Source organism: Panulirus ornatus, chromosome 26 (assembly GCF_036320965.1).
Source record: "Panulirus ornatus isolate Po-2019 chromosome 26, ASM3632096v1, whole genome shotgun sequence".
Classification (NCBI taxonomy): Eukaryota; Metazoa; Arthropoda; class Malacostraca; order Decapoda; family Palinuridae; genus Panulirus; species Panulirus ornatus.
In genome coordinates, this window is record NC_092249.1 from 15,284,589 (window position 1) to 15,572,946 (window position 288,358).

Sequence of the window (288,358 nt, forward strand, 5' to 3'; positions counted from 1 at the left end):
CTTTGCTAACTTAAGGGATTTATCAATGAAAGATCTAGGGTACTTTAACTTAGATCCAATAGAATATATCTTTTAAAACTCATCATCAATAAACTCTGGACTGCAAATACGTAATGCCTTAAGGAACACAGATTGAAATGATTATAATTCAACTGTCATGTTGAGATGAGTAATAGTGGATATATGAGCATACATTGGTAGGTTTTCTGTATATGCTAAACTTAAACCTGTTTCCTTCCCTATGGATCATGCAATCTAAAAATGGTAACATACCTTTACTTTCATTTTCTACAATGAATTTGATGGAAGGTACTAAACTGTTAAGTAAAGGAAGAAATGTTTGTAGATTTTCATTTGTTGGCCAAACACAAAGAACATCATATACATACCTATACCAAATTGCATTAGAAGGTGAGACATCGTTTAGTAAATTTGTTTAAAAAAATTCCATATAAAGATTACTTAGTACAGGTGAAAGAGGGTTACCCATTGCCATACCAAATTTTTGAGCATAATAATCTCCATTGCATTGAAATACAGTCTTTTATACACAATTTTATTAGTTCATAGAAGACAGACTTTGAAACAGGTAAATGAATATCATCCAAAACATCAGATGAATATTCTAAAATCATCAACTGGAACTTTTGTGAAAAGTGAGGAAAAGTCAAAGCTAACGATTTTGAAATCAAAATCAACACTGATATTGTTAAGCTTGTTGACTAAATCTACATTGTTCATGATATCAGAATCTGATATCTTACGCACTGAAGGGCTTAATAAAGAAACTGATCACTTAGACAATTTATATGTGATGGAGCCGCCTGAACTCACTATAGGTTTTGCTGGAAGATTTTGTTTATGTGTTTTGATAAGTCCATACATATATGATAACGAAGGGGATAAAGATGGCAAACTTTTAGTAAGAGAACCATTAACTTTCAACAACAACTTCAGTTCTTTATTGAAATAGGAATTAACTACTTCTAGGGGATTCTTACTGAGATTAAAACATGTGCCATCATTTAAAAGATCATGCATTTTACATGAATAATTCGATTGGATCTAAGTTAAATTACCCTAGATCTTTCATTGATAAATCCCTTAAGTTAGCAAGTCATTTTATAGAGTTGAGCCCAAACCAACCACGGACACCAAGAATCTTTTAGTTCTACCTTTTAATAATAATCTTACTTTACCAACCACTGACACTAAGAATCTTTTAGTTCTACCTTTTAATAATAATCTTACTTTAATTCCCATGTTGCTCAAATCTTTTAATGAAAAAGTTTCCTTCAGCAACAATAATACTATAAAGAATATCTTAATCAGGAACTCACTAGAAATTTCTCCTGGGTGCATTTATAAAGTGCCTTGTAGAAATTGTGATGAGTTTTATGTTGGGCAGACTGGTAAGGATCTTTCTGTTAGACTTAAGCAACATATATATAGTATAAGAACAGGACAAGAATCAAATGCCTTGTTTAATCACGATAAAAACTATGATCATTGTATTGACTGGAGTAATACCATCTCGGTTATTAACTCCAACTCAAGTGCAACGAGAAATATCATTGAATTCTATTATCAAATACACAAAGAATTATAACCTTAATATTAGTGAAGGTCTATACAAATTGGATAACTAAATTGTTAATAAAATTTGCGAACAAGCTACCTTTTTGCCAACATAATAAGTCTATGATACGCTCCTTGTCTGTCTTGGACAATCACATGCATTCCAAATGGCGTCCTAGCTACGTCTCTTCGTTGTATATCAACTGACTGTTATATTTCTCTCTTGTGTCTCACCTGATGATGTCATTATTACACGAAAGTGCACTTGGGAACTTATCGTGTTTCATTTCCCCAACCCATCCACATACACATGTTTATATATACACTTCCACACACGCAAATATACATACCTATAAATCTCAACGTATACATATATATACACACACAGGCATATACATATATACACATGTACATAATTCATACTGTCTGCCTTTATTCATTCCCATCGCCATCCCGCCACACATGAAATAGCAACCCCCTCCACCCGAATGTGCGCGAGGTAGCGCTAGGAAAAGACAACAAAGGCCCCATTCGTTCACACTCAGTCTCTAGCTGTCATGCATAATGCACCAAAACCACATCTCCCTTTCCAGATTCAGGCCCCACAGAACTTTCCATGGTTTACCCCAGGCGCTTCACATGCCGTGGTTCAATCCATTGACAACACGTCGACCCGGATATACCACATCGTTCCAATTCATTCTATTCCTTGCATGCCTTCACCCTCCTGCATGTTCAGGCCCCAATCGCTCAAAATCTTTTTCACTCCATCTTGCCACCTCCAATTTGGTCTTCCACTTCTCGTTCCCTCCACTTCTGACACATATATCCTCTTGGTCAATCTTTCCTCACTCATTCTCTCCATGTGACCAAACCACTTCAAAACACCCTCTTCTGCACTTTCAACCACACTCTTTTTATTACCACACATCTCTCTTACCCTATTACTTCTTACTCGATCAAACCACCTCACACCACATATTGTCCTCGAACATCTCATTTCCAGCACATCCACCCTCCTGCGCACAACTCTATCTATAGTCCACGCCTCGCAACCATATAACAATGATGGAATCACTATTCCTTCAAACATACCCATTTTTGCTTTCCGAGATAATGTTCTCGACTTCCACACATTCTTTAACGCTCACAGAACTTTCGCCCCCTCCCCCACCCTATGATTCACTTCCGCTTCCATGGTTCGATCCGCTGCCAAATCCACTCCCAGATATCTAAATCACTTTACTTCCTCCAGTTTTTCTCCATTCAAATTTACCTCCTAATTGTCTTGTCCCTCAACCCTACCGTACCTAATAACCTTGCTCTTATTCACATTTACTCTCAGCTTTCTTCTTTCACACACTTTATCAAACTCAGTCACCAGCTTCTGCAGTTTCTCACATGAATCAGCCACCAGCGCTGTATCATCAGCGAACAACAACTGACTCACTTCCCAAGCTCTCTCATCCACAACAGACTGCATACTTGCCCCTCTTTCCAAAACTCTTGCATTCACCTCCCTAACAACCCCATCCATAAACAAATTAAACAACCATGGAGACATCACACACCCCTGCCGCAAACCAACATTCACTGAGAACCAATCACTTTCCTCTCTTCCTACACGTACACATGCCTCACATCCTCGATAAAAGCTTTTCACTGCTTCTAACAACTTTCCTCCCACACCATATATCTTTAATACCTTCCACAGAGCATCTCTATCAACGCTTATCATATGACTTTTTCAGATCCATAAATGCTACATACAAATCCATTTGCTTTTCTAAGTATTTCAAACATACTTTCTTCAAAGCAAACACCTGATCCACACATCCTCTACCACTTCTGAAACCACACTGCTCTTACCCAATCTGATGCCTTGAGGAATGTTTGGAAGTTGAGAACATTATCTCGGAAAGCAAAAATGGGTATGTTTGAGGGAATAGTGGTTCCAACAATGTTGTATGGTTGTGAGGCGTGGGCTATTGATAGAGTTGTGCGCAGGAGGGTGGATGTGCTGGAGGTGAGATGTTTGCGGACAATATGTGGTGTGAGGTGGTTTGATCGAGTAAGTAATGTAAGGGTAAGAGAGATGTGTGGAAATGAAATGAGTGTGGTTGAGAGAGCAGAAGAGGGTGTTTTGAAATGGTTTGGTCACAAGGAGAGAATGAGTGAGGAAAGAGTGACCAAGAGGATATATGTGTCGGAGGTGGGGGGAACGAGGAGAAGTGGGAGACCAAATTGGAGGTGGAAAGATGAAGTGAAAAAGATTTTGAGTGATTGGGGCCTGAACATGCAGGAGGGTGAAAGGCGTGCAAGGAGTAGAATGAATTGGAATGATGTGGTATACCGGGGTCGACGTGCTGTCAATGGATTGAACCAGGGCATGTGAAGCGTCTGGGGTAAACCATGGAAAGTTCTGTGGGGCCTGGATGTGGAAAGGGTGCTGTGGTTTCGGTGCATTATTACATGACAGCTAGAGACTGAGTGTGAACGAATGGGGCCTTTGTTGTCTTTTCCTAGCGCTACCTCGCACACATGAGGGGGGAGGGGGCTGTTATTCTATGTGTGGCGATGTGGCGATGGGAATGAATAAAGGCAGACAGTATGAATTATGTACATGAGTATATATGTATGTGTCTGTGTGTGTGTATATATATGTGTACATTGAGATGTATAGGTACGTATATTTGCGTGTGTGGACGTGTATGTATATACATGTGTATGGGGGTGGGTTGGGCCATTTCTTTCGTCTGTTTCCTTGCGCTACCTCGCAAACGCGGGAGACAGCGACAAAGCAAAAAAAAAAAAATATATGTATATATATATATATATATATATATATATATATATATATATATATATATATATATATATATATATATATATATATATATAAGTATACTTATGTAAGTAGGAGAGATGGCCAGAGAGCGTTATTGGATTACGTGTTAATTGACAGGCGTGCGAAAGAGAGACTTTTGGATGTTAATGTGCTGAGAGGTGCAACTGGAGGGATGTCTGATCATTATCTTGTGGAGGCTAAGGTGAAGATTTGTATGGGTTTTCAGAAAAGAAGAGTGAATGTTGGGGTGAAGAGGGTGGTGAGAGTAAGTGAGCTTGGGAAGGAGACCTGTGTGAGGAAGTACCAGGAGAGACTGAGTACAGAATGGAAAAAGGTGAGAACAATGGAAGTAAGGGGAGTGGGGGAGGAATGGGATGTATTTAGGGAATCAGTGATGGATTGCGCAAAAGATGCTTGTGGCATGAGAAGAGTGGGAGGTGGGTTGATTAGAAAGGGTAGTGAGTGGTGGGATGAAGAAGTAAGAGTATTAGTGAAAGAGAAGAGAGAGGCATTTGGACGATTTTTGCAGGGAAAAAATGCAATTGAGTGGGAGATGTATAAAAGAAAGAGACAGGAGGTCAAGAGAAAGGTGCAAGAGGTGAAAAAAAGGGCAAATGAGAGTTGGGGTGAGAGAGTATCATTAAATTTTAGGGAGAATAAAAAGATGTTCTGGAAGGAGGTAAATAAAGTGCGTAAGACAAGGGAGCAAATGGGAACTTCAGTGAAGGGCGCAAATGGGGAGGTGAAAACAAGTAGTGGTGATGTGAGAAGGAGATGGAGTGAGTATTTTGAAGGTTTGTTGAATGTGTTTGATGATAGAGTGGCAGATATAGGGTGTTTTGGTCGAGGTGGTGTGCAAAGTGAGAGGGTTAGGGAAAATGATTTGGTAAACAGAGAAGAGGTAGTGAAAGCTTTGCGGAAGATGAAAGCCGGCAAGGCAGCAGGTTTGGATGGTATTGCAGTGGAATTTATTAAAAAAGGGGGTGACTGTATTGTTGACTGGTTGGTAAGGTTATTTAATGTATGTATGACTCATGGTGAGGTGCCTGATGATTGGCGGAATGCGTGCATAGTGCCATTGTACAAAGGCAAAGGGGATAAGAGTGAGTGCTCAAATTACAGAGGTATAAGTTTGTTGAGTATTCCTGGTAAATTATATGGGAGGGTATTGATTGAGAGGGTGAAGGCATGTACAGAGCATCAGATTGGGGAAGAGCAGTGTGGTTTCAGAAGTGGTAGAGGATGTGTGGATCAGGTGTTTGCTTTGAAGAATGGATGTGAGAAATACTTAGAAAAGCAAATGGATTTGTATGTAGCATTTATGGATCTGGAGAAGGCATATGATAGAGTTGATAGAGATGCTCTGTGGAAGGTATTAAGAATATATGGTGTGGGAGGAAAGTTGTTAGAAGCAGTGAAAAGTTTTTATCGAGGATGTAAGGCATGTGTACGTGTAGGAAGAGAGGAAAGTGATTGGTTCTCAGTGAATGTAGGTTTGCGGCAGGGGTGTGTGATGTCTCCATGGTTGTTTAATTTGTTTATGGATGGGGTTGTTAGGGAGGTAAATGCAAGAGTTTTGGAAAGAGGGGCAAGTATGAAGTCTGTTGGGGATGAGAGAGCATGGGAAGTGAGTCAGTTGTTGTTCGCTGATGATACAGCGCTGGTGGCTGATTCATGTGAGAAACTGCAGAAGCTGGTGACTGAGTTTGGTAAAGTGTGTGGAAGAAGAAAGTTAAGAGTAAATGTGAATAAGAGCAAGGTTATTAGGTACAGTAGGGTTGAGGGTCAAGTCAATTGGGAGGTGAGTTTGAATGGAGAAAAACTGGAGGAAGTGAAGTGTTTTAGATATCTGGGAGTGGATCTGGCAGCGGATGGAACCATGGAAGCGGAAGTGGATCATAGGGTGGGGGAGGGGGCGAAAATTCTGGGAGCCTTGAAGAATGTGTGGAAGTCGAGAACATTATCTCGGAAAGCAAAAATGGGTATGTTTGAAGGAATAGTGGTTCCAACAATGTTGTATGGTTGCGAGGCGTGGGCTATGGATAGAGTTGTGCGCAGGAGGATGGATGTGCTGGAAATGAGATGTTTGAGGACAATGTGTGGTGTGAGGTGGTTTGATCGAGTGAGTAACGTAAGGGTAAGAGAGATGTGTGGAAATAGAAAGAGCGTGGTTGAGAGAGCAGAAGAGGGTGTTTTGAAGTGGTTTGGGCACATGGAGAGAATGAGTGAGGAAAGATTGACCAAGAGGATATATGTGTCGGAGGTGGAGGGAACGAGGAGAAGAGGGAGACCAAATTGGAGGTGGAAAGATGGAGTGAAAAAGATTTTGTGTGATCGGGGCCTGAACATGCAGGAGGGTGAAAGGAGGGCAAGGAATAGAGTGAATTGGAGCGATGTGGTATACCGGGGTTGACGTGCTGTCAGTGGATTGAATCAAGGCATGTGAAGCGTCTGGGGTAAACCATGGAAAGCTGTGTAGGTATGTATATTTGCGTGTGTGGACGTATGTATATACATGTGTATGGGGGGGGGGGGTTGGGCCATTTCTTTCGTCTGTTTCCTTGCGCTACCTCGCAAACGCGGGAGACAGCGACAAAGTATAAAAAATATATATATATATATATATATATATATATATATATATATATATATATATATATATATATATATATATATATATATATATATATATATATATATATATATATATATATATATGCTTGTGTCGTGAGAAGCGTGGGAGGTGGGCAGATTAGAACGGGTAGTGAGTGGTGGGATGGAGAAGTAAGATTATTAGTGAAAGAGAAGAGAGAGGTGGGGAAAATCCTCCTCCTCGAAGGCTCTGATTGGGGTGTCTAAATGTGTGTGAAAGTAACGAAGATGAGGAAATTAGAAAGATAGGTAGTGTGTTTGAGGAAAGGAACCTGGATGTTTTGGCTCTGAGTGAAACGAAGCTCAAGGGTAAAGGGGAAGAGTGGTTTGGGAATCTTTTGGGAGTAAAGTCAGGGGTTGGTGAGAGGACAAGAGCAAGGGAAGGAGTAGCACTACTCCTGAAACAGGAGTGGTGGGAGTATGTGAAAGAGTGTAAGAAAGTAAAATCTAGATTGATATGGGTAAAACTGAAAGTGGATGGAGAGAGATGGGTGATTATTGGCACATATGCACCTGGGCATGAGAAGAAAGATCATGAGAGGCGATTGTTTTGGGAGCAGCTGTGTGAGTGTGTTAGTAGTTTTGATGCACGAGGCCGGGTTATAGTAATGGGTGATTTGAATGCAAAGGTGAGTGATGTAGCATTGAGGGAATAATTGGTGTAAATGGGGTATTCAGTGTTCTAATGGAAATGGTGAAAACCTTGTAGATTTGTGTGCTGCAAAAGGACTGGTGATTGGGAATACCTAGTTTAAAAAGAGAGATATACATAAGTATACGTATGTAAGTAGGAGAGATGGCCAGAGAGCGTTAGTGGATCACGTATTAATTGATAGCCGCGCGAAAGAGAGACTTTAGGATGTTAATGTGCTGAGAGGTGGAACTGGAGGGATGTCTGATCATTATCTTGCGGAGGCGAAGGTGAAGATTTGTAGAGGTTTTCAGAAAAGAAGAGTGAATGTTGGGGTGAAGAGAGTGGTGAGAGTTAGTGAGCTTGGGAAGGAGATTTGTGTGAGGAAGTGCCAGGAGAGACTGAGTGTAGAATGGAGAAAGGTGAGAGCAAAGAACGTAAGGGGAGTGGGGGAGGAATGGGATGTATTTAGGGAAGCAGTGATGACTTGCGCAAAAGATGCTTCTGGCATGAGAAACGTGGGAGGTGGGCAGATTAGAAAGGGTAGTGAGTGGTGGGATGAAGAAGTAAGAGTATTAGTGAAAGAGAAGAGAGAGGCATTTGAACGAGTTTTGCATGGAAATAATGCAAATGAGTGGGAGATGTATAAAAGAAAGAGGCAGGAGGTCAAGAGAAAGGTGCAAGAGGTGAAAAAGAGGGCAAATGAGAGTTGGGGTGAGAGAGTATCATTGAATTATAGGGAGAATAAAAGGATGTTTTGGAAGGAGGTAAATAAAGTGCGTAAGACAAGAGAACAAATGGGGACTTCAGTGAAGGGGGCTAATGGGGAGGTGATAAGAAGTAGTGGTGATGTGAGAAGGAGATGGAGTGAGTATTTTGAAGGTTTGTTGAATGTGTTAGATGATAGAGTGGCAGATGTTTTGGTTGAGGCGGTGTGCGAAGTGAGAGGGTTAGGGAAAATGATTAGGTAAACAGAGAAAAGGTAGTAAAAGCTTTGCGGAAGATGAAAACCGGTAAGGCAGCGGGTTTGGATGGTATTACAGGGGAATTTATTAAAAAAGGGGGTGACTGTATTGTTGACTGGTTGGTAAGATTATTTAATGTATGTATGACTAATGGTGCAGTGCCTGAGGATTGGCGGAATGCTTGTATGGTGCCATTGTACAAAGGCAAAGGGGTGGTCAAATTACAGAGGTATAATTTTGTTGAGTATTCCTGGTAAATTATATGGGAGGGTATTGATTGAGAGAGGGAAGGCATGCACAGAGCATCAGATTGGGGAAGAGCAGTGTGGTTTTAGAAGTGGTGGAGGATATGTGGATCAGGGGTTGGGCTTTGAAAAATGTATGTGAGAAATACTTAGAAAATCAAATGGATTTGTATGTAGCATTTATGGATCTGGAGAACGTATATGATAGAGTTGATAGAGATGCTTTGTGGAAAGTATTACGAATATATGGTGTGGAAGGCAAGTTGTTAGAGGCAATGAAAAGATTTTATCGGGGATGTAAGGCATATGTGCGAGTGGGAAGAGAGGAAAGTGAATGGTCTCTCAGTGAATGTCGGTTTAATGCAGGGGTGTGTGATGTCTCCATGGTTGTTTAATTTGTTTATGGATGGGGTTGTTAGGGAGGTGAATGCAAGAGTTTAGGAAAGATGGGCAAGTATGCAGTTCTTTGTGGATGAGAGAGCTTGGGAAGTGTCAGTTGTTGTTCGCTGATGATACAGCGCTGGTGGCTGATTCACGTGAGAAACTGCAGAAAATGGTGACTGAGTTTGGTAAATTGTGTGAAAGAAGAAAGCTGAGAGTAAATGTGAATAAGAGCAAGGTTACTAGATACAGTAGGGTTGAGGGACAAGTCAACTGGGAGATAAGTTTGACTAGAGAAAAACTGGAAGTGAAGTGTTTTAGATATCTGGGAGTGGATTTGGCAGCGGATGGAACCATGGAAGCAGAAGTGAGTCACAGGGTGGGGGAGGGGGCGAAAGTTCTAGGGGCGTTGAAAAATGTGTGGAAGGTGAGAACATTATCTCGGAAAGCAAAAATGGGTATGTTTGAAGGAATAGTTGTTCCAAGTAATGTTATATGGCGCGAGGCATGTCATGGCCTATAGGCAGAGTTGTGCAGAGGTGGGAGAATGTGCTGGAAATGAGATGTTTGAGGACAATACGTGGTGTGAGGTGGTTTGATCGAGTAAGTAATGAAAGGGTTAGAGAGATGTGTGGCTATGAAAAGAGTGTGGTTGAGAGAGAAGAAGAGGGTGTTTTGAAATGGTTTGGTCACATGGAGAGAATGAGTGAGGAAAGAATGACCAAGAGGATATGTGTTAGAGGTGGAGGGAACGAGGAGAAGTGGGAGACCAAATTGGAGGTGCAAAGATGGAGTGAAAAAGAATTTGAGTGATCGGGGCCTGAACATGCAGGAGGGTGAAAGGCGTGCAAGGAATAGAGTGAATTAGAACGATGTGGTATACCGGGGTCGACGTGTTGTCAATGGATTGACCCAGGGCATGTGAAGCGTCTGGGGTAAACCATGGAAAGTTTTGTGGGGCGTGGATGTGGAAAGGGAGCTTTATATATGATAGCTAGAGACTGAGTGTGAGCGAATGTGGCCTTTGTTGTCTTTTCCTAGCGCTTCCTCGCGTGCAGGCGGGGGTAGGGGGTTGTCATTTCATGTGTGGCGGGGTGGCGACGAGAATGAATAAAGGCAGCAGGTATGAATTATGTACATGTGTATAAATGTATATGTCTGTGCATGTATATATATGTATACGTTGAAATTAATAGGTATGTGTATGTGCGTACGTGGACGTGTATGTATATGCATATGTATGTGGGTAGGTTGGGCCATTTTTTCTTCTATTTCTTGCGCTACCTCGCTGACACGGGAGTGCAAGAAAACGTGAAGAATGCCCAAACCCACCCACATACACATGTATATAAATACACGTCCACACGCACTCATACATACCTATACATTTCAACGTATACGTATATATACATACACTTCTCGTTCCTTCCACGTCTGACTCATATATCCTCTTTCTCAATCCTTCCTCACTCATTCTCTCCATGTGACTAAACCATTTCAAAACACCCTCTTCTGCTCTCTCAACCACAGTCTTTTTATCGCCACATATCTCTCTTACCCTTTCATTACTTACTCGACCAAACCACCTCACACCACATATTTTCCTCAAGTATCTCATTCCTAACACATCCACCCTCCTCCGCACAACTCTATCTATAACCCATGCCTCGCAACCGTATAACATTGTTGGAACCACCATTACTTCAAACATACCCATTTTTGCTTTCCGAGATAACGTTCTCGCCTCCACACATTTTTCAACGCTCCCAGAACTTTCACCCCCTCCCCCACCCTATGACTCACTTCCGCTTCCATGGTTCCATCCGCTGCCAAATCCACTCCCAGATATCTAAAGCACTTCACTTCGTCCAGTTTTTCTCCTTGAAACTTACCTCTCAATTAACTTGTCCCTCAACCTACTGTACCTAACAACCTTGCTCTTATTCACATTTACTCTCAGCTTTCTTCTTTCACACGCTTTACCAAACTCAGTCACCAGCTTCTGCAGTTTCTCACCCGAATCAGCCACCAGCGCTGTATCATCACCCAACAAAAGCTGACTCACTTTCCAAGCTCTCTCATCCACAACGAACTGCTTACTTGCCCCTCTTTCCAAACTCATGCATTCACCTCCCTAATAACCCCATCCATAAACAAATCAAACAACCATGGAGACATCACGCACCCCTGCCGTAAACCGACATTCACTGAGAACCAATCACTTTCCTCTCTTCCTACTCGCACACATGCCTTACATCCTCGATAAAAACTTTTCACTGCTTCTAACAACTTGCCTCCCACACCATATGTTCTTAATACCTTCCACAGAGCATCTCTACGAACTGTATCATATGCCTTCTCCAGATCCATAAATGCTACATACAAATCCATTTGCTTTTCTAAGTATTTCTCACATACATTCTTTGAAGCAAACCCCTGATCCACACATCCTCTACCACTTCTGAAACCACACTGCTCTTCCCCAATCTGATGCTCTGTACATGCCTTCACCCTCTCAATCAATGCCCTTCCATAAAATTTCCCAGGAATAATCAACAAACATATACATCTGTACTTTGAGCACACACCTTTATCCCCTTTGCCTTTGTACAATGGCACTATGCACGCATTCCGCCAATCCTCAGGCACCTCACCATGAGTCATACATACATCAAATATCCTTACCAACCAGTCAACAACACAGTCACCTCCTTTTTTAATAGATTCCACTGCAATGCATCGAAAGCCGCTGCCTTGCCGGCTTTCATCTTCTGCAAAGCTTTTACTACATAGAAATACACGTGCACATGTATATATTCATATCTGCTTGCCTTCTATTCCCGGCGCTACCCCGCACCACAGGAAACAGCATTGCCAATACCTACCTCAGCGAAGTAGCGCCAGGAAAAGGACGGAGAAAGGCTACATCCGCTCACACTCAATCTTTTTCTGTCATATGTACCACATCTAGGCCCCACAGACCTTTCCATTGTTTACCTCAGGCGCTTCATATGCCCTCGTTCATTTCAATGACAGCAAGTCGACCCCGGTATACCATATCGTTACAGTTCACTCTATTCCGTGTATGCCTTTCACCCTCCTGCATGTTCATGCCCCGATCGCTCAGAATAATTTCACTCCATCCTTCCACCTTTAATTTGATCTCCCGCTTCTCCTTGTTCCCTCTACCTCTGACACATATCCTCTTTTTCAACATTTCCTCACTCATTCTCTCATATGTCCAAACCATTTTAATACACCCTCTTCTGCTCTCTCAACCACACTTTTTATTTTCACACATCTCTCTTACCCTTTCATTACTTACTCGATCAAACCACCTCACACCACATATTGTCCTCAAACATCTCATTTCCAACACATCCACCCTCCTCCGCACAACCCTATCTATTACCCATGACTCACAACCCTATATTATTGTTGGAACTACTGCTCCTTGAAACATAAATACTTTCGCTCTCCAAGATAACGTTATCACTTTCCACATCTTTTCACCGCTCCCAGAACCTTCGCTCGCTCCCCTACCCCATGACTCACTTCCGAGTCTATGGTTTCATTTGTCGCTAGATCCACTCCTAGATATCTAGAATGCTTCACTTCCTCCAGATTTCCTCCATTCACACTGACATGTAAACTAACGTGTCCCTCACCCTGCTGAACCTAATAACCTTGCTTCTATCAACATTTACTCTCAACTTTCTCCTCACACACACTTTTCCAAACTCTGTCACCAAATTCTTTAGTTTCTCCCTCGAATAAGCCATCAGTGCTGTATCAACTGACTCCCTTCCCATACCCTCTCAGCCACAACAGACTGCAATCTCGCCCCTCTTTCTAAAAATCTTGCATTTACCTTCCTAACTACCTCATCCATATACATATTAAACATCCATGGTGACATCACACACCTCTGTCATAGACCGACCTTCACTTAGAACCACTCACTTTCAGCTCCTCCTACTCGTACACAAGCCTTACATCCTTATGTAAACTTCTCATTGCTTCTAGCAGCATATCTCTCACACTCTACATTTTTAAGTCCTTCCATAAAGCACCTCTATCAACGCTATCATATGTCTTCTTAAGATCCATATATGCCACATAGCTATCCATTTGTGTGTGTGTGTGTGTGTGTGTGTGTGTGTGTGTGTGTGTGTGTGTGTGTGTAATGTATTTATGTTATTCATGTTCTCATTATCCTCCATGTAGCAGACAAGTCCCAGAGGAAACAGAGACAGGAGGTGCTCTATGAATATTCATCTTATTGACTACCAACTCAACCAAATCTAATTTTCAGGCAAAACTTTTGACTTCCCAAGTGAGATAAACGAATGACTTTCATTTGTTATACGTCTGGCATGGTCATGAAGCGCATGGGTAGTGAGGGAGCGTGACACACACACTATAGGATGATCGTCATCACTGGAAAGTGTTGGGGAGTGTGAGGTGGGATAATGGAGGAGATTATCTCCCTCACTGGTTATCAAATACGTTTCAGAAGATATGCAATGTAATCCTGACGTGGATAATGATATACACTGTTATCCTGAAGTGGATAATGATACACACTGTCATCCTGACGTAGATAATGATATGTACTGTTACCCTGACGTGGATAATGATATGTACTGTTTTCCTGACGTGGATAATATGCACTGTTATCATGACGTGGATAATGATATGCACTGTTATCCTGACGTGAATAATGATATACACTGTCATCCTGACGTGGCTAATGATATACACTGTCATCCTAACGTGGATAATGATATACACTGTTATCCTGACGTGGATAATGATATACACTGTCAACCTGACGTGGATTATGATATACACTGTCATCCTGAAGTGGATAATATGTACTGTTATCCTGAACTGGATAATGATATGCTCTGTTATCCTGACGTGGATAATGATATGTACTGTCATCCTGACGTGGATAATGATATGTACTGTTATCCTGACGTGAATAATGATATGTACTGTTAACCTGATGTGGATAATGATATACACTGTTATCCTGATGTGGATGATAATATATATACTGTTATCCTGACGTGGATAATGATATGTACTGTCATCCTGACGTGGATAATGATATGTACTGTTATCCTGACGTGAATAATGATATGTACTGATAACCTGACGTGGATAATGATATACACTGTTATCCTGATGTGGATGATAATATATATACTGTTAACCTGACGTGGATAATGATATTCATTGTTATGGTAACGTGGATAATGATATGTACTGTCATCCTGACGTGGATAATGATATGTGCTCTTATCCTGACGTGGATAATTATGTACACTTACCCTGACGTGGATAATGATATACATTGTCATCCTAACGAGGATAATGATATGTGATATCATCCTGACGTGGACAATGATATGCACTGTTATCCTGACGTGGATAATGATATGCACTGATATCCTGACGTGGATAGGGATATGCACTGTTATCCTGACGTTGATAATGATATGCACTGTTATCCTGACGTGACTAATGATATGCACTGTTATCCTGACGTGGATAATGTAATACACTGTTATCCTGACGTGGATGATCATATACACAGTCATCCTGACGTGGATGATATGCCCTGTTATAATGACGTGGATAATATGCACTGTTATCCTGACGTGGATAATGATATACATTGTTATCCTGAGGTGGATAATGATAAGTACTATTATCCTGAGGTGGATAATGATATGTACTGTTATCCTGATGTGGATAATATGTATTGTTATCCTGACGTGGCTAATGATATGTACTGTTATCCTGATGTGACTAATGATATGCGCTGTTATCGTGACGTGGATGATGATATACACTGTTATCCTGACGTGGATGATGATATACACAGTCGTCCTGACGTAGATAATGATATGTACTGTTAATCTGACGTGGATAATGATAGACACTGTTATTCTGAGGTGAATAATGATATGCACTGTTATCCTGACAAGGATAATGATATGCACTGTTATCCTGACGTGGATAATGATATGCACTGTTATTCTGACGTGGATAATGATATACAATGGTATTCTGACTTGGATAATGATATTTGCTGTTATCCTGACGTGGATAGTATGCAATGTTATCCTGACGTGGATGATGATATGCACTGTTATCCTGACATGGATAATGATATGAACTGTTATCCTGACGTGGATAATGATATGCACTGCTATCCTGATGTGCATAATGATATACACCGTTATGCTGACCTGGATAATGATATACACTGTAATCCTGGCGTTGATAATGATATACATTGTTATCCTGACGTGGATAATGATATGTACTCTTATCCTGACGTGGATAATGATATGTGCTGTTATCCTGACGTGGATAATGATATACACTTATCCTGACGTGGACAATAATATGTGTTGTTATCCTGACGTGGATAATAATATGCACTGTCATACTAACGTGGATAATGATATGTATTGTCATCCTGACGTGGATAATATGCGCTGTTATCCTGGCGTGGATGACGATATAACCTGTTATCCTGACGTGGATAATGATATACAGCCATCCTGGCGTGGATAATGATATGCACTGTTTTTCTGACGTGGATAATGATATACACTGTTATCATGAAGTGAATAATGATATGCACTGTTATCCTGACGTTCATAATGATATGCACTGTTATTCTGACGTGGATAATGATAGACACTGTTATCCTGAGGTAAATCATGATATACACTGTTTTCCTGACATGAATAACGATATGCACTGTTATCCTGACGTGGATAATGATATGCACAGTTATTGTGCCGTGAATAATGAAATGCACTTTTATCCTGAAGTGGATAATGATATATACTGCAATCCTTACATGGATAATGATATGTACTTTTATTCTGACGTGGATATTATTATGTACTGTTATCCCGACGTGGATAATGATATGCACTGTCTTCCTGACGTGGATAATGATGTACACTGTTTCTTGACTTGGATAATCATTTCTAGTGTTATCCTGACGTGGATAATGATGTAAACTGTTATCCTGACGTGGATAACGACATGTACTGTTATCCTTACGTAGATGATGATATACATTGTCATCCTGACGTGGATAATGATATGTACTGTTATCCTGACATTGATAATGATATGCACTGTTATCCTGACGTGTATAATGATATGCTTGTTATACCGACGTGCATATGATATACACTGTCATCCTGACGTGGATTATGCTATGTACTGTTATCCTGACGTGGATAGTGATATGCAGTGTTATGCTGACGTGGATAATGATATATACTGGTATCCTGACGTGGATAATGATATGCACTGTTATCCTGACCTGGACATTGATATACACTGTTACCCTGACGTGGATAATGATATACACTGTCATCCTGACGTGGATAATGATATGTACTGTTATCCTGACGTGGATAATGATGTGCGCTGTTATCCTGACCTGACCATTGATATAAACTGTTACCCTGACGTGGATAATGATATGCGCTGTTATCCTGACGTGGACAATGATATACATTGTTATCCTGACGTGGATAATGATATGTACTGTTATCCTGACGTGGATAGTGATATGCAGTGTTATGCTGACGTGGATAATGATACACACTGTCATCCTGACGTGGATAATGATATGCACTGTTATCCTGACCTGGACATTGATATACACAGTTACCCCGACGTGGATAATGATATGCGCTGTTATCCTGACGTGGACAATGATATGCATTGTTATCCTGACGTGGATAATGATATACATTGTTATCCTGACGTGGATAATGATATACATTGTTATCCTGACGTGGATAATGATATTCACTGTTATCTTGACGTGGATGATTATATGCACTGTTATCCTAACGTGGTTAATGATATGCACTGCTATGCTGACATGGACAATGATATGTACTGTTATCCTGACGTGGATAATGATATACACCTTCATCCTGACGTGGATAATGATATGCACTGTCATCCTGACGTGGACATCGTTATAAACTGTTATCCTGACGTGGATAATGATATGTACTGTTATCCTTACGTGGTTTTCGATATGCATTGCACTGTTATCCTGACGTGGATAATGATATGTACCGTTATTCTGGCGTGGATAATGATATGATATGTTATCCTGACGTGGATAAAGATGTACACTGTTGTCCTGACGTGGATAATGATGTACACTGTCATCTTGACATGGATTATGATGTGTACTTTTATCCTGCCGTGGATAATGATATACACATAACCTGACCTGGATAATGATAAACACTTTCATTCTGACGTGAATAATGATATTTACTGTTGTCTTGATGTGGATAATGATATACATTGTTATCCAGACGTGAATAAAGATATGCACTGTTTTCCTGACGTGGATAATGATATACATTGTTATCCAGACGTGAATAAAGATATGCACTGTTCTCCTGACGTGGATAATGATATACTCTGTGATCTTGACGTGGATTATGAAATGTAATGTTTTCCTGACGTGGATAATGATGTGTAATGTTATCCTGGCGTGGATAATGATATGATATGTTATCCTTAAGTGGATAATGGTATGCACTGTTACCCTGACGTGGATAATGATATACACTGTCATCTTGACGTGGATAATGATATGTAATGTTATGCTGACGTGGATAATGATATGTAATCTTATCCTGACGTGGATAATGATATGTTATTTTATCCTGACGTGGATAATGATATGTACTGTTATCCTGACGTAGATTATATTATATACTTTTATCCTGACGTGGATAATGATATACACTGTTATCCTGACGTGTACAATGATGTACACTGTCATCCTGACGTGGATAATATGTAATATTATCCTGACGTGGATAATGATATGTACTGTTATCCTGACGTGATAATGATATACACTGGCATCCTGAAGTGGATAATGATATGCATTGTTATCCTGACGTGGATAATGATATGTACTGTTATCTTGACGTGGACAATGATATGTAATATTATCCTTACTTGGATAATGATATACACTGTCGTCCTGACATGGATAATGATATGTAATGCTAACTTGTCGTGGATAATGATAATTACTTTTATCCTGACGTGGATGATGATATACACTCATTTTGACGTGGATAATGATATGTAATGTTATGTTGGCGTGGAAATGATATGTATTGTTATGCTGACGTGGATGATGATATGTAATGTTATCCTCACGTGGATAATGGTATGTACTGTTATCTTGACTTGGACAATGATATATAATTTTATTCTGTCGTGGATAATGATATGTACTGTTATTCTGACGTGGATAATGATATATACTGTTATCCTGACGTGGACAGTGATATATACTGTTATCCTGACGTGGATAATGATATGCACTATTATCCTGCCGCGGATAATGATATATACTGTTATCGTGACGTGGATAATGATATGTACTGTTATCTTGAGGTGGATAATGATATGTAATGTTATTCTGACATGGATAATGATATGTACTGTTATCCTGACGTGGATAATGATATACACTTTTATTCTGGCGCGGATAATGATATATACTGTTATTCAGACGTGGACAATGATATGCACTGTTATCCTGACGTGGATTATGATATGTACTCTTATTCTGACGTGTATAATATGTAATGTTATCCTGACGTGGATAATGATATATACTGTTATCCTGACGTGGACAGTGATACATACTGTTATCCTGACGTGGATAATGATATGCACTATTATCCTGACGCGGATAATGATATATACTGTTATCGTGACGTGGATAATGATATGTACTGTTATCTTGAGGTGGATAATGATATGTAATGTTATTCTGACATGGATAATGATATGTACTGTTATCCTGACGTGGATAATGATATGCACTTTTATTCTGACGCCGATAATGATATATACTGTTATCCAGAGGTGGACAATCATATGCACTGTTATCCTGACGTGGATAATGATATGTACTCTTATTCTGACATGTATAATGATATGTAATGTTATCGTGACGTGGATAATGATATACACTGTTATTCTGACGTGGATAATGGTATGTACTCATTTTCACGTGGATAATGATATGTAATGTTATCCTGACGTGGATAATGATATACACTGTTATTCTGACATGGATAATGATATGTACTCATTTTTACGTGGATAATGATATGTAATGTTATGTTGGCGTGGAAATGATATGTATTGTTATGCTGACGTGGATAATGATATAACTGCTATCCTGACGTGGATAATGATATGTTCTGTTATCCTGACGTGGATTATGATATGCACTGTCAGCCTGACGTGGATAATGATATGTAATGTTATCCTGACGTGCATAATGATATACACTGTCATCCTGACATAGGATAATGATATGTACTGTTTTCCTGACGTGGATAATGATACGTAAATTTGTCCTGACGTGGATAATGATGAGCGCTGTTATCCGGACGTGGATGATGATATGTACTGTTTACCTGACGTGAATAGTGATATGTAATGCTATCCTGACGTGGATAATGATATATACTGTTATCCAGACGTGGACAATGATATGCACTGTTATCCTGACGTGGATAATGATCTTTTTTTTGTCGCTGTCTCCCGCGATTGCGAGGTAGCGCAAGGAACCAGACGAAAGAAATGGCCCAACCCACCCCCATACTCATGTATATACATACGTCCACACACGCAAATATACATACCTACACAGCTTTCCATGGTTTACCCCAGACGCTTCACATGCCCTGATTCAATCCACTGAGAGCACGTCAACCCCGGTATACCACATCGATCCAATTCACTCTATTCCTTGCCCTCCTTTCACCCTCCTGCATGTTCAGGCCCCGATCACACAAAATCTTTTTCACTCTATCTTTCCACCTCCAATTTGGTCTCCCACTTCTCCTCGTTCCCTCCACCTCCGACACATATATCCTCTTGGTCAATCTTTCCCCACTCATTCTCTCCATGTGCCCAAACCATTTCAAAACACCCTCTTCTGCTCTCTCAACCACGCTCTTTTTATTTCCACACATCTCTATTACCCTTACGTTACTTGCTCGATCAAACCACCTCACACCACACATTGTCCTCAAACGTCTCATTTCCAGCACATCCATCCTCCTGCGCACAACTCTATCCATAGCCGATACCTCGCAACCATACAACATTGTTGGAACCACCATTCCTTCAAACATACCCATTTTTGCTTTCCGGGATAATGTTCTCGACTTCCACACATTCTTCAAGGCCCCCAGAATTTTCGCCCCCTCCCCCCACCCTATGATCACTTCCGCTTCCATGGTTCCATCCGCTGCCAGATCCACTCCCAGATATCTAAAACACTTTACTTCCTCCAGTTTTTCTCCATTCAAACTCACCTCTCAATTGACTTGACCCTCAACCCTACTGTACCTAATTACCTTGCTCTTATTCACATTTACTCTTAACTTTCTTCTTTCACACACTTTACCAAACTCAGTCACCAGCTTCTGCAGTTTCTCACATGAATCAGCCACCAGCGCTGTATCATCAGCGAACAACAACTGACTCACTTCCCAAGCTCTCTCTCATCCCCAACAGACTTCATACTTGCCCCTCTTTCCAAAACTCTTGCATTCGCCTCCTTAACATCCCCATCCATAAACAAATTAAACAACCATGGAGACATCACGCACCCCTGCCGCAAACCTGCATTCACTGAGAACCAATCACTTTCCTCTCTTCCTACACGTACACATGCCTTACATCCTCGATAAAAACTTTTCACTGCTTCTAACAACTTGCCTCCCTCACCATATATTCTTAATACCTTCCACAGAGCATCTCTATCAACTCTATCATATGCCTTCTCCAGATCCATAAATGCTACATACAAATCCATTTGCTTTTCTAAGTATTTCTCACATACATTCTTCAAAGCAAACACCTGATCCACACATCCTCTACCACTTCTGAAACCACACTGCTCTTCCCCAATCTGATGCTCTGTACATGCCTTCACCCTCTCAATCAATACCCTCCCATATAATTTACCAGGAATACTCAACAAACTTATACCTCTGTAATTTGAGCACTCACTCTTATCCCCTTTGCCTTTGTACAATGGCACTATGCACGCATTCCGCCAATCCTCAGGCACCTCACCATGAGTCACACATACATTAAATAACCTTACCAACCAGTCAATAATACAGTCACCCCCTTTTTTAATAAATTCCACTGCAATACCATCCAAACCTGCTGCCTTGCCGGCTTTCATCTTCCGCAAAGCTTTTACTACCTCTTCTCTGTTTACCAAATAATTTTCCCTAACCCTCTCACTTTGCACACCACCTCGACCAAAACACCCTATATCTGCCATTCTATCATCAAACACATTCAACAAACCTTCAGAATACTCACTCCATCTCCTCACATCACCACTACTTGTTTTCACCTCCCCGTTTGCGCCCTTCACTGAAGTTCCCATTTGCTCCCTTGTCTTAAGCACTTTATTTACCTCCTTCCAGAACATCTTTTTATTCTCCCTGAAATTTAATGATACTCTCTCACCCCAACTCTCATGGATAATGATATGTACTCTTATTCTGACGTGTCTAATATGTAATGTTATCCTGACGTGGATAATGATATACACTGTTATTCTGACGTGGATAATGATATGTAATGTTATCCTGACGTGGATAATGACATACACTGTCATCCTGACATGGATAATGATATGTACTGTTTTCCTGACGTGGATAATGATACGTAAATTTGTCCTGACGTGGATAATGATAAGCGCTGTTATCATGTCGTGGATAATGATATGTACTGTTTACCTGACGTGAACAATGATATGTAATGCTATCCTGACGTGGATAATGATATATACTGTTATCCAGACGTGGACAATGATATGCACTGTTATCCTGACGTGGATGATGATATGTACTCTTATTCTGACGTGTATAATGATATGTAATGTTATCCTGACGTGGATAATGATATACACCGTTATTCTGACGTGGATAATGATATGTACTCATTTTTACGTGGATAATGATATGTAATGTTATGTTGGCGTGGAAATGATATGTATTGTTATGCTGACGTGGATAATGATATAACTGTTATCCTGACGTGGATAATGATGTACACCGTTATTCTGACGTGGATAATGATATGTACTCATTTTTACGTGGATAATGATATGTAATGTTATATTGGCGTGGAAATGATATGTATTGTTATGCTGACGTGGATTATGATATAGCTGTTATCCTGACGTGGATAATGATATGTTCTGTTATCCTGACGTGAATTATGATATGCACTATTATCCTGACTTGGATAATGATTTACACTGTCATCCTGACGTGGATAATGATATGTAATGTTATCCTGACGTGGATAATGATATGCACTTTGATCAGACGTAGAGAATATCTACTATTTCTATATGCCACCACAGTAACAGTTCTGAGTTTTTAACCAGGTTGGTTGCGTGGTATGATTGGTTGGTGTATGGTTGGATAGACTGTTGGGGTGGATTGATAAGATGGAGGTGTGTTTTGATAGTCTGTTGGAGAGGTATGATAGGCTGGCGATGTGATACGATAGGCTGAGGGTATGATATGATAGGCTGAGGGTATGATATGTCAGGCTGGTGGAATGATATGATAGGCTGGTGTTATGATTTGATCGGCTGATGGTATGATAGGATTGGCAGGTGGTGTATGATAATAAACTGGTGGTATGGTATGACAGGCTGGTGGTATGGTATTATAGTATGGTGATATCGTATGATAGACAGTTGGTATGATTTGATAGGCTTGTGGTATGATATGATAGGGTGCTGATGTAGGATTATAAACTTGTGGTATGATATGAGAGGCTGTCAGTTTGGTATGATATGCTGTGGTTGTGGTATGATAGGCTGGTGGTATGATATTATAGGCCTGAGGTGTCATATGTTAGACTGGTGATGTGGTATGATAGGCTGGTGGTATGATATGATAGGGTGGTGGTGTGATATGATGTGCTGGTGATGTGGTATGAATGATTGGTGGTATGATATGATAGGCTGGTGTTATGGTATAATAGGCTCGTGGTATATGATAGGCTCGTGGTATGATATGATAAGTAGGAAGTGTGGTATGATAAGGTGGTGATGTGATATAATAGGCAGTTGGTATGATATGATAGGCTGGCGGTAGGATATGAGAGGCTGGTGGTGTATGATGGTAAACTGGTGGTATGATATGATGGGTTAGTGGAATGACTTGATAGGTTGGTGGTTTTGGATGATAAACTATTGATATGGTATGATAGGCTGTTGGTGCAGGATGATAAACTGTTGGTATGATATGATAGGCAGGTGTGGTATGATAGGCCGGTGATGTGGTTTGATAGGCTGGCCGTATGATATGAAAGGTTAGATGTGTGGTATGATATGCTGGTGATGTGGTATGATAGGCTGGTAGTACGATGCGATAGGCTGGTGGTATTATATGATGTGCTGGAGATGTGGTATGATAGGCTGGTGGTATGATATGATAGGTTGATGATATGATATGGTAGGCTGGTGGTATGATATGATGGGCTGGTGATGTGATTTGATAGGCTGGTGGTATGATGTGATAGGTTGGTGGTATGATGTGATAGGCTGGTGGTATGATGTGATAGGCTGGTGGTATGATGTGATAGGCTGGTGGTATGATGTGATAGGCTGGTGGTATGATGTGATAGGCTGGTGGTATGATGTGATAGGCTGGTGGTATGACGTGATAGGCTGGTGGTATGATGTGATAGGCTGGTGGTATGATGTGATAGGCTGGTGGTATGATGTGATAGGCTGGTGGTATGATGTGATAGGCTGGTGGTATGATGTGATAGGCTGGTGGTATGACGTGATAGGCTGGTGGTATGATGTGATAGGCTGGTTGTATGATGTGATAGGCTGGTGGTATGATGTGATAGGCTGGTGGTATGATGTGATAGGCTGGTGGTATGATGTGATAGGCTGGTGGTATGATGTGATAGGCTGGTGGTATGATGTGATAGGCTGGTGGTATGATGTGATAGGCTGGTGGTGTAGTGGTAAACTGATGGTATGCTGTGATAAGATGGCAGTGTTGGATGATATGCTGGAGGTGGTATGACAGGCTGGTGGTGTATGATGGTTGGATGGTGAGGTGGGATGATAAACTATACATATCATGTATGCTCTCTAGCTTTATTAATCAGATATACATATTATGTATACCATTCAGATATACTAATGAGGTTAAAGAATATGTATATTATCTAGGTAAATTGATTAGGTATACAGATTATAAATAATAACTAGGTAAACCAATTAGGTATACAAATCATGTATACCATCCATGTAAGCTTATCACGTATACAGATCATGTATAATATACAGATAGATTAATGAGGTATAGAGATCACGTATACTATCCAGGTAAAGTGATCAAGTATACAGATTATGTATACTATCCAGTTAATCTAATTAGGTATACAGATCATGTATACTATCCAGGTTAACTTATCAGATGTAGTCATGTATACTATCCAGGTAAAAAGTGATCAGGTATACAGACCATGTATAGTACCCAGTTAACTAATTAGGTGTGGAGATCATGTATGCTATCCAGGTAAACTAATCAGGTATACAGCAGAGGTATACAATGCATGTTCAGATCTTGTCTAGTTTCCATCACAAGGAAGGATAATAATCTTGGAACAAATTACTCATTCCGTTCCTCATCTCCTCAAATTAACCATCACAATGACTTGTCCATTACAGTGAGAGTGTGGCAACATAATGAACGTGTACGTCACCAAGATCATAACGCTGCTTACTTCCATCTTCCCTTCCTGATTGGCTTGATATCACAATCTCCTGCCAGTCACTCATGGATATCTAGCCATCATTATTCTTATTATCATCAAACTTTACACATATCTATATCTAATATCGCTTTCTATTAGAAAATTACTACGAGTTCCTGTAGATATTATATATATATATATATATATATATATATATATATATATATATATATATATATATATATTTTTTTTTTTTTTTTTTTTCGCTGTCTCCCGCGTTTGCGAGGTAGCGCAAGGAAACAGACGAAAGAAATGGCCCATACACATGTATATACATACGTCCACACACGCAAATATACATACCTACACAGCTTTCCATGGTTTACTCCAGACGCTTCAAATGCCTTGATTCAATCCACTGACAGCACATCAACCCCGGTATACCACATCGCTCCAATTCACTCTATTCCTTGCCCTCCTTTCACCCTCCTGCATGTTCAGGCCCCGATCACACAAAATCTTTTTCACTCCATCTTTCCACCTCCAATTTGGTCTCCCTCTTCTCCTCGTTCCCTCCACCTCCGACACATATATCCTCTTGGTCAATCTTTCCTCACTCATTCTCTCCATGTGCCCAAACCATTTCAAAACACCCTCTTCTGCTCTCTCAACCACACTCTTTTTATTTCCACACATCTCTCTTACCCTTACGTTACTTACTCGATCAAACCACCTCACACCACACATTGTCCTCAAACATCTCATTTCCAGCACATCCATCCTCCTGCGCACAACTCTATCCATAGCCCACGCCTCACAACCATACAACATTGTTGGAACCACTATTCCTTCGAACACACCCATTTTTGCTTTCCGAGATAATGTTCTCGACTTCCACACATTCTTCAAGGCTCCCAGAATTTTCGCCCCCTCCCCCACCCTATGATCCACTTCCGCTTCCATGGTTCCATCCGCTGCCAGATCCACTCCCAGATATCTAAAACACTTCACTTCCTCCAGTTTTTCTCCATTCAAACTCACCTCCCAATTGACTTGACCCTCAACCCTACTGTACCTAATAACCTTGCTCTTATTCACATTTACTCTTAACTTTCTTCTTTCACACACTTTACCAAACTCAGTCACCAGCTTCTGCAGTTTCTCACATGAATCAGCCACCAGCGCTGTATCATCAGCGAACAGCAACTGACTCACTTCCCAAGCTCTCTCATCCCCAACAGACTTCATACTTGCCCCTCTTTCCAAAACTCTTGCATTCACCTCCCTAACAACCCCATCCATAAACAAATTAAACAACCATGGAGACATCACACACCCCTGCCGCAAACCTACATTCACTGAGAACCAATCACTTTCCTCTCTTCCTACACGTACACATGCCTTACATCCTCGATAAAAACTTTTCACTGCTTCTAACAACTTGCCTCCCACACCATATATTCTTAATACCTTCCACAGAGCATCTCTATCAACTCTATCAAATGCCTTCTCCAGATCCATAAATGCTACATACAAATCCATTTGCTTTTCTATATATATATATATATATGTATATATATATATATATAGTGGTGATGTGAGAAGGAGATGGAATGAGTATTTTGAAGGTTTGTTGAATGTGTCTGATGACAGAGTGGCAGATATAGGGTGTTTTGGTCGAGGTGGTGTGCAAAGTGAGAGGGTTTGGGAAAATGATATGGTAAACAGAGAAGAGGTAGTAAAAGCTTTGCGGAAGATGAAAGCCGGCAAGGCAGCAGGTTTGGATGGTATTGCAGTGGAATTTATTAAAAAAGGGGGTGACTGTATTGTTGACTGGTTGGTAAGGTTATTTAATGTATGTATGACTCATGGTGAGGTGCCTGAGGATTGGCGGAATGCGTGCATAGTGCCATTGTACAAAGGCAAAGGGGATAAGAGTGAGTGCTCAAATTACAGAGGTATAAGTTTGTTGAGTATTCCTGGTAAATTATATGGGAGGGTATTGATTGAGAGGGTGAAGGCATGTACAGAGCATCAGATTGGGGAAGAGCAGTGCGGTTTCAGAAGTTGTAGAGGATGTGTGGATCAGGTGTTTGCTTTGAAGAATGTATGTGAGAAATACTTAGAAAAGCAAATGGATTTGTATGTAGCATTTATGGATCTGGAGAAGGCATATGATAGAGTTGATAGAGATGCTCTGTGGAAGGTATTAAGAATATATGGTGTGGGAGGCAAGTTGTTAGAAGCAGTGAAAAGTTTTTATCGAGGATGTAAGGCATGTGTACGTGTAGGAAGAGAGGAAAGTGATTGGTTCTCAGTGAATGTAGGTTTGCGGCAGGGGTGTGTGATGTCTCCATGGTTGTTTAATTTGTTTATGGATGGGGTTGTTAGGGAGGTAAATGCAAGAGTCCTGGAAAGAGGGGCAAGTATGAAGTCTGTTGGGGATGAGAGAGCTTGGGAAGTGAGTCAGTTGTTGTTCGCTGATGATACAGCGCTGGTGGCTGATTCATGTGAGAAACTGCAGAAGCTGGTGACTAAGTTTGGTAAAGTGTGTGGAAGAAGAAAGTTAAGAGTAAATGTGAATAAGAGCAAGGTTATTAGGTACAGTAGGGTTGAGGGTCAAGTCAATTGGGAGGTGAGTTTGAATGGAGAAAAACTGGAGGAAGTGAAGTGTTTTAGATATCTGGGAGTGGATCTGTCAGCGGATGGAACCATGGAAGCGGAAGTGGATCATAGGGTGGGGGAGGGGGCGAAAATTTTGGGAGCCTTGAAAAATGTGTGGAAGTCGAGAACATTATCTCGGAAAGCAAAAATGGGTATGTTTGAAGGAATAGTGGTTCCAACAATGTTGTATGGTTGCGAGGCGTGGGCTATGGATAGAGTTGTGCGCAGGAGGATGGATGTGCTGGAAATGAGATGTTTGAGGACAATGTGTGGTGTGAGGTGGTTTGATCGAGTAAGTAACGTAAGGGTAATAGAGATGTGTGGAAATAAAAAGAGCGTGGTTGAGAGAGCAGAAGAGGGTGTTTTGAAATGGTTTGGGCACATGGAGAGAATGAGTGAGGAAAGATTGACCAAGAGGATATATGTGTCGGAGGTGGAGGGAACGAGGAGAAGAGGGAGACCAAATTGGAGGTGGAAAGATGGAGTGAAAAAGATTTTGTGTGATCGGGGCCTGAACATGCAGGAGGGTGAAAGGAGGGCAAGGAATAGAGTGAATTGGAGCGATGTGGTATACAGGGGCTGACGTGCTGTCAGTGGAGTGAATCAAGGCATGTGAAGCGTCTGGGGTAAACCATGGAAAGCTGTGTAGGTATGTATTTTTGCGTGTGTGGACGTGTGTATGTACATGTGTATGGGGGGGGGGGGTTGGGCCATTTCTTTCGTCTGTTTCCTTGCGCTACCTCGCAAACGCGGGAGACAGCGACAAAGTATAAAAAAAAAAAAAAAAATATATATATATATATATATATATTTTTTTTTTCAAACTATTCGCCATTTCCCGCATTAGCGAGGTAGCGTTAAGAACAGAGGACTGGGCCTTTGAGGGAATACCCTCACCTGGCCCAATTCTCTGTTCCTTCTTTTGGAAAATTAAAAAAAAAAAAAAAAAAAAAAAATGTATATATATATATATATATATATATATATATATATATATATATATATATATATATATATATATATATATATATATATATATATATATATATAGATATATATATATACATATATATATATATATTTTTTTTTTCTTTTTTTTTTTGCTTTGTCGCTGTCTCCCGCGTTTTCGAGGTAGCGCAAGGAAACAGACGAAAGAAATGGCCCAACCCACCCCCATACACATGCCTTGATTCAATCCACTGACAGCACGTCAACCCCGGTATACCACATCGCTCCAATTCACTCTATTCTTTGCCCTCCTTTCACCCTCCTGCATGTTCAGGCCCCGATCACACAAAATCTTTTTCACTCCATCTTTCCACCTCCAATTTGGTCTCCCTCTTCTCCTCGTTCCCTCCACCTCCGACACATATAACCTCTTGGTCAATCTTTCCTCACTCATTCTCTCCATGTGACCAAACCATTTCAAAACACCCTCTTCTGCTCTCTCAACCACACTCTTTTTATTTCCACACATCTCTCTTACCCTTACGCTACTTACTCGATCAAAGCACCTCACACCACACATAGTCCTCAAACATCTCATTTCCAGCACATCCATCCTCCTGCGCACAACTCTATCCATAGTCCACGCCTCGCAACCATACAACATTGTTGGAACCACTATTCCTTCAAACATACCCATTTTTGCTTTCCGAGATAATGTTCTCGACTTCCACACATTCTTCAAGGCTCCCAGAATTTTCGCCCCCTCCCCCACCCTATGATCCACTTCCTCTTCCATGGTTCCATCCGCTGCCAGATCCACTCCCAGATATCTAAAACACTTCACTTCCTCCAGTTTTTCTCCATTCAAACTCACCTCCCAATTGAATTGACCCTCAACCCTACTGTACCTAATAACCTTGCTCTTATTCACATTTACTCTTAACTTTCTTCTTTCACACACTTTACCAAACTCAGTCACCAGCTTCTGCAGTGTCTCACATGAATCAGCCACCAGCGCTGTATCATCAGCGAACTACAACTGACTCACTTCCCAAGCTCTCTCATCCCCAACAGACTTCATACTTGCCCCTCTTTCCAAAACTCTTGCATTCGCCTCCCTAACAACCCCATCCATAAACAAATTAAACAACCATGGAGACATCACACACCCCTGCCGCAAACCTACATTCACTGAGAACCAATCACTTTCCTCTCTTCCTACACGTACACATGCCTTACATCCTCGATAAAAACTTTTCACAGCTTCTAACAACTTGCCTCCCACACCATATATTCTTAATACCTTCCACAGAGCATCTCTATCAACTCTATCATATGCCTTCTCCAGATCCATAAATGCTACATACAAATCCATTTGCTTTTCTAAGTATTTCTCACATACATTCTTCAAAGCAAACACCTGAGCCACACATCCTCTACCACTTCTCAATATATATATATATATATATATATATATATATATATATATATATAGTAAAAGCTTTGCATAAGATGAAAGCCGGCAAGGCAGCAGGTTTGGATGGTATTGCAGTGGAATTTATTAAAAAAGGGGGTGACTGTATTGTTGAATGGTTGGTAAGGTTATTTGATGTATGTATGACTCATGGTGAGGTGCCTGAGGATTGGCGGAATGCGTGCATAGTGCCATTGTACAAAGGCAAAGGGGATAAGAGTGAGTGCTCAAATTACAGAGGTATAAGTTTGTTGAGTATTCCTGGCAAATTATATGGGAGGGTATTGATTGAGAGGGTGAAGGCATGTACAGAGCATCAGATTGGGGAAGAGCAGTGTGGTTTCAGAAGTGGTAGAGGATGTGTGGATCAGGTGTTTGCTTTGAAGAATGTATGTGAGAAATACTTAGAAAAGCAAATGGATTTGTATGTAACAGGGGTGTGTGATGTCTCCATGGTTGTTTAATTTGTTTATGGATGGGGTTGTTAGGGAGGTGAATGCAAGAGTTTTGGAAAGAGGGGCAAGTATGCAGTCTGTTGTGGATGAAAGAGCTTGGGAAGTGAGTCAGTTGTTGTTCGCTGATGATACAGCGCTGATGGCTGATTCATGTAAGAAACTGCAGAAGCTGGTGACTGAGTTTGGTAAAGTGCGTGAAAGAAGAAAGTTAAGAGTAAATGTGAATAAGATCAAGGTTATTAGGTACAGTAAGGTTGAGGGTCAAGTCAACTGGGAGGTAAGTTTGAATGGAGAAAAACTGAAGGAAGTAAAGTGTTTTAGATATCTTGGAGTGGATCTGGCAGCGGATGGAACCATGGAAGCGGAAGTGAATCATAGGGTGGGGGAGGGGGCGAAAATTCTAGGAGCCTTGAAGAATGTTTGGAAGTCGAGAACATTATCTCGGAAAGCAAAAACGGGTAAGTTTGAAGGAATAGTGGTTCCAACAATGTTGTATGGTTGCGAGGCATGGGCTATGGATAGAGTTGTGCGCAGGAGGATGGATGTGCTGGAAATGAGATGTTTGAGGACAATATGTGGTGTGAGGTGGTTTGATCGAGTAAGTAACGTAAGGTTAAGAGAGATGTGTGGAAATAAAAAGAGTGTGGTTGAGAGAGCAGAAGAGGGTGTTTTGAAATGGTTTGGGCACATGGAGAGAATGAGTGAGGAAAGATTGACCAAGAGGATATATCTGTCAGAGGTGGAGGGAACGAGGAGAGGTGGGAGACCAAATTGGAGGTGGAAAGATGGAGTGAAAAAGATTTTGAGTGATCGGGGCCTGAACATGCAGGAGGGTGAAAGGCGTGTAAGGAATAGAGTTAATTGGAACGATGTGGTATACCGGGGTTGACGTGCTGTCAATGGATTGAACATCCTTCACCGTGCATGGTAGGAGTCTTCACTGGGAACATCCTTCGCTTTGCATCGTGTATCCTTCACAGGATATTATCAACAACTTTGAATAAAGTCCTCCCAACCTGGTCTTATTTAGAGAAACATCAAGAGACGAGAGGAATGAGGAGTGAGGAGTGAGGAGTGAGGAATGAGGAGTGAGGAATGAGGAGTGAAGAATGAGGAATGAGGAGTGAGGAGTGAGTGGTGAGGAGTGAGGAATGAGGAGTGAGGAGTGAGGAGTGAGGAATGAGGAGTGAGGAGTGAGGAGTGAGGAATGAGGAGTGAGGAGTGAGGGGTGAGGAGTGAGGAATGAGGAGTGAGGAGTGAGTGGTGAGGAGTGAGGAATGAGGAGTGAGGAGTGAGGAGTGAGGAATGAGGAGTGAGGAGTGAGGAGTGAGGAGTGATTAATGAGGAGTGAGGAGTGAGGAGTGAGGGGTGAGGAATGAGGAGTGAGGAGTGAGGATTGAGGAGTGAGGAATGAGGAGTGAGGAGTGAGGAGTGAGTAGTGAGGAGTGAGGAATGAGGAGTGAGGAGTGAGGAGTGAGGAGTGAGGAATGAGGAGTGAGGAGTGAGGAGTGAGGAATGAGGAGTGAGGAGTGAGGGGTGAGGAGTGAGGAATGAGGAGTGAGGAGTGAGGAGTGAGGAGTGAGGAATGAGGAGTGAGGAGTGAGGAGTGAGGGATGAGGAATGAGGAGTGAGGAGTGAGGAGTGAGGAGTGAGGAATGAGGAGTGGGGAGTGATTAGTGAGGAATGAGGAGTGAGGAGTGAGGGGTGAGGAGTGAGGAATGAGGAGTGAGGAGTGAGGAGTGAGGAATGAGGAGTGAGGAATGAGGAATGAGGAGTGAGGAGTGAGGGGTGAGGAGTGAGGAATGAGGAGTGAGGAGTGAGGAGTGAGGGGTGAGGAGTGAGGAGTGAGGAGTGAGGAGTGAGGAATGTGGAATGAGGAGTGAGGAGTGAGGGGTGAGGAGTGAGGAATGAGGAGTGAGGAGTGAGGAGTGAGGAGTGAGGAGTGAGGAATGAGGAGTGAGGAATGAGGAGTGAGGAGTGAGGAATAAGGAGTGAGGAGTGAGGAATGAGGAATGAGGAGTGAGGAGTGAGGGGTGAGGAGTGAGGAATGAGGAGTGAGGAGTGAGGAGTGAGGAGTGAGGAATGAGGAATGAAGAATGAGGAGTGAGGAGTGAGGGGTGAGGAGTGAGGAATGAGGAGTGAGGAGTGGGGAGTGAGGAGTGAGGAGTGAGGAATGAGGAATGAGGAGTGAGGAGTGAGGGTGAGGAGTGAGGAATGAGGAGTGAGGAGTGAGGGATGAGGAGTGAGGAATGAGGAGTGAGGAATGAGGAGTGAGGAGTGAGGAGTGAGGAATGAGGAGTGAGGAGTGAGGGGTGAGGAGTGAGGAATGAGGAGTGAGGAGTGAGGGGTGAGGAGTGAGGAGTGAGGAGTGAGGAGTGAGGAGTGAGGAGTGAGGAGTGAGGAGTGAGGAATGAGGAGTGAGGAGTGAGGAATGAGGAGTGAGGAGTGAGGAATGAGGAGTGAGGAGTGAGGAGTGAGGGGTGAGGAATGAGGAGTGAGGAGTGAGGGGTGAGGAATGAGGAGTGAGGAGTGAGGGGTGAGGAGTGAGGAATGAGGAGTGAGGAGTGAGGAGTGAGGAATGAGGAGTGAGGAGTGAGGAGTGAGGAGTGAGGAATGAGGAGTGAGGAATGAGGAATGAGGAATGAGGAGTGAGGAGTGAGGAGTGAGGAATGAGGAGTGAGGAGTGAGGAGTGAGGAATGAGGAGTGAGGAATGAGGAATGAGGAGTGAGGAGTGAGGTGTGAGGAATGAGGAGTGAGGAATGAGGAGTGAGGAATGAGGGGTGAGGGGTGAGGAGGGAGGAGTGAGGGGTGAGGAGTGAGGAATGAGTAGTGAGGAGTGAGGAATGAGGAGTGAGGAGTGAGGAATGAGGAGTGAGGAATGAGGAATGAGGAGTGAGGAGTGAGGAGTGAGGAAGTGAGGAGTGAGGAGTGAGGAGTGAGGAGTGAGGTGTGCGATGTGAGGAGTGAGGAGTGAGGAGTGAGGAATGAGGGGGAGGAGTGAGGATGAGGAGTGAGGAGTGAGGAATGAGGAGTGAGGAGTGAGGAGTGAGGAGTGAGGAGTGAGGAATGAGGAGTGAGGAGTGAGGAGTGAGGGAGTGAGGAGTGAGGAGTGTGGAGTGAGGAGTGAGGAGTGAGGAGTGTGGAGTGAGGTTGTAGGAGTGAGGCGTGGGGTGAGGAGTGAGGATTGAGGGTGAGGAGTGAGGAGTGAGGGGTGAGGAGTGGAGGAATGAGGAGTGAGGAGTGAGGAGTGAGGGTGAGGAGTGAGGATTGAGGAGTTGAGGAAGTGAGGAGTGAGGAGTGAGGAGTGGGGGATGAGGAGTGAGGAATGAGGAGTGAGGTGATGAGGAATGAGGAGTGAGGATGAGGAGTGGGGGTGAGAGTGAGGAAATGAGGAATGAGGAGTGAGGAGTGAGGGTGAGGAGTGAGGGGTGAGGAGTGAGGAATGAGGAGTGAGGAGTGAGGATTGAGGGGTGAGGAGTGAGGAATGAGGAGTGAGGAGTGAGGGGTGAGGAGTGAGGAGTGAGGAATGAGGAGTGAGGAGTGAGGAGTGAGGAGTGAGGAGAGCAGGTGTGGTAGTGAAGAGCTGAACCTGTAATTGGCAGAGAAGGGGAGAAGGAAGCCTTACGTTCACTGGCATACTATAGTGATACGTGAGGCAGGGAAGCAAGCAGGGAGGCAGGGAGGCAGGGAATGAGAGAGGCAGGCAGGGAGGCAGGGAAGTAGGGAGGCAGGGAAGCAGGCATGAAGGCAGGTAGGCAGGGAGGCAGGGAGGCAGGTAGGCAGGCAGGCAGGTAAGCAGGCAGGTAGGCAGGCAGGCAGGTAGGCAGGCAGGCAGGCAGGTAAGCAGGCAGGTAGGCAGGCAGGCAGGTAAGCAGGCAGGTAGGGAGGCAGTGAGGCAGGGCAGGCAGGCAGGTAAGCAGGCAGGCAGGCAGGCAGGCAGAGGCAGGAGGCAGGAGGCAGGAGGCAGGTAGAGCAGGTAGGCAGGCAGGCAGGAGGCAGGTAGCAGGGCAGGCAGGAGGCAGGCAGGCAGTGCAGGCAGGCAGGAGCAGGCAGGTAGGCAGGCAGGGCAGGCAGGCAGGAGGCAGGCAGGCAGGTAAGCAGGCAGGTAGGCAGGCAGGGAGGCAGCAGGAGCAGGCAGGAGGCAGGAGGAGGAGGCAGGCAGGGAGGCAGAGGTAAGCAGGCAGGCAGGAGGCAGGCAGGTAGGCAGGCAGGCAGGAGGCAGGAGGGGCAGGTAGGCAGGAGCAGGCAGGCAGGTAGCAGGCAGGCAGGCAGGCAGGCAGGTAGGCAGGCAGGAGGCAGGCAGGTAAGCGGAAGGCAGGCAGGAGGCAGGCAGGGAGGCAGGCAGGTAGGAGCAGGAGGCAGGCAGGCAGAGTAGCAGGCAGGTAGGCAGGCAGGCAGGCAGGCAGGTAGGCAGGTAGGGAGGCAGGCAGGAAGGCAGGCAGGCAGGCAGGCAGGTAAGCAGGCAGGTAGGCAGGCAGGCAGGAAGGCAGGCAGGCAGGCAATAAGGAAGGCAGGGAGGCAGGGAGGCAGGTAAGTAGGCAGGTAGGCAGGCAGGCAGGGAGGCAGGCAGGCAGGGAGGCAGGCAGGTAGGCAGGCAGGCAGGGAGGCAGGCAGGCAGGTAGACAGGCAGGCAGGGAGGCAGGCAGGCAGGTAGGCAGGCAGGAAGGCAGGCAGGCAGGTAAGCAGGCAGGCAGGCAGGTAGGCAGGCAGGTAGGGAGGCAGGGAGGCAGGGAGGCAGAAAGGCAGGCAGGGAGGCAGGCAGGCAGGAAGGCAGGCAGGCAGGCAATAAGGAAGGCAGGCAGGCAGGCAGGCAGGTAAGCAGGCAGGTAGGCAGGCAGGCAGGGAGGCAGGTAGGCAGGCAGGCAGGGAGGCAGGTAAGCAGGCAGGTAGGCAGGCAGGCAGGGAGGCAGGCAGGCAGGCAAGCAGGAAGGGAGGCAGGCAGGCAGGTAAGCAGGCAGGTAGGCAGGCAGGCAGGGAGGCAGGTAGGCAGGCAGGTAGGCAGGGAGGCAGGTAAGCAGGCAGGTAGGCAGGGAGGCAGGGAGGCAGGGAGGCAGGCAGGCAGGGAGGCAGGTAAGCAGGCAGGTAGGCAGGCAGGCAGGCAGGTAGGGAGACAGGCAGGCAGGGAGTGAGGCAGGCAGGCAGGGAGGCAGGTAGGCAGGCAGGCAGGTAGGCAGGTAAGCAGGCAGGTAGGCAGGTAAGCAGGCAGGCAGGCAGGTAGGGAGACAGGCAGGGAGGCTGTCAGTATTTCAGGTGGGAACGTTCATAGCCAGTGTTACCGTACTCTGCCGGAGTGACTGTGGATTGGTATTTCATAACCGGCGAGTGACTGTGTTGGTCGTGGTCTGTGGCGCTTGGGTGAGGAGAAGACAAATAATGACAACATGAATGTATTACAGAGTGAGGTTAGGTTAGGTTAGGTTAGGTTAGGTTAGGTTAGGTTAGGTTAGGTTAGGTTAGGCTAGGTTAGGTTAGGCTAGGTTAGGTTAGGTTAGGTTAGGTTAGGTTAGGTTAGGTTAGGTTAGGTTAGGTTAGGTTAGGTTGGGTTAGGTTAGGTTAGGTTGGGTTAGGTTAGGTTAGGTTAGGTTAGGTTAGGTTAGGTTAGGTTAGGTTAGGTTGGGTTAGGTTAGGTTAGGTTAGGTTAGGTTAGGTTAGGTTAGGTTAGGTTAGGTTAGGTTAGGTTAGGTTAGGTTAGGTTAGGTTAGGTTAGGTTAGGTTGGGTTAGGTTAGGTTAGGTTAGGTTAGGTTAGGTTAGGTTAGGTTAGGTTAGGTTAGGTTAGGTTAGGTTAGGTTAGGTTAGGTTAGGTTAGGTTAGGTTAGGTTGGGTTAGGTTAGGTTGGGTTAGGTTAGGTTAGGTTAGGTTAGGTTAGGTTAGGTTAGGTTAGGTTAGGTTAGGTTAGGTTAGGAGCAGTATAGCAGGGTAAGGAAGATGGAACAGAGGTGAAGGACAAGGGAGAAGAGACGTTGTGACGAGACTGTTGTGGACAAACAATGAAACAAACCAAGACTTTTCCTTAGATTCACCAGGAGAAAGTTATCAGTTCAGATTAACCTGTCACAAGAAGGAGGAACTGTAGCGGATGCCATGTGAAGATGTGCATGACTGACACACACACACACACACACACACACACACACTGTACCCCAGTACCAAGGAGCTGGACTGGGCAGCAAGTATTGAAAATGATCACACGTCCCTCCAGGAGAGGCGTTGGTAGACATCTGAGGTTAGTAAGTAATGCATCTATCATCATATCCCATCAAGTAGAAGGTACGTCTTATCTCTAATAAATGAGGATTAATAAAAGACTCTGGTATCATTATAGTGTGTATCATTAGGCAGAGTACCATTAACAATACCATGACAATATCATATGTGAACTTGTGCTTAAGTAGCTGTGTTATGCTTGAACTGCCAGCATAACTTGCATCAATAACAAAACTGTCACTGTTATGTCTGTACTAGTAACATAACTAGCACTGTCATGTATCGGTAACATAGCTAGCAATGTTATACATGTACCAGTAACGTAACTAGTAGTATCATACATATGTCAGTAACATAACTAGCAATGTTATACATGTACCAGTAACTTAACTAGCAGTATCATACATGTGTCAGTAACATAACTAGCAGTGTTATACATGTGCCAGTAACTTAACTAGCAGTATCATACATGTGTCAATAACATAACTAGAAATGTTATACATGTACCAGTAACTTAACTAGCAGTACCATACATGTGTCAGTAACATAACTAGCAGTGTTATACATGTGCCAGTAACTTAACTAGAAGTATCATACATGTGTCAGTAGATTAACTAGTAGTGATATACATGTACCGGTAACTTAACTAGCAGTATTATATATGTGTTATTAACATAACTAGCATTAACATGATTACACATGTATCAATAATGTTACTAGTCTTGTTATATATGCATTAGTAACATAACTAGCAATGTTATATATGCATGCATCAGCACATAGCTCGTAGTGTTATACGTGTATCAGTAACAGAACGAGCATTATTGTACATGTATCAGAAACATACCTAGCAGTGTCATACATGCGTCAGTGACAGCTAGTACTGTCATACGTGTATGCTTAACATAACTAGCGGTGTTACACATGTATCAGTAACATAATTAGCAATGTTGTACATGTGCCAGTAACATATCTGGCAATGCTACACATGCATCAGGAACGCAACTAGCAGTCTTATACATGTATCATCAACATTGCTTTGTTATACATGTAACAATAACATAACTAACAGTGTTTACACGTAGCAGTAGCATAATATCAATTTCATACATGCATCAGTAACATAACTAGCAGTGTTATTCATGTATCACTAGCACTGCTACATGTATCAGTAACATAACTAGCTGTGTTATACATATATCACTGATATAGGTAGCAGTGCTACACATGTGTCATCAACATAACTAGCAGTGTTATACATGTACTAATAGCGTAACTAACAATGTTAAACATGTGTCAGTAACATTTTTACCAGTGTTATGCATGCATCAGTAATATAACTGAATAGTGTTATACATGTATCAGTAACATAACTAGACGTGTTCTACATGTATCAGCAACATAACTAGAAGTGTAATACATATATCATTAACATAACTAGCAGTGTTATACATGTATCAGCAATATAACTGAATAGTGTCATACATGTATCAGTAACATAACTAGAAGTGTTATACATGTATCAGTAATATAACTAAATAGTGTTATACATGTATCAGTAATATAACTGAATAGTGTTATACATGTATCAGCAATATAAGTAAACAGTGTTGTACATGTATCAGTAACATAACTAGAAGTGTTATACATGTATCATTAACATAACTAGCAGCGTTATACATGTATCAGCAATATACCTGAATAGTGTTATACATGTATCAGTAACAGGTAGCAGTGCTACACGAGTATCGGTAAAGTAACTAGCAGTGTTATACATGTACCCTAAATGTGATTAGCGGTGTTACACATGTCTCAGTAACATAACTAGAAGTGTTACACATGTATCAGCAACATAACTAGAAGTGTTATAAATGTATCAGTAACATAACTAGAAGTGTTACACATGTAACAGTAACATAACTAGAAGTGTTATATATGTGTCAGTAACATAACTAGAAGTGTTACACATGTAACAGTAACATAATCAGAAGTGTCATACAAGTATCAGTAACATAAGTAGAAGTGTTATACATGTATCAATAACATAACTAGAAGTGTTATACATGTCTCAGTAACATAACTAGAAGTGTTACACATGTATCAGTAACATAACTAGAAGTGTCATATATGTCTCAGTAACATAAGTGTTCTAAATTAATTTGTAACATTACTGTGTTAAATATCAGTAACATAACTAGCGGTGTTGCATGTATAAGTAATTTAACCAAAAATGTTATACATGTATCAGTAAAGTAACTAGCAGCGTTATAATGTAACAGTAACTTAATCAGCAGTGTTACACGTATATAGATAAAATAACCAGAAGTGTTATATATGTATCGTTAAAATCACTATGTTATACATATATCACTAGTATAGCTACCAGTGTTATATGTATTTCAGTAACATAACTAACAATGTTAAATATGTTTCAGTAACATTAAAGCAGTGGTATACATGTACAACAACACAATTAGCAGTGTTACATATGTATCTTTAACATAGCAGTGTTATACATATACAAGTGACATAACTAGCAGTGTTACATATGTATCAGTAACACAACAAGCAGTGATACACGTGTCAGTAACACAACTAGCAGCGTTACATATACATTAGTAACATAACTAGTATTGTGATACATATTTCAGTAACATATCTAGCACTGGTATAGATGTATCGATAACATCATTGTGTTATACATATATCAGGAACATAAATTGCAGGGTATCATTAACACTGCTAGCAGAGTTATAAATACAGGGTGTCCCAAAAGAATATATATACGTATATATATATATATATATATATATATATATATATATATATATATATATATATATATATATATATATATATATATATATTTTTTTTTTTTTTTTTTTTTTTTTTTTCAAAAGAAGGAACAGAGAAGGGGGCCAGGTGAGGATATTCCCTCAGTGGCCCAGTTCTCTGTTCTTAATGCTACCTCGCTAACGCGGGAAATGGCGAATAGTTTGAAAAAAAAAAAAAAAAAAAATATATATATATATATATATATATATATATATATATATATATATATATATATATATATATATATATATATATATATGGGGAGAGGGAGTACTTCCCGCGTGTTCCCTGCGTGCCGTGGAAGGCGACTAAAAGGGAAGGGGGCGGGTGCTGGAAATCCTCCCCTCTCGTTTTTTTTTTTTTTAATTTTCCAAAAGAAGGAACAGAGAAGGGGGCCAGGTGAGGGTATTCCTCAAAGGCCCAGTCCTCTGTTCTTAACGCTACCTCGCTAACGCGGGAAATGGCGAATAGTTTGAAAGAAGATATCTGGGAGTGGATCTGGCAGCGGATGGAACCATGGAAGCGGAAGTGGATCATAGGGTGGGGGAGGGGGCGAAAATTCTGGGAGCCTTGAAGAATGTGTGGAAGTCGAGAACATTATCTCGGAAAGCAAAAATGGGTATGTTTGAAGGAATAGTGGTTCCAACAATGTTGTATGGTTGCGAGGCGTGGACTATGGATAGAGTTGTGCGCAGGAGGATGGATGTGCTGGAAATGAGATGTTTGAGGACAATGTGTGGTGTGAGGTGGTTTGATCGAGTAAGTAACGTAAGGGTAAGAGAGATGTGTGGAAATAAAAAGAGCGTGGTTGAGAGAGCAGAAGAGGGTGTTTTGAAATGGTTTGGGCACATGGAGAGAATGAGTGAGGAAAGATTGACCAAGAGGATATATGTGTCGGAGGTGGAGGGAACGAGGAGAAGAGGGAGACCAAATTGGAGGTGGAAAGATGGAGTGAAAAAGATTTTGTGTGATCGGGGCCTGAACATGCAGGAGGGTGAAAGGAGGGCAAAGAATAGAGTGAATTGGAGCGATGTGGTATACCGGGGTTGACGTGCTGTCAGTGGATTGAATCAAGGCATGTGTATGGGGGTGGGTTGGGCCATTTCTTTCGTCTGTTTCCTTGCGCTACCTCGCAAACGCGGGAGACAGCGACAAAGCAAAAAAAAAAAAAAAAAAAGATATATATATATATATATATCAATAACGTAACTAGCAGTGCTATACATGTATCAGTAACATAGCTAGCAGTGTTATGAATGTATCAGTGAAATAACTAACAGCGTTGTACTTGCATGATTAACATATCCAGATACATGTATCATTAACATAACTAGCAGTGTTAAACATGTATCAGTAACATAACTAGCAGTGTTATAAATGTATCAGTAGCATAACTAGCAGTGTTATAAATGTATCATTAACATAAGTAGCAGTGTTATACATGTATCCGTAACTTAATTAGCTGTGTTATACATGTATCATTAACATAATTAGCAGTGTTAAACATGTATCATTAACATAACTAGAAGTGTTATACATGTATCAGTAACATAACTAGAAGTGTTATACATGTATCAGTAACATAACTAGCAGTGTTATACATTTATCAGTAACATAATTAGCAGTGTTATACATGTATTATTAACATAACTAGCAGTGTTAAACATGCATCATTAACATAACTAGCAGTGTTATACATGTATCAGTGTCAACTAGAAGTGTTTTACATGTATCAATAACATAACTAACAGTGTTATACATGTATCATTAACATAAATAGCGGTGTTATACATGTATCATTAATATAACTAGCAGTGTTATAAATGTATCAGTAACATAACTAGAAGTGTTATGCATGTATCAATAACATAACTAGCAGTGTTATACACGTATCAATAACATAACTAGAAGTGTTATGCATGTATCAATAACATAACTAGCAGTGTTATACATGTATAAGTAACATAACTAGTAGTGTTATACATGTGCAATTAACATAACTAGAAGTGTTATACATGTATCAATATCATAACCAGCAGTGTTATACATGTATCAGTAACATAACTAGCAGTGTTAAACATGTATCAGTAACATAACTAGCAGTGTTATACATGTATCATAACATAGCTAGTGATGCTTTACCTTTAGTAGTAGCATACCTAGTAGTATTATCCATGTGTCAGTAACATAGCTAACAAAGTTATTCTTGGACTGATGACACTAAAGTGATCATGTGTAAGTAATTCAGTTACATATATTGAACATACCAATGAGATGGTTTAGCATGACATGGGTGACACGAGGAATAAAGGTGTGTTTTTAGCTGTTATATAACTGGCAGTGTTATACATCTTTGGAAATAACACGGCTATAGCATCAAAAATAACAATAGCATACCATTAGAGTATATAGTGTATCATTAACCTAGAATACCATTATCATTGTTAAAGTATACACTTGTCACTGATATAAGTTTGGATATACCAGTAACAAAACTAGTCGTGTTATACCTTTATCTGTGAAGTAATAAGCGTCGAGTAATCTTAACATAACTAGTGACGTTCTATTTTCACCAGTAACGTAACATAATTTCGTAACAGAAATTTAGTCAGGAGTATTAGTATGAATACAAAGAGTAAGATCTATTCATTAATGTAATCAAGTAGCGACATCAGTAGCTCATTAATACAGTACAGTAGCAGCATTAATGCAGTAAAGTGGCAGTATTAACTCTGGACAGTAGAAGCATTAACACTGGACAGTATCAGAATTAACTTTATACAGTAGTAGCATTAATACATTACAGTAGTAGCATTTACACAGTACAGTAGCAGCATTAATGCAGTAGAGTAGCAGCGTTAATACAGTAGAGCTGCAGCATTAACACAGCACAGTATTAGCATTAACACAGTGCAGTAGCAGCATTAATACTATACAGTAGCAGCATCAACACAATATGGTAGCAGCATTGATACAGTGCAATAGCAGCATTAACACACTACAGTAGTAGCTAAACACAGTACAGTAGCAGCATTAACACTGTACAGTAATAGTATCAACACAGCACAGTGACAGCATCAATTCAGTACAGTAGCATCATTAACACTATACAGTAGCAGCATTAACACAGCACAGTAGCAGCCTTAACACAGTAAAGTACCAGCATTACATGCCGTAGCATTGACAGTACAGTAGCAGCATTACATCTTTACCTTCTCTAGTTACATTACTAGTAACAAATCGCTGCTCCAGCAACATTACTGGTAATTAGCCTTCAACAGAAACAAAACCTAATCTCTTATGCTTTCATTAATAAAAAAAATTCACATTCAGATCATAAGGAACTCGTAGTTATGGTTATCATTATTTTTATCATCATCATTTATCATATCCTGTTTCATATATAGACTGGTACCACTGGCGTTGTACACAGTCTTACAGGCTTACTAGCTGTGTACTAGCAGTGTTACTAGCAGTGTTACTAACAGTGTTACTAGCAGTGTTACTAGCAGTGTTACTAGCAGTGTTACAAATACCAGTATCATGACCAATAATGTTATCAATGTTCAAGAAACAACACTAGACACGTTACGAGCCGTGATAAGAGGATCAACAGTAGCAAAAAGCTCGGCTATTATCAACATTATCTATAGACATTTGGCACAATATGCATTGGCGTTATGATACATAAATACAGTTATATGCACAGACATGGGCAACAATCTTGCTCTATATCTACACTTCACACAATAAGTGCTGGAGTCCTCGTTATATATAGTTAGTTAGTCTGACGTGGCTTCACAACTCTTGAACACTTCACTCAACATTTATAAAGGTAGATTTTACCAGCTAAAGACAGAAAAGTTAAGGTATACTCAGTGATATGTGGTTTACATTTGATGCATTAGTCTACGGGATATGACTGCTGCTTGTTAAGTCAGGAGATCAATTCGTCTTTAACAAAAAGAAAATAATAACTTGAGGAAACATTTTGGTTATGAATGAGGTGAGATGGTACAAAGTATGCTGTCATGTAGAGAAGTATTTATGCTGCGTATATCTAGAAGAGAGAATGATGCTATGTGAGTATAGAAATGTTCATGATGATGAGTGTCCAGAGAAATGTTGGGAACGCGGTGTTTGTATAGAAGTGTGCAAGATGTGTATATATAGAAGTGTGGATGATACTGCATATATATATATATATATATATATATATATATATATATATATATATATATATATATATATATATATATATATATATATATATATATATATTTATTTCATTTATTTTGCTTTGTCGCTGTCTCCCGCCTTAGCGAGGCAGCGCTAGGAAACAGACTAAAGAATACCGCAACCCACCCACATACACATGTATATACATACACGTCCACACACGCAAATATACATAACTATACATCTCAACGTATACATATATATACACATACAGACATATACATATATATACACGTACAAAATTCATACTAACTGCCTTTAGTCATTCCCATCGCCACACATGAAATAAAAACCCCCTCCCCCCTCATGTGTGCGAGGTAGCGCTAGGAAAAGACAACAAAGGCCACATTCGTTCACACTAAGTCTCTAGCTGTCATGTAATAATGCACCGAAACCACAGCTCCCTTTCCACATCCAGGCCCCACAGAACTTTCCATGGTTTATCCTAGACGCTTCACATGCCCTGGCTCAATCCAATGACAGCACGTCGACCCCGGTATACCACATCGTTCCAATTCACTGTATTCCTTGCACGCCTTTCACCCTCCTGCATGTTCAGGCCCAGATCACTCAAAATCTTTTCCACTCCATCTTTCCACCTTCAATTTGGTCTCCCACTTCTCCTCATTCCCTCCACCTTTGACACATATATCCTCTTGGTCAATCTTTCCTCACTCATTCTCTCTGTGTGACCAAACCATTTCAAAACACCCTCTCCTGCTCTCTCAACCACACTCTTTATATTACCACACATCTCTCTTACCTTATCACTACTCACCCGATCAAACCACCTTACACCACATATTGTCCTCAAACATCTCGTTACAAGCACATCCACCCTCCGCACAACTCTATCTATTGCCCATGCCTCGCAACCATACAACATTGTTGGAACCACTATTCCTCCAAACATACCCATTTTTGCTTTACGAGATAATGTTTTCGACTTCCACACATTCTTCAACGCTCCCAGAACTTTCGCCCCTTCCCCTGCCCTATGATTCACTTCCGCTTCCATGGTTCCATCCGCTGCCAAATCCACTCACAGATATCTAAAACACTTTACTTCCTCCAGTTTTTCTCCGTTCAAACTTAACTCCCAATTGACTTGACCGTCAACCCTACTGCACCTCATAACCTTGCTCTTATTCACATTTACTCTAAGCTTTCTTGTTTCACACACTTTACCAAACTCAGTCACCAGCTTCTGCAGACTCTCACACGAATCAGCCACCAGCGCTGTATCATCAGCGAACAACAACTGACTCACTTCCCAAGCTCTCTCATCCACAACAGACCGCATACTTGCCCCTCTTTCCAAAACTCTTGCATTTACCTCCCTAACAACCCCATCCATAAACAAATTAAACAACCATGGAGACATCACACACCCCTGCCGCAAACCTACATTTACTGAGAACCAATTACTTTCCTCTCTTCCTACACGTATACATGCCTTACATCCTCGATAGAAACTTTTTACTGCTTTTAACAACTTGCCTCCCACACCATATATTCTTAATACCTTCCACAGAGCATTTCTATCAACTCTATCATATGTCTTCTCCAGATCCATAAATTCAACATACAAATCCATCTGTTTTTCAAAGTATTTCTCACCTACATTCTTCAAAGCAAACACCTGATCCATACATCCTCTACCACTTCTGAAAGCACACTGCTCTTCCCCAATCTGATGCTCTGTCCATGCCTTCACACTCTCAATCAATACCCTCCCATATAATTTCCCAGGAATACTCAACGGACTTATACCTCTGTAATTTGAACACCCACCTTTATCCCCTTTGCCTTTGTACAATGGCACTACGCATGCATTCTGCCAATCCTCAAGCACTTCACCATGATCCATACATTCATTGAATATCTTTACCAACGAATCAACAAGAGGCCCCTTTTTTCTAAAGTTAATTCCACTGGAATACCGTCGAAATCCGCCGCCTAGCCGGCTTTCATCTTCCGCAAAGATTTTACTACCTCTTCTCTGTTCACCAAACCATTCTCCCTAACCCTCTCACTTCGCACACCATCCCGACCAAAACACCCTATATCTGCCACTCCATCATCAAACACATTCAATAAACCCTCAAAATATTTACTCCATCTCCTTCATAACTCCATCTCACCGCATCACTTCTTGTTATTATTTCTCCAGTAGCCCCCTCCACCGATGTTCCCATTTGTTCTCTTGTCTTACGCACTTTACTTACCTCCTTCCAAAACGTCTTTCTATTCTCCCTAAAATTCAATGATACTCTCTACTCTCTCACCTCTTGAACCTTTCTCTTGACCTCCTGCCGCTTTCTTTTATACATCTCCCTGTCATTTGCACTACTTCCCTGCAAATATCACCCAAATGCCTTTCTCTTCTCTTTTACTAACAATCTTACCTCGTCATTCCACCACTCACTACCCTTTCTAATCTGCCCACTTCCCACCTTTCTCATGGCATACACATCTATTCTGCAAGCCATCACTGCTTCCCTAAATACATCCCATGCCTCCCCCACTCCCCTTACGTCATTTGCTCTCACCTTTTTCCATTCTGCACTCAATATCTCTTGGTACTTCCTCACACAAGTCTCTTTCCAAGGTCACAAACTCTCACCACTATCTTCTCCCCAACATTCTCTCTTCTTTTCTGAAAGCCTGGTGAAGGGGAGAGAGAGAGAGAGAATACTTTCCAGGTATTCCTTGCGTGTCGTAAAATGCGACTATAAAGAGAGGAAGCGGTAGGCTGGAAATCCTCCCCTCTCGTTTAAAATTTCCAAAAGAAGGAACATGGAAGGGTGTCAAGTGAGGGATATTCCCTCTAAGGCTTAGTCCTGTGTCTTTAACGCCACCTCGCTAACGCGGGAAAAGGCGAATATGTATGTGGCTGATTCTGGTGAGAAACTGCAGAAGCTGGTGACTGAGTTTGGTAAAGTGTGTAAAAGAAGAAAGCTGAGAGTAAATGTGAATAAGAACAAGGTTATTAGGTACAATAGGGTTGAGGGACAAGTCAGTTGGGGGGTAAGTTTGAGAGGAGAAAAATTTGAGGAAGTGAAGTGTTTTGGGTATCTGGGAGTGAATTTGGCAGTGGATGGAACCATGGAAGAGGAAGTGAACCATAGGGTGGGGGAGGGGGCGAAAGTCGAAAACGTTATCTTGGAAAGCAAAAATGGGCATGTTTGAAGGAATGGTGGTTCCAACAATGTTATATGGTTGCGAGGCGTGGGCTGTAGATAGAGTTGTGCGGAGGAGGGTGGATGTGCTGGAAATGAGATATTTGAGGACAATATGTGGTGTGAAGTGGTTTGATTAAGTAATGAAAGGGTAAGAGAGATGTGTGGTAATATAAAGTGTGTGGTTGAGAGAGCAGAAGAGGGTGTTTTGAAATGGTTTGGTCACATGGAGAGAATGAGTGAGGAAAGATTGACAAAGAGAATATATATGTCAGAGGTGGAGGGAACGAGGAGAAGTGGGAGACCAAATTGGAGGCGGAAAGATGGAGTGAAAAAGATTTTGATCGGGGCCTAAACATGCAGGAGGATGAAATGCATGCAAGGAATAGAGTGAATTGGAACGATGTGGTATACCGGGGTCGACGTGCTGTCAATGGATTGAACAAGGGCATGTGAAGCGTCTGGGGTGAACCATGGAAAGTTCTGTGGGACCTGGATGTGGAAAAGGAGCTGCGGTTTCGGTGCATTATTACATGACAGCTACAGACTGAGTGTGAACGAATGTGTCCTTTGTTGTCTTTTCCTAGTGCTACCTAGCGCACATCCTGGGGATGGGGGTTTTATTTCATGTGTAGCGGGGTGGCGACGGGAATGAATAAGGACAGAGAGTATGAAGTATGTACATGTGTATATATGTATATGTCTGCTTGGGTATATATATGTATACGTTGAGATGCATGGGTATGTATATGTGCGTGTGTGGACGTGTATGTATATACATGTGTATGTGGGTGGGTGGGCCATTCTTTCGTCTGTTTCCTTGCGCTACCTCGCTAACGTGGGAGACAGCTACAAATGAATTAATATTGTGTATATATATATATATATATATATATATATATATATATATATATATATATATATATATATATATATATATATATATATATATGTATATATATGTATATATATATATATATATATATATATATATATATATATATATATATATATATATATATATATATATATATATATATATATATTTTTTTTTTTTTTTTTTTTTTTTTTTTATACTTTGTCGCTGTCTCCCGCGTCTGCGAGGTAGCGCAAGGAAACAGACGAAAGAAATGGCCCAACCCCCCCCCCCCCCCCCCCATACACATGTACATACACATGTCCACACACGTGTATACATACCTACACAGCTTTCCATGGTCCACCCCAGACGCCTCACATGCCTTGATTCACTCCACTGACAGCACGTCAACCCCTGTATACCACATCGCTCCAATTCACTCTATTCCTTGCCCTCCTTACACCCTCCTGCATGTTCAGGCCCCGATCACACAAAATCTTTTTCACTCCATCTTTCCACCTCCAATTTGGTCTCCCTCTTCTCCTCGTTCCCTCCACCTCCGACACATATATCCTCTTGGTCAATCTTTCCTCACTCATTCTCTCCATGTGCCCAAACCATTTCAAAACACCCTCTTCTGCTCTCTCAACCACGCTCTTTTTATTTCCACACATCTCTCTTACCCTTACGTTACTTACTCGATCAAACCACCTCACACCACACATTGTCCTCAAACATCTCATTTCCAGCACATCCATCCTCCTGCGCACAACTCTATCCATAGCCCACGCCTCGCAACCATACAACATTGTTGGAACCACTATTCCTTCAAACATACCCATTTTTGCTTTCCGAGATAATGTTCTCGACTTCCACACATTTTTCAAGGCTCCCAAAATTTTCGCCCCCTCCCCCACCCTATGATCCACTTCCGCTTCCATGGTTCCATCCGCTGACAGATCCACTCCCAGATATCTAAAACACTTCACTTCCTCCAGTTTTTCTCCATTCAAACCCACCTCCCAATTGACTTGACCCTCAACCCTACTGTACCTAATAACCTTGCTCTTATTCACATTTACTCTCAACTTTCTTCTTCCACACACTTTACCAAACTCAGTCACCAGCTTCTGCAGTTTCTCACATGAATCAGCCACCAGCGCTGTATCATGTATTAATTCATTTACTTATTTATTTATCATACTTAATCGCCGTCACCCGCGTCACCCAGGTAGCGCCAGGAAAAGACAAAAAAAGTTCAAATTCGTTCACACGTAGTCTCTAGCTGTCATATGTAATGCACCGAAACCACGGATCCCTTTCCACATCCAGGCCCCACAAAACTTTCCATGGTTTACTCTAGACGCTTCACATGCCCTGGTTCAATCAGTCGATAGCACGTCGACCTCTGTATACCACATCATTCCGATGCACTCCATTCCTTCCACGCCTTTCAACCTCGTGTACATTCAGGCTGCGGTCGCTCAAAATATTTTTCACTCCATCCTTCCACTTCCAACTTGGCCTCCCGCTTCTTTTCCCTGCTTATAGCAACTTGCCTCCCACACCATATATTCTTATTACCTTCCACAAATCATCTCTATCAACTCTATCATATGCCTTCTCCAGATCCATAAACGCCACATACAAATCCATTTGCTTTTCTAAGTATTTCTCACATACATTCTTCAAAGCAAACATCTGATCCACACATCCTCTACTAATTCTGAAACCACACTGCTCTTCCCCAATCTGATGCTCTGTACATGCCTTCACCCTCTCAATCAATACCCTTCCATATAATTTACCAGGAATACTCAACAAACTTATACCTCTGTAATTTGAGCACTCACTCTTATCCCCTTTGCCTTTGTACAATGGCACTATGCAAGCATTCCGCCAATCCTCAGGCACCTCACCATGAGTCATACACACATTATAAATCACTACCAACCAGTCAACAACACAGTCACACCCTTTTTTAATAAATTCCACTGCAATACCATCCAAACCCACAGCCTTGCCGGCTTTCATCTTTCGCAAAGCTTTTACTACCTCTTTTCTGTTTATCAAATCATTTTCCCTAACCCTCTCACTAAGCACACCACCTCTACAAAAATACCATATATCTGCCACTCTTTCAACTAATACATTCAACAAACCTTCAAAATACTCACTCCATCTCCTTCTCACATCACTACTTTTTGTTATTACCTCCCCATTAGCCCCCTTTACCGATGTTCCCATTTGTTCTCTTGTCTTACGCACTTTATTTACCTCCTACCAAAACATCTTATTCTCCCTAAAATTCAATGATACTCTCTCACCCCATCTCTCTTTTATCCTCTTTTTCACCTCTTGCACATTTCTCTTAACTCTTGCCTCTTTCTTTTATACATCTCCCACTTTTGCACTTTTTCCCTGCAAAAATCGTCCAAACGCCTCTCTCTTCTCTTTCACTAATAATCTTACTTCTTCATCCCACCACTCACTACCCTTTCTAATCTGCCCACCTCCCAAGCATCTCAGGCCACAAGCATCTTTTGCGCAAGCCATCACTGCTTCCCTAAATACATCCCTTTCCTCCCCCACTCCCCTTACGTCCATTGCTCTCACCTTTTTCCATTCTGCACTAAGTCTCTCCTGGTAGCTTCCTCACACAATTGTCCTTCCCAAGCTAACTTACTCTCACCATTCTATTCAACCTAACAGTCTCTCTTCTTTTCTTAAAACCTCTACAAATCTTCACCTTCGCCTCCACAAGATAATGATCAGACATCCCTCCAGTTGCACCTCTCAGCACATTAACATCCAAAAGTTTCTGTTTTACGAGCCTGTCAATTAACACGTAATCCAGTATCGCTCTCTGGCCATCTCTCTTACTTACGTACGTATACTTATGTATATCTCTCTTTTTAAACTAGATATTCCCAATCACCAGCCCTTTTTCAGCAAAAAAATCTACAAGCTCTTTACTATTTCCATTTACAACACTGAACACCCCATGTACACCAATTATTCCTTCAACTGTTACATTACTCACCTTTGCATTCAAGTCACCCATCACTATAACCCGGTCTCGTGCAACAAAACTAATAACACACTCACTCAGCTGCTCCCAAAATACTTGCCTCTCATGATCTTTCTTCTCATGCCCAGGTGCATATACACCAATAATCACCCATCTCTCTCCATCCACTTTCAGTTTTACCCATATCAATCCAGAGTTTACCTTCTTACACTCTATCACATACTTCCACCACTCCCATTTCAGGAGTAGTGCAACTCCTTCCCTTACTCTTGTCCTCTCACCAACCCCTGACTTTACTCCCAAAACATTCCTATACCTCTCTTCCACTCTACCCTTGAGCTTCGTTTCACTCAGAGCCAAAACATCCAGGTTCCTTTCCTCAAACATACTACCTATCTCTCCTTTTTCTTATCTTGGTTACATCCACACACATTGAGACACCCCAGTCTGAGCCTTCGAGGAGGATGAGCAATCCCGGAGTGACTCTTTCTCCTGTTTCCCATTTCAGAAAGTTAGAAAACAAGGAGGGGAGGGTTTCTAGCACCCTGCTTCCGTCACCTTTAGTCACCTTCTACGACATTTGAGGAATGTGTGCAAAGTATTCTTTCTCCCCTATCCCCAGGGCAAAGGGGATAAGAGTGAGTGCTCAAATTACAGAGGTATAAGTTTGTTGAGTATTCCTGGTAAATTATATGGGAGGATATTGATTGAGAGGGTGAAGGCATGTACAGAGCATCAGATTGGGGAAGAGCAGTGTGCTTTCAGAAGTGGTAGAGGATGTGTGGATCAGGTGTTTGCTTTGAAGAATGTATGTGAGAAATACTTAGAAAAGCAAATGGATTTGTATGTAGCATTTATGGATCTGGAGAAGGCATATGATAGAGTTGATAGAGATGCTCTGTGGAAGGTATTAAGAATATATGGTGTGGGAGGCAAGTTGTTAGAAGCAGTGAAAAGTTTTTATCGAGGATGTAAGGCATGTGTACGTGTAGGAAGAGAGGAAAGTGATTGGTTCTCAGTGAATGTAGGTTTGCGGCAGGAGTGTGTGATGTCTCCATGGTTGTTTAATTTGTTTATGGATGGGGTTGTTAGGGAGGTGAATGCAAGAGTTTTGGAAAGAGGGGCAAGTATGAAGTCTGTTGGGGATGAGAGAGCTTGGGAAGTGAGTCAGTTGTTGTTCGCTGATGATACAGCGCTGGTGGCTGATTAATGCGAGAAACTGCAGAAGCTGGTGACTGAATTTGGTAAAGTGTGTGAAAGAAGAAAGTTAAGAGTAAATGTGAATAAGAGCAAGGTTATTAGGTACAGTAGGGTTGAGGGTCAAGTCAATTGGGAGGTGAGTTTGAATGGAGAAAAACTGGAGGAAGTGAAGTGTTTTAGATATCTGGGAGTGGATCTGGCAGCGGATGGAACCATGGAAGCGGAAGTGGATCATAGGGTGGGGGAGGGGGCGAAAATTCTGGGAGCCTTGAAGAATGTATGGAAGTCGAGAACATTATCTCGGAAAGCAAAAATGGGTATGTTTGAAGGAATAGTGGTTCCAACAATGTTGTATGGTTGCGAGGCGTGGACTATGGATAGAGTTGTGCGCAGGAGGATGGATGTGCTGGAAATGAGATGTTTGAGGACAATGTGTGGTGTGAGGTGGTTTGATCGAGTAAGTAACGTAAGGGTAATAGAGATGTGTGGAAATAAAAAGAGCGTGGTTGAGAGAGCAGAAGAGGGTGTTTTGAAATGGTTCGGGCACATGGAGAGAATAAGTGAGGAAAGATTGACCAAGAGGATATATGTGTCGGAGGTGGAGGAACGAGGAGAAGAGGAGACCAAATTGGAGGTGGAAAGATGGAGTGAAAAAGATTTTGTGTGATCGGGGCCTGAACATGCAGGAGGGTGAAAGGAGGGCAAGGAATAGAGTGAATTGGAGCGATGTGGTATACCGGGGTTGACGTGCTGTCAGTGGATTGAATCAAGGCATGGGAAGCGTCTGGGGTGAACCATGGAAAGCTGTGTAGGTGTGTATACTTGCGTGTGTGGACGTATGTATATACATGTGTGTGGGGGGGGGGGGGGTTGGGCCATTTCTTTCGTCTGTTTCCTTATGCTACCTCGCAAACGCGGGAGACAGCGACAAAGCAAAAAGAAAAAAAAAAAAAAATAATTGGTATACATGGGGTGTTCAGTGTTGTAAATGGAAATGGTGAAGAGCTTGTAGATTTATGTGCTGAAAAAGGACTGATGATTGGGAATACCTGGTTTAAAAAGCGAGATATACATAAGTATACTTATGTAAGTAGGAGAGATGGCCAGAGAGCGTTATTGGATTACGTGTTAATTGACAGGCGCGCGAAAGAGAGACTCTTTGGATGTTAATGTGCTGAGAGGTGCAACTGGAGGGATGTCTGATCATTATCTTGTGGAGGCTAAGGTGAAGATTTGTATGGGTTTTCAGAAAAGAAGAGTGAATGTTGGGGTGAAGAGGGTGGTGAGAGTAAGTGAGCTTGGGAAGGAGACTTGTGTGAGGAAGTACCAGGAGAGACTGAGTACAGAATGGAAAAAGGTGAGAACAATGGAAGTAAGGGGAGTGGGGGAGGAATGGGATGCATTTAGGGAATCAGTGATGGATTGCGCAAAAGATGCTTGTGGCATGAGAAGAGTGGGAGGTGGGTTGATTAGAAAGGGTAGTGAGTGGTGGGATGAAGAAGTAAGAGTAATAGTGAAAGAGAAGAGAGAGGCATTTGGACTATTTTTGCAGGGAAAAAATGAAATTGAGTGGGAGACGTATAAAAGAAAGAGACAGGAGGTCAAGAGAAAGGTGCAAGAGGTGAAAAAAAGGGCAAATGAGAGTTGGGGTGAGAGAGTATCATTAAATTTTAGGGAGAATAAAAAGATGTTCTGGAAGGAGGTAAATAAAGTGCGTAAGACAAGGGAGCAAATGGGAACTTCAGTGAAGGGCGCAAATGGGGAGGTGATAACAAGTAGTGGTGATGTGAGAAGGAGATGGAGTCAGTATTTTGAAGGTTTGTTGAATGTGTTTGATGATAGAGTGGCAGATATAGGGTGTTTTGGTCGAGGTGGTGTGCAAAGTGCGAGGGTTAGGGAAAATGAGTTGGTAAACAGAGAAGAGGTAGTAAAAGCTTTGCGGAAGATGAAAGCCGGCAAGGCAGCAGGTTTGGATGGTATTGCAGTGGAATTTATTAAAAAAGGGGGTGACTGTATCATTGACTGGTTGGTAAGGTTATTTAATGTATGTATGACTCATGGTGAGGTGCCTGAGGATTGGGGGAATGCGTGCATAGTGCCATAGTACAAAGGCAAAGGGGATAAGAGTGAGTGCTCAACTTACAGAGGTATAAGTTTGTTGAGTATTCCTGGTAAATTATATGGGAGGGTATTGATTGAGAGGGTGAAGGCATGTACAGAGCATCAGATTGGGGAAGAGCAGTGTGGCTTTCAGAAGTGGTAGAGGATGTGTGGATCAGGTGTTTGCTTTGAAGAATGTATGTGAGAAATACTTAGAAAAGCAAATGGATTTGTATGTAGCATTTATGGATCTGGAGAAGGCATATGATAGAGTTGATAGAGATGCTCTGTGGAAGGTATTAAGAATATATGGTGTGGGAGGCAAGTTGTTAGAAGCAGTGAAAAGTTTTTATCGAGGATGTAAGGCATGTGTACGTGTAGGAAGAGAGGAAAGTGATTGGTTCTCAGTGAATGTAGGTTTGCGGCAGGGGTGTGTGATGTCTCCATGGTTGTTTAATTTGTTTATGGATGAGGTTGTTAGGGAGGTGAATGCAAGAGTTCTGGAAAGAGGGGCAAGTATGAAGTCTGTTGGGGATGAGAGAGCTTGGGAAGTGAGTCAGTTGTTGTTCGCTGATGATACAGCGCTGGTGGCTGCTTCATGTGAGAAACTGCAGAAGCTGGTGACTGAGTTTGGTAAAGTGTGTGAAAGAAGAAAGCTAAGAGTAAATGTGAATAAGAGCAAGGTTATTAGGTACAGTAGGGTTGAGGGTCAATTCAACTGGGAGGTGAGTTTGAATGGAGAAAAACTGGAGGAAGTGAAGTGTTTTAGATATCTGGGAGTGGATCTGGCAGCGGATGGAACCTTGGAAGCGGAAGTGGATCATAGGGTGGGGGAGGGGGCGAAAATTCTGGGGGCCTTGAAGAATGTGTGGAAGTCGAGAACATTATCTCGGAAAGCAAAAATGGGTATGTTTGAAGGAATAGTGGTTCCAACAATGTTGTATGGTTGCGAGGCGTGGACTATGGATAGAGTTGTGCGCAGGAGGATGGATGTGCTGGAAATGAGATGTTTGAGGACAATGTGTGGTGTGAGGTGGTTTGATCGAGTAAGTAACGTAAGGGTAAGAGAGATGTGTGGAAATAAAAAGAGCGTGGTTGAGAGAGCAGAAGAGGGTGTTTTGAAATGGTTTGGTCACATGGAGAGAATAAGTGAGGAAAGATTGACCAAGAGGATATATGTGTCGGAGGTGGAGGGAACGAGGAGAAGAGGGAGACCAAATTGGAGGTGGAAAGATGGAGTGAAAAAGATTTTGTGTGGTCGGGGCCTGAACATGCAGGAGGGTGAAAGGAGGGCAAGGAATAGAGTGAATTGGAGCGATGTGGTATACCGGGGTTGACGTGCTGTCAGTGGATTGAATCAAGGCATGTGAAGCGTCTGGGGTAAACCATGGAAAGCTGTGTAGGTATGTATATTTGCGTGTGTGGACGTATGTATATACATGTGTATGGGGGGGGGGGTTGGGCCATTTCTTTCGTCTGTTTCCTTGCGCTACCTCGCAAACGCGGGAGACAGCGACAAAGTATAATAAAAAAAAATAAATAAATATATATATATATATATATATATATATATATATATATATATATATATATGTATATATATATATATATATATATATATATATATATATATATATATATGTATATATATATATATATCCCTTTCTTCTTAATACCTGGGAATGAGGGAAACAGAATTCTTCCTCGCTTTTCGTAGAAGGCGACTAAAGAGGACGAGGGGGGGGGGGGTAGAAACCATCCCCTCCTTGTATTTTAACTTTCTAAAATGGGAAACAGAAGAAGGAGTCACACGGGGAGTGCTCATCCTCCTCGAAGGCTCAGATTGGTGTGTCTCAATGTGTGTGGATGTAACCACGTTGAGAAAACAGGAGAGATAGGTAGTATGTTTGAGGAAAGGAACCTGGATGTTTTGGCTCTGAGCGAAACGAAGCTCATGGGTAAAGGGGAAGAGTGGTTTGGGAATGTTTTTGGAGTAAAGTCAGGGGTTAGTGAGAGGACAAGAGGAAGGGAAGGAATAACACTACTCCTGAAACAGGAGTGGTGGGAGTATGTGATAGAGTGTAAGAAAGTAAACTCTGGATTGATGTGGGTAAAAGTGAAATTGGATAGAGAGAGATGGGTGATTATTGATGCATATGCACCTGGTCATGAGAAGAAAGATCATGAGAGGCAATTGTTTTGGGAGCAGCTACGTGAGTGTGTTAGCAGCTTTGATACACGAGACCGGGTTATAATGATGGGTGATTTGAATGCAAAGGTGAGTAATGTGGCAGATGTACATGGGGTGTTCACTGTTATAAATGGAAATGGCGAAGAGCTTTTGGATTTGTGTGCTGAAAAAGTACTGGTTTTTGGGAGTACATGATTTGGAAAGTGAGATATATATAAATATACGTACGTAAGTAGGAGAGGTGGTCAGAGAGCGTTATTGGATTACGTGTTATTGATAGGCGTTGAAAAAAGAGACTTTTCGTTGCTAATGTGCTGAGAGGTGCAACTAGAGGGATGTTTGATCATTATCTTGTGGAGGTGAATGCGAAGATTTGTAGAGGTCTTTAGAGAAGAGAGAATGGTGGGGTGAAGAGAATGGTGAGAGTAAGTGAGCTTGGGAAGGAGACATGTGAGGAAGTAATAGGAGAGATTGTATGCAGAATGGCGAACGGTGAGAGCAAATGACTTAAGGGGAGTGGGGGAGGAATGGGATGAATCTACGGAAGCAGTGATAAGTTGCGCAATATATGCACGTGGTATGAGAAGCGTGGGAGGTGGGCAGATTTGAAAGGGTAGGGAGTGGTGGGATGAAGAAGTAAGATTGGTAGTGAAAGAGAAGAGAGAGACTTTTGGACGATTTTTGCTTGAGAGATGTATAAAGAAAGCGGCGTGAGTTCAAGAGAAAGGTGCAAGAGGTGAAAAAGATGGTAAATGAGAGTTGGGGTGAGAGAGTATCATTAAATCACAGGAAGAATGAAAAAGATGTTTTTGAGGGAGGTAAATAAAGTGCGTAAGACAAGAGAAGAAATGGGAACATCAGTGAATGGAGCAAATGGGGAGGTAACAACAAGTAGTAATGAAGTGAGAAGGAGATGGAGTGAGTATTTTAAAGGTATGTTGAATGTATTTGATGATAGAGTGGCAGATATAGGGTGTTTTGGTCAGGGTGGTGTGCGAAGTGAGAGGGTCAGGGAGAATGGTTTGGTAAACAGAGAAGAGGTAGCGAAAGCTTTGCGTAAGATGAAATCCGGCAAGGCGTCGAGTTTGGATGGTACTGCAGTAGAATCTATCAAAAAAGGGGGGTGACCGTGTAGTTGATTGGTTGGCAAGGATATTCAATGTATGCATGGATGATGGTGAAGTGCCTGAGGATTGGCGGAATGCATGCATAGTGCCATTGTACAAAGGCAGAGGGGTAAAGGTGAGTGTTCGAATTACAGAGGCATAAGTTTGATGAGTATTCTGGGAAATTATATTATTTAGGATATTGATTGAGAGGATAAAGGATGTACAGAGCACAGACAGGGGAACAGCAGTGGGGTTTCAGAAGTGTTTTTTGCTTTGAAGATTGTATGCGAAGAAATTACTTAAAAAACTGATGGGATTTTTATTGCCCTTTTAGTTATGGCAGAAGGCATATGATAGGTTTGATGAGATATTTTGTGGAAGTTTTAAGACTATATGGATGTGGGTACAGTTGCTAGAAGCAGCAAAAATATTCTTACAAGGATGTTTGAAGGAATGGTGGTTCCAACAATGTTATATGGTTGCGAGGCGTGGCTGTAGATAGAGTTGTCGCAGGAGGGTGGATGTGCTGGAAATGAGATATTTGAGGACAATATGTGGTGTGAAGTGGTTTGATTAAGTAATGAAAGGGTAAGAGAGATGTGTGGTATAAAAGTGTGTGGTTGAGAGAGCAGAAGAGGGTGTTTTGAAATGGTTTGGTCACATGGAGAGAATGAGTGAGGAAAGATTGACAAAGAGAATATATATGTCAGAGGTGGAGGGAACGAGGAGAAGTGGGAGACCAAATTGGAGGCGGAAAGATGGAGTGAAAAAGATTTTGATCGGGGCCTAAACATGCAGGAGGATGAAATGCATGCAAGGAATAGAGTGAATTGGAACGATGTGGTATACCGGGGTCGACGTGCTGTCAATGGATTGAACAAGGGCATGTGAAGCGTCTGGGGTGAACCATGGAAAGTTCTGTGGGACCTGGATGTGGAAAAGGAGCTGCGGTTTCGGTGCATTATTACATGACAGCTACAGACTGAGTGTGAACGAATGTGTCCTTTGTTGTCTTTTCCTAGTGCTACCTAGCGCACATCCTGGGGATGGGGGTTTTATTTCATGTGTAGCGGGGTGGCGACGGGAATGAATAAGGACAGAGAGTATGAAGTATGTACATGTGTATATATGTATATGTCTGCTTGGGTATATATATGTATACGTTGAGATGCATGGTATATATATGTGCGTGTGTGTGAGGGTGTATGTATATACATGTGTATGTGGGTGGGTGGGCCATTCTTTCGTCTGTTTCCTTGCGCTACTCGCTAACGGGAGACAGCTACAAATGAATTAATATTGTGTATATATATATATATATATATATATATATATATATATATATATATATAATATATATATATATATTATATAATATTATATATATGTATATATATGTTATATATAAAATATATATATATAATATTTTAATATATATATATATATATTTATATATATATATATATATATATATATATATATTTTTTTTTTTTTTTTTTTTTTTTTTTAAAACTTTGTCGCTGTCTCCCCGCGTCTGCGAGTAGCGCAAGGAAACAGACGAAAGAAATGGCCCAACCCCCCCCCCCCCCCCATACACATGAAACATACACATGTCCACACACGTGTATACATACCTACACAGCTTTCCATGGTCACCCCAGACGCCTCACATGCCTTGATTCACTCCACTGACAGCACGTCAACCCCTGTATACCACATCGCTCCAATTCACTCTATTCCTTGCCCTCCTTACACCCTCCTGCATGTTCAGGCCCCGATCACACAAAATCTTTTTCACTCCATCTTTCCACCTCCAATTTGGTCTCCCTCTTCTCCTCGTTCCCTCCACCTCCGACACATATATCCTCTTGGTCAATCTTTCCTCACTCATTCTCTCCATGTGCCCAAACCATTTCAAAACACCCTCTTCTGCTCTCTCAACCACGCTCTTTTTATTTCCACACATCTCTCTTACCCTTACGTTACTTACTCGATCAAACCACCTCACACCACACATTGTCCTCAAACATCTCATTTCCAGCACATCCATCCTCCTGCGCACAACTCTATCCATAGCCCACGCCTCGCAACCATACAACATTGTTGGAACCACTATTCCTTCAAACATACCCATTTTTGCTTTCCGAGATAATGTTCTCGACTTCCACACATTTTTCAAGGCTCCCAAAATTTTCGCCCCTCCCCCACCCTATGATCCACTTCCGCTTCCATGGTTCCATCCGCTGACAGATCCACTCCCAGATATCTAAAACACTTCACTTCCTCCAGTTTTTCTCCATTCAAACCCACCTCCCCAAATTTACTTGACCCTCAACCCTACTGTACCTAATAACCTTGCTCTTATTCACATTTACTCTCAACTTTCTTCTTCCACACACTTTACCAAACTCAGTCACCAGCCTCTGCAGTTTCTCACATGAATCAGCCACCTGCGCTGTATCATGTATTAATTCATTTACTTATTTATTTATCATACTTAATCGCCGTCACCCGCGTCACCCAGGTAGCGCCAGGAAAAGACAAAAAAAGTTCAAATTCGTTCACACGTAGTCTCTAGCTGTCATATGTAATGCACCGAAACCACGGATCCCTTTCCACATCCAGGCCCCACAAAACTTTCCATGGTTTACTCTAGACGCTTCACATGCCCTGGTTCAATCAGTCGATAGCACGTCGACCTCTGTATACCACATCATTCCGATGCACTCCATTCCTTCCACGCCTTTCAACCTCGTGTACATTCAGGCTGCGGTCGCTCAAAATATTTTTCACTCCATCCTTCCACTTCCAACTTGGCCTCCCGCTTCTTTTCCCTGCTTATAGCAACTTGCCTCCCACACCATATATTCTTATTACCTTCCACAAATCATCTCTATCAACTCTATCATATGCCTTCTCCAGATCCATAAACGCCACATACAAATCCATTTGCTTTTCTAAGTATTTCTCACATACATTCTTCAAAGCAAACATCTGATCCACACATCCTCTACTAATTCTGAAACCACACTGCTCTTCCCCAATCTGATGCTCTGTACATGCCTTCACCCTCTCAATCAATACCCTTCCATATAATTTACCAGGAATACTCAACAAACTTATACCTCTGTAATTTGAGCACTTACTCTTATCCCCTTTGCCTTTGTACAATGGCACTATGCATGCATTCCGCCAATCCTCAGGCACCTCACCATGAGTCATACACACATTATAAATCACTACCAACCAGTCAACAACACAGTCACACCCTTTTTTAATAAATTCCACTGCAATACCATCCAAACCCACAGCCTTGCCGGCTTTCATCTTTCGCAAAGCTTTTACTACCTCTTTTCTGTTTATCAAATCATTTTCCCTAACCCTCTCACTAAGCACACCACCTCTACAAAAATACCATATATCTGCCACTCTTTCAACTAATACATTCAACAAACCTTCAAAATACTCACTCCATCTCCTTCTCACATCACTACTTTTTGTTATTACCTCCCCATTAGCCCCCTTTACCGATGTTCCCATTTGTTCTCTTGTCTTACGCACTTTATTTACCTCCTACCAAAACATCTTATTCTCCCTAAAATTCAATGATACTCTCTCACCCCATCTCTCTTTTATCCTCTTTTTCACCTCTTGCACATTTCTCTTAACTCTTGCCTCTTTCTTTTATACAGCTCCCACTTTTACACTTTTTCCCTGCAAAAATCGTCCAAACGCCTCTCTCTTCTCTTTCACTAATAATCTTACTTCTTCATCCCACCACTCACTACCCTTTCTAATCTGCCCACCTCCCAAGCATCTCAGGCCACAAGCATCTTTTGCGCAAGCCATCACTGCTTCCCTAAATACATCCCTTTCCTCCCCCACTCCCCTTACGTCCATTGCTCTCACCTTTTTCCATTCTGCACTAAGTCTCTCCTGGTGCTTCCTCACACAATTGTCCTTCCCAAGCTAACTTACTCTCACCATTCTATTCAACCTAACAGTCTCTCTTCTTTTCTTAAAACCTCTACAAATCTTCACCTTCGCCTCCACAAGATAATGATCAGACATCCCTCCAGTTGCACCTCTCAGCACATTAACATCCAAAAGTTTCTGTTTTACGAGCCTGTCAATTAACACGTAATCCAGTATCGCTCTCTGGCCATCTCTCTTACTTACGTACGTATACTTATGTATATCTCTCTTTTTAAACTAGATATTCCCAATCACCAGCCCTTTTTCAGCAAAAAAATCTACAAGCTCTTTACTATTTCCATTTACAACACTGAACACCCCATGTACACCAATTATTCCTTCAACTGTTACATTACTCACCTTTGCATTCAAGTCACCCATCACTATAACCCGGTCTCGTGCAACAAAACTAATAACACACTCACTCAGCTGCTCCCAAAATACTTGCCTCTCATGATCTTTCTTCTCATGCCCAGGTGCATATACACCAATAATCACCCATCTCTCTCCATCCACTTTCAGTTTTACCCATATCAATCCAGAGTTTACCTTCTTACACTCTATCACATACTTCCACCACTCCCATTTCAGGAGTAGTGCAACTCCTTCCCTTACTCTTGTCCTCTCACCAACCCCTGACTTTACTCCCAAAACATTCCTATACCTCTCTTCCACTCTACCCTTGAGCTTCGTTTCACTCAGAGCCAAAACATCCAGGTTCCTTTCCTCAAACATACTACCTATCTCTCCTTTTTCTTATCTTGGTTACATCCACACACATTGAGACACCCCAGTCTGAGCCTTCGAGGAGGATGAGCAATCCCGGAGTGACTCTTTCTCCTGTTTCCCATTTCAGAAAGTTAGAAAACAAGGAGGGGAGGGTTTCTAGCACCCTGCTTCCGTCACCTTTAGTCACCTTCTACGACATTTGAGGAATGTGTGCAAAGTATTCTTTCTCCCCTATCCCCAGGGCAAAGGGGATAAGAGTGAGTGCTCAAATTACAGAGGTATAAGTTTGTTGAGTATTCCTGGTAAATTATATGGGAGGATATTGATTGAGAGGGTGAAGGCATGTACAGAGCATCAGATTGGGGAAGAGCAGTGTGCTTTCAGAAGTGGTAGAGGATGTGTGGATCAGGTGTTTGCTTTGAAGAATGTATGTGAGAAATACTTAGAAAAGCAAATGGATTTGTATGTAGCATTTATGGATCTGGAGAAGGCATATGATAGAGTTGATAGAGATGCTCTGTGGAAGGTATTAAGAATATATGGTGTGGGAGGCAAGTTGTTAGAAGCAGTGAAAAGTTTTTATCGAGGATGTAAGGCATGTGTACGTGTAGGAAGAGAGGAAAGTGATTGGTTCTCAGTGAATGTAGGTTTGCGGCAGGAGTGTGTGATGTCTCCATGGTTGTTTAATTTGTTTATGGATGGGGTTGTTAGGGAGGTGAATGGAAGAGTTTTGGAAAGAGGGGCAAGTATGAAGTCTGTTGGGGATGAGAGAGCTTGGGAAGTGAGTCAGTTGTTGTTCGCTGATGATACAGCGCTGGTGGCTGATTAATGCGAGAAACTGCAGAAGCTGGTGACTGAATTTGGTAAAGTGTGTGAAAGAAGAAAGTTAAGAGTAAATGTGAATAAGAGCAAGGTTATTAGGTACAGTAGGGTTGAGGGTCAAGTCAATTGGGAGGTGAGTTTGAATGGAGAAAAACTGGAGGAAGTGAAGTGTTTTAGATATCTGGGAGTGGATCTGGCAGCGGATGGAACCATGGAAGCGGAAGTGGATCATAGGGTGGGGGAGGGGGCGAAAATTCTGGGGGCCTTGAAGAATGTATGGAAGTCGAGAACATTATCTCGGAAAGCAAAAATGGGTATGTTTGAAGGAATAGTGGTTCCAACAATGTTGTATGGTTGCGAGGCGTGGACTATGGATAGAGTTGTGCGCAGGAGGATGGATGTGCTGGAAATGAGATGTTTGAGGACAATGTGTGGTGTGAGGTGGTTTGATCGAGTAAGTAACGTAAGGGTAATAGAGATGTGTGGAAATAAAAAGAGCGTGGTTGAGAGAGCAGAAGAGGGTGTTTTGAAATGGTTCGGGCACATGGAGAGAATGAGTGAGGAAAGATTGACCAAGAGGAGAACGAGGAGAAGAGGGAGACCAAATTGGAGGTGGAAAGATGGAGTGAAAAAGATTTTGTGTGATCGGGGCCTGAACATGCAGGAGGGTGAAAGGAGGGCAAGGAATAGAGTGAATTGGAGCGATGTGGTATACCGGGGTTGACGTGCTGTCAGTGGATTGAATCAAGGCATGGGAAGCGTCCGGGGTGAACCATGGAAAGCTGTGTAGGTGTGTATACTTGCGTGTGTGGACGTATGTATATACATGTGTGTGGGGGGGGGGGCCATTTCTTTCGTCTGTTTCCTTATGCTACCTCGCAAACGCGGGAGACAGCGACAAAGCAAAAAAAAAAAAAAAAAAAATAATTGGTATACATGGGGTGTTCAGTGTTGTAAATGGAAATGGTGAAGAGCTTGTAGATTTATGTGCTGAAAAAGGACTGATGATTGGGAATACCTGGTTTAAAAAGCGAGATATACATAAGTATACTTATGTAAGTAGGAGAGATGGCCAGAGAGCGTTATTGGATTACGTGTTAATTGACAGGCGCGCGAAAGAGAGACTCTTGGATGTTAATGTGCTGAGAGGTGCAACTGGAGGGATGTCTGATCATTATCTTGTGGAGGCTAAGGTGAAGATTTGTATGGGTTTTCAGAAAAGAAGAGTGAATGTTGGGGTGAAGAGGGTGGTGAGAGTAAGTGAGCTTGGGAAGGAGACTTGTGTGAGGAAGTACCAGGAGAGACTGAGTACAGAATGGAAAAAGGTGAGAACAATGGAAGTAAGGGGAGTGGGGGAGGAATGGGATGCATTTAGGGAATCAGTGATGGATTGCGCAAAAGATGCTTGTGGCATGAGAAGAGTGGGAGGTGGGTTGATTAGAAAGGGTAGTGAGTGGTGGGATGAAGAAGTAAGAGTAATAGTGAAAGAGAAGAGAGAGGCATTTGGACTATTTTTGCAGGGAAAAAATGAAATTGAGTGGGAGACGTATAAAAGAAAGAGACAGGAGGTCAAGAGAAAGGTGCAAGAGGTGAAAAAAAGGGCAAATGAGAGTTGGGGTGAGAGAGTATCATTAAATTTTAGGGAGAATAAAAAGATGTTCTGGAAGGAGGTAAATAAAGTGCGTAAGACAAGGGAGCAAATGGGAACTTCAGTGAAGGGCGCAAATGGGGAGGTGATAACAAGTAGTGGTGATGTGAGAAGGAGATGGAGTCAGTATTTTGAAGGTTTGTTGAATGTGTTTGATGATAGAGTGGCAGATATAGGGTGTTTTGGTCGAGGTGGTGTGCAAAGTGCGAGGGTTAGGGAAAATGAGTTGGTAAACAGAGAAGAGGTAGTAAAAGCTTTGCGGAAGATGAAAGCCGGCAAGGCAGCAGGTTTGGATGGTATTGCAGTGGAATTTATTAAAAAAGGGGGTGACTGTATCATTGACTGGTTGGTAAGGTTATTTAATGTATGTATGACTCATGGTGAGGTGCCTGAGGATTGGGGGAATGCGTGCATAGTGCCATAGTACAAAGGCAAAGGGGATAAGAGTGAGTGCTCAACTTACAGAGGTATAAGTTTGTTGAGTATTCCTGGTAAATTATATGGGAGGGTATTGATTGAGAGGGTGAAGGCATGTACAGAGCATCAGATTGGGGAAGAGCAGTGTGGTTTCAGAAGTGGTAGAGGATGTGTGGATCAGGTGTTTGCTTTGAAGAATGTATGTGAGAAATACTTAGAAAAGCAAATGGATTTGTATGTAGCATTTATGGATCTGGAGAAGGCATATGATAGAGTTGATAGAGATGCTCTGTGGAAGGTATTAAGAATATATGGTGTGGGAGGCAAGTTGTTAGAAGCAGTGAAAAGTTTTTATCGAGGATGTAAGGCATGTGTACGTGTAGGAAGAGAGGAAAGTGATTGGTTCTCAGTGAATGTAGGTTTGCGGCAGGGGTGTGTGATGTCTCCATGGTTGTTTAATTTGTTTATGGATGGGGTTGTTAGGGAGGTGAATGCAAGAGTCTTGGAAAGAGGGGCAAGTATGAAGTCTGTTGGGGATGAGAGAGCTTGGGAAGTGAGTCAGTTGTTGTTCGCTGATGATACAGCGCTGGTGGCTGATTCATGTGAGAAACTGCAGAAGCTGGTGACTGAGTTTGGTAAAGTGTGTGAAAGAAGAAAGTTAAGAGTAAATGTGAATAAGAGCAAGGTTATTAGGTACAGTAGGGTTGAGGGTCAATTCAATTGGGAGGTGAGTTTGAATGGAGAAAAACTGGAGGAAGTGAAGTGTTTTAGATATCTGGGAGTGGATCTGGCAGCGGATGGAACCTTGGAAGCGGAAGTGGATCATAGGGTGGGGGAGGGGGCGAAAATTCTGGGGGCCTTGAAGAATGTGTGGAAGTCGAGAACATTATCTCGGAAAGCAAAAATGGGTATGTTTGAAGGAATAGTGGTTCCAACAATGTTGTATGGTTGCGAGGCGTGGACTATGGATAGAGTTGTGCGCAGGAGGATGGATGTGCTGGAAATGAGATGTTTGAGGACAATGTGTGGTGTGAGGTGGTTTGATCGAGTAAGTAACGTAAGGGTAAGAGAGATGTGTGGAAATAAAAAGAGCGTGGTTGAGAGAGCAGAAGAGGGTGTTTTGAAATGGTTTGGTCACATGGAGAGAATAAGTGAGGAAAGATTGACCAAGAGGATATATGTGTCGGAGGTGGAGGGAACGAGGAGAAGAGGGAGACCAAATTGGAGGTGGAAAGATGGAGTGAAAAAGATTTTGTGTGGTCGGGGCCTGAACATGCAGGAGGGTGAAAGGAGGGCAAGGAATAGAGTGAATTGGAGCGATGTGGTATACCGGGGTTGACGTGCTGTCAGTGGATTGAATCAAGGCATGTGAAGCGTCTGGGGTAAACCATGGAAAGCTGTGTAGGTATGTATATTTGCGTGTGTGGACGTATGTATATACATGTGTATGGGGGGGGGGTTGGGCCATTTCTTTCGTCTGTTTCCTTGCGCTACCTCGCAAACGCGGGAGACAGCGACAAAGTATAATAAAAAAAAAAATAAAATAAATATATATATATATATATATATATATATATATATATATATATATATATATATTATATATATATATATATATATATATATATATATATATATGTATATATATATATATCCCTTTCTTCTTAATACCTGGGAATGAGGGAAACAGAATTCTTCCTCGCTTTTCGTAGAAGGCGACTAAAGAGGACGAGGGGGGGGGGGGGGTAGAAACCATCCCCTCCTTGTATTTTAACTTTCTAAAATGGGAAACAGAAGAAGGAGTCACACGGGGAGTGCTCATCCTCCTCGAAGGCTCAGATTGGTGTGTCTCAATGTGTGTGGATGTAACCACGTTGAGAAAACAGGAGAGATAGGTAGTATGTTTGAGGAAAGGAACCTGGATGTTTTGGCTCTGAGCGAAACGAAGCTCATGGGTAAAGGGGAAGAGTGGTTTGGGAATGTTTTTGGAGTAAAGTCAGGGGTTAGTGAGAGGACAAGAGGAAGGGAAGGAATAACACTACTCCTGAAACAGGAGTGGTGGGAGTATGTGATAGAGTGTAAGAAAGTAAACTCTGGATTGATGTGGGTAAAAGTGAAATTGGATAGAGAGAGATGGGTGATTATTGATGCATATGCACCTGGTCATGAGAAGAAAGATCATGAGAGGCAATTGTTTTGGGAGCAGCTACGTGAGTGTGTTAGCAGCTTTGATACACGAGACCGGGTTATAATGATGGGTGATTTGAATGCAAAGGTGAGTAATGTGGCAGATGTACATGGGGTGTTCACTGTTATAAATGGAAATGGCGAAGAGCTTTTGGATTTGTGTGCTGAAAAAGTACTGGTTTTTGGGAGTACATGATTTGGAAAGTGAGATATATATAAATATACGTACGTAAGTAGGAGAGGTGGTCAGAGAGCGTTATTGGATTACGTGTTATTGATAGGCGTTGAAAAAAGAGACTTTTCGTTGCTAATGTGCTGAGAGGTGCAACTAGAGGGATGTTTGATCATTATCTTGTGGAGGTGAATGCGAAGATTTGTAGAGGTCTTTAGAGAAGAGAGAATGGTGGGGTGAAGAGAATGGTGAGAGTAAGTGAGCTTGGGAAGGAGACATGTGAGGAAGTAATAGGAGAGATTGTATGCAGAATGGCGAACGGTGAGAGCAAATGACTTAAGGGGAGTGGGGGAGGAATGGGATGAATCTACGGAAGCAGTGATAAGTTGCGCAATATATGCACGTGGTATGAGAAGCGTGGGAGGTGGGCAGATTTGAAAGGGTAGGGAGTGGTGGGATGAAGAAGTAAGATTGGTAGTGAAAGAGAAGAGAGAGACTTTTGGACGATTTTTGCTTGAGAGATGTATAAAGAAAGCGGCGTGAGTTCAAGAGAAAGGTGCAAGAGGTGAAAAAGATGGTAAATGAGAGTTGGGGTGAGAGAGTATCATTAAATCACAGGAAGAATGAAAAAGATGTTTTTGAGGGAGGTAAATAAAGTGCGTAAGACAAGAGAAGAAATGGGAACATCAGTGAATGGAGCAAATGGGGAGGTAACAACAAGTAGTAATGAAGTGAGAAGGAGATGGAGTGAGTATTTTAAAGGTATGTTGAATGTATTTGATGATAGAGTGGCAGATATAGGGTGTTTTGGTCAGGGTGGTGTGCGAAGTGAGAGGGTCAGGGAGAATGGTTTGGTAAACAGAGAAGAGGTAGCGAAAGCTTTGCGTAAGATGAAATCCGGCAAGGCGTCGAGTTTGGATGGTACTGCAGTAGAATCTATCAAAAAAGGGGGGTGACCGTGTAGTTGATTGGTTGGCAAGGATATTCAATGTATGCATGGATGATGGTGAAGTGCCTGAGGATTGGCGGAATGCATGCATAGTGCCATTGTACAAAGGCAGAGGGGTAAAGGTGAGTGTTCGAATTACAGAGGCATAAGTTTGTTGAGTATTCCTGGGAAATTATATATTAGGATATTGATTGAGAGGATAAAGGCATGTACAGAGCATCAGACAGGGGAACAGCAGTGGGGTTTCAGAAGTGTTTGCTTTGAAGAATGTATGCGAGAAATACTTAAAAAACTGATGGATTTGTATGTAGCCTTTATAGTTATGGAGAAGGCATATGATAGGTTTGGTAGAGATATTTTGTGGAAGGTTTTAAGACTATATGGCATGTGGGTAAGTTGCTAGAAGCAGCAAAATATTCTTACCAAGGATGCAAGGTATGTGTACGAGTAGGAAGAGAGGAAAGTGAATGTCGGTTTGCGGCAGGTGTGTCTGATGTCCCCATGGTTATTCAATTTGTTTATGGATGGGGTTGTTAGGGAAGTGAATGCAAGAGTTTTGGAGAGAGGAGCAAGTATGCAGTTTGTTGTGGAAGGGAGGGCTTGGGAAGCGAGTCATTTGCTGTTCGTTGATGATACAACGCTTGTGGCTGATTCGGGTAAGAAACTGTAGAAGTTGGTGACTGAATTTGGTAAAGTGTGTGAAAAAAGAAAGTTGAGAGTAAATGTGATTTAGGGTTGAGGGACAAGTTAATTGGGAGGTGAGTTTGAATGGAGAAAAACTGGGGAAAGTGAAATCTTTTAGATATCTGCGAGAAGACTTAGGAACAGATGGAACCATGGAAGCGGAAGTGAGTCACTAGGTGGGGAAGGGGGCAAAGGTTCTGGGAGCGTTGAAGAATGTGTGGAAGTCGAGAACATTATCTCGGAGTGCAAAAATGGGTATGTTTGAAAGAATGGTGGTTTCAGCAATGTTATATGGTTGCGAGACATGGAGTATAGTTAAGGTTGTCCGTTGGAGGGCGAATGTGTTGGAAATGAAATGTTTGAGGACAATATGTGGTGTGAGGTGGTTTGATTGAGTAAGTAATGAAAGTGGTGCTAAAAAGAGCGCGGTTGAAAGAGCAGAAGAGGGTGTGTTGAAATGGTTTGGACACATGGAGAGAATGAGTGAGGAAAGATTGACAAAGAGGATATATGTGTCAGAGGTGGAGGGAACGAGGAGAAGAGGGAGACCAAATTAGAGGTGGAAAGATGGCGTGAAAAAGATTTTGAGCGATCGGGGCCTGAACATGCAGGAGGATGAAAAGCGTACAAGGAATAGAGTAAATTGGAACGATGTGGTATACCGGGTTGACGTGCTGTCAGTGGCTTGAACCAGGGGATGTGAAGCGTCTGGGGTAAACTATGGAAAGTTTTGTGGGGCTTAGATGTGGAAAGGGAGCTGTGGTTTCGGTGCATTATACATGACAGCTAGAGGCTGAGTGTGAACGAATGTGGCCTTTGTTGTCTTTTCCCCAGGCTACCCAGCTGGTGGGGGGATGGGTTGAAGTTATTTCATTTGTGGCGGGGTAACGACAAGATGGATGAAGGCAGCAAGTACGATTATGTACATATGCACATATGTACATGTTTGTGTATGTATATGTATGTATACGTTGAAATGTATATGTTTGTATATATGCGTGTATAGGCGTTTAAGTATTTGTATGTGTACGTCGGTGAGTCTAACTATTTCTCGTCTGTTTCCTTGCGCTACCTCGCTGACGCGGGAGACGGCGATTAAGTATGATGATAAGAAAAAGAAATATTCAATTGTGGATGCTCTTGTGTATGTTTGAAATAGTGAATGATCTTTGATTATTGTAGTGTGGATGATACTGTATGTTTATAGAAGTGTGGACATTGGTGTGTATATATAGAAGTGGGGATAATGCTGCGTGTATAGTGTTGATGATGAGAATGCTTTGAATTGTGGATGATGGTCCGTGTGTGTGTGTGTGTGTGTGTGTGTGTGTGTGTGTGTGTGTGTGTGAGTAAAGAATTGTGGATGATGCTCTGTATGTGTGTGTATAGAAGTGTGGATGATGTTCTGTATATGTGTGTATAGAAGTGTGGATGAAGCTGTGTTTGTGTGTGAATAGAAGTGTTCATGATGCTGTGTATGTGTATGTATAGAAATGTTCATGATGCTGTGTATATGTGTGTATAGAAGTGTTGATGTAGCTGTGTATATGTGTGAATAGAAATGTGGATGATGCCTTGTTTGTGTGCATAGAAGAATGGATGAGGCTCTGTGTTTGTGTATAGAATTGTGGATCAAGCTGTGTATATGTGTGTATAGAAGAGTGGATGATGCTGTGTATTTGTGTACATAGAAGTGTGGATGATGCTGTTTATGTGTGTGTATAGAAGTGTGGATGATGCTGTGTATATGTGTGTATAGAAGTGTTGATGATGCTGTGTATATGTGTATATAGAATTGTGTATGATACTGTGTATGTGTGTGTATAAAAGTGTGGATGATGCTCTGTATGTTTGTGTATAGAAGTGTGGATGATGCTCTATATGTGTGTATAGAAGTGTGGATGAAGCTGTGTATGTGTGTGTATAGAAGTGTGGATGATGCTTTGTATGTGTGTGTGTATAGAAGTGTGGATGTAGCTGTGTATATGTGAGTATAGAAATGTGGATGATGCTGTGTATAGAAATGTGGATAATGCTCTGATTGTGCGTATAAAAGTGTGGATGATGCTGTGTGTTCATATAGAACTCTGGATGATGCTATGTATGTGCGTGTATAGAAGTGTGGATGATGCTTTGTGTATGTGTGTGTGTGTGTGTGTGTGTGTGTGTGTGTGTGTGTGTGTGTGTGTGTGTATAGACGTGTGGATAATGTTATGTATGTGTGTGCATAGAAGTGTGGATGATGCTGTGTATATGTGTGTATAGAAGTGTGGATGATGCTGTGTATGTATGCATATAAAAGTGTGGATGATGCTGTGTATGAGTGTGTACAGAAGAGTGGATGATGCTGTGTATATGTGTGTATAGAAGTGTGTATGAAGGAGTATATATATATATATTTTTTTTTTTTGCTTTGTCGCTGTCTCCCGCGTTTGCGAGGTAGCGCAAGGAAACAGACGAAAGAAATGGCCCAACCCACCCCCATACACATGTATATACATACGTCCACACACGCAAATATACATACCTACACAGTTTTCCATGGTTTACCCCAGACGCTTCACATGCCCTGATTCAATCCACTGACAGCACGTCAACCCCGGTTTACCACATCGATCCAATTCACTCTATTCCTTGCCCTCCTTTCACCCTCCTGCATGTTCAGGCCCCGATCACACAAAATCTTTTTCACTCCATCTTTCCACCTCCAATTTGGTCTCCCACTTCTCCTCGTTCCCTCCACCTCCGGCACATATATCCTCTTGGTCAATCTTTCCTCACTCATTCTCTCCATGTGCCCAAACCATTTCAAAACACCCTCTTCTGCTCTCTCAACCACGCTCTTTTTATTTCCACACATCTCTCTTACCCTTACGTTACTTACTCGATCAAACCACCTCACACCACACACTGTCCTCAAACATCTCATTTCCAGCACATCCATCCTCCTGCGCACAACTCTATCCATAGCCCACGCCTCGCAACCATACAACATTGTTGGAACCACTATTCCTTCAAACATACCCATTTTTGCTTACCGAGATAATGTTCTCGACTTCCACACATTCTTTAAGGCTCCCAGGATTTTCGCCCCCTCCCCCACCCTATGATCCACTTCCGCTTCCATGGTTCCATCCGCTGCCAGATCCACTCCCAGATATCTAAAACACTTTACTTCCTCCAGTTTTTCTCCATTCAAACTTACCTCCCAATTGACTTGACCCTCAACCCTACTGTACCTAATTACCTTGCTCTTATTCACATTTACTCTTAACTTTCTTCTTTCACTCACTTTACCAAACTCAGTCACCAGCCACCAGCGCTGTATCATCAGTGAACAACAACTGACTCACTTCCCAAGCTCTCTCATCCCCAACGTACTTCATACTTGCCCCTCTTTCCAAAACTCTTGCATTTACCTCCCTAACAACCCCATCCATAAACAAATTAAACAACCATGGAGACATCACACACCCCTGCCTCAAACCTACATTCACTGAGAACCAATCACTTTCCTCTCTTCCTATATATATATATATATATATATATATATATATATATATATATATATATATATATATATATATATATATATATATATATATATATATATATATATATATATATATATATATATATATATATATATATATATATATATAAGTATGGATGGTGCTCTGTATGTGCGTGTATAGAAGTGTGGATGATGCTGTGTACGTGTATAGATGTGTGGATGATGCTGTGTATGTGTGCATATAGACGTGTGTATGATGCTGTGTATGTGTGTGTATTGAAGTGTGGATGTTACTGTGTATGTGTGTGTATAGAAGTGTGGATGATGCTGTGTATGTGTGTGTATAGAAGTGTGGATGTTACTGTGTATGTGTGTGTATAGAAGTGTGGATGATGCTGTGTATGTGTATAGATGTGTGGATGATGCTGTGTATGTGTGTGTATAGAAGTGTGGATGTTACTGTGTATGTGTGTGTATAGAAGTGTGGATGATGCTGTGTATGTGTATAGATGTGTGGATGATGCTGTGTATGTGTGCATATAGAAGTGTGGATGATGCTGTGTATGTGTGTGTATAGAAGTGTGGAAGATGCTGTGTATGTGTGCATATAGACGTGTGTATGATGCTGTGTATGTGTGTGTATAGAAGTGTGGATGATGCTCTGTATGTGTGTGTATAGAAGTGTGGATGTTGCTGTGTATGTGAGTGTATAGAAGTGTGGATGATGCTGTGTATGTGTATAGATGTGTGGATGATGCTGTGTATGTGTGCATATAGACGTGTGTATGATGCTATGTATGTGTGTGTATAGAAGTGTGGATGATGCTGTGTATGTGAGTGTATAGAAGTGTGGATGATGCTGTGTATTAGTATAGATGTGTGGATGATGCTGTGTATGTGTGTGTATAGAAGTGTGGATGATGCTGTGTATGTGTGCATATAGACGTGTGTATGATGCTATGTATGTGTGTGTATAGAAGTGTGGATGTTGCTGTGTATTTGAGTGTATAGAAGTGTGGATGATGCTGTGTATGATTATAGATGTGTGGATGAGGCTGTGTATGTGTGCATATAGAAGTGTGGATGATGCTGTGTATGTGTGTGTATAGAAGTGTGGATGATGCTGTGTATGCGTGCATATAGAAGTGTGGATGTTGCTGTGTATGTGAGTGTGCAGAAGTGTGGATGATGCTGTGTATGTGTATAGATGTGTGGATGATGCTGTGTATGTGTGTGTTTAGAAGTGTGAATGATGATGTGTATGTGTGTATATAGATATGTGGATGATGCTGTGAATGTTTATGTATAGATGTAAGGATGATGCTCTGTATTTGTGTGAATAGAAGTGTGGATGATGATGTGTATGTGTGTGTATAGAAGTGTGGATGATGCTGTGTATGTGTGTGTATAGGTGTGTGGATGATGCTGTGTGTGTGTGTGTGTGTGTGTGTGTGTGTGTGTGTGTGTGTGTATGTGTGTGTGTGTGTGTGTGTGTGTGTGAGTGGATGGGCCGCTCTAAGTTTGTTTCCTGGCGCTACCTCGCTGACGCGGGATACTGCGATCAAGTGTAATAATAGAATAATGATTATATGTATACAGCATTATCTACACTTCTAAATTTATGCAACATCATCCACACTTCTAACCTTATATATCACCATCCACACTTCTGTATATACACATCATCAAGTGTGGATGATCTTGTGTATGTGTGTATATGGAAGTGGGAAATGACCGATGTAGACCCCGTTGCTCACCAACGTGAGACGAAGGGTATGCGAGTACTTAGTATTCGAACACTTATTTCCTATTAGCCAGGCCCATAGCCTCGCGGTAGCATTCCCGCCTGTGGCACAGGGGTCCCGGGTTCGATCCTTGCTGTTGGAGGTTTGTATGTTCTATGAAGGTCCGAGTTCCTATGCACTTTATTCGTATATATATATATATATATATATATATATATATATATATATATATATATACATATATATATATATATATATATATATATATATATATATATATATATATATATATATATATATCCTTCCACCTCCAATCTCCAATTTGGTCTCACACTTCTCGTTCCCTCCACCTTCGACACATATATCCTCTTTGTCAATCTTTCCTCACTCATTCTCTCCGTGTGACCAAACCATTTCAAGATACCCTCTTCTGCTCTCTCAAACACACTCTTTTTATTACCACACGTCTCTCTTACCCTTTCATTACTTACTCGATCAAACCAACTCACACCACACATTGTCCTCAAACATCTCATTTCCAACACATCCACCCTCCTCCGCACAACCCTACCTATAGCCCACGCTTCGCAACCATATAACATTGTTGGAACCACTATTCCTTCAAACATACCCATTTTTGCGTTCTGAGATACTGTTCTCGCCTTCCACACACTTTTCAACGCTCCCAGAACTTTCGCCCCCTCCCTCACCCTGTGACTCAATTCCGCTTCCATGGTTCCATCCGCTGCCAATCCACTCCCAGATATCTAAAACCTTTCACATCCTCCAGTTTTTCACCATTTAGACTTACCCCCCAATTGACTTGTCCCTCAACCCTACTGTACCTAATAACTTTGCTCTTATTCACATTCACTCTCAGCTTTCTTCTTTCACACACTTTACCAAACTCAGTCACCAGCTTCTGCAGTTTCTCACCCGAATCAGCCACCAGCACTGTATCTTCATCGAACAACAACTGACTCACTTCCCAAGCCCTTTCATCCACAACAGATTGCATACTTGCCCTCTTTCCAAAACTCTTGCTTTCATCTCCCAAACCACCCCATCCATAAACAAATTAAACAACCATGGAGACATCACACACCCCTGCCGCAAACCGACATTCACTGAGAACCAATCACTTTCCTCTCTTCTTACTCGTACACATGCCTTACATCCTCGATAACAACTTTTCACTGCTTCTAGCAACTTGCCTCCCACACCATACACTCTTGATACCTTCCACAGAGCATCTCTATCAACTCTACCATATGCCATCTCCAGATCCATAAATGCTACATACAAATCCATCTGTTTTTATAAGTATTTCTCATACACGTTCTTCAGAACAAACGTCTGATCCACACATCCTCTACTACTTCTGAAACCACACTGCTCTTCCCAATCTGATGCCTTCACCCTCTCAATCAATACCCTCCCATATAATTTCCCAGGAATAATCAACAAACTTATACCTCTGTACTTTGAGCACTTGAGCGCCTTTGTAGAATAGCGCTATGCATGCATTCCGCCAACCCTCAGGCACTTCACCATGAGCCATACATACATCAAATATCCTCACCAACCACTCAACAACGCAGTCACCCCTCTTTTAATAAATTCCACTGCGGAATCATCCAAACCCGCCGCCTTGCCAGCTTTCATCTTCCGCAAAGCTTTCACTACCTCCTCTCTGTTTACCAAATCATTCTCTCTAACACTCTCATTTCGCACACAACCTCGACCAAAACACCCTATATCTGCCACTCTGTCATCTAACACATTCAACAAACCTTCAAAATACTCACTCCATCTCCTTCTCACATCACCACAACTTGTTTTTACCTCCCCATTAGCCCCATTCACCGATTTTCCCATTTTTCTCTTGTCTTATGCACTCTATTTACCTCCTTCCAAAACATTCTCCCTAAAATTTAATGATACTCTCTCACCCCAACTCTCATTCGCCCTCTTTTTCACCTCTTATACCTTTCTCTTGACCTCCTGCCTCTTTCTTTTATTCATCTCCCGGTCATTTGCACTATTTCCCTGCAAAAATCGTCTAAATGCCTCTCTCTTCTCTTTCACCGATAATCTTACTTCTTCATCCCACCACTCATTACCCTTTCTAATCTGCCCACCTCCCACGCTTCACATGCCACAAGCATCTTTTGTGCAAGCCATCACTGCTTCCCTAAATATACCCCATTCCTCCCCCACACCCCTTACGTCCTTTGCTCTCACCTTTTTCCATTCTGCACTAAGTCTCTCCTGGTACTTCCTCACACAAGTCTTACCAAGCTCACTAACTCTCACTACTTTCTTCACCCCATCATTCTCTCTTCCTTTCGGAAAACCTTAATATATCTTCACCTTCGCCTCCGCACGATAATTGTCAGACATCCCTCCAGTTGCACCTTTCAGCGCATTAACATCCAAAAGTCTCTCTTTCACGCGCCTATCAATTAACACGTAATCCAATAACGCTCTCTGGCCATCTCTCCTACTTACATACCTATACATATGTATATTTCTTTTTAAACCAGGTATTCCCAATCACCATTTTCTTTTCAGCACACAAATCTATAAGCTCTTCACCATTTCCATTTACAACACTGAACGTCCCATGTACATCAGTTATTTCCTCAACTGCCACATTACTCACCTTTGAAAAAGATTTTGAGCGATCGGAGCCTGAACATGCAGGAGGGTGAAAGGCTTGCATGGAATAGAGTGAATTGGAACAATGTTGTATACACTGGTATACCACATCGTTCCAATTCACTCTATTCCTTGCACGCCTTTCACCCTCCTATATGTTAAGGCCCCGATCGCTCTAAATCTTTTTCACTCCATCCTTGCACCTTCAATTTTGTTTCCCTGTTTCAGCACACAAATCCACAAGCCCTTCACTATTTTGAGGAAGATGAAAGCCGACATGGCGGTGGGGTTAAATGGCATTGCAGTGGAATTTATCAAAAGGGGGTGTGTGTGTTGTTGATTGGTTGGTAAGGATATTTAATATGTGTATGGACAATGGTGAAGTGCCCAAGGATTGACGGAATACATGCATAGTGCCATTGTACAAAGGTAAAGGAGATAAAGATGAGTGTTCAAATTACAGAGGTATAAGTTTGTTGAGTATTCCTGGGAATTTATATGGGTGGGTCTTGATTGAGAAGGTGAAGGCATGTACAGAGCATCAGATTGGGGAAGAGCAGTGTGGTTTCAGAAGTGGTTGAGGATGTGTGGATCAGGTGTTTGCCTTAAAGAATGTATGTGAGAAATATTCAGAAAATAGTTGGATTTGTATATAGCATTTATGAATCTCGAGAAGGCGTATGATAGAGTTGATAGAGATGCTTAGTGGAAGGTGTTAAGAGTATATGGTGTGGGCGGTATGTTGCTACAAGCAGTGAAATGATCAAGGATGCAAGGCATGTGTACGTGTAGGAAGAGAGGAAAGTGATTGGTTCTCAGTGAATGTTAGTTTGCGGCAGGAGTGCGTGATGTCTCCGTGGTTGTTTAATTTGTTTATGGATGGGGTGGTGAGGGAAGTGAATGCAAGAGTTTTGGAGAGAGGGGAAAGTATGCAGTCTGTTGTAGATGAGATGGCTTGGGAAGTAAGTCATTTGTTGTTCGCTGATGATACAGCGATGGTGGCCAATTCGGGTGAGAAACTGCAGAATTTGGTGAAAGTGTGCGAAAGAAGAAATCTGAGAGTATATGTGAATAAGAGCAAGGTTATTAGGTACAGTAGGGTTGAGGGACAAGTTAACTGGGAGGTAAGTCTGAATGAAGAAAAACTGAAGGAAGTGAAGTGTTTTAGATATCTGGGAGTGGATTTGGCAGCGGATGGAACCATGGAAGCGAAAGTGAGTCACAGGGTGGGGGAGGGGGCAAAGGTTCTGGGAGCATTGATGACTGTGTGGAAGGAAAGAACGTTATCTCGGAGTGCAAAAATGGGTATGTTTGAAGGAATAGTTGCTCTAACAGTGTTATATGGTTGTGAGTCATCGGCTATAGATAGGGTTGTGCGGAGGAGGGTGGATTTGGTAGATACTAAATGTTTGAGGACAATATGTGGTGTGAGTTGGTTTGATCAATTAAGTAATGAAAAGGTAAGGGAGGTGTGGGGTAATAAAAAGAGTGAGGTTGAGAGAGCAAAAGAGTGTGTGTTCAAATGGTTTGGACACATGGATAGATTGAGTGAGGAAATGTTGACAAAAAGAGGATATATGTGTCAGAGGTGGAGGGAAGAAGGAAAAGTGGGAGACCAAATTGGAGATGGAGGGATGGGGTGAAAAATATTTTGAGCGATTGGGGCCTGAACATACAGGAGGATGAAAAGCGTGCAAGGAATAGAGTGAACTGGAACGATATGGTATACCGGGGTCGACGTGCTGTCAATGGATTGAACCAGGGTATGTGAAGCGTCTGGGGTAAATCATGGAAAGTTTTGTGGGGCCTGGATGTGGAAAGGGAGCTGTGGTTTCGGTGCATCACACATGACAGCTAGAGATTAAGTGTGAACGAATGTGGCCTTTTTGTCATTTCCTAACGCTACTTCGCTGGTGGTAGTGGTTCGGGGGGGGGGGGGGGGGGGGCAGATGGGAATGCTATTTTATGTTTGGCGGGGTGGCGACGAGAAAGGATGAAGGGAGCAAATATGAACATGTACATGTGTATATATGTATATGTCTGTGTGTGTAATTATGTATACGCTGAAATGTATATGTATGTATATGTGCGTATATGGGCGTTTCTGAGTGGTGGGGCCATTCTTCGTCTCGTTCATTGCGCTAACTTGCTGACGCGGGGAACAGCGATTAAGGATGATGAAATAAAAAAATGAATATATAAGTGTGGATTATAATGTGTGTGTTTAGAAGTGTGGATTATAATGTGTGTGTTTAGAAGTGTGGATTATAATGTGTGTGTTTAGAAGTGTGGATTATAATGTGTGTGTTTAGAAGTGTGGATTATAATGTGTGTGTTTAGAAGTATGGATTATAATGTGTGTGTTTGAAGTATGGATTATTTAAAGTGTGTGTTTGAAGATGGATTATAATGTGTGTGTTTAGAAGTGTGGATTATAATGTGTGTTTTAAAAGTGGGATTTAAGTTGGGGTTTTGGGGTTTGGGTGTGTGTTTGGAAATGTGGATTAAATGTGTTGGTTTTAAGTTTGGGAAAAATTTGGTTTGGTGGGGAAAATTTTGTTTTAAAATTGGTTATAAAGTGGTGAGAATATGGTTTTAAATTTTTTTAGAAGTTGGTTATAATTTTGGGGTTTTTGAAATATGGGTTTAAAAGTTGGTTTTAAATTGGAATTTTTGTTGGTTTAAATATTTGGAATTATAAAGTTGGGGAATATTTGGTTTTAAATTGGTTTTGGGGAATAAATTTGGTTTTAAATTGGTTTTTGTTTGGTTTAAATTGGTTTATTGGTTGTTTGAAAAGGGGGAAAAATTTGGTTTTAAATTGGAATTTTTTGTTGGAATGGGAAAATTTGGTTTTAAATTGGTTTTTTTGTTTGGGGGAATAATTTGGTTTTAAATATGGATTTAAAGTTTGGGGAAATTTAAAAAGGGGTTTTTGAAAATTTAATTTTGGAGGGTTGGATTTTAATGTGTGTGTTTGGTTGGTTTTGTGTGTGTTGGTAGTTATGTTGGGTTGGATGTGTTGTTTGTATGGAGTGTGTTGGTGTGTTTTGGGGTGTGTTTGGTAATTTAGGGGTGGTTGGGGGTATGTTATAAAGTTTTTGAGTTATTTTTTGGGTTTTAGAGTTTAATGTTTTTTTTTGGTTATTTGGTGTTTTGGGGGTTTAAAATTTTTTTTTTTGGGTTATTGTGGGGTTTTGGAAGTTATTTTGGAAATTTGGTTTGGGATACTCGGACAGTACTTTTGGCCAATACTTCCCTGGCTGGTACATATGTTTTCCTTTCCTTGGCTGGCACTTTCCTGGCTAGTACATCCTTGTCTAGTGCTTCCATGGCTAGTATTTCTCCGAGTGGTTCTTCCCTGGCTGTTACTTCCCTGATGTTATTTCCTTGACTAGCATATCCCTAGCTGCTACTTCCCTGTCTGGTATTTCCCTGGCTAGTACTTCCCTGCCTGGTACTTCCATGTCTTGGTACATCCCTGGCTGCTACTGCCGTGGCTAGTACTTCTCTGGCTGCTACTTCGCTGGCTGCTTCTTCCTTGGCTGCTGCTTACTGACTGTTCTTCACTGGCTGCTACTTCCCTGGCTGCTTCTTCCCTGGCTGCTACTTCCTGGCTGTTCTTCATAGGCTGTTACTTCCCTGGCTGCTACTTTCCTGGCTGCTTCTTCCCTGGCTGCTACTTCCTGGCTGTTCTTCATTGGCTGTTACTTCCCTGGCTACTACTTCCCTGGCTAGTACTTCTCTGAATACTACTTCCCTGGCTGCTTCTTCCCTGGCTGCTACTTCCTGGCTGTTCTTCGCTGGCTGATACTTCCCTGGCTGCTTCTTCCCTGGCTGCTTCTTCCCTGGCTGCTACTTCCCTGGCTGCTACTTCCCTGGCTGCTACTTCCCTGGCTGCTTCTTCCCTGGCTGCTTCTTCCCTGGCTGCTACTTCCCTAGCTGCTTTTTCCCTGGCTGCTTCTTCCCTGGCTGCTCCTTTCCTAGCTGCTACTTCCCTGGCTGCTTCTTCCCTGGCTGCTACTTCCCTGGCTGCCTCTTCCCTGGCTGCTATTTCCCTGGCTGCCTCTTCCCTGGCTGCTACTTCCCTGGCTACTTCTTTCCTGGCTGCTACTTCCCTGGCTGCTCCTTTCCTAGCTGCTACTTCCCTGGCTGCTTCTTCCCTGGCTGCTACTTCCCTGGCTACCTCTTCCCTGGCTGCTATTTCCCTGGCTGCCTCTTCCCTGGCTGCTACTTCCCTGGCTACTTCTTTCCTGGCTGCTACTTCCCTGGCTGCTACTTCCCTGGCTGCTTCTTCCCTGGCTGCTATTTCTCTGGCTGTTACTTCCCTAGCTGATACTTTCCTGGCTGCTACTTCCCTGGCTGCTTCTTCCCTGGCTGCTATTTCTCTGGCTGTTACTTCCCTAGCTGATACTTCCCTGGCTGCTACTTCTCTGGCTGCTACTTCCCTGGCTGCTTCTTCCCTGGCTGCTTCTTCCCTGGCTGCTACTTCCCTTGCTGCTACTTCCCTGGCTGCTTCTTCCCTGGCTGCTTCTTCCCTGGCTGTTTCTTCCCTGGCTGCTACTTCCCTGGCTGATACTTCCCTGGCTGCTTCTTCCCTTGCTGCTTCTTCCCTGGCTGCTACTTTCCTGGATGCCACTTCCCAGAATGGTACTTCCATTGCAAACACAAACTGACACGTCGTATTTACTTGCTCACATCTTTTGTTATCTCCTAAGTTCCTTGATCAAATAATATTGTTCTTTACTGTTAATTACCTCATTACAGATGAGTTAACTAATTCATTTCTGAACTATCAAAATGTTTCTTCAATCTTCACTTGTTCTTTCCCTTCTTGGCCTGCTCCTATCTGTCAACTGCTGCTTCACTACTGTGTCTCCCATACATTCTTCATAGTGTCTGTGATGCCTTGCTTTTTCATATCTTCCATAGTGTCCACTGTGAGGGTCTTAAGTTTAGCAGAGTTTCTTGTGAGGATCCAATGAATAGCAGATTCTTCTGTGAGGATCTTCTGTATAGCAAAGTTTCGTGTGAGGTTACTAGGTATGCAAGAATCTTCTGTGAGTATCTCAGGTATTGCAGAGTCCCCTGCGAGGGTCTCAGTTATGCAGAGTCTCCTGTGAGGGTCTCAGTTATGCAGAGTCTCCTGTGAGGGTCTCAGGTATGCAGAGTCTCCTGTGAGGGTCTCAGGTATGCAGAGTCTCCTGTGAGGGTCTCAGGTATGCAGAGTCTCCTGTGAGGGTCTCAGGTATGCAGAGTCTCCTGTGGGGGTTTCAGGTAGAGCAAAGACTACTTTGTTGCTCTCGTGTAGATAGCAAAGTCTCCTGTGAGTGGTCTCAGATGTAACAGAGACTCCTGTGAGGGTCTTGGTTAAGGTAGAGTCCTGTGAGGGTTTCAGAAATAACAGTGCCCCCTGTGAGGGTCTTAGGTACGTAAGAGTCTCCTCTGAGAGTCTTAGGTATAGGAAAGTCTCCTGTCAGGGTTTCAGGTATAGCAGAGTCTCTTCTGAGGTTGTTAGATATAGTAGTGTCTTGTGAAGATCTCAGGTAGAGCAAAGTCCCCTGTGAGGATCTCAGGTACGTAAAATCTACTGTGAGGGGTCTCAGGTATAGGAGAGTTTCCTGTGAGGGTCTCAGGTATAGCAAAATCCCCCGCGAAAGTCTTAGATATAGCAGAGTCTCCTGTGAGTGTCTCACGTATAGTAGAGTCTCCTGTGAGGGTTTTGGTTAATGTATATTCCTGTGAGGGTCTCATGTATAACAGAGCCTCCTTTCAGGTATAGCAGAGCCTGATATGAGTTTACTGTGCTTACTGATATGAGTTTACTGTGAGTATCTCAGGTATAGCAAAGATATACGAGAGTTTCCCGTGAGGGTTTTAGTTAAGGCAGAGTCCTTTGAGGGGTCTCAGGTATCGCAGTGTCCTGTGCTGATCTCAAGTATAGCAAAGTCTCCTGTGAGAGTCTTGGGTATAGCAGAGTTTCCTGCGAGGGTTTCAGGCATGCTAAGTCTACTGAATGGGCCTCAGGTATACCAAGGTCTACAGTAACGGTCATATGCATAGCAAAGTTTACTGTTGAGTTTTCAGGTAGAGCAGTGTCATCTGCGAGGGTCTTTGGTAAGCGAAAGTCTACTGTGAGGGTCTCAAGCAAAGCAAGGTTTTCTGTGAGGAGGGTCTCAGGTATAGCGGAGTCTCCTGTGAGGGCTTCAGATATAGCAAAGGTTACTGTGAGGGCCTCATTTATAGCAGAGTATCGTGTGAGGTTCGTAGGTATGACAGAGTTTCCTGTGAGGGTCTCAGGTATAGCAGTCTCTTATGAGCGTCATCGGTATAACTCAGTAATCTCTTGGGGTTTCAGGTATAGCAGTCTCCTGTGACGTTCTTAGGTATAGCATTTTCCTGTTAGGCTCTCTAGTAAAGAAGAGTCTCCTGTGAGGGTGTCAGGTATAGCAGTCTCCTATGAGGGTCTCAGGTATGCAGAGTGTCCTGTGAGGGTCTCAGGTATAGCAACGTCTCTTGTGAAGGTCTCAGGTATAGGAATGTCTACTGTGAAGGTCTTAGGTATAGCAGACTTTCCTGTGAGAGTCCCGGGTATTGCAGATTATCCTTAAGGGTCATAAGTACAATGAAGTTTCCTGTGAGGGTATTAGGTATAGAAGAATCATCTGTGAAGGTTTCAGGTATAGAAGAGTCTCCTATGAAGGTTTTAGGTACAGGAGAGCCTCCTGTGAGGGTCCCAGCTATAGTAGAATGTCCTATGAGGTTTTCAGGTATACAGTCTCCTGTGAGGGTCACAGGTATACCAAAGTGTATTGCGAGGTTCTTAGGTATAGCAGAGTTTACTGTAAGGGTCTCAGGTATAGCTGAGTCTCATGTGAATGTCGCCATACAGGTTGTCTCTTCCAGCCCCCATACTGGTTGTCTCTTCCAGTCGCCATACAGGTTGTCTCTTCCAGTTCCCATACAGGTTGTCTCTTCCAGTCGCCATACAGGTTGTCTCTTCCAGTTCCCATACAGGTTGTCTCTTCCAGTCCTCATACAGATTGTCTCTTCCAGTTCCCATACAGGTTGTCTCTTCCAGTCCTCATATAGGTTGCCTCATAACGTCCCCAAACAGGTTGTCTCTTCCAGTCCCCATACAGTTTTTCTCCTATAGTCCCCATACAGGTTTTCTCTTCCAGTCCCAATACAGGATGTCTCCTCGAGTCCTCATACAGGTGGTCTCTTCCTGTCCCATACAGGTTGTCTCTTCCAGTCCCCATACAGGTTGTCTCTTCCAGTCCCCACACTGGTTGTCCCTTCCAGTCCCCATACAGGTTGTCTCTTCCAGTCCTCATACAGGTTGTCTCTTCCAGTCCCCATATAGGTTGTCTCTTCCAGTCCCCATACAGGTTGTCTCTTCCAGTCCCCATACAGGTTGTCTCTTCCAGTCCCCATACAGGTTGTCCCTTCCAGTCCCAATACAGGATGTCTCCTCGAGTCCTCATACAGGTGGTCTCTTCCTGTCCCATACAGGTTGTCTCTTCCAGTCCCCATACAGGTTGTCTCTTCCAGTCCCCACACTGGTTGTCCCTTCCAGTCCCCATACAGGTTGTCTCTTCCAGTCCCCATACAGGTTGTCTCTTCCAGTCCTCATACAGGTTGTCTCTTCCAGTCCCCATATAGGTTGTCTCTTCCAGTCCCCATACAGGTTGTCTCTTCCAGTCCCCATACAGGTTGTCTCTTCCAGTCCCCACACTGGTTGTCCCTTCCAGTCCCCATACAGTTTCTCTCCTACAGTCCCCATACAGGTTGTCTCTTCCAGTCCCCATACAGGTTGTATCCTGCTCTTCTTCTTCAGTGAGTCACTGTACAACATTTGGGTCATGAGACACAAACCATTCGTTACCAATGTTTACGTATCATACTGCCTGCATCGCTCACTCTTCCACACTTGTGGAAATCGTCTGGTTTCACTGGGCAGTGCGTATAGGAGGTGCTTCTTGTGGATATCAATAAGGATGATTCTGTGTGTGTATATATGAGTATGGATTATGTTGATGAATAATGCTTTGTGTAAAAGAAAAAGTGTACATAGCTGTGTGGATACTGTTCTATCTATATAGTGGTAAGGATGATTATGTGTGTTTAGTAGTGTGGAAAATTATCTCTAGCTAAACAGAGCGAGCACAAAGACATGTTGTTTATGATAAACAGGTTGAGCACTGTGGGATATTCAGTGTGCTTACAGCGATGTGAATGATCTTGGAGTACAGCACTACCCATGATTATGTGTCCATAACAACAGACAACGGTGTGTGTATATAACAGCGGATGATGGTGAGTGTGTATAACACCAGATGATAATGTGTGTATAAAAGCGGATGATATGAGTGTTATAATAGAAGATGATGGTGAGTGTGTATAACAGGGGATGATGGTATGTGGTGAAGCAGTATGCATGTGGTGTGTTGTACAGCAGTGTGGATGATGGGGTGTTGTACAGCAGTATGGATGATGGTGTTGTGCAGCAGTATGGATGATGATGTGTTGCACAGTAGTATGGATGATGGTGCGTTGTGCAACAGTATGGATGATGGTGTGCTGCACATTTTGTGTGGATGATGGTGTGTTGTACAGCAGTATGGATGATGGTGTGATGTGCAGCAGTGTGGATGACGATGTGTTGTACAGTAGTATGGATGATGGTGTGTTGTGCAACAGTATGGATGATTGTGTGTTGTGCAGCAGTATGGATGATGGTTTGTCGAACAGCAGCATGAATGATGGTGAGTTGTACAACAGCATGGATGATGGAGTGTTGTACAGGAGTATGGATGATGGTGTTGTACAGCAGTATGGATGATGGTGTGTTGTACAGCGGTATGGATGATGGTGTGTTGTACAACGGTATGGATGATGGTGTGTTGCACAGCAGTGTGGATGATGATGTGTTGTAGAGTAGTATGGATGATGGTGTGTTGCACAGTAGTATGGATGATGGTGTGTTTTGCAGCAGTATTGATGATGGTGTGTTGTGCAGCTGTATGGATAATGGTGTGTTTTGCAGCAGTATGGATGATGGTGTGTTGTACAGTAGTATGGATGATGGTGTGTTGCACAGTAGTATGGATGATGGTGTGTTGTGCAACAGTATGGATGATGGTGTGTAGCACAGTAGTATGGATGATGGTGTGTTGCACAGTAGTATGGATGATGGTGTGTTTTGCAGCAGTATTGATGATGGTGTGTTGTGCAGCTATATGGATAATGGTGTGTTTTGCAGCAGTGTGGATGACGATGTGTCGTACAGTAGTATGGATGATGGTGTGATGCACAGCAGTGTGGATGATGGTGTGTTATACTGCAGTATGGATGATGGTGTTGTACAGCAGTATGGATGATGGTGTGTTGTGCATCAGTATGGATGATGGTGTGTTTTGCAGCAGTATGGATGATGGTGTGTTGTGCAGCAGTATGGATGATGGTGTGTTGTGCAGCAGTATGGATGATGGTGTGTTTTGCAGCAGTATGGATGATGGTGTGTTGTGCAGCAGTATGGATGATGGTGTGTTGTGCAGCAGTATGGATGATGGTGTGTTTTGCAGCAGTATGGATGATGGTGTGTTGTGCAGCAGTATGGATGATGGTGTGTTGTGCAGCAGTATGGATGATGGTGTGTTTTGCAGCAGCATGGATGATGGTGTGTTTTGCAGCAGTATTGATGATGGTGTGTTGTGCAGCAGTATGGATAATGGTGTGTTTTGCAGCAGTATGGATGATGGTGTGTTGTACAGTAGTATGGACGATGGTGTTTTGTACAGTAGTATGGATGATGATGTGTTGTGCAACAGTATGGCTGATGGTGTGTTTTGCAGCAGCCTGAATGATGGTGTGTTGTACAACAGCATGGATGATAGTGTGTTGTACAGCAGTATGGATAATGGTGTTGTATAGCAGTATGGATGATGATGTGTTGTAAAGCAGTATGGATGATACTATGTCCTATATTGTAAACATTATGGATGATGGTGTGTTTTAGAGTAGTATTGATGATGGTATTGTAGAGCAGCATGATTGATGGTGTGTTGTACAGCAGTGAGGATGATGATGTGTTGCACAGCAGTATAGATGATGGTGTGTTGTGCAGCAGTATGGAAGATGGTGTGTTGTACAGCAGTATGGATGATAGTGTGTTGTGCAGCAGTGTGGATGATGGTGTGTTGTACAGCAGTATGCATCATGGTGTGTTGTGCAGCAGTATGGAAGATGGTGTGTTGTACAGCAGTATGGATGATAGTGTGTTGTGCAGCAGTGTGGATGATGGTGTATTGTACAGCAGTATGGGTGATGGTTTCTTGTGTAGTAGTATGGATGATGGTGTTTTGTGCAACAGTATGGATGATGGTGTGTTGTGCAGTAGTATGGATGATGGTGTGTTGTGCAGCAGCATGAATGATGGTGTGTTGTACAAGAGCATGGATGATGGTGAGCTGTACAGCAGTATGGATGATGGTGTGTTGTACAGCAGTATGGATGATGGTGTGTTGTGCAGCAGTATGGATGATGGTGTGTTGTACAGCAGCATGAATGATGGTGTGTTGTGCAGCAGCATGAATGATGGTTGTTGTGCAGCAGCATGAATGATGGTGTGTTGCACAGCAGTATGGATGATGATGTTTTGTACAGGAGTATGGATGATGGTATGTTGTGTGCAACTAAATGGATGATGGTGCTTTGTACAGCGGTGTGGATGACGGTGTGTTGTACAGAAGTATGAATGATGGTGTGTTGTGCAAGAGAATGGATGATGGCGTGTTGCACAGCAGAATGGATGATGGTGGTTTGTACAGCAGTATGGATCATGATCTGTTGTACAGCATTGTGGATGATGGTCTGTTGTACAGCAGTGTGGATGATGGTGCGTTGTACAGCAGTAGGAATGATTGTGTGATGTATAACAGCATGGATAATGGTGTTGTAGAGCAGTATGGATGATGATGTGTTTACAGTAGTATAGATGATGATATATTGTACAGCAGTATGGATAATGGTGTGCTGTATAACAGTATGGATGAAGATGTTGTATAGCAGTATGGATAACGCTGTGTTGCATAGCAGTATGGATGATGGTACCATGAACCAGTATGGATGAAGGTGTGTTGTACAGCAGTATAGATTATGATATGCTGTGCAGAAGTATAGATGACGTTGTGTTGTGCAGCAGTATGCATGGTGGTGTGTTGTACAGCCGTATGGATGATGGTGTATTGTACAGTAGTATGGATGGTGGTGAGTTGGATAGCAGTATGTATGATGGTGCGTTGTACATCAGTGTGGATGATGGTGTGTTGTACATCAGTGTGGATGATGGTGTGTCGTACAGCAGTGTGAATGATGTTGTGTTGCATAGCAGTATGGATGATGGTGTGTTGCATAGCAGTATGGATGATGGTGTTGTACAGCAGTATGGATGATGGTGTGTTGTACAGCAGTATGGATAATGTTGTGTTGTGTACAGCAGAATGGATGATGGTGTTTTTACAGCGGCGTGGATGCTGGTGTGTTGTACAACAGTATGGATGATGATATGTTGCACAACAGGATGGATGATAGTGTGTTTTACAGGAGTTTGGATGATGGCGTGTTGTACAGGTGAATGGCCGATGATATTCTGTACAGCAGTATGGATGATGGTGTGTTGTACAGAAGTATGGATGATGGTGTTTTACATCAGTATGGATGATGGTGTGTTGTGCTGCTGTGTGGAGGATGATGTGTTGTAGAAAAGTATGGATGATGGTGTGTTATGTTGTAGTATGGATGATGGTGTGTTGTGCAACAGTATGGATGATGATGTGTTGCATAGCAGCATGAATGATAGTGTGTTGTGCAGCAGCATGAATGATGGTGTGTTGTACAGCAGTATGGATGATGGTGTGTTGTACAGCAGTATGGATGATGATATGTGTGTTGTACAACAGTATGGATGATGATGTGTTGTACAGCAGTACGGATGATGGTGTGTTGTACAGCAGTATGGATGATGATATGTTGTGCAGCAGTATGGATGATGGTGTGTTGTACAGCGGTATGGATGATGGTGTGTTGTACAGCAGTCTGGATGATGGCGTGTTGTACAGTGTCATGGATGATGGTGTGTTGTACAGTGTCATGGATGATGGTGTGTTGTACAGTGTCATGGATGATGGTGTGTTGTACAGCGGTATGGATGATGGTGTGTTGTACAGCAGTCTGGATGATGGCGTGTTGTACAGTGTCATGGATGATGGTGTGTTGTACAGTGCCATGGATGATGGTGTGTTGTACAGTGTCATGGATGATGGTTTGTTGTACAGTGTCACGGATGATGGTGTGTTGTACAGCAGTATGGATGATGGTGTGTTGTACAGCAGTATGGATGGTGGTTTGTTGTACAGTGGTATGGATGATGGTGTTGTTCAGTAGTATGGATGATGGTGTGCTGTACAGCAGTATGGATGATGTGTGTTGTACAGCAGTATGGATGGTGGTTTGTTGTACAGTGGTATGGATGATGGTGTGTTATACAGCAGTATGGATGATGGTGTTGTTCAGTAGTATGGATGATGGTGTGCTGTACAGCAGTATCGATGATGTGTGTTGTACAGCAGTATGGATGGTGTTTGTTGTACAGTGGTATGGATGATGGTGTGTTATACAGCAGTATGGATGATGGTGTTGTTCAGTAGTATGGATGATAGTGTTCTGTACAGCTGTATGGATGATGGTGTGTTGCATAGCAGTATGGATGATGGTGTGTTGTACAGGAGTATGGATGATAATGATGTGTTGTACAGCAGTATGGATGATGGTTTGTTGAGCAGCATTATGGATTTTGATGTGTTGTAGAGCTGTATGGATGATGGTGTTTTTTTACAGCAGTATGGATGATGGTGTGTTGCATAGCAGTATGGATGATGGTGTGTTGTACAGCATTATGGATGATGTTGTGTTGTACAGCAGTATGGATGATGGTGTGTTGTACAGCAGTATGGATGATGGTCTGACTGCAGAGCAGTGATTCTCCGCACTTGCTCTACCATTTCCATCCTCAGGTGTTGTAGTTCTATGCTACATCATTCATAGCTGACTTAAAGGCACAGAAAAAAGTAGATGGAAGCAACTTTGTTAATAAGGTTTTGCACAAAATAAACTTTGATAGAGAAAAATTAATATTCTGTCCAGTTTTATCAAAGAAGATCAAACCAAACTACCAGAATGATTCTTGTTAACTCTGATGATAATTTGTGGAATCATCCAGTTTGATGAGAACACCACCTACCCTCATGTTGTCATCCAGCTTCAGACCGTTACTTCACTCTGTCTTCATCATTGGTAGTCAAGTAGAGTCACCACATTGGTAGTCAAGTAGAGTCACCGCATTGGTAGTCAAGTAGAGTCACCACATTGGTAGTCAAGTAGAGTCACCACATTGGTAGTCAAGTAGAGTCACCGCATTGGTAGTCAAGTAGAGTCACCGCATTGGTAGTCAAGTAGAGTCACCACATTGGTAGTCAAGTAGAGTCACCGCATTGGTAGTCAAGTAGAGTCACCACATTGGTAGTCAAGTAGAGTCACCACATTGGTAGTCAAGTAGAGTCACCACATTGGTAGTCAAGTAGAGTCACCACATTGGTAGTCAAGTAGAGTCACCACATTGGTAGTCAAGTGGAGTCACCACATTGGTAGTCAAGTAGAGTCACCACATTGGTAGTCAAGTGGAGTCACCACATTGGTAGTCAAGTAGAGTCACCACATTGGTAGTCAAGTAGAGTCACCACATTGGTAGTCAAGTAGAGTCACCACATTGGTAGTCAAGTGGAGTCACCACATTGGTAGTCAAGTAGAGTCACCACATTGGTAGTCAAGTAGAGTCACCACATTGGTAGTCAAGTAGAGTCACCACATTGGTAGTCAAGTAGAGTCACCGCATTGGTAGTCAAGTAGAGTCACCGCATTGGTAGTCAAGTAGAGTCACCACATTGGTAGTCAAGTAGAGTCACCGCATTGGTAGTCAAGTAGAGTCACCACATTGGTAGTCAAGTAGAGTCACCACATTGGTAGTCAAGTGGAGTCACCACATTGGTAGTCAAGTGGAGTCACCACATTGGTAGTCAAGTAGAGTCACCATATTGGTAGTCAAGTAGAGTCACCACATTGGTAGTCAAGTAGAGTCACCACATTGGTAGTCAAGTAGAGTCACCACATTGGTAGTCAAGTGGAGTCACCACATTGGTAGTCAAGTAGAGTCACCACATTGGTAGTCAAGTAGAGTCACCACATTGGTAGTCAAGTAGAGTCACCGCATTGGTAGTCAAGTAGAGTCACCACATTGGTAGTCAAGTAGAGTCACCACATTGGTAGTCAAGTGGAGTCACCACATTGGTAGTCAAGTAGAGTCACCGCATTGGTAGTCAAGTAGAGTCACCACATTGGTAGTCAAGTAGAGTCACCACATTGGTAGTCAAGTGGAGTCACCACATTGGTAGTCAAGTAGAGTCACCACATTGGTAGTCAAGTGGAGTCACCACATTGGTAGTCAAGTAGAGTCACCGCATTGGTAGTCAAGTAGAGTCACCGCATTGGTAGTCAAGTGGAGTCACCACATTGGTAGTCAAGTAGAGTCACCACATTGGTAGTCAAGTAGAGTCACAACATTGGTAGTCAAGTAGAGTCACCGCATTGGTAGTCAAGTAGAGTCACCACATTGGTAGTCAAGTAGAGTCACCGCATTGGTAGTCAAGTGGAGTCACCACATTGGTAGTCAAGTAGAGTCACCACATTCATGTAAATATGTGGTCACAAAGAGAGCACTGTGAAGCCAGGCTGAGGATGAAGTGGGAATGAATGTGTGAGTTTCATCCAGAAATCCACAACAAGACCAGTGGACGAGTAAAGACCAGTGGATGAGTCAAGACCAGTGGACGAGTATAGACCAGTGGACGAGTCAAGACCAGTGGACGAGTATAGACCAGTGGACGAGTATAGACCAGTGGACGAGTATAGACCAGTGGACGAGTCAAGACCAGTGGACGAGTATAGACCAGTGGACGAGTCAAGACCAGTGGACGAGTCAAGACCAGTGGACGAGTCAAGACCAGTGGACGAGTATAGACCAGTGGACGAGTCAAGACCAGTGGACGCGTATAGACCAGTGGACGAGTATAGACCAGTCTGTTGGTCTCATGTGTCGTCTTTCTGACACATTGGTGAATGTCTTCATATTCATGTGTGTCATGTCTTGTGGGAAGTAAGCAGTGAAGTAAAGTTTTAAGATGTTCACATATGCTGTGATGTCTTCATCTACTTCAGGTAACACACCACGTTCTTCTTCAGTAACCTCATCATCCATGTTTACAAAATGATTTTGATCAATTCTTCCTGTCCTGAAGTCAAGCCAGCTTCATCCGTCAAGCTTTCATCTTATCACCCACCTCATCTTGATCACCCACCTCATCTTATCACCAGCCTCATCTTGATCACCCACCTCATCTTATCACCCACCTCATCTTGATCACCCACCTCAATGATGGTTGTTGATTTGTCCTTGAGTGGTTTGTTGACTTGGTTAAGATGGATCAAGATATGTGAGAGGTACACAACTTTATATCCCGGTCACAAAGAAAGCAGCTCAAACACTTGCCTCACCTCAGTGTGAAGCTAAACAATTCATAAATCATTCCGACTTGGTATTGTGTATTATTCATGATAGTGAGGTATGATTATTTACCTGCTGCCATGGAAAACTTGACCCCAGAATCACTGCTGCAGAGCATTGTGGTGGTAATGCAGGATGACAGGTGTAAGAATGTGGATTATCCTGTGTGTATACGACACACGACTACACAATGTATACTGCAGTGTGTATGATGTGTGTGTGTGTGTGTGTGTGTGTGTGTGTGTGTGTGTGTGTGTGTATGATGTGTGTGTGTGTGTGTGTGTGTGTGTGTGTGTGTGTGTGTGTGTGTGTGTGTGTGTATGATGTGTGTGTGTGTGTGTGTGTGTGTGTGTGTGTGTGTGTGTGTGTGTGTGTGTATGATGTGTGTGTGTGTGTGTGTGTGTGTGTGTGTGTGTGTGTGTGTGTGTGTGTGTGTGTGTGTGTGTGTGTGTGTCTATCTGTACCCCTCATCCACCTCATCATCCGGTGTAGTCTTGTAACTAACATGATACTGTTTATGTATGTATGTATGTATGTATGTATGTATGTATGTATGTATGTATGTATGTATGTATGTATGTATGTATGTATGTATGTATAACCTCCAAAAAAATAGCATTGCAAATTAAAGTACCTAAAGAACTTGGGCGTTGTTTGACAGTCATCGTTACCTTATCATTATGAATGATGGTTGACTGGGAGGGTCCATGGTTGACTGGGAGGGTCCATGGTTGACTGGAAGGATCCATGGTTGACTGGGAGGGTCCATGGTTGACTGGGAGGGTCCATGGTTGACTGGGAGGGTCCATGGTTGACTGGGAGGGTCCATGGTTGACTGGGAGGATCCATGGTTGACTGGGAGGATCCATGGTTGACTGGGAGGATCCATGGTTGACTGGGAGGATCCATGGTTGACTGGAAGGATCCATGGTTGACTGGGAGGATCCATGGTTGTCTGGGAGGATTTATGGTTGACTGGGAGGATCCATGGTTGACTGGGAGGGTCCATGGTTGACTGGGAGGATCCATGGTTGACTGGGAGGATCCATGGTTGACTGGGAGGATCCATGGTTGACTGGGAGGGTCCATGGTTGACTGGGAGGGTCCTTGGTTGTCTGGGAGGGTCCATGGTTGACTGGGAGGGTCCATGGTTGACTGGGAGGGTCCATGGTTGACTGGGAGGATCCATGGTTGACTGGGAGGATCCATGGTTGACTGGGAGGATCCATGGTTGACTGGGAGGATCCATGGTTGACTGGGAGGGTCCATGGTTGACTGGGAGGGTCCTTGGTTGTCTGGGAGGGTCCATGGTTGACTGGGAGGGTCCATGGTTGACTGGGAGGGTCCATGGTTGACTGGAAGGATCCATGGTTGACTGGGAGGATCCATGGTTGACTGGGAGGGTCCATGGTTGACTGGGAGGATCCATGGTTGACTGGGAGGATCCATGGTTGACTGGGAGGATCCATGGTTGACTGGGAGGATCCATGGTTGACTGGGAGGGTCCATGGTTGACTGGGAGGATCCATGGTTGACTGGGAGGATCCATGGTTGACTGGGAGGATCCATGGTTGTCTGGGAGGATTTATGGTTGACTGGAAGGATCCATGGTTGACTGGGAGGATCCAGTCAGTGGTTAGTCTAATATGGTCGTGAACCATTATCGTACATTCACTTGACTCTGGGTAACACTGTGCGCCACACATACTTGTGTTCCTGCAGGACGAGTATCTGTGGTGTATTATTACCTGGTCATTAACAGCGTTCAGAGAACACGGACGGTAATGACTGTGAGTGGGTAATCAAGTGATATCACCATCATATGACAGTGATCATCCGTTGATGAATGAATCTTAGAAATCATTAGAGAATACGATCAAATCAATAACTTTAGATGATAATGTGTTATGGTTAATCTTCTTCATCAGTCGATCTCAGCGTTAAATAAATGAACGTTAAAAGGGAATAAATTATCTGTAATGTTCCTTACTTAGTTTACTGCATTATGATACCACAGTACAAGACGTCATTACAGAATATAGTGAAGTAATGATGGATGACATAATTCTTATTCTCATTAAAGAGAATAACTGATGTGTATATGTGATAATATAAGAAATCGAGACTATTGGCCAATCTTTTGTCTTACGTTGACCGTCCATTAGGGTCTTTTGAGTCTGACTATGGTTTGTTCCTGTACGTCAGATGAGAGTGGTGTGCAGCAGACCCAGGATGATGTCTTCATCCACACATGTGGTCTATGAAGCATGGTAAGATCGTCACAACATGGCAAATGAAACTCTTGGTAAGATCATTGTATCAGGGCATATGACAGTCCATGAACAAATACATGGCTATACAAGTGAACAGCTCAGTTACCTGTCATTTAGTCTATGTGGTATGTCACTATTGTCTTGCTATAACTATTCATCACTTAATGTTCAGTCTTCTATTAGTTAGTCTATGTTTTATGTCAATATAACTATTCATCACTTAATGTTCAGCTTCCTATTAGTTTGTCTGTGTGGTATGTCACTATTGTATTACTATAACTATCTTTTTCACTCCATCCTTCCACCTCCAATTTGGTCTCCCACTACACCTTGTTCCTTCCACCTCTGACACATATATCACCTTTGTCAACCTTCCCTCACTCATTCTCTCCATGTGAACAAACCATTTCAAAACACCCTCTTCTGCTCTCACAACAACACTTTTTTTATTACCACACATCTCTCTTACCCTTTCATTACTTACTCGATCAAACCACCTCACACCACATATTGTCCTCAAACATCTCATTTCCAAAACATCCACCCTCCTCCACACAACTCTATCTATAGCCCACGCCTCGAAACCATATAACATTGTTGGAACCAATATTCCTTCAAACACGCATTTACAACACTGAACACCCCATGTGCACCAATTATTCCTTCAACTGTTACATTACTCACCTTTGCATTCAAATCACCCATCACTATAACCCGGTCTCGTCAATCAAAACTGCAAACACACTCACTCACCTGCTCCCAAAACATTTGCCTCTCATGATCTTTCTTCTCATGTCCAGGTGCATATGCACCAATAATCACCCATCTCTCTCCATCCACTTTCAGTTTTACCCATATCAATCTAGAATTTACTTTCTTACACTTTATCACATACTCCCACCACTCCTGTTTCAGGAGTAGTGCTACTCCTTCCCTTGCTCTTGTCCTCTCACTAACCCCTGACTTTACTCCCAAGACATTCCCAAACCACTCTTCCCCTTTACCCTTGAGCTTCGTTTCACTCAGAGCCAAAACATCCAGGTTCCTTTCCTCAAACATACTACCCATCTCTCCTTTTTCTCATCTTGGTTACATCCACACACATTTAGACACCTCAATCTGAGCCTTCGAGGAGGATGAGCACTCCCCGCGTGACTGCTTCTGTTTCCTCTTTAGAAAGTTAAAATACAAGGAGGGGAGGGTTTCTAGCCCCCTGCTACCGTCCCGTTTAGTCGCCTTCTACGACACGTGAGGAATGCGTGTGAAGTATTTTTTCTCTCCTATCACTAGGGATATATATATATATATATATATATATATATTTTTTTTTATTATTTTTTTTATTATACTTTGTTGCTGTCTCCCGCGTTTGCGAGGTAGCGCAAGGAAACAGACGAAAGAAATGGCCCCCCCCCCCCCATACACATGCATATACATACGTCCACACACGCAAATATACATACCTACACAGCTTTCCATGGTTTACCCCAGACGCCTCACATGCCCTGATTCAATCCACTGACAGCACGTCAACCCCGGTACACCACATCGCTCCAATTCACTCTATTCCTTACCCTCCTGCATGTTCAGGCCCCGATCACACAAAATCTTTTTCACTCCATCTTTCCACCTCCAATTTGGTCTCCCTCTTCTCCTTGTTCCCTCCACCTCCGACACATATATCCTCTTGGTCAATCTTTCCTCACTCATCCTCTCCATGTGCCCAAACCACTTCAAAACACCCTCTTCTGCTCTCTCAACCACGCTCTTTTTATTTCCACACATCTCTCTTACCCTTACATTACTCACTCGATCAAACCACCTCACACCACACATTGTCCTCAAACATCTCATTTCCAGCACATCCATCCTCCTGCGCACAACTCTATCCATAGCCCACGCCTCGCAACCATACAACATTGTTGGAACCACTATTCCTTCAAACATACCCATTTTTGCTTTCCGAGATAATGTTCTCGACTTCCACACATTCTTCAAGGCCCCCAGGATTATCGCCCCCTCCCCCACCCTATGATCCACTTCCGCTTCCATGGTTCCATCCGCTGCCAGATCCACTCCCAGATATCTAAAACACTTCACTTCCTCCAGTTTTTCTCCATTCAAACTCACCTCCCAATTGACTTGACCCTCAACCCTACTGTACCTAATAACCTTGCTCTTATTCACATTTACTCTTAACTTTCTTCTTCCACACACTTTTCCAAACTCAGTCACCAGCTTCTGCAGTTTCTCACATGAATCAGCCACCAGCGCTGTATCATCAGCGAACAACAACTGACTCACTTCCCAAGCTCTCTCATCCCCAACAGACTTCATACTTGCGCCTCTTTCCAAAACTCTTGCATTTACCTCCCTAACAACCCCATCCATAAACAAATTAAACAACCATGGAGACATCACACACCCCTGCCGCAAACCTACATTCACTGAGAACCAATCACTTTCCTCTCTTCCTACACGTACACATGCCTTACATCCTCGATAAAAACTTTTCACTGCTTCTAACAACTTTCCTCCCACACCATATATTCTTAATACCTTCCACAGAGCATCTCTATCAACTCTATCATATGCCTTCTCCAGATCCATAAATGCTACATACAAATCCATTTGCTTTTCTAAGTATTTCTCACATACATTCTTCAAAGCAAACACCTGATCCACACATCCTCTACCACTTCTGAAACCACACTGCTCTTCCCCAATCTGATGCTCTGTACATGCCTTCACCCTCTCAATCAATACCCTCCCATATAATTTACCAGGAATACTCAACAAACTTATACCTCTGTAATTTGAGCACTCACTCTTATCCCCTTTGCCTTTGTACAATGGCACTATGCACGCATTCCGCCAATCCTCAGGCACCTCACCATGAGTCATACATACATTAAATAACCTTACCAACCAGTCAACAATACAGTCACCCCCTTTTTTAATATATTCCACTGCAATACCATCCAAACCTGCTGCCTTGCCGGCTTTCATCTTCTGCAAAGCTTTCACTACCTCTTCTCTGTTTACCAAATCATTTTCCCTAACCCTCTCACTTTGCACACCACCTCGACCAAAACACCCTACATCTGCCACTCTATCATCAAACACATTCAACAAACCTTCAAAATACTCACTCCATCTCCTCACATCACCACTACTTGTTATCACCTCCCCATTTGCGCCCTTCACTGAAGTTCCCATTTGCTCCCTTGTCTTACGCACTTTATTTACCTCCTTCCAGAACATCTTTTTATTCTCACTAAAATTTAATGATACTCTCTCACCCCAACTCTCATTTGCCCTTTTTTTCACCTCTTGCACCTTTCTCTTGACCTCCTGTCTCTTTCTTTTATACATCTCCCACTCAATTGCATTTTTTCCCTGCAAAAATCGTCCAAATGCCTCTCTCTTCTCTTTCACTAATACTCTTACTTCTTCATCCCACCACTCACTACCCTTTCTAATTAACCCACCTCCCACTCTTCTCATGCCACAAGCATCTTTTGCGCAATCCATCACTGATTCCCTAAATACATCCCATTCCTCCCCCACTCCCCTTACTTCCATTGTTCTCACCTTTTTCCATTCTGTACTCAGTCTCTCCTGGTACTTCCTGACACAGGTCTCCTTTTCAAGCTCACTTACTCTCACCACCCTCTTCACCCCAACATTTACTCTTCTTTTCTGAAAACCCATACAAATCTTCACCTTAGCCTCCACAAGATAATGATCAGACATCCCTCCAGTTGCACCTCTCAGCACATTAACATCCAAAAGTCTCTCTTTCGCACGCCTGTCAATTAACACGTAATCCAATAACGCTCTCTGGCCATCTCTCCTACTTACATAAGTATACTTATGTATATCTCGCTTTTTAAACCAGGTATTCCCAATCATCAGTCCTTTTTCAGCACATAAATCTACAAGCTCTTCACCATTTTCATTTACAACACTGAACACCCCATGTATACCAATTATTCCCTCAACTGCCACATTACTCACCTTTGCATTCAAATCACCCATCACTATGACCCGGTCTCGTGCATCAAAACCACTAACACACTCATTCAGCTGCTCCCAAAACACTTGCCTCTCTTAATCTTTCTTCTCATGCCCAGGTGCATATGCACCAATAATCACCCACCTCTCTCCATCTACTTTCAGTTTTACCCATATTAATCGAGAATTTACTTTCTTACACTCTATCACATACTCCCACAACTCCTGTTTATATATATATATATATATATATATATATATATATATATATATATATATATATATATATATATATATATATATATATATATATATATATATATATATATCCCTGGGGATAGGGGATTAAGAATACTTCCCACGTATTCCCTGCGTGTCGTAGAAGGGGAGGGAGCGGGGGGCTGGAAATCCTCCCCTCTCGTTTTTTTTTTTTTTTTAATTTTCCAAAAGAAGGAACAGAGGAGGCCAGGTGAGGATATTCCAAGAAAGGCCCAGTCCTCTGTTCTTAACGCTACCTCGCTAACTCGGGAAATGGCAAATAGTTTAAAAGAAAGAAAAGAATATATATATATATATATATATATATATATATATATATATATATATATATATATATATATATATATATATAAATTATATGGGAGGGTATTGATTGAGAGGGTGAAGGCATGCACAGAGCATCAGATTGGGGAAGAGCAGTGTGGTTTCAGAAGTGGTAGAGGATGTGTGGATCAGGTGTTTGCTTTGAAGAATGTATGTGAGAAATACTTAGAAAAGCAAATGGATTTGTATGTAGCATTTATGGATCTGGAGAAGGCATATGATAGAGTTGATAGAGATGCTCTGTGGAAGGTATTAAGAATATATGGTGTGGGAGGAAAGTTGTTAGAAGCAGTGAAAAGTTTTTATCGAGGATGCAAGGCATGTGTACGTGTAGGAAGAGAGGAAAGTGATTGGTTCTCAGTGAATGTAGGTTTGCGGCAGGGGTGTGTGATGTCTCCATGGTTGTTTAATTTGTTTATGGATGGGGTTGTTAGGGAGGTAAATGCAAGAGTTTTGGAAAGAGGGGCAAGTATGAAGTCTGTTGGGGATGAGAGAGCATGGGAAGTGAGTCAGTTGTTGTTCGCTGATGATACAGCGCTGGTGGCTGATTCATGTGAGAAACTGCAGAAGCTGGTGACTGAGTTTGGTAAAGTGTGTGGAAGAAGAAAGTTAAGAGTAAATGTGAATAAGAGCAAGGTTATTAGGTACAGTAGGGTTGAGGGTCAATTCAATTGGGAGGTGAGTTTGAATGGAGAAAAACTGGAGGAAGTGAAGTGTTTTAGATATCTGGGAGTGGATCTGGCAGCGGATGGAACCATGGAAGCGGAAGTGGATCATAGGGTGGGGGAGGGGGCGAAAATTCTGGGGGCCTTGAAGAATGTGTGGAAGTCGAGAACATTATCTCGGAAAGCAAAGATGGGTATGTTTGAAGGAATAGTGGTTCCAACAATGTTGTATGGTTGCGAGGCGTGGGCTATGGATAGAGTTGTGCGCAGGAGGATGGATGTGCTGGAAATGAGATGTTTGAGGACAATGTGTGGTGTGAGGTAGTTTGATCGAGTGAGTAACGTAAGGGTAAGAGAGATGTGTGGAAATAAAAAGAGCGTGGTTGAGAGAGCAGAAGAGGGTGTTTTGAAGTGGTTTGGGCACATGGAGGGAATGAGTGAGGAAAGATTGACCAAGAGGATATATGTGTCGGAGGTGGAGGGAACGAGGAGAAGAGGGAGACCAAATCGGAGGTGGAAAGATGGAGTGAAAAAGATTTTGTGTGATCGGGGCCTGAACATGCAGGAGGGTGAAAGGAGGGCAAGGAATAGAGTGAATTGGAGGGATGTGGTATACCGGGGTTGACGTGCTGTCAGTGGATTGAATCAAGGCATGTGAAGCGTCTGGGGTAAACCATGGAAAGCTGTGTAGGTATGTATATTTGCGTGCGTGGACGTATGTATATGCATGTGTATGGGGGGGGGGGGGTTGGGCCATTTCTTTCGTCTGTTTCCTTGCGCTACCTCGCAAACGCGGGAGACAGCGACAAAGTATAATAAATAAATAAATATATATATATATATATATATATATATATATATATATATATATATATATATATATATATATATATAGATATATATACATTATTATTATTTTGCTTTGTCGCTGTCTCCCGCGTTTGCGAGGTAGCGCAAGGAAACAGACGAAAGAAATGGCCCAACCCACCCCCCTGCACATGTATATACATACACGTCCACACACGCAAATACACATACCAATACATCTCAATGTACACATATATATACACACTCAGACACATACTTATATACACATGCACACAATTCACACTGTCTGCCTATATTCATTCCCATCACCACCTCGCCACACATGGAATTACATTCCCTCCCCCCTCATGTGTGTGAGATAGCGCTAGGAAAAGACAACAAAGGCCCCATTCGTTCTAGCTGTCATGCAATAATGCCCGAAACCACAGCTCCCTTTCCACATCCAGGCCCCACAGAACTTTCCATAGTTTACCCCAGACGCTTCACATGCCCTGATTCAATCCATTGACAGCACGTCGACCCCGGTATACCACATCGACCCAATTCACTCTATTTTTAAACTTTTGGTCTGTCAAGACTTTATTATATATATATATATATATATATATATATATATATATATATATATATATATATATATATATATATATTTTTTTTTTTTTTTATACTTTGTCGCTGTCTCCCGCGTTTGCGAGGTAGCGCAAGGAAACAGACGAAAGAAATGGCCCCCCCCCCCCATACACATGTACATACACACGTCCACACACGCAAATATACATACCTACACAGCTTTCCATGGTTTACCCCAGACGCTTCACATGCCTTGATTCAATCCACTGACAGCACGTCAACCCCTGTATACCACATCGCTCCAATTCACTCTATTCCTTGCCCTCCTTTCACCCTCCTGCATGTTTAGGCCCCGATCACACAAAATCTTTTTCACTCCATCTTTCCACCTCCAATTTGGTCTCCCTCTTCTCCTCGTTCCCTCCACCTCCGACACATATATCCTCTTGGTCAATCTTTCCTCACTCATTCTCTCCATGTGCCCAAACCATTTCAAAACACCCTCTTCTGCTCTCTCAACCACGCTCTTTTTATTTCCACACATCTCTCTTACCCTTACGTTACTTACTCGATCAAACCACCTCACACCACACATTTTCCTCAAACATCTCATTTCCAGCACATCCATCCTCCTGCGCACATCTCTATCCATAGCCCACGCCTCGCAACCATACAACATTGTTGGAACCACTATTCCTTCAAACATACCCATTTTTGCTTTCCGAGATAATGTTCTCGACTTCCACACATTCTTCAAGGCTCCCAAAATTTTCGCCCCCTCCCCCACCCTATGATCCACTTCCGCTTCCATGGTTCCATCCGCTGACAGATCCACTCCCAGATATCTAAAACACTTCACTTCCTCCAGTTTTTCTCCATTCAAACTCACCTCCCAATTGACTTGACCCTCACCCCTACTGTACCTAATAACCTTGCTCTTATTCACATTTACTCTTAACTTTCTTCTTCCACACACTTTACCAAACTCAGTCACCAGCTTCTGCAGTTTCTCACATGAATCAACCACCAGCGCTGTATCATCAGCGAACAACAACTGACTCACTTCCCAAGCTCTCTCATCCCCAACAGACTTCATACTTGCGCCTCTTTCCAGGACTCTTGCATTTACCTCCCTAACAACCCCATCCATAAACAAATTAAACAACCATGGAGACATCACACACCCCTGCCGCAAACCTACATTCACTGAGAACCAATCACTTTCCTCTCTTCCTACACGTACACATGCCTTACATCCTCGATAAAAACTTTTCACTGCTTCTAACAACTTTCCTCCCACACCATATATTCTTAATACCTTCCACAGAGCATCTCTATCAACTCTATCATATGCCTTCTCCAGATCCATAAATGCTACATACAAATCCATTTGCTTTTCTAAGTATTTCTCACATACATTCTTCAAAGCAAACACCTGATCCACACATCCTCTACCACTTCTGAAACCGCACTGCTCTTCCCCAATCTGATGCTCTGTACATGCCTTCGCTCTCTCAATCAATACCCTCCCATATAATTTACCAGGAATACTCAACAAACTTATACCTCTATAATTTGAGCACTCACTCTTATCCCCTTTGCCTTTGTACAATGGCACTATGCACGCATTCCGCCAATCCTCAGGCACCTCACCATGAGTCATACATACATTAAATAACCTTACCAACCAGTCAACAATACAGTCACCCCCTTTTTTAATAAATTCCACTGCAATACCATATATATATATATATATATATATATATATATATTATTTTTTTTATTTATTTTGCTTTGTCGCTGTCTCCCGCGCTTGCGAGGTAGCGCAAGGAAACAGACGAAAGAAATGGCCCAACCCACCCCCATACACGTGTATATACATACACGTCCACACACGCAAATATACATACCTAAACATCTCAATGTACACATATATATATACACACAGACACATACATATATACCCATGCACACAATTCACACTGACTGCCTTTATTCATTCCCATCGCCACCTCGCCACACATGGAATACCATCCCCCTCCCCCCTCATGTGTGCGAGGTAGCGCTAGGAAAAGACAACAAAGGCCCCATTCGTTCACACTCAGTCTCTAGCTGTCATGCAATAATGCCCGAAACCACAGCTCCCTTTCCACATCCAGGCCCCACACAACTTTCCATGGTTTACCCCAGACGCTTCACATGCCCTGATTCAATCCACTGACAGCACGTCAACCCTGGTATACCACATCGATCAAATTCACTCTATTCCTTGCCCGCCTTTCACCCTCCTGCATGTTCAGGCCTCGGTCACCCAACATCTTTTTCACTCAATCTTTCCACCTCCAATTTGGTCTCCCACTTCTCGTTCCCTCCACCTCCGACACATATATCCTCTTGGTCAATCTTTCCTCACTCATTCTCTCCATGTGCCCAAACCATTTCAAAACACCCTTTTCTGCTCTCTCAACCACGCTCTTTTTATTTCCACACATCTCTCTTACCCTTACATTACTTACTCGATCAAACCACCTCAAAACACTTGCCTCTCATGATCTTTCTTCTCATGCCCAGGTGCACATGCACCAATAATCACCCATCTCTCTCCATCCACTTTCAGTCTTACCCATATCAATCTAGAGTTTACTTTCTTACACTCTATCACATACTCCCACCACTCCTGTTTTAGGAGTAGTGCTACTCCTTCCCTTGCTCTTGTCCTCTCACTAACCCCTCACTTTACTCCCAAGACATTCCCAAACCACTCTGCCCCTTTACCCTTGAGCTTCTTTTCACTCAGAGCCAAAACATCCAGGTTCCTTTCCTCAAACATACTATCTATCTCTCCTTTTTTCTCATCTTCGTTACATCCACACACATTTAGACACCCCCAATCTGAGCCTTCGAGGAGGATGAGAACTCCCCGCGTGACTCCTTCTTCTGTTTCCCCTTTTAGAAAGTCAAAATACAAGGACGGGAGGGTTTCTAGCCCCCTGCTCCCGTCCCCTTTAGTCTCCTTCTACGACACGTGAGGAATGCTTGGGAAGTATTCTTTCTCCCCTATCCCCAGGGATGTAGGTTTGCGGTAGGGGTGTGTGATGTCTCCATGGTTTTTTGGTTTGTTTATGGATGGGGTTGTTAGGGAGGTGAATGCAAGGGTTTAGGAAAGAGGGGCAAATATGCAGTCTGTTGTGGATGAAAAAGCTTGGGGGGTGAGTCAGTTGGTGTTCGCTGATGAAACAGCGCTGGTGGCTGATTCATGTGAGAAACTGCAGAAGATGGTGACTGAGTTTGGTAAAGTGTGTGAAAGAAGAAAGTTAAGAGTAAATGTGAATAAGAACAAGGTTATTAGGTACAGTACGATTGAGGGTCAAGTCAATTGGGAGGTAAGTTTGAATGGAGAAAAACTGGAGGAAGTAAAGTGTTTTAGATATCTGGGAGTGGATCTGACAGCGGATGGAACCATGGAAGCGGAAGTGAATCATAGGGTGGGGGAGGGGGCGAAAATCCTGGGAGCCTTGAAGAATGTGTGGGAGTCGAGAGCATTATCTCGGAAAGCAAAAATGGGTATGTTTGAAGGAATAGTTGTTCCAACAATGTTGTATGGTTGCGAGGCGTGGGCTATGGATAGAGTTGTGCGCAGGAGGGAGGATGTGGTGGAAATGAGATGTTTGAGGACAATGTGTGGTGTGAGGTGGTTTGATCGAGTAAGTAATAATAGGGTAAGAGAGATGTGTGGAAATAAAAAGAGCGTGGTTGAGAGAGCAGAAGAGGGTGTTTTGAAATGGTTTGGGCACATGGAGAGAATGAGTGAGGAAAGATTGACCAAGAGGATATATGTGTCGGAGGTGGACGGAACGAGGAGAAGTGGGAGACGAAATTGGAGGTGGAAAGATGGAGTGAAAAAGATTTTGAGTTATCGGGGCCTGAACATGCAGGAGGGTGAAAGGCGGGCAAGGAATAGAGTGAATTGGATCGATGTGGTATACCGGGGTTGACGTGCTGTCAGTGGATTGAATCAGGGCATGTGAAGCGTCTGGGGTAAACCATGGAAAGCTGTGTGGGGCCTGGATGTGGAAAGGGAGCTGTGGTTTCGGGCATTATTGCATGACAGCTAGAGACTGAGTGTGAACGAATGGGGCCTTTGTTGTCTTTTCCTAGCGCTGCCTCGCACACATGAGGGGGGAGGGGGATGGTATTCCATGTGTGGCGAGGTGGCGAAGGGAATGAATATAGGCAGACAGTGTGAATTGTGTGCATGGGTATATATGTATGTGTCTGTGTGTATATATATATGTGTACATTGAGATGTATAGGTATGTATATTTGCGTGTGTGGACGTGTATGTATATACATGTGTATGTGGGTGGGTTGAGCCATTTCTTTCGTCTGTTTCCTTGCGCTACCTCGCAAACGCGGAAGACAGCGACAAAGCAAAATAAATAATATATATATATATATATATATATATATATATATATATATATATATATATATATATATATATATATATATATATATATATATATATATATATATACATATATATATATATATATATATATATATATATATATATATATATATATATATATATACCCTTTCATCACTTACTCGATCAAACCACCTCACACCGTATATTGTACTCAAACGTTTCCTTTCCAACATATCCACCTTCTTCCGTAGAACCCTATTTATAGCCCACGCCTCGTAACCATATAACTTTTTTGGAACCACTATTCCTTCACACATACTCATTTTTGCTCTCCCAGATACCATTTTCTCCTTCCCCACATTCTTCATCGCTCCCGGAACCTTCGTCTCCCCAACCCTGTAAGTCACTTCTTGATCCATGCTTCCATTCGCTGCTTAGTCCACTACAAGATTTTAAAACACTTCACTTCCTCCAAGTGTTCTTCATTCATTTCCTCCAAGTGTTCTTCATTCACTTCCTCCAAGTGTTCTTCATTTACTTCCTCCAAGTTTTCTTCATTCACTTCCTCCAAGTGTTCTTCATTCACTTCCTCCAAGTGTTCTTCATTCACTTCCTCCAAGTGTTCTTTATTCACTTCCTCCAAGTGTTCTTCATTCACTTCCTCCAAGTGTTCTTCATTCACTTCCTCCAAGTGTTCTTCATTCACTTCCTCCAAGTGTTCTTCATTCAAGCAAATATCCCAGCTACCTTGTACCTCATCCCTGCTAAACCTGATACCTTGCTTTTATTCACATTCATTCTCAGCTTTCTCCTTTCACATGCTCTTCCGAAGTCAGTCACCAACTTCTACTGTTTGTCACTCGAATCAGCCACAAATGCTGTATAATCAGCAAAGAACGACTGAATCACATCCAAGGCTCTCTCATCCCAACAGACTGCATCCTCGCCTCTCTTTCCAAGCCTCTTTCTTCACCACCCCAAACATAAACAAATTAAACAACCATGGTGACATCACACACCCCTGCCGTAGATCAACCATCTCTGGGAACTAATCACTCTCCTCTCTTCCTACTCGTACACATGCCTTACACCCTTCATATAAACTTTTCACTCCTTCAAGCATATTATCTGGCACACCTTAGATTCTTAAGACCTTCCACAAAGCATCTCTATTAACCCTTCACATGCCTTCTCCAGATCCATAAATACCTCAAGCAAACCCATTTTCTAAGCATTTCTCACATACATTCTTCAAAGCAAACACTTGATCCACACATCCTCTACCACTTCTGAAATCACATTGCCCCTCTCAGTTTGATGCTCTACAAATTCCTTCACTCTCTCAATCAATACCTTCCCATGCAACTTACCAGGTACACTCAATAATCGTGTGCATCTGTAGTTTGAACACTCACCTTCATCCAATTTCCCATTACGCAAGAGGACTATACATGAGCTCCATCAATCCTCAAACACTTCACCATAATCCATACATTCACGGAATATCCTCACAAATCAGTCAACAACACAGTCACCTCCTTTCTTAATACATTCAATTACAATACCATCCACTCTAGCTGCCTTGCCGCATTCATATCTTCAGCAAGGCTTTCATCACCGTTTGTCTCTTCACCAAACCTCTCTCCATGATCTCTCATTTCGCACACCACCCAGACTAAAACACCATGTATATGCCACTCTATCATCAACCACATTAAACATTCCTTCAAAATACCCACTCCATCTCTTTCTTATTTCATCAGTACCTGTTATCACATCCCCTTTGGCTCTCTTCACCGATGTTCTCATTCGTTCTCTTTCCTTGTGCACGTCATTTGCCCCCTTCTAAAACATAATTTCAATTCTCCCTAAAGTTTGATAATACTCTCTCACCCAACTTATATTTGCCCTCTTTTCAACACCTGCACCTTTCTCTTGACCTCTTGCCGCTTCCTCTTGTACATCCACCAATCATTTGAACCCTTTCCTGTAAGTACCGCATAAGCGCCTCTTTTTTTCAATTAGCAACTTTATTTCTTCATCCTACCTTTCACTACCCTTTCTAATCTGCCCACCTTTCATTTCTGTATGCCGTACGCATCTCTTGCGCATGCCATAACTGCTTCCCTATTTTTTCTTTTATATTGAAGGCTCCAGTCACGGACAACAGTCCATATCAAGGCTGGGCCTTAATTGAAATATAGAAAGAATTATAAAAGGAAAAAAGAAAAAAGAAGGAAATGTATTCACGAATATTGGAGAAAGTGAAAAACCTGTCTTTTGAACGTGCCAAAAATTATAGTAATTGGGAAAGACGTGAGATGTTAGAGTCTCAAAGCGTCAACGTGTAGAGAAGGAAGCAGTTACCAAAACGGCTCATCTTTGTAACGCATCAGCTTGCCGAATATTACGTGGTCTAAAACTAATGGTGGGGGTGCACAGGCAGCCAGTTCTCGGGAGCAAAAACCGAAGTAATACATATAGAAGAAAGAAAATGAACCAACATTGCTGCGCAGGGGATAAGCGTCAGGTTTGGAAGTTAGCCTGGGACAATTTAAGTCTCCTTGCTTTATCAACTCTCACTTATTGCCATTCTACAATCAATCTCGCCCGGTATTTCTTCACACAAGTGCCTTTTCTTACTCTCACCACACTCTTCTACCCTACATTGATTTTTCTTTTCTAGAAACATCTACAAATCATCACTTTCGAACCCACGAGATAGTGATAAGGCATCCCAACAGCTTCCCATCTAAGCACATTTACATCCAAAGTTTCTATTTTTCACACCTATTAATTGATATGCCTAATGACCATCTCTCCTTATCACATATGTTCAGTTCTGTGTATTTCTCTTTTTGAATCAGGTATTCCCAGTCTAGTTTTTTCAGCACACACCACCTCAAGCTCTTCACCATTTTCATTCATAACACTGAATACTCCATGCGCTCCAATTATGCTCACAACTGCCACATTACTCACCTCCACATTTAGATGACCCATCCCTAATACCCGGTCTCGTACATCAAAACAGCTGACACAATCACTCAGTTGCTCATCCAGCACTTGCCTCTCATGATCATTCTTCTTATGGGCAGGTGCATATGCACCAATAATCACTGATCTCTCGCCATTCATTTTCAGTTTTACCCACATCAATCAAGATTTTACTTCCATACGCCCCATCACACACTCCCACAACTCCTGTTTTAAGGGTAGTGCTACTCCTTCTTTAGCTATAGTACTCTCAAGCAGCTCCCCAGGGGAGAATGGTTACTGCAATATGCGCAATAAATCTCTATAAATGATTGTCTTTCTGTGTTTACTATTCAGTATGGCTGCGGACATAATCAACAGTGAACAAATATCAACTTCCCAAATCCAAGACTCTGGATAATAATTCTTACTTTCCTCATCAATATACTTAACATGTACCTACTCATCCTCTGGTTCTCCTAGTAGCCCTTCATAAGTCTTTCCTGACTTACAGTTAATCTGTCTTAATAAGAATAATATGTCTATCGTGTGCAGCCCCTGATCTATCGTGTGCAGCCCCTGATCTATCGTGTGCAGCCCCTGATCTATCGTGTGCAGCCCCTGATCTATCGTGTGCAGCCCCTGATCCATCGTGTGCAGCCCCTGATCTATCGTGTGCAGCCCCTGATCCATCGTGTGCAGCCCCTGATCTATCGTGTGCAGCCCCTGATCCATTGTGTGCAGCCCCTGATCCATCGTGTGCAGCCCCTGATCCATCGTGTGCAGCCCCTGATCCATCGTGTGCAGCCCCTGATCCATCGTGTGCAGCCCCTGATCCATCGTGTGCAGCCCCTGATCCATCGTGTGCAGCCCCTGATCCAGTGGTTGCACACAAACAGTGATCCAGATGACATATCTCGCTGCATATATGTTGTTACTGATCATACTCTCTTAATATGATACACCTTCCTGGTAACATAACACACCAAACCCTCCAAGTAACACACATACCGCCATGGTAACACAACACACTATACTCTCCTAGTAACACACATACATTCCTGGTAACACACCACATCATACCCTCCAAGTAACACAAATGTCTTCCGAGTAAAATAGCACATTATATCTTCCTAGTAACAATCATACCTCCTGGTAACACAACACACAACACCTTTTTAGAAAAACACATACATTCTAGATAACACAGCATGTCACACTCTACTAGTAACACACATATCTTCTTGGTAACACAACACACCATACCCTCCAAGTAACACAAATCCTTCCTGGTAACACAACACATCATACCCTCCAAGTAACACAAATCCTTCCTGGTAACACAACACACCATACCCTCCAAGTAACACAAATCCTTCCTGGTAACACAACACACCATACCCTCCAAGTAACACAAATCCTTCCTGGTAACATAACACATCATACCCTCATGGTAACGCACATATCATCCTGGTAACACTACACACCATACCCTCCTAGTAACACACATATCATCCTGGTAACACAACACATCATACCCTCCTAGTAACACACATATCATCCTGGTAACACAACACATCATACCCTCCTAGCAACACACATATCATCCTGGTAACACAACACATCATACCCTCCTAGCAACACACATATCATCCTGGTAACACTACACACCATACCCTCCTAGTAACACACATATCATCCTGGTAACACAACACATCATACCCTCCTAGTAACACACATATCATCCTGGTAACACAACACATCATACCCTCCTAGCAACACACATATCATCCTGGTAACACTACACACTTAAACTAAACAATTCCTGATCGAAGTAGGTAACAGAGTTCAGTGTACGTGTTTAACCCTGACCAATCAACCAGAGTTCAGTGTACGTGTTTAACCCTGACCAATCAACCAGTGTTCAGTGTACGTGTTTAACCCTGACCAATCAACCAGTGTTCAGTGTACGTGTTTAACCCTGACCAGTCAACCAGAGTTCAGTGTACGTGTTTAACCCTGACCAGTCAACCAGAGTTCAGTGTACGTGTTTAACCCTGACCAGTCAACCAGAGTTCAGTGTACGTGTTTAACCCTGACCAGTCAACCAGAGTTCAGTGTACGTGTTTAACCCTGACCAGTCAACCATCATATTGACTTGTTCAGTTCCTTCATTGACAATGGAACGATTTATCAACACTACGTAAGCATATTAGGGCGACTATATGATAATGTGTCATTGTTGGGAATATCTTCCCTACATACATTAAGGATCTTATCAACAGCATTTTCCTTCATCGTGCAGGTCCTCCCTCATCTGTCGTCGGCAGCGACCACGACCCAGGCGACACACACGACCAGCAGCGCCATCCCAGGCCTGACCCGGAGTCCACCCGCGCTGGCTGTGGACACACGAAAGGTGGATGTGTTACTTGACCTACATCAACAACATCATCTTGACCTGACATGTATGATCCAGACCCACGTGAACCAGACCCTGCAGGACCAGACCATGGTGGACCAGACCCTGCAGGACCAGACCCTGCAGGACCAGACCATGGTGGACCAGACCCTGCAGGACCAACCTCTGGTGAACCAGACCCTGCAGGACCAAACCGTGCAGGACCAGACCCTGCAGGATCAGATCCTGGTGGAACAGACCCTGCAGGATCAGACCCTGGTGGAACAGATCCTGGTGGAACAGACCCTGCAGGATCTGACCCTGTGGCTCAAACCCTGATGGTTTAGAACCAAGTGGACCAGACCCTTATGGACTATACCGTAGTGGAGTAGACACTAATGGACCAGCTCTTAATGTAGTGTTACCTAATGGACCTAATCATTGTGGACTAGTCTCTAGTGGAAAACATCCTAGTGGACCAGACCCTAGCGGACTAGACCTTACTAGACCAGACTCTATTAAGTAAAACCTAAGTGGACCAGCCCTTCAGTAGACCACACATTAGTGGACCAGATTTTATTGTTCTGAATCAGAGTGGAACACACCCTAGTGGTCCAAGCCCCAGTGCACCAGATACGAGTGGACCAGCCCCTAGTGGACCATATCCTAGAGGATCACAACGTGTTGAACTGACCCTAGTGGACCGACCAGACCCTAGTGGACAATCTCGCAGAAAAGAAGCAAGTGGAACAGTTCCTGGTGAACCAGAACCGAGTGGACCAAATCTTAATGGACCAGAGAAGTGGATCAGACAGTAATGGACCAGATCTGAGTGGGCCAAACTGTAGTGGGTAAGGTCCTAGTGAACCAGATCAGAGTGAACCAGACCATAGTGGACCAAGCTCCAATGGACCAGACGCTAGTGGATCAACCCCCAGTGGACCAGACCCTGTTGGATCAGATCCTAATGAACCAAACCTTGATAGATCAGATCCTTGTGGACCAGACCCTAGTGGCTCAGACCCTGGTGGATCATATCCTCCCTGAGGACTTGACCCTTGTGAACCAAAGACTAGCGGAGCATACCCTTGTGGAGCATACCTTTGTGGAGCATATCATTGTGGAGCATATCTTAGTGAACCACACCTTAGTGGACCACATCCTAGTGAAGTATACCCTTGTGGAGCATACCTTAGTGGACCATACCCTAGTGAACCATATCCTAGTGGAGCATACCCTTGTGGAGCATACACTAGCGGACCATACCCTTGTGGAGCATACCTTAGTGGACCATACCCTTGTGGAGCATGCCTTAATGGAGCATACCCTAGTGGACCATACCTTAGTGAACCACATCCTAGTGAAGTATACCCTTGTGGAGCATACCCTAGTGGACCATACCTCTAGTGGACCATATCCTAGGGGAGCATACCCTTGTGGAGCATACCCTTGTGGAGCGTACCCTAGTGAACCATACCCTAGTGGATCACACATTAGTGAACCACATCTTAGTGGAGTGTACCCTTGTGGAGCATACCCTAGTGGACCATATCCTAATGGAGCAAACCTTTGTAAACCAAACCCTTGTGGACCATATCCTATCGGAGCATACCCTTGTGGACTACACTCTAGTGGACCATATCCTATTGGAGCATACCCTTGAAGACTATACCCTAGTGGACCATATCTTCGTAGTACATAACTTTATGGGCCATACACCTGTGGACCATATTCTAGTGGACCATACCCTTTTGGTCCATACCCTAGTGGACCATATCCTATTGGAGCATACCCCTGTGGACTATACCCTAGTGGACCATATCTTAGTAGTACATACCTTATGGGCCATACACTTGTGGACCATATCCTAGTGGACCATACCCTTGTGGACCATACCCTAGTGGACCATATCCTATTGGGGCATACCTTTGTGGACTATACCCCAGTGAACCATATCTTAGTGGTACATAACCTTATGGACCATACCCTATTGGAGCATACCCTTGTGGACTATACCCTAGTGGACCATATCCTAGCGGACCATACCCTTGTGGAGCATACCCCAGTGGAGCATACCCTAGTGGACCATACCTTAGTGGAACATATCTTAGTGGAGCATACCCTTGTGGACCATACCCAAGTCGACCATACCCTTGTGGACCATACCGTAATGGACCATATCCTAGTGGAGCATACCCTTGTGGACCATATCCTATTGGAGCATATCCGTGTCGACTATACCCTAGTGGACCATATCTTAGTGGTACATAACCTTATGGGCCATACCCTAGTGGACCATATCCTAGTGGAGCATACCCTTGTTGAGCATACCCTAGTGTACTGTACCCTAGTGGACCATATCCTAGTGGATCATACCCTTGTGGAGCATTCCCTAGTGGACCATACCCTTGTGGACCATATCCTAGTGGAGCATACCCATGTGGAGCATACCTTATTGGACCATACCCTAGTGGACCATATCCTCATGGAGCATACCCTAGTGGACCATATTCTAGTGGTACATAGCCTTGTGGACCATACTCTTGTGGAGCGTACCCTAGTGGACCATACCCTTGTGGATCATACCATTGTGGAGTATACCCTTATGGACCAGATCTTGCTGGACCAGACCCTGGCGGAACACACCTTGGCGGACCTCACGTTAGTGGACCAAACTCCTGTGGACCAAACTCTTGTGGATAAGAATGTAGTGGACATCACTATGGTGGACCACACTCTAGTGGACCAAATTCTAGTGGGCCAGAACCTAGTGGATTAGCCCTTAGTGGACCGGATCCTAGTGGACTAGACCACAGTGTATTACACACAAGTGGATCCCTTTTGGATCAAACCTTCGTGGACCAGACACCAGTGGACCGTACCCTAGTGGATCACAGCTTAGTGGACCTCACCCTAATGGACCACAGCCAAGTAGACCACTTCCTAGTGAACTAAACTATTGTGGAAGAGACGTAGTGGATCAGACCCTAGTGGAAGAGATCCTAGTGGACCAGATCCTCATGGATGCTGAGTGTGTTCCCACGGACCAAAGAACTCTTCACTCCAAAGGAGTTTACATTTCCAAGTTACTGGAATGAACGCAGGAGAGTTGAGATGGTAACCTGGAGCGTAACATAGACGGTGTATGATAATAATTGCGACAAGTCATGAACAAAATATATCATATATATGAGGTTAAGAGAAGGGACAACATACCTCAAATTATCTCATAATATTCACTTAAAAACCTGTGTTGAACATAAACGCGCATACAGAGTTTTCCTTCGTTTAAAGTAAGATATATTAGTATTTAAATAACATGACAGTATAACATGTTTATCCTTCAGGACCAAGATATCGTCAGTGATCTTGTATGAAGTGTACCATATTCGAATCCCTCTGGACTTCCTACCTTATGCTAAACCCAAGCAAAATACCAATCAAATTTTCCGTCTTCACAGACAGGTATAATGTTATACATTAAAGAAAATTATATAAGTTCCCATTTGTGTCCAGATCCTTTGTGTTATAATCAGAATGAGAAATGTGTGGTAACCAAACACTACCTCGTCCAGGTAATGTCTTCCATACTGACTTGTGATGCGTCCTGATATTATCTTTGATTACAGTCATGCACAGTGTTATAACCCATGCACAGTGTTATAACCCATGCCCAGTGTTATAATCCATGCACAGTGTTATAATCCATGCACAGTGTTATAATCCATGCCAGTGTTATAATCCATGCACAGTGTTATAATCCATGCACAGTGTTATAACCCATGCACAGTGTTATAATCCATGCACAGTGTTATAACCCATGCCCAGTGTTATAATCCATGCACAGTGTTATAACCATGCCCCAGTGTTATAAACCCATGCCCAGTGGTTATAAACCCTGCCCAGTGTATAATCCATGCCCAGTGTATAATCCCATGCACGTGTTATAATCCATGCACAGTGTTATAACCCATAGCCAGTGTTATAATCCATGCCACAGTGTTATAACCCATGCCCGGTGTTCTAACCCATGCCCCAGTGTTATAACCCATGCCCAGTGTTATAATCCAATGCCCAGTGTTATAACCCATGCACAGTGGTATAACACATGCACAGTGTTATAATAACCCATGCCCGTAATCCATGCCCAGTGTTATAACCACTGCACAGTAACCATGGTTATAATCCATGCCCAAGTGTTATTAACCCATGCCCAGTGTTATAATCCATGCACAGTGTTATAACCCATGCACAGTGTTATAATCCATGCACAGTGTTATAATCCATGCACAGTGTTATAACCCATGCCCAGTGTTATAACCCATGCCCAGTGTTATAATCCATGCCCAGTGTTATAACCCATGCCCAGTGTTATAATCCATGCACAGTGTTATAACCCATGCACAGTGTTATAATCCATGCCCAGTGTTATAACCCATGCACAGTGTTATAATCCATGCCCAGTGTTATAATCCATGCACAGTGTTATAACCCATGCACAGTGTTATAACCCATGCCCAGTGTTATAATCCATGCCCAGTGTTATAATCCATGCACAGTGTTATAACCCATGCCCAGTGTTATAACCCATGCACAGTGTTATAACCCATGCCCAGTGTTATAATCCATGCCCAGTGTTATAATCCATGCACAGTGTTATAATCCATGCACAGTGTTATAATCCATGCCCAGTGTTATAATCCATGCCCAGTGTTATCATCCATGCACAGTGTTATAACCCATGCCCAGTGTTATAATCCATGCCAAGTGTTATAACCTATGCACAGTGTTATAACCCATGCACAGTGTTATAACCTATGCACAGTGTTATAACCCATGCCCAGTGTTATAACCCATGCCCAGTGTTATAATCCATGCCCAGTGTTATAACCCATGCCCAGTGTTATAATCCATGCACAGTGTTATAATCCATGCACAGTGTTATAACCCATGCCCAGTGTTATAATCCATGCACAGTGTTATAACCCATGCACATTGTTATAACCCATGCACAGTGTTATAACCCATGCACAGTGTTATAATCCATGCCCAGTGTTATAATCCATGCACAGTGTTATAACCCATGCACAGTGTTATAACCCATGCCCAGTGTTATAATCCATGCCCAGTGTTATAATCCATGCCCAGTGTTATAACCCATGCACAGTGTTATAATCCATGCACAGTGTTATAACCCATGCACAGTGTTATAATCCATGCACAGTGTTATAACCCATGCCCAGTGTTATAATACATGCACAGTGTTATAATCCATGCACAGTGTTATAGCCCATGCCCAGTGTTATAACCCATGCACAGTGTTATAATCCATGCACAGTGTTATAACCCATGCCTAGTGTTATAATCCATGCACAGTGTTATAACCCATGCCCAGTGTTATAATCCATGCCCAGTGTTATAATCCATGCACAGTGTTATAATCCATGCACAGTGTTATAACCCATGCACAGTGTTATAATCCATGCACAGTGTTATAACTCATGCCCAGTGTTATAACCCATGCACAGTGTTATAATCCATGCACAATGTTATAACCCATGCCCAGTGTTATAATCCATGCACAGTGTTATAACCCATGCACAGTGTCATAACCCATGCACAGTGTTATAACCAATGCACAGTGTCATAACCCATGCACAGTGTTATAACCCATGCACAGTGTTATAATCCATGCACAGTGTTATAACTCATGCCCAGTGTTATAATCCATGCACAGTGTTATAACCCATGCACAGTGTCATAACCCATGCACAGTGTTATAATCCATGCATAGTGTTATAACCCATGCACAGTGTCATAACCCATGCACAGTGTTATAACCAATGCACAGTGTCATAACCCATGCCCAGTGTTATAACCCATGCACAGTGTTATAATCCATGCACAGTGTTATAACCCATGCCCAGCGTTATAATCCATGCACAGTGTTATAACCCATGCATAGTGTCATAACCCATGCACAGTGTTATAACCCATGCACAGTGTTCTAACCCATGCCCAGTGTCATAACCCATGTACAGTGTTATAACCAATACACAGTATTAAAACTCACTCATCATATTGCAACCCATGTACAGTATTACAACCCATGCACGGTATTACAACATATGCATGGTATTACAGCCCTTGCCCAGTATTACAACCCATGAACGGTATAACAATCCATGCATGATATAACCCATGCACAGTACTACAACCCATGCACGGTACTGCAAACCATGCACAATATTACAGCCCATGGCCAGTATCACAACCCATACACAGCACTACAACCCATGCATAGTATTACAACCTGTGCAAAGTGTTACAGCCCATGGCCAGTATTACAACCCAAGCACAGTATTTTTAATAACCCATACACAGTGTTACAACCTATGCACAGTATTACAACCTATGTTCAGAGTTACAACCTATGCACAGTATCACAATACATGTTCAGAGTTATGGCCTATGCACAGTGTTACAACGCATGCACGGTATTACAACCCAGGCATAATGTTACAACCCATGCACAGCATTACAACCCATGCACGATATTCCTCCCCATACACGGTATTACAACCCATGCACGGTACTACAACCGATGCACAGCGTTATAGCACATGTAAAGTATTACAACCCACGCACTGTATTATAACCCATGCAGTGTTACGACCCACGCACAGTGTTACAAGGTATGCATGCTATCACAACCCATGCAGAGTGTTACAACTCATACACAGTGTTACAGCCCATGCACGGTATCACAACTATTGTATAGTATTACAACCAATGCACAGTTTTACAACCCATGCAAAGTTTTAAGACCCATGCACGGTATCACAACCCATGTACAGTATTACAGCCCATGCACACTATTACAACCCATGCACACCATAACAACCCAAGCACAGTATTACAGCCCATGCATGGTATTACAACCCATGCACGCCATTACAACACATGCACGGTATTACAACACATGCACAGTATTACAACTCATGCAGTGTAACGACCCATGCACAGTGTTACAAAGTATGCACGGTATTACAACCCATGCACACCATTACAACCCATGCACACCATAACAACCCGGGCACAGTATTACAACCCATGCAAAGTTTTAAGACCCATGCACGGTATCACAACCCATGCACAGTATTACAACCCATGCACACTATTACAACCCATGCATACCATAACAACCCGGGCACAGTATTACAATCCATGCATGGTATTACAAACCATGCATAATGTTACAACCAATGTACAGAATTACAACCCATGCACGGTATTACAACCCATGCAGTATAACGACACATGCACAGGGTTACAAGGTAAGCACGGTATTACAACCCATGCATGGTATTACAACCCATGCAGTGTAACGCCACATGCACAGTGTTACAAGGTATGCACGGCATTACAACTCATGCACAGTGTTACAAGATGTGCACGGTATTACATCCCATGCACACCATTAAAACCCTAGCACACCATTACAATCCAGGGACAGTATCACAACCCATGCATGATATTACAACCCATGCACGATGTTATAACTCATGCACGGTATTACAAACTATGCATGGTGTTACAACCGATGTACAGTATTACAACCCATGCACGGTATTACATCACATGCACGGTATTACAACCCATGCAGTGTAACAACCCATGCATAGTGTTACAAGGTATGCACGCTATCACAACCCATGCACAGTGTTACAACCCATACACAGTGTTACAACCCATGCACGGTATCACAACTCATGTACAGTATTACAACCAATGCACAGCTTTACAACCCATGCAAAGTTTGAAGACCAATGCACAGTATTACAACCCATGCACAGTATTACAACCCAGACACAGTATTACAACCCATGCGCAGTATTACAACCCATGCACGGAGTTACAACACATGCACGGTATTACAAACCATGCATACCATTACAACCCATTCATATCATTAACACTCATGCACAGTATTACAACCCAGGCGTAGTATTACAACCCATGCACTGAATTGCAAACCATGCACGGCATTAAAACCCATGCACAGCGTATAGAACCCATGAACAGTTACAACTCAAACAAAGTCTTCCAACCCATGCACGGTATTACAACCCATGCACACTATTACAACCCTTGCACACCATTACAATCCAACATACTATTACAAAGCATTCATACTGTATTCAACCCTTCCATTGCTTTACAACCCATACACAGTTTTACAACCCATGCACAATATAACAAGAATAGATAACATATAAAAACTGCTTTTTTGTATGTTGGAAGATACCATAAGGAATATGATCCTGGTCACGTTAAAAGGAAAAACGTTTTCCGTTGTTCCTTGTCACTGTTGGTTTTGGTTGTTAATAACGCATGCGTGTGGGAGTCAGTGTGGGTTGTTGATAACTATGCATATGTGTGGGCGTCAGTGTGAGTTGTTAATTATGCAAGCGTGTGGGAGTCAGTGTGGGTTGTTGTTAAACATGCATATGTGTGTGGGAGTCAGTGTGGGTTTTTCTTGAATATGTATATGTGTGGGAGTCAATGTGGGCTGTTGTAAATTATGCGTGTGTGTGGGAGTCACTGTGGATTGTTGTTAATTTTGCATTTTTGTGGAAGTCATTGTGAGTTGTTAATGATGCATGTGTGGGGGGGTCAGTGTGGGTTGTTGTTAATTATGCATGTAGGTGGGAGTCAGTGTAGGTTGCTGTCAATTATGTATGTGTTTGGGAGTTAGTGTGAGTTGTTGATAAACATGCAAGGGTGTGGGTGTCAGTGTGGGTTGTTGCAAATTTTGCATGTGTGTGGGAGTCAGTATGGGTTGTTGTTAATTATGCATGTGTATGGGAGTCAGTGTGGGTTGTTGATTATGCATGTGCGTGGAGGTTAGTGTGAATTGTTGTTGATTATGCATGTGTGTGGGAGTCAGTGTGGGTTGTTGTTGATTTTGCATGTTTGTAGGAGTCAGTGTGGGTTGTTAATCTGGCATGTGTGTGGGAGTCAGTGTGAGTTGTTGTTAAGCATACATGTGTGTGGAAGTCAGTGTGGGTTGTTTTTAATTATGCATGTTTGTAGGAGTCAGTGTGGGTTGTTGTTGATTTTGCATGTTTGTAGGAGTCAGTGTGGGTTGTTAATCTGGCATGTGTGTGGGAGTCAGTGTGAGTTGTTGTTAAGCATACATGTGTGTGGAAGTCAGTGTGGGTTGTTTTTAATTATGCATGTTTGTAGGAGTCAGTGTGGGTTGTTGTTGATTTTGCATGTTTGTAGGAGTCAGTGTGGGTTGTTAATCTGGCATGTGTGTGGGAGTCAGTGTGAGTTGTTGTTAAGCATACATGTGTGTGGAAGTCAGTGTGGGTTGTTTTTAATTATGCATGTTTGTAGGAGTCAGTGTGGGTTGTTGTTAATTATGCATGTGTGTGGGAGTCATTGTGGGTTATTGTTAATTATACGTGTGTGTGGGAGTCAGTGTGGGTTGTTGTTAATTATTCATGTGTGTGGGAGTCATTGTGGGTTATTGTTAATTATACGTGTGTGTGGGAGTCAGTTTGGGTTGTTGTTGATTATGTAAGTGTGTGGAGTCAGTGTGGGTTGTTGTTAATTATGCATGTGTAATGGGAGTGAGCGTGGGCTTTTGTTAATTATGCCTATATGTTGGAGACAGTGTGGGCTGTTGTTAATTATGCATGTGTGTGGGAGTCAGTGTGGGCTGTTGTTAATTATGCACGTGTGTGGGAGTCAGTGTGGGTTGTTGTTGATTATATATGTGTGTGTGGGAGTCACTGTGGGTTGTTAATGATGCGCGTGTGGTTGGCGTCATTGTGTGTTGTTGTTGATTATGCATGTGTATAGGAATCAGTGTGGGTTGTTGCTGATTACGCAGGATTGTGGGAGTCAGTGTGGGTTGTTAATCAGGCATGTTTGTGGAAGTTAGTGTGGTTTGTTATCAATTATGCATGTGTCTAGGAGTCGGTGTGGGCTGTTGTTAATCATGTATGTGTCTAGGAGTCGGTGTGGGTTGTTGTTAAACATGTATGTGTATGAGTCAGTGTAGGTTGTTGTTAATAATGTATATGTGTGGGAGTCAGTGTGGGATGTTATTACTCATGCATGTGTGTGGATTGTTCTTAGTCATGCATGTGTATGGGAGTCAGTATGGGGTGGTTTTTAATCATATATATGTGTTGGAGTGAGTGTGGGTTGTTGATTATGCACGTGTGTAGGAGTCAGTGTTGGTTGGTGTTAAACCTGCATATGTGTTGGAGACAGTGTGGGTTGTTCTTAATCATGTACATGTGTGGGAGTCAGCGTGTGTTGTTGTAAATTATGCATGTGTGTTGGAGTCGGTGTGGGTTGTTGTTAAACATGCATGCGCCGGGAGCCAGCGTGTGTTGATAAAAAGGCTTGTGTGTTGGAATCTCTGTGGGTTGTTGTTTATTGTGCATGTGTGTGGGAGTCAGTGTGGGTTGTTGTCAATTATATATGTGTTTGGGAGTCAGTGTGGGTTGTTGTTAATTATGCATGTATGTAGGAGTCATTGTGGGTTTTTGTTGATTATACGTGTGTGTGGGAGTCAGTGTGAGTTGTTGTTAAACATGCATATGTGTAAGAATCAGTGTGGGTTGTTATTAATTATGCATGTGTAATGGGAGTGAGTGTGGGCTTTTGATGATTATGCATATATGTGGGAGTCAGTGTGGGCTGTTGTTAAGTATGTATGTGTGTCGGAGTCACTGTGGGTTGTTGTTAATTTTGCATGTTAGTGGGAGTCAGTATTTGTTGTGAATTATACATGTGTGTGGGAGTCAGTGTGGGTTGCTGTTGATTATGCATGTTTGTGGGAATCAGTGTGGGTTGTTGTTAATCAGGCATGTGTGTGGGAGTCAGTGTGGGTTGTTAATTATGCATGTGTGTGGTAGTTAGTGTGGTTTGTTATCAATTATGCATGTGTGTGGGAGTCAGTGTGGGCTGTTGTTAATTATGCATGTGTGTGGGAGTCAGTTTGGGTTGTTGTTGATTATGCATGTGTGTGGGAGTCAGTGTGGGTTGTTGTCAACTATGTATGTGTTTGGGAGTCAGTGTGGGTTTTTGTTAGTTATGCATGTGTGTGGGAGTCAGTGTGGGTTGTTGTCAACTATGTATGTGTTTGGGAGTCAGTGTGGGTTGTTGTTAATTATGCCTGTGTATGGGAGTCACTGTGGGTTGTTGTTACTTACGCAAATGTGTGGGAGTTATTGTGAGTTTTTGTTAATTACGCATGTGTGTGGGAGTCAGTGTGAGTTGTTAATTGTATATATGTGTGGGAGGCAGTGTGGATTGTTGTTAATCATGTAAGTGTGTGGGAGTCAGTGTGAGTTGCTAATCATATGTGTGTGTGTGAGGCAGTATGGGTTGTTGTTAATCATGTAAGTGTGTGAGAGTCAGTGTGGGTTGTTGGTAATTATGCATGTGTCGGTGTTGGTTGTTGTTAAACATGTACGTGTATGAGTCAATGTATGTTGTTGTCAATAATGTATATGTGTGGGAGTCAGTGTGGGATGTTATTACTCATGCATGTGTGTGGATTGTTCTTAGTCATGCATGTGTGTGGGAGTCAGTATGGGGTGGTTTTTAATCATATATGTGTGTTGGAGTGAGTGTGGGTTGTTAATTATGCACGTGTGTAGGAGTTAGTGTTGGTGTTAAACCTGCATATGTGTTGGAGACAGTGTGGGTTGTTCTTAATCATGTACATGTGTGGGAGTCAGCGTGTGTTGTTGTAAATTATGCATGTGTGTTGGAGTCGGTGTGGGTTGTTGTTAAACATGCATGTGCCGGGAGCCAGTGTGTGTGTTGTTAAAAAGGCTTGTGTGTTGGAATCTCTGTGGGTTGTTGTTAATTATGCATGTGTGTGGGAGTCACTGTGGGTGGTTCTTAAACATACATATATGTGGGAGCCGGTGTGCGTTGCTCTTAAATATGTATGTGTGCTGGAGTCAGTGTGGGATTTTGTTATTTATAAAAGTGTGTGGGACTTAGTGAGGGTTTTTGTAAATTATGCATGTGTGTGGGAGTCATTGTGGGTTATTGTTAATTTTGCATGTGTGTGGGAGTTATTGTGGGTTTTTATTAATCATGCATATGTGTGGAAGTCAGTTTGGGTTGTTGTTGATTATGGATATATGTAGGAGCCAGTGTAGGTTGTTGTTAATTTTGTATGTGTGTGGGAGTCAGTGTGGGTTGTATTCAAATAGGCATGTGTTTGGGAGTCAGTGTGGTTTGTTCTCAATTATACATGTGTGTGGGAGTCAGTGTGGGTTGTTGTTAAACATGCATGTGTGGGACTGTGTTTGGGTTGTTGTTAAGTATGCGTGTGTCTGGGAGTCAGTGTTGGTTATTGTCTAATATGCTTGTGTGTGAGAGTCAGTGCGGGTTGTTCTTAATTATGCATATGTGTGGAAGTCACTGTGGGTTGTGGTTAACTATGCTCGTGTGTTGGAGTCAGTGAGGGTTGTTAACGTGCTGTTATTCTTACTTATGCATGGGTGAGGGTGTTACTGTGGGTTGTTGTTAAACATGGATGTGTGTGGGAGTCAGTGGGGGTTATTGATAATCATGTATATGTGTGGGTGTCAGTGTGGGTTATTGATAATCATGCATATGTGTGGGAGTCAGTGTGGGCTGTTGTTAATTATGCATGTGTGTAGGAGTTAGTGTTGGTGTTAAACCTGCATATGTGTTGGAGACAGTGTGGGTTGTTCTTAATCATGTACATGTGTGGGAGTCAGCGTGTGTTGTTGTAAATTATGTATGTGTGTTGGAGTCGGTGTGGGTTGTTGTTAAACATGCATGTGCCGGGAGCCAGTGTGTGTGTTGTTAAAATGGCTTGTGCGTTGGAGTCTCTGTGGGTTGTTGTTCATTATGCATTTGTGTGGAAGTCTGTGCGGGTGGTTGTTAAGCATACATATATGTGGGAGTCAGTGTGCGTTGCTCTTAGATATGTATGTGTGCTGGAGTCAGTGTGGGATTTTGTTAATTGTGCTTGTGTATGGGACTTAGCGAGGGTTTTTGTAGATTATGCATGTGTGTGGGAGTCATTGTGGGTTATTGTTAATTTTGCATGTGCGTGGGAGTTATTATGGGTTTTCTATTAATTATGCATATGTGTGGGAGTCAGTTTGGGTTGTTGTTGATTATGTATATATGTGGGAGCCTGTGTAGGTTGTGGAGTCAGTGTGGGAGTCAGTGTGGGTTGCATTCAAATAGGCATGTGTTTGGGAGTCAGTGTGCTTTGTTCTCAATTATGCATGTGTGTGGGAGTCAGTGTGGGTTGTTGTTAAACATGCATGTGTGGGTCTGTGTTTGGGTTGTTGTTAATTATGCGTGTGTGTGGGAGTCAGTGTTGGTTATTGTTAATTATGCTTGTGTGTGGGAGTCAGTGCGGGTTGTTCTTAATTATGCATATATCTGTAAGTCAGTGTGGGTTGTTGTTAATCATGCTTATCTGTGGGAGTCGCTGTGGGTTGTGGTTAACTATGCAAGTGTGTTGGAGGCAGTGAGGATTTTTGTTAACGTGTTGTTATTCTTATTTATGCATGGGTAAGGGTGCTACTGTGAGTTGTTGTTAAACATGCATGTGTGTGGGAGTCAGTGTGGGTTATTGATAATCATGCATATGCGTGAGAGTCAGTGTGGGTTATTGATAATCATGCATATATGTGTGAGTCAGTGTGGGTTGTTGTGAATTATGCATATGTGTCGGAGTCAGTGTGGGTTTGTTGTTGATTATGCATGTGTGTGGGAGCCAGTGTAGGTTGATGTTATTTATGCATGTTTGTGGGAGTCAGTGTGGGTTGTTGTTAATAATGAATGAATGTGGGAGTTAGTGTGGATTGTTGTTAATGATGCATGTGTGTGGGAATCAATGTGGGTTGTTGTTTATTATGCATGCATGTGGGAGTCAGTGTGGGTTGTTGTTAATTATTCAAATGTATGGGAGTCAGTGTGGGTTGTTGTTAATCATGCATATGTGTGGGTAATTCTTGAATACATAACTGTGTGGGAGTCAGTGTGGGTTATTGTTAATCATGCATGTGTGTTGGAATCACTGTGGGTTGTTGTTAAACATGCATGTATGTGGAAACAGTGTGGGCAGTTGTTAATTATGCATGTTTGTGGGAGTCAGTGCGGGATGCTGTTAATCATGTATATATGAGTGGGAGTCAGTGTGGGTTGCTGTAAATTAAGCATGTGAGTGGGAGTCAATGTGGGTTCTTTTTGATTAGGCATGTTTGTGGGAGTCAGCGTGGATTGTTGTTAATGATGCATGTGTGTGGGAGTCAGTGTGGGTTGTTGTTAATTATGCATGTGTGTGTGCTACTCAGTGTGGATTGTTATTAGTTATGCATGTGTGTGCAAGTCAGTTTGGGTTCTTGTTAATCATGTATGAGTGTGGGCGTCAGTGTGGGTTGTTGTCAATTATGTATGTGTGTGGGAGCTAGTATCGGTTGTTGTTAAGCATTCATGTGTGTGGGATTCAGTGTGAGTTTTTGTTAAATTTGCATGTGTGGGGGAGTAAGTGTGGGTTGCTGTTAATTATACGTGTCTGTGGGAGTCAGTGAGGGTTGTTGTTAATCATACAGGTGTGTGGGAATCAGTGTGGGTTGTTGTTTATCATGCATGTGTGTTGAAGGCAATGTGGGCAATTCTTAATTATGTATGTGTGTTGGAGTCAGTGTGGATTGTTCATGATTATGCATGTGTGTGGCAGTCATTTTGGGTTGTTCTTAATTATGTACATGTGTTTAGTCAGTGTGGGTTGTTGTTATATATGCACGTTTGTGGGAGTCAGTGTGGGTTGTTGTTAAACATGCATATGTGTGGGAGTCATTGTGGGTTATTCTTAATTATGCATATGTGTGGGACTCAATGGAGGTTGTTGTTAATTATATGTGTGTGTGTGGGAGCCACAGTGGGTTGTTGTTATACATGCATGTGTGTGGGAGTCAGTGTATGATTTAGTTAATTATGCATATGTGTAGGAGTCGGTGTGGGTTGTTTATGTATGTGTGCGGGAGTCAGTGTTGGTTGTTAATTTTGCATGTTTGTGGGAGCAAGTGTGGATTATTGTTAATTATGCAGGTGTGTGGGAGTCATTGTGGGTTGTTGTTAATCATGACTGTATGTGCGAATCAGTGTAGTTTGTTGTCAGTTATGAATGTGTTTGGGAGCTAGTGTGGGTTGTTGTTGATTATGTATGTGTGTGGGATTTAGTGTGGGTTGTTGTTAATCATGCATGTGTATGGGAGTCAGTGTGGGTTGTTGTTGATCAGGCATGTGTGTGGGAGTCAGTTTGGGTCGTTGTTGATTATGCATGTTTTGTGGGAGTTAGTGTGGAATGTTATTATTATGTTTGTGTGGGTTCTTGTTAATCATGGAAGTGTATGGGAGTAAGTGTGGGTTCTTGTCAATTATGTATGTGTTTGGGAGTCAGTTCGGGTTGTTGTTAACTATGCATGTGTGTGGGAGTCATTTTGTTTTTTTTCATGAGTATGTGTGGGAGTCAGTGTGGGTTGTTGTTAATTATACGTGTGCGTGTGAGACAGTGTGGGTTGTTGTTAATTATGTAAATGTGTGGGATTCAGTGTGGGTTTTTGTTAATTATGCATATGTGTGGGAGTCAATGTGGGTTGTTGTCAAATATGCATGTGTGTGGGAGTCACTGTGTTTTTTTGTTAATTATGCATGTGTGTTGGAGTCAGTGTGAGTTGTTGTTAATTATGCATGTGTATGGGAGTCAGTGTGGGTTGTTGTAGATTATGCATGTTTGTGGGAGTCAGTGTGGGCTGTTGCTAATCAGGCATGTGTGTGGGAGTCAGTGTGGGTTGTTGTTAATTATGCATGTGTGTGGGAGTCAGTGCGGGTTGTTGTTATTCATGCATTTGCAATGGGAGTCATTGTAGGTTTTTGTTAATCATGCATATGTGTGGGAGTCAGTGTGGGTTGTTGTCAACTATGTATGTGTTTGGGAGTCAGCTCAGGTTGTTGTAAAGCATGCATGTGTGTGGGAGTCAGTGCGGGTTGTTGTTAATCATGCATGTGTGTGGGAGTCAGTGTGGGTTGTTGTTGATTATGCATATGTGTGGGTGTCACTGTGGGTTGTTAATTTTTCATGTTTGTGGGAGTCAGTTTAGGTTGTTGTTGATTATGCATGTGTGTGGGAGTCAGTGTGGGTTGTTGTTAATTCTGGATGGGTAGGAGTTAGAGTGGGTTGGTGTCAATTATGTATGAGAACAAAGGACGTAAGGGGAGTGGGGGAAGAATGGGATGTATTTAGGGAAGCAGTGATGGATTGCGCAAAAGATGCTTGTGGCATGAGAAACGTGGGAGGTGGGCAGATTTAGAAAGGGTTGTGAGGGGTGGGATGAAGAAGTAAGATTATTAATGAAAGAAAAGAGAGAGGCATTTAGACGATTTTTGCAGGGAAAGAATGCAAATGAGTGGGAGATGTATAAAAGTAAGAGGCAGGAGGTCAAGAGAAAGGTGTAAGAGGTGAAAAAGAGGGCAAATGAAAGTTGGGGTGAGAGAGCATCATTACATTTTAGGGAGAATAAAAAGATGTTTTGGAAGGAGGTAAATAAAGTGCGTAAGACAAGGGAGCAAATGGGAACTTCAGTGAAGGGGGCTAATGGGGAGGTGATAACAAGTAGTGGTGATGTGAGAAGGAGATGGAGGGAGTATTTTAAAAGTTTGTTGAAAGTGTTTGCTAATAGAGTGGCACAGAAGGGTGTTTTGGTCGAGGTGATGTGCAAAGTGAGAAGGTTTGAGAGTATGATTTGGTAAACAGGGAAGAGGTAGTAAAAGCTTTGCGGAAGATGAAAGTCGGCAAGGCAGTGGGTTTGGTTGGTATTGCAGTGGAATTTATTAAAAAAGGGGGTGACTGTATTGTTGACTGGTTGGTAAGGTTATTTCATGTATGTATGACTCATGGTGAGGTGCCTGAGGACTGGCGGAATTCTTGCATATTGCCACTGTACAAAGGCAAAGGGGATAAAAGTGAGTGCTCAAATTACAGAGGTATAAGTTTGTTGAGTATTCCTGGTAAATTAAATGGGAGAGTATTGATTGAGAGGGTGAAGGAATGTAGAGAGCATCAGATTGGGGAAGAGCAGTGTGGTTTCAGAAGTGGTAGAGGATGTGTGGATCAGGTGTTTGCTTTGAAGAATGTATGTGAGAAATACTTAGAAAAGCAAATGGATTTTTATGTAGCATTTATGGATCTGGAGAATGCATGTGATAGAGTTGATAGAGATGCTCTGTGGAAGGTATTAAGAATATATGGTGTGGGAGGCAAGTTGTTAGAAGCAGTGAAAAGTTTTTATCGAGGATGTAAGGTATGTGTACGTGTAGGAAGAGAGGAAAGTGATTGGTTATCAGTGAATGTTGGTTTGCGGCAGGGGTGCGTGATGTCTCCATGGTTGTTTAATTTGTTTATGGATGGGGTTGTTAGGAAGGTCAATGCAAGAGTTTTGGAAAGAGGGGCAAGTATGAAGTCTGTTGTGGATGAGAGAGCTTGGGAAGTGAGTCAGTTGTTGTTCGCTGATGATACAGCGCTGGTGGCTGATTCGGGTGAGAAACTGCAGAAGCTGGTGACTGAGTTTGGTAAAGTGTGTGAAAGAAGAAAGCTGAGAGTAAATACGACTAAGAGGAAGGTTATTAGGTATAGTAGGGCTGAGGGACAGGTCAATTGGGAGGTTAGTTTGAATGGAGAATAACTGGAGGAAGTGAAGTGTTTTAGATATCTGGGAGTGGATCTGGCAGTGGATGGAACCATGGAAGCGGAAGTGAACCATAGGGTGGTGGAGGGAGCGAAGGTTCTGGGAGTGTTGAACCATGTGTGGAAGTCGAGAACGTTATCTTGAAAAGCAAAAATGGGTATGTTTGAAGGAATGGTGGTTCCAACAATGTTATATGGTTGCGAGGCGTGGGCTATAGATAGAGTTGTGCGGAGGAGGGTGGATGTGCTGGAAATGAGATGTTTGAGGACAATATGTGGTGTGAGGTGGTTTGATCGAGTAAATAATAATAGGGTAAGAGAGATGTGTGGTAATAAAAAGAGTGTAGTTGAGAGCGCAGAAGAGGGTGTTTTGAAATGCTTTGGTCACATGGATAGAATGAAAGAAGAAAGATTGGCCGAGAGGATATATGTCTCAGAGGTGGAGGGAACGAGGAGAAGTGGGAGACCAAATTGGAGGTGGAAAGATGGAGTGAAAAAGATTTTGTGTGATCGGGGCCTGAACATGCAGGAGGGTGAAAGGTGTGCAAGGAATAGAGTGAATTGGAACGATGTGGTATACTATACCGAGGTCGACGTGCTGTCAATGGATTGAACCAGGGCATGTGAAGCGTTTGGGGTAAACCATAGAAAGTTCTGTGGGGCCTGGATGTGGAAAGGGAGCTGTGGTTTCGGTGCATTATACATGACAGCTAGAGAATGCGTGTGAACGAATGTGGCCTTTGTTGTCTTTTCCTAGCGATACCTCGCGCGCATGCAGGGGGAGGTGGTTTTCATTTCATGAGTGGCGGCGTGGCGACGGGAATGAATAAGGGCAGACAGTATGAGTTGTGTACATGTGTACATATGTATATGTCTGTATGTGTATATATATGTATACGTTGACATGTATAGGTATATACATGTACATACATGTGTATGTGGGTGGGTTGGGCCGTTCTTTCGTCTGTTTCCTTGCGCTACCTTGCTAACGCGGGAAACAGCGACAAAGTATAATAAAATGACAATACTCGGAGACAGTGTGGGTTGTTGTTAAACATGCAAGGGTGTGACAGTCACTGTGTGTTGTGTTGATTATGCATGTGTGTGGAAGTCAGTGTGGGTTGTTGATTATTCATGTATAGGAGTCAGTGTGGGTTGTTGTTGATTAAGCATGTTTGTGGAAGTCATCGTGGGTTGCTGTTAATCATGGTGTGTGTGGGAGTCAGTGTGAGTTGTTGTTAATTGTGCAGGTGTGTGGGAGTCAGTGTGGGTTGTTGTCAATTTATGTATGTTTTTAGGAGTTAGTGTGGGTTGTTTTTAATGATGCATATGTGTGGGAGTCAGTGTGGGTTGTTAATTTTGCATGTTTGTGGGAGTCAGTGTAGGTTGTTGCTAATCAGGAATGTGTGTGGGAGTCAGTGTGGGTTTTTGTTGATTATGCATGTGGGTGGGAGTCAGTGCGGGTTGTTGTTAAACATGCAAGGGTGTGGGAGTGGTGTGTGTTGTTAATCATGCATGTATGTGGGAGTCATTGTGGGCTGCTGTTAATTATGCATGTGTATGGTAGTAAGTGTGGGTTGTTAATCATATATCTGTGTTGGAGTGAATGTGGTTGTTGCTAATTATGCATGTTTTTGGGAGTTAGTGTGGGCTGTTGTTAAACATGCATATGTGTGGGAGACAGTATGGGTTGTTCTTAATTACGCATATGTGTGGGAGTTATTGTGGGTTGTTGTTAATTTTGTATGTGTGTGGGAGTCGGTGTTGGTTGTTGTTAAAAAAAGCACATGCGTGGGAGACAGTGTGGGTTGTTAAAAAGGCATGTGTGTTGGAGTCTGTATTGGTCGTTGTTCATTATGCGTGTGTGTGGGAGTCAGTGTGGGTGGTCGTTAAGCATACATATGTGTGGGAGTCAGTGTGGGTTGCTTTTAATCATGTATGTGTGTTGGAGTCAGTGTGGGATTTTCTTAATTATGCATGTGCGTGGGAGTCACTGTGGGTTGTTGTTAATTTTGCATGTTTTTGGGCGTCAGTGTTGGTTGTTGTTAATTATGCATATGTGTGGGAGTCAGTGTGGGTTGTTAATTATGCATGTGGGTGGGAGTCAGAGTGGGTTGTTGTCAATTTTGTATGCATTTGGGAGTCAGTGTGGGTTGTTGTTAAACATGCAAGGGTCTGGGAGTCAATGTGTGTTGTTAATCATGCTGTGTGTGGGAGTCATTGTGGGTTGTTGTTAAACATGCATGTGTGTGGGAGTTAGTTTTAGTTGTTGTTAATTATGCATGTGTAATCGGAGTCAGTGTGGGGTTTTGTTAATCATGCATATGTGTGTGAGTCAGTGTGGGCTGTTGTTAATTTTGCATTGTATTGGAGTCTACTATGGGTCGTTGATAATTTTGCATGTTTGTGGGAGTCAGTCTGGGTTGTTGTTAGTTATGTATGTGTGTGGGAGTGAATGTGAGTTGTTGTTAATTATTAATGCGGGCTGGAGTCAGTGTGGGTTGTTGTTAAACATGGAAGGGTGTGTGAGTCAGTGTTGTTTGTTGTTAAACATGCAAGGGTGAGGGAGTCAGTGTGTATTGTAGTTGATTATGCATGTGTGTGGGGGTCATTGTGGGTTGTTGTTAATTATGCATATGTATGGGAGTAAATGTGGGTTGTTGTTCATTATGCATGTTTGTGGGAGTCAGTGTGGGTTGTTGTAAATTATGCATTGTGTTGGAGTCTACTGTGGGTTGTTGATGATTTTGTATGTTTGTGGGAGTCAGTGTGGGTTGTTGTTAGTTATGCATATGTGTGGGAGTCAATGTGGGTTGTTGATTATGCACGTGGGTGGGAGCCAGTGTGGGTTGTTGTTAAACATGCAAGGGTGTGGGAGTCAGTGTTGGTTGTTGTTAAACATGCAAGGGTGAGGGAGTCAGTGTGTGTTGTTGTTAATTATGCATGTGTGTGGGAGTCAATGTGGGTTGCTATTAATTATGCATGTGTAATGGGAGTCAGTGTGGGTTTTTGTTAATCATGCATATGTGTGGGAGTCAGTGTGGGCTGTTGTTAATCATGCATTGCGTTGGATTCTACTGTGGGTTGTTGATAATTTTGCATCAGGCAAGTGTGTGAGAGTCAGTGTGGGTTGTTGTTGATTATGCATGTGTGTGTGAGTTAGTGTGGATTGTTGTTAATCATACATGTCTGTGCGAGTCAGTGTGGTTTGTTGTTAATCATGCATGTGTGTGGGAATCAATGTGGGTTGTTGTCAATTTTGCATGTTTCTGGGAGTCAGTGAGGGTTGTTGTTAATTATGCATGTATGTTGGAGTTAGTGTTGGTTGTTGTTAATTATGCATGTGTGGGGGAGTCAGTGTGGGCTGTTGTTAATTTTGTATTGTGTTAGAGTCTACTGCGGGTTGTTGATAATTTTGCATGGTTGTGGGAGTCAGCGTGGGTTGTTGTTATTCATACATGTGTGTGGGAGTCAAAGTGGGTTGTTTTTTATTATGTATGTGGGTGTGAGTCACTGTGAGTTGTTGGTAAACATGCAAGGGTGTGGCGGTCAATGTTGGTTGTTATCAAACATGCAAGGGTGAGGGAGTCACTGTGTGTTGTTGTTAATTATGCATGTGTGTGGGAGTCATTGTAGGTTGTTGTTAATTATACACGTGTGTGGGAGTCAGTGTGGGTTGTTGTTGATTATGCATGTTTGTTGGAGTCAGTGTGGTTTGTTGTTAATCAGGCATGTGTGTGGGAGTCAGTGTGGGTTGTTGTTAATTATGGACGTGTATGGAAGTCAGTGTGGGTTGATATTAACTATGCATGCGTGTGGGGGTCAGTTTGGGTTGTTGTCAATTATGTATGTGTTTGGGAGTCAGTGTGGGTTGTTGTTAATTATGCATGTGTGTGGGAGTCATTGTGTGTCGTTGTTAATTATATAAGTGAGTGGTAGTCAGTGTGGGTTCTTGTTAATTCTGCATGTGTGTGGGGGTCAGTGTGGGTTGTTGTTAAACATGCATGTGTGTAGAAGTCAGTGTCGGTTGTTGTTAATTTTGCATGTGTAATGGGAGTCAGTTTGGGTTTTTGTTACTCATGCATATGTGTGGGAGTCAGTGTGGGCTGTTGTTGATTATGCAGATGTGTGGGAGTCACTGTGTGTTATTGTTAATTTTTTTGTTTGTGGGAGTGAGTGTGGGTTGTTGTTGATTGTTCATGTGTGGGAGTCAGTGTGGGTTGTTGTTAAATATGCATGTGGGTGGGAGTCACTGTGGGTTGTTGAAAATTATGTATGTGTTTGGGAGTTAGTGTGGGTTGTTGTTAAACATGCAAGGGTGTGGGAGTCAGTGTGTGTTGTTGTTAATTATGGATGTGTGTGGGAGTCAGTGTGTGTTGTTGTTAATTATTCATGTGTATGGGAGTCAGTGTGAGTTGTTGTTGATTATTCATGCTTGTGGGAGTCAGTGTGGGTTGTTGTTAATTAGGTATATGTGTCGGAGTCAGTGTGTTGTTGTTAATTATGCATATGCGTGGGAGTTAGTGTGGATTGTTGTTAATTTTGGATGTGTGTGGGAGTCATTGTGGGTTGTTGTTGATTATGCATTGGTGTGGGAGTCAGTGTGGGTTGTTGTCAATTATCTATGTGTTTGGGAGTCAGTGTGGGTTGTTGTTATTTATGCATGAGTGTGGTAGTTAGTGTGGGTTGTTGTTAATTGTGCATGTGTACGGGAGTCACTGTGGGTTGTCAATTTATGTATGTATCTTGGAGTCAGTTTGGGTTGTTGTTGATTATGCACATGTGTGGGAGTCAGTGTGGATTGTTGTTAGTTATGCATGTGTATGGGAGTCAGTGTGGGTTGTTGTTAATTATGCATGTGTGTGGGAGGCAGTGTGGATTGGTGTTAATTTATGTATGTGTTTGGGAGTCATTGTGGGTTATTGTTAATCATGCATATGTGTGGGAGTCATTGTGGGCTGTTGTTAATTATGCATGTGCATGGGAGTCAGTGTGGGTTGTTGCTAATCAGGCAATGTGTGTGGGAGTCACTGTGTGTTTTTGTTAATTATGCATATCTGTGGATTGATCTTAATTATGCATGTATATGGGAGTCAGTATGTGTTGTTTTTAATCATATATTTGTGTTGGAGTGAGTGTGGGTTGTTGTTAATTATGCATGTGTGTGGGAGTTTGTGTGAGTTTTTGCTAATCCTGCATATGTGTTAGAGAGAGTATGGGTTGTTCTTAATTATGCATATGCGTTGGAGTTAGTGTGGGTTGTTGTTAATTAAGTAAGTGTGTGGGAGTCGGTGTGGGTTGTTGTTAAACATGGACGTGCGTGAGAAACTGTGCGGGTTGTTAAAATCCATGTGTGTTGGAGTCTGTGTGAGTTGTTGTTCATTATGCATGTGTGTGGGAGTCGGTGTGGGTGGTTGTTATACATATATATGTGTTGTTGATTATGTATGTGTGCTGGAGTCAGTGTGGGATTTTCTCAATTATGCATGTGTGTGGGAGTCACTGTGGGTTGTTTATTCTGCATGTTTTGGGAGTCAGTGTGGGTTGTTAATTATTCATGTGTGTGGGAGTCAATGTGGGTTTTTGATTATGCATGTGTGTGGGAGTCAGTGTGGGTTGTTGTCAATTATGTATGTGTTTGGGAGTCAGTGTGGGTTGTCAAACATGAAAGAGGTGGGAGTCAGTTTGTGTTGTTGTTAATTATGCATATGTGTGGGAGTCAGCGTGGGCTGTTGTTAATCATAAGTGAGTGTGGGAGTCAGTGTAGGTTTTTGTTAATTATGTAAGTGTGTGGGAGCCAGTGTGGGTTGTTGTTAATTATGCAAGTGTGTGGGAGTCAGTGTGGGTTGTTGTTAAAATGCATGTGTGTAGGAGTTAGTTTGGGTTGTAGCTCATTATGCATGTGTGATGGGAGTCAGTGTGGGTTTTTGTTAATCATGCATATGTGTGGGAGTCAGTGGGGGCTTTTGTTAATTATGCGTGTGCGTGGGAGTCACTGTGTGTTGTTGTTAATTTTGCATGTTTGTGGGAGTCAGTGTGGCTTGTTATTAATCAGGAATGTGTGTGGGAGTCATTGTGGGTTTTTTGTTAATTATGCATGTGGGTGGGAGTCAGTGTTGGTTGTTGTTAAACATGCAAGAGTGTGGGAGTCAGTGTGTGTTGTTGTTAATCATGTATGTGTGTGGGAGTCATTGTGGGTTGGTGTTAATTATGCTTGTGTATGGTAGTCAGCGTGGGTTGCTCTTAATTATGTATGTGTGCTGGAGTCAGTGTGGGATTTTCTCAATTATGCATGTTTGTGGAAGTCGCTGTGGGTTGTTAATTCTGCATGTTTTGGGAGTCAGTGTGGGTTGTTAATTATTCATGTGTGTGGGATTCAGTGTGTGCTGTTAATCATTATACATGTGGGTGGGAGTCAGTGTGGGTTGTTGCTAATTATGAAAGTGTGTGGGAATCAGTGTGGGTGGTTGTTAATTTTGCATGTTTGTGGGAGTCAGTGTGGGCTGTTGTTAAACATGCAAGGGTGAGGGAGTCAGTGTGGGTTGTTGTTAAACATGCAAGGGTGTGGGAGTCAGTGTGTGTTGTTGTTAATCATGTATGTGTGTGGGAGTCATTGTTTGTTGGTGTTAATTATGCTTGTGTATAGTAGTCAGTGTGGGTTGTTGTTGATTATGCATGTTTTTGAGAGTCAGTGTGGGTTGTTGTTAATCAGGCATGTGTGTCTGAGTCAGTGTGGGTTGTTGTTTATTATACATGTGTGTGGGAGTCAGTGTGGGCTGTTGTTAATTATGCATATGTGTAGGAGTCAGTGAGGGTTGTTGTCAATTTTGAATGTTTTTGGGAGTCAGTGTGGGTTGTTGTTATTATGAATGTGTGTGGGAGTCAGTGTGGGTTGTTCTTGATTATGCATGTGTGGGGGAGTTTGTGTGGGTTGTTGTCAATTATGTATGTGTTTGGGAGTCCGTGTGGGGTGTTGTTTAACATGCAAGGGTGTGGGAGTCAATCGTGTTTTTGATTTTGCATGTCTGTGGGATTCAGTGTAGGTTGTGGTTAATCATGCATGTGTATGGGAGTCAGTGTGGGTTGTTGTTGATTATGCATGTTTGTAGGAGTCAGTGTGGATTGTTGTTAATCAGGCTTGTGTGTGGGAGTCATTGTGGGTTGTTGTCATTTATGTATGTGTTTGGGAGTCAGTTTGGGTGTTTGTTGATTATGCATGTGTGTGGGAGTCATTGTCTGTTTTTGTTAATCATGAATGTGTGTGGGAATCAGTGTGGGTTGTCGTTAATTATACGTGTGTGGGAGTCAGTGTGGGTTGTTGTTGATTATGTAAGTGTGTGGGAGTCAGTCTGGGATGTTGTTAATTATGCATGCGTGTGGGAGACAGTGAGGGTTGTTGTTAAGCATTTATGTGGGTTGGAGTCATTGTGGGCTGTTGTTAATTTTGCATATGTAATGGGATTCAATGTGGATTTTTGTTAATCATGCATATGTGTGGGAATCAGTGTGGGTTATTGTCAACCTCCTATGTGTGTGGGAGTCAGTGTGGGTTGTTGTTAATTATGCATGTGTGTGGGAGTCAGTGTGGGTTGTTGTTAATTATGCATGTGTTTGGGAGTCAGTGTGGGTTGTTGTTAAACAAGCAAGGGTGTGGTGTCAGTGTGCTTTGTTTTTGATTATGCCTGTGTGGGGGAGTCAGTGAGGGTTGTTGTTAATTATGCATGTGTATGGGAGTCACTGTGGGTTGTTGTTGATTATGCATGTTTTTGGGAGTCAGTGTGAGTTGTTGTAAATCAGGCATGTGTGTGGGAGTCAGTGTGTGTTGTTGTTAACTATGCTTGTGTGTGGGAGTTAGTGTGGATTGCTGTTAATTATGCATGTGTGGGAGTCAGTGTGGTTTTTTTTGTTGATTATGCATGTGTGTGCGAGTCAGTGTGCGTTGTTGTCAATTATGTATGTTTGGGAGTCCGTGTAGGTTGTTGTTAATCATGCATGTGTGTGGTAGTCAGTGTGGGTTGTTGTTAATTATGCATGTGTATAGGAGTCAGTGTGGGTTGTTGCATGTTTGTGGATTGTTTTCAATTATGCAAGTGTACTGGAGTTAGTATGGGTTGTTTTTAATCATATATGTGTGTTGAAATGAGTGTGGGCTGTTGTTAATTGTGCATGTGTGTGGGAGTCAGTGTGGGTTGTTGTTAAACATGCATATGCGTTGGAGTCAGTGTGGGCTGTTCTTAATTATGCATATGTTTGGGAGTCAGTGTGAGTTGTTGTTAATTATGCATGTGTGTCAGAGTCAGTGAGGGTTGTGAATTTTGCATGTTTTTGTGAGTCATTGTGCAATATTGTTAATCATGCATGTGTGTGGGAGTCAATGTGGGTTGTTGTTGATTATGAGTATGTGTTGGAGTTAGTGTGGGTTGTTGATTTTGCTTGTGTGTGGGAGTTAGTGTGGGTTTTTATTAATCATCCATGGGTGTGGGAGTCAGTTTGGGTTGTTGTTGATTATGTATATATGTGGGAGTCAATGTCGTTGTTGTTAATTATGTATGTGTTTGGGAGTCAGTGTGGGATATATCTAAATAGGCATGTGTGTGGGAGTCTCTGTGGTTTGTTGTTGATTATGCGTGCGTGTGGGAGTCAATGATGGTTATTGTTAATTATGCTTGTGTGTGCGGGTTGTTCTTAATTATGCATATGTGTGGATGTCAGTGTGGGTTGTTGTTAGTCCTGAATGTGTGTGGGAGTCAATATGGGTTGTGGTTGATTATGCAATGTGGTGTGGAGTCAATATGGGTTATTGTTGATTATGCCTGTGTGTGGGAGTTATTGTGGGATGCTGTTAATAATGCATGGTTGTGAGAGTCAGTGTGGGTTGTTGGTAATTGCATAAGTGTGTGGGAATCAGTGTGGGTTGTTTTTAATTAGTCACGTGTGTGGGAGTCACTGTGGGTTTTGTTAAAAATGCATGTTTGTAGGATTCAGTGTGGGTTGTTGTTACTTATGCATGTGTGTGCGATTCAATGTGAGTTATTGTTGATTATGCGTGTTTGTGGCACTCAGTGTTCATTGTTTTTAATTACGTATGTGTGTGATAGTCAGTGTGGGTTTTTGTTAATTATGCACGTGTGTGGGAGTCACTGTGGGCTTTGTTAAAAATGCATGTTTGTGGGATTCAGTGTGGTTGTTGTTAATTATGCACGTGTGTGGGAGTCATCGTGGATTGTTGTTCATTATGCATGTGTGTGGGAGTCAGTGTGAGTTGTTGTTGATTATGCATGTGTGTGAGAGTCACTGTGGGTCTTTCTTAATTTTGGATGTGTTTGGGAGTCAGTGTGGGTTGTTATTTATAGTGCATGTGTGTGGGAGTCTGTGTTGGTTATTCTTGATTCTGTATGTGTGTGGGAGTCAGTGTTGGTTGTTGTTAATTATGTATATGTGTGCAAGTCAGTGTTAGTTAACATTAAACAGGCATGTGTATAGGAGACAGTGTGGGTTGCTCTTAATTATGCATGGGTGTGGGTGTTAATGTGGGTTGTTGTTAAACATACGTGTGCGTGGGAGTCAATGTGGGTTGTTGATAATCATGCATATGTGTGGGAGTCAGTGTGGGTTGTTATGAATTATGCATATGTGTCGGAGTCAGTGTGGGGTGTTAATTATGCATTTGTGTTTGAGTCATAGTAGTTTGTTATTAATTATATATGTTTGTGGGAGTCAGTGTAGGTTGTTCATTATGCATGTGTGTGGGAGTCAGTGTGGGTTGTTAATTATGCATGTGTATAGGAGTCATTCTGGGCTTTTGTTAATTATGCATGTATGTGGGAGTCAGTGTGGGTTGTTGTTAATCAGGCATGCGTGTGAGTCAGTGTGGGTTGTTGTTAATTCTGCATGTGTGTGGGAGTCACTATGGGTTGTTGTTAATTTTGCATGTTTGTGGGAGTCAGTGTGGGTTGTTGTTAATGATGCATGTGGGTGAGAGTGAGAGTGGGCTGTTGTCAATTATGTATGTGTTTTGGAGTCAGTGTGGGTTGTTGTTAGATATGCAAGGGTGTGGGAGTCAGTGTCTGTTGTTGCTAATTATGCATGTTTGTGGGAGTCAGTGTGGGTTGTTGTTAATTATGCATGTGTATGAGAGTCAGTATGGGTTTTTTTTTAATCATATATGTGTGTTGGAGCGAGTGTGGGGTGTTGTTAATTATGCATGTGTGTATGAGAGTCAGAGTGGGTTGTTGTTAAACCTACATATATGTTGGAGACAGTATGGGTTGTTCTTGATTATGCATATGTGTGGGAGTCATTGTGGGTTTTTGTGAATTATGTATATGCGTGGGAGTCGGTGTGGGTTCTTGTTAAACATGCATGTGCGTGGGAGCCAGTGTGGGTTGTTAGAAAGTCATGTGGGCTGGAGTGTGTGTGGGTTGTTATTAATTATGCATGTGTGTTGGAGTTAGTGTGGGTGGTTGTTAAACATACATATGTGTGGGGGTCTGTGTGAGTTACTTTTAGTTATGTATATGTGCTGGAGTCAGTGTGAGATTTAATTATGCATGTGTGTGGGACTTAATGTGAGTTTTTGGTAATTATGCATGTGTGTTTGAGTCAGTGTGAGTTGTTAATTTTGCATGTGTGCGGGAGTTAGTGTGGGTTTTTATTGGTTATGCGTGTGTGTGGGAGTCAGTGTGGGTAGTTTTTGAATATGTACATATGTGGGAGTCAGTGTGGGTTGTTTTTGATTATGCATGTGTGTGGGAGTCAGTGTGGGTTATTATTAAATAGGTATGTGTGTGTGTGTGGAAGTCAGTGTGGTTTTTTCTTAATTATGCATGTGTGTGGGAGTCTGTGTGGGTTGTTGTTAAACATGCATGTGTGTGGTAGTGTGTGTTGGTTGTTGTTAATTATGCGTGTGTGTGGGAGTTAGTGTGAGTTATGGTTAATTATGCTTGAGTGTGGGAGTCAGTGCGGGTTGTACATAAATATGCATATGTGTGGAAGTCAGAGTGGGTTGTTGTTTATCATGCATATGTGTGGGAGTCAGTGTGGGTTGTTGTTAATTATGCAAGTGTGTAGGAGTCAATGTGGGTCATTGTTAATCATTCATGTGTGTGGGAGTCAGTGTGGGTTGTTGTTAATCATGCATATTTGTAGGAGTCAATGTGGGTTGTTGTTAATTATGCCTATGTGTGGGAGTCAGTGTGGGTTGTTGTCAGTTATGTATGTGTTTGAGAGTCAGTGTGGGTTGTTGTTAAACATGCACTTGTGTGGGAGTCAGTGTGTGTTGTTAATTATACATGTGTGTTGGAGTCAGTGTAGGTTGTCAATTATGTATGTCTTTGAGAGTCAGTGTGGGTTGTTGTTAATTATGCATGTGTATGGGAGTCATTGTGTGTTGTCAATTATGTATGTTTGGGAGTCAGTTTGGGTTGTTGTAAAGCATGCTTGTGTGTGGGAGTCAATGTAGGTTGTTGTTAATTATTCATGTGTGTGGGAGTCATTGTGGGTTTTTGTTAATTGTGCATGTTTTTAGGAGTCAGTGTGGGTTTTTGATAATCATACGTGTGTGTGGGAGTCAGTGTGGGTTGTTGTTAATTATGTAAGTGTGTGGGAGTCAGTGTGGGTTTTTGCTAATTTTGCATGTGTCTGGGAGTTAGCGTTGGTTGTTGCTTATTATGCAGTTGTGTGGGACTCAGTGTGGGTTGTTAATTTTGCATGTTTGTGGGAGTCAGTGTGGGTTGTTATTAATTATGCAGGTGTGTGGGAGTCACTGTGGTTTGTAGTTAATTATACCTGTGTGTGGGAGTCAGTGTGGGTTGTTGTCTATTATGTCTGTGTTTGGGAGTCAGTGCGGGTTGTTAAACATGCACATGTGTGGGAGTCAGTGTGTATTGTTAAGTATGTATGTGTGTTGGAGTCATTGTGGGTTGCTGTTAATTATGCAGTTGTATGGGAGTCAGTGTGGGCTGTTGTTGATTATGCATGCGTGTGGGAGTCAGTGTGGATTCGTGTTAATTATGCATATGTGTGGGAGTCAGCGCGCGTTGTTGTTAATTATGCATGTGTGTTGGAGTCAGTGTGGGTTGTTGTTAATTATGCATGTTTGTGGGAGTCATTGTGGGTTGTTGTCAATCATGTATGTGTTTGGGAGTCATTTTGGGTTGTTGTAAAATATGCATGTGTGTGGGAGTCAGTGTGGGTTGTTATTAATCATGCATGTGTGTGGGAGTCGTGGGTTTTTGTCAATTATGGATGTCTGAGGGAGTCAGTGTGTGTTTTTGTTAATTATACATGTGTGTGGGAGTCAGTTTGGATTGCTCTTAATTATGCAACTGTGTGGGAGACAGTTTGGGATTTTGTTAATTATGCATGTGTGTGGGAGTCACTGTCGGTTGTTGTTGATTATGCATGTGTGTGGGAATCAGTTTGGGTTAATGTTTATCATTCATGTGTATGGGCTGTTCTTAATTATGCATGTGTGTGAGTCAGTGTGGGTTGTTAATAATTATGCATGTGTGTGGGTTTCATTGTGGGTTTTTTGAATTATGTATATGCGTTGGAGTCAGTGTGGGTTGTTTTTATTTATGTATGTGTGTGGGAATCAGTGTGGGTCGTTGTTAAACATGCATATGTGCGGGAGTCAGTGTTTGTTGTTGTTAGTTATGCATGTGTGTGAGGGAGTCATTGTGGGTGTTTGTTAATTATGCAGGTGTGTGGGAATGAGTGTGGGCTGTTGTTAATTATACCTGTGTGTGGGAGTAAGTGTGGGTTGTTGTTTATTATGTAAGTGTGTGGGAGTCATTTTGGGGTTTCGTTAATTCTGCATGTGTGTGGGAGTTGGTGTGGGTTGTTGTTGAATATGCATGTATGTGGGAGTCAGTGTGGGTTGTTAATTATGCATGTTTGTGGATTGTTCTTAATTATTCATGTGTATGGAAGTCAGTCTGGGTTGTTTTTAATCATATATGTGGGTTGGAGTGAGTGTGGGTTGTTGCTGATTATGCCTGTGTGTGTGGGAGTCAGTGTGGGTTATTGTTAAACATGCAAATGTGTTGGAGGCAGTATGGGTTGTTCTTAATTATGCATGTGTGTGGGAGTCAGTGTGGTTTTTCCTTGATTATGCATGTGTGTGGGAGTCTGTGTGGGTTGTTGTTAAACATGCATGTGTGTGGTAGTGTGTGTTGGTTGTTGTTCATTATGCGTTTATGTGGGATTTAGTGTGGGTTATTGTTAATCATGCTTGTGTGTGGGAGTCAGTGTGAGTTGTTGTTAATTATGCATGTGTGTGGGAGTCATTGTGGGTTTTTGTTAGAAATGTATGTTTGTGGGAGTCAAGTGTGGGTTTTTGTTAATTATACGTGTGTGTGGGAGTCGGTGTGGGTTGTTGTTAATTATGTAAGTGTGTGGGAGTCACTGTGGGTTTTTGTTATTTATGCATATGTGGGAGTCACTGTGGGTTGTTATCAATTATGCATGTGTGTGGGAATCAGTGTGGGTTCTTGTTTATTATTCGTGTGTGTGGGAGGCATTGTGGGTTGTTCTTAATTATGCATGTGTGTGAGTCAGTGAGGATTGTTCATAATTATGCGTGTGTGTGGAAGTCGTTGTGGGTTGTTCTTAACTATGTGTATGTGTTGGAGTGAGTGTGGGTTGTTGTTATTTATGCATATGTATGAGAGTCAGTATAGGTTGTTGTTAAACATGCATATGTGTGGGAGTTAGTGTGAGTTGTTCTTAATTATACATATGTGTGGGAGTCAGTGTAGGTTGCTTTTAATTATATATGTGTGTGGGTGGCTCTTAAACATACATATGTGTGGTAGTCTGTGTGGGTTACTTTTAATTATGTAAATGTGCTGGAGTCAGTGTGGGATTTAATTATGCATGTGTGTGGGACTTAGTGTGGGTTTTTGTTAATCATGCATGTGTGTGGGAGTCAGTGTGGTTGTTAATTTTGCATGTGTGTGGGAGTTAGTGTGGATTTTTATCAATAATACATGTATGTGGGAGTCAGTGTATGTTGTTGTTATGTACATATGTGGGAGTTAGTGTTGGCTGTTTTTAATTATGCATGTGTGTGGGAGTCAGTGTGGGTTGTTATTAATCATGCATGTGTGTTGAAGTCAATGTGGGTTGTTGTTAATTACGCACGTGTGTGGGAGTTAGTGTTGGTTGTAGTTAATAATACAAGTGTGTGGGATCCAGTGAGGTTTGTTTTGAATTATGTATGTGTGTAGGAGTCAGTGTGGGTTGTTATTAATCATGCATGTGTGTTGAAGTCAATGTGGGTTGTTGTTAATTATGCATGTGTGTGGGAGTTAGTGTTGGTTGTAGTTAATAATACAAGTGTGTGGGATCCAGTGTACGTTGTTGTTTATTTTGCGTATGCGTGGGAGTTAGTGTGGGTTGTTGTCCAACAGACATGTATGTAGGAGACAGTGAGGGTTGTTCGTAATTATGCATGTTTGTGGGAGTCACTGTGGGCTGTTGTTAAATATGCATGTGTGTGGGAGTCATTGTGTGCTGTCGTTAAACGTGGATGAGTGTGGGAATCATTGTGGGCTGTTGTTAAACGTGGATGTGTGTGGGAGTCATTGTGGGCTGTCGTTAAACGTGGATGAGTGTGGGAGTCAGTGTGGGCTGTCGTTAAACGTGGATGAGTGTGGAAGTCAGTGTGGGCCAGGGCGAGGTACAGTCATACACTACTTAATAATGAACATTAATATGATTACAACCATTGGTTATGTATACTAATGGTTCAGTACGGATATCAATGACACACTCTTAACAACACTTATAAGTTGCTGTTGTGATTGTTTGTGGCGCGATATTGATGACCTTAGTACAGACATTGTAAATACAACAACAGGAAGTAAGTGTTGGCTTTTTGGTTTCATTCATCATACACTTCACGGTGTAAAAACTTTTATAACCCAAGAACCCACAGGTTACATCTCCAGGTGGTCACAACACTGGGCGGGGACACCACCACACAGTAACACAGTACTGGCACAACACTGGCTGGGGACACCACCACACAGTAACACAGTACTGGCACAACACTGGGCTGGGGACACCACCACACAGTAACACAGTACTGGCACAACACTGGCTGGGGACACCACCACACAGTAACACAGTACTGGCACAACACTGGGCTGGGACACCACCACACAGTAACACAGTACTGGCACAACACTGAGCGGGGACACCACCACACAGTAACACAGTACTGGCACAACACTGGGCTGGGGACACCACCACACAGTAACACAGTACTGGCACAACACTGGGCTGGGGACACCACCACACAGTAACACAGTACTGGCACAACACTGGCTGGGGACACCACCACACAGTAACACAGTACTGGCACAACACTGGGCTGGGACACCACCACACAGTAACACAGTACTGGCACAACACTGAGCGGGGACACCACCACACAGTAACACAGTACTGGCACAACACTGGGCTGGGGACACCACCACACAGTAACACAGTACTGGCACAACACTGGCTGGGGACACCACCACACAGTAACACAGTACTGGCACAACACTGGCTGGGGACACCACCACACAGTAACACAGTACTGGCACAACACTGGCTGGGGACACCACCACACAGTAACACAGTACTGGCACAACACTGGCTGGGGACACCACCACACAGTAACACAGTACTGGCACAACACTGGGCTGGGGACACCACCACACAGTAACACAGTACTGGCACAACACTGGCTGGGGACACCACCACACAGTAACACAGTACTGGCACAACACTGGGCTGGGGACACCACCACACAGTAACACAGTACTGGCACAACACTGGCTGGGGACACCACCACACAGTAACACAGTACTGGCACAACACTGGGCTGGGGACACCACCACACAGTAACACAGTACTGGCACAACACTGGGCTGGGGACACCACCACACAGTAACACAGTACTGGCACAACACTAGGCGGGGACACCACCACACAGTAACACAGTACTGGCACAACACTGGGCTGGGACACCACCACACAGTAACACAGTACTGGCACAACACTGGCTGGGGACACCACCACACAGTAACACAGTACTGGCACAACACTGGGCAGGTAAGTGACGTGTCAGAAAGATGATAGTACAAGATAACCAAGTTGTTGTACATCATGAAGCAGTTCAGTGTGGAATGTTGTCTTTACTGCTTCTCCTCGTAACGTACTTACAGTTATACTTTCCTTAATAACTAGTTTAGCCTCAAGGTCACTTGAGAACGACTCAAGGTTCACAAGGTGAGCGTTGCAGCCATAACGTCGACCATAAGACAACTGTGTTGACATAACCAGTGGAAAAACTGAATAACATATGAAGGAAATACGAACAAATCTCTAACTCTGGGAGATGAGTTGATGTAGGAAGATATTTGTTAGATGACCTAATGCAAGTTGGAGACGATAAGGAACCATTCTTACAAAATTACAGACTAATTAAGATTTCGAATTAATTTGCAGACTCACTAAACCATTTTTGAGAAGAGTAATGTCCACTGGATGAAAAGGTGGAGCAAAACCTTATATACGCTGATGAAAAGTTTATGATAAATATTATAAAGGAAGATCTATGGTTATATAGACATGTGAGAAAGATATATGAATATACAGATATGTGGCGGCAGATGTATGACTATACAAACATGTGGATAATGTATCAGAAGAATAACCTCTCATCAGGTGGAAATATCATAACAAACGTTAAAAATGTATAATAGTTCTTTGTGGAAATATCAAAATGTCATTCACTAAATATCAAAATGTCATTCACTAAATATCAAAATGTCATTCACTAAATATCAAAATGTCATTCACTAAATATCAAAATGTCATTCACTAAATATCAAAATGTCATTCACTAAATATCAAAATGTCATTCACTAAATATCAAAATGTCATTCACTAAATATTAAAGTTGAATTATCCTTCGTAAAAAGTATTGACTAATCAAGATCAAGATCTCATTTCTTCATTAACTTTTTTCTTAAAGAATTACAGTAGAAAGTTCTGGTGAACATGTGTTCTTCAGAAAGTTCTGGTGAACATGTGTTCGTCAGAAAGTTCTGGTGAACATGTGTTCGTCAGAAAGTTCTGGTAAACATGTGTTCGTCAGGTTTAATCAGAGGCAACACAAAGTGTTCACAAGCGCTATGATTCCTTTCAGTTGGATGATAATAAATGCGATGTGGTTTGTTGTTTGATGTTTATGCATATGTTTACGTTCACACACCTACATTCATGCTTATAATTGCCTCCTAATTTATATTTCTATATATGTTTATATTCATAGGTTATTTGCATCTACTTGTGCCTCTGTGTTTTCCTTGATACATGAGTATGATATTTTGTGATGTTTATTATGAACAATGAAAACATCAAACACTCCAATACAACTCGAAAGAAATCTACAAAATTGTTTCTTTATAGAAAATATACAAACAACATCGCTCGCTATCAAGAAGATATAAAATTGATTAAACGTCTTATATGAGAGACTAAATTACTGACTCAGTCTGTATAGCAACATCAAAAACCAGTTAGCAAGGCGGTCACTGAGCAGTTGTTGAACCAACATGTGATGGACATGAAATGTACGGAAACTATGTAGAACGACGAGGGTTGGTCAAGATGAGGATGAGAGAGAGAGAGAGAGAGAGAGAGAGAGAGAGAGAGAGAGAGAGAGAGAGAGAGAGAGAGAGAGAGAGAGAGAGAGAGAGAGAGAGAGAGAGAGAGAGAGAGAGAGAGAGATAAGTATGGTCTGGATACATGAAGAGGACGACTAAGATGGGAGACATGTCAGAAGTGGAGAAGACAAGAGGAAGGAGGACACCCAGGAGGTGGTGGATGAGGACACCCAGGAGGTGGTGGATGAGGACACCCAGGAGGTGATGGATGAGGACACCCAGGAGGTGATGGATGAGGACACCCAGGAGGTGATGGATGAGGACACCCAGGAGGTGATGGATGAGGACACCCAGGAGGTGGTGGATGAGGACACCCAGGAGGTGGTGGATGAGGACACCCAGGAGGTGATGGATGAGGACACCCAGGAGGTGATGGATGAGGACACCCAGGAGGTGATGGATGAGGACACCCAAGAGGTGATGGATGAGGACACCCAGGAGGTGGTGGATGAGGACACCCAGGAGGTGATGGATGAGGACACCCAGGAGGTGATGGATGAGGACACCCAGGAGGTGATGGATGAGGACACCCAGGAGGTGATGGATGAGGACACCCAGGAGGTGGTGGATGAGGACACCCAGGAGGTGGTGGATGAGGACACCCAGGAGGTGATGGATGAGGACACCCAGGAGGTGGTGGATGAGGACACCCAGGAGGTGGTGGATGAGGACACCCAGGAGGTGATGGATGAGGACACCCAGGAGGTGGTGGATGAGGACACCCAGGAGGTGGTGGATGAGGACACCCAGGAGGTGGTGGATGAGGACACCCAGGAGGTGGTGGATGAGGACACCCAGGAGGTGATGGATGAGGACACCCAGGAGGTGGTGGATGAGGACACCCAGGAGGTGGTGGATGAGGACACCCAGGAGGTGGTGGATGAGGACACCCAGGAGGTGGTGGATGAGGACACCCAGGAGGTGATGGATGAGGACACCCAGGAGGTGGTGGATGAGGACACCCAGGAGGTGATGGATGAGGACACCCAGGAGGTGATGGATGAGGACACCCAGGAGGTGATGGATGAGGACACCCAGGAGGTGGTGGATGAGGACACCCAGGAGGTGATGGATGAGGACACCCAGGAGGTGATGGATGAGGACACCCAGGAGGTGATGGATGAGGACACCCAGGAGGTGGTGGATGAGGACACCCAGGAGGTGATGGATGAGGACACCCAGGAGGTGGTGGATGAGGACACCCAGGAGGTGGTGGATGAGGACACCCAGGAGGTGGTGGATGAGGACACCCAGGAGGTGGTGGATGAGGACACCCAGGAGGTGATGGATGAGGACACCCAGGAGGTGATGGATGAGGACACCCAGGAGGTGGTGGATGAGGACACCCAGGAGGTGATGGATGAGGACACCCAGGAGGTGATGGATGAGGACACCCAGGAGGTGATGGATGAGGACACCCAGGAGGTGGTGGATGAGGACACCCAGGAGGTGATGGATGAGGACACCCAGGAGGTGGTGGATGAGGACACCCAGGAGGTGATGGATGAGGACACCCAGGAGGTGGTGGATGAGGACACCCAGGAGGTGATGGATGAGGACACCCAGGAGGTGGTGGATGAGGACACCCAGGAGGTGGTGGATGAGGACACCCAGGAGGTGGTGGATGAGGACACCCAGGAGGTGGTGGATGAGGACACCCAGGAGGTGGTGGATGAGGACACCCAGGAGGTGGTGGATGAGGACACCCAGGAGGTGGTGGATGAGGACACCCAGGAGGTGGTGACCCAGAGGATGAGGACACCCAGGAGGTGTGGATGAGGACACCCAGGAGGTGGTGGATGAGGACACCCAGGAGGTGATGGATGAGGACACCCAGGAGGTGGATGACCCAGAGTGAGGGACACCCAGGAGGTGGTGGATGAGGACACCCAGGAGGTGGTGGATGAGGACACCCAGGAGGTGGTGGATGAGGACACCCAGGAGGTGGTGGATGAGGACACCCAGAGGTGTGGATGAGGACACCCAGGAGGTGGTGGATGAGGACACCCAGGAGGTGGTGGATGAGGACACCCAGGAGGTGGTGGATGAGGACACCCAGGAGGTGGTGGATGAGGACACCCAGGAGGTGATGGATGAGGACACCCAGGAGGTGGTGGATGAGGACACCCAGGAGGTGGTGGATGAGGACACCCAGGAGGTGATGGATGAGGACACCCAGGAGGTGATGGATGAGGACACCCAGGAGGTGGTGGATGAGGACACCCAGGAGGTGGTGGATGAGGACACCCAGGAGGTGGTGGATGAGGACACCCAGGAGGTGGTGGATGAGGACACCCAGGAGGTGGTGGATGAGGACACCCAGGAGGTGGTGGATGAGGACACCCAGGAGGTGGTGGATGAGGACACCCAGGAGGTGGTGGATGAGGACACCCAGGAGGTGGTGGATGAGGACACCCAGGAGGTGGTGGATGAGGACACCCAGGAGGTGGTGGATGAGGACACCCAGGAGGTGATGGATGAGGACACCCAGGAGGTGATGGATGAGGACACCCAGGAGGTGGTGGATGAGGACACCCAGGAGGTGATGGATGAGGACACCCAGGAGGTGATGGATGAGGACACCCAGGAGGTGGTGGATGAGGACACCCAGGAGGTGATGGATGAGGACACCCAGGAGGTGATGGATGAGGACACCCAGGAGGTGGTGGATGAGGACACCCAGGAGGTGGTGGATGAGGACACCCAGGAGGTGATGGATGAGGACACCCAGGAGGTGGTGGATGAGGACACCCAGGAAGTGATGGATGAGGACACCCAGGAGGTGATGGATGAGGACACCCAGGAGGTGGTGGATGAGGACACCCAGGAGGTGATGGATGAGGACACCCAGGAGGTGGTGGATGAGGACACCCAGGAGGTGGTGGATGAGGACACCCAGGAGGTGATGGATGAGGACACCCAGGAGGTGGTGGATGAGGACACCCAGGAGGTGATGGATGAGGACACCCAGGAGGTGGTGGATGAGGACACCCAGGAGGTGATGGATGAGGACACCCAGGAGGTGGTGGATGAGGACACCCAGGAGGTGATGGATGAGGACACCCAGGAGGTGATGGATGAGGACACCCAGGAGGTGATGGATGGTTAGAGCGAAAAGTGTTCTGAGGTCTCGGTGCCTGAACATGCAGGAGGGTGTAAGGCATGCAAGGGATGGATTAGGGCATAAGAAGCGGCCAGGAGAAACCACGGGAAGTCTGTGGGGCCTGATTGTAGATGGGGGTCTAACCAAGGTGTGTTGTACATGATATCTACAGATGTAAAAAAATGAGGCTGCACTATCTTCGTTTCGCTGCCTTAAAACACGGAAAATGTCGAATACGTATGAAATGTACACACACACACACACACACACACACACACACACACACACACATATGAGAAGAAAGATCATGAGAGGCAAGTGTTTTGAGAGCAGCTGAGTGAGTGTGTTACGAGTGAGTGTGTTACTAGTTTTGATGCACGAGACCGGGTTATAGTGATGGGTGATTTGAATGCAAAGGTGAGTAATGTAGCAGTTGAGGGAATATTTGGTGTACATGGGGTGTTCAGTGTTGTAAATGAAAATGACGAAGAGCTTGTAGATTTATGTGCTGAAAAAGGACTGGTGATTGGGAATACCTGGTTTGAAAAGAGAGATATACATAAGTATACGTATATAAGTAGGAGAGATGGCCAGAGAGCGTTATTGGATTACGTGTTAATTGATAGGCGCGCGAAAGAGAGACTTTTGGATGTTAATGTGCTGAGAGGTGCAACTGGAGGGATGTCTGATCATCATCTTGTGGAGGCGAAGGTGAAGATTTATAGAGGTTTTCAGAAAAGAAGAATGTTAGGGTGAAGAGAGTGGTGAGAGTAAGTGAGCTTGGAAGGGAGACTTGTATGGGGAAGTACCAGGAGAGATTGAGTGAAGAATGGCAAAAGGTGAGAGTAAATGACGTGAGGGGAGTTAGTGAGGAATGGGATGTATTTAGGGAAGCAGTGATGGCATGTGCAAAACACGCATGTGGCATGAGAAAGGTGGGAGGTGGGCAGATTAGAAAGGGTTGTGAGTGGTGGAATGAAGAATAAAGTTGTTAGTGAAAAAGAAAACGGAGGCGTTTGGACGATACTGACAAGAAAGGAGTTCAAATGACTGGGAGATGTATAAAAGAAAGTGGCAGGAGGTCAAGAGGAATGTACAAGGGTTGAAAAAGAGGAAAAATGAGAGTTGGGGTGAGAGAGTATCATTAAACTTTAGGGAGGATAAAAAGATGTTTTGGAAGGGGGTAAATAACGTGCGTAAGACAAGAGAACAAATGGGAACATCGGTGAAGGGGGCAAATGGGGAGGTAACAACAGGTAGTGATGAAGTGAGAAGGAGACGGAGTGAGGATTTTGAAGCTTTGATGAATGCGTTTGATGAGAGTGGCAAATATAGGGTGTTTTGGTCGGGGTGGTGTGCGAAGTGAAAGGGTCAGAGAGAATGGTTTGGTTGAGAGAGAAGAGGTAGTGAAAGCCTTGTGTTAGATCAAATCAGGCAAGGCGGTGTGTTTGAATGGTACTGCATTAGAATTTGTCAAGAAAGGGGGTGACTATGTTGTTGATTGTTTAGTAAGGATGTTCATTGTAAGTGTGAGTCATGGTGAAGTGCCTGAGGACTGGCGGAATGCGTATATAGTGCCATTGTACAAAAGCAAAGGGGACAAAAGTGAGCGTTCAAATTGCAGAAGCATAAGGTTGTTAAGTATTACTGGAAGATTGTATGGAAGGGTATTGCTTGAGAGGGTGATGGTATGTACAGAGCATCAGATTGGGGAAGAGCAGTGTGGTTTCAGAAGTGGTAGAGGATGTGTGGATCAGGTGTTTGCTCTGAAGAATGTATGTAAGAAATATTTAGGAAAACAGAAGGATCTGTATGTAGCATTTATGGATCTGGAAAAGCCATATAATAGGGTTGATGGAGATGCATTGTGGAGGGACTTAAGAATATATGATGTCGGAGTTAAGCTGCTAGAAGCAGTAAAAAGTGTTTATCAAGGATGCAAGGCGTGTGTACGAGTTGGAAGAGAGGAAAGTGATTGGTTCCTAGTGAAGGTCAGTCTGCGACAGGGGTGTGTGTTGTCCCTATGGTTGTTTGATTTGTTTCTGGGTGGGGTGGTTAGGGAGGTGAATGCAAGAGTTTTGGGGAGAGGGTCAAATATGCAGTCTGTTGTGGAAGAGAGAGCTTTGGAAGTGAGTCAGTTGTTGTTCGGGATGATACAGCGCTAGTGGCTGTTTCGAATGAGAAACTGCAGAAGTTGGTGGCTGAGTTTGGAAAAGTGTGTGGAAGGAGAGAGTTGAGAGTAAATGTGAATAAGATCAAGGTTATTAGGTTCTGCTGGTTTGAGGGACAAGTTAGTTGGGATGTAACTTTGAATGGAGAAAGATTGGAGAAGTGAAGTGTTTTAGTAAACATTTAGAAATACTGATAGGGTTTTCTTCACTTTCCACTCAGGTGATCGTCCATCACATCATTCCATCAGTTTTCCGCAAGTGGATCACAAATGTTCTTAAGACATTACAACAACAGAGATATTGACTGCTTTTGGTTTTGACTGTTTAATTCTGAATTTCGGAAGTATGTGCTACTTGGGAGAACTTGTGGCCACTAAACGGATGAAACCACATTACTAGAAGATTACTGAGACTTTCTTAGGATCCGACTGAACAAGGATTGACATGTTTTGATTCAATATTGGTTTCATTATTGGAGATAAATCCTATGCGCCTTCTACACATCTGAAGGTGACAATAACGTATATTTCATGTTTATATGATTATAACCCACATTGCTCAGTTCTGTATCATGGTACGACTTTTTGTGTATAAACCTAAAGACAAGCGATCATTGGTTGTGCACAAAACTCTCTTATCCAAGAATGCAAATTGTTGGTAATGATATTTTTATATAGTCAGTATATACAATAAATGATATTCTGTTTCCATTATACCAACGTATTTGATAAAAAGGTCATAAAACTTAGTCACACAATATGGTTCTGGAGAGAGCAGTGCCACGCCATCCTCATAGTTCGATATTTGCCGAAAACTGAGTCGTCGACCTAGCGTCTCCTACCTCTACACTAGCTAGGGCTGCCTCCACCCTTCATCTGTGTTTACCTGCTGCTCTCTAAGACCTACAGAGCGCCCTGCTCTCCCTCCTGGTCGCATTCCTCCATAAACTAAAGAAAGAAATTGTTCCTGACTCTCACACGAACCTAAGAATTTTCTCTGATTCTTTTTCTTTTTGAGAAATAGATACAAAGCATAATTTTTACTCGCACACACACACACACACACACACACACACACACACACACACACACACACACACACACACACACACACACACACACACACACACACACACACACACACACACACACACACACACACACACACACACACACATGGTCCAGTGTTGAGAAATATAACATATCCTTTACATTAATAACGTTTGTGATACTTTTCTGCTGCATCAAGCTACTTATTTTGATTCTCATTGCCTTCTGTTTTCTTGAACTATATTCTTTCCTTTAGACACTTTCTTCAGCCATGGTGTGGCTTCGGTGAGGCTCATATATATATATATATATATATGTATGCATATATATATATATATATATATATATATATATATATATATATTATATATTCTATCCCTTGGGATAGGGGAGAAAGAATACTTCCCACGTATTCCCTGCGTGTCGTAGTAGGCAACTAAAAGGGGAGGGAGCGGGGGGCTGGAAATCTTCCCCTCTCGTTTTTTTTCAATTTTCCAAAAGAAGGAATGGAGAAGGGGGCCAGGTGAGGATATTCCCTCAAAGGCCCAGTCCTCTTTTCTTAACGCTGCCTCGCTAACGCGGGAAATGGAGAATAGTTTGAAAGAAAGAATATATATATATATATATATATATATATATATATATATATATATATATATATATATATATATATATATATATATATATATATATATATATGTTGGGGTGAAGAGGGTGGTGAGAGTAAGTGAGCTTGGGAAGGAGACTTGTGTGAGGAAGTACCAGGAGAGACTGAGTACAGAATGGAAAAAGGTGAGAACAATGGAAGTAAGGGGAGTGGGGGAGGAATGGGATGTATTTAGGGAATCAGTGATGGATTGCGCAAAAGATGCTTGTGGCATGAGAAGAGTGGGAGGTGGGTTGATTAGAAAGGGTAGTGAGTGGTGGGATGAAGAAGTAAGATTATTGGTGAAAGAGAAGAGAGAGGCATTTGGACGATTTTTGCAGGGAAAAAATGCAATTGAGTGGGAGATGTATAAAAGAAAGAGACAGGAGGTCAAGAGAAAGGTGCAGGAGGTGAAAAAGAGGGCAAATGAGAGTTGGGGTGAGAGAGTATCATTAAATTTTAGGGAGAATAAAAAGATGTTCTGGAAGGAGGTAAATAAAGTGCGTAAGACAAGGGAGCAAATGGGAACTTCAGTGAAGGGCGCAAATGGGGAGGTGATAACAAGTAGTGGTGATGTGAGAAGGAGATGGAGTGAGTATTTTGAAGGTTTGTTGAATGTGTTTGATGATAGAGTGGTAGATATAGGGTGCTTTGGTCGAGGTGGTGTGCAAAGTGAGAGGGTTAGGGAAAATGATTTGGTAAACAGAGAAGAGGTAGTAAAAGCTTTGCGGAAGATGAAAGCCGGCAAGGTAGCAGGTTTGGATGGTATTGCAGTGGAATTTATTAAAAAAGGGGGTGACTGTATTGTTGACTGGTTGGTAAGGTTATTTAATGTATGTATGACTCATGGTGAGGTGCCTGAGGATTGGCGGAATGCGTGCATAGTGCCATTGTACAAAGGCAAAGGGGATAAGAGTGAGTGCTTAAATTACAGAGGTATAACTTTGTTGAGTATTCCTGGTAAATTATATGAAATGGTATTGATTGAGAGGGTGAAGGCATGTACAGAGCATCAGATTGGGGAAGAGCAATGTGGTTTCAAAAGTGGTAGAGGATGTGTGGATCAGGTGTTTGCTTTGAAGAATGTATGTGAGAAATACTTAGAAAAGCAAATGGATTTGTATGTAGCATTTATGGATCTGGAGAAGGCATATGATAGAGTTGATAGAGATGCTCTGTGGAAGGTTTTAAGAATATATGGTGTGGGAGGTTATATGGTTGTTAGAAGCAGTGAAAAGTTTTTATCGAGGATGTAAGGCATGTGTACGTGTAGTAAGAGAGGAAAGTGATTGGTTCTCAGTGACTGTAGGTTTGCGGCAGGGGTGTGTGATGTCTCCATGGTTGTTTAATTTGTTTATGGATGGGGTTGTTAGGGAGGTGAATGCAAGAGTTTTGGAAAGAGGGGCAAGTATGAAGTCTGTTGGTGATGAGAGAGCTTGGGAAGTGAGTCAGTTGTTGTCGCTGATGATACAGCGCTGGTGGCTGATTCATGTGAGAAACTGCAGAAGCTGGTGACTGTGTTTGGTAAAGTGTGTGAAAGAAGAAAGTTAAGAGTAAATGTGAATAAGAGCAAGGTTATTAGGTACAGTAGGGTTGAGGGTCAAGTCAATTGGGAGGTAAGTTTGAATGGGGAAAAACTGGAGGAAGTAAAGTGCTTTAGATATCTGGGAGTGGATCTGGCAGCGGATGGAACCATGGAAGCGGAAGTGAGTCATAGGGTGGGGGAGGGGGCGAAAATTCTGGGAGCCTTGAAGAATGTTTGGAAGTCGAGAACATTATCTCGGAAAGCAAAAATGGGTATGTTTGAAGGAATAGTGGTTCCAACAATGTTGTATGGTTGCGAGGCGTTGGCTATGGATAGAGTTGTGCTGAGGAGGGTGGATGTGCTGGAAATGAGATGTTTGAGGACAATATGTGGCGTGAGGTGGTTTGATCGAGTAAGTAATGTAAGGGTAAGAGAGATGTGTGGAAATAAAAAGAGTGTTGTTGAGAGAGCAGAAGAGGGTGTTTTGAAATGGTTTGGTCACATGGAGAGAATGAGTGAGGAAAGATTGACAAAGAGGATATATGTGTCAGGGGTGGAGGGAACTAGGAGAAGTGGGAGACCAAATTGGAGGTGGAAAGATGGAGTGAAAAAGATTTTGAGTTATCGGGGCCTGAACATGCAGGAGGGTGAAAGGCGTGCAAGAAATAGAGTGAATTGGAACGATGTGGTATACTGGGGTCGACGTGCTGTCAATGGATTGAACCAGGGCATGTGAAGCGTCTGGGGTAAACCATGGAAAGTTGTGTGGGGCCTGGATATGGAAAGGGAGCTGTGGTTTCGGTGCATTATTACATGACAGCTGGAGACTCAGTGTGAACGAATGGGGCCTTTGGTGTCTTTTCCTAGCGCTACCTCGCACACATGAGGGGGGAGGGGGTTGTTATTCCATGTGTGGCGAGGTGGCGATGGGAACAAATAAAGCAGACAGTATGAATTATGGACATGTATATATATGTATATGTCTGTGTGTGTATATATATGTGTACATTGAGATGTATAGGTATGTATATTTGCGTGTTTGGACATGTATGTATATACATGTGTATGTGGGCGGGTTGGGCCATTCTTTCGTCTGCTTCCTTGCGCTACCTCGCTAACGCGGGAGACAGCGACAAAGCAAAATAGATATAATATATATATATATATATATATATATATATATATATATATATATCCATAAATGCTACATACAAATCCATTTGGTTTTCTGAGTATTTCTCACATACATTCTTCAAAGCAAACACCTGGTCCACACATCCTCTACCACTTCTGAAACCACACTGCTCTTCCCCAATCTGATGCTCTGTACATGCCTTCACCCTCTCAATCAATACCCTCCCATATAATTTACCAGGAATACTCAACAAACTTATACCTCTGTAATTTGAGCACTCACCTTTGTCCCCTTTGCCTTTGTGCAATGGCACTATGCAAGCATTCCGCCAATCCTCAGGCACCTCACCATGAATCATACATACATTAAATAACCTTACCAACCAGTCAACAATACAGTCACCCCTTTTTTTTTTAATAAATTCCACTGCAATGCCATCCAAACCCGCTGCCTTGCCGGCTTTCATCTTCCGCAAAGCTTTTATTACCTCTTCTCTGTTTACCAAATCATTTTCCCTAACCCTCTCACTTTACACACCACCTCGACCAAAACACCCTATATCTGCCGCTCTATCATCAAACACATTCAACAGACCTTCAAAATACTCACTCCATCTCCTTCTCAAATCAAAACTACTTGTTATCATCTCCCCAGTAGCCCCCTTCACTGAAGTTTCCATTTGCTCCCTTGTCTTACGAACTTTATTTACCTCCTTCCAAAACATCTTTTTATTCTCCCTAAAATTTAATGATACTCTCTCACCCCAACTCTCATTTGCCCTCTTTTTCACCTCCTGCACCTTTCTCTTGACCTCCTCCCTCTTTCTTTTATACATCTCCCACTCATTTGCATTTTTTCTCCGCACAAATCGTCCAAATGCCTCTCTCTTCTCTTTCACTAATAATCTTACTTCCTCATCCCACCTCTCACTACCCTTTCTAATCAACCCACCTCCCACGCTTCTCATGCCACAAGCATCTTTTGCGCAAGCCATCACTGCTTCCCTAAATACATCCCATTCCTCCCCTACTCCCCTTACCTCGTTTGTTTTCACTTTTTTCCATTCTGTACTCACTCTCTCCTGGTACTTTGATATATATATATATATATATATATATATATATATATATATATATATATATATATATATATATATATATATATATATATATATATATATATATACATATATATATATATATATATATATATATATATATATATATATATATATATATATATATATATATATATATATATATGTATATATATATATATATATATATATATATATATATATATATATATATATATATATATATATATATTTTTTTTTTTTTTTATTATACTTTGTCGCTGTCTCCCGCGTTTGCGAGGTAGCGCAAGGAAACAGACGAAAGAAATGGCCCAACCCCCCCATACACATGTATATACATACGTACACACACGCAAATATACATAACTACACAGCTTTCCATGGTTTACCCCAGACGCTTCACATGCCTTGATTCAATCCACTGACAGCACGTCAACCCCGGTATACCACATCGCTCCAATTCACTCTATTCCTTGCCCTCCTTTCACCCTCCTGCATGTTCAGGCCCCGATCACACAAAATCTTTTTCACTCCATCTTTCCACCTCCAATTTGGTCTCCCTCTTCTCCTCGTTCCCTCCACCTCCGACACATATATCCTCTTGGTCAATCTTTCCTCACTCATTCTCTCCATGTGCCCAAACCACTTCAAAACACCCTCTTCTGCTCTCTCAACCACGCTCTTTTTATTTCCACACATCGCTCTTACCCTTACGTTACTTACTCGATCAAACCACCTCACACCACACATTGTCCTCAAACATCTCATTTCCAGCACATCCATCCTCCTGCGCATAACTCTATCCATAGCCCACGCCTCGCAACCATACAACATTGTTGGAACCACTATTCCTTCAAAGATACCCATTTTTGCTTTCCGAGATAATGTTCTCGACTTCCACACATTCTTCAAGGCCCCCAGAATTTTCGCCCCCTCCCCCACCCTATGATCCACTTCCGCTTCCATGGTTCCATCCGCTGCCAGATCCACTCCCAGATATCTAAAACACTTCACTTCCTCCAGTTTTTCTCCATTCAAACTCACCTCCCAATTGACTTGACCCTCAACCCCTACTGTACCTAATAACCTTGCTCTTATTCACATTTACTCTTAACTTTCTTCTTTCACACACTTTACCAAACTCAGTCACCAGCTTCTGCAGTTTCTCACATGAATCAGCCTGGCGACCAGGACATTGTTAGCAGCTGCTGTTTGGACTTAGCATACAAAATGCTGAAGATAAAGTGTTGATGGTGGTGAAAGCCAAACATTCCAGTCAGGTGTTTACTGTGTGAAAGTGTTGGCCACAGCTGGAAAAACAGTTGAATGCTTAACATTCTGGAAAATAGTTGAGGCTGAATATCTTGAAAGAAAAATGTGCACTTGTACCAGTAAAAACATGGTTTTATTATTTTTTGAGGGAGTGATGTGTACTGAAGTGTAAAAAGGAAAATTATTGGTGGTCTTATTCCCAAATTTCAGATAAATTGAGGATTCATATGGTATGAACTGGCCTGATAGGATTTGAAATCATATTGTAAGGAAATCCAGAATAATATAAAACTTCATTGACACCAGGGGTCATCTTACAGGGGCAAGATAAGGAATATGTATATATATATATATATATATATATATATATATATATATATGTGTATGTATATATATATATATATATATATATATATATATATATATATATATATATATATATATATATATATATATATATATATATATATATATATATATATATATATATATTCTAAATTGTTTCTTACATTTTTCATATGTATATATATGTATGTGTGTGTGTGTGTATATGTGCGTATGTATGTGTATGTGTGTGTATGTGTATATGTATATATATATGTATATTATCCCTGGGGATAGGGGTGAAAGAATACTTCCCACGTATTCCTCGCGTGTCGTAGAAAGCGACTAGAGGGGACGGGAGCGGGGGGGCCAGAAATCCTCCCCTCCTTGTTTTAACTTTCTAAAATGGGAAACATATATATATATATATATATATATATATATATATATATATATATATATATATATATATATATATATATATATATATATATATATATTTCTTAATACCTTCCACAGAGGATCTCAATCAACTCTATCATATGCCTTCTCCAGATCCATAAATGCTACATACAAATCCATTTGCTTTTCTAAGTATTTCTCACATACATTCTTCAAAGCAAACACCTGATCCACACATCCTCTACCACTTCTGAAACCACACTGCTCTTCCCCAATCTGATGCTCTGTACATGCCTTCACCCTCTCAATCAATACCCTCCCATATAATTTGCCAGGAATACTCAACAAACTTATACCTCTGTAATTTGAGCACTCACTCTTATCCCCTTTGCCTTTGTGCAATGGCGCTATGCACGCATTCCGCCAATCCTCAGGCACCTCACCATGAGTCATACATACATTGAATAACCTTACCAACCAGTCAACAATACAGTTACCACCTTTTTAATAAATTCCACTGCAATACCATCGAAACCTGTTGCCTTGCCGGCTTTCATCTTCCGCAAAGCTTTTACTACCTCTTCTCTGTTTACCAACTCATTTTCCCTAACCCTCGCACTTTGCACACCACCTCGACCAAAACACCCTATATCTGCCACTCTATCATCAAACACATTCAACAAACCTTCAAAATACTCACTCCATCTCCTTCTCACATCACCACTACTTGTTATCACCTCCCCATTTGCGCCCTTCACTGAAGTTCCCATTTGCTCTGTGGAAGGTATTAAGAATATATGGTGTGGGAGGCAAGTTGTTAGAAGCAGTGAAAAGTTTTTATCGAGGATGTAAGGCATGTGTACGTGTAGGAAGAGAGGAAAGTGATTGGTTCTCAGTGAATGTAGGTTTGCGGCAGGGGTGTGTGATGTCTCCATGGTTGTTTAATTTGTTTATGGATGGGGTTGTTAGGGAGGTGAATGCAAGAGTTTTGGAAAGAGGGGCAAGTATGAAGTCTGTTGGGGATGAGAGAGCTTGGGAAGTGAGTCAGTTGTTGTTCGCTGATGATACAGCGCTGGTGGCTGATTCATGTGAGAAACTGCAGAAGCTGGTGACTGAGTTTGGTAAAGTGTGTGAAAGAAGAAAGTTAAGAGTAAATGTGAATAAGAGCAAGGTTATTAGGTACAGTAGGGTTGAGGGTCAATTCAATTGGGAGGTGAGTTTGAATGGAGAAAAACTGGAGGAAGTGAAGTGTTTTAGATATCTGGGAGTGGATCTGGCAGCGGATGGAACCATGGAAGCGGAAGTGGATCATAGGGTGGGGGAGGGGACGAAAATTCTGGGAGCCTTGAAGAATGTGTGGAAGTCGAGAACATTATCTCGAAAAGCAAAAATGGGTATGTTTGAAGGAATAGTGGTTCCAACAATGTTGTATGGTTGCGAGGCGTGGACTATGGATAGAGTTGTGCGCAGGAGGATGGATGTGCTGGAAATGAGATGTTTGAGGACAATGTGTGGTGTGATGTGGTTTGATCGAGTAAGTAACGTAAGGGTAAGAGAGATGTGTGGAAATAAAAAGAGCGTGGTTGAGAGAGCAGAAGAGGGTGTTTTGAAATGGTTTGGTCACATGGAGAGAATGAGTGAGGAAAGATTGACCAAGAGGATATATGTGTCGGAGGTGGAGGGAACGAGGAGAAGAGGGAGACCAAATTGGAGGTGGAAAGATGGAGTGAAAAAGATTTTGTGTGATCGGGGCCTGAACATGCAGGAGGGTGAAAGGAGGGCAAAGAATAGAGTGAATTGGAGCGATGTGGTATACCGGGGTTGACGTGCTGTCAGTGGATTGAATCAAGGCATGTGTATGGGGGTGGGTTGGGCCATTTCTTTCGTCTGTTTCCTTGCGCTACCTCGCAAACGCGGGAGACAGCGACAAAGCAAAAAAAAAAAAAAAAATATATATTTATGTATTTATTTATTATTTTGCTTTGTCGCTGTCTCCCGCGTTAGCGAAGTAGCGGAAGGAAACAGACGAAAGAATGGCCCAACCCGCCCACATACACATGTATATACATACACGTCCACACACGCAAATATACTACCTATACATCTCAACGTATACATATATATATATACACATACATAATTAATACAGTCTGCCTTTATTCATTCCAATCGCCACCTCGCCACACATGAAATGACAACCCCCTCCCCCCTCATGAGCGCGAGGTAGCGCTAGGAAAAGACAATAAAGGCCTCGGTCGTTCACACTCAGTCTCTAGCTGTCTTGCACGCCTTTCACCCTCCTGCATGTTCAGGCCCCGATCACTCAAAATCTTTTTCACTCCATCTTTCCACCTCCAATTTGGTCTCCCACTTCTCCTCGTTCCCTCCACCTCTGACACATATATCCTCTTTGTCAATCTTTCCTCACTCATTATCTCCTTGTGACCAAACCATTTCAAAACACCCTCTTCTGCTTTCTCAACCACACTCCTTTTATTACCACACATCTCTCTTACCCTTACATTACTTACTCGATCAAACCACCTCACACCACATACTGTCCTCAAACATCTCATTTCCAGCACATCTACCTTCCTGCGCACAACTCTATCCATAGCCAACGCCTCGCAACCATACAACATTGTTGGAACCACTATTCCTTCAAACATACCCATTTTTGCTTTCCGAGATAATGTTCTCGACTTCCACACATTCTTTAAGGCTCCCAGAATTCTCGCCCCTCACCCACCGTATGATTCGCTTCCACTTCCATGGTTACATCCGCTGCCAAATCTACTCCCAGATATCTAAAAGACTTCACTTCCTCCAGTTTTTCTCCATTCAAACTTACCTCCCCATTGACCTGACCCTCAACCCTACTGTACCTAATAACCTTAATCTTATTCACATTTACTCTCAACTTTCTTCTTTCACACACTTTACCAAACTTAGTCACCAGCTTCTGCAGTTTCTCACTGAATCAGCCACCAGCGCTGTATCATCAACAAACAACAGTTGACTCACTTCCCAAGCTCTCTCATCCACAACAGACTGCATACTTGCCCCTCTTTCCAAAACTCTTGCATTTACCTCCCTAACAACCCCATCCATTAACAAATTAAACAACCATGGAGACATTACACACCCCTGCCGCAAACCTTCATTCACTGAGAACCAATCACTTTCATCTCTTCCTACACGTACACAAGCCTTACATCCTTGATAAAAACTTTTCACTGATTCTAACAACTTGCCTCCCACACCATATATTCTTGATACCTTCCACAGAGCATCTCTATCAACTCTATCGTATGCCTTCTCCAGATCCATAAATGCTACATAGAAATCCATTTGCTTTTCTAAGTATTTCTCACATACATTCCTCAAAGGAAACACCTGATCCACACATCCCCTACCACTTCTGAAACCACACTGCTCTTCCCCAATCTGATGCTCTGTACATGCCTTCACCCTCTCAATCAATACTCTCCCCTATAGTTTACCAGGAATACTCAACAAACTTATACCTCTGTAATTTGAGCACTCACTCTTATCCCCTTTCCCTTTGTACAATGGCACTATGCAAGCATTCCGCCAATCCTCTGCCACCTCACCATGAATCATACATACATTAAATAACCTTACCAACCAGTCAACAATACAGTCACCCCCTTTTTTAATAAATTCCACTGCAATATCATCGAAACCTGTTGCCTTGCCGGCTTTCATCTTCCGCAAAGCTTTTACCACCTCTTCTCTGTTTACCAAATCATTTTCCTAATTCTCTCACTTTGCACACCACCTCGACCAAAACACCCTATATCTGCCACTCTATCATCAAACACATTCAAGAAATACTCACCCTATCTCCTTCTCACATCACTACTTGTTATCACCTCGCCATTAGCCCCCTTCACTGAAGTTCCCTTTTGTTCCCTTGTCTTACGCACTTTATTTACCTCCTTCCAAAACATCTTTTTATTCTCCCTAAGATTCAATGATACTCTCTCACCCCAAGTCTCATTTGCCCTCTTTTTCACCTCTTGGTCCTTTCTCTTGACCACCTTCCTTTTTCTCTTATACATCTCCCACTCATTTGCACTATTTCCCTGCAAAAATCGTCTAAATTCCTCTCTCTTCTCTTTCACTAATAATCTTACTTCTTCATCCCACCGCTCACTACCCTTTCTAATCTGCCCACCTTCTACGCTTTTCATGCCACAAGCATCTTTTATATATACATATATATATATATATATATATATATATATATATATATATATATATATATATATATATATATATATATACATATATATATATTTTTTTTTTTTTTTTTTTTTTTTTATACTTTGTCGCTGTCTCCCGCGTTTGCGAGGTAGCGCAAGGAAACAGACGAAAGAAATGGCCCAACCCCCCCCCCATACACATGTACATACACACGTCCACACACGCAGATATACATACCTACACAGCTTTCCATGGTTTACCCCAGACGCTTCACATGCCTTGATTCAATCCACTGACAGCACGTCAACCCCTGTATACCACATGACTCCAATTCACTCTATTCCTTGCCCTCCTTTCACCCTCCTGCATGTTCAGGCCCCGATCACACAAAATCTTTTTCACTCCATCTTTCCACCTCCAATTTGGTCTCCCTCTTCTCCTCGTTCCCTCCACCTCCGACACATATATCCTCTTGGTCAATCTCTCCTCACTCATTCTCTCCATGTGCCCAAACCATTTCAAAACACCCTCTTCTGCTCTGTCAACCACGCTCTTTTTATTTCCACACATCTCTCTTACCCTTACGTTACTTACTCGATCAAACCACCTCACACCACACATTGTCCTCAAACATCTCATTTCCAGCACATCCATCCTCCTGCGCACATCTCTATCCATAGCCCACGCCTCGCAACCATACAACATTGTTGGAACCACTATTCCCTCAAACATACCCATTTTCGCTTTCCGAGATAATGTTCTCGACTTCCACACATTTTTCAAGGTTCCCAAAATTTTCGCCCCCTCCCCCACCCTATGATCCACTTCCGCTTCCATGGTTCCATCCGCTGACAGATCCACTCCCAGATATCTAAAACACTTCACTTCCTCCAGTTTTTCTCCATTCAAACTCACCTCCCAATTGACTTGACCCTCACCCCTACTGTACCTAATAACCTTGCTCTTATTCACATTTACTCTCAACTTTCTTCTTCCACACACTTTACCAAACTCAGTCACCAGCTTCTGCAGTTTCTCACATGAATCAGCCACCAGCGCTGTATCATCAGCGAACAGCAACTGACTCACTTCCCAAGCTCTCTCATCCCCAACAGACTTCATACTTGCCCCTCTTTCCAGGACTCTTGCATTTACCTCCCTTACAACCCCATCCATAAACAAATTAAACAACCATGGAGACATCACACACCCCTGCCGCAAACCTACATTCACTGAGAACCAATCACTTTCCTCTCTTCCTACACGTACACATGCCTTACATCCTCGATAAAAACTTTTCACTGCTTCTAACAACTTGCCTCCCACACCATATATTCTTAATACCTTCCACAGAGCATCTCTATCAACTCTATCATATGCCTTCTCCAGATCCATAAATGCTACATACAAATCCATTTGCTTTTCTAAGTATTTCTCACATACATTCTTCAAAGCAAACACCTGATCCACACATCCTCTACCACTTCTGAAACCGCACTGCTCTTCCCCAATCTGATGCTCTGTACATGCCTTCACCCTCTCAATCAATACCCTCCCATATAATTTACCAGGAATACTCAACAAACTTATACCTCTGTAATTTGAGCACTCACTCTTATCCCCTTTGCCTTTGTACAATGGCACTATGCACGCATTCCGCCAATCCTCAGGCACCTCACCATGCGTCATACATACATTAAATAACCTTACCAACCAGTCAACAATACAGTCACCCCCTTTTTTAATAAATTCCACTGCAATACCATCCACACCTGCTGCCTTGCCGGCTTTCATCTTCCGCAAAGCTTTTACTACCTCTTCTCTGTTTACCAAATCATTTTCCCTAACCCTCTCACTTTGCACACCACCTCGACCAAAACACCCTATATCTGCCACTCTGTCATCAGACACATTCAACAAACCTTCAAAATACTCATTCCATCTCCTTCTCACATCACCGCTACTTGTTATCACCTCCCCATTTGCGCCCTTCACTGAAGTTCCCATTTGCTCCCTTGTCTTACGCACCCTATTTACCTCCTTCCAGAACATCTTTTTATTCTCCCTAAAATTTACTGATATATATATATATATATATATATATATATATATATATATATACATATACATATACATATATATATATATATATATATATATATATATATATATATATATATATATATATATATATATATATATATATATATATATATATATATATACATATATATATATATGTATATATATATATATATATATATATATATATATATATATATATATATATATATATATATATATACATATATATATATATATGTTCGCCAGGCTGATTCATGTGAGAAACTGCAGAAGCTGGTGACTGAGTTTGGTAAAGTGTGTGAAAGAAGAAAGTTGAGAGTAAATGTGAATAAGAGCAAGGTTATTAGGTACAGTAGGGTTGAGGGTCAAGTCAATTGGGAGGTGAGTTTGAATGGAGAAAAAATTGGAGGAAGTGAAGTGTTTTAGATATCTGGGAGTGGATCTGGCAGCGGATGGAACCATGGAAGCGGAAGTGGATCATAGGGTAGGGGAGGGGGCGAAAATTCTGGGGGCCTTGAAGAATGTGTGGGAGTCGAGAACATTATCTCGAAAAGCAAAAATGGCTATGTTTGAAGGAATAGTGGTTCCAACAATGTTGTATGGTTGCGAGGCGTGGGCTATGGATGGAGTTGTGCGCAGGAGGGTGGATGTGCTGGAAATGAGATGTTTGAGGACAATGTGTGGTGTGAGGTGGTTTGATCGAGTAAGTAACGTAAGGGTAAGAGAGATGTGTGGAAATAAAAAGAGCGTGGTTGAGAGAGCAGAAGAGGGTGTTTTGAAATGGTTCGGGCACATGGAGAGAATGAGTGAGGAAAGATTGACCAAGAGGATGTGTGTGTCGGGGGTGGAGGGAACTAGGAGAAGAGGGAGACCAAATTGGAGGTGGAAAGATGGAGTGAAAAAGATTTTGTGTGATCGGGGCCTGAACATGCAGGAGGGTGAGGGGGGGGGGGGGCAAGGAATGGAGTGAATTGGAGCGATGTGGTATACCGGGGTTGACGTGCTGTTAGTGGATTGAATCAAGGCATGTGAAGCGTCTGGGGTAAACCATGGAAAGCTGTGTAGGTATGTATATTTGCGTGTGTGTACGTATGTATATACATGTGTATGGGGGTGGGTTGGGCCATTTCTTTCTTCTGTTTCCTTGCGCTACCTCTCAAACGTGGGAGACAGCGACAAAGCAAAAAAAAAATAAAAAAAAATATATATATATATATGTATATATATATATATACATATATATATATATATATATATATATATATATATATATATATATATATATATATATATATATATATATATATATATATCTATATATTTATTTATTTTGCTTTGTCGCTGCCTCCTGCGTTAGCGAGGTAGCGCAAGAAAACAGACGAAAGAATGGCCCAACCCACCCACATACATATGTATATACAAACATGTCCACACACCCAAATATACATATCTATACATCTCAATGTATACATATATATACACACACAAACATATACATACATACACATGTACATAATTCATACTGTCTACCTTTATTCATTCCCATCGCCACCTCGCAACACATGGAATATCAACCCCCTCCCCCCTCATGTGTGCGAGGTAGCGCTAGGAAAGACAACAAAGGCCACATTCGTTCACACTCAGTCTCTAGCTCTCATGTCATAATGCACTGAAACCACAGCTCCCTTTTCACATCCAGGACCCACAGAACTTTCCATGGTTTACCCCAGACACTTCACATGCCCTTGTTCAATCCATTGTGACAGCACGTCGACCCCAGTATACCTCATTGTTCCAATTCACTGTACTCCTCGCACGCCTTTCACCCTCCTGCATGTTCAGGCCCCGATCACTCAAAATCTTTTTCACTCCATCTTTCCACCTCCAATTTGGTCTCCCACTTCTCCTCGTTCCCTCCATCTCTGACACATATATCCTCTTTGTCAATCTTTCCTCACTCATTCTCTCCATGTGACCAAACCATTTCAAAACACCCTCTTCTGCTCTCTCAACCATATTCTTTTTGTTATCACACATCTCTCTTACCCTATCATTACTTACTCGATCAAACCACCTTACACAACATATTGTCCTCAAATATCTCATTTCCAGCACATCCACCCTCCCCCGCACAACTCTATCCATAGCCCACGCCTCGCAAACCATATATATATATATATATATATATATATATATATATATATATATATATATATATATATATATATAAAGGGGAAGAGTGGTTTGGAAATGTCTGGGGAGTGAAGTCAGGGGTTAGTGAGAGGACAAGAGCAAGGGAAGGAGTAGCAATACTCCTGAAACAGGAGTTGTGGGAGTATGTGATAGAATGTAAGAAAGTAAATTCTCGATTAATATGGGTAAAATTGAAAGTTGATGGAGAGAGGTGGGTGATTATTGGTGCATATGCACCTGGGCATGAGAAGAAAGATCATGAGAGGCAAGTGTTTTGGGAGCAGCTAAATGAGTGTGTTAGCGGTTTTGATGCACGAGACCGGGTTATAGTGATGGGTGATTTGAATGCAAAGGTGAGTAATGTGGCAGTTGAGGGAATAATTGGTATGCATGGGGTGTTCAGTGTTGTAAATGGAAATGGTGAAGAGCTTGTAGATTTATGTGCTGAAAAAGGACTGATGATTGGGAATACCTGGTTTAAAAAGCGAGATATACATAAGTATACTTATGTAAGTAGGAGAGATGGCCAGAGAGCGTTATTGGATTACGTGTTAATTGACAGGCGTGCGAAAGAGAGACTTTTGGATGTTAATGTGCTGAGAGGTGCAACTGGAGGGATGTCTGATCATTATCTTGTGGAGGCTAAGGTGAAGATTAGTATGGGTTTTCAGAAAAGAGGAGTGAATGTTGGGGTGAAGAAGGTGGTGAGAGTAAGTGAGCTTGGGAAGGAGACCTGTGTGGGGAAGTACCAGGAGAGACTGTGTACAGAATGGAAAAAGGTGAGAACAATGGAAGTAAGGGGAGTGGGGGAGGAATGGGATGTATTTAGGGAATCAGTGATGGATTGCGCAAAAGATGCTTGTGGCATGAGAAGAGTGGGAGGTGGGCTGTTTAGAAAGGGTAGTGAGTGGTGGGATGAAGAAGTAAGAGTATTAGTGAAAGAGAAGAGAGAGGCATTTGGACGATTTTTGCAGGGAAAAAATGCAATTGAGTGGGAGAAGTATAAAAGAAAGAGACAGGAGGTCAAGAGAAAGGTGCAAGAGGTGAAAAAAAGGGCAAATGAGAGTTGGGGTGAGAGACTATCAGTAAATTTTAGGGAGAATAAAAAGATGTTCTGGAAGGAGGTAAATAGGGTGCGTAAGACAAGGGAGCAAATGGGAACTTCAGTGAAGGGCGTAAATGGGGAGGTGATAACAAGTAGCGGTGATGTGAGAAGGAGATGGAATGAGTATTTTGAAGGTTTGTTGAATGTGTCTGATGACAGAGTGGCAGATATAGGGTGTTTTGGTCGAGGTGGTGTGCAAAGTGAGAGGGTTAGGGAAAATGATTTGGTAAACAGAGAAGAGGTAGTAAAAGCTTTGCGGAAGATGAAAGCCGGCAAGGCAGCAGGTTTGGATGGTATTGCAGTGGAATTTATTAAGAAAGGGGGTGACTGTATTGTTGACTGGTTGGTAAGGTTATTTAATGTATGTATGACTCATGGTGAGGTGCCTGAGGATTGGCGGAATGCGTGCATAGTGCCATTGTACAAAGGCAAAGGGGATAAGAGTGAGTGCTCAAATTACAGAGGTATAAGTTTGTTGAGTATTCCTGGTAAATTATATGGGAGGGTATTGATTGAGAGGGTGAAGGCATGTACAGAGCATCAGATTGGGGAAGAGCAGTGCGGTTTCAGAAGTGGTAGAGGATGTGTGGATCAGGTGTTTGCTTTGAAGAATGTATGTGAGAAATACTTAGAAAAGCAAATGGATTTGTATGTAGCATTTATGGATCTGGAGAAGGCATATGATAGAGTTGATAGAGATGCTCTGTGGAAGGTATTAAGAATATATGGTGTGGGAGGCAAGTTGTTAGAAGCAGTGAAAAGTTTTTATCGAGGATGTAAGGCATGTGTACGTGTAGGAAGAGAGGAAAGTGATTGGTTCTCAGTGAATGTAGGTTTGCGGCAGGGGTGTGTGATGTCTCCATGGTTGTTTAATTTGTTTATGGATGGGGTTGTAAGGGAGGTAAATGCAAGAGTCCTGGAAAGAGGGGCAAGTATGAAGTCTGTTGGGGATGAGAGAGCTTGGGAAGTGAGTCAGTTGTTGTTCGCTGATGATACAGCGCTGGTGGCTGATTCATGTGAGAAACTGCAGAAGCTGGTGACTGAGTTTGGTAAAGTGTGTGGAAGAAGAAAGTTGAGAGTAAATGTGAATAAGAGCAAGGTTATTAGGTACAGTAGGGGTGAGGGTCAAGTCAATTGGGAGGTGAGTTTGAATGGAGAAAAACTGGAGGAAGTGAAGTGTTTTAGATATCTGGGAGTGGATCTGTCAGCGGATGGAACCATGGAAGCGGAAGTGGATCATAGGGTGGGGGAGGGGGCGAAAATTTTGGGAGCCTTGAAAAATGTGTGGAAGTCGAGAACATTATCTCGGAAAGCAAAAATGGGTATGTTTGAGGGAATAGTGGTTCCAACAATGTTGTATGGTTGCGAGGCGTGGGCTATGGATAGAGATGTGCGCAGGAGGATGGATGTGCTGGAAATGAGATGTTTGAGGACAATGTGTGGTGTGAGGTGGTTTGATCGAGTAAGTAACGTAAGGGTAAGAGAGATGTGTGGAAATAAAAAGAGCGTGGTTGAGAGAGCAGAAGAGGGTGTTTTGAAATGGTTTGGGCACATGGAGAGAATGAGTGAGGAGAGATTGACCAAGAGGATATATGTGTCGGAGGTGGAGGGAACGAGGAGAAGAGGGAGACCAAATTGGAGGTGGAAAGATGGAGTGAAAAGATTTTGTGTGATCGGGGCCTGAACATGCAGGAGGGTGAAAGGAGGGCAAGAAATAGAGTGAATTGGAGTCATGTGGTATACAGGGGTTGACGTGCTGTCAGTGGATTGAAGCAAGGCATGTGAAGCGTCTGGGGTAAACCATGGAAAGCTGTGTAGGTATGTATATTTGCGTGTGTGGACGTGTGTATGTACATGTGTATGGGGGGGGGGGTTGGGCCATTTCTTTCGTCTGTTTCCTTGCGCTACCTCGCAAACGCGGGAGACAGCGACAAAGTATAAAAAAAAAAAAAAAAAAATATATATATATATATATATATATATATATATATATATATATATATATATATATATATTGGGAGGTAAGTTTGAATGAAGAAAAACTGGAGGAAGTGAAGTGTTCTAGATATCTGGGAGTGGATTTGGTAGCGGATGGAACCATGGAAGCGGAAGTGAATCATAGGGTGGGGGAGCGGTCGAAAATCCTGGGAGCTTTGAAGAATGTGTGGAAGTCGAGAACATTATTTCGGAAAGCAAAAATGGGTATGTTTGGAGGAATTGTGGTTCCAACAATGTTATATGGTTGCGAGGCATGGGCTATGGATAGAGTTGTGCGGAGGAGGGTTTATGTGCTAAAAATGAGATGTTTGAAGACAATTTTTGGTGTGAGGTGGTTTGATCGAGTAATTAGTTATAGGGTAAGAGAGATGTGTGGTAATAAAAAAGAGTGTGGTTGCGAGAGCAGAAGAGGGTGTTTTGAAATGGTTTTGTCACATGGAGAGAATAAGTGAGGAAAGATTGACCAAGAGGATATATGTGTCAGAGGTGGAGGGAATGAGAAGTGGGAGACCAAATTGGAGGTGGAAAGATGGAGTGAAAAAGATTTTGAGTGATCGTGGCTTGAACATGCTGAAGGGTGAAAGACGTGCAAGGATTAGAGTGAATTGGAACGATGTGGTATACCGGGGTCGACGTGCTGTCAGTGGATTGAACCAGGGCATGTGAAGCGTCTGGGGTAAACCATGGAAAGTTCTGTGGGGCCTGGATGTGGAAAGGGAGCTGTGGTATCGGTGCATTATTATATGACAGCTAGAGACTGAGTGTGAACAAATGTGGCCTTTGTTGTGTTTTCCTAGCTCTACCTCGCGCAGGGGGTTGTTATTTCATGTGTGGCGAGGTGGTGATCGAAATGAAGGAAGGCAGATAGTATGAATTTTGAACGTGTGTATATATGTATATGTCTGTGTGTGTGTGTGTGTGTGTGTATATATATATATATATATATATATATATATATATATATATATATATATATATATATATATATATATATATATATATATATATATATATATATATATATATATATATATATATATATATACATATATATATATATATATATATATATATATATATATATATATATATATTTTTTTTTTTTCAAACTATTCGCCATTTCCCGCATTAGCGAGGTAGCGTTAAGAACAGAGGACTGGGCCTTTTTTGGAATATCCTCACCTGGCCCCCTCTGTTCCTTCTTTTGGAAAATTAAAAAAAAAGAAAAAAAAAAAAAAAGAGAGGGGATGATTTCCAGCCCCCCACTCCCTCCCCTTTTAGTCGCCTTCTACGACACGCAGGGAATACGTGGGAAGTATTCTTAATCCCCTATCCCCAGGGATATATATATATGTCTGTGTGTGTATATATATTTATACGTTGAGTTGTATAGGTATGTATATGTACGTGTGTTGACGTGTATGTATATACATGTGTATATGGGTGGGTTGGGCCATTTCTTTGGTGTGTTTCCTTGCGCTCGCTCTCTAGCGCGGGAGACAGAGACAAAGCAAAATATATATATATATATATATATATATATATATATATATATATATATATATATATATATATATATATATATATATATATATATATACATATATATATATATATATATGTATATATATATATATATATATATATATATATATATATATATATATATATATATATATATATATATATATATATATATATATATATATATATATATATACATATATGTATATATATGTATATATATATATATATATATATATATATATATATATATATATATATATATATTTATATATATATATATATATATATATATATATATATATATATATATATATATATATATATATATATATATATATATATATATATATATATATATATATATATATATATATATATACATATATATACATATATATACATATATATACATATATATATATATATATATATATATATATATATATATATATATATATATATATATATATATATATATATATATATATATATATATATATATTTATATATATAACAAGTAGTGGTGATGTGAGAAGGAGATGGAGTGAGTATTTTGAAGGTTTGTTGAATGTGTTTGATGATAGAGTGGCAGATATAGGATGTTTTGGTCGAGGTGGTGTGCAAAGTGCGAGGGTTAGGGAAAATGAGTTGGTAAACAGAGAAGAGGTAGTAAAAGCTATGCGGAAGATGAAAGCCGGCACGGCAGCAGGTTTGGATGGTAGTGCAGTGGAATTTATTAAAAAAGGGGGTGACTGTACTGTTGACTGGTTAGTAAGGTTATTTAATGTATGTATGACTCATGGTGAGGTGCCTGAGGATTGGCGGAATGCGTGCATAGTGCCATTGTACAAAGGCAAAGGGGATAAGAGTGAGTGCTCAAATTACAGAGGTATAAGTTTGTTGAGTATTCCTGGCAAATTATATGGGAGGGTATTGATTGAGAGGGTGAAGGCATGTACAGAGCATCAGATTGGGGAAGAGCAGTGTGTTTCAGAAGTGGTAGAGGATGTGTGGATCAGGTGTTTGCTTTGAAGAATGTATGTGAGAAATACTTAGAAAAGCAAATGGATTTGTATGTAGCATTTATGGATCTGGAGAAGGCATATGATAGAGTTGATAGAGATGCTCTGTGGAAGGTATTAAGAATATATGGTGTGGGAGGCAAGTTGTTAGAAGCAGTGAAAAGTTTTTATCGAGGATGTAAGGCATGTGTACGTGTAGGAAGAGAGGAAAGTGATTGGTTCTCAGTGAATGTAGGTTTGCGGCAGGGGTGTGTGATGTCCCCATGGTTGTTTAATTTGTTTATGGATGGGGTTGTTAGGGAGGTGAATGCAAGAGTTTTGGAAAGAGGGGTAAGTATGAAGTCTGTTGGGGATGAGAGAGCTTGGGAAGTGAGTCAGTTGTTGTTCGCTGATGATACAGCGCTGGTGGCTGATTCATGTGAGAAACTGCAGAAGCTGGTGACTGAGTTTGGTAAAGTGTGTGAAAGAAGAAAGTTAAGAGTAAATGTGAATAAGAGCAAGGTTATTAGGTACAGTAGGGTTGAGGGTCAATTCAATTGGGAGGTGAGTTTGAATGGAGAAAAACTGGAGGAAGTGAAGTGTTTTAGATATCTGGGAGTGGATCTGGCAGCGGATGGAACCATGGAAGCGGAAGTGGATCATAGGGTGGGGGAGGGGGCGAAAATTCTGGGAGCCTTGAAGAATGTGCGGAAGTCGAGAACATTATCTCGGAAAGCAAAAATGGGTATGTTTGAAGGAATAGTGGTTCCAACAATGTTGTATGGTTGCGAGGCGTGGACTATGGAGAGTTTTGCGCAGGAGGATGGATGTGCTGGAAATGAGATGTTTGAGGACAATGTGTGGTGTGAGGTGGTTTGATCGAGTAAGTAACGTAAGGGTAAGAGAGATGTGTGGAAATAAAAAGAGCGTGGTTGAGAGAGCAGAAGAGGGTGTTTTGAAATGGTTTGGTCACATGGAGAGAATGAGTGAGGAAAGATTGACCAAGAGGATATATGTGTCGGAGGTGGAGGGAACGAGAAGAGGGAGACCAAATTGGAGGTGGAAAGATGGAGTGAAAAAGATTTTGTGCGATCGGGGCCTGAACATGCAGGAGGGTGAAAGGAGGGCAAAGAATAGAGTGAATTGGAGCGATGTGGTATACCGGGGTTGACGTGCTGTCAGTGGATTGAATCAAGGCATGTGTATGGGGGTGGGTTGGGCCATTTCTTTCGTCTGTTTCCTTGCGCTACCTCGCAAACGCGGGAGACAGCGGCAAAAAAAAAAAAAAAAAAATATATATATATATATATATATATATATATATATATATATATATATATATATATATATATATACATATATATATATATATATATATATATATATATATATATATATATATATATATATATATATATATATATATATATATATGTATATATATATATATATATATATATATATATATATATATATATATATATATATATATATATATATATATATATATATGTATTTTTTTTTTTTTTTATACTATTCGCTATTTCCCGCGATAGCGAGGTAGCGTTAAGAACAGAGGACTGGGCCTTTGAGGGAATATCCTCACCTGGACCTCTCCTCTGTTCCTTCTTTTGGAAAAAAAAAAAAAGAGAGGGGAGGATTTCCAGCTCCCCGCTCCCTTCCCTTTTAGTCGCCTTCTACGACACGCAGGGAATACGTGGGAAGTATTCTTTCTCCCCTATCCCCAGGGAATTATATATATATATATATATATATATATATATATATATATATATATATATATATATATATATATATATATATATATATATATATATTTATATATATATATATATACGTGACAGGGATATTAGATTTTCTAAGACTAACAGAGAGAGAGAGAGAGAGAGAGAGAGAGAGAGAGAGAGAGAGAGAGAGAGAGAGAGAGAGAGAGAGTGTGGAGGTGATGGGGATGTTGTGGAGTGACATACCTTGGAAGGATCGTTCCCAGGCCCTGAATGTGTCGGGGATGGTGTGGTGGTGAGTGAGGCGATTGCTGCTGATCTCTGCCACACACTTGATCCTCAGGACACCCCTCTGGAAGTGGAGTGGCCTCGCCACGAACATGAGGCGGGAGATCTGTGTGAGGAGGCCGTCCTGGGCCATGTAGGGTCTCTCGTACGTCACCAGGCCCTGTGGTGCCTGCAAGTAAGACCACCAGACTTAGGGAGTGAGCGAGGACGAATTCTTGACCAAGACGATACAACCCTTGACCACAACGGTACAACCCTAGACCACAACGGTCCAACTCTTGACCACGATGGTACAGCCCCTGACTATAACGGAACAACCGGTGACCACAACGGAACAACCCTTGACAATGATGGTGCAACTCTTGACTTCAACGGTACAGCCATTGGCCACAAAGGTACAACCAACGAAAACGACCATTAGCTACAACGGCACAATCCTTGAAGACGACTGTACATTCTACGACTACAGCGGTACAACCTTCGACCACGACCACAACCCTTGACCAAGAAGGTACAACCCTTGACCACGACGGTACAACCCTTGACTACGAATATACAACTTTCGAACACGACGGTACAACCCCTGACCAAGACGGTGCACACTTTGAACACGACGTCACAACCCTTGACCACGTCAGTACAACTCTTGACCACGACGGAACAACCCTTGACCACGATGGTACAACTCTTGACCACAACGGAACAACCATTAACCACAACGGTACAACCCTCGACCACAACGGTGCAGTCTTTGTCCACGATTGTACAACCCTTGACTACAACGGAACAAACCGCGATCACAACGGAACAACCCTCGACCACGATGTACATCCCTTGACTACAACGGTACAACCATTGGCCACAACGGTACAACCCTTGAAGACGACTGTACAATCTTCGACCACAACGGTACAACCCTTGACCAAGAAGGTACAGCCCTTACCACGACGGTACAACCCTTGACTACGAATGTACAACTTTCAAACACGACGGTACAACCCTTGACCAAGACGGTGCACACTTTGACCACGACGGTACAACCCTTGACCACGACGGTACAACCTTTGACCACGACGGTACAACCCTTGACCACGACGGTACAACCCTTGACCACGACGGTACAACCCTTGACCACGACGGTACAACCCTTGACCACGACGGTACAACCCTTGACCACGACGGTACAACCCTTGACCACGACGGTACAACCCTTGACCACGGCGGTACAACCCTTGACCACGACGGTACAACCCTTGATCACGACGGCACAACCCTTGACCACAACGTTACAACCCTTGATCACAACGGTACAACCCTTGACCACAAGTGTATAACCCTTGATCACGACGGTACAACCCTTGACCACGTCGGTACAACCCTTGACCACAACGGTACAACCCTTGACCACAACTGTCCAACCCACGACCACGATGGTACAACCCTTGACCACAACGGTCCAACCCTTGACCACGGTGGTGCAACCCTTGACTACAACGGAACAACCCTTTACTACAATGGTACAACCCTTGACTACAACGGCACAACCATTGGCCACAACGGTACAACCCTTGAAGACGACTGTACAATCTTCGGCCACAACGGTACAACCTTCGAACACGACGGTACAACCCTTGACCAAGACGGTGCACACTTTGACCACGACGGTACAACTCTTGACCAAGACGGTACACACTTTGACCACGACGGTACAACCATTGAACTTAACAGTACAACCCTCGACCACGACGAAACAGCCTTTGACCATGACGGTACAATCCTTGACCACGATGGTACAACTCTTGATCACGTCGGTACAACCCTTGACCACGACGGTACAACCCTTGATCACGACGGCACAACCCTTGACCACAACGTTACAACCCTTGATCACAACGGTACAACCCTTGACCACAAGTGTACAACCCTTGATCACGACGGTACAACCCTTGACCACATCGGTACAACCCTTGACCACAACGGTACAACCCTTGACCACAACTGTCCAACCCACGACCACGATGGTACAACCCTTGACCACAACGGTCCAACCCTTGACCACGGTGGTGCAACCCTTGACTACAACGGAACAACCCTTTACTACAATGGTACAACCCTTGACTACAACGGCACAACCATTGGCCACAACGGTACAACCCTTGAAGACGACTGTACAATCTTCGGCCACAACGGTACAACCTTCGAACACGACGGTACAACCCTTGACCAAGACGGTGCACACTTTGACCACGACGGTACAACTCTTGACCAAGACGGTACACACTTTGACCACGACGGTACAACCATTGAACTTAACAGTACAACCCTCGACCACGACGAAACAGCCTTTGACCATGACGGTACAATCCTTGACCACGATGGTACAACTCTTGATCACGTCGGTACAACCCTTGACCACGGCGGTACAACCCTTGAACACGTCGGTACAACCCTTGACAACGATGGTACAACCCTTGACCACGACGGTACAACCCTTGACCACGACTGTACAACTCTTGACCACGACGGTACAACCCTTGACCACGACTGTACAACTCTTGACCACGACGGTACAACCCTTGACCACGGCGGTACAACCCTTGAACACGTCGGTACAACTCTTGACCGCAACGGTACAACCCTTGACCACGACTGTACAACTCTTGACCACGACGGTACAACCCTTGACCACGGCGGTACAACCCTTGAACACGTCGGTACAACTCTTGACCGCAACGGTACAACCCTTGACCACGACGGTACAACCCTTGACCACGACGGTACAACTCTTGACCGCGACGGTACGACCCTTGAACACGTCGGTACAACTCTTGACCGCGACGGTACAACCCTTGACCACGACTGTACACCTCTTGACCACAATGGTACAAATCTTGACCACAACGGTACAACTCTTGACCGCGGCGGTACAACTCTTGACCACGATGGTACAACCCTTGACCACGACGGTACAACTCTTGACCCGAGTAGAACGCTTACATCTCACAGCTAGAGTAGAATACTTACCTCTCATTGCTGGAGTAGAATACTTGCCTCTCAAAGCTGGAGTAAAATGCTCACCTCGCACAGCTGGAGTAGAAAGCGTACCTCTCATAGGTGAGTAGAACGCTTACATCTCACAGCTGTAGAAGAACTTTTACCTCTCATAGCTGGAGTAGAACGCTTACCTCTCATAGCTGGAGAAGGAAGCTTACCTCTCACAGCTGGAGTAGAACGCTTACGTTTCAGAGCTGGAATAGAACGCCTAAGTCTCACAGCTTACTTCTTACAGATGGAGAAGAGCGCTTACATAAAACAGCTGGAGTAGAACGCTTACCTCTTACAGCTGGTGTAGAACTCTTACATCTTACAGCTGGAGTAAAATGCTTACCTCTAACAGCTGGGGTAGAACGCTTACCTCACATAGCTGGAGTAGAACTCTCAGCTCTCAGAAATGCAGTGGAACACTTACCTCTCACAGCTGGAGTAGAACGCTTATCTCTCATAGTTGGAGTAGAACGCTTATCTCATAGTTAGAGTAGAATGCTTACGTCTCACAGCTGAAGTAGAACGCTTAAGCCTCACAGCTGGTGTAGAACGCTTACTTCTTACAGCTGGGTTAGAACGCTTATCTCTCACAGCTGGGGTAGAACGCTTACCTCTCACAGCTGGAGTAGAGCGCTTACATCTAACAGCTGGAGTAGAACACGTCTCAGAGATGGAATAGAACGCTTACCTCTCACAGTTGGATTGGAATGCATACGTCTCACAACTGGAGTAGAACGCTTACCTCTCACAGCTGGAGTAGAACGCTTACCTCTCACAGCTGGAATAGAACGCTTTCCTCTCACAGCTGGAGTAGATCGCTTACCTCTCATAGCTGGAGTAGAACGCCTACACCTCACAACTGGAGTAGAACGCTTACGTCTCAGAACTGGAATAGAACGCTTACCTCACAGATGGATTGGAACGCTTACTTCACACAATTGGAATAGTTACCTCTCACAGCTGGAGTAGAACGCATACCTCAGATGGATTGGAACGCTTACGTCTCCCAATTGGAGCAGTAGCTTACCTCTCACAGCTGGAGTATAACGCTTACCTCTCACAGCAGGAGTAGAACGCTGGAGCATAACGCTTACCTCTCACAGCAGGAGTAGAACGCTTACCTCTCACAGCTGGAGTAGAACGCTTACCTCTCACAGCTGGATTGGAACGCTTACGTCTCACAACTGGAGTAGGGCGCTTACCTCTCACAAATGGAGTAGAACACTTATTTCTCACAACTGGAGTAGAACGCTTACCTTTCACGGTAGGAGTAAAATGCTTACGTCTCAGAGCTGGAATAGAGCGCTTACCTCTCACAGCTGGATTGAAACGCTTACTCTCACAACTGGAGTAGAAAGCTTACCTCTCGCAGCTGGAGTAGAACGCTTACCTCTCAGAGCTGGAGTAGAACGCTTACCTCTCATGACTGGAGTAGAAATCTTACCTCTCATAACTGGAGTAGAATTCTTATCTCTCGCAGCTGGAGCAGAACGCTTACCTCTTAAGGCTTGAGTAGAACGCTTAACTCTCACAGCTGGGTTAGAACGCTTACCTCTTATAGCTGGAGTAGAACTCTAATCTCTCAGAACAGCAATAGAACACTTACATCTCACAGATGGAGTAGAAAGCTTATCTGTCATAGCTGGAATAGAGCGCTTACGTCTCAAGCCTGGAGTAGAACGCTTACCTATAACAGCTGGAGTAAAACGCTTAACTCTCACAGCTGGAGTAGAGTGCTTACATCTCACAGCTTGTAGTAGAACGCTGACCTCTCACAGCTGGATTGGAAAGCTTACGTCTGAGAACTGGAGTAGAACGATTACATCTCACAGAATGAGTAGAACGCTTACGTCTCACAGCTGGAGTTGAACTCTTCCCTCTCAGCACTGGGTAGAACATTTACCTCTCACAGCTGGAGCAGAACGCATATGTCTAACGGCTGGAGTATAGTGCTTACCTCTCACAGCTGGTGTAGAATGCTTACCTATCACAGATGGACTAGAACGCTTAAGTCTCACAGCTGGAGTAAAACGCTTATCTCTCAGGGATGGAATAGAACTCTTACCTCTCAGAATTGGAGTACAACACTTACCTCTCACAGCTGGAGTGGAACGCTTATCACTCAAAGCTGGAGTAGAACGCTTACGTCTCAAACCTGGAGTAGAATGTTTACCTCTAACAGCTGGAGTAAAACGTTTAACACTCACAGCTAGAGTAGAGCGCTTACATCTCACAGCTGGAGTAGAACGCTTACCTGTTACAGCTGGTGAAGAATGCTTACCTCTCAGTTAGAGTATAACGCTCTCCTCTCACAGCTGGTGTAGAACACTTACCTCTCATAGCTGAAGTAGACTGCTTACCTCTCAAAGCTGGAAAAGAACGTTTACCTCTCATAGCTGGAGTAGAACGCTTACATCTCACAGCTGAAGTAGAATGCTTACCTATCACAGCTAGAGTAGAACGTTTACCTCTCACAGCTGGAGTAGAACGCTTATCTCTCATAGCTGGAGTAGGACGCTTATCTCTTATAGCTTGAGTAGAATGCTTACGTCTCACAGCTGGAGTAGAACGCTTAAGTCTCACAACTGATATTGGACGCTTACCTCTCACAGATGGAGTAGAACGCTTACCTCTGACAGCTAGAGTGAAACGCTTACGTCTCACAGCTGGAGTAGAACGCTTACATCTAACAGCTGGAGTAGAACGCTCACCTCTTAAGGCTTGAGTAAAACGCTCAACTCTCACAGCTGGAACAGAGCGTTTACATCTCACAGCTGGAGTAGAAAGCTTACCTCTCACAGCTGGTGTAGAACCTTTATCTCTCACAACTGGAATAGAACGCTTGCCTCTCACAACTGGGGAAGAACTCTTATCTGTAACGCCTGGAGTAGAGCGCTCACCTCTCACAGATGGAGTAGAACGCTTACTTTTCATAGCTGGAGTAGAAATCTTACCTCTCAGAGCTGGAGTGGAACACTTACTTCTCACAGCTAGACTAGAACTCTTACCTCTCACAACTAGATTGGAAAGCTCGCGTCTCAGAACTGGAATAGAACGCTTACCTCTCACAGATGGAGTAGAACGAGTACATCTCACTGCTGGAGTAGAACTCTTACCTCTCAGAACTGGAGTAGAACACTTACCTCTCATAGCTGGAACAGAATGCTTACGTTTAACACCTGGAGTATTGTGCTTACCTTTCACAGCTGGTGTAGAACGCTTACCTATCACGGCTGGACTAGAACGCTAAATTGTCACAGCTGGAGTAGAACACTTGTCTCTCACAGATGGAGTAGAACACTTACGGGTGACAGCTAGAGTAGAACTCGTACCTCTCAGAACTGGAGTAGAACGCTTATCTCTCATAGCTAGAGTAAAACGCTTACGTCTTAAGCCTAGGGTAGAACGCTTACCTATAACAGCTGGAGTAAAACGCTTAACTCTCACAGCTGGAGTAGAGCGTTTACATCTCACAGCTGGAGAAAAAAGCTTACCTCTTATAGCTGGCGCAGAACGCTTACCTCTCAGCTGGAGTCCAACGCTTACCTCTCACAGCTGGGGTAGAACACTTACCTCTCACAGCTGGAGTAGAATGCTTACCTCTCAAGGCTGGAGTAGAACGCTTGCCTTTTTTAGCTGGAGTAGAACGCTTACATCTCGCCGGTAGAATAGAACGCTTTCCTCTCACGGCTGGAACATAACGCTTACGTCTAAGAGCTGGAGTAGAAAGCTTATTTATCGTAGCTGGAGTAGAACAGTTACCTCTCACAGCTGGAGTAGAACGCTCTCCTCTCAGAGCTGCAGTAGAACACCTATGTCTCACAGCTAGAGCAGAACGCTTATGTCTAACAGCTGGAGTGTAGTGCCTACCTCTCACAGCTGGTGTAGAATGCTTACCTATCACAGCTGGAGTAGCATGTTTACCTGGAGTAGAACGCTGATCTCTCATAGCTAGAGTAGAACACTTACGTCTTAAACCTGGAGTAGAACGCTTATCTATAACAGCTAGAGTAAACGCTTAACTCTCACAGCTGGAGTAAAACGCTTACCTCTTACAGCTGGTATAGAACGCTTACGTCTCACAGCTGGAGTAAAACGTTTACCTATTACAGCTGGATTGGAACGCTCACGTTTCACAGCTGGAGTAGAACGCTTACCTCTCACAGATGGAGTAGAACGCTTACCTATGACAACTAGAGTAGAACGCTTACCTCTCACAGCTGGAGTATAACGCTCACCTCTCAGAGCTGGAGTAGAACATCCATCTCTCACAGTTGGATACGCTTACATCTAACAGCTGGAGTATAGTGCCTACCTCTCACAGCTGGTGTAGCACGCTTACCTATCACAGCTGGAGTAGAACGTTTACCTCTCACAGCTGGAGTTGAACGATTATCTCTCTTCGGTAGAGTAGAATGCTTACGTCTCAAAGCTGGAGTAGAACGCTTATCTCTTACAGATGGATTGGAACGCCCATGTCTAACAATTGAAGTAGAACGCTTACCTCTCACAGATGGAGTAGAACGTTTACCTCTGACAGCTAGAGTGAAACGCTTACCTCTCACAGCTGGAGTAGAACGCTCACCTCTCAGAGCTAGAATAGAACGCTTACCTCTCACAGCTGGATTGGAACGCTTGCATCTCACAACTTAAGTAGAACTCTTGCCTCTCAGAACTGGAGTAGAACACTTAGGTCTCACAGATGGAGCAGAACGCTTACGTCTAACAGCTGGAGTGCAGTGCTTACCTCTTACAGCTGGAGTAGAACTTTTGCCTCTCAGAACTGGAGTAGAACACTTACCTCTTACAGATGGTGTAGAACGCTTATCTCTCAGCTGGAGTACAACGCTTACCTTTCACAACTGGGGTAGAACACTTTCCTTTCACAGCTTTAGTAGAATGCTTACCACTCACAGTTGGAGTAGAACGCTTACCTCTCAAAGTAGGAGTAGAACGCCTACATCTCACAGCTGATGTAGAACGTGTACCATTCATAGCTGGAGTAGAACGCTTACTCTCATAGCAGGAGTAAAACGCTTACCTCTCATTGCTAGAGTAGAACGCTTACCGATAATCTCACAGCTGGAGTAGAACTCTTAAATATCTCAGCTGAAGTAGAAAGCTTATGTCTCAGAGCTGGAATAGAACGCTTACCTCTCACAGCGCGATTGGATCGCTTATTTTTCACATCTGGATAGAAAGCTTACGTCTCACAACTAAAGTAGAAAGCTTACCTCTCACAGCTGGATTAGAGCGCTTACGTCTCACAGCTGGAGTAGAACCCTTACCTCTCAGAGCTGGAGTAGAACACTTACCTCTCACAGCTGGAGAAGAATGCTTACGTCTAACAACTGGAGTATAGTGCCTACCTCTCACAGCTGGTGTAGAAAGCTTATCTATCACAGCTGGAGTAGAACGCTTACCTCTCACAGCTGGAGTGGAACGCTTATCTCTCATAGCTGAAGTAGAACGCTTACGTCCCACAGATGGAGTAGAACACTTACATTTCACAGCTGGAGTAGAATTCTTAACTCTCACAGCTGAAACAGAGCGCTTACATCTCACAGCTGGAGTAGAACGCTTACCTCTTCCAGCTGGTGTGTAACCCTTACCTCTCACAGCTGGAGTAGAATTCTTACCTGTCACAGCTGGAGTAGAACGCTTACCTCTTACAGCTTGTGTAGAGCCCTTACGTCTCACAACTGGAGTAGAACGCCTACCTCTCATAGCTGGGGTAGAACGATTAAATCTCACGGCTGGAGTAGAACGATTATCTCACACAGCTTGAGTAGAACGCTTACCTCTTACAGCTGGTGTAGAACCCTAACCTCTTACAGCTGGAGTAGAACGCCTTCTCTTTCACAGGTGGGGTAGAACGCTTACCTCTCACGGCTGGAGTAGAACGTTTACCTCTCACAGTTGGCTAGGAGCGCTCATGTCTCACAACTGGAGTAGAACGTTCATCTCTCACAGATGGAGTAGAACGCTTACCTTTGACAGCAAGAGTAGAACGGTTGCCTTTCACAGCTGGTGTAGAACGCTTACTTCTCAGAACTGGAATAGAACTCTTAGCTCTCACAGTTGGACTGGAACGCTTACGTCTCACAATAGGAGTAGAACACTTACCTCTCAGAGCTGGAGTAGAACGCTTACCTTTCAAAGCTGGAGTAGAACGCTTACCTCTCAGAGCTGGAGCAGAATGCTTACCTCTTATAGCTGGAGTAGAATGCTTACCACAAAGCTGGAGGAGAACGCTTACCTCTCATAGCAGGAGTAGAACGCTTACATCTCACAGCTGGGGTAGAATTCTTACCTCTCATAGCAGGAGTTGTATGCTTACGTCTCACAGCTGGAGTAGAACGCTTAAATCTCACAGCTTATATCTCAGAGCTGGAACAGAACACTAGGAACGCTCACGTCTCACAACCAGAGTAGAACGGTCACCTCTCTCAGATGGAGTAGAACGCCTACCTCTGACAGCTAGAGTAGAATGCTTACCTTTCACAGCTGGAGTAGAACGCTTACCTATCAGAGCTGAAACAGAAATCTTATCTCTCACAGCTTGACTGGAACGCTTACGTCTCACAACTTACCTCTCAGAGCTGGAGTAGAACGCCTACCTCTCAAAGCTGGAGTAGAACGTTTACCTCTCATAGCTGGAGTAAAACGCTTACCTCTCATAGCTGGAGTAGAATGCTTACCTCTCCCAGCTGGATGAGAACGTTTACCTCTCATAGCAGGAGTAGAACGCTTATATCTCACAGCTGGGGTAGAACTCTCACCTCTCATAGGTGGAGTTGAACGCTTACGTCTCACAGCTGGAGTAGAACGCTTAAATCTTACAGCTGGAGTAGAAAGCTTATGTCTCAGAGATGGAGTAGAACACTTACCTCTCACAGCGGGATTGGAACGCTTACGTTTCACAGCTGGAGAAAACGCTTACATCTCACAGCTGGAATAGAAAGCTTACCTCTCACGGCTGGATTAGAACGCTTACGTCTCACACCTGAAGTAGAACTCTTACCTCTCAGAGCTGGAGTAGAACACTTGGCTCTCAGAGCTGTAGAAGAACGCTTACGTCTAACAGCTGGAGTATAGTACTTACCTCTCACAGCTGGTGTAGAGTGCTTACCTACCACAGGTGGAGTAGAAAGCTTACTTCTCACAGCTGGAGTAGAACGCTTACCCCTTACAGCTGGTGTAGAACGCTTACCATCACTGCTGGAATAGAACGCTTACCTCTCACAGCTGGAGTAGGACGTTTACTTCTCAGATCCGTAGTAGAACGCTAAACTTTTGCTGCTGGAGTAGAACGCGTACCTGTCAGAGCTGCAGTAAAACACTTACGTCTCACAGGTGGAGTGGAACGCTTACCTCTCACAGCTGGTATAGCTCGTTAACTCTCATATCTGGTGTAGAACGCTTACTTTCACAGCTGGTTTAGAACTTCTGACAGTTGTAGTAGAGCGTTTACGTGTCACAGATGGAGTAGAACGCTTAGCTCTCACAGCTGTAGTAGGACGCTTATGCGTCACAGCTGGAGTAGAACACTTACCTCTCACAGCTAGAGTAGAACGCTGACCCCTGACAGCTTGAGTGAAACGCTTACCTCTCGGAGCTGGAATAGAATGCTTAAGTCTCACAGCTGCAGTAAAACGCTTAAGTCTCACAGCTGCAATAGAACGCTTACCTTTCACAGCTCGAATAAAACGCTTACCTTTTACAGCTAAATTAGAACGCTTACCTCTCACAGCTGAAGTAGAACGCTTACCTCTCACAACTGGTGCAAAACGCTTACCTCTTACAGCTGAAGTAGAATGCTTACCTCTCACAGCTGGTGTAGAATGCTTAAATCTCACAACTGGTGTAGAACGCTTACGTCTCCCAGCTGGTGTAGAACGATTACATCTCACAGTTGTTATAGAATAATTACCTCTCAAAGCTGGTGTAGAACGCATACCTCTCACAACTGGTATAGAAAGCTTACCTCTCATAGCTGGAATAGAAAGCTTACCTCTCAAAGCTGGTGTAGAACGCTACCAGTGTGTTTTGGATGTATTGGAAGGGGGGGGGGGGTTGTTACGGACTAATTCATTTTTCTGCCATGGGTACTGAAACTGACTAATACAAACACTTACTGTTTCTCTCTATATGATGGTTTCAGTTTAAAATCTCAGTGAAACACTACGAACCTACGTGAAACACCTGTGATAGAACACTATTTACCTCCCTGAAACAGCAACAACGAAACACTACTTACCTCATTGAAACAACTACAGCAGAACGCTACTTACCTCCCTGAAACACCAACAGTGGAACACGTGCCTCTGTAAAACTCTCACAATAGAACACTACTTACCTCCTTGAAACACCCACTGAGGAACACAACTCCCTGATACACCCATAGAACACTACATACCTCCCCGAAACACCTACAATAGAACACTGCTTACCTCGTTGAAACACCCACAGTAGAGCGCTACTTACCTCCCTGAAACACCCATAATACACTACTTATCTTCGTGAAACACCCAGAACTGTATACTACTTACCTCCCTGAAACACCCATAATACACTACTTATCTTCGTGAAACACCCAGAACTGTATACTACTTACCTCCCTGAAACACCCACAGTAGAGCACTACTTACCTCCCTGAAACACCCACAGTAGAGCACTACTTACCTCCCTGAAACACCCACAGTTGAATAATACTTATGTAACACCCACGATAGAACACATTACTTACCTCCCTGAAACATCTGTACCTTCACATTACAAACACAGGTTGGGCAGAGCCACACACGTCAGAGGTGTAAATAATTGTGGAGTTTTTCTGGCTGATGATTTGCTCATTGTGTAGCAGCGTAAACGTATGAGGGAGATTCAGAATGGCCCACTCTGCCCCAGGCTGACTATTCCATTACAATTAATCAATTGAACCGAGAAAACTGTTCTTTTTATGTATAAATTCATATCATAGCCGATGGTGATCTATAATTTTTCATTAGCATTGGATAATCGCTAATCAAAAATACGATTAATATTCAGATAGTTTGTTTTTGTTTGTTAAAGTTAGACCACAACTGAGTGGACGTAAATATCATCATTTCAGAGATCTAAGCAAATGAGCGTTCCCGAGTGTATGTGGCGCTCAGCTGCTCCACTCCAACCTTCAAAACATCAGGAAGGACTGCACGGTTCTGTTATGATGTATGGTGATGTGTGGTGAGGACTATACTGTGTGGTGATGTGTGGTGAGGACTATACTGTGTGGTAATGTGTGGTGAGGACTATACTGTGTGGTGATGTGTGGTGAGGACTATACTGTGTGGTGATGTGTGGTGAGGACTATACTGTGTAGTGATGTGTGGTGAGGACTATACTGTGTGGTGATGTGTGGTGAGGACTATACTGTGTGGTGATGTGTGGTGAGGACTATACTGTGTGGTAATGTGTGGTGAGGACTATACTGTGTGGTGATGTGTGGTGAGGACTATACTGTGTGGTAATGTGTGGTGAGGACTATACTGTGTAGTGATGTGTGGTGAGGACTATACTGTGTGGTGATGTGTGGTGAGGACTATACTGTGTGGTAATGTGTGGTGAGGACTATACTGTGTGGTGATGTGTGGTGAGGACTATACTGTGTGGTAATGTGTGGTGAGGACTATACTGTGTAGTGACGTGTGGTGAGGACTATACTGTGTGGTGATGTGTGGTGAGGACTATACTGTGTGGTGATGTGTGGTGAGGACTATACTGTGTGGTGATGTGTGGTGAGGACTATACTGTGTGGTGATGTGTGGTGAGGACTATACTGTGTGGTGATGTGTGGTGAGGACTATACTGTGTGGTGATGTGTGGTGAGGACTATACTGTGTGGTGATGTGTGGTGAGGACTATACTGTGTGGTGATGTGTGGTGAGGACTATACTGTGTGGTGATGTGTGGTGAGGACTATACTGTGTGGTAATGTGTGGTGAGGACTATACTGTGTGGTGATGTGTGGTGAGGACTATACTGTGTGGTGATGTGTGGTGAGGACTGTACTGTGTGGTAATGTGTGGTGAGGACTATACTGTGTGGTGATGTGTGGTAAGGACTATACTGTGTGGTGATGTGTGGTGAGGACTATACTGTGTGGTGATGTGTGGTGAGGACTATACTGTGTAGTGATGTGTGGTGAGGACTATGCCTTTGTGGTAATGTGTGGTGAGGACTATACTGTGTGGTAATGTGCGGTGAGGACTATACTGTGTGGTAATGTGTGGTGAGGACTATGCCTTTGTGGTAATGTGTGGTGAGGACTATGCCTTTGTGGTGATGTGTGGTGAGGACTATACTGTGTGGTAATGTGTGGTGAGGACTATGCCTTTGTGGTAATGTTTGGTGATGACTATACTGTGTGGTAATGTGCGGTGAGGACTTTACTGTGTGGTGATGTGTGGTGAGGACTATACTCTGTGATAATGTGCGGTGAGGACTATGCCTTTGTGGTAATGTGTGGTGAGGACTATGCCTTTGTGGTAATGTGTGGTGAGGACTATACTGTGTGATAATGTGCGGTGAGGACTATGCCTTTGTGGTAATGTGTGGTGAGGACTATGCCTTTGTGGTAATGTGTGGTGAGGACTATACTGTGTGATAATGTGTGGTGAGGACTATACTGTGTGGTAATGTGTGGTGAGTACTATACTGTGTGGTGATGTGTGGTGAGGACTATACTGTGTGGTGATGTGTGGTGAGGACTATACTGTGTGGTGATGTGTGGTGAGGACTATACTGTGTGGTGATGTGTGGTGAGGACTATACTGTGTGGTAATGTGTGGTGAGGACTATGCCTTTGTGGTAATGTGTGGTGAGGACTATGCCTTTGTGGTAATGAGTGGTGAGGACTATACTGTGTGGTAATGAGTGGTGAGGACTATACTGTGTGGTGATGTGTGGTGAGGACTATGCCTTTGTGGTAATGTGTGGTGAGGACTATGCCTTTGTGGTAATGTGTGGTGAGGACTATACTGTGTGGTGATGTGTGGTGAGGACTATACTGTGTGGTAATGAGTGGTGAGGACTATACTGTGTGGTGATGTGTGGTGAGGACTATGCCTTTGTGGTAATGTGTGGTGAGGACTATGCCTTTGTGGTAATGTGTGGTGAGGACTATACTGTGTGGTGATGTGTGGTGAGGACTATACTGTGTGGTAATGAGTGGTGAGGACTATACTGTGTGGTGATGTGTGGTGAGGACTATGCCTTTGTGGTAATGTGTGGTGAGGACTATGCCTTTGTGGTAATGTGTGGTGAGGACTATACTGTGTGGTGATGTGTGGTGAGGACTATACTGTGTGGTGATGTGTGGCGAGGCACTGTACTGTGTGGTGATGATGTATGGTGAGACCTGTACTGTGTGGTGATGATGTATGATGAGGCCTGTACTGTGTGGTGATGTATGGTGAAGTCTATGCTGTGTGGTGATGTATGATGAGGCCTGTACTATGTGGTGATGTATGGTGAAGTCTATGCTGTGTGGTGATGTATGGTGAGGATGGTACTGTGTGGTGATGTATGGTGAAGTCTATGCTGTGTGGTGATGTTGGATGAGGCCTGTACTGTGTGGTGGTGAGGATGGTACTGTGTGGTGATGTATGGTGAAGTCTATGCTGTGTGGTGATGTTGGATGAGGCCTGTACTGTGTGGTGGTGAGGATGGTACTGTGTGGTGATGTATGGTGAGGCACTATACTAAGCATTGATGTATGGTAAGGATGGTACTGTGTGGTGATGTATGGTGAGGCAAGCACTATGTGATGATGTATTGTGAGGAATGGTATTGTGTTGTGATGTATTGTGTGAACTGTACTATGTGTTGATGTATGCTAAGGCCAGTGCTTGTGGTGATGTATGGTGAAGCCGGTACTATGTAGTGATGTATGGTGAGGCCTGTACTGCGTGGTGATGCATGGTGCGACACTACTGTGTGTGGTGATGCATGGCGAGGTCTGTACTGTGTAGTGATGTATGGTGAGGTCTATGCTGTATGGTGATGTATGGTGAGGCCTGTACTGCGTGGTGATATATGGTGCGACACTTTACTGTTTGTGGTGATGCATGGCGAGGTCTGTACTGTGTAGTGATGTATGGTGAGGTACTGCACTGTATGCTAATATATGTTGAGGCTTGTACTGTGTGGTGATGTATGGTGAGCTACTGTAATATGTTGTGATGTATGGTGCGACACTTTACTGTGTGTGGTGATGTGAGGCCAGTACTGTGTGGAGATATATGGTGAGACCGTGTACTGGATGATAATGTATGGTGAGGCACTGTACAGTGTGGTTATGTATGGTGAGGTCTGCACTGTGTGGTGATGTATGGTGAAGTCTGCACTGTGTGGTGATGTATGGTGAGGTATGATACTGTGTGGTGATGGATGGTTAGGTTTTCTACTATGTGGTGATGTATGGTGAGGCAAGGTACAGAGAGATTATGTATGGTGAGGAATTGTACTGTGTGGTGATGTATAGTAAGGCACTGTAGAGTGTGGTGATGTAAGGTGTCGTCTGAACTGTGTGTCAATGTATGGTGAGGCACTGCACTATATGGGGAAGTATGGTGAGGCCTCTACTGTGTGATGATGTATGGAGAGGCACTATACTGTGTGGTGATGTATGAAGAGGCACTATACTATATAGTGATGTATAGAGAGGTACTGTATTAAGTGATAATGTATTGTGAGGGCACTGTACTGTGTTTCGATGTATGGTAAGGCACTGTACTGCGTTGTGATGTATGAGACACTATACTGTGTGGTGGTATATGGTGAGGGCACTGTACTGTGTGGTAATATATGTTGAGGCTTGTACTGTGTGTTGATGTATAGTGAGGCACTGTACAATGTGGTGATGTATGGTGAGGCCTCTATTTTGTCGAGATGTAGGGAGAGGTCTGTATTGTCTGGTGATGTATGATGATGCCTGTGTGGTGGTATATGGTGAGACCTGTACTATGTGGTGGTATATGGTGAGACCTGTACTGTGTGGTGATATATGGTGAGACCTGTACTATGTGGTGGTATATGGTGAGACCTGTACTATGTGGTGATATATGGTGAGACCTGTACTATGTGGTGATATATGGTGAGACCTGTACTATGCGGTGATATATGGTGAGACCTGTACTATGTGTTGGTATATGGTGAGACCTGTACTATGTGGTGATATATGGTGAGACCTGTACTATGTGGTGATATATGGTGAGACCTGTACTATGCGGTGATATATGGTGAGACCTGTACTATGTGTTGGTATATGGTGAGACCTGTACTATGTGGTGGTATATGGTGAGACCTGTACTATGTGGTGGTATATGGTGAGACCTGTACTATGTGGTGATATATGGTGAGACCTGTACTATGTGGTGGTATATGGTGAGACCTGTACTATGTGGTGGTATATGGTGAGACCTGTACTATGTGGTGATATATGGTGAGACCTGTACTATGTGGTGGTATATGGTGAGACCTGTACTATGTGGTGATATATGGTGAGACCTGTACTATGTGGTGGTATATGGTGAGACCTGTACTATGTGGTGATATATGGTGAGACCTGTACTATGTGGTGGTATATGGTGAGACCTGTACTATGTGGTGATATATGGTGAGACCTGTACTATGTGGTGGTATATGGTGAGACCTGTACTATGTGGTGATATATGGTGAGACCTGTACTATGTGGTGATATATGGTGAGACCTGTACTATGCGGTGATATATGGTGAGACCTGTACTATGTGGTGGTATATGGTGAGACCTGTACTATGTGGTGATATATGGTGAGACCTGTACTATGTGGTGGTATATGGTGAGACCTGTACTATGTGGTGGTATATGGTGAGACCTGTACTATGTGGTGATATATGGTGAGACCTGTACTATGTGGTGGTATATGGTGAGACCTGTACTATGTGGTGATATATGGTGAGACCTGTACTATGTGGTGATATATGGTGAGACCTGTACTATGTGGTGGTATATGGTGAGACCTGTACTATGTGTTGGTATATGGTGAGACCTGTACTATGTGGTGGTATATGGTGAGACCTGTACTATGTGGTGATATATGGTGAGACCTGTACTATGTGGTGATATATGGTGAGACCTGTACTATGTGGTGGTATATGGTGAGACCTGTACTATGTGGTGGTATATGGTGAGACCTGTACTATGTGTTGGTATATGGTGAGACCTGTACTATGTGGTGGTATATGGTGAGACCTGTACTATGTGGTGATATATGGTGAGACCTGTACTATGTGGTGATATATGGTGAGACCTGTACTATGTGGTGGTATATGGTGAGACCTGTACTATGTGGTGGTATATGGTGAGACCTGTACTATGTGGTGATATATGGTGAGACCTGTACTATGTGGTGGTATATGGTGAGACCTGTACTAGGTGTAAGGAAGGAGTGATAAAGACTTGGAGCGATCGGGGCCTGAACATAAGGAGGGTGAGAGGCGTGCAAGGAATAGAGTGAACTAGAACGATATGGTATACAGGGATCGACGTGTTGTTAATGGACTGAACTAGGGCATGTGAAACGTCTGGGGTAAACCATGGTAAGGTCTGTTGGGCCTGGATATGGACAGGGAGCTGTGGTTTGGGTGCATTACACATGACAGCTAGAGACTGAATGAAACCGAATGTGGCCTTTTTTGTCTGTTTTCCTGGCGCTGCCTCGCTCAAGCAGGGAGGAGCGATGTTGTTTCTTGTGGAGCGGGTTAGCACCAGGGATAGATGAAGGCAAGTAAGTATGAATATGTGTATGTGTAAATATATGTATATGTCTGAGAACTAATCACTCTCCTCTCTTTCTACTCGTATATATGCTTCATATCCTTGGTAAAACCTTTTCACTGCTTCTAGTAATTTACTTCTCACACCATATACTCTTAAAACCTTCCACAAAGCATCTCTATCATCCCTATCATATGCCTTCTTCAGATCCATAAATATTACACACAAATCCATCTCTTTTTCTAAGTATCTCTCACATACATAATTCAAAGCAAACACCTGATCCACAAATCCTCTACCACTTCTGAAACCACCTCAATCTGATGCTCTGTACATGCCTAAACCCCTCTCAACTAATACCCTCCCGTACAACTTGCCAGGAACACTCAATAACTTATACCAGTGTAATTTGAACATTCACCTTTATCCCCTTTGTCTTTGTACAATGACTATGCATGTATTCCGCCAAGCTTCAGGCACTTCACAGTGATCCATACATACAGTGAATATCCTTACTGACCAATCAACAACACAGTCACCCCCTTTATTAGTAGATTCCACTGAAATACCATCCAGACCCGCCGCCTTGCCGGATTTCATGTTCATCAAAGCTTTAACTACCTTTTCTCTCTTTACCATACCATTCTCCCTGAACCTCTCACTTCGCACACCACCCCGACCAAAACACCCTATATCTGCCACTCTTTTATCAAACACATTCAACAAACTTTCAAAATTTTCACTCCATCCTCTCACTTCATCACTACCTATCATTCCCTCACCACTTGCCCCTCACCAATGTTCCCATTTGTTCCCTTGTCTTACGCACTTTATTTACCTCCTTCCAAAGCATCTTTTCATTCTCTCTAAAATTCAATGATACTCTCTCACCCCAACTCACATTTGCCCTCTTTTTCACCGCTTGCAGCTTTTTCTTGACCTCCTGCCGCTTTCTTTTATACATCTCCCAGTCAATTGCACTCCTTCCCTGCAAATATCGTCAAAACGCCTTTCTCTTCTCTGTTCCTAACAACTTTACTTCTTCATCCCACCACTCACTACCCTTTCCGATCTGCCCGCCTCCCATCTTTCACATGCCACATGCATCTTTTCCACAAGGCATCGCTGCTTCCCTAAGTACATCCACTTCCTCTCCCACCCATGTCATTTGCTCTCACCTCTTGCCATTCTGCACTCAATCTCTCCTGGTACTTCCTCACACAAGTCTCCTTTTCGAGCTCACTTACACTCACCACTCTCTTCTCCCCAACATTTTGTCTTCTTTTCTGAAAATCTTTGCAAATCTTCACCTTCGCTTCCACATCCGACATTCCTTCAGATGCCCCTCTGAGCACATCAACATCCAAAAGTCTCTCTTTTACACGTCTATCACTTAATACGTAATCCAGTAATGCCCTTTGATCATCTCTCCTACTTACATACGTATACTTATGTATGTTTCGCTTTCTAAACTAGGTATTCCCAATCACCAGTCCTTCTCAGAACACAAATCTACAAGCTCTTTACCATTGCCATTCACAACAGTGAACACCCCATGTACACCAATTATACCCTTAACTGCCACATTACTCACCTTTGCATTCAAATCACCTATCAGTATAATCCGGACTCGTGCATCAAAGCTGCTAACAAACACACTCAGCTGCTCCCAAAATACTTGCCTCTCATGATCTTTCTTCTCATGCCCAGGTGCATATGCACCAATAATCACCCACCTCTCAACATCCACTTTCAGTTTTACCCATATCAAACTAGAGTTTACTTTCTTACAATCTATCACATACTCCCACAACTCCTGCTTCAGGAGTATTACTACTCCTTCCTTTGCTCTTGTCCTCTCACCACCACCTGACTTTAATCACAAGACATTCCCAAACCACTCTTCCCCTTTATCCTTGAGCTTCGTTTCTCTAAGAGCCCAAACATCCAGGTTCCTTTCCTCAAACATACTACCTATCTCTCCTGTTTTCTCATCTTGGTTACATACACACACATTTAGACACACCAATCTGAGCCTTTAAGGAGGATGAACACTCCCCGCATGACTCCTGTTTGCCCTTTTAGAAAGAATGTGTGGAAAGCGAGAACATTATCTCGGAAAGCAAAAATGGGTATGTTTGAAGGAATAGTGGTTCCAACAATGTTATATAGTTGCGAGGCGTGGGTTATGGATAGGGCTGTGCTGAGGAGGGTGGATGTGTTGGAAATGAGATGTTTGAGGACAATATGTAGTGCGAGGTGGTTTGATCGAGTAAGTAATGAAAGGGTAAGAGAAATGTGTGGTACTAAAAAGAGTGTTGTTGAGAGAGCAGAAGAGGGTGTTTTGAAATGCTAAGGTCACATGGAGGGAATGAGTGAGGAAAGATTAATGAAGAGGATATATGTGTCAGAGGTGGAGGGAACGAGGAGAAGTGGGAGACCAAATTGGAGGTGGAGGGATGGAGTGAAAAAGATTTGAGCGATCGGGGTCTGAACATGCAGGAGGGTGAAAGGCGTGCAAGGAAAAGAGTGAATTGGAAAGATGTGGTATAGTCGACGTGCTGTCAATGGATTGAAGCGAGAGACTGAGAGTGAATGAATGTGGCATGTGTTGTCTTTTCGTAGCGCTACCTCGCGCGCGTACGGGAGGGGGGGGGGGGGTTGTCATTTGATGTGTATCGGGGTGGTGACGAGAATGAATGAAGGCAGCAAGTATGAATTATGTACATGTGTATATATGTATATGTCTGTGTATGTATATATGTGCATATGTTTAAACATATAGGTATGTATACGTTGAAATGCATAGGTGTTTATGTGTTTCTGTGTGGAAGTGTATGTATATATATGTGTATGTGGATGGGTTGGGTCATCCACTGTCGACTCTACAGTTAAGCAGAAGATGCACTTATCATCGGCGGTAATGGGCATCTTCTGCTTAACTGTAGAGTCGACAGTGGATGGCACAACCTACCCACATACACATGTATATACATACACGTTTTCACACATACATATAAACTCCTAAACATTTATATATATATATATATATATATATATATATATATATATATATATATATATATATATATATATATATATATATATATATATGTATATATATATATATACATATATATATATATATATATATATATATATATATATATATATATATATATATATATATATATATATATATATATATATATATATATATATATATATATATATATATATATATATATGTATATATATATATATACATATATATATATATATATATATATATATATATATATATATATATATATATATATATATATATATATATATATATATATATATATATATATATATATATATATATATACACAATCACATGTTTACCAAATGGCGTCCTAGCTTCGTCTCTTCGATGCATATCAACTGACTGTTATATTTATTTCTCTCTTGTGTCTCCCCTGATCATGTGATTATTACACGAAAGTGCACTTGGGAACTTTTCGTGTTTCATTTTCCCCGTAGACTCATAGGAATATATATTTTTTTTTTGCTTTGTCGCTGTCTCCCGCGTTTGCGAGGTAGCGCAAGGAAACAGACGAAAGAAATGGCCCAACCCACCCCCATACACATGTATATACATACACGTCCACACACGCAAATATGTATAACTACACAGATTTCCATGGTTTACCCCAGACGCTTCACATGCCCTGATTCAATCCACTGACAGCACGTCAACCCCGGTATACCACATCGATCCAATTCACTCTATTCCTTGCCCTCCTTTCACCCATTTGCATGTTCAGGCCCCTATCACACAAAATCTTTTTCACTACATCTTTCCACCTCCAATTTGGTCTCCCACTTCTCGTTCCCTCCACCTCCGACACATATATCTTCTTGGTCAATCTTTCCTCACTCATTTTCTCCATGTGCCCAAACCATTTCAAAACACCCTCTTCTGCTCTCTCAACCACGCTCTTTTTATTTCCACACATCTCTCTTACCCTTACGTTACTTACTCGATCAAACCACCTCACACCACACATTGTCCTCAAACTTCTCATTTCCAGCACATCCACCCTCCTGCGCACAACTCTATCCATAGCCCACGCCTTGCAACCATACAACATTGTTGGAACCACTATTCCTTCAAACATACCCATTTTTGCTTTGCGAGATAATATTCTCGACTTCCGCACATTCTTCAAGGCTCCCAGGATTTTCGCCCCCTCCCCCACACTATGATCCACTTCCGCTTCCATGGTTCCATCCGCTGCCAGATCCACTCCCAGATATCTAAAACACTTTACTTCCTCCAGTTTTTCTCCATTCAAACTTACCTCCCAATTGACAGGAGGTCAAGAGAAAGGTGCAAGAGGTGAAAAAGAGGGCAAATGAGAGTTGGGGTGAAAGAGTATCATTTAAATTTTAGGGAGAATAAAAAGATGTTCTGGAAGGAGGTAAATAAAGTGCGTAAGACAAGGGAGCAAATGGGAACTTCAGTGAAGGGCGCAAATGGGGAGGTGATAACAAGTAGTGGTGATGTTAGGAGATGGAGTGAGTATTTTGAAGGTTTGATGAATGTGTTTGATGATAGAGTGGCAGATATAGGGTGTCTTGGTCGAGGTGGTGTGCAAAGTGAGAGGGTTGGGGAAAATGATTTGGTAAACAGAGAAGAGGTAGTAAAAGCTTTGCGTAAGATGAAAGCCGGCAAGGCAGCAGGTTTGGATGGTATTGCAGTGGAATTTATTAAAAAAGGGGGTGACTGCATTATTGACTGGTTGGTAAGGTTATTTAATGTATGTATGACTCATGGTGAGGTGCCTGAGGATTGGCGGAATGCGTGCATAGTGCCATTGTACAAAGGCAAAGGGGATAAGAGTGAGTGCTCAAATTTCGGAGGTATAAGTTTGTTGAGTATTCCTGGTAAATTATATGGAAGGGTATTGATTGAGAGGGTGAAGGCATGTACAGAGCATCAGATTGGGGAAGAGCAGTGTGGTTTCAGAAGTGGTAGAGGATGTGTGGATCAGGTGTTTGCTTTGAAGAATGTATGTGAGAAATACTTAGAAAAGCAAATGGATTTGTATGTAGCATTTATGGATCTGAAGAAGGCATATGATAGAGTTGATAGAGATGCTCTGTGGAAGGTATTAAGAATATATGGTGTGGGAGGCAAGTTGTTAGAAGCAGTGAAAAGTTTTTATCGAGGATGCAAGGCATGTGTACGTGTTATTAGGTACAGTAGGTATTAGGTACAGTAGGTACAGTAGGGTTGAGGGTCAAGTCAATTAGGAGATATGTTTGAATGGAGAAAAACTGGAGGAAGTAAAGTGTTTTAGATATCTGGATGTGGATCTGGCAGCGGATGGAACCATGGAAGCGGAAGTGGATCATAGGGTGGGGGAGGGGGCGAAAATCCTGGGAGCCTTGAAGAATGTGTGGAAGTCGAGAACATTATCTCGGAAAGCAAAAATGGGTATGTTTGAAGGAATAGTGGTTCCAACAATGTTGTATGGTTGCGAGGCGTGGGCTATGGATAGAGTTGTGCGCAGGAGGATGGATGTGCTGGAAATGAGATGTTTGAGGACAATGTGTGGTGTGAGGTGGTTTGATCGAGTAAGTAACGTAAGGGTAAGAGAGATGTGTGGAAATAAAAAGAGTGTGGTTGAGAGAGCAGAAGAGGGTGTTTTGAAAAGATTTGAGCACATGGAGAGAATGAGTGAGGAAAGATTGACCAAGAGGATATATGTATCGGAGGTGAAGGGAACGAGGAGAAGTGGGAGACCAAATTTGAGGTGGAAAGTTGGAGTGAAAAAGATTTTGTGTGATCGGGGCCTGAACATGCAGGAGGGTGAAAGGAGGGCAAGGAATAGAGTGAATTGGATCGATGTGGTATACCGGGGTTGACGTGCTGTCAGTGGATTGAATCAGGGCATGTGAAGCGTCTGGGGTAAACCATGGAAAGCTGTGTAGGTATGTATATTTGCGTGTGTGGACGTATGTATATACATGTGTTTGGGGGTGGGTTGGGCCATTCCTTTCGTCTGTTTCCTTGCGCTACCTCGCAAACGCGGGAGACAGCGACACAGCAATATATATATATATATATATATATATATATATATATATATATATATATGCTCTGTACATGCCTTCACCCTCTCAATCAGTACCCTCCCATATAATTTACCAGGAATACTCAACAAACTTATACCTCTGTAATTTGAGCACTCACTCTTATCCCCTTTGCCTTTGTACAATGGCACTATGCACGCATTCCGCCAATCCTCAGGCACCTCACCATGAGTCATACATACATTAAATAACCTTACCAACCAGTCAACAATACAGTCACCCCCTTTTTTAATAAATTCCACTGCAATACCATCCAAACCTGCTGCCTTGCCGGCTTTCATCTTCCGCAAAGCTTTTACTACCTCTTCTCTGTTTACCAAATCATTTTCCCTAACCCTCTCACTTTGCACACCACCTCGACCCAAACACCCTATATCTGCCACTCTGTCATCAGACACATTCAACAAACCTTCAAAATACTCATTCCATCTCCTTCTCACATCACCACTACTTGTTATCACCTCCCCATTTACGCCCTTCACTGAAGTTCCCATTTGCTCCCTTGTCTTACGCACCCTATTTACCTCCTTCCAGAACATCTTTTTATTCTCCCTAAAATTTACTGATAGTCTCTCACCCCAACTCTCATTTGCCCTTTTTTTCACCTCTTGCACCTTTCTCTTGACCTCCTGTCTCTTTCTTTTATACTTCTCCCACTCAATTGCATTTTTTCCCTGCAAAAATCGTCCAAATGCCTCTCTCTTCTCTTTCACTAATACTCTTACTTCTTCATCCCACCACTCACTACCCTTTCTAAACAGCCCACCTCCCACTCTTCTCATGCCACAAGCATCTTTTGCGCAATCCATCACTGATTCCCTAAATACATCCCATTCCTCCCCCACTCCCCTTACTTCCATTGTTCTCACCTTTTTCCATTCTGTACACAGTCTCTCCAGATACTTCTTCACACAGGTCTCCTTCCCAAGCTCACTTACTCTCACCACCTTCTTCACCCCAACATTCATTCTTCTTTTCTGAAAACCCATACTAATCTTCACCTTAGCCTCCACAAGATAATGATCAGACATCCCTCCAGTTGCACCTCTCAGCACATTGACATCCAAAAGTCTCTCTTTCGCACGCCTGTCAATTAACACGTAATCCAATAACGCTCTCTGGCCATCTCTCCTACTTACATAAGTATACTTATGTATATCTCGCTTTTTAAACCAGGTATTCCCAATCATCAGTGAAGGCATGTACAGAGCATCAGATTGGGGAAGAGCAGTGTGGTTTCAGAAGTGGTAGAGGATGTGTGGATCAGGTGTTTGCTTTGAAGAATGTATGTGAGAAATACTTAGAAAAGCAAATGGATTTGTATGTAGCATTTATGGATCTGGAGAAGGCATATGATAGAGTTGATAGAGATGCTCTGTGGAAGGTATTAAGAATATATGGTGTGGGAGGCAAGTTGTTAGAAGCAGTGAAAAGTTTTTATCGAGGATGTAAGGCATGTGTACGTGTAGGAAGAGAGGAAAGTGATTGGTTCTCAGTGAATGTAGGTTTGCGGCAGGGGTGTGTGATGTCTCCATGGTTGTTTAATTTGTTTATGGATGGGGTTGTTAGGGAGGTAAATGCAAGAGTTTTGGAAAGAGGGGCAAGTATGAAGTCTGTTGGGGATGAGTGAGCTTGGGAAGTGAGTCAGTTGTTGTTCACTGATGATACAGCGCTGGTGGCTGATTCATGTGTGAAACTGCAGAAGCTGGTGACTGAGTTTGGTAAAGTGCGTGGAAGAAGAAAGTTAGGAGTAAATGTGAATAAGAGCAAGGTTATTAGGTACAGTAGGGTTGAGGGTCAAGTCAATTGGGAGGTGAGTTTGAATGGAGAAAAACTGGAGGAAGTGAAGTGTTTTAGATATCTGGGAGTGGATCTGTCAGCGGATGGAACCATGGAAGCGGAAGTGGATCATAGGGTGGGGGAGGGGGCGAAAATTTTGGGAGCCTTGAAAAATGTGTGGAAGTCGAGAACATTATCCCGGAAAGCAAAAATGGGTATGTTTGAAGGAATAGTGGTTCCAACAATGTTGTATGGTTGCGAGGCGTGGGCTATGGATAGAGTTGTGAGCAGGAGGATGGATGTGCTGGAAATGAGATGTTTGAGGACAATGTGTGGTGTGAGGTGGTTTGATCGAGTAAGTAACGTAAGGGTAAGAGAGATGTGTGGAAATAAAAAGAGCGTGGTTGAGAGAGCAGAAGAGGGTGTTTTGAAATGGTTTGGGCACATGGAGAGAATGAGTGAGGAAAGATTGACCAAGAGGATATATGTGTCGGAGGTGGAGGGAACGAGGAGAAGAGGGAGACCATATTGGAGGTGGAAAGATGGAGTGAAAAGGATTTTGTGTGATCGGGGCCTGAACATGCAGGAGGGTGAAAGGAGGGCAAGAAATAGAGCGAATTGGAGTGATGTGGTATACAGGGGTTGACGTGCTGTCAGTGGATTGAACCAAGGCATGTGAAGCGTCCGGGGTAAACCATGGAAAGCTGTGTAGGTATGTATATTTGCGTGTGTGGACGTGTGTATGTGCATGTGTATGGGGGGGGGTTGGGCCATTTCTTTCGTCTGTTTCCTTGCGCTACCTCGCAAACGCGGGAGACAGCGACAAAGTATAAAAAAAAAAAAAAAAAAAAAAAATATATATATATATATATATATATATATATATATATATATATATATATATATATATATATATATATTTATATATTTGTTATTTATTTATTTTTGCCACCCCCATACACATGTATGTACTTACACGTCCACACACTCAGATATACATACCTATACATCTCAATGTACACATATATATACACACACAGACACATACATATATACCCATGCACACAATTTACACGGTATGCCTTTATTCATTCCCATCGCCACCTCGCCACACATGGAATAAAACCCCCCTCCCCCCTCATGTGTGCGAGGTAGCGCTAGGAAAAGACAACAAAGGCTCCATTCGTTCACACTCAGTCTCTAGCTGTCAGGCAATAATGCCCGAAACCACAGCTCTCTTTCCACATCCAGGCCCCACACATATATATATATATATATATATATATGTATATATATATATATATATATATATATATATATATATATATATATATATATATATATATATATATATATATATATATATATATATATATATATATATATATATATATATATATATATATATATATATATATATATATATATATATATATATATATATATATATATATATTCCACAAGTAAAGCATCCTCCTCGAAGGCTCAGAGTGGGGTGCCTGAATGTGTGTGGATGTAACCAAGATGTGAAGACCCTTACTGGAAAAACAATCACTCTTGAAGTAGAACCTTCAGACACAATTGAAAATGTGAAGGAAAATAGTGAAATTGGAAAAAAATGTAGCTTAGACATTGAAGCCTATTGATACAGTGGTTAAATTGATGAGAACTGCTATTGACGTTTGTGTAAATAAATTATACATTTCCTTTTTCCATAGCCAGAGGTTGAACCATTATGTGACATTCATTTTTTTCATTCATTTCAAGCTAGAAGTTTCAGTTTTCTAAATTGTTTCTTACATTTTTCATATGTATATATATGTATGTGTGTGTGTGTGTATATATGCGTATGTATGTGTATGTGTGTGTATGTGTATATGTGTGTATATATGTATATTATCCCTGGGGATAGGGGTGAAAGAATACTTCCCACGTATTCCTCGCGTGTCGTAGAAAGCGACTAGAGGGGACGGGAGCGGGGGGCCAGAAATCTTCCCCTCCTTGTATTAACTTTCTAAAATGGGAAACAGAAGAAGGAGTCACGCGGGGAGTGCTCATCCTCCTCGAAGGCTCAGAGTGGGGTGCCTAAATGTGTGTGGATGTAACCAAGATGTGAAAAAAGGAGAGATAGGTAGTATGTTTGAGGAAAGGAACCTGGATGTTTTGGCTCTGAGTGAAACGAAGCTCAAGGGTAAAGGGGAAGAGTGGTTTGGGAATGTCTGGGGAGTAAAGTCAGGGGTTAGTGAGAGGACAAGAGCAAGGGAAGGAGTAGCAATACTCCTGAAACAGGAGTTGTGGGAGTATGTGATAGAGTGTAAGAAAGTAAATTCTCGATTAATATGGGTAAAACTGAAAGTTGATGGAGAGAGGTGGGTGATTATTGGTGCTTATGCACCTGGGCATGAGAAGAAAGATCAAGAGAGGCAAGTGTTTTGGGAGCAGCTGAATGAGTGTGTTAGTGGTTTTGATGCACGAGACCGGGTTATAGTGATGGGTGATTTGAATGCAAAGGTGAGTAATGTGGCAGTTGAGGGAATAATTGGTATACATGGGGTGTTCAGTGTTGTAAATGGAAATGGTGAAGAGCTTGTAGATTTATGTGCTGAAAAAGGACTGATGATTGGGAATACCTGGTTTAAAAAGCGAGATATACATAAGTATACTTATGTAAGTAGGAGAGATGGCCAGAAAGCGTTATTGGATTACGTGTTAATTGACAGGCGTGCGAAAGAGAGACTTTTGGATGTTAATGTGCTGAGAGGTGCAACTGGAGGGATGTCTGATCATTATCTTGTGGAGGCTAAGGTGAAGATTTGTATGGGTTTTCAGAAAAGAAGAGTGAATGTTGGGGTGAAGAGGGTGGTGAGAGTAAGTGAGCTTGAGAAGGAGACCTGTGTGAGGAAGTACCAGGAGAGACTGAGTACAGAATGGAAAAAGGTGAGAACAATGGAAGTAAGGGGAGTGGAGGAGGAATGGGATGTATTTAGGGAATCAGTGATGGATTGCGCAAAAGATGCTTGTGGCATGAGAAGAGTGGGAGGTGGGTTGATTAGAAAGGGTAGTGAGTGGTGGGATGAAGAAGTAAGAGTATTAGTGAAAGAGAAGAGTGAGGCATTTGGACGATTTTTGCAGGGAAAAAATGCAATTGAGTGGGAGATGTATAAAAGAGAGACAGGAGGTCAAGAGAAAGGTGCAAGAGATGAAAAAAAGGGCAAATGAGAGTTGGGGTGAGAGAGTATCATTAAATTTTAGGGAGAATAAAAAGATGTTCTGGAAGGAGGTAAATAAAGTGCGTAAGACAAGAGAGCAAATGGGAACTTCAGTGAAGGGCGCAAATGGGGAGGTGATAACAAGTAGTGGTGATGTGAGAAGGAGATGGAGTGAGTATTTCGAAGGTTTGTTGAATGTGTTTGATGATAGAGTGGCAGATATAGGGTGTTTTGGTCGAGGTGGTGTGCAAAGTGAGAGGGTTAGGGAAAATGATTTGGTAAACAGAGAAGAGGTAGTGAAATCTTTGCGGAAGATGAAAGCCGGCAAGGCAGCAGGTTTGGATGGTATTGCAGTGGAATTTATTAAAAAAGGGGTGACTGTATTGTTGACTGGTTGGTAAGGTTATTTAATGTATGTATGACTCATGGTGAGGTGCCTGAGGATTGGCGGAATGCGTGCATAGTGCCATTGTACAAAGGCAAAGGGGATAAGAGTGAGTGCTCAAATTACAGAGGTATAAGTTTGTTGAGTATTCCTGGTAAATTATATGGGAGGGTATTGATTGAGAGGGTGAAGGCATGTACAGAGCATCAGATTGGGGAAGAGCAGTGTGGTTTCAGAAGTGGTAGAGGATGTGTGGATCAGGTGTTTGCTTTGAAGAATGTATGTGAGAAATACTTAGAAAAGCAAATGGATTTGTATGTAGCTTTTATGGATCTGGAGAAGGCATATGATAGAGTTGATAGAGATGCTCTGTGGAAGGTATTATGAATATATGGTGTGGGAGGAAAGTTGTTAGAATCAGTGAAAAGTTTTTATCGAGGATGTAAGGCATGTGTACGTGTAGGAAGAGAGGAAAGTGATTGGTTCTCAGTGAATGTAGGTTTGCGGCAGGGGTGTGTGATGTCCCCATGGTTGTTTAATTTGTTTATGGATGGGGTTGTTAGGGATTTGAATGCAAGAGTTTTGGAAAGAGGGGCAAATATGAAGTCTGTTGGGGATGAGTGAGCTTGGGAAGTGAGTCAGTTGTTGTTCGCTGATGATACAGCGCTTGTCTCATTCATGTGAGAAACTGCAGAAGCTGGTGACTGAGTTTGGTAAAGTGTGTGAAAGAAGAAAGTTAAGAGTAAATGTGAATAAGAGCAAGGTTATTAGGTACAGTAGGGTTGAGGGTCAAGTCAATTGAAAGGTAAGTTTGAATGGAGAAAAACTGGAGGAAGTAAAGTGTTTTAGATATCTGGGAGTAGATCTGGCAGCGGATGGAACCATGGAAGCGGAAGTGGATCATAGGGTGGGGGAGGGGGCGAAAATCCTGGGAGCCTTGAAGAATGTGTGGAAGTCGAGAACATTATCTCGGAAAGCAAAAATGGGTATGTTTGAAGGAATAGTGGTTCCAACAATATTGTATGGTTGCGAGGCGTGGGGTATGGATAGAGTTGTGCGCAGGAGGATGGATGTGCTGGAAATGAGATGTTTGAGGACAATATGTGGTGTGAGGTGGTTTGATCGAGTAAGCCATGTAAGGGTAAGAGAGATGTGTGGAAATAAAAGGAGCGTGGTTGAGAAAGCAGAAGAGGGTGTTTTGAAATGGTTTGGGCACATGGAGAGAATGAGTGAGGAAAGATTGACCTAGAGGATATATGTGTCAGAGGTGGAGGAAACGAGGAGAAGTGGGAGACCAAATTGGAGGTGGAAAGATGGAGTGAAAAGATTTTGAGTGATCGGGGCCTGAACATGCAGGAGGGTGAAAGGCAGGCAAAGAATAGAGTGAATTGGATCGATGTGGTATACCGGGGTCGACGTGCTGTCCATGGATTGAATCAGGGCATGTGAAGCGTCTGGGGTAAACCATGGAAAGCTGTGTAGGTATGTATATTTGCGTGTGTGGACGTGTATGTATATACATGTGTATGGGGGTGTGTTGGGCCATTTCTTTCGTCTGTTTCCTTGCGCTACCTCGCAAGCGCGGGAGACAGGGACAAAGCAAAAGAGATAAATAGATAAATAAATAAATAAATAGATAAATAAATGAATAAATTAATATAAATATATATATATATATATATATATATATATATATATATATATATATATATATATATATATATATATATATATATATATATATATTTTTTTTTTTTTTTTTTTTTTCCATACTATTCGCCATTTCCCGCATTAGCGAGGTAGCGAGGTAGCTCTGTTCCTTCTTCTGGAAAATTAAAAAAAAAAAAAAGAGAGGGGAGGATTTCCAGCACCCCGCTCCCTTCCCTTTTAGTCGCCTTCTACGACACGCAGGGAATACGTGGGAAGTATTCTTTCTCCCCTATCCCCAGGGATATATATATATATATATATATATATATATATATATATATATATATATATTTCTTATTTTCATTTTGCTTTGTCTCTGTCTCCCGCGTTAGCGAGGTAGCGCAAGGAAACACGATAGAATGGCCCAACCCGCCCACATACACATGTATATACATACATATCCATACACGCACAATATACATACCTATACATCTCAATGTACGCATATATATACACACACAGACATATACAAATATACACATGTACATAATTCATACTGTCTGCCTTTATTTGTTCCCATCGCCACCTCGCCACACATGGATAAACTACCCCCTCCCCCCTCATGTGTACGAGGTAGCGCTAGGAAAAACACCAAAGGCACCATTCGTTCACACTCAGTCTCTAGCTGTCATGTAATAATGCACCGAAACCACAGCTCCCTTTCCACATCCAGGCCCCACACAGTTTGCATGGTTTACCCCAGACGCTTCACATGCCCTGGTTCAATCCATTGATAGCACGTCGACCCCGGTATACCATATCGTTCCAATTCACTCTATTCCTTGCACGCCTTTCACCCTCCTGCAGTGTCAGGCCCCGATCACTCAAAATCTTTTTCACTCCATCCTTCCACCTCCAGTTTTGTATCCCACTTCTCCTCGTTCCCTCCACCTCTGACACCTATATCCTCTTGGACAATCTTTCCTCACTCATTCTCTCCATTTGACCAAACCATTTCAAAACACCTTCTTCTGCTCTCTCAACCAAACTCTTTTTATTTCCACACATCTCTCTCACCCTTACATTACTTACTCGATCAAACCACCTCACACCACATATTGTCCTCGAACATCTCATTTCCAGCACATCCACCCTCCAGCGCACAACTGTATCCATAGCCCACGAGTCGCAGCCATAAAACATTGTTGGAACCAATATTCCTTCAAACATACCCATTTTTGCTTTTCGAGATAATGTTCTCGACTTCCAAACATTCTTCAAGGCTCCCAGAATTTTCGCCCCCTCCCCCACCCTTTGATTCACTTCCGCTTCCATGGTTCCATCCGCTGCCAGATCCACTCCCAGATATCTAAAACACTCCACTTCCTCCAGCTTTTCTCCATTTAAACTTACCTCCCAACTGACTTGACCCTCAACCCTACTGTACCTAATTAACTTGCTCTTATTCACACTTACTCTTAACTTTCTTCTTTCACACACTTTACCAAACTCAGTCACCAGCTTCTGCAATTTCTTACATGAATCATCCACCAGCGCCGTATCATCAGCGAACAACAACTGAATCACTTCCCAAGCTCTCCCATCCACAACAGACTGCATGCTTGCCCCTCTTTCCAAAACTCTTGCATTCACCTCCCTAACAACCCCATCCATAAACAAATTAAACAACCATGGAGACATCACACACCCCTGCCGCAAACCTACATTCACTGAGAACCAATCACTTTCTTCTCTTCCTACACGTACACACACCTTACATCCTCGATAAAAACTTTTCACTGATTCTAACAACTTGCCTCCCACACCATATATTCTTAGTACCTTACACAGAGCATCTCTATCAACTCTATCATATGCCTTCTCCAGATCCATAAATGTTACATACAAATCCATTTGTTTTTCTACGTATTTCTCGCATACATTCTTCAAAGCAAACACCTGATCCACACATCCTCTACCACTTCTGAAACCACACTGCTATTCCCCAATCTGATGCTCTGTCCATGCCTTCGCCCTCTCAACCAATACCCTCCCATATAATTTACCAGGAATACTCAACAAACTTATACCTCTGTAATTTGAGCACTCACTCTTATCCCCTTTGCCTTTGTACAAAGGCACTATGCAAGCATTCCGCCAATCCTCAGCCACCTCACCATGAATCATACATGAATCATATATATATATATATATATATATATATATATATATATATATATATATATATATATATATATATATATATATATATATATATATATATATATATATATATATATATATATATACATATGTATATATGTATATATTTTATTTTTATTATTATACTTTGTCGCTGTCTCCCGCGTTTGCGAGGTAGCGCAAGGAAACAGACGAAAGGAATGGCCCCCCCCCCATACACATGTATATACATACGTCCACACACTTAAATATACATACCTACACAGCTTTCCATGGTTTACCCCAGACGCTTCACATGCCCTGCTTCAATCCACTGACAGCACGTCAACCCAGGTATACCACATCGCTCCAATTCACTCTATTCCTTGCCCTCCTTTCACCCTCCTGCATGTTCAGGCCCCGTTCACATAAAATCTTTTTCACTCCATCTTTCCACCTCCAATTTGGTCTCCCTCTTCTCCTTGTTCCCTCCACCTCCGACATATATATCCTTTTGGTCAATCTTTCCTCACTCATCGTCTCCATGTGCCCAAACCACTTCAAAACACCCTCTTCTGCTCTCTCAACCACGCTCTTTTTATTTCCACACATCTCTCTTACCCTTACGTTACTCACTCGATCAAACCACCTCACACCACACATTGTCCTCAAACATCTCATTTCCAGCACATCCATCCTCCTGCGCACAACTCTATCCATAGCCCACGCCTCGCAACCATACAACATTGTTGGAACCACTATTCCTTCAAACATACCCATTTTTGCTTTCCGAGATAATGTTCTCGACTTCCACACATTCTTCAAGGCCCCCAGGATTTTCGCCCCCTCCCCCACCCTATGATCCACTTCCGCTTCCATGGTTCCATCCGCTGCCAGATCCACTCCCAGATATCTAAAACACTTCACTTCCTCCAGTTTTTCTCCATTCAAACTCACCTCCCAATTGACTTGACCCTCAACCCTACTGTACCTAATAACCTTGCTCTTATTCACATTTGCTCTTAACTTTCTTCTTCCACACACTTTTCCAAACTCAGTCACCAGCTTCTGCAGTTTCTCACATGAATCAGCCACCAGCGCTGTATCATCAGCGAACAACAACTGACTCACTTCCCAAGCTCTATCATCCCCAACAGACTTCATACTTGCCCCTCTTTCCAAAACTCTTGCATTTACCTCCCTAACAACCCCATCCATAAACAAATTAAACAACCATGGAGACATCACACACCCCTGCCGCAAACCTACATTCACTGAGAACCAATCACTTTCCTCTCTTCCTACACGTACACATGCCTTACATCCTCGATAAAAACTTTTCACTGCTTCTAACAACTTTCCTCCCACACCATATATTCTTAATACCTTCCACAGAGCATCTCTATCAACTCTATCATATGCCTTCTCCAGATCCATAAATGCTACATACAAATCCATTTGCTTTTCTAAGTATTTCTCACATACATTCTTCAAAGCAAACACCTGATCCACACATCCTCTACCACTTCTGAAACCACACTGCTCTTCCCCAATCTGATGCTCTGTACATGCCTTCACCCTCTCAATCAATACCCTCCCATATAATTTACCAGGAATACTCAACAAACTTATACCTCTGTAATTTGAGCACTCACTCTTATCCCCTTTGCCTTTGTACAATGGCACTATGCACGCTTTCCGCCAATCCTCAGGCACCTCACCATGAGTCATACATACATTAAATAACCTTACCAACCAGTCAACAATACAGTCACCCCCTTTTTTAATAAATTCCACTGCAATACCATCCAAACCTGCTGCCTTGCCGGCTTTCATCTTCCGCAAAGCTTTCACTACCTCTTCTCTGTTTACCAAATCATTTTCCCTAACCCTCTCACTTTGCACACCACCTCGACCAAAACACCCTATATCTGCCACTCTATCATCAAACACATTCAACAAACCTTCAAAATACTCACTCCATCTCCTTCTCACATCACCACTACTTGTTATCACCTCCCCATTTGCGCCCTTCACCGAAGTTCCCATTTGCTCCCTTCTCTTACGCACTTTATTTACCTCCTTCCAGAACATCTTTTTATTCTCCCTAAAATTTACTGATAGTCTCTCACCCCAACTCTCATTTGCCCTTTTTTTCACCTCTTGCACCTTTCTCTTGACCTCCTGTCTCTTTCTTTTATACATCTCCCACTCAATTGCATTTTTTCCCTGCAAAAATCGTCCAAATGCCTCTCTCTTCTCTTTCACTAATACTCTTACTTCTTCATCCCACCACTCACTACCCTTTCTAATCAACCCACCTCCCACTCTTCTCATGCCACAAGCATCTTTTGCGCAATCCATCACTGATTCCCTAAATACATCCCATTCCTCCCCCACTCCCCTTACTTCCATTGTTCTCACCTTTTTCCATTCTGTACTCAGTCTCTCCTGGTACTTCCTCACACAGGTCTCCTTCTCAAGCTCACTTACTCTCACCACCCTCTTCACCCCAACATTCACTCTTCTTTTCTGAAAACCCATACAAATCTTCACCTTAGCCTCCACAAGATAATGATCAGACATCCCTCCAGTTGCACCTCTCAGCACATTAACATCCAAAAGTCTCTCTTTCGCACGCCTGTCAATTAACACGTAATCCAATAACGCTTTCTGGCCATCTCTCCTACTTTCATAAGTATACTTATGTATATCTCGCTTTTTAAACCAGGTATTCCCAATCATCAGTCCTTTTTCAGCACATAAATCTACAAGCTCTTCACCATTTCCATTTACAACACTGAACACCCCATGTATACCAATTATTCCCTCAACTGCCACATTACTCACCTTTGCATTCAAATCACCCATCACTATAACCCGGTCTCGTGCATCAAAACCACTAACACACTCATTCAGCTGCTCCCAAAACACTTGCCTCTCTTGATCTTTCTTCTCATGCCCAGGTGCATAAGCACCAATAATCACCCACCTCTCTCCATCAACTTTCAGTTTTACCCATATTAATCGAGAATTTACTTTCTTACACTCTATCACATACTCCCACAACTCCTGTTTCAGGAGTATTGCTACTCCTTCCCTTGCTCTTGTCCTCTCACTAACCCCTGACTTTACTCCCCAGACATTCCCAAACCACTCTTCCCCTTTACCCTTGAGCTTCGTTTCACTCAGAGCCAAAACATCCAGGTTCCTTTCCTCAAACATACTACCTATCTCTCCTTTTTTCACATCTTGGTTACATCCACATACATTTAGGCACCCCACTCTGAGCCTTCGAGGAGGATGAGCACTCCCCGCCTGACTCCTTCTTCTGTTTCCCATTTTAGAAAGTTAATACAAGGAGGGGAGGATTTCTGGCCCCCCGCTCCCGTCCCCTCTAGTCGCTTTCTACGACACGCGAGGAATACGTAGGAAGTATTCTTTTACCCCTATCCCCAGGGATAATATACATATATACACACATATACACATACACACAGATACACATACATACGCACATATACACACACACACACATACATATATATACATATGAAAAATGTAAGAAACAATTTAGAAAACTGAAACTTCTAGCTTGAAATGAATGAAAAAAAATGAATGTCACATAATGGTTCAACCTCTGGCTATGGAAAAAGGAAATGTATGATTTATTTACACAAACGTCAATATCAGTTCTCATCATATGTATATATATATATATATATGTACATATTTTTTTTTTTTCTTTTTCTGTTTTGCTTTGTCGCTGTCTTCCGCGTTTGCGAGGTAGCGCAAGGAAACAGACGAAAGAAATGGCCCAACCCATACCCATACACATGTATATACATACGTCCACAAACGCAAATATACATACCTGCACAGCTTTCCATGGTTCACCCCAGGCGCTTCACATGCCCTGATTCAATCCACTGACAGCACGTCAACCCCGGTATACCACATCGATCCAATTCCCTCTATTCCTTGCCCTCCTTTCACCCTCCTGCATGTTCAGGCCCCGATCACACAAAATCTTTTTCACTCCATCTTTCCACCTCCAATTTGGTCTCCCACTTCTCCTCGTTCCGTCCACCTCCGACACATATATCCTCTTGGTCAATCTTTCCTCACTCATTCTCTCCATGTGCCAAAACCATTACAAAACACCCTCTTCTGCTCTCTCAACCACGCTCTTTTTATTTCCACACATCTCTCTTACCCTTACGTTACTTACTCGATCAAACCACCTCACACCACACATTGTCCTCAAACATCTCATTTCCAGCACATCCATCCTCCTGCGCAGAACTCTATCCATAGCTCACGCCTCGCAACCATACAACATTGTTGGAACCACTATTCCTTCAAACATACCCATTTTTGCTTTCCGAGATAATGTTCTCGACTTCCACACATTCTTCAAGGCCCCCAGAATTTTCGCCCCCTCCCCCACCCTATGATGTACTTCCGCTTCCATGGTTCCATCCGCTGCCAGATCCACTCCCAGATATCTAAAACACTTTTCTTCCTCCAGTTTTTCTCCATTCAAACTTACCTCCCAATTGACTTGACCCTCAACCCTACTGTACCTAATAACCTTGCTCTTATTCACATTTACTCTTAACTTTCTTCTTTCACACACTTTACCAAACTCAGTCACCAGCTTCTGCAGTTTCACACATGAATCAGCCACCAGCGCTGTATCATCATCGAACAATAACTGACTCACTTCCCAAGCTCTCTCATCCCCAACAGACTTCATACTTGCCCCTCTTTCCAAAACTCTTGCATTCACCTCCCTAACAACCCCATCCATAAACAAATTAAACAACCATGGAGACATCACACACCCCTGCCGTAAACCTACATTCACTGAGAACATATCACTTTCCTCTCTTCCTACACGTACACATGCCTTACATCCTCGATAAAATATATATATATTTTTTTTTTTTTTATTTTTTTTTTTATACTTTGTCGCTGTCTTCCGCGTTTGCGAGGTAGCGCAAGGAAACAGACGAAAGAAATGGCCTAAACCCCCCCCCCCCATACACATGTATATACATACGTCCACACACGCAAATATACATACCTACACATCTTTCCATGGTTTACCCCAGACGCTTCACATGCCTTGATTCAATCCACTGACAGCACGTCAACCCCGGTATACCACATCGCTCCAATTCACTGTATTCCTTGCCCTCCTTTCACCCTCCTGCATGTTCAGGCCCCGATCACATAAAATCTTTTTCACTCCATCTTTCCACCTCCAATTTGGTCTCCCTCTTCTCCTCGTTCCCTCCACCTCCGACACATATATCCTCTTGGTCAATCTTTCCTCACTCATTCTCTCCATGTGCCAAAACCATTACAAAACACCCTCTTCTGCTCTCTCAACCACGCTCTTTTTATTTCCACACATCTCTCTTACCCTTACGTTACTTACTCGATCAAACCACCTCACACCACACATTGTCCTCAAACATCTCATTTCCAGCACATCCATCCTCCTGCGCAGAACTCTATCCATAGCTCACGCCTCGCAACCATACAACATTGTTGGAACCACTATTCCTTCAAACTTACCCATTTTTGCTTTCCGAGATAATGTTCTCGACTTCCACACATTCTTCAAGGCCCCCAGAATTTTCGCCCCCTCCCCCACCCTATGATGTACTTCCGCTTCCATGGTTCCATCCGCTGCCAGATCCACTCCCAGATATCTAAAACACTTTTCTTCCTCCAGTTTTTCTCCATTCAAACTTACCTCCCAATTGACTTGACCCTCAACCCTACTGTACCTAATAACCTTGCTCTTATTCACATTTACTCTTAACTTTCTTCTTTCACACACTTTACCAAACTCAGTCACCAGCTTCTGCAGTTTCACACATGAATCAGCCACCAGCGCTGTATCATCATCGAACAATAACTGACTCACTTCCCAAGCTCTCTCATCCCCAACAGACTTCATACTTGCCCCTCTTTCCAAAACTCTTGCATTCACCTCCCTAACAACCCCATCCATAAACAAATTAAACAACCATGGAGACATCACACACCCCTGCCGTAAACCTACATTCACTGAGAACATATCACTTTCCTCTCTTCCTACACGTACACATGCCTTACATCCTCGATAAAATATATATATATATATTTTTTTTTTTTTTTTTTTTATACTTTGTCGCTGTCTTCCGCGTTTGCGAGGTAGCGCAAGGAAACAGACGAAAGAAATGGCCCAAACCCCCCCCCCCCATACACATGTATATACATACGTCCACACACGCAAATATACATACCTACACATCTTTCCATGGTTTACCCCAGACGCTTCACATGCCTTGATTCAATCCACTGACAGCACGTCAACCCCGGTATACCACATCGCTCCAATTCACTGTATTCCTTGCCCTCCTTTCACCCTCCTGCATGTTCAGGCCCCGATCACATAAAATCTTTTTCACTCCATCTTTCCACCTCCAATTTGGTCTCCCTCTTCTCCTCGTTCCCTCCACCTCCGACACATATATCCTCTTGGTCAATCTTTCCTCACTCATTCTCTCCATGTGCCCAAACCACTTCAAAACACCCTCTTCTGCTCTCTCAACCACGCTCTTTTTATTTCCACACATCTCTCTTACCCTTACGTTACTCACTCGATCAAACCACCTCACACCACACATTGTCCTCAAACATCTCATTTCCAGCACATCCATCCTCCTGCTCAGAACTCTATCCATAGCTCACGCCTCGCAACCATACAACATTGTTGGAACCACTATTCCTTCAAACATACCCATTTTTGCTTTCCGAGATAATGTTCTCGACTTCCATACATTCTTCAAGGCCCCCAGAATTTTCGCCCCCTCCCCCACCCTATGATCCACTTCCGCTTCCATGGCTCCATCCGTTGCCAGATCCACTCCCAGATATCTAAAACACTTCACTTCCTCCAGTTTTTTTCCATTCAAACTCACCTCCCAATTGACTTGACCCTCAACCCTACTGTACCTAATAACCTTGCTCTTATTCACATTTACTCTTAACTTTCTTCTTTCCACACACTTTACCAAACTCAGTCACCAGCTTCTGCAGTTTGCTCACATGAATCAGCCACCAGCGCTGTATCATCACGAACAACAACTGACTCACTTCCCAAGCTCTCTCATCCCCAACAGACTTCATACTTGCCCCTCTTTCCAAAACTTTGCATTACCTCCCTAACAACCCCATCCATAAACAAATTAAACAACCATGGAGACATCACACACCCCTGCCGTAAACCTACATTTACTGAGAACAATCACTTTCCTCTCTTCCTACACGTACACATGCCTTACATCCTCGATGAAAACTTTTCATTTTTCTAACATCTTTTCCTCCTAACCTTATTCCTTAATACCTTCAACAAGACAGCAAATCTCTATAACCTATACATATGCCTTCTCCAGATCCAATATAATGCTACACATCAATCCATTGCTTTCCCCAAGTATCTCACATGACTTATTCAAAGCCACTGACACACATCTCTAAACCCCCGGAACCACATCGCTCTTCACGTATCTGTGCCCTCTTTACTTACATTCACCCCTCAATCAAATACCACTCCCATATATTTACCAGGAATCTCCACTTATACCTCGTAATTACACCTCACTCTTATCCTTTGGCACTTTCCTCACTATTGCCTATTGCCAAACACTTCAACACCTCTCTGCTCCTCAACCACGGTCTTTTTATTTAAACATCTCTCTACCTTACGTACCATCGATCAAACCACTCACACCATAATTATCCTCAACATTCATTTCCACCATCCAACTCTGCTAGAACTCTTCAAGGCTTCATCCTCCGCACATACAACATGTTGGACCACTATCCTCAACTCCCTTTTGCTTTCCGAGATAATTTCTTTTCCATACATCTCACCCCTAATTTTGCCACCTCCCCCACCCTGATCCAAACTTCCGCTTCCATGCTCCATCCGTTGCGATCCACTTCACAATATCCTAAAACATCACTTCCTCCAGTTTTTCCATTCAAACTCACTTCCCACTGACTTGTACCTCACCCTACTGTACCTACATTCGCTTGCTACAAGTTCTCATTTCTTTCCCATTCTTTACCACTTCTGTCTACTCTCGTTTCCAGAACACAGCTGTATCTCCGCAAAATTGACTCATTAGTCTCTCATCCCCAACGCTTTATCTTGCCCCTCTTTCCACCTTTTGCACCTTTCTCTTGACCTCCTATCTCAACGTATACATTATTATATATATATATATATATATATATATATATATATATATATATATATATATATATATTATATATATATATATATATATATATATATATATATATATATATATATATTATATGTATGTATGTATACGTTGAGATGTGTAGGTATGTATATTTATGTGTGTGGACGTGTATGTACATACATGTGCATGTGGGTGGGTTGGGCAATTCTTTCGTATGTTTCCTTGCGCGACCTCGCTAACGCGGGAGACAGCGAGAAAGGAAAATGAATATATATACCCTCCCCTCCTTGTATATTAACTTTTTAAAAGGGGAAACAGAAGAAGGAGTCACGCGGTGAGCGCTCATCCTCCTCGAAGGCTCAGACTGGGGTGTCTAAATGTGTGTGGATGTAACCAAGATGACAAAAAAGGAGAGATAGGTGGTATGTTTGAGGAAAGGAACCTGGATGTTTTGGCTCTGAGTGAAACGAAGCTCAAGGGTAAAGGGGAAGAGTGGTTTGGGAATGTCTTGGGAGTAAAGTCAGGGGTCAGTGAAAGGACAAGAGCAAGGGAAGGAGTAGCAATACTCCTGAAACAAGAGTTGTGGGAGTATGTGATAGAGTGTAAGAAAATAAATTCTAGATTGATATGGGTAAAACTGAAAATTGATGGAGAGAGATGGGTGATTATTAGTGCATATGCACGTGGGCATGAGAAGAAAGATCATGGGACGCAATTGTTTGGGGAGCAGCTGAATGAGTGTGTTAGTGGTTTTGATGCACAAGACCGGGTTATAGTGATGGGTGATTTGAATGCAAAGGTAAGTAATGTAGCAGTTGAGGGAATAATTGGTATACATGGGGTGTTCAGTGTTGTAAATGGAAATGGTGAAGAGCTTGTAGATTTATGTGCTGAAAAAAGACTGGTGATTGGGAATACCTGGTTTAAAAAGGATGATATACATAAGAATACGTATGTAAGTAGGAGAGATGGCCAGAGAGCGTTATTGGATTACGTGTTACTTGATAGGAGCGGTGAAGAGAGACTTTTGGATGTTAATGTGCTGAGAGGTGCAACTGGAGGGATGTCTGATCATTATGTTGTGGAAGCGAAGGTGAAGATTTGTAGGGGTTTTCAGAAATCAAGAGAGAATGTTGGAGTGAAGAGAGTGGTGAGTGTAAGTGAACTTGGGAAGGAGAAATGTGTGAGGAAGGACCAGGAGAGACTGAGTACAGAATGGAAAAAGTTGAGAAGAAAGGAGGTAAGGGGATTGGGGGAGGAATGGGATGTATTTAGGGAAGCAGTGATGGCTTCCGCAAAAGATGCTTGTGGCATGAGAAGCGTTGGAGGTAGGTTGATTAGAAAGGGTAGTGAGTGGTGGGAGGAAGAAGTAAGATTATTAATGAAAGAGATGAGAGAGGCATTTGGACGGTTTTTTCAGGAAAAAAATTCAAATGAGTGGGAGATGTATAAAAGAAAGAGACAAGAGGTCAAGAGAAAGGTGCAAGAGGTGAAAAAGAGGGCAAATGAGAGTTGGGGTGAGAAAGTATCATTAAATTCTAGGGAGAATAAAAAGATGCTTTGGAAGGAGGTAAATAAAGTGCGTAAACAAGGGAGCAAATTGGAACTTCAGTGAAGGGGGCTAATGTAGAGGTGATAACAAGTAGTGGTGATATGAGAAGGAGGAGTGAGTATTTTGAAGGGTTGTTGAATGTGTTTTATGATAGAGTGGCAGATATAGGGTGTTTTGGTCGAGGTGGTGTGCAAAGTGAGAGGGTTAGGAAAAATGATTTGGTAAACAGAGAAGAGGTAGTAAAAGCTTTGCGGAAAATGAAAGCCAGCAAGGCAGCAGGTTTGGATGGTATTGCAGTGGAATTTATTAAAAAAGGGGTGACTGTATTGTTGACTGGTTGGTAAGGTTATTTAATGTATGTATGATTCATGGTGAGGTGCCTGAGGATTGGCGGAATGCTTGCATAGTGCCATTGTACAAAGGCAAAGGGGATAAGAGTGAGTGCTCAAATTACAGAGGTATAAGTTTGTTGAATGTTCTTGAGAAATTATATGTGAGGGTATTGATTGAGAGGGTGAAAGCATTGACAGAGCATCAGATTGGGGAAGAGCAGTGTGGTTTCAGAAGTGGTAGAGGATGTGTGGATCAGTTTTTTGCTTTGAAGAATGTATGTGAGAAATACTTAGAAACGCAAATGGATTTGTATGTAGCATTTATGGATCTGGAGAAGGCATATGATAGAGTTGATAGAGATGCTCTGTGGAAGGTATTAAGAATATATGGTGTGGGAGGAAAGTTGTTAGAAGCAGTGAAAAGTTTTTATCGAGGATGTAAGGCATGTGTACGTGTAGGAAGAGAGGAAATTGATTGGTTCTCGGTGAATGTAGGTTTCTGGCATGGGTGTGTGATGTCTCCATGGTTGTTTAATTTGTTTATGGATGGGGTTGTTAGGGACCTGAATGCAAGAGTTTTGGAAAGAGGGGCAAGTATGAAGTCTGTTGTGGATGAGAGAGCTTGGGGTGTGAGTCAGTTGTTGTTCGCTGATGATACAGCGCTTGTGGCTGATTCATGTGAGAAACTGCAGAAGCTGGTGACTGAGTTAGGTAAAGTGTGTGAAAGAAGAAAGTTAAGAGTAAACGTGAATAAGAGCAAGGTTATTAGGTACAGTAGGGTTGAGGATCAAGTCAATTGAAAGGTAAGTTTGAATGGAGAAAAACTGGAGGAAGTAAAGTGTTTTAGATATCTGGGAGTGGATCTGGCAGCGGATGGAACCATGGAATCGGAAATGAATCATAGGGTGGGGGAGGGGGCGAAAATTCTGGGAGCCTTGAAGAATGTGTGGAAGTCGAGAACGTTATCTCGGAAAGCTGAAATGGGTATGTTTGAAGGAATATTGATTCCAACAATGTTGTATGGGTGTGAGGCGTGGGCTATGGATAGAGTTGTGCGCAGGATGGTGGATGTGCTGGAAATGAGATGTTTGAGGACAATATGTGGTGTGAGGTGTTTGATCGAGTAATTAATATAAGGGTAAGAGAGATGAGTGGAAATAAAGAGTGTGGTTGAGAGAGGAGAAGAGGGTGTTTTGAAATGGTTTGGTCACACGCAGAGAATGAGTGAGGAAAGATTGACCAAGAGGATATATGTGTCAGAGGTGGAGGGAACGAGAAGTGGGAGACCAAATTGGAGGTGGAAAGATGGAATGAATAAGATTTTGAGTGATCGAGGCATGAACATGCAGGAGGGTGAAAGGCTTGCAAGGAATAGAGTGAATTGTAACGATATGGTATACCGGGGTCGACGTGCTATCAATGGATTGAATCAGGGCATGTGAAGCGTCTCGGGTAAACCATGGAAAGTTTTGTGGGGCCTGGATGTGGACAGGGAGCTGTGATTTCGGTGCATTATTGCATGACAGCTAGAGACTGAGTGTGAACGAATTGGGCCTTTGTTGTCTTTTCCGATAGCTACCTCGCACACATGAGAGGGGGAGGGGGTTGTTATTCCATGTGTGGCGAGGTGGCGATGGAAATAGATAAAGGCAGACAGTATGAATTATGTACATGTGTACATATGTATATGTCTGTGTGTGTATATATATGTGTACATTGAGATGTTTAGGTATGTATATTTGCGTGTATGGACGGGTATGTACATACATGTGTATACGGGTGGGTTGGGCCATTTTTTTCGTCTGTTTTCTTGCGCTACCTCGCTAACGCGGGAGACAGCGAGATAGGAAAATAAAAAATAAAAGAATATATATATATATATATATATATATATATATATATATATATATATATATATATATATATATATATATATATATATATATATATATATATATATGTAGCGCAAGGAAGCAGACGAAAGAATGGCCCAACCCACCCGTATACACATGTATATACATACAAGTCCACACACGCACATATACATACCTATACATCTCAACGTGTATATACACACAGACATATACATATATACACATGTATATAATTCATACTGTCTGCCCTTATTCATTCGCGTCGCCACCCCGCCACACATGTAACGACAACCCCCTTACCCCGCATATGCGCGAGGTAGCGCTAGGAAAAGACAACAAAGGCCACATTCTTTCACACTCAATGTCTAGCTGTCATGTATAATGAATGCACCGAAACCACAGCTCCCTTTCCACATCCAGGCCCCACAGAACTTTCCATGGTTTACCCCAGACGCTTCATATGCCCCTCTTCAATCCATTGATAGCACGTCGACCCCGGTATACCATATCGTTCCAATTCGCTCTATTCCTCTCACGCCTTTCACCCTCCTTTCTGTTTCAGGCCCTAATCACTAAAAATCTTTTTCACTCCACCTCTAATTTGGTCTCCCACTTCTCCTCGTTCCCTCCACCTTCGACACATATGTAATCTTTGTCAATCTTTCCTCATTCATTCTCTCCATGTGACCAAACCATATCAAAACACCCTCTTCTGCTCTCTCAACCACAATCTTTTCATTTCCACACATCTCTCTTACCCTTTCATTACTTAATAAAACCACCTCACACCACATATTGTTCTCAAACATGCACAACTCTGTTCATAGCCCACACCTCGCAACCATATGATATTGTTGGAACCATTTTTACTTCAAACAAACCCATTTTTGCTTTCCAAGATAACGTTCTCGACTTCCACACATTTTTCAACGCTCCAGCACTTTTGCCCCCTCCCTTACCCTATGATTCACATCCCCTTCCATGGTTCCATCAGCTGCCAAATCCACTCCCAGACATCTAAAACACTTCACTTTCTCCAGTTTTTCACCGTTCAAACTTTCCTCCCAGTTGTCTTGTCCCTCAACCCTGTTGTACCTAATAACCTTGCTCTTATTCACATTTACTCTTAGCTTTCTTCTTTCACACAATTCACCAAACTCAGTCACCAGCTTCTGCACTTTCTCACATGAATCAGCCACCAGCGCTGTATCATCAGCGAACAACAACTGACTCACTTCCCAAGCTCTCTCATCCACAACAGACTGCATGCTTGCCCCTCTTTCCAAAACTCTCACATTCATGTCCCTAACAACCCCATCCATAAACAAATTAAACAAACATGCAGACATTACGCACCACTGCCGCAAACCAACATTCACCGAGAACCAATCTCTTTCCTCTCTTCCTACACGTACGCATGCCTTACATCTTCGATAAAAACTTTTCACTGCTTCTGACAACTTGCCTTCCACACCATGTATTCTTAATACCTTCCATAGAGCATCTCTATGAACTCTATCATATGCCTTCTCCAGATCCATAAATGCTACATAGAAATCCTTTTGCTTTTCTAAGTATTTTTCACATGCATTCTTCAAAGCAAACACCTGATCCACACATCCTTTACCACTTCTGAAACCACACTGCTATTCCCCAATCTGATGCACTGTACATGCCTTCTCTCTCTCCATCAATACCCTCTCATATAATTTCCCAGGAATACCCAACAAACTTATACCTCTGTAATTTGAGCACTCACCTTTGTCCCCTTTGCCTTTGTACAATGGCACTATGCACGCATTCCGCCAGTCCTCAAGCACTTGACCATGAGTCATACATTCATTCAATAACCTTACCAACGAGTCAACAATACAGTCACCCCCCATTTTTGATAAATTCTACTGCAATACCATCGAAACTCGCTGCCTTGCCGGCTTTCATCTTCCGCAAAGCTTTTACTACCTGTTCTCTGTCTATCAAATCATTCTCCCTAACCATCTCACTTTGCACACCACCTCGAGCAAAACACCCGGTATCTGCCACTCTATCACCAAACATATTCAACAAACCTTCAAAATACTCACTCCATCTTCTCACATCACCACTACTTGCTATCACCTTCCCATTAGCCCCCTTCACTGATGTTCCCATTTGTTCCCTTGTCTTACGCACGTTATTTACCTCCTTTCAAACCATCTTTTTATCCTCCCTAGAATTTAATGATACTCTCTCACCCCAACTCTCATTTGCCCTCTTTTTCACCTCTTACACCTTTCTCTTAACGTCCTGCCTCTTTCTTTTATATATCACCCAGTCATTTGCATTATTTCCCTGCAAAAATCGTACAAATGCCTCTCTTTTCTCTTTCATTAATAATCTTACTTCTTCCTCCCAATACTCACTACCCTCTCTAATCTGCCCACCTCTCACCCTTCCCATGCCAAAAGCATCTTTTGTGCAAGCCATCACTGCTTCTCTAAATACATCCCATTCCTCCCCCACTCCCCTTACCTCCTTTCTTCTCACCTTTTTCCATTCTGTACTCAGTCTCTCCTGGTTCTTCCTCACACAAGTCTCCTTCCCAAGCTCACTTATTCTCACCACTCTCTTCACCCCAACATTCTCTGTTCTTTTCTGAAAACCTCTACAAATCTTTACCTTCGCCTTCACAAGATAATGATCAGACATCCCTCCAGTTGCACTTCTCAGCACATTAACATCCAAAAGTCTCGCCTATCAATTAACACGTTATCCAGTAACGCTCTCTGGCTATATCTCCTACTTACATACGTATACTTATGTATATCTCTCTTTTTAAACCAGGTATTCCCAATCACCAGTCCTTTTTCAGCACATAAATCTACAAGCTCTTCACCATTTCCATTTACAACACTGAACACCCCATGTACATCAATTATTCCTATGAGTCCACGGGGAAAATGAAACACGATTAGTTCCCAAGTGCACTTTCGTGCAGTAATCACATACATCAGGGGTGACACAAGAGAGAAAAGTAACAGTCAGTTGATATACAACGAAGAGACATTGCTTTTACACCATTTGGTAAACATGCGTGTGTTTGTGTATGTGTGTATGCGTGTGTGTGTGTGTGTGTGTATGTGTGTGTGTGTGTGTGTGTGTGTGTGTGTGTGTGTGTGTGTGTGTGTGTGTACTTACTGGTCGTCCGTTGATGCGCCAGGAGAGATGGGTTGGGGGTCGTGATGGGCTGGACGTGCACACCAGGTCGACCGTCTCATTCACATGGTACTTAGTCCTGCCCCCAGTGATGACCGGCCCCGAGGTGGGTGGCTCTGTGGGCGGCGGCACAGCACCAGCAGAGAGAGAGAGAGAGAGAGAGAGAGAGAGAGAGAGAGAGAGAGAGAGGTGATTAGTAATCAATTGCCGGAGATTGAGTAGGATACATACATACATACATACATACATACATACATACATACATACATACATACATACATATATAGAGTACATTAACATAACGTATTAGCGTGGCAGTGGGTGTGGGCTGGGAGACTGCTATGTTCTATATCCACCTGGGAATTACATCATAACACACAGTAATGAATGACAACACACCACCAGACGTGTCTCCCTCATGAATATCTGGTGGGCCACACCTCTGTCATCAGTGGTGGGCCACACCTCTGTCATCACTGGTGGGCCACATCTCTGCCATCACTGATGGGCCACATCTCTGTCATCACTGGTGGGCCACATCTCTGCCAGCACTGATGGGCCACATCTCTGTCATCACTGGTGGGCCACATCTCTGCCAGCACTGGTGGGCCACAACTCTGCCATCAGTGGTGGGCCACACCTCTACCAGCACTGATGGGCCACACCTCTGCCATCACTGGTGGGCCACACCTCTGCCATCACTGGTGGGCCACACCTCTGCCAGCACTGATGGGCCACACCTCTGCCATCACTGGTGGGCCACACCTCTGCCAGCACTGATGGGCCACATCTCTGTCATCACTGGTGGGCCACATCTCTGCCAGCACTGATGGGCCACATCTCTGTCATCACTGGTGGGCCACATCTCTGCCAGCACTGGTGGGCCACAACTCTGCCATCAGTGGTGGGCCACACCTCTGCCAGCACTGATGGGCCACACCTCTGCCATCACTGGTGGGCCACACCTCTGCCATCACTGGTGGGCCACACCTCTGCCAGCACTGATGGGCCACACCTCTGCCATCACTGGTGGGCCACACCTCTGCCAGCACTGATGGGCCACACCTCCGTCATCACTGGTGGGCCACACCTCTGCCAGCACTGATGGGCCACACCTCTGCCATCACTGGTGGGCCACATCTCTGCCAGCACTGATGGGCCACACCTCTGCCAGCACTGATGGGCCACACCTCTGTCATCACTGGTGGGCCACATCTCTGTCATCACTGGTGGGCCACACCTCTGTCATCACTGGTGGGCCACACCTCTGCCAGCACTGGTGGGCCACACCTCTGCCATCACTGATGGGCCACACCTCTGTCATCACTGGTGGGCCACACCTCTGCCAGCACTGATGGGCCACACCTCTGCCATCACTGGTGGGCCACACCTCTGTCATCACTGGTGGGCCACACCTCTGTCATCACTGGTGGGCCACACCTCTGTCATCACTGGTGGGCCACACCTCTGTCATCACTGGTGGGCCACACCTCTGCCATCACTGGTGGGCCACACCTCTGTCATCACTGGTGGGCCACATCTCTGCCAGCACTGATGGGCCACACCTCTGTCATCACTGGTGGGCCACACCTCTGTCATCACTGGTGGGCCACACCTCTGTCATCACTGGTGGGCCACACCTCTGTCATCACTGGTGGGCCACACCTCTGCCAGCACTGGTGGGCCACACCTCTGTCATCACTGGTGGGCCACACCTCTGTCATCACTGGTGGGCCACACCTCTGTCATCACTGGTGGGCCACACCTCTGCCAGCACTGGTGGGCCACACCTCTGCCATCACTGATGGGCCACACCTCTGTCATCACTGGTGGGCCACACCTCTGCCAGCACTGATGGGCCACACCTCTGCCAGCACTGATGGGCCACACCTCTGTCATCACTGGTGGGCCACACCTCTGTCATCACTGGTGGGCCACACCTCTGTCATCACTGGTGGGCCACATCTCTGTCATCACTGGTGGGCCACATCTCTGCCAGCACTGATGGGCCACACCTCTGTCATCACTGGTGGGCCACACCTCTGCCAGCACTGATGGGCCACACCTCTGCCAGCACTGATGGGCCACACCTCTGTCATCACTGGTGGGCCACACCTCTGTCATCACTGGTGGGCCACACCTCTGTCATCACTGATGGGCCACACCTCTGTCATCACTGGTGGGCCACACCTCTGCCACCACTGGTGGGCCACACCTCTGCCATCACTGGTGGGCCACACCTCTGTCAGTCATCACTGGTGGGCCACACCTCTGTCATCACTGGTGGGCCACACCTCTGTCATCACTGGTGGGCCACACCTCTGTCATCACTGATGGGCCACACCTCTGTCATCACTGGTGGGCCACACCTCTGCCATCACTGGTGGGCCACACCTCTGCCATCACTGGTGGGCCACACCTCTGTCATCACTGGTGGGCCACACCTCTGTCATCACTGGTGGGCCACACCTCTGTCATCACTGGTGGGCCACACCTCTGTCATCACTGGTGGGCCACACCTCTGCCATCACTGGTGGGCCACACCTCTGTCATCACTGGTGGGCCACACCTCTGCCAGCACTGATGGGCCACACCTCTGCCAGCACTGGTGGGCCACACCTCTGTCATCACTGGTGGGCCACACCTCTGTCATCACTGGTGGGCCACACCTCTGTCATCACTGGTGGGCCACACCTCTGTCATCACTGGTGGGCCACACCTCTGCCATCACTGGTGGGCCACACCTCTGTCATCACTGGTGGGCCACACCTCTGCCATCACTGGTGGGCCACACCTCTGTCATCACTGGTGGGCCACATCTCTGCCAGCACTGATGGGCCACACCTCTGTCATCACTGGTGGGCCACACCTCTGTCATCACTGGTGGGCCACACCTCTGTCATCACTGGTGGGCCACACCTCTGTCATCACTGGTGGGCCACACCTCTGCCAGCACTGGTGGGCCACACCTCTGTCATCACTGGTGGGCCACACCTCTGTCATCACTGGTGGGCCACACCTCTGTCATCACTGGTGGGCCACACCTCTGCCAGCACTGATGGGCCACACCTCTGCCAGCACTGATGGGCCACACCTCTGTCATCACTGGTGGGCCACACCTCTGTCATCACTGGTGGGCCACACCTCTGTCATCACTGGTGGGCCACACCTCTGTCATCACTGGTTATATGATAATGAATCGTGAGTTATGAGGTCACCTTTGATAAATCTTATTGTCAATATTTATAAAGTTATAATTATACAGATGATCACATAATTATAACATACATGTTATTAGTACTCTCTAGCATTAGTGTTCTGGGTCATTAGTTATACATATAATCAGTTTCTTACAGATATGCATACACTATACATGTAACCACTGGGCTACAACCATACATGTTACCACTGGTCTACAGCCATACATCTTACCACTGCTCTACAATCATACATGTTACCACTGCTCTACAGCAACATGTTACCACTTGTATACAACCATACATCTTACCACTGCTCAACAATCATACATGTTACCACTGCTCTACAACCATGCATGTAACCACTGATTTATATCCATACACGTTGCCACTGTCTACAACCATACATGTTACCACTGGTCTACAAGCATACATATTACTACTGGTCCACAACCATACATGTTTCAACTGTCTACATCTATACATGTCACCACTGGTCTACAACTATACATCTTACCACTGGTATACAACTATACATGTTACTACTGGTCTACAACCATACATCTTTCCAGTGGTCTACAACCATACATCTTTCCAGTGATCTACAACCATACACTCACCAATGTCCACACATGCACTCACCATCATCCACACATACACTCACCAACACAAGCACATACCCTCACGAACATATATAGATACACTCACCAATATCCACACATACACTCACCTACAGCCACACATACACTCATCAACATCCACACATACACTCATCAACATCCACACATACACTCATCAACATCCACACATACACTCACCTACAGCCACACATACACTCATCAACATCCACACATACAATCATCAACATCCACATATACACTCACCAATATCCGCACATGCACTAGCAACATCCACATATACACTAACCAACATATATACATACCTTCGCCAACATGAATACATACTCTCAACAACATGCGTATATACGTACGCTCACCATCACCCATACATATATATACTCACCAACATCCACACATATGTTGAAGATGCACACATACAATCACCAACATCCACACATATGTTGAAGATGCACACATACAATCACCAACATGCACACATATGTTGAAGATGCACACATACAATCACCAACATCCACACATATGTTGAAGATGCACACATACAATCACCAACATCCACACATACACTCTCAACTATCCACACAACACTCACCAATGTCCACAGATACACTCACCATCACCTACACATACACTAACCAATATCCACACATAGACTCACCAACATCCACACATACACTCACCAACATACGTGCATATCCTCATCAACATACATACATACACTCACCAATATCCACACTTACAGTCACCAACAGCAAAACATATAATAACCAATATACAAACATACACTCACCAATATCCGCAAATACACTCACCATAAGCACTCACCAACATCCACACATATGTTCACCAAGAACCACATACAAAAGCCAACATCCACACCTACACTCACCAACATCCACACATACACTAACCAAGATCCACACATACAATCACCAACATCCACACATACACTCACCATATCCGCACATACACATACACCATATCCGCACATACGCTCATTAACATCCACATATGCACTCACCTACATATATACATACCTTCACCAACATAAATACATACCTTCAACAACATACGTACATACACTCGCCAACATCCACACACATGCTCACCAAGATCCACACATACAGTAACTAAAATCCACACATACACTCACCAACATCCACACATACACTCACCAACATACGTACATACCCTCACCAGCATGCATACATACACTCACTAATATACACACATGCACTCACCAACATCCACACATACACTTACCAGTATTAGTACATACTCTCACCAACATATATACATTCTCTCACCAATATCCACACATACACTCACCAAGATCCACACATACACTAACCAACACTAACACATGCACTCACCATTGTCCGCACATACACTACCAACATCCACTCATACATTCACTAATACGAATACATACCCTAAGCAACATGAATACATACATTCACCAACATCCATACATACACTCACTAACATCCACACACATGCTTACCAAGATCCACACATACAATCATCAGTATCCACTCACACATTCACCAACATCCACACATACATTCACCGACATCCACACAGACAATCACCAACATCCACACATACAATCACCGACATCCACACATACAATCACCAACATCCACACATACAATCACCAACATTCACACAGACAATCACAAACATACGTACATTCATACACCCACCAACATACATGCATACACTCACCGACATCCACAAATACAATAACCAACATCCACACAGACAATCACCAACATTCACACAGACAATCACCAACATCCACACATACAATCACCAACATTCACACATACAATCACCAACATCCACACATACAATCACCAACATCCACACATACAATCACCAACATCCACACATACAATCACCAACATCCACACAGACAATCACCAACATTCACACAGACAATCACCAACATCCACACAGACAATCACCAACATCCACACATACAATCACCAACATCCACACATACAATCACCAACATCCACACAGACAATCACCAACATCCACACATACAATCACCAACATCCACACAGACAATCACCAACATCCACACAGACAATCACCAACATCCACACATACAATCACCAACATCCACACATACAATCACCAACATCCACACATACAATCACCAACATCCACACAGACAATCACCAACATCCACACATACAATCACCAACATCCACACAGACAATCACCAACATCCACACAGACAATCACCAACATCCACACAGACAATCACCAACATCCACACATACAATCACCAACATCCACACATACAATCACCAACATCCACACATACAATCACCAACATCCACACAGACAATCACCAACATCCACACATACAATCACCAACATCCACACAGACAATCACCAACATCCACACAGATAATCACCAACATCCACACAATCACCAACATCCACACAGACAATCACCAACATCCACACAGACAATCGCCAACATCCACACATACAATCACCAACATCCACACAGACAATCACCAACATCCACACAGACAATCACCAACATCCACACAGACAATCACCAACATCCACACATACAATCACCAACATCCACACAGACAATCACCAACATCCACACATACAATCACCAACATCCACACAGACAATCACCAACATCCACACAGACAATCACCAACATCCACACAGACAATCACCAACATCCACACAGACAATCACCAACATCCACACATACAATCACCAACATCCACACATACAATCACCAACATCCACACATACAATCACCAACATCCACACAGACAATCACCAACATCCACACATACAATCACCAACATCCACACAGACAATCACCAACATCCACACATACAATCACCAACATCCACACATACAATCACCAACATCCACACATACAATCACCAACATCCACACAGACAATCACCAACATCCACACATACAATCACCAACATCCACACAGACAATCACCAACATCCACACAGACAATCACCAACATCCACACAGACAATCACCAACATCCACACATACAATCACCAACATCCACGCATACAATCACCAACATACACGCTTTCACCCACCAATACGCAAACATCAAAACAAACAAACCTCGCAATATAACTCACAGACAACCAAACGTGTCTACAATCAAATTCAGCGAGCAACCATAAGTCACATGGAAGACGTCAAACTAACAATCAAACACAATCAGTTGGGGAAGAACACGCACCTGCAATCATAGTCATCCTAACACTTAACTAAGAAATCTTGTATACAAAACCAATGAAGACAAAACTCAATCAACCGGACATAACAAGATATTGCCAATCAGGCAATTAGAAATAGTCAACCATAACAAAAGTTAATAACAAACTGACAGCTAAAGGCAAGCATTCATACGGTCAACCAAACGATGACAACCACACACCAACAGCCAGGGACAACCACACACCAACAACTAGGGCAACCACACACCAACCACCAGAGACAACCACACATCAAACCCCAATGACAACCATACACTAACAACCAGGGACAAACACACACCAACAACCAGGAACAACCACACATCAACAGCCAGGAACTACCATACATCAACAACCAGGAACTACCATACATCAACAACCAGGGACAACAGCGCATCAACAACCAGGGACAACCACACATGAACAACCAGGGACAACAGCGCATCAACAACCAGGGACAACCACACATGAACAACCAGGGACAACCACACCCCAACAGCCAGGGTTAACTATACACCAACGGCATCCAGACAACCGTGCAACAGTTGCAACGAAACACAACTATACGCCAGGATCATCCAGATACAACCATACTCCAGAATTAACCAGACAACCATACCCTAGAGGCAACCAGACTCAACCATACATAACTATCAATACGCTACCATAATCATGATCTATCAGTATCCAGTGGAAACCTAACACATCAGTACACCACGAGCAGCAAGACAACCATACAAAGTGGCGATAAGACACAACCATACACCAGTGTCCTTTAGACCACCATACGTTAATGGTAAGCATACATAACCATACACCATTGTCCTTTAGACCATCATACGTTAATGGTAAGCATACATAACCATACACCAGTGTCCTTTAGACCACCATACGTTAATGGTAAGCATACATAACCATACACCATTGTCCTTTAGACCACCATACGTTAATGGTAAGCATACATAACCATACACCAGTGTCCTTTAGACCACCATACGTTAATGGTAAGCATACATAACCATACACCATTGTCCTTTAGACCATCATACGTTAATGGTAAGCATACATAACCATACACCAGTGTTCTTTAGACCATCATACGTTAATGGTAAGCATACATAACCATACACCAGTCGCAACGAACATACACCAGTGGAAACCATGACCAACAGTATAACAGTGGGAACCAAGATATAACCTGTAACTAGACACATCCATTCACTAGTGTCAACCAGATAACCCTATACCAGCTACAACCATACGCCACCATACACCATGGGCAACCAGATTGCATTATGCACCATGGGCTACCATACACAACCATACACTAATGGGAACCAGACACAATCATACTCTGATGGCAATCAGACACAACCATACTCTAATGACAACCAGACACAACCATACTCCAACGGCAACCAGAAAAACTATACATAAGTGGAGAACAGAAACAACCATACACCAGTGACGACCAACCTCACCTATATATCAGAGTCAACTACAGGGAACCATACACCATTAGTAACGAGACACAACCATACACCATTGGCAACTAGACGCAACCATACACCATTGGCGACCAGACACAGCCATACACCATTGGCGACCAGACAACCATACACCAGTGGCAACCAGGCAGCGCCATACACCATTGGCAACCAGACACAACCATACACCATTGGCGACCAGACAACCATACACCATTGGCAACCAGACGCAACCATACACCATTGGCGACCAGACACAGCCATACACCATTGGCGACCAGACAACCATACACCATTGGCAACCAGACGCAACCATACACCACTGGCGACCAGACACAGTCATACACCATTGGCGACCAGACAACCATACACCAGTGGCAACCAGACAGCGCCATACACCATTGGCAACCAGACACAGCCATACACCATTGGCGACCAGACAACCATACACCATTGGCAACCAGACGCAACCATACACCATTGGCGACCAGACACAGCCATACACCATTGGCGACCAGACAACCATACACCATTGGCAACCAGACGCAACCATACACCATTGGCGACCAGACACAGCCATACACCATTGGCGACCAGACAACCATACACCAGTGGCAACCAGACAGCACCATACACCATTGGCGACCAGACACAGCCATACACCATTGGCGACCAGACAACCATACACCATTGGCAACCAGACGCAACCATACACCATTGGCGACCAGACACAGCCATACACCATTGGCGACCAGACAACCATACACCAGTGGCAACCAGACAGCACCATACACCATTGGCAACCAGACACAATCATACACCATTGACGACTAGACACAATCATACACCATTGGCGACCAGACTCAACCATACACCATTGGCGACCACACACAACCATACACCATTGGTCACGAGACACAGCCATACACCATTGGTGACGAGACACAGCAATACACCATTGGTGACGAGACACAGCAATACACCATTGGCGACCAAACACAACCACACACCACTGGCAACTAGACACACCCATATACCATTGGCGACTAGACACAACAATACACCATTGCCGAACAGAACAACCATTCACCATTGGCAACCAGACACAACCATACACTATTGGCAACCAGACACTAACCATGCACTATTGGCGACCAGACACAACCATACACCATTGGCGACCAGACACAACCATACACTGTTGGCCACCAGACTACCATACACCATTGGCGAACAGAACAACCATACACCATTGGCGACCAGACAACCATACATCATTGACGACAAAACACAACCATACACTGTTGGCAACCAGACAACCATGCACCATTGGCTACCAGACACAACCATACACCAGAGGCAACCAGACAAACCATACACCATTGGCGACCAAACACAACCATACACTGTTGGCAACCAGACACAACCATGCACCATTGACAACCAGACACAACCATACACTGTTGGTAACCAGACAGCCATACACCACTGCCGACCAAACACAACCATACTCCACTGGCGACCAGACACAATCATACACCATTGGTGACCAGACACAACTATAAACCATTGGCGACCAGACAACCATACACCATTGACAACCAGACACAACCATACACTATTGACAACCAGACACAACCATACACCACTGGCGACCAGACACAATCATACACCATTGGCAGCCAGACACAACCATACACTATTGGCAACCAGACACAACCATACACCATTGCGACCAGACACAACCATACACCGTTGGCGACCAGACACGACCATACACCATTGGCAACCAGAGAACCATACACCATTGGCGGCCAGACACAACCATACACCACTGGCAACCAGACATAAACATGCATCATTGGAGACCAGACTCAACCATACACCATCGGCAACCAGACACAACACTACACCATTGGCTACCAGACACGCCATACACCCTTGGCAACCAGAGAACCATACACCATTGGCGGCCAGAAACAACCATACGCCATTGGCAACCAGACATAAACATGCACCATTGGAGACCAGACACAACCATACACCATTGGCAACAAGACACAACACTACACCATTGGCGACCAGACACGACCATACACCATTGGCAACCAGAGAACCATACACCATTGGCGACCAGACACAACCATACACCACTGGCGACCAGAAATAACCATACACCATTGGCGGCCAGACACAACCATACACCACTGGCAACCAGACATAAACATGCATCATTGGAGACCAGACTCAACCATACACCATCGGCAACCAGACACAACACTACACCATTGGCTACCAGACACGCCATACACCCTTGGCAACCAGAGAACCATACACCATTGGCGGCCAGACACAACCATACACCACTGGCAACCAGACATAAACATGCATCATTGGAGACCAGACTCAACCATACACCATCGGCAACCAGACACAACACTACACCATTGGCTACCAGACACGCCATACACCCTTGGCAACCAGAGAACCATACACCATTGGCGGCCAGAAACAACCATACGCCATTGGCAACCAGACATAAACATGCACCATTGGCGACCAGACACAACCATACACCACTGGCGACCAGACACAACCATACACTGTTGGCCACCAGACTACCATACACCATTGGCGAACAGAACAACCATACACCATTGGCGACCAGACAACCATACATCATTGACGACAAAACACAACCATACACTGTTGGCAACCAGACAACCATGCACCATTGGCTACCAGACACAACCATACACCAGAGGCAACCAGACAAACCATACACCATTGGCGACCAAACACAACCATACACTGTTGGCAACCAGACACAACCATGCACCATTGACAACCAGACACAACCATACACTGTTGGTAACCAGACAGCCATACACCACTGCCGACCAAACACAACCATACTCCACTGGCGACCAGACACAATCATACACCATTGGTGACCAGACACAACTATAAACCATTGGCGACCAGACAACCATACACCATTGACAACCAGACACAACCATACACTATTGACAACCAGACACAACCATACACCACTGGCGACCAGACACAATCATACACCATTGGCAGCCAGACACAACCATACACTATTGGCAACCAGACACAACCATACACCATTGCGACCAGACACAACCATACACCGTTGGCGACCAGACACGACCATACACCATTGGCAACCAGAGAACCATACACCATTGGCGGCCAGACACAACCATACACCACTGGCAACCAGACATAAACATGCATCATTGGAGACCAGACTCAACCATACACCATCGGCAACCAGACACAACACTACACCATTGGCTACCAGACACGCCATACACCCTTGGCAACCAGAGAACCATACACCATTGGCGGCCAGAAACAACCATACGCCATTGGCAACCAGACATAAACATGCACCATTGGAGACCAGACACAACCATACACCATTGGCAACCAGACACAACACTACACCATTGGCGACCAGACACGACCATACACCATTGGCAACCAGAGAACCATACACCATTGGCGACCAGACACAACCATACACCACTGGCGACCAGAAATAACCATACACCATTGGCGACCAGACACAACCATACACCATTGGCGACCAGACACAACCATACACCATTGGCAACCAGTTACAACCATACACCATTGGCGACCAGACACAACCATACACCATTGGCGACCGCATACAACCATACACCATTGACGATCAGACACAACCATACACCACTGGCGACGAGGCACAACCAAAACCATTGGTGACCAAACACAACCATACACCATTGGCGACCAGGTACAACCATACACTGTTGGCAACCAGACACAACCATCCACTATTGGCGACCAGATACAACCATGCACCATTGTCAACTAAACACAACCATACACCATTGGCTACCAGACACAACCATACAACATTGGCGACCAGACACAACTATACATTATTGGCAACCAGACACAGCCATACAACATTGGCCACCAGACACAACCATACACAACAGGCGACCACACATAAACCTACACCATTGGCTACCAAAAACAACCATTCACCATTGGCGACCAGACACAACCATATACCACTGACAACCAGACACAACCCTACACTGTTGGCAACCGAACACAACTATACACCATTGGCAACCAGGCACAGCCATACACCATTGACAACCAGACAGCCATATACCACGGAACCATACACCATTTGCAGCCAGACACAACCATACATGAGTGGCAACCAGACACAACCATACACCATTGACAACCAGACAGCCATATACCACGGAACCATACACCATTTGCAGCCAGACACAACCATACATGAGTGGCAACCAGACACAACCATACACCATTGGCAACCGGGCACAACCATACACCACGTAACTATACATCATTGGCAACCAGACAACACCACACAGCATTGGGAACTAGACCACCACGCAACCATACTCTATTGGCAACCAGACACAACAATACACAATTGGCAACCAGACACAACCATACACCACGCAACCATACATTGTTGGCAACCAGACACAACAATACACAGCTGGCAACGAGACACAACTATACACCGTTGGCAACCAGACATAACCATACTCCACACAACCATACACCACTGGCAACCAGATACAACCAAAAATCAGTGTCGTCAAGACACAACCATACTTCACTATCAACCAGACAAAAACATATTCAGTGTCAGTCAAATACAACCAGCCACCAGAGTCAACCAGAAACAACCGTCCACCAGTGTCAACAATACACAACCAGACATCAGAGTAAAATCAGAGACAATCATACACTAGTGTCAACCAGACACACTTCACCAGTGAAAAAAAGACAACCGGAAACCACTGTCAACAAGATATCTTACATCAGTATCAACCAGGCACGATTAGTGGCATTCAGACACAAGCAGGCATGATTAATGGCATTCAGACACAACCAGGGACGATTAGTGGCACTCAGACAAAACCAGGCACGATCAGTGGCATCTAGACACAATCAGGTATGATCAGTGGCATTCAGGCACAATCTGGCACGATCAGTGACATTCAGACACAACCAGGCACGGTTAGTGGCATTCAGACACAACCAGGCACGGGCAGTGGCATTCAGACACAACCAGGCACGATCAATGGCATTCAGACACAACCAGGCACGATCAGTGGCATTCAGACACAACCAGGCACGATCAATGGCATTCAGACACAACCAGGCACGATCAGTGGCATTCAGACACAACCAGGCACGATCAGTGGCATTCAGACACAACCAGGCACGATCAGTGGCAATCAGACACAACCAGGCACGATCAGTGGCATTCAGACACAACCAGGCACGATCAATGGCATTCAGACACAACCAGGCACGATCAGTGACATTCAGACACAAGCAGGCACGATCAGTGGCATTCAGACACAACCAGGCACGATCAGTGGCATTTAGACACAATAAGGCACGATCAGTGGCATTCAGACACAACCAGGCACGATCAGTGGAATTCAGACACAATCAGGCACGATCAGTGGCATTCTGACACAACCATGCACGATCAGTGGCATTCAGACACAACCAGGCACGATCAGTGGCATCCAGACACAACCAAGCGCGATCAGTGGCATTCAGACACAACCATGCACGATCAGTGGCATTCAGACACAACCAGGCACGATCAGTGGCATTCAGACACAACCAAGCGCGATCAGTGGCATTCAGACACAACCATGCACGATCAGTGGCATTCAGACACAACCAAGCGCGATTAGTGGCATTCAGACACAACCAGGCACGATCAGTGGCATCCAGACACAACCAAGCGCGATCAGTGGCATTCAGACACAACCATGCACGATCAGTGGCATTCAGACACAACCAGGCACGATCAGTGGCATTCAGACACAACCAAGCGCGATCAGTGGCATTCAGACACAACCATGCACGATCAGTGGCATTCAGACACAACCAGGCACGATCAGTGGCATTCTGACACAACCATGCACGATCAGTGACATTCAGACACAACCAGGCACGGTTAGTGGCATTCAGACACAACCAGGCACGATCAGTGGCATTCAGACACAACCAGGCACGATCAATGGCATTCAGACACAATCGGGTACGATCAATGGCATTCAGGCACAACCAGGCACGATCAGTGGCATTCAGACACAACCAGGCACGGTTAGTGGCATTCAGACACAACCAGGCACGATCAGTGACATTCAGACGCAACCAGGCACGGTTAGTGGCATTCAGACACAACCAGGCACGATCAGTGGCATTCAGACACAACCAGGCACGATCAATGGCATTCAGACACAATCGGGTACGATCAATGGCATTCAGGCACAACCAGGCACGGTTAGTGGCATTCAGACACAACCAGGCACGATCAGTGGCATACAGACACAGCCAGGCACGGTTAGTGGCATTCAGACACAACCAGGCACGATCAGTGGCATTCAGACACAACCAGCCACGGTTAGTGGCATTCAGACACAACCAGGCACGGTTAGTGGCATTCAGACACAATAAGGCACGATCAGTGGCATCCAGACACAACCAGGCACGGGCAGTGGCATTCAGACACAACCAGGCACGGTTAGTGGCATTCAGACACAACCAGGCACGATCAGTGGCATTCAGACACAACCAGGCACGATCAGTGGCATTCAGACACAACCAGGCACGATCAGTGGCATTCAGACACAACCAAGCACGATCAGTGGCATTCAGACACAACCAGGCACGATCAGTGGCATCCAGACACAACCAGGCACGATCAGTGGCATTCAGACACAACCAGGCACGATCAGTGGCATTCAGACAACCATACATCTGTGATAAACAAAAACACCTATGTACCAGTGGGAAACAGACACCACATTACACCAGTAGCAACCAGACTTGATAATACAGCAGTGTCATATCGGATATAACAGTATGCCAGGGTGACCTGACAACCACACATCAGTGTCAACCAGACACAACCACACACCAGAGTAGAAAAATAACGTAAAACACCAGTGTGAATAAAAGAAAGACACTCCGGTTTCAACCAGACACTATTATATTACTCAGACATATATGCATCAGTGGCAACCAAACAAAACAATTGGCAACGAGACACAGCCATACATCAGTGGTAACCAGACAACCGTAAACAAGTGGCAACAAGACACGGCCTTACACCAATTTAATTCAGAGAACAAACCACTAATATCAAGAAGACATAACAATACATCAATATGAACCAAACAAAATCATACACCAGTGCCAATCAGAAACAACCCTAAATCAGTGTGTATGAAAACTCCATACGCCAGTGCCAACCATGCACAACCATACACCAGTGCTCACCAGATACAACCATCCGCTAATGCCAATCAGACACAACCATACGTCAGTGTGAACCAGGCACGAATGTACACCAGTGGCAACTTAACAGGAATATCCACCGTTGGCAACCGGATATAACCATACACCAATCTCAACCAAACACGACCATACACCGGTGTCAACCAGATAACCACAAACCAGTATACACCAGACAGGAACATATGCCATAATCAACCACAAGCAACCATACGTGAATGTCAACTAGACACAACCATATACTAGTGTCAACCGGACACAACCATACATCAGTATCAACCAGACACAAACATACACCAGTATTAACCAAACACATCCATACTCCATCAAAAACCACAGTGTCAATTAAACACAACAATATTTTAGTGACAACCAGACACAATCATACACCATAATCAACCGAACACAAGCATACATCAGTGCCAACCAGACACGACCATACACCAATATGAACCAGAAACAACTATACACCAGTATCAACCATAGATAACCGGACACCAATATCAACCGGACACGACCATAAATCAAAATGAACCAGACACAGCCTTACACCAGTATCAACCAGATATAGCCATACATCACTCTCAACCAGACACAACCATAAACCAGTATCAACCAGACATAGCCAGAATCAATCAGACACAACCATATATCAGTATCCCCCAAACAACCAAACATAAGGGTCAACCAGGCATTGTCAATCAGACACAACAGTATATATGTCAGTGTCAACAATGCACAAACATACACCAGTAACAACAGAAGATAACCATCCATCAGTGTCAACTAGACACACCCATACATCAGTGTCAACTAGACACACCCATACATCAGTGTCAACTAGACACACCCATACATCAGTGTCAACTAGACACACCCATACATCAGTGTCAACTAGACACACCCATACATCAGTGTCAACTAGACATGCCCATACATTAGTGTCAACTAGACACGCCCATACATCAGTGTCAACTAGACACACCCATACATCAGTGTCAACTAGACACGCCCATACATCAGTGTCAACTAGACACGCCCATACATCAGTGTCAACTAGACACACCCATACATCAGTGTCAACTAGACACACCCATACATCAGTGTCAGCTAGACACACCCATACATCAGTGTCAACTAGACACACCCATACATCAGTGTCAACTAGATACGCCCATACATCAGTGTCAACTAGACACACCCATACATCAGTGTCAACTAGACACACCCATACATCAGTGTCAACTAGACACACCCATACATCAGTGTCAACTAGACACGCCCATACATCAGTGTCAACTAGACACGCCCATACATCAGTGTCAACTAGACACGCCCATACATCAGTGTCAGCTAGACACACCCATACATCAGTGTCAGCTAGACACACCCATACATCAGTGTCAACAAGACACCAACAAGACACACTAGTGTCAACCAGACAGAACAATGCATCTGTGTCAACCAGATACAACTATACATCAGTGTCAACCAAATACAGCCATACATCAGTGTCAACCAGGTACACCCACACACTTGTCAAACAGCCATAACCATACATCATTGTCAACAATACACAACCATAAAACAGTGTCAAAGACACAACAATATACCAGTGTCAGTCATACACTCCCATACATCAGTGTTAACAAGACACAACCATACATCAATGTCAACCAGACACAACCATACATAAGCTTACACAAGATTCAACCATAGACCAATATCAAGCAGACACAACCATACATCAGTGTCAACCTAACCTATCCATACACTAGTGGCAACCCGACACAACCATACATCAGTGTCAACCACACAAGACCATACATCAGTGTCAACCAGACATAACCATACATCAGTGTCAACCAGACAAAACCATGCACCAGTATTATCCAGACACGACCATACAACAGTAACAACAAAACAAGCGTGCATCAGACACAACCATACATCAGTGTCAACCAGACAAGACCATACAATATTGTCAACCAGACAACCACCCACCGATGACCATAAGGCTCCCATGGCCAGTGACAGTGTTGAAGTCTGGTGCCTCAGCGGAGACCTCACAGCGGTACTGGCCCGACGTGTTGAAACCGACGCGTCGCAGAACAACACGACCTGGCTGTGATGACGCTTCCTGCACGACGGGGGACACAGGATCAGTCAAGCACACGTGTGGGTACAATGGATACATAAGTGAACAATATGTACGTGTGAGTACAGCAGTTACATGAGGGTACAGTAGGTACATGAGGGTACAGTAGGTACGTGAGGGTAGAATACGTGCGTGAGGGTACATGAAAGTACAGCAGTTACATGAGGGTACAGTAGGTACATGAAGGTACAGTAGGTACGTGAGGGTAGAATACGTGCGTGAGGGTACAATAGGTAAGTGAGGCTAAAGTGGGTACATGAGGGTACAGCAGTTACATGAGGGTACATTGGGTAAGTGAGGATGCACTAAGTAGATAAGGGTACAGTAGGTACATGAGGGTACAGTAGGTGAGTGTGGGTACAGCAGATACATGAGGGTACAGTAGGTACGTGAGGGTACGGTACGTACGTAAGGGTACAATAAGTACGAGAGGGTACAGTGGGTACATGAGGGTACAGTAGGCATGTGAGGGTACAGTGGGTACATGAGGGTACAGTAAGCATGTGAGGGTACAGTCGGTACGTGAGGGAACAGTATGTACGCGAAGGTTTGGTGGGTACGTGAGGGTACAGTAAGTACATGAAAGAATTATAGGTACACGAGGGAACAGTAAGAACGAGAGGATACAGTGGGTACATGAGAGAACATTAGGTACGTGAGGGTACAGTAGGTACAGGAAGGTACCGCAGGTACATAAGGGTAAAGTACGTAAGGGTGCAGGGAGGACGTGAGGGTACAGGAAGGACGTGAGGGTACAGCAAGTACGTGAGGGTACAGGAGCGTTAGATACAAAAAGTAACTTAATATAGAAAATATGTTAATAATGAGACGACCGCGAATATACAATGAAATACAAAAAGTGACTGATAATGAAGATACATCATGGTAATGAAGATACTTCATGGTAATGAAGATACTTCATGGTAATGAAGATACTTCATGGTAATGAAGATACTTCATGGTAGTGAAGATACTTCATGGTAATGAAGATACCTCATGGTAATGAAGATACTTCATGGTAATGAAGATACATCATGGTAATGTAGTTCATGGTAATAAAGATACTTCATGGTAATGAAGATACTTCATGGTAATGAAGATACTTCATGGTAGTGGAGATACTTCATGGTAATGAAGATACTTCATGGCAATGAAGATACTTCATGGTAGTGAAGATACTTCATGGTAATAAAGATACTTCATTGTAATAAAGATACTTCATGGTAAAGAAGATACTTAATGGTAATGAAGATACTTCATGGTAGTGAAGATACTTCATGGTAATAAAGATACTTCATTATAATAAAGATACTTCATGGTAATAAAGATACTTTATGGTAATAAAGATAATTCATGGTAATAAAGAAAATTCATGGTAATGAAGATACATCATGGTAATAAAGATAGTTCATGGTAATAAAGATACTTCATGGTATTAAAGATACATCATGGTAATAAAGATAGTTCATGGTAATAAAGATACTTCATGGTAATGAAGATACTTCATGGTAATGAAGATACTTCATGGTAATGAAGATACATCATGGTAATAAAGATAGTTCATGGTAATAAAGATACTTCATGGTATTAAAGATACATCATGGTAATAAAGATAGTTCATGGTAATAAAGATACTTCATGGTTATGAAGATACTTCATGGTAATGAAGATACTTCATGGTAATGAAGATACTTCATGGTAGTGAAGATACTTCATGGTAATGAAGATACTTCATGGTAGTGGAGATACTTCATGGTAATGAAGATACATCATGGTAATAAAGATAGTTCATGGTAATAAAGATACTTCATGGTATTAAAGATACATCATGGTAATGAAGATACTTCATGGTAGTGAAGATACTTCATGGTAATGAAGATACTTCATGGTAGTGAAGATACTTCATGGTAATGAAGATACATCATGGTAATAAAGATAGTTCATGGTAATAAAGATAGTTCATGGTAATGAAGATACATCATGGTAATGAAGATACTTCATGGTAATGAAGATACTTCATGGTAATGAAGATACATCATGGTAACGAAGATACTTCATGGTAATGAAGATACTTCATGGTAATGAAGATACTTCATGGTAATGAAAGATACTTCATGGTAATGAAGTTACATCTTAGTTAATGAAGATACTTCTTGGTATTGAAGGATACATCATGTTAATGAAGATACTTCATGGTAATGAAGATACATCATGGTAATGAGATCTTCATGGTAATTGAAGATACATCTAGCGGTAATGAAGATTCTTCATGGTAATGAAGATACTTCATGGTTGTGGAGAATACTTCATGGTAATGAAGATACATCTGGTAATGAAGATACTTCATGGTAATGAAGATTACAATCATGGTAAATGAAGAATACTTCATAATAATGAAGATACTTCAAGGTTGTGGAAGATACTTCATGGTAATGAAGATACTCATGTAATGAAGATTACTTCTGGTAATGAAGATACATCAGGTAATGAAGATACTTTATGGTAATAATGAAGATACTTCATGGTAGTGAGATACTTCATGGTAATGAAGTTACTTCATGGTAATGATGATACTTCATGGTAGGCGAAGGTAATTCATGGTAATGAATATACTTCATTTGTAATGAAGATACATCATGGTAATGTTTAGTTTCATGGTAATAAAGATTCTTCAGGGTAATGAAGATATTCATGGTAATGAAGATACTTCATGGTAATAAAGATACTTTCATGGTAATGAAGATACTTCATGGTAATGAAGATACTTCATGGTAATGAAGATACTTCATGGTAATGAAGATACATCATGGTAATGTAGTTCATGGTAATAAAGATACTTCATGGTAATGAAGATACTTCATGGTAATGAAGATACTTCATGGTAATGAAGATACTTCATGGTAGTGAAGATACTTCATGGTAGTGAAGATACTTCATGGTAATAAAGATACTTCATGGTAATGAAGATACATCATGGTAATAAAGATAGTTCATGGTAATAAAGATACTTCATGGTAATGAAGATACATCATGGTAATAAAGATACTTCATGGTAATGAAGATACATCATGGTAATGAAGATACTTCATGGTAACGAAGATAGTTCATGGTAATGAAGATAGTTCATGGTAATAAAGATAGTTCATGGTAATGAAGATACTTCATGGTAATGAAGATACATCATGGTAATGAAGATACTTCATGGTAATGAAGATACTTCATGGTAGTGAAGATACTTCATGGTAATGAAGATACTTCATGGTAATGAAGATACTTCATGGTAGTGAAGATACTTCATGGTAATGAAGATACTTCATGGTAATGAAGATACTTCATGGTAGTGAAGATACTTCATGGTAATGAAGATACTTCATGGTAATGAAGATACATCATGGTAATAAAGATAGTTCATGGTAATGAAGATACTTCATGGTAATGAAGATACCTCATGGTAATGAAGATACTTCATGGTAATGAAGATACTTCATGGTAATGAAGATACTTCATGGTAGTGAAGATACTTCATGGTAATGAAGATACTTCATGGTAGTGAAGATACTTCATGGTAATGAAGATACTTCATGGTAATGAAGATACATCATGGTAATGTAGTTCATGGTAATAAAGATACTTCATGGTAATGAAGATACTTCATGGTAATGAAGATACTTCATGGTAATGAAGATACTTCATGGTAGTGAAGATACTTCATGGTAATGAAGATACTTCATGGTAATGAAGATACTTCATGGTAATGAAGATACATCATGGTAATGTAGTTCATGGTAATAAAGATACTTCATGGTAATGAAGATACTTCATGGTAATGAAGATACTTCATGGTAATGAAGATACTTCATGGTAGTGAAGATACTTCATGGTAGTGAAGATACTTCATGGTAATAAAGATACTTCATGGTAATGAAGATACATCATGGTAATAAAGATAGTTCATGGTAATAAAGATACTTCATGGTAATGAAGATACATCATGGTAATAAAGATACTTCATGGTAATGAAGATACATCATGGTAATGAAGATACTTCATGGTAACGAAGATAGTTCATGGTAATGAAGATAGTTCATGGTAATAAAGATACTTCATGGTAATGAAGATTCATCATGGTAATAAAGATACTTCATGGTAATGAAGATAGTTCATGGTAATAAAGATACTTCATGATAATAAAGATACATTATGGTAATGAAGATACTTCATGGTAGTGAAGATACTTCATGGTAATGAAGATACTTCATGGTAGTGGAGATACTTCATGGTAATGAAGATACTTCATGGTAATAAAGATAGTTCATGGTAATAAAGATACTTCATGATAATTAAGATACATCATGGTAATGAAGGTACATCATGGTAGTGAAGATACATCATGGTAGTGAAGATACATCATGGTAGTGAAGATACATCATGGTAGTGAAGACACATACATCTGATAAGTTTGAGGTGATCTTTCCCGAAGGTCAGACATGTTCTCTTACAATACTGTAATCTACATCGGATCTATAATACCATTCTGTTGTGATCTCTCAATATTCCTTTTCTGCTTCTTTTTAAGCAGACATTTTTCTGTACGGTTTCATGTGTTTAGTTGGATGTGAACTATACTGTAGTGCTGAAATTTGGTATAAGTTGTGACACAAGGGAAAGAAAAATCATTGTTTTCCTTGCTTGGTAAACACGACTTGGATTTATGGGAACGCGGAGCACTCTTGTTAGTTTAGCTTACAAGAAAGTGTTATCCATGTGATTTCTTTTCTGGTTTATCAATTCATCTCTCTGAATACAACGAACACGGCACCTTAGAGGAAACACGTCACCCAAGAGGAAACACGGCACCTTAGAGGAAACACGACACCTCAGAGAAAACACGACACCTCAGAGGAAACACGACACCTCAGAGGAAACACGGCACCTTAGAGGAAACACGACACCTCAGAGAAAACACGACACCTCAGAGGAAACACGACACCTCAGAGGAAACACGGCACCTTAGAGGAAACACGACACCTCAGAGAAAACACGACACCTCAGAGGAAACACGACACCTCAGAGGAAACACGGCAACTTAGAGGAAACACGACACCTCAGAGGAAACACGACACCTCAGAGGAAACACGACACCTCAGAGGAAACACGGCAACTTAGAGGAAACACGGCACCTTAGAGACAACACGGCACCTTAGAGGAAACGCGACATGTAAATATATATATATATATATATATATATATATATATATATATATATATATATATATATATATATATATATATATATATATATATGAATATATATATATATATATTTATATATATATATATATATATATATATATATATATATATATATATATATATATATATATATATATATATATATATATATATATATATATATATATATATATATATATATATATATATATATATATATATATATATATATATATATATATATATATATATATATATATATATATATATATATATATATATATATATATATATATCCCTGGGGATAGGGGAGAAAGAATACTTCCCACGCATTCCTCACGTGTCGTAGAAGGCGACTAAAGGGGACGGGAGCGGGGGGCTAGAAACCCTCTCCTCCTTGTATGTTAACTTTCTAAAAGGGGAAACAGAAGAAGGAGTCACGCGAGGAGTGCTCATCCTCCTCGAAGGCTCAGATTGGGGTGTCTAAATGTGTGTGGATGTAACCAAGATGTGAAAAAAAGGAGAATAGGTAGTATGTTTGAGGAAAGGAACCTGGATGTTTTGGCTCTGAGTGAAACGAAGCTCAAAGGTAAAGGGGAAGAGTGGTTTGGGAATGTCTTGAGAGTAAATTTAGGTTTTAGTGAGAGGACAAGAGCAAGGGAAGGAGTAGCACTACTCCTAAAACAGGAGTTGTGGGACTATGTGATAGTTTAAGAAAGTAAACACTAGATTGATATGGGTAAAAATGAAAGTTGATGGGGAGAGATGGGTGCTTATTGGTGCATATTCACCTAGGCATGAGAAGAAAGATAATGAGAGGCAAGTGTTTTGGGAGCAGCTGAGTGAGTGTGTTAGTAGTTTTGATGCAAGAGACCAGTTTATAGTGATGGGTGATTTGAATGTAAAGGTGAGTAATGTGGAAGTTGAGGGAATAATTGGTGTACATGGGGTGTTCAGTATTGTAAACGGAAATGACGAAGAGCTTGTAGATTAATGAGCCGAAAAAGGTTTGGTGATTGGGAATACCTGGTTTAAAAAGGGAGATATGCATAAGTATACGTATGTAAGTAGGAGAGATGGCCAGAGAGCGTTATTGGATTACGCGTTAACTGACAGGCGCGCGAAAGAGAGTTTTGGATGTTAATGTGCTGAGAGGTGCAACTGGATGGATGTCTGATCATTATCTTGTGGAGGCGAAGGTGAAGATTTGTATGGGTTTTCAGAAAAGAAGAGAGAATGTTGGGGTGAAGAGAGCGGTGAGAGTAAGTGAGCTTGGGAAGGAGACTTGTGTGAGGAAGTACCAGGAGAGACTGAGTACAGAATGGAAAAGGGTGAGAACAAAGAGGTAAGGGGAGTGTGGGAGGAATGGGATGAATTTAGTGAAGCAGTGATGGCTTGTGCAAAAGATGCTTGTGGCATGAGAAGCGTGGGAGTTTAGCAGATTAGAAAGGGTAGTGAGTGGTGGGATGAAGAAGTAAGATTATTATTGAAAGAGAAGAGAGAGGCATTTTGATGATTTTTGCGGGGAAATAACGCAAATGAGTGGGAGATGTATAAAAGAAAGAGGCAGGTGAAGAAAAAGGTGCAAGAGGCGAAAAAGAAGGCAAATGAGAGTTAGGGTGAGAGAGTATCATTAAATTAAATAAAGTGCGTAAGACAAGAGAACAAATAAGAACAGCAGTGAAAGGGGCTAAAGGGGAGGTGATAACAAGTAGTGTTGATGTGCGAAGGAGATGGAGTGAGTATTTTGAAGGTTTGTTGAATGTGTTTGATGATAGAGTGGCAGATATAGGGTGTTTTGGTCGATGTGGTGTGCAAAGTGAAAGGGTTAGGGAGAATGATTTGGTAAACAGAAAAGAGGTAGCAGAGGTTTTGCGAAAGATGGAAGCCGGCAAGGCAGCGGGTTTGGATGGAATTACAGTGGAATTTATTAAAAAAGGGGGTGACTGTATTGTTGACTGGTTGATAAAGTTACTTAATATATGTATGACTCATAGTGAGGTGCCTGAGGACTGGCGGCATGCTTGCATAGTGCCATTGTCCAAAGGCAAAGGGGATAAGAGTGAGTGCTCAAATTACAGAGGTATAAGTTTGTTGAGTATTCCTGGGAAATTGTATGGGAGGGTATTGATTGAGAGGGTGAAGGCATGTACAGAGTATGAGACTGGGGAAGAGCAGTGCGGTTTCAGAAGTGGTCATGATGTGTGGATCAGGTGTTTGCTTTGAAGAATGTATGTGAGAAATACTTAGAAAAGCAAATGGATTTGTATGTAGCATTTATGGATCTGGAGAAGGCATATGATAGAGTTGATAGAGATGCTCTGTGGAAGGTATTAAGAATATATGGTGTGGGAGGTAAGTTGTTAGAAGCAGTGAAAAGTTTTTATCGAGGGTGTAAGGCATGTGTACGTGTAGGATGAGAGGAAAGTGATTGGTTCTCAGTGAATGCTGGTTTGCGGCAGAGGTGCATGATGTCTCCATGGTTGTTGAATTTGTTTATTGATTTATTGATTGAGGGGAGGATCTCCAGCCCCCCGCTCCCTTCCCTTTTAGTCGCCTTCTACGACACGCAGGGAATACATGGGAAGTATTCTTTCTCCCCTATCCCCACGCATAAATAAACATACACACACACACACACACACACACACACACACACACACACACACACACACACACATATATAGCGCAAGGAGACAGACGAAAGAAATGGCCCAACACACCCCCATACACATGTATATACTTACACGTCCACACACGCAAATATACATACCTACACAGCTTTCCATGGTTTACCCCAGACGCTTCACATGCCCTGATTCAATCCACTGACAGCACGTCAACCCCGTTATACCACATCGATCCAATTCACTCTATTCCTTGCCCTCCTTTCACCCTCCTGCATGTTCAGGCCCCGATCACACAAAATCTTTTTCACTCCATCTTTCCACCTTCAATTTGGTCTCCCACTTCTCCTCGTTCCCTCCACCTCCGACACATATATCCTCTTGGTCAATCTATCCTCACTCATTCTCTCCATGTACCCAAACCATTTCAAAACACCCTCTTCTGCTCTCTCAACCACACTCTTTTTATTTCCACTCATCTCTCTTACCCTTACGTTACTTACTCGATCAAGCCACCTCACACCACACATTGTCCTCAAACATCTCATTTCCAGCACATCCACCCTCCTGCGCACAACTCTATCCATAGCCCACGCCTCGCAACCATACAAAATTGTTGGAACCACTATTCCTTCAAACATACTTTTGCTTTCCGAGATAATGTTCTCGACTTCCACACATTCTTCAAGGCGCCCAGGATTTTCGCCCCCTCCCCCACCCTATGATCCACTTCCGCTTCCATGGTTCCATCCGCTGCCAGATCCACTCCCAGATATCTAAAACACTTTACTTCCTCCAGTTTTTCTCCATTCAAACTTACCTCCCAATTGACTTGACCCTCAACCCTACTGTACCTAATAACCTTGCTCTTATTCACATTTACTCTTAACTTTCTTCTTTCACACACTTTACCAAACTCAGTCACCAGCTTCTGCAGTTTCTCACATGAATCAGCCACCAGCGCTGTATCATCAGCGAACAACAACTGACTCACTTCCCAAGCTCTCTCATCCCCAACAGACTTCATACTTGCCCCTCTTTCCAAAACTCTTGCATTCACCTCCCTAACAACCCCATCCATAAACAAATTAAACACCATGGAGACATCACACACCCCTGCCGCAAACCTACATTCACTGAAAACCAATCACTTTCCTCTCTTCCTACACGTACACATGCCTTACATCCTCGATAAAGACTTTTCACTGCTTCTAACAACTTGCCTCCCACACCATATATTCTTAATACCTTCCACAGAGCATCTCTATCAACTCTATCATATGCCTTCTTCAGATCCATAAATGCTACATACAAATCCATTTGCTTTTCTAAGTATTTCTCACATACATTCTTCAAAGCAAACACCTGATCCACACATCCTCTACCACTTCTGAAACCACACTGCTCTTCCCCAATCTGATGTTCTGTACATGCCTTCACCATCTCAATCAATACCCTCCCATATAATTTACCAGGAATACTCAACAAACTTATACCTCTGTAATTTGAGCACTCACTCTTATCCCCTTTGCCTTTGTACAATGGCACTATGCACGCATTCCGCCAATCCTCAGGCACCTCACCATGAGTCATACATACATTGAATAACCTTACCAACCAGTCAATAATACAGTCACCCTCTTTTTAATAAATTCCACTGCAATACCATCCAAACCTGCTGCCTTGCCGGCTTTCATCTTCCGCAAAGCCTTTACTCCCTCTTCTCTGTTTACCAAATCATTTTCCCTAACCCTCTCACTTTCCACACCACATCGACCAAAACACCCTATATCTGCCACTCTATCATCAAACACATTCAACAAACCTTCAAAATACTCACTCCATCTCTTTCTCACATCACCACTACTTGTTATCACCTCCCCATTTGCGCCCTTCACTGAAGTTCCCATTTGCTCCCTTGTCTTACGCACTTTATTTACCTCCTTCCAGAACATCTTTTTATTCTCCCTAAAATTTAATGATACTCTCTCACCCCAACTCTCATTTGCCCTCTTTTTCACCTCTTGCACCTTTCTCTTGACCTTCTGTCTCTTTCTTTTATACATCTCCCACTCAATGGCATTTTTTCCCTGCAAAAATTTTCCAAATGACTCTCTCTTCTCTTTCACTAATAATCTTACCTCTTCATCCCACCACTCACTACCCTTTCTAATCAACCCACCTCCCACTCTTCTCATGCCACAAGCATCTTTTGCGCAATCCATCACTGATTCCCTAAATGCATCCCACTCCTCCCCCACTCCCCTTACTTCCATTGTTCTCACCTTTTTCCATTGTGTACTCAGTCTCTCCTGGTACTTCCTCACACAAGTCTCCTTCCCAAGCTCGCTTACTCTCACCACCCTCTTCACCCCAACATTCACTCTTCTTTTCTGAAAACCCATACAAATCTTCACCTTAGCCTCCACAAGATGTATATATATATATATATATATATATATATATATATATATATATATATATATATATATATATATATATATATATATATATATATATATATATATATATATATATATATATATATATATATATATACATATATATATATATATATATATATATATATATATATGTATATATATATATATATATATATATATATATATATATATATATATATATATATATATATATATATATATATATATATATATATATATATATATATATATTATTTATTTATTCTATTATTTATATATATATATATATATATATATATATATATATATATATATATATATATATCCCTGGGGATAGGGGAGAAAGAATACTTCCCACGTATTCCCTGCGTGTCGTACAAGGCGACTAAAAGGGAAGGGAGCGGGTGGCTGGAAATCCTCCCCTCTCGTTTTTCTTTTTTTTTTTTTCCAAAAGAAGGAAGAGAGAAGGGGGTCAGGTGAGGATATTCCCTCAAAGGCCCAGTCCTCTGTTCTTAACGCTACCTCGCTATCGCGGGAAATGGCGAATAGTATGAAAAAAAAAAAAAAAATATATATATATATATATATATATATATATATATATATATATATATATATATATATATATATTTTTTTTTTCCCATTTTAAAATATATATATATATATATATATATATATATATATATATATATATATATATATATATATATATATATATATATATTTTTTTTTTTTTTTTTCATACTATTCGCCATTTCCCGCGATAGCGAGGTAGTGCTCAAATTACAGAGGTATAAGTTTGTTGAGTATTCCTGGTAAATTATATGGGAGGGTATTGATTGAGAGGGTGAAGGCATGTACAGAGCATCAGATTGGGGAAGAGCAGTGCGGTTTCAGAAGTGGTAGAGGATGTGTGGATCAGGTGTTTGCTTTGAAGAATGTATGTGAGAAATACTTAGAAAAGCAAATGGATTTGTATGTAGCATTTATGGATCTGGAGAAGGCATATGATAGAGTTGATAGAGATGCTCTGTGGAAGGTATTAAGAATATATGGTGTGGGAGGCAAGTTGTTAGAAGCAGTGAAAAGTTTTTATCGAGGATGTAAGGCATGTGTACGTGTAGGAAGAGAGGACAGTGATTGGTTCTCAGTGAATGTAGGTTTGCGGCAGGGGTGTGTGATGTCTCCATGGTTGTTTAATTTGTTTATGGATGGGGTTGTTAGGGAGGTAAATGCAAGAGTCCTGGAAAGAGGGGCAAGTATGAAGTCTGTTGGGGATGAGAGAGCTTGGGAAGTGAGTCAGTTGTTGTTTGCTGATGATACAGCGCTGGTGGCTGATTCATGTGAGAAACTGCAGAAGCTGGTGACTGAGTTTGGTAAAGTGTGTGGAAGAAGAGAGTTAAGAGTAAATGTGAATAAGAGCAAGGTTATTAGGTACAGTAGGGTTGAGGGTCAAGTCAATTGGGAGGTGAGTTTGAATGGAGAAAAACTGGAGGAAGTGAAGTGTTTTAGATATCTGGGAGTGGATCTGGCAGCGGATGGAACCATGGAAGCGGAAGTGGATCATAGGGTGGGGGAGGGGGCGAAAATTTTGGGAGTCTTGAAAAATGTGTGGAAGTCGAGAACATTATCTCGGAAAGCAAAAATGGGTATGTTTGAAGGAATAGTGGTTCCAACAATGTTGTATGGTTGCGAGGCGTGGGCTATGGATAGAGTTGTGCGCAGGAGGATGGATGTGCTGGAAATGAGATGTTTGAGGACAATGTGTGGTGTGAGGTGGTTTGATCGAGTAAGTAACGTAAGGGTAAGAGAGATGTGTGGAAATAAAAAGAGCGTGGTTGAGAGAGCAGAAGAGGGTGTTTTGAAATGGTTTGGGCACATGGAGAGAATGAGTGAGGAAAGATTGACCAAGAGGATATATGTGTCGGAGGTGGAGGGAACGAGGAGAAGAGGGAGACCAAATTGGAGGTGGAAAGATGGAGTGAAAAAGATTTTGCGTGATCGGGGCCTGAACATGCAGGAGGGTGAAAGGAGGGCAAGGAATAGAGTGAATTGGAGCGATGTGGTATACAGGGGTTGACGTGCTGTCAGTGGATTGAATCAAGGCATGTGAAGCGTCTGGGGTAAACCATGGAAAGCTGTGTAGGTATGTATATTTGCGTGTGTGGACGTGTGTATGTGCATGTGTATGGGGGGGGGTTGGGCCATTTCTTTCGTCTGTTTCCTTGCGCTACCTCGCAAACGCGGGAGACAGCGACAAAGTATAAAAAAAAAAAAAAAAAAAAAAAAAAAAAATATATATATATATATATATATATATATATATATATATATATATATATATATATATATATATATATATATATATATATAGATATATATATGTTCAGGCCCCGATCACTCAAAATCTTTTTCACTCCATCTTTCCATCTCCAATTTGGTCTCCCACTTCTCCTCGTTCGCTTAACCTGTGACACATATTTCCTCTTGGTTAATTTTTCCTCACTCATTCTCTCCATGTGACCAATTTCAAAACACCCTCTTCTGCTCTCTCAAAAACAACCTTTTTTTTTTTTCTCCATACATCTCTCTTACCCTTACATTACTTACACGATGAAACCACCTCACACCACATATTGTCCTCAAACATCTCATTTTTTGCACATTCACCCTCCTCTGCACAACTCTATCCATAGCCCACGCCTCGCAACCATACAACATTGTTGGAACCACTATTCCTTCAAACATACCCATTTTTGCTTTCTGAGATAATGTTCTCGACTTCCAAACATTCTTCAAGGCTCCCAGGATTTTCGCCCCCTCCCCATCCTATGATTCACTTCCGCTTCTATGGTTCCATCCGCTGCCTAATCCACTCCCATACGTCTAAAACACTTCATCTCCTCCAGTTTTTCTCCATTGAAACTTACCTCCCAGTTGACTTGACCCTCAACCCTACTGTACCTAATAACCTTGCTCTTATCAACTTTTACTCTCAACTTTCTTCTTTCACACGCTTTACCAAACTCAGTCACCAGCTTTTGCAGTTTCTCACATGAAGCAGCCTCCAGCGCTGTATCATCAGCGAACAACAACTGACTCACTTCCCAAGCTCTCTCATCCACAACAGACTGCATACTTTCCCATCTTTCCAAAACTCTTGCATTCACCTCCCTAACGACCCCATCCATAAACAAATTAAACAACCATGGAGACACCACACACCACTGCCGCAAACCTACATTCACTGAGAACCAATCACTTTCCTCTCTTCCTACACGTTACACATGCCTTACATCCTCGATAAAAACTTTTCACTGCTTCTAACAACATGCCTCCCACACCATATATTCTTAATACCTTCCACAGATCATCTCTATCAACTCTATCATATGCCTTCCCCAGATCCATAAATGCTACATACAAATCCATTTGCTTTTCTAAGTATTTCTCACATACATTCCTCAAAGCAAACACCTGATCCACACATCCTCTACCACTTCTGAAACCACACTGCTCTTCCCCAATCTGATGCTCTGTACATGCCTTCACCATCTCAATCAATACCCTCCCATATATTTTACCAGGAATACTCAACAAACTTATACCTCTGTAATTTGAACACTCAATCTTATCCCCTTTGCCTTTGGACAATGTCACTATGCAAGCATTCCGCCAATCCTCAAGCACCTCACCATGAATCATACATACACTAAATAACCTTACCAACCAGTCAACAATACAGTCACCCCCTTTTTTATTAAATTCCACTGCAATACCATCCAAACCTGCTGCCTTGCCGGCTTTCATCTTCCGCAAAGCTTTTACTACCTCTTCTCTATTTACCAAATCATTTTCCCAAACCCCCTCACTTTGCACACCACCTCTACCAAAACACCCTATATCTGACACTCTATCATTAAACAGATTCAAGAAATACCTTCAAGATACTCACTCCATCTCCTTCACACATCACCACTACTTGTTATCACCTCCCCATTTGCCCCCTTCACTGAAGTCCCCATTTGTTCCCTTGTCTTACGCACTTTATTACCTCCTTCCAAAACGTCTTTTTATTCTCCCTAAAATTTAATGATACTCTCTCACCCCAACTCTCATTTGCCCTCTTTTTCACCTCTTGCAGATTTCTCTTGACCTCATGCCTCTTTCATTTATACATCTCCCACTCATTTGCATTATTTCCCTGCAAAAATCGTCCAAATGCCTCTCTCTTCTCTTTCACTAATAATCTTACCTCTTCATCCCACCACTCACTACCCTTTCTAATCTGCCCACCTCCTACCCTTCTCATGCCACAAGCATCTTTTGCGCAAGCCATCACTGCTTCCCTAAATACATCCCATTCCTCCCCCACTCCCCTTACGTCCTTTGTTCTCACCTTTTTCCATTCTGTATTCAGTCTCTCCTGGTACTTCCTCACACAAGTCTCCTTCCTAAGCTCACTTACTCTCACCACTCTCTTCACCCCAACATCCTCTCTTCTTTTCTGAAAACCTCTACAAATCTTCACCTTCGCCTCGACAAGATAATGATCAGACGTAACTTCAGTTGCTCCTCTCATCACATTAACATCCGAAAGTCTCTCTTTCGCGCGCCTATCAATTAACACGTAATCCAATAACGCTCTCTGGCCATCTCTAGTACTTACATACGTATACTTATGTATATCTCTCTTTTTAAACCAGGTATTCCCAATCAACAGTCCTTTTTCAGCACATAAATTTACAGGCTCTTCACCATTTCCATTCACGACACTGAACACCCAATGTATACCAATTATTCCCTCAACTACCACATTACTTACCTTTGCATTCAAATCACCCATCACTATAGCCCGGTCTCGTGCATCAAAACCATTAACACACTCATTGAGCTGCTCCGAAAACACTTGCCTCTCATGATCTTTCTTCTCATGCCCAGGTGCATATGCACCAATAATCACCCATCTCTCTCCATCAACTTTCAGTTTTACCCATATCAATCTTTAGTTTACTTTCTTACACTCTATCACATACTCCCACCACTCCTGTTTCAGGAGTAGTGCTACTCCTTCCCTTGCTCTTGTCCTATCGCTAACCCCTGACTTTACTCCCAAGACATTCCCAAACCACTCTTCCCCTTTACCCTTGAGCTTCGTTTCACTAAGAGCCAAAACATCCAGGTTCTTTTCCTCAAACATACTACCTATCTCTCCTTTTTTCTCATCTTGGTTACATCCACACACATTTAGACACCCCAATCTGAGCCTTCGGGGAGAATGAGCACTCCCCGTGTGACTCCTTCTTGTGTTTCCGCTTTTAGAAAGTTAAAATACAAGGAGGGGAGGGTATATATATATATATATATATATATATATATATATATATATATATATATATATATATATATATATATATGAGGGAATAATTGGTATACATGGGGTGTTCAGTGTTGTAAATGGAAATGGTGAAGAGCTTTTAGATTTATGTGCTGAAAAAGGACTGATGATTGGGAATATCTGGTTTAAAAAACGAGATATACATAAGTATACTTATGTAAGTAGGAGAGATGGCCAGAGAGCGTTATTGGATTACGTGTTAATTGACAAGCGTGCGAAAGAGAGACTTTTGGATGTTAATGTGCTGAGAGGTGCAACTGGAGGGATGTCTGATCATTATCTTGTGGAGGCTAAGGTGAAGATTTGTATGGGTTTTCAGAAAAGAAGAGTGAATGTTGGGGTGAAGAGGGTGGTGAGAGTAAGTGAGCTTGAGAAGGAGACCTGTGTGAGGAAGTACCAGGAGAGACTGAGTACAGAATGGAAAAAGGTGAGAACAATGGAAGTAAGGGGAGTGGGGGAGGAATGGGATGTATTTAGGGAATCAGTGATGGATTGCGCAAAAGATGCTGGTGGCATGAGAAGAGTGGGAGGTGGGTTGATTAGAAAGGGTAGTGAGTGGTGGGATGAAGAAGTAAGAGTATTAGTGAAAGAGAAGAGAGAGGCATTTGGACGATTTTTGCAGGGAAAAAATGCAATTGAGTGGGAGATGTATAAAAGAAAGAGACAGAAGGTCAAGAGAAAGGTGCAAGAGGTGAAAAAAAGAGCAAATGAGAGTTGGGGTGAGAGAGTATCATTAAATTTTAGGAAGAATAAAAAGATGTTCTGGAAGGAGGTAAATAAAGTGCGTAAGACAAGGGAGCAAATGGGAACTTCAGTGAAGGGCGCAAATGGGGAGGTGATAACAAGTAGTGGTGATGTGAGAAGGAGATGGAGTGAGTATTTTGAAGGTTTGTTGAATGTGTTTGATGATAGAGTGGCAGATATAGGGTGTTTTGGTCGAGGTGGTGTGCAAAGTGAGAGGGTTAGGGAAAATGATTTGGTAAACAGAGAAGAGGTAGTGAAAGCTTTGCGGAAGATGAAAGCCGGCAAGGCAGCAGGTTTGGATGGTATTGCAGTGGAATTTATTAAAAAAGGGAGTGACTGTATTGTTGACTGGTTGGTAAGGTTATTTAATGTATGTATGACTCATGGTGAGGTGCCTGAGGATTGGCGGAATGCGTGCATAGTGCCATTGTACAAAGGGAAAGGGGATAAGATTGAGTGCTCAAATTACAGAGGTATAAGTTTGTTGAGTATTCCTGGTAAATTATATGGGAGGGTATTGATTGAGAGGGTGAAGGCATGTACAGAGCATCAGATCGGGGAAGAGCAGTGTGGTTTCAGAGGTGGTAGAGGATGTGTGGATCAGGTGTTTGCTTTGAAGAATGTATGTGAGAAATACTTAGAAAAGCAAATGGATTTGTATGTAGCATTTATGGATCTGAAGAAGGCATATGATAGAGTTGATAGAGATGCTCTGTGGAAGGTATTAAGAATATATGGTGTGGGAGGCAAGTTGTTAGAAGCAGTGAAAAGTTTTTATCGAGGATGTAAGGCATGTGTACGTGTAGGAAGAGAGGAAAGTGATTGGTTTTCAGTGAATATAGGTTTACGGCAGGGGTGTGTGATGTCTCCATGGTTATTTAATTTGTTTATGGATGGGGTTGTTAGGGAGGTAAATGCAAGAGTTTTGGAAAGAGGGGCAAGTATGAAGTCTGTTGGGGATGAGAGAGCTTGGGAAGTGAGTCAGTTGTTGTTCGCTGATGATACAGCGCTGGTGGCTGATTCATGTGAGAAACTGCAGAAGCTGGTGACTGAGTTTGGTAAAGTGTGTGGAAGAAGAGAGTTAAGAGTAAATGGGAATAAGAGCAAGGTTATTAGGTACAGTAGGGTTGAGGGTCAAGTCAATTGGGAGGTGAGTTTGAATAGAGAAAAACTGGAGGAAGTGAAGTGTTTTAGATATCTGGGAGTGGATCTGGCAGCGGATGGAACCATGGAAGCGGAAGTGGATCATAGGGTGGGGGAGGGGGCGAAAATTCTGGGGGCCTTGAAGAATGTGTGGAAGTCGAGAACATTATCTCGTAAAGCAAAAATGGGTATGTTTGAAGGAATAGTGGTTCCAACAATGTTGTATGGTTGCGAGGCGTGGGCTATGGACAGAGTTGTGCGCAGGAGGATGGATGTGCTGGAAATGAGATGTTTGAGGACAATGTGTGGTGTGAGGTGGTTTTATCGAGTAAGTAACGTAAGGGTAAGAGAGATGTGTGGAAGTAAAAAGAGCGTGGTTGAGAAAGCAGAAGAGGGTGTTTTGAAGTGGTTTGGGCACATGGTGAGAATGAGTGAGGAAAGATTGACCAAGAGGATATATGTGTCGGAGGTGGAGGGAACGAGGAGAAGAGGGAGACCAAATTGGAGGTGGAAAGATGGAGTGAAAAAGATTTTGTGTGATCGGGGCCTGAACATGCAGGAGGGTGAAAGGAGGGCAAGGAATAGAGTGAATTGGAGCGATGTGGTATACCGGGGTCGATGTGCTGTCAGTGGATTGACTCAAGGCATGTGAAGCGTCTGGGGTAAACCATGGAAAGCTGTGTAGGTATGTATATTTGCGTGTGTGGACGTGTGTATATACATGTGTATGGGGGTGGGTTGGGCCATTTCTTTCGTCTGTTTCCTTGCGCTACCTCGCAAACGCGGGAGACAGCGACAAAGTATAATAAAAATAAAATAATATATATATATATTTTTTTTTTTTTTTTTTTTTTTTTTTATACTTTGTCGCTGTCTCCCGCGTTTGCGAGGTGGCGCAAGGACACAGACGAAGGAAATGGCCCAACCCCCCCCCCCATACACATGTACATACACACATCCACACACGCAAATATACATACCTACACAGCTTTCCATGGTTTACCCCAGACGCTTCACATGCCTTGATTCAATCCACTGACAGCACGTCAACCCCTGTATACCACATCGCTCCAATTCACTCTATTCCTTGCCCTCCTTTCACCCTCCTGCATGTTCAGGCCCCGATCACACAAAATCTTTTTCACTCCATCTTTCCACCTCCAATTTGGTCTCCCTCTTCTCCTCGTTCCCTCCACCTCCGACACATATATCCTCTTGGTCAATCTTTCCTCACTCATTCTCTCCATGTGCCCAAACCATTTCAAAACACCCTCTTCTGCTCTCTCAACCACGCTCTTTTTATTTCCACACATCTCTCTTACCCTTACGTTACTTACTCGATCAAACCACCTCACACCACACATTGTCCTCAAACATCTCATTTCCAGCACATCCATCCTCCTGCGCACAACTCTATCCATAGCCCACGCCTCGCAACCATACAGCATTGTTGGAACCACTATTCCTTCAAACATACCCATTTTTGCTTTCCGAGATAATGTTCTCGACTTCCACACATTTTTCAAGGCTCCCAAAATTTTCGCCCCCTCCCCCACCCTATGATCCACTTCCGCTTCCATGGTTCCATCCGCTGACAGATCCACTCCCAGATATCTAAAACACTTCACTTCCTCCAGTTTTTCTCCATTCAAACTCACCTCCCAATTGACTTGACCCTCAACCCTACTGTACCTAATAACCTTGCTCTTATTCACATTTACTCTTAACTTTCTTCTTCCACACACTTTACCAAACTCAGTCACCAGCTTCTGCAGTTTCTCACATGAATCAGCCACCAGCGCTGTATCATCAGCGAACAACAACTGACTCACTTCCCAAGCTCTCTCATCCCCAACAGACTTCATACTTGCCCCTCTTTCCAGGACTCTTGCATTTACCTCCCTAACAACCCCATCCATAAACAAATTAAACAACCATGGAGACATCACACACCCCTGCCGCAAACCTACATTCACTGAGAACCAATCACTTTCCTCTCTTCCTACACGTACACATGCCTTACATCCTCGATAAAAACTTTTCACTGCTTCTAACAACTTGCCTCCCACACCATATATTCTTAATACCTTCCACAGAGCATCTCTATCAACTCTATCATATGCCTTCTCCAGATCCATAAATGCTACATACAAATCCATTTGCTTTTCTAAGTATTTCTCACATACATTCTTCAAAGCAAACACCTGATCCACACATCCTCTACCACTTCTGAAACCGCACTGCTCTTCCCCAATCTGATGCTCTGTACATGCCTTCACCCTCTCAATCAATACCCTCCCATATAATTTACCAGGAATACTCAACAAACTTATACCTCTGTAATTTGAGCACTCACTCTTATCCCCTTTGCCTTTGTACAATGGCACTATGCACGCATTCCGCCAATCCTCAGGCACCTCACCATGAGTCATACATACATTAAATAACCTTACCAACCAATCAACAATACAGTCACCCCCTTTTTTAATAAATTCCACTGCAATACCATCCAATCCTGCTGCCTTGCCGGCTTTCATCTTCCGCAAAGCTTTTACTACCTCTTCTCTGTTTACCAAATCATTTTCCCTAACCCTCTCACTTTGCACACCACCTCGACCAAAACACCCTATATCTGCCACTCTGTCATCAGACACATTCAACAAACCTTCAAAATACTCATTCCATCTCCTTCTCACATCACCACTACTTGTTATCACCTCCCCATTTACGCCCTTCACTGAAGTTCCCATTTGCTCCCTTGTCTTACGCACTTTATTTACCTCCTTCCAGAACATCTTTTTATTCTCCCTAAAATTTACTGATAGTCTCTCACCCCAACTCTCATTTGCCCTTTTTTTCACCTCTTGCACCTTTCTCTTGACCTCCTGTCTCTTTCTTTTATACTTCTCCCACTCAATTGCATTTTTTCCCTGCAAAAATCGTCCAAATGCCTCTCTCTTCTCTTTCACTAATACTCTTACTTTTTCATCCCACCACTCACTACCCTTTCTAAACAGCCCACCTCCCACTCTTCTCATGCCACAAGCATCTTTTGCGCAATCCATCACTGATTCCCTAAATACATCCCATTCCTCCCCCACTCCCCTTACTTCCATTGTTCTCACCTTTTTCCATTCTGTACACAGTCTCTCCTGGTACTTCCCCACACAGGTCTCCTTCCCAAGCTCACTTACTCTCACCACCTTCTTCACCCCAACATTCACTCCTCTTTTCTGAAAACCCATACTAATCTTCACCTTAGCCTCCACAAGATAATGATCAGACATCCCTCCAGTTGCACCTCTCAGCACATTAACATCCAAAAGTCTCTCTTTCGCACGCCTGTCAATTAACACGTAATCCAATAACGCTCTCTGGCCATCTCTCCTACTTACATAAGTATACTTATGTATATCTCGCTTTTTAAACCAGGTATTCCCAATCATCAGTCCTTTTTCAGCACATAAATCTACAAGCTCTTCACCATTTCCATTTACAACACTGAACACCCCATGCATACCACTGAACACCCCATGCATACCATATATATATATATATATATATATATATATATATATATATATATATATATATATATATATATATATATATATATATATATATATATATTTTTTTTTTTTTTTTTTGTCGCTGTCTCCCGCGGGAGACAGCGACAAAGTATAATAAAAATAAAATAATATATATATATATATATATATATATATATATATATTTTTTTTTTTTTTTTGTCGCTGTCTCCCGCGTTTGCGAGGTAGCGCAAGGAAACAGACGAAAGAAGTGGCCCAACCCACCCCATACACATGTATATACATACTTCCACGCACGCAAATATACATACCTACACAGCTTTCCATGGTTTACCCCAGACGCTTCACATGCCCTGATTCAATCTACTGACAGCACGTCAACCCCGGTATACCACATCGATCCAATTCACTCTATTCCTTGCCCTCTTTTCACCCTCCTGCATGTTCAGGCCCCGATCACACAAAATCTTTTTCACTCCATCTTTCCACCTCCAATTTGGTCTGCCACTTCTCGTTCCCTCCACCTCCGACACATATATCCTCTTGGTCAATCTTTCCTCACTCATTCTCTCCATAAGTCCAAACCATTTCAAAACACCTTCTTCTGCTCTCTCAACCACGCTCTTTTTATTTCCACACATCTCTCTTACCCTTACGTTACTTACTCGATCAAACCACCTCACACCACACATTGTCCTCAAACATCTCATTTCCAGCACATCCATCCTCCTGCGCACAACTGTATCCATAGCCCACGCCTCGCAACCATACAACATTGTTGGAACCACTATTCCTTCAAACATATCCATTTTTGCTTTCCGAGATAATGTTCTCGACTTCCACACATTCTTCAAGGCTCCCAGAATTTTCGCCCCCTCCCCCACCCTATGATCCACTTCCGCTTCAATGGTTCCATCCGCTGCCAGATCTGCTCCCAGATATCTAAAACACTTTACTTCCTCCAGTTTTTCTCCATTCAAACTTACCTCCCAATTGACTTGACCCTCAACTCTACCTATCTAATAACCTTGCTCTTATTCACATTTACTCTTAACTTTCTTCTTTCACACACTTTACCATACTCAGTCACCAGCTTCTGCAGTTTCTTACATGAATCAGCCACCAGCGCTGTATCATCAGCGAACAACAACTGACTCACTTCCCAAGCTCTCTCATCCCCAACAGACTTCATACTTGCCCCTCTTGCCAAAACTCTTGCATTCACCTCCCTAACAACCCCATCCATAAACAAATTAAACAACCATGGAGACATCACACACCCCTGCCGCAAACCTACATTCACTGAGAACCAATCACTTTCCTCTCTTCCTACACGGACACATGCCTTACATCCTCGATAAAAACTTTTCACTGCTTCTAACAACTTGCCTCCCACACCATATATTCTTAATGCCTTCCACAGAGCATCTCTATCAACTCTATCATATGCCTTCTCCAGATCCATAAATGCTATATACAAATCCATTTGCTTTTCTAAGTATTTCTCACATACATTCTTCAAAGCAAACACCTGATCCACACATCCTCTACCACTTCTGAAACCACACTGCTCTTCCCCAATCTGATGCTCTGTACATGCCTTCACCCTCTCAATCAATACCCTCCCATATAATTTACCAGGAATACTCAACAAACTTATACCTCTGTAATTTGAGCACTCACTCTTATCCCCTTTCCCTTTGTACAATGGCACTATGCAGGCATTCCGCCAATCCTCAAGCATCTCACCATGAGTCATACGTACATTAAATAACCTTACCAACCAGTCAATAATACAGTCAGCCACTTTTTAATAAATTCCACTGCAATACCATCCAAACCTGCTGCCTTGCCGACTTTCATCTTCCGCAAAGCTTTTACTACCTCTTCTCTGTTAACCAAATCATTTTCCCTAACCCTCTCACTTTGCACACCACCTCGACTAAAACACCCTATATCTGCCACTCTATCATCAAACACATTCAACAAACCTTCAAAATACTCACTACATCTCCTTCTCACATCACCACTACTTGTTATCACCTCCCCATTTACGCCCTTCACTGAAGTTCCCATTTGCTCCCTTGTCTTACGCACTTTATTTACCTCCTTCCAGAACATCTTTTTATTTTCCCTAAAATTTAATGATACTTTCTCACCCCAACTCTCATTTGCCCTCTTTTTCACCTCTTGCACCTTTCTCTTGACCTACTGTCTCTTTCTTTTATACATCTCCCACTCAATTGCATTTTTTCCCTGCAAAAATCGTCCAAATGCCTCTCTTCTCTTTCACTAATAATCTTACTTCTTCATCCCACCACTCACTACCCTTTCTAATCAACCCACCTCCCACTCTTCTCATGCCACAAGCTTCTTTTGCGCAATCCATCACTGATTCCCTAAATACATCCCATTCCTCCCCTACTCCCCTTACTTCCATTGTTCTCACCTTTTTCCATTATGTGCTCAGTCTCTCCTGGTACTTCCTCACACAAGTCTCCTTCCCAAGCTCACTTACTCTCACCACCCTCTTCACCCCAACATTCACTCTTCTTTTCTGAAAACCCATACAAATCTTCACCTTAGCCTCCACAAGATAATGATGAGACATCCCTCCAGTTGCACCCCTCAGCACATTAACATCCAAAAGTCTCTCTTTCGCGCGCCTGTTAATCAACACGTAATCCAATAACGCTCTCTGGCCATCTCTCATACTTACATAAGTATACTTATGTATATCTCGCTTTTTAAGCCAGGTATTCCCAATCACCAGTCGTTTTTCAGCACATAAATCTACAAGCTCTTCACCATTTCCATTTACAACACTGAACACCCCATGTATACCAATTATTCCCTCAACTGCCACATTACTCACCTTTGCATTCAAATCACCCATTACTATAACCCGGTCTCGTGCATCAAAACCACTAACACACTCATTCAGCTGCTCCCAGAACACTTGCCTCTCATGATCTTTCTTCTCATGCCCAGGTGCATATGCACCAATAATCACCCATCTCTCTCCATCAACTTTCAGTTTTACGCATATTAGTCGAGAATTTACTTTCTTACATTCTATCACATACTCCCACAACTCCTTGTTTCAGGAGTACTGCTACTCCTTCACTTGCTCTTGTCCTCTCACTAACCCCTGACTCTACTCATATGACATTCCTAAACCACTCTTCCCCTTTACCCTTGAGCTTCGTTTCACTAAGAGCCAAAACATCCAGGTTCCTTTCCTCAAACATACTACCTATCTCTCCTTTTTTTACATCTTGGTTACATCCCCACACATTTAGACACCCCAGTCTGAGCCTTCGAGGAGGATGAGCACTCCCCGCGTGACTCCTTCTTCTGTTTCCCATTTTAGAAAGTTAAAAAAATACAAGGAGGGGAGGGTTTCTGGCCCCCCGCTCCCGTTCCTCTAGTCGCCTTTTACGACACGCGAGGAATACGCTGGTGGCTGATTCATGTGAGAAACTGCAGAAGCTGGTGACTGAGTTTGGTAAAGTGTGTGGAAGAAGAAAGTTAAGAGTAAATGTGAATAAGAGCAAGGTTATTAGGTACAGTAGGGTTGAGGGTCAAGTCAATTGGGAGGTAAGTTTGAATGGAGAAAAACTGGAGGAAGTGAAGTGTTTTAGATATCTGGGAGTGGATCTGTCAGCGGATGGAACCATGGAAGCGGAAGTGGATCATAGGGTGGGGGAGGGGGCGAAAATTTTGGGAGCCTTGAAAAATGTGTGGAAGTCGAGAACATTATCTCGGAAAGCAAAAATGGGTATGTTTGAAGGAATAGTGGTTCCAACAATGTTGTATGGTTGCGAGGCGTGGGCTATGGATAGAGTTGTGCGCAGGAGGATGGATGTGCTGGAAATGAGATGTTTGAGGACAATGTGTGGTGTGAGGTGGTTTGATCGAGTAAGTAACGTAAGGGTAAGAGAGATGTGTGGAAATAAAAAGAGCGTGGTTGAGAGAGCAGAAGAGGGTGTTTTGAAATGGTTTGGGCACATGGAGAGAATGAGTGAGGAAAGATTGACCAAGAGGATATATGTGTCGGAGGTGGAGGGAACGAGGAGAAGAGGGAGACCAAATTGGAGGTGGAAAGATGGAGTGAAAAAGATTTTGTGTGATCGGGGCCTGAACATGCAGGAGGGTGAAAGGAGGGCAAGGAATAGAGTGAATTGGAGCGATGTGGTATACAGGGGTTGACGTGCTGTCAGTGGAGTGAATCAAGGCATGTGAGGCGTCTGGGGTGGACCATGGAAAGCTGTGTAGGTATGTATACACGTGTGTGGACATGTGTATGTACATGTGTATGGGGGGGGGGGGTTGGGCCATTTCTTTCGTCTGTTTCCTTGCGCTACCTCGCAGACGCGGGAGACAGCGACAAAGTATAAAAGAAAAAAAAAAAAAAAAAAAAAAAAAATATATATATATATATATATATATATATATATATATATATATATATATATATATATATATATATATATATATATATATATATATATATATATACATATATATATACATACACACACATACGCACATATACACACACACACATATACATATATATACATATGAAAATTGTTAGAAATAATTTAGAAAACTGAAACTTCTAGCTTGAAATGAAATGAAAAAATGAATGTCACATAATGGTTCAACCTCTGGCTATGGAAAAGGGAAATGTATAATTTATTTACACAAACGTCAATAGTAGTTCTCATCAATTTAACCACTGTATCAATAAGCATTAATGTCTAAGCTACATTTTTTCCAATTTCACTATTTTCTTGTCAAAACACCATGTATGAAAACTATCACTCCAGTAATACAACTATAAACATTTACTTCCCCTTTAAAAAAGTTCTGGGGAAGTCTGTCTCGATACACTGCGGGACACTCTACCACCTGGCGAGGTTTGTGTTGCAATGGTTCTTGATTCACAAACGTAGTAGCATCACTGGTGGGCGGAAGAACATTCTTGTAACCACAGCAAGGACCAAAGTCCATGCAACTCCATTATGATGGATCTTCTCATGACGCGACGCTTAAGCGGATCCGTACTATTGAGTTCCAGCGACCGCAGTGCTTGCCTGGTCCATATACATATATTATCCCTGGGGACAGGGAAGAAAGAATACTTCCCACGTATTCCCTGCGTGTCGTAGAAGGCGACTAAAAGGGGAGGGAGCGGGGGGCTGGAAATCCTCCCCTCTCGTTTTTTTTTCGTTTTAATTTTCCAAAAGAAGGGACAGAGGGGGCCAGGAGAGGACGTTCCAAAAAAGGCCCAGTCCTCTGTTCTTAACGCTACCTCGCTAACGCGGGAAATGGCGAATAGTTAAAAAAAAAAAATATATATATACATATATATATATATATATATATATATATATATATATATATATATATATATATATATATATTTATATATATACATAAAGCAATGATATTTTTGTCTCAATTATTTACATAAAAATTTAATTTGATTATAACGATCAAACATGTTTAATGGAAGCCATATTAAAGTAATTAACATGAAATATCTTTTCCAGTTTCCGTGCAAATATTACATTTCTTCCTTAATAGTGATAATGTACATATAAGGACAATAGTAATAATGTACATATAAGGACAATAGGAATAATGTACATATAGGGACAATTCTTCACTTTCAGAAATGTATTCTTTTTTTTGTGCGTCTATATCATCAAGGAGAGTATGGCAGGGTAGTCCTCTCCCCTATAGTAACTGGCCTCATTGTATGATGAGATGTTGGTTTGTGATGGTGTGGGTTGTGTGGGACACAGGTGCTGGGGGAATGATGGTGGGGGTAATGTGGGAGGGTGGGACACACCTGTTGGTAGGGGTAGTTTGGGAGGATGGGACATAGGTGTTGGTGGGGGTAGTGTGGGAGGGTAGGATACATGTCTTGGTGGGGTTAATGTGGGAGGTCAGGACACAGGTGGTGGTGGGGATAGTGTGGGAGGATGGGACACAAGTGTTGGTGGATGATGATGTGGGAGGGTAGGATACAGGTGTTGGTGGGTGAAAGTGGGGGTTGTGTGGGAAGGTGGGACACAGGTGTTGGTGGATGATGATGTGGGAGGGTAGGATACAGGTGTTGGTGGGTGAAAGTGGGGGTTGTGTGGGAAGGTGGGACACAGGTGTTGGTGGATGATGATGGGGGTTGTGTGGGAAGGTGGGACACAGTGTTGGTGGGTGATGGTGAGGGTAGTGTGGGTTTGTGGGACACAGTGTTGGTGGTGGGTAGTGTGGCGTTTGGCGTTGTGGAGCTCAAGTGTTGATGGATGATGGTGTGGGAGGGTGGTTGGGGTACTTTAGGATGGTGGGACATAGGTTTTGGTGGGTGATGGTTGGGATAGTGTTGGATTTTGGGACACAGGTGTTGGTGGGTAAAGTGGGAGGGTTGGACAGTTGTTGGTAAGTGATGATGGGGGTAGTGTTGGATTATGGGACACAGGTGTTGGTGGGTGACGTGGAAGGGCTGGTCACAGGTGTTGGTGGGTGTTGGGGAGGTAGTGTGGGAGGGTGGGACACAGGTGTTGGAGGTTGATGGTAGGGTAGTGTGGGAGGGTGGGACACAGGTGTTGGTGGGTGTTGGGGAGGTAGTGTGGGAGGGTGGGACACAGGTGTTGGAGGTTGATGGTAGGGTAGTGTGGGAGGGTGGGACACAGGTGTTGGTGGGTGTTGGGGAGGTAGTGTGGGAGGGTGGGACACAGGTGTTGGAGGTTGATGGTGGGTAGTGTGTGAGGTTGGGACACAGGTGTTGGAGGTTGATGGTGGGTAGTGTGGGAGGGTGGGACACAGGAGTAGGTGGGGGTAGCGTGGGAGGTTGGGATACAGGTGTTCGAGGTTGATGTTGGGATAGTGTGGGAGAGTGGGACGCAGGTGTTGATGAGAGATGGACTCGATAGTGTTAGAGGGTGAGACACAGGAGTAGATTGGGTGATGGTGGGGGTAGTGTGGGAGGGTAGGACATAGGTGTTGGTGGGCGATGGTGAGGGTTAGTGTGGGAGGGTAGGACATAGGTGTTGGTGGGCGATGGTGAGGGTTAGTGTGGGAGGGTAGGACATAGGTGTTGGTGGGCGATGGTGAGGGTTAGTGTGGGAGGGTGGGATACAGGTGTTGGTGGGTGATGGTGGGGGTAGTGTGGGAGGGTAGGACATAGGTGTTGGTGGGTGATGGTAAGGGTTAGTGTGGGAGGGTGGGATACAGGTGTTGGTGGGTGATGGTGGGGGTAATGTGGGAGGGTGGGACGCAGGTGTTGGTGGATGAGGTGTGAGGGTAGATCCCATGAGGTGAAGAGGGACACCGTCATCCTCATAATGAGGTCACCCTGCAGTGTTGGCGCGCACGCGCGCCTCATGACCGTCTGCAGTACGTCATGCATCACCATGTGAAGCGTCAGGTCACAACACCATCATTCTGAACCTTCGTTTCACGAACCTGAACCAGGTTTCATATCAACATGAATCATCGTGCTTTGAGTCAGATTCAACTGGATCAGTAAGGAACCAGTCTCCTACCAGCATGACTGGGACACAGTGAGGAACCAGTCTCCTACCAGCATGACTGGGACACAGTGAGGAACCAGTCTCCTACCAGCATGACTGGGACACAGTGAGGTGTTTGCTTTGAAGAATGTATGTAAGAAATACTCAGAGGAACAAATGGATTTGTATGTAGCATTTATGGATCTAGAGAAGGCATATGATAGAGTTGATAGACATGCTCTGTGGAAGGTATTAATAATATATGGTGTGGGAGGCAAGTTGTTAGAAGCAGTGAAAAGTTTTTATCGAGGATGTAAAGGCATTTGTACGTGTAGGAAGAGAGGAAAGTGATTGGTTCTCAGTAAATGTAGGTTTGCGGCAGGGGTGTGTGATGTCTCCATGGTTTTTTAATTTGTTTATGGATGGGGTTGTTAGGGAGATAAATGCAAGAGTTTTGGAAAGAGGGGCAAGTATGCAGTCTGTTGTGGATGAGAGAGCTTGGGAAGTGAGTCAGTTGTTGTTCGCTGATGTTACAGCGCTGGTGGCTGATTCATGTGAGAAACTGCAGAAGCTGGTGACTGAGTTTGGTAAAGTGTGTGAAAGAAGAAAGTTAAGAGTAAATGTGAATAAGAGCAAGGTTATTAGGTACAGTAGGATTGAGGGTCAAGTCAATTGGGAGGTAAGTTTGAATGGAGAAAAACTGGAGGAAGTAAAATGTTTTAGATATTTGGGAGTGGATCTGGCAGCGAATGGAACCATGCAAGCAGAAGTGAATCATAGGGTGGGGGAGGGGGCGAAAATTCTGGAAGCCTTGAAGAATGGAAGTCGAGAACATTATCTCGGAAAACAAAAATGGGTATGTTTGAAGGAATAGCGGTTCCAGTAATGTTGCATGTCTATACATACACGTCCACACACACAAATATACATACCTATACATCTCAATGTACACATATATATACACACACAGACATATACATATATACACATGTACATAATTCATAATGTCTGCCTTTATTTGTTCTCATCGCCACTCCGCCACACATGGAACAACAACCCCCTCCCCCCTCATGTGTGCGAGGTAGCGCTAGGAAAAGACACCAAGGGCCCCATTCGTTCACACTCAGTCTCTAGCTGTCATGTAATAATGCACCGAAACCACAGCTCCCTTTCCACATCCAGGCCCCACAGAGCTTTCCATGGTTTACCCCAGACGCTTCATATGCCCTGGTTCAATTCATTGACAGCACGTCGACCCCGATATACCACATCGTTCCAATTCACTCTATTCCTTGCACGCCTTTCACCCTCCTGCATGTTCAGGCCCCGATCACTTAAAATCTTTTTCACTTCATCTTTCCACCTAAAATTTGGTCTCCCACTTCTCCTCGTTCCCTCCACCTTTGACACATATATCCTCTTTGTCAATCTTTCCTCACTCATTCTCTCCATGTGACCTTACCATTTTAAAACACCCTCTTCTGTTCTCTCAACCACACTCTTTTTATTTCCATTCATCTCTCTTACCCTTACATTACTTACTCGATGAAACCACCTCACACCACATATTGCCCTCAAACATCTCATTTCCAGCACATCCACCCTCCTGCGCACAACTCTATCCATAGCCCCACGCCTCGCAACCGTACAACATTGTTGGAACCACTATTCCTTCAAACATACCCATTTTTGCTTTCCGAGATAATGTTCTCGACTTCCAAACATTCTTCAATGCTCCCAGAATTTTCGCTCCCTCCCCCACCGTATGATTCACTTCCGCTTCCATGGTTCCATCCGCTGCCAGATCCACTCCCAGATATCTAAAACACTTTACTTCCTCCAGTTTTTCTCCATTCAAACTTACCTCCCAATTGACTTGACCCTCGACCCTACTCTACCTAATTACCTTGCTCTTATTCGCATTTACTCTTAACTTTCTTCTTTCACACACTTTACCAAACTCAGTCACCAGCTTCTGCAGTTTCTTACATGAATCAGCCACCAGCGCTGTATCATTAGCAAACAACAACTGACTCACTTCCCAAGTTCTCTCATCCACAACAGACTGCATACTTGCCCCTCTTTCCAAAACTCTTGCATTCACCTCCCTAACAACCCCAACCATAAACAAATTAAACAACCATGGAGACATCACACACCCCTGCCGCAAACCTACATTTACTGAGAACCAATCACTTTCCTCTCTTCCTACACGTACACCTGCCTTACATCCTCGATAAAAACTTTTCACTGCTTCTAACAACTTGCCTCCCACACCATATATTCTTAATACCTTCCACAGAGCATCTCTATCAACTCTATCATATGCCTTCTCCAGATCCATAAATGCTACATATAAATCCATTTGCTTTTCTAAGTATTTCTCACATACATTCTTCAAAGCAAACACCTGATCCACACATCCTCTACCACTTCTGAAACCACACTGCTCTTCCCCAATCTGATGCTCTGTACATGCCTTCACCCTCTCAATCAATACCCTCCCATATAATTTACCAGGAATACTCAACAAACTTATACCTCTGTAATTTGAGCACTCACTCTTATCCCCTTTGCCTTTGTACAATGGCACTATGCAAGCATTCCGCCAATCCTCAGGCACCTCACCTTGAATCTCACATACATTAAATAACCTTACCAACCAGTCAACAATACAGTCACCCCTTTTTTAATACATTCCACTACAATACCATCCAAACCTGCTGCCTTGCCGGCTTTCATCTTCCGTAAAGCTTTTACTACCTCTTCTCTATTTACCAAATCATTTTCCCTAACCCTCTCACTTTGCACACCACCTCGACTAAAACACCCTATATCTGCCACTCTATCATCAAACACATTCAACAAACCTTCAAAATACTCACTCCATCTTCTCACATCACCACTACTTGTTATCACCTCCCCATTAGCCCCGTTCACTGAAGTTCCCATTTTACTCCCTTGTCTTACGCACTTTATTTACCTCCTTCCAAAACATCTTTTTATTCTCCCTGAAATTTAATGATATTCTCTCACCCTAACTCTCATTTGCCTTCTTTTTCACCTCTTGCACCTTTCTCTTGACCTCCTGTCTCTTTCTTTTATACCTTTCCCACTCATTTGCATTTTTTTCCTGCAAAAATCGTCCAAATGCCTCTCTCTTCTCTTCAACTAATAATCTTACTTCTTCATCCCACCACTCACTACCCTTTCTAATCAACCCACCTCCCACGCTTCTCATGCCACAAGCATCTTTTGCGCAAGCCATCACTGCTTCCCTAAATACATCCCATTCCTCCCTACTCCCCTTACCTCCTTTGTTCTCACCTTTTTCCATTCTGTACTCAGTCTCTCTTGGTACTTCCTCACACAAGTCTCCTTCCCAAGCTCACTTACTCTCACCACCCTCTTCACCCCAACATTCTCTCTTCTTTTCTGAAAACCCCCACAAATTTTCACCTTCGCTTCCACAAGATAATGATCAGACATTCCTCCAGTTGCACCTCTCAGCACATTAACATCCAAAACTCTCTCTTTCGTGCGTCTGTCAATTAACACGTAATCCAATAACGCTCTCTGGCCATCTCTCCTACCTACATACGTATACTTATGTATATCTCTCTTTCTAAACCAGTTATTCCCAATCACCAGTCCTATTTCAGCACATAAATCTACATGCTCTTCACCATTTCCCTTCACAACACTGAACACCCCATGTATACCAATTATTCCCACAACTGACACATTACTCACCTTTGCATTCAAATCATCCATCACTATAACCCGGTCTCGTGCATCAAAACCACTAACACACTCGTTCAGTTGCTCCCAAATCACTTGCCTCTCATGATCTTTCTTCTCATGCCCAGGTGCATATGCACCAATAATCACCCATCTCTGTCCATCAACTTTCAGTTTTACCCATATCAATCTAGCGTTTGCTTTCTTACACTCTATCACATACTCCCAGCACTCCTGTTTCAGGAGTAGTGCTACTCCTTCCCCTGCTCTTGTCCTCTCACTAATCCGTGACTTTCCTCCCAAGACATTCACAAATCACTCTTCCCCTTTACCCTTGAGCTTCGTTTCACTCAGAGCCAAAATATGCAGGTTCCTTTCCTCAAACATACTACCTATCTCTCATTTATTCTCATCTTGGTTACATCCACACACATTTAGACAACCTTATCTGAGCCTTCGAGGAGGATGAGAACTCCCCGCATGACTCCTTCTTCTGTTTCCCCTTTTAGAAAGTTAAAATACAAGGAGGGGATTTTTTTTAGCCCCAGGTCCCCTGGGGATATGGGAGAAAGAATACTTCCCACGCATTCTCCACGTGTCGTAGAAGGCGACTAAAGGGGAGGGGAGCGGGGGGCCAGAAACCCTCCCCTCCTTGTGTTATACATGTATATATATGCTATATATGTATAAGATTATGTGTTAATTGATAGGCGCACGAAAGAGAGACTTTTGGATGTTAATGTGCTGAGAGGTGCAACTGGAGGGATGTCTGATCATTATCTTGTTGAGGCGAAGGTGAAGATTTGTAGAGGTTTTCAGAAAAGAAGAGAGAATGTTGGGGTGAAGAGAGTGGTGACTGTAAGTGAGCTTGGGAAGGAGACTTGTGTGAGGAAGTACCAGGAAAGACTGAATACAGAATGGAAAAAGGTGAGAACAAAGGACGTAAGGGGAGTGGGAGAGGAATGGGATGTATTTAGGGAAGCAGTGATGGCTTGCGCAAAAGATGCTTATGGCATAAGAAGCGTGGGAGGTGGGCAGATTAGAAAGGGTGGTGAGTGGTGGGATGAAGAAGTAAGATTATTAGTTGAAGAGAAGAGAGAGGCATTTGGACGATTTTTGCAGGGAAATAATGCAAATGAGTGGGAGATGTATAAAAGAAAGAGGTAGGAGGTCAAGAGAAAGGTGCAAGAGGTGAGAAAGAGGGCAAATGAGAGTTGGGGTGAGAGAGTATCATTAAATTTTAGGGAGAATAAAAAGATGTTTTGGAACGAGGTAAATAAAGTTCGTAAGACATGGGAACAAATGTGAACTTCAGTGAAGGGGGCGAATGGGGAGCTGAAAACAAGTAGTGGTGATATGAGGAGATGGAGTGAGTATTTTGAAGGTTTGTTGAATTTGTTTGATGATAGAGTGGCAGATATAGGGTGTTTTGGTCGAGGTGGTGTGCAAAGTGAGAGGGTTAGGGAAAATGATTTAGTAAACAGAGAAGAGGTAGTAAAAGCTTTGCGGAAGATGAAAGCCGGCAAGGCAGCGGGTTTGGATGGTATTGCAGTGGAATTTATTAAAAAAGGGGGTGACTGTATTGTTGACTGGATGGTAAGGTTATTTAATGTATGTATGATTCATGGTGAGGATTGGCGGAATGCTTGCATAGTGCCATTGTACAAAGGCAAAGGGGATAAGACTGACTTCTCAGATTACAGAGGTGTAAGTTTTTTGAGTATTCTTGGTAAATTATATGGGAGGGTATTGATTGAGAGGGTGAAGACATGTACAGAGCATCAGATTGGGGAAGAGCAGTGTGGTTTCAGAAGTGGTAGAGGATGTGTGGATCAGGTGTTTGCTTTCAAGAATGTATTTGAGAAATACTTAGAAAAGCAAATGGATTTGTATGTAGCATTTATGGATCTGGAGAAGGCATATGATAGAGTTGATAGAGATGCTCTGTGGAAGGTATTAAGAATATATGGTGTGGGAGGTAAGTTGTTAGAAGCAGTGAAAAGTTTTTATCGAGGAGATAAGGCATGTGTACGTGTTGGAAGAGAGGAAAGTGATTGGTTCTTAGTGAATGTAGGTTTGTGGCAGGGGTGTGTGATGTCTCCATTGTTGTTTAATTTGTTTATGGATGGGGATGTTAGGGAGGTGAATGCAAGAGTTTTGGAAAGAGGGGCAAGTATGCAGTATGTTGTGGATGAGAGAGCTTGGGAAGTGAGTCAGTTATTGTTCGCTGATGATACAGCGCTGGTGGCTGATTCATGTGAGAAACTGCATAAGTTAGTGACTGAGTTTGGTAAAGTGTATGAAAGATGAAAGTTGAGAGTAAATGTGAATAAGAGTAAGGTTATTAGGTACTGTAGGGTTGAGGGTCAAGTCAATTGGGAGGTATGTTTGAATGGAGAAAAACTGGAGGAAGTGAAGTGTTTTAAATATCTGGGAGTGGATCTGGCAGCGGATGGAACCATGGAAGCGGAAGTAAATCATAGGGTGGGGGAGGGGGCGAAAATTCTGGGAGCCTTGGGGAATGTGTGGAGGTCGAAAACATTATCTCGGAAAACAAAAATGGGTATGTTTGAAGGAATAGTGGTTCCAACAATGTTGTATGGTTGCGAGGCGTGAACTATGGATAGAGTTGTGCGCAGGAGGGTGGATGTGCTGGAAATGAGATATTTAAGGACAATGTGTGGTGTGAGGTGGTTTGATCGAGTAAGTAAGAGTCGGGTAAGAGAGGTATGTGGGAATAGGAAGAGCGTGGTTGAGAGAGCAGAAGAGGGTGTTTTGAAATGGTTTGGTCACATGGTGAGAATGAGTGAGGAAAGATTGACCAAGAAGATATATGTGTCAGAGGTGGAGGGAACGAGAAGTGGGAGACCAAATTGGAGGTGGAAAGATAGAGTGAAAAAGATTTTAAGTGATCGGGGCCTGAACATCCAGGAGGATGAAAGGAGTGCAAGGAATAGAGTGAATTGGAGCGATATATACCGGGTCGACGTGCTGTCAATGGGTTGAACCAGGGCATGTGAAACGTCTTGGGTAAACCATGGAAAGTTCTGTGGGGCTTGGATGTGGAAAGGGAGCTGTAGTTTCGTGCATTATTACATGACAGCTAGAGACTGAGTGTGAACGAATGGGGCCTTTGTTGTCTTTTCCTAGCGCTACGTCGCGCACATGAGGGGGGGAGGATGTTGTTATTCCATGTTTGGCGGGGTGGCGATGGGAATGAATAAAGGCAGACAGTATGAATTATGTACATGGGTATATATGTATATGTCTGTGTGTGTATATAATTTTATACATTGAGATGTTTAGGTATGTATATGTGCTGTGTGTAGACGTGTATGTATATACATGAGTATGTGGGTGGGTTGGGCCATTCTTTCGTCTGTTTCCTTGCGCTACCTCGCTAACGCGGGAGACAGCGAGAAAGCAAAACAAATAAAATAAATAAATATATATATTTCATTCTTTTTTATTCATACTATTCGCCATTTCCCGCGTTAGCAAGGTAGCGTTAAGAAGAGAGGACTGGACCTTTGAGGGAACATCCTCACCTGGCCTCCTTCTCTGTTCCATCTTTTGGAAAATTAAAAAAAAACTGAGAGGGGAGGATTTCCAGCCCCCCGCTCCCTTCCCTTTTAGTCGCCTTCTACGACACGCAGGGAATACGTGGGAAGTATTCTTTCTCCCCTATCCCCAGGGAATATATGTATATATATATATATATATATATATATATATATATATATATATATATATACATGTGTACGTGTAGGAAGAGAGGAAAGTGATTGGTTCTCAGTGAATGTAGGTTTGCGGCAGGGGTGTGTGATGTCTCCATGGTTGTTTAATTTGTTTATGGATGGGGTTGTTAGGGAGGTGAATGCAAGAGTTTTGGAAAGAGGGGCAAGTATGAAGTCTGTTGGGGATGAGAGAGCTTGGGAAGTGAGTCAGTTGTTGTTCGCTGACGATACAGCGCTGGTGGTTGATTCATGTGAGAAACTGCAGAAGCTGGTGACTGAGTTTGGTAAAGTGTGTGAAAGAAGAAAGTTAAGAGTAAATGTGAATAAGAGCAAGGTTATTAGGTGCAGTAGGGTTGAGGGTCAAGTCAGTTGGGAGGTAAGTTTGAATGGAGAAAAACTGGAGGAAGTAAAGTGTTTTAGATATCTGGGAGTGGATCTGGCAGCGGATGGAACCATGGAAGCGAAAGTGGATCATAGGGTGGGGGAGGGGGCGAAAATCCTGGGAGCCTTGAAGAATGTGTGGAAGTCGAAAATATTATCTCGGAAAGCAAAAATGGGTATGCTTGAAGAAATAGTGGTTCCAACAATGTTGTATGGTTTCGAGGCGTGGGCTATGGATAGAGTTGTGCGCAGGAGGATGGAAGTGCTGGAAATGAGATGTTTGAGGACAATGTGTGGTGTGAGGTGGTTTGATCGAGTAAGTAACGTAAGGGTAAGAGAGATGTGTGGAAATAAAAAGAGCGTGGTTGAGAGAGCAGGAGAGGGTGTTTTGAAATGGTTTGGGCACATGGAGAGAGTGAGTGAGGAAAGATTGACTAAGAGGATATATGTGTCGGAGGTGGAGGGAACGAGAAGTGGCAGACCAAATTGGAGGTGGAAAGATGGAGTGGAAAAGATTTTGTGTGATCGGGGCCTGAACATGCAGGAGGGTGAAAGGAGGGCAAAGAATAGAGTGAATTGGATCGATGTGGTATACCGGGGTTGACGTGCTGTCAGTGGATTGAATCAGGGCATGTGAAGCGTCTGGGGTAAACCATGGAAAGCTGTGTAGGTATGTATATTTGCGTGTGTGGACGTGTATGTATATACATGTGTATGGGGGTGTGTTGGGCCATTTCTTTCGTCTGTTTCCTTGCGCTACCTCGCAAGCGCGGGAGACAGCGGCAAAAAAAAAAAAAATATACATTACCTCTGAGGATAGAGGAGAAAGAATACTTCCCACGTATTCCTCACGTGTCGAAGGCGACTAAAGTGAACTGGAGCGGGGGACTAGAAATCCTTCCCTCCTTGTATTTTAAATTTCTAAAAGTGGAAACAGAAGAAGTAGTCACGCGGGGAGTTCTCATCCTCCTCGAAGGCTCAGATTGGGGTGTCTAAATGTGTGTGGATGTAACCAAGATGATAAAAAGGAGAGATAGGTAGTGTGTTTGAGGAGAGGAACCTGGATATTTTGGTTCTGAGTGAAACGAAGCTCAAGTGTAAAGGGGAAGAGTGGTTTGGGAATGTCTTGGGTGTAAAGTCAAGGGTTAGTGAGAGGAACAAGAGCAAGGGAAGGAGTAGCACTACTCCTGAAACATGAGTTGTGGGAGTATGTGATAGAGTGTAAGAAAGTAAACTCTAGATTTATATGGGTAAAACTGAAAGTTGATGGAGAGAGATGGGTGATTATTGGTGCATATGCACTTGGGCATGAGAAGAAAGATCATGAGAGGCAAGTGTTTTTTGAGCAGCTGAATGAGTGTGTTTGTGGTTTTGATGCACGAGACCGGGTTATAGTGATGGGTGATTTGAATGCAAAGGTGAGTAATGTGGCAGTTGAGGAAATAATTGTTATACATGGGGTGTTCAGTGTTGTAAATGGAAATGGTGAAGATCTTATAGATTTATGTGCTGAAAAGGACTGGTGATTGGGAATACCTGGTTTAAAAAGAAAGATGTATATAAGTATACATGTGTAAGTAGGAGAGATGGCTAGAGAGCGTTATTGGATTACATGTTACTTGATAGGCATGCAAAAAAGAGACTTTTGGATGTTAATTTGTTGAGAGGTGCAACTGGAGGGATGTCTAACCATTATCTTGTGGAAACGAAGGTGAAGATTTGTAGAGTTTTTCAGAAAAGAAGAGAGAATGTTGGGGTGAATAGAGTGGTGAGAGTAAGTGAGCTTGGGAAAGAGACTTGTGTGAGGAAGTACCAGGAGAGATTTAGTACAGAATGAAAAAAGGTAAGAACAAAGGAGGTAAGGGGAGCGGGGGAGGAATGGGATGTATTTAAGGAAGCAGTGACGGCTTGCGGAAAAGATGCTTGTGGCATGAGAAGCGTGAGAGGTGGGTTGATTAGAAAGGGTAGTGAGTGGTGGGATGAAATAAGATTATTAGTGAAAGAGAAGAAAGAGGTATTTGACGATTTTTGCAGGGAAATAATGCAAATGAGCGGGAGATGTATAAAAGAAAGAGGCAGGAGGTCAAGAGAAAGGTGCAAGAGGACAAATGAGAGTTGGGGTGAGAGAGTATCATTAAATTTTAGGGAGAATGACAAGATGTTTTGGAAGGAGGTAAATAAAGTGCGTAAGACAAGGGAACAATTGGGAACTTCAGTGAAGGGAGCTAATGGGGAGGTGATAACAAGTAGTGGTGATGTGAGGAGATGAAGTGAGTATTTTGAATGTTTGTTGAATATGTTTGATGATAGAGTGGGAGATATATGGTGTTTTGGTCGAGGTGGTGTGCAAAGTAAGAGGGTTAGGGAAAATGATTTAGTAAACAGAGAAGAGGTAATAAAAGCGTTGCAGAAGATGAAAGCCGGCAAGGCAGCGGGTTTGGATGATATTGCAGTGGAATTTTCTAAAAAGGGGGTGACTGCATTATTGACTGGTTGGTAAGGTTATCTAATGTATGTATGATTCATGGTGAGATGCCTGAGGATTGGCGGAATGCTTGCATAGTGCCATTGTACAAAGGCAAAGGGGACAAAGGTGAGTGCTCAAATTACAGAGGTATAAGTTTGTTGAGTTTGTTGAGAAGAGAGAGGCATTTGGACGATTTTTGCAGGGAAAAAATGCAATTGAGTGGGAGATGTATAAAAGAAAGAGACAGGAGGTCAAGAGAAAGGTGCAAGAGGTGAAAAAAAGGGCAAATGAGAGTTGGGGTGAGAGAGTATCATTAAATTTTAGGGAGAATAAAAAGATGTTCTGGAAGGAGGTAAATAAAGTGAGTAAGACAAGGGAGCAAATGGGAACTTCAGTGAAGGGCGCAAATGGGGAGGTGATAACAAGTAGTGGTGATGTGAGAAGGAGATGGAGTGAGTATTTTGAAGGTTTGTTGAATGTGTTTGATGATAGAGTGGCAGATATAGGGTGTTTTGGTCGAGGTGGTGTGCAAAGTGAGAGGGTTAGGGAAAATGATTTGGTAAACAGAGAAGAGGTAGTGAAAGCTTTGCGGAAGATGAAAGCCGGCAAGGCAGCAGGTTTGGATGGTATTGCAGTGGAATTTATTAAAAAAGGGGGTGACTGTATTGTTGACTGGTTGGTAAGGATATTTAATGTATGTATGACTCATGGTGAGGTGCCTGAGGATTGGCGGAATGCGTGCATAGTGCCATTGTACAAAGGCAAAGGGGATAAGAGTGAGTGCTCAAATTACAGAGGTATAAGTTTGTTGAGTATTCCTGGTAAATTATATGGGAGGGTATTGATTGAGAGGGTGAAGGCATGTACAGAGCATCAGATTGGGGAAGAGCAGTGTGGTTTCAGAAGTGGTAGAGGATGTGTGGATCAGGTGTTTGCTCTGAAGAATGTATGTGAGAAATACTTAGAAAAGCAAATGGATTTGTATGTAGCATTTATGGATCTGGAGAAGGCATATGATAGAGTTGATAGAGATGCTCTGTGGAAGGTATTAAGAATATATGGTGTGGGAGGAAAGTTGTTAGAAGCAGTGAAAAGTTTTTATCGAGGATGTAAGGCATGTGTACGTGTAGGAAGAGAGGAAAGTGATTGTTTCTCAGTGAATGTAGGTTTGCGGCAGGGGTGTGTGATGTCTCCATGGTTGTTTAATTTGTTTATGGATGGGGTTGTTAGGGAGGTAAATGCAAGAGTTTTGGAAAGAGGGGCAAGTATGAAGTCTGTTGGGGATGAGAGAGCTTGGGAAGTGAGTCAGTTGTTGTTCGCTGATGATACAGCGCTGGTGGCTGATTCATGTGAGAAACTGCAGAAGCTGGTGACTGAGTTTGGTAAAGTGTGTGGAAGAGGAAAGTTAGGAGTAAATGTGAATAAGAGCAAGGTTATTAGGTACAGTAGGGTTGAGGGTCAAGTCAATTGGGTGGTGAGTTTGAATGGAGAAAAACTGGAGGAAGTGAAGTATTTTAGATATCTGGGAGTGGATCTGGCAGCGATGGAACCATGGAAGCGAAAGTGGATCATAGGGTGGGGGAGGGGGCGAAAATTCTGGGCGCCTTGAAGAATGTGTGGAAGTCGAGAACATTATCTCGGAAAGCAAAAATGGGTATGTTTGAAGGAATAGTAGTTCCAACAATGTTGTATGGTTGCGAGGCGTGGGCTATGGATAGAGTTGTGCGCAGGAGGATGGATGTGCTGGAAATGAGATGTTTAAGGACAATGTGTGGTGTGAGGTGGTTTGATCGAGTGAGTAACGTAAGGGTAAGAGAGATGTGTGGAAATAAAAAGAGCGTGGTTGAGAGAGCAGAAGAGGGTGTTTTGAAGTGGTTTGGGCACATGGAGAGAATGAGTGAGGAAAGATTGACCAAGAGGATATATGTGTCGAAGGTGGAGGGAACGAGGAGAAGAGGGAGACCAAATTGGAGGTGGAAAGATGGAGTGAAAAAGATTTTGTGTGATCGGGGCCTGAACATGCAGGAGGGTGAAAGGAGGGCAAAGAATAGAGTGAATTGGAGCGATGTGGTATACCGGGGTTGACGTGCTGTCAGTGGATTGAATCAAGGCATATGAAGCGTCTGGGGTAAACCATGGAAAGCTGTGTAGGTATGTATATTTGCGTGTGTGGACGTATGTATATACATGTGTATGGGGGGGGCTAGGGCCATTTCTTTCGTCTGTTTCCTTGCGCTACCTCGCAAACGCGGGAGACAGCGACAAAGTATAATAAAAAAAAATAATAAAGTTTGTTGAGTATTCTTGGTAAATTATATTTGAGGGTATTGATTGAGAGGGTGAAGACATGTACAGAGCATCAGATTGGGGAAGAGCAGTGTGGTTTCAGAAGTGGTAGAGGATGTGTGGATCAGGTGTTTGCTTTGAAGAATGTATGTGAGAAATACTTAGAAAAGCAAATGGATTTGTATGTAGCATTTATGGATCTGGAGAAGGCATATGATAGAGTTGATAGAGATGCTCTGTGGAAGGTATTAAGAATATATGGTGTGGGAGGCAAGTTGTTAGAAGCAGTGAAACGTTTTTATCGAGGATGTAAGGCATGTGTATGTGTAGGAAGAGAGGAAAGTGATTGTTTCTCAGTGAATGTAGGTTTGCGGCAGGGGTGTGTGATGTCTCCATGGTTGTTTAATTTGTTTATGGATGGGGTTGTTAGGGAGGTAAATGCAAGAGTCTTGGAAAGAGGGGCAAGTATGAAGTCTGTTGGGGATGAGAGAGCTTGGGAAGTGAGTCAATTGTTGTTCGCTGATGATACAGCGCTGGTGGCTGATTCATGTGAGAAACTGCAGAAGCTGGTGACTGAGTTTGGTAAAGTGTGTGGAAGAGGAAAGTTAGGAGTAAATGTGAATAAGAGCAAGGTTATTAGGTACAGTAGGGTTGAGGGTCAAGTCAATTGGGAGGTGAGTTTGAATGGAGAAAAACTGGAGGAAGTGAAGTGTTTTAGATATCTGGGAGTGGATCTGGCAGCGGATGGAACCATGGAAGCGGAAGTTTATCATAGGGTGGGGGAGGGGGCGAAAATTCTGGGCGCCTTGAAGAATGTGTGGAAGTCGAGAACATTATCTCGGAAAGCAAAAATGGGTATGTTTGAAGGAATAGTAGTTCCAACAATGTTGTATGGTTGCGAGGCGTGGGCTATGGATAGAGTTGTGCGCAGGAGGATGGATGTGCTGGAAATGAGATGTTTGAGGACAATGTGTGGTGTGAGGTGGTTTGATCGAGTGAGTAACGTAAGGGTAAGAGAGATGTGTGGAAATAAAAAGAGCGTGGTTGAGAGAGCAGAAGAGGGTGTTTTGAAGTGGTTTGGGCACATGGAGAGAATGAGTGAGGAAAGATTGACCAAGAGGATATATGTGTCGAAGGTGGAGGGAACGAGGAGAAGAGGGAGACCAAATTGGAGGTGGAAAGATGGAGTGAAAAAGATTTTGTGTGATCGGGGCCTGAAATGCAGGAGGGTGAAAGGAGGGCAAAGAATAGAGTGAATTGGAGCGATGTGGTATACCGGGGTTGACGTGCTGTCAGTGGATTGAATCAGGCATTGAAGCGTCTGGGGTAAACCATGGAAAGCTGTGTAGGTATGTATATTTGCGTGTGTGGACGTATGTATATACATGTGTATGGGGGGGTCTGGGCCATTTCTTTCGTCTGTTTTCCTTGCGCTACCTCGCAAACGCGGGAGACAGCGACAAAGTATAATAAAAAAAAATAATAAAGTTTGTTGAGTATTCTTGTAAATTATATTTGAGGGTATTGATTGAGAGGGTGAAGACATGTACAGAGCATCAGATTGGGGAAGAGCAGTGTGGTTTCAGAAGTGGTAGAGGATGTGTGGATCAGGTGTTTGCTTTGAAGAATGTATGTGAGAAATACTTAGAAAAGCAAATGGATTTGTATGTAGCATTTATGGATCTGGAGAAGGCATATGATAGAGTTGATAGAGATGCTCTGTGGAAGGTATTAAGAATATATGGTGTGGGAGGCAAGTTGTTAGAAGCAGTGAAACGTTTTTATCGAGGATGTAAGGCATGTGTATGTGTAGGAAGAGAGGAAAGTGATTGTTTCTCAGTGAATGTAGGTTTGCGGCAGGGGTGTGTGATGTCTCCATGGTTGTTTAATTTGTTTATGGATGGGGTTGTTAGGGAGGTAAATGCAAGAGTCTTGGAAAGAGGGGCAAGTATGAAGTCTGTTGGGGATGAGAGAGCTTGGGAAGTGAGTCAATTGTTGTTCGCTGATGATACAGCGCTGGTGGCTGATTCATGTGAGAAACTGCAGAAGCTGGTGACTGAGTTTGGTAAAGTGTGTGGAAGAGGAAAGTTAAGAGTAAATGTGAATAAGAGCAAGGTTATTAGGTACAGTAGGGTTGAGGGTCAAGTCAATTGGGAGGTGAGTTTGAATGGAGAAAAACTGGAGGAAGTGAAGTGTTTTAGATATCTGGGAGTGGATCTGGCAGCGGATGGAACCATGGAAGCGGAAGTGGATCATAGGGTGGGGGAGGGGGCGAAAATTCTGGGAGCCTTGAAGAATGTGTGGAAGTCGAGAACATTATCTCGGAAAGCAAAAATGGGTATGTTTGAAGGAATAGTGGTTCCAACAATGTTGTATGGTTGCGAGGCGTGGGCTATGGATAGAGTTGTGCGCAGGAGGATGGATGTGCTGGAAATGAGATGTTTGAGGACAATGTGTGGTGTGAGGTGGTTTGATCGAGTGAGTAACGTAAGGGTAAGAGAGATGTGTGGAAATAAAAAGAGCGTGGTTGAGAGAGCAGAAGAGGGTGTTTTGAAGTGGTTTGGGCACATGGAGAGAATGAGTGAGGAAAGATTGACCAAGAGGATATATGTGTCGGAGGTGGAGAGAACGAGGAGAAGAGGGAGACCAAATTGTAGGTGGAAGGATGGAGTGAAAAAGATTTTGTGTGATCGGGGCCTGAACATGCAGGAGGGTGAAAGGAGGGCAAGGAATAGAGTGAATTGGAGCGATGTGGTATACCGGGGTTGACGTGCTGTCAGTGGATTGAATCAGGGCATGTGAAGCGTCCGGGGTAAACCATGGAAAGCTGTGTAGGTATGTATATTTGCGTGTGTGGACGTGTGTATGTACATGTGTATGGGGGGGTTGGGCCATTTCTTTCGTCTGTTTTCTTGCGCTACCTCGCAAACGCGGGAGACAGCGACAAAGTATAATAAAAAAAAAAAAAAAAAAAAAAAAATATATATATATATATATATATATATATATATATATATATATATATATATATATATATATATATATATATATATATATATATATTTATTATTCATTTTGCTTTGTCGCTGTCTCCCGCGTTAGCGAAGTAGCGCAAGGAAACAGACGAAAGAAATGTCCCAACCCACCCCATACACATGTATATACATACACGTCCACACACGCAAATATACATACCCATACATCTCAATGTACACATATATATATACACACACAGACATATACATATATACACATGCACACAATTCACACTGTCTGCCTTTATTCATTCCCATCGCCACCCCGCCACACATGGAATAACATCCCCCTCCCCCCTGATGTGTGCGAGGTAGCGCTAGGAAAAGACAACATAGGCCACATTCGTTCACACTCAGTCTCTAGCTGTCATGTAATAATGCACCGAAACCACAGCTCCCTTTCCACATCCAGGCCCACAGAACTATCCATGGTGTACCCCAGACGCTTCACATGCCCTGATTCAATCCATTGACAGCACGTCGCCCCCGTATACCACATCGTTTCAATTCACTCTATTCCTTGCACGCCTTTCACCCTCCTGCATATACAGGCACCGATCACTCAAAATCTTTTTCAATCCAATTTGGTCTCCCACTTCTCCTCGTTCCCTCCACCTCTGACACATTTATCATCTTCGTCAATCTTTCCTCACTCATTCTCTCCATGTGACCAAACCATTTCAAAACACCCTCTTCTGCTCTCTCAACCACACTCTTTTTATTACTACATATCTCTCTTACCCTTACATTACTTACTCGATCAAACCACCTCACACCACATATTAGCCTCCAACATCTCATTTGCAGCAAATCCACCCTCTTCCGCACAACTCTATCCATAGCCCACGCCTCGCAACCATACAACATTGTTGGAACCACTATTCCTTCATACATACCCATTTTTCCTTTCCAAGATAATGTTCTCGACTTCCACACATTCTTCAACGCTCCCAGAATTTACGGCCCTTCCCCCATCCTGTGATTCACTTCCGCTTCCATGGTTCCATCCGCTGCCAAATCCACTCCAAGATATCTAAAACACTTTACTTCCTCCAGTTTTTCTCCATTCAAACTTACCTCCCAATTGACTTCACCCTCAACCGTACCGTACTTAATAACCTTGCTCTTATTCACATTTACTCTCAACTTTCTTCTTTCACACACTTTACCAAGCTCAGTCACCAGCTTCTGCAGTTTCTCACATGAAATCGGCCACCAGCGCTGGATCACCAGCGAACAACAACTGACTCACTTCCCAAGTTCTCTCATCCACAACAGACTGCATACTTCCCCTTTTCCAAAACTCTTGCATTCACCTCCCTTAACCCAACCCCATCCATAAACAAATTTAAAAACTACCATGGAGCCATTACATACCCCTGCCGCAAACCTACATTCAATGAGAACCAATCAATTTCCTCTCTTCCAACACGTACACATGCCTTATCTCCTACACCATATATTCTTAA

General features: G+C 42.9%; 1 protein-coding gene across 1 annotated transcript; it reads right to left on the bottom strand.

The window, feature by feature from the left end:
• Nucleotides 1-114,634: 114,634 nt before the first annotated feature.
• On the bottom strand, nucleotides 114,635-242,622 carry LOC139757466 (uncharacterized). Its single transcript, XM_071677991.1, has 4 exons — nucleotides 242,430-242,622; nucleotides 224,416-224,549; nucleotides 175,969-176,179; nucleotides 114,635-114,738 (listed from the first exon to the last, which is right to left on the bottom strand). The coding sequence occupies exons 1-4, from the start codon at nucleotides 242,620-242,622 to the stop codon at nucleotides 114,635-114,637; spliced, it is 642 nt and encodes a 213-aa protein (XP_071534092.1).
• Nucleotides 242,623-288,358: the final 45,736 nt, after the last annotated feature.

Coding starts and splice junctions, on each gene's coding strand:
- LOC139757466 (XM_071677991.1), bottom strand. CDS start 242,622: ATGTATCCATTGTACCCACACGTGTGCTTGACTGATCCTGTGTCCCCC. Junction 176,180..224,415: donor GGCGCATCAACGGACGACCA/GTAAGTACACAC, acceptor TCTTACTTGCAG/GCACCACAGGGCCTGGTGAC. Junction 114,739..175,968: donor CTGGGAACGATCCTTCCAAG/GTATGTCACTCC, acceptor GTTACGCTCCAG/GTTACCATCTCAACTCTCCT.